The 273,261-nt window shown below is 41.2% G+C and overlaps 1 protein-coding gene and 1 non-coding gene across 5 annotated transcripts; both read right to left on the reverse strand.

Annotated features, from left to right (window-relative positions):
* Positions 1-5,762: 5,762 nt before the first annotated feature.
* Positions 5,763-243,536, reverse strand: BMPER (BMP binding endothelial regulator). 4 transcript variants are annotated; one of them, XM_058296785.2, is made up of 15 exons: positions 243,356-243,536; positions 240,729-240,814; positions 211,858-211,957; positions 183,906-183,988; positions 180,416-180,506; positions 176,484-176,566; positions 111,382-111,481; positions 106,461-106,570; positions 102,888-103,028; positions 100,608-100,712; positions 96,922-96,967; positions 79,830-80,159; positions 73,040-73,376; positions 19,826-19,956; positions 5,763-7,324 (listed from the first exon to the last, which is right to left on the reverse strand). In XM_058296785.2, exons 1-15 carry the CDS (start codon positions 243,399-243,401, stop codon positions 7,143-7,145), a joined length of 1,971 nt encoding a protein of 656 aa, XP_058152768.1. In that variant the 5' UTR covers positions 243,402-243,536; the 3' UTR covers positions 5,763-7,142. The 4 variants fall into 4 exon arrangements, with proteins under 4 accessions (XP_058152768.1, XP_058152767.1, XP_058152769.1 ...); XM_058296784.2 differs by lacking the exon at positions 243,356-243,536 and adding an exon at positions 241,849-242,395; XM_058296786.2 differs by lacking the exon at positions 243,356-243,536 and adding an exon at positions 241,988-242,230.
* On the reverse strand, positions 9,265-9,371 carry LOC111765138 (U6 spliceosomal RNA). The gene has a single exon (XR_002797556.1). It is a non-coding gene; the product is annotated as a U6 spliceosomal RNA (small nuclear RNA).
* Positions 243,537-273,261: the final 29,725 nt, after the last annotated feature.

Here is a 273,261-nt window from a genome sequence, read left to right on the forward strand (position 1 = left end):
AAACCCATTGTGAGTTAACTTTAGCCAAAACCTGCATGCTGCATTTTAATTTTCTTCTGTTCTTGCCCTTCTATTCTAATTTACATTTTCCCCAGTCCTGATTTTTAAATTTATTTATGTATACATAATGTTGTAAACCATCTCAAATCTTTGGTGAAGTGAGACTTGGAATAAATGAATAAGCATTAAATTTTAATTTACATAACAGATTCTTTGTGTACCAAGGAACTGAGCCATATAAGAAAAAGAGCAGAGCCCTAGAGCATCATTGTTGAGGGGAAAGATGGGGATGGGGGGGGGTGGAGGGGGGTGAGACCAACCAAAGAGAGGAACAGGGATTGGATAAGAAGGGAGATGTGGGTCAAGACAAAAGAAAGAAGAAAGTTGGACAATTCTTTCTTCAATGTACAGTTGACATCAGAAACTCTAGACATTCTCTCTATAATTGGGGGCATCAGAAGTTCCACCTGCCCTCTAAATAGTTCTCTTGCAAACCGATACTGCCTAAGATACCCATACTGGAGCTACACATTGATTAAAGATGCTAAATGCCAGAAAACCCTAGAAGAGAAAATGAAAATATGATGCCTAAAATTGAAAATGCATAAAGCTCAGAGCAGCTGAACTATTTGAACAAACTGACTCTTACTGAGTAGGAGCCAGGTGAGCGACATGTTTAAAAAGTGCCGGAAAGGTCTGGACCTTAAGATACTTCCAGGAGGGTAGGCCAGGGAGGATCGGGGAGACATTAGTGAGAAGGAAGGGGCAGCTGCGTTTGGGGGAAGGGGAGAGAAGTAAAAGAAAGGGACAAAGCCAAAAGATGGCGGCAGGGGCACTGAACAGAGGGCAGGCGGCACCACTTAGGAGCTGGCATGACTGTTTGGTTCTTGGTCCTGGTGAAGCACTACAGGAAGCTACACTGTGAGCTGTTTCTCCTAGTGGAGGAAGCTGTTGGCTCTGAGTCCTCTAGTCCAACTGCTGGGATCTGCTGGAATTGCTGGAGGCCATGTGGTCTGTAAGGGAGGCCATTCTCCTCTCTACCAAAGAAGGAGGTTGAGCAGAAGGAGAGAGACCAGTCCAACAGGCCCTCTGAAGAGGCCAGCAGAAACCCCTCCCCGACACACACGCACCTGTGCCCATGGGCTGTGCAACCTCCCTGGGACACCTGCCCCCTGCTCAGGGTCCAGGCACAAGCCAGTCCTGGCCCACACAATCCCCAAACCTCCAGCTAGCCCATGCAGCCAGAAGCCCAGGCCACCTGAAGTTTGCCCCTCACCCCCAACAGGCCAGACATCTGAATGACATGTGACACTTTGACGGAACGCAGTGGCTGTTTTTAGACATGGGGGCCCTGTTGCCATGTGTCATAAAAGGCACTTTCCTGGATCTAAAGTGGGTCAGGCCATGCAGTTCATAGGATGAGAGTACCAGAACTGGATTTGTATTTCCTCAAAGTTGTATGAAGCCGGCATAGAAATAAACCACATCTGCACAACTCTTGTAGGATGCAGCTCCTCTCAGGCTGAGCTGTGAAAAGATACACGTGGTTGTATCTACTGTAGCACTTTGCTCTTTACCTCACAGTCTCTGCCTATCTCCTCCTGGGCATCTTCTTTCATAGCAAAAAGAAATGCCTGCTTGTGCTTGGAGGAGCAGAAACAAATCAAATTGGGTACATAACCAATACGAAGATAATAAATGTTAAGTTGCATGGAAATAAATAATGTGTGTATACATTATTTAGCAAACATTTCCATATACATGCTCTCACAAAACAGATAGCCCAAATCAGCTAGCCATATGAACAATAAATCATGGAACTAATGTCATGGAAAGTAAGTTTCACTTTGGAAAGTATGCATTCAAATCAGAGGCGCTCCAAATCGACTGCATATGAAGAATTTGACATACAGTATGTTGGATTAGGTGGAACCTCAATCCAGTGAAACCTAAAACTCTCAAAATTTGAAAACAACTTTTTTTTTTATTTACCCAACTTTGTTTAAGATAAAGTAAGTAATATATATGTGCCATTTTATTCCTTGGCATTTTTTCCCTAAGTAAAATCAAAAGAAACAGAAGATGACTAAGGAATTCAGAGAGACTTAATACAGTAAAAGCCTTCTTTCCCCTGCTTCCCCCTCCACTCCCAAACAAAAGGGTGAAGCAGGTGGACCTGCGCTCCACTCCGGCCATCTGGGGCAGTCCAGGCATTCCTTCTTGCTTCCCACTGGATGCTTCTCCAGCTGCCATCTTTAACTTCTGTAACCGAAGCAGCCCAACCACCTGCAGTACCCGCCCATGGTAAAGCAAAAACGGGCAAGACGATCATGCCAGGAGTGACTGGTGGTCTCAGCAGAAAAACTAAAACTTGTTGAGGGTCTAAATTCACCTGCCGGGAGCTTTGGGTGGGGTGGCCCAGCATGTTAACGGAACACTGGAAGATTCTCCTAAGGCTCCTCAGAGAATCGTGGAAATGAGATCGTTCGGGCTGAGCTGCTCTGAAAATGAAAACATTCATTCCCCACACATCATCACATAAAACAGAGAATGCCCTTCAGTGTGATCAAGCCCTCTGTTGGGGTTTTGGAGTGCAGGGTGCTGTGGGTAAACCTGTCTTCTAAAGCTCTCTTCCCACGTCGATTTCTTATCACAGCCAGTTAGTTCTGAGAACACGTGATGTGAGCAAGCAAGGTTAGTAAGACAGAGTCCACAGCTCTGTCTGCCTCGAAGAGGGAAATGGGAATTCACACTGAGCAGCAAGGATCTGTTGGCTCTCCTTCACAAAGTACGCCGCCATCAGGCAGGGACACATCACACCACAGGTTTCACGCTCAGCCTAGCCAGCCCTGGGAGGGAAACCAGCCAGCTTCCTGCCTTCCTTCTACTTCCCCTTAATGCCCATTTAATCATCCGAGACAGAAGGAGCTTTTCAGGATCTGATTCTTTAAATTACATGTAGAAACTTTGTGAAAATGACAATGTAACAAATGGTATTTATACTCTCAGAGCCAAAGTGAAACTTTTTCATCACCACAAACATTTCCTAAAGCCCAAAATTTCACTGCGGAAAGAACTCCACAGAGGATTTACTTAGTAAGCCGAGTTCCAGTTGGAGAGAGCAGGGAAGCAGCTTACGTAATTTCTTTTTAAGGCATGAACTGCTTTGTGACACAAGGTGGCTAAAACATGACAAAATTGTTCCATTCGGAACTCTGGGGTGTCCAGGTCTTTTACACAAAGGTGTTACCAGAGCTGGTGACACTAGTAAGTTTAGCTACCTGCCCCTCACCCCCTCCCACCCCTGCCATCAGTTCACAGCCAAGCAAGTCAACAAAAGCTTAAATGGATCTTGGACCAGTTCTAGGACTTTATGAAAGGCGTCCTCCTTGTGACCCAGCATAATTCATTAGAAGCCTCTGCTTTCCCTCTCTAGATTCTCAAAGCCAAGGGAAACAGATCGAGGAAATGGGAACTCACCCTCTTGCAGGGGGTAAGAAAGAACTTCCAAAAACCCCACTTGTGTTTAAGGTAAACACCTAGAAATCCAGGAACAGCCACAAAGCCCTCTCAGGCTACTTGAGTTGCATTATTGCCCTTCAAAAAGGTCTTCTGAATCCCCTCCTGGGGTACACCCCAGGAGTACCCAAAGCCATGCCCATGCTGCCTGCTTGTCTTGTGCCTTAAAAATACCCATACTGCCCCATCCCTGCCCAAGAACACACATGCAGGCACACATAGGCACGTGTGCACACACACACACCTTCACTAGGTCAAGCCTGCCAGGTCTAGTAAAACTGATCTCGGGACTTGCTTTCTCAGGCAAGCCTTTCTTGACACCTGCTCCCCATCCCCCCAAAGGAAAACTGCAAGTCAGTCTTCTTGGACTGTGATACAATTAGGAGAGACTATGTATTTAGCTAATGTTCAGGATGTATGCTGAGTGGAAACTAAGCCTACCTAACAGTAAATCTCTTGACTTAATATAGAAGCTTCTCTAGTTCTGCTCCCTTTGCGCCTGGGCCATGCAACCTGTTTCAAAGTTCTCCATATTTTTCTTCCACCTTCTGGTTTCATGACTCATTATCTCTCCACTGGTCTACCTCAGGGGCCTCCCCCTCTTCCTTTGACTAAAAATCCTACCTTCTCTCCACTGCCAATGATGTCTCTGGGAAAAGTTCTAGTCAAGTCTCTCCCTTGCTTCATGCCCTCCCAAGGCTGGATCCTCAGCCCTAGAGCACAGCTTCCCATCTGGGCGCCACAGCCCATGGGTGGCTGTTTGGGTAATGGGTGAGAGGGACACTGTCTCCTGCCTTATTGCTTTGCTCTCCCTCTACTTGGAGCACCCACCCCACTTTTCTTTGCCAGGCTCACTCTATTTCATCCTTCAAAGCTCATCTCTAAATGCCAACTTCTCATCCTTCTCCCCCCACATTAACCTCCAGCTGGCTTGCTCAAAATTAATGTGATGGAGAACCACAGGGAGCATGGATTTTATATATGTTTTGTCACTCAATTGGCTTAATTAAACCCAGTGTAGCAATATGACTCAAAAGTCAGAAAGGTCCCTCCAAGGAGCGGATGTTTGGGTTTTTAGTTCAGAGTCTGCGTAATCACTGGCATTAGTTTCTTTTCCCCAGGTATTTATTCTGAGCAACTGGAGCTTTCGTTTCTCAGAATTAAAATCCTGGGTTCTAAAAAGGCTTGTACTTCAGGATTCAGACTATTTTTGCTTGCTCCCGAGGGTTAGGTTAGGAGAGAGCTAATTAAAATATTCTTGGTGTCTGTCCCCTAAGGCAGTCTTTCTCTCCCACAGGAGGAGCTTTCCAGCTCACTTCCTTGATATTTGTCAGATCTGGATGAATGTGAGTGACAAAGAGAGGCAAGAGGAGCAGAAAATCAACAAGGAAAAACTCCACATAAAGCTGCTGAAGCCATGAAACTTGGGGTTTATCAAATTTGATTTTACTTTATTTATTTTGGGATCAAAAAAACCTTTTTATTGGGGGCAGATATGGCTCAAGCAGTTGAGAGCCTGCTTCCCACATGGGAAGTCCCAGATTCAGTTCCAGGTGCCTCCTAACAAAACAAAACAAAAACAACAAGCAAACCAAAGAAAAAACCAACTCAGGGGAGCCTGTATTGCTCGGGGGTTGAGTACTGGCTTCCCACGTACGAGGTCCCAGGTTCAGTCCCTGGCTCCATTACCTACTCACACCTGCACACACACCCTTCTTTATTGCCCCAGCCATTGTGGGGTAGCGGGTGAGGTGGGCAGCACAGGGCCCGTTCTGACCTCTTGAAGAAAGGAAGCGCTATGGCCAGGTGGGTGGAAACAGCCTCCCTCCAGTTCACAGATGGCACAGGTTGCTCTGACAGGCTCCCCATCTTCAACCCAAGGAGTGTGACCACCATGACGCCACCCCTGGGAGTAACCCAAGTCTGGCTTACATTGCTCTGGCCTGGCTGGGGGAACCTAGGCCCCAAATTGTAGGGGAACATGGGCCCAAGAGCTGGGAGGCCCTCAGAGAGCAGAAAGAAGGGGCTGCATGGGCTGGAGGATGCCAGGACGTGGGCACACGCTCCCCTAACGAAGCTTTTAGTAAACTCGGTGGTGGGAGGGGCGTGCTCCAGCCTGTCACCAGTACAGTCTACATCTATTCAGTTACTCAAATAACTAGAATGCTTCACTAAGACATTCAAATTAATCTTTTAGTTGTCACGGATATATGTAAAAGGAACACAAATACTTTGGGTGTTAATATTGTCCATTAATAATATTCTTTATAAAAATATTGTAGGGCATATAAATTACACCTAAATAAAACTTAAAAATCACATATTAGTCATCATTTGGCTGAGTTGAACTTGATATAGCTTATTTATAAAGTATATCACAGCACATCTTGAAAAAGAAAATGCATCATTTTAGATCTTAAACCCTTTATTTATTACATTGCAAGACATCTTCTTTTTGGACATCCGTGGGTTTTGATTTTGTTGACATTTTCACTTACCCAAAGAAAAACAAGAGTCAGGAAAATCACAGGATGACTAGTAGTAACCTATCAGTGAGTTATAGCAGATGTGTGGATTATTCTTTGTTTGGACTGGTGGTAAACCAACCATTTGTTAAAGACTTTCTCTCCAATAATTATGTTAGGAGTTACCAAATAGGGCTGAACTTAGAATCTCTAGAAATGGCTACAGGCTTTCATTTTATACATGGGATAGTCACACAGTTGATGTAAGATGGCTTATATCAATGCATCTTAAAATGCTCCAAGATTCTGAGGCGAGATTTCATCATAAGTTGTACAAGAGTTTCTCCAAATATCTGTTCATGTGCAATAAAATTAACATGTCATCCAGATGCCCATTAATCTCGACATGTGACATGTAAGTGACCACATCCATCATACACACATATATAATTAGGAACTCAAGGAACATGTAAAGATGGCAAGAAATTATTTGACTCTTTGGTTATGCCCTAGTGACAAATATATATTTCTTGGCAACTAGCCAATCAGATTTCAAAATAATATTGGCCCATGAGCTTACCCCTCACTTGACATGCACCATTAGGGCCGTCACCAGTCAATAGCCATCTCTCTGAGGCATACATTCCTTTCTTTGAAAATATGAAATGCCCCCCCTGCTCCCCCCCATAAATTCACCCTCCTTCAGAAAAACACATTTCCCACTCAACTGCAAATCCTGACTCAAAGCTAAAATTAATGCAGGCAGGCAATTTAGGGTTCTTAGAAAACTTCCTTAAAAATGACAAATGTATGCAATGTTAAAGCCATCTAAAATGTCTGCATGCTACCTTCTTAAATTAAAAATGCTTGGTTTATTTATACAGTTTATCCAATGGTTTACAGATCAGGATCCTAGAAATAATACATGTCTTATAGCAAAAAATATACATATAATAATCCACCTGTAGTTCATATAAATGATGAAATGCTTTTGTATAGATCTATATATCTATATATATATACACTTTTATACTCTGTGTGTGTGTGTGTGTGTGTGCACTTGGCAGAATTGACACACAAATACTGCAGTCCTTCATTGGCTATTCCACTTCAGTGTCAAGGACACCAGGTGTTAAAGTCTTAAGAACTGGAAGAAGGTCACCGCTGAGGACAAAGGACTGGCTTGATGCACCTTCCCTTGTGAAGGACTAAGTTTGCGGGACAGTGGCAACCTGCAATGCATGGCTTATTGCAGGGACCGATCTCATTCCAGTTGTCACAAGTCTTGATGCATCCTGGGCCACAGGTATCATACACAGCACCGTGCTTACACTGGGTGGCTGAAAAAGAGGAAGATAGGTGAGAAAGGGCCATGTCAATTTACCCTCGCCCCAACACCATTCCTGGGGAATCACCTGCACTATAAACATAGCATTAAAGTCAACCTGCTCAGCCAGGGAACTTCAAAATAAAATAGAATTTCAAAGCATTTTATTCACAGATAAAACAAACTATAAATTAGTACGCCTTCAAGAAAATCTATAGGTTTATTTAGTTATGGAGAATACTATGAAAAATTAACTCCAAATAGTCCTCCAAGGTATTGAGCTGTGATGAATTGGCACATATTGTGCAACCACATCAATATTCAGATTTACAGAATTACACATAGACATACACAAATCCTACCAAGCATATTGGAAATGTGTGACATTTTAATCAAACTGATTGGGTGGTTGGATTAATCAATCTTAGGCAAGTTATGAGAATCATGGGGTAGAGTCAAATAGAGAAAAAATCAGATGTGCAACTGGGAAGAAGCTGGCTGGCTGGGTCAGAGAATATAAAAATGATAAGAAAGCCAAGTCATAATCAATTTCCTAGCTGTGTTAAGTTAGAGCTAAAATGATTTTGACAGTACTCTGAGAGTTCTTGAAAATTCGTGAATAGATTTGTCAGAAAAATAATGCAAACATTCTGGATGTTTTCTGACTCGCAGATTTTTCCATATGAATTATTTCCATTGCTAATCAATGGAGCTATACCTCATTCTCATGAATAGGAATGTGGACACATGTAGAAACTTAGGACAGGGACTCTCCAAGAGTACCAATAACAGTCCAACTTGTATGTGACACAGCTCCAGACAAAAGTAATAGCAATGGAAGAGCATCATAAGCTTAAATGCCTCTAATGTTGTCTATGCAGTTTGCAGAGCAGTATCTGGTAAAGAACAACGCAACTGGAAAACTGAAAAACAGGATCAGTTTTCAGGCAAGTGGGCCTGACCTTGAGTCTTTCAGATAATATATTTAGAGATATTACAGAACATTCCTGTTAGTCTGTATTTAACTAACAAGTTCATAAGAAATGTAAAAGCAAATTTTTTGAAAGTTCTTCAAATATTCATTATACTAGGTAAAAAAAAAAAAAGAGATGCCCTATCCAGAAAGCTCAACTACCTTTCAGGAGCTCTTATGATTAGAAACCTGAACTACATGAAACATAAAATTTTGAGAAACTGATTGGACCAAATTTAAAATACTTGGCTCTACAATTAACATTTTTCACCATGGTTTCTAATTTCTGTCTTAAGAACTGATATAGTTACCTTTATCCCAGCTGTTAACTAAATATATGCTAACCACCTGTGCTGAATGAAGCCACTGTATAAGGTGTTTTGGTGAAGAGACAAAAGTCATGGTCATCTGATATATCAACAGAGGGATGTGTTATTTGGTAGGTAACTACCAATCACTGTATTGAAAACATCAATTATAGCCTTGTTGATTCCTATGCCTAGTTTTCTCTCTCACCTTTGTGAGGTATCTTCTCAAAGGTAACATCCTATCTAAAACAGTACATTCTCTACCTCTTTTCTTTATTTTTCCTTCTTTATTTATATCACTACCTGACATTCTATTAGCTCACTGTCTGTCTTCCCCACTAGAATGTAAACTTCCTGAGTACAGAGTTTTTGTCTGGTCTACTGCTACATCTCCAGGCTTAGGGGTTCCTCTCTTCCTGGGGCTGGCTTCTCTTTCTTCTGTATGCTTACTTCCTGGGGCTCCAGCTTAAGACTTTAGCATCAAACTCCAACATCAAAAACTGCAATATCAAAATCTCCAACTCTGTCCTTTGCCATGTTTTTTCTCTGAGTCTCCACCCACCCTACTGATGTGGCCCAATCAAGGCCCTAATCATAATTTAATCATGCCCAGGTACAGATCAGTTTATAAACATCATCCAATATCCATTTTTGTTGGTTTTTTTTTTTTTTTTAAATATGGAATGCTTCACGAATTTGCGTGTCATCCTTGCGCAGGGGCCATGCTAATCTTCTCTGTATCGTTCCAATTTTAGTATATGTGCTGCCGAAGCGAGCACCCAATATCCATTTTTGGAATTCATAACTATATCAAACTGCTACAACTCGCCAGCCCCAGGTGATTTTAATGTGCAGTCAGGATACAGAACTGGCCCCATAAACTACCCTCACATCTGTGCTCTAGTCACTTTGGAGACTCATCAGATTTTCGCAAATGAGAAGACAGCCAGCAATTCCAAAATGGAAGCAGGTGAACAATGGAAGCTCCTACTGTTTCCCATCATCTTCCACCTCAAACCCCACAGCAGCCCTTCCCTAATCTCAAATATGAGCACCAAGCCTCTTTTGTTGATGGATCAAGACCATCTGCATGAGCATTCTCAACTCACCAGCTCCCTCCCCCCCACTACCCTCTCCTCATTTATTTTCATTTATCCTTGATTGGCTGTTCCTGTTTTCTATCCCATGGCTTCCAAGAACTTGCCCTATTACTCATCCTTCTCACTTGCACATTCAATTTCTCCCCCCTCCATTGACTCCAGCCTCTAAATATTAGAAACATTTTCAATTCAACCCTCGTGTTTAAAATATCCCCTAACCTATTAGGCTTTCTTTCTTTTTCCTTTCATCTCCAAACTTCATAGAAGAGCTGTGTATTCATTTTACCCTATTCAGCAATCAACCAATATTTAACCCTTGACAATCTGTCTTTCCCACCCTCCACTTTACTGAAGCAGCTCTTGCCAAAGTTTTCACTAATGACTATCCACCGACATACTGGCAATCCTCATTCTCTCATGACCTCTCTGCATAATATTTAATAATTTGTCAATTTTTATTTTATTTTCCCAACACTGACCTCTCCTGGTTTTTCTGCTGCTAGAACATCTTTCTCTCTCAGGCTCCTTTTCCTACTACCTGGCACTTAATATTCAAATTTATGCCAAGATTTGTCTCCTGGCAGTCAGTGTCTGTGAGTGCCACTCCCCCATCAGTTACTGAAGTTTTTTTCTATTACTTCCAGTTAGAGAACTCTGAAATCTATTATTATTAGCTCTAGTTTTCTTCTAAATCTAGTCATTTCCCAAGTCAACTCAAATGTCACCTCCTTCCTCTGCAATCCCACTGCACTTTTCACATTATAGTCATTTATTATATTTTAATTCACCATTTACAGTGCAGATATGGATATGTTCATAAGGGTTTCCTGAGGCTATTTTAAAATATATTTTTCTCACCCTATCCCAAAGATATTTTTAAAATTTATTGAAATATATCACTCATATGTAAACATACGTAAACAATAAATGTATAATAGCTGTGAACTTACAAAACAAACATACATAACATCAAACATATATAACATCTAACCCTACCACCAATAACTTGCATTGTTTTTAAACCTTTTTAATTAATGATTAAAGAGTATTGTCAAAATATTACTACTAAACAAAGTATTTTTCTCCTAACCAATCTGATTATTATTATCTTTATATCATTTATATATGAACATACATAGACAATTAAGTGTACAGTAAAAGTTGTAAATTTACAAAACAAACATGCATAACATCATACAGGGGTCCCATACATTAACCCTCCACCAACACCTTGCATTGTCATGAGACGTTTGTTACAAACTGTGAAAGAACACTGTCAAAATCTTACTACTAATCATAGTCCTTGTCTTTCATTTGGTGTGTTTTTCCCCAACTAATCCTATTATTATTCTTTAAATGTATTTTTTTTATGACAGAAGTTGTAAACTTATAAAGCAATCATGCACATGTGTAGAATTCCCAAACACCACTCTTCCATCAACATACCACACTGTGGTGGAACATTTGCTACAGATAAAATAATATAATCTGATTATTGCCATGTCCATAGTATACATTTGGCTCACATTTTCCATACTGTCTCAGTATCAACACAGCACATCTTTCACACAGATGCAAGAATATTAACTAACCACAGTCCATAGGTCACTCCAGCTATATATTTCCCATGCTTCTCCATATTCCCAACACCCTGCAGTAGTGATATACATTTGTTCTAGCTAACAAATGACACTCTTGCATCTGTACCATCAACCACAATTCTCACCCACCTCTTGGTTTACTGTGCTATCCACTTCCTAGATTATTCTCTAGCATTCTGTCAACTGACATTTACATAACTAGACTACCATTTTCAGCCACATCCTCATTTATAAACTAGATAATACTCACTGTGTGTTACCATCCAGTCTACACATTTCCACACTTTTACAGTAAAGCTAATTAAAACTTCTACATACATTAAACATCAGTAGTCCACTCAGTCCTTCTCTTATCTCCTTTAAAAATCCACCACCTACCACCAGGTCTTGAAGATATTTTCCTACAATTTCTTCTAGAAATTTTATGGTTCTTCTTTTATTTTTAGTTTTTTGATCCATTTTGAGTTAGTTTTTGGATAAGGTGTGAGACAGGGGTCCTCTTTCCTTCTTTCAGCTATGGATGTCCAATTCTTTCAGCACCATTTGTTGAATGGATTGTTCTGCCCGAGCTGTGTGAGTTTGACAGGCTAGTCAAAAATCACTTGACCATACCTGTGAGGGTCTGTTTCTGAACCATAAATTTGGTTCCATTGGTCTATTGTGTCTGTCTTTAGGCCAGTACCATGTTGTTTTTACCAATATAGGTAGGTATTATCATTTAAAGCCTGGAAATGAGGGTTCACTTTTCCTTTGTATGATGTTTCTGGCTATTCAGGACTCCTTGCCCTTCCAAATAAATTTAATGATTGTGTTTTCAATTTTTTCTTTAATGCTGGTGGAATTTTTATCAGGATTACATTAAATCTGTATATCAGTTTGCGTAGAATTGACATCTTAATGATATTCTGTTTTCCAATCCATGAGCATGGAATGTTCTTCCAGTTATTTAGGGCTTTTTTTGATTTATTTTAACACTGAGTTGCAGTTTTCTGAATACAAGTGCTTTATATCATTGGTTAAGTTTATTCCTGACTATTTGAGTAAACCTGTCATATTTTATTTTCACCACTCTTTTGACACTTTTGGTTAATTTTATTGATATAATCTCCATTTCCAGACTTTCTTCCAGGCCCCTCTCTTCTGTCTTTTCTTTTTAGGCTCTAGCACACCCTTTACTATTTCCTGAAAATCTGGTCTCTTGCTTAGAAATTCTCTCAGTTTCTGTTTATCTGTGAATATTCTAATTTCGCCCTCATTTTTGAAAGACAGTCTTGCTGGATATAAGATTCTTGGCTGCAAGTTTTTCTCTTGTAGTATCTTAAATATATCAGACCACTGTCTTCTTGCCTCCATGGTTTCTGGTGAGAAATCAGCACTTAATCTTATTGGATATCCCTTATATGTTATGCATTGCTTTTCTCTTGCTGTTCTCAGAATTCTCTCTGTCTTTGGCCTTTGACATTCTGATAAGTACGTGTCTTGGAGTTGGTCTATTTGGATTTTTTTTGATAGGAGTATGTTGTGCTTCTTGGACATGAATATCTATGTCCTTCAAAAGGGTTAGGAAATTTTCTACCATTATTTCTTCAAATATTCCTTCTGCCCCTTTTTCCTTTCTCTTCTCCTTCTGGGACACCCATGACATGTATGTTTGCACATCTTTTGCTGTCATTTAGTCCCTGAGACCTTGTTCAATTTTTCCATTCTTTTCTTCATCTGTTCTTTTGTATGTTCACTTTCAGAGGCCACTTCTTCAAGCTCACCAATCCTTTTTTCTGCCTCCTCAAATCTGCTATTATATGATTCCAATGTTTTTTAAATTTCATTTATTATACCTTTCATTCCCATAAGGTCTGCTATTTTTCTATGGATGCCTTCAAATTCTTCTTTGTGCTCATCCAGTGTCTTCTTAATATCCTTAATCTCTTTAGCTGTCTCATTGAATTTATTAAGGAGATTTGTTTGAACATCTATAATTAGTTGTTTCAACTCCTTTATGTCATCTGGAGGCTTATCATTTCCTTAACTGGGCCATAGCTTCAAGTTTCTTGGTGTGGATTGTAATTTTCTGTTGGTGTCTTTGCATATGGTTTACTAGAGTATTTTTTCTGGGTGCATTTTTTCTCTCTAGTTTAGGGCTTCCTATCATTTCTCCCTTGCTGGTTATGCAGTAGGAGCCAAGCAGGCAGTTGGCGCTGTAAGCTGTGGAGGCTCAAGCTGCCCTCATTGCACCAGGGACCAATGAAGTTTCTTCCAACTTTCTCCTTTACCAGGGGCAGGGACAAAGTCACAGCTATGTGGAATAATCCATGTGCAGGCCTAGACTGTAGTTGCCCAGAGAGACTGATAAAGCTTCACATTCCTTTCTCCCCTACTTGGGGCAGGGATGGACCTGCAGGTGTGGGCAGCAATCTATGCAGAGTGGGTCCTAAGATGACTGCAGTTGCCCTGGTAGCCTTCTGATTTTATGTCTATGCCAGCCAAAGTTCCCTGCAGTTACCTGTATAGGCTGGTGCAGGGCTCCTCAGGCTCCTCCCCACCAGAGATGGGGCTGAAGCCTAGGGGGCTGCAGTTGATCTGCATTAAGAAACTGTCAGCCTGGCTTCCCCTCAGGCTGGGGGCAGAGTTAGAATGGTGGCTACTGGCCTCTTTCTGACTTGGGCTGGTTATTACCCCAGCTGTTCCCAGGGTTATCTCTTAGCCAGCCAAGTCTCCCAAACAGTAGCTGAAATCAGCAGCCAACCATCTCTCCTCCTCCCCTATTTCTGGGAAATGGAGCTTCCAATTCCTGTCACAGAGCAGCTCCTGGGGCAGCTGGTGTTGCCAGAGTAGGACAATCACTGGCCTCTGTGGCTTGGCCAGTAATTTCCTGGAGAGGCTGGCACAGGTCCCCACAGCTTCCTCCCTGCTAGAGGAGGCACTGGGGCCTAGGCTAGACCTGCAATATGATATGGATGGAAAGAAGCCAGTCCCCACCAGCACTGGGATTCTCAGTCCCCCTCACTTCCCTTCGTGACAGGCGTGGAGTTAAGATGGTGGCTCCTGGCCTCTTTCTGACTTGGATAGGCTCAAGCTTTCGCTGTTCTCAGGATTATACTGTAGCACACTGAATTTCCTCATCAATAGCTGAAATTGGTGCCCAACAATCTCTTCCTCTCCTGTTCTGGGGAAGTGGAGCTTTTGATTCCAGCTGCAGAACAGCTCCTGAGATGGCTTGTGCCTCCAGTGGAGGAGGGCATCCATGGCATGGAGCACTCTATTTATGAGTCTTCTCTGCAGATGGGCAGCCTCCTTCTTCCATTCCTTCAAGGATGCTGCAGGGTGCTCTTCTGGTGCCTGGAGCCCCCAAACAGGTGCTTCAGCCAGCTCCAGAGAGCTCTGGGTGTTTGCTAACTGCCCTGTAGCAGGAGCTGACTCTAGGAGCTCCTTACTCTGCCATCATCTTGCTGGTTCTTCCCCCAAAGATTTTTTATCTAAGTCAGCAGTGGAGCCCTGGAAGCTATAGTTTTAAAAAGCTCCCAGGGTCACTCTGACATGCACCCCAATTAAAGAGAGGTGAGCCACTGAGACCTGGACTTCTAAGAGTAGAGTGACCCAAAGTTCTGGTCCAGAGCCATGTATAGAGGAGCAGCTCAATAAATTCCTGTTGGATGATGTATTCCTCTTAGCAACATTTAATCTATTATCCCAATTCCCAATGTGGATTCTATTTGCCAGCCTTGAGCTCATTTTCTACTCTGCTGCTTCCATAATGCCTCTTTCAACTCACTTCACCCTCCAGAAACTTTGCTCCTCTTCAAATCTTGCAGAGGACCCTTCTAGTATGAGAATGATTTTGCAGAATTTCCTCTCCCCACCCAGAGTTCTTTCTTTTCTCTCTCTTATAGACATTGTCTCTCCCATGCTTCTCCTTTTTCTGACCTCACAATTATTTTCTTATTTTGCTGCCATTTGACTTTCTAACATGCTTCTGTGACATCTTACCTTTAGACTACCGAAAAATGATATTTTTCTCACAGCCTAGAGTTAGACGGGAGAATGTAGAAAATGAAGAACTCTGAGAAAAATAATCTTCCTATCTAGTTTTCATCTTATAGACACCATCTTCAGTTCAATTCAAATGAAGTCAGTAAACATCTACTGAGTGTCTGCTATGTGCTGGACATTCTGTTAGGCCTGGGGTTTCAAATGTCAATCAGATATCATCTCTGAAGACCAGCCACAATAGGCTGGACTTATCATGAAATAGGTGAGACTGACATACAAAAAAAATTTCTTAGAAATTGTGAGATATATCATATTAGACCTCGAGAACAAAGTACCGTGGAAGAGTAAAAGAGAGGGGCATCAGCACAATGTTGGTGGGGAGCTGGACATCAAAGAAGACTTCAGAGAACTGATTCCACTTGAGTCTTAAAGGTGAGTAGAAACTTGCCAGTGGCAGAAAGAACTCAGGCAGAGAGGGCAGTGAGTGGAAAGGTAGGGGCATGGGCAACAGCAAGTTATGTGGTTTAATTTGGGAATGACCACCTTTGGTGTTTTGGGGGAGAGCATGGAATTTGAGGAGGGAGAGTGTAAGCAACAAAGCCAGAGAAGTAGGTATAGGCCGGAGTCCACAAAGGACCCTGTAAGTCTTGGTAAAGGGGAGCCTTGGAAGGGTTTCAAGCTGGGGGGTGACCATGGTCAGATCTGCCCCCACTATGATACACCTTTTAAAAGACCCTGGATAGATAACAATGGCTTAGAACCAGCTTTACCCTACTGTGAATTCATTTTTCCCCCCAAACTTATGAAAAGCAAAAGATATTTTTGGAATTTCATTTACAAAAGTACAATTAAAAAGAATAATTTAAAAAACAAACAGGAAACTATCAAAGTGATTAGGGTTTGTGTGTATTTATTCTCAAGGTTGTCTTCAGGCAGCTCTGGTACCAGCAAGTCTGGCTTTATAGATAAATATGGCTCTGTGCCCAAAGGAGTTCAGCTATCTCCATGTCCCCCAAAGGGGTACTAAGGGACAGGAAATGGAGGTGATAGTATCAGACTCCTAAACATTTACAAAAGGCATCCAGTCTGCCAGGGAAAAGTCCAGTGTGTACCATTAGAGTAGAGTTGCTGCAGAAAAGGGGCTAGAATCGCCTGAGGTTTGTGGAGGGGGAGGCTGCCCATATAACCCAGCAAGACCTACTGATGAGCTGCATGAGGACAGGCCTACCCTCCTGGAATATCCCAGCACCATTTTCATTTCCAAAATGCATTACCTGAGCATGCACTGACAATTAGTGTCAGCAATGGGCAAGTGGCAGAAATTCTGCAAGGGATAGCAATGATCCAGGGAAGAAGATTGAAACAAATTTACAGGGTCAGAATATACAAGCAACACCTACCAATGATAAGGAACAAGGAATAAAAATTGAAAAGTCACTGTAGTTAATAAAGATTTTGATACCAAATATTTGGATGAATTAGTTGACATTGTATATAAATAATAGGTGAACATGTAATCATATGTATATTTATATTTTTCTACAATGTTCTTGCTCATCTATGTTCTCATAATGATTAAGAAAGATGGCTAGGATGCAAATTGGCCTGGGTTCGGTTCCCAGCTCCCTTGCTTTCTAAGTCTGACGTTTAGCAAATTACTTAACTATTCTAAGCCTCAGTGTCTTTATTAGTAAAAGATATGAATAAAATATTACCTTATAGATTATTATGGGGATTAAGTAAGATGAAACATAATAAAATGCTAGTGTAGTCCTTGGGGCAAATGATGTGCTTAGAAAATAGTAAGTTTAATATAAATTATTATCATTAAAATTTAAATACCTTCACTCTTGCCCTTAGCTTATTGTAAATAGTGATTCACATGCTAAACTAGAATTCTACTACTTTTTCTTGCCGTTATAGGATATATACTATGCATAGATAGTCATGATGGTTTCCAGGCTAGCCTTTGGAATGTAAGTTGTTCATCTAGATTTGCTTGCCTAGCTGGCTTCTTATTTTTTCACCTTCCAAGCTTTTTACTCTGGGAAATTTCTATTCCCTGTCTTGAGTAGACCCAAGTGTGGCCATGAGTCAAAGTTTCCAGGAGCTAAAAACAAGTAAAGGGTATATATTAATAGTCAATATTCTAGGTGGTTCTGAAATTAATCTACTGAGATGCTGCACATGCCTGAATTTATTTAATGGACTCACCGTCAATCTGTGGAAGTCTAGAATGTGTGTGTGTACAAGGTTCCCCTCCCTCTGACTGTACATTGATGGCTTTGTATTTCACACGGATGGCTCCACTAATTTCAAGTGGTAAATGGAACCTTTCAGGAACCATATTCCTTTTCCATTAGAAAAGCAATTTTAGCTCCAGAGACTTAGTCCCTGAAATTAGAATGCTGGGGTGAGACGGGTAGTCTTCAAATGCAGTATGTGCACTGGCATTGTGCTAAGTACAGCTCTGGGCCATATATTCTGTCTAATACGATCCCAATCACAGTGCTACCACAGCTAATAAGGTTCATACAGTTCCGTGGAGCACTGCATTACACCAGGATGGCAGATGGGGCTTGACTCCATTTACTTTAGTTATTATCTGGTGGATTTCAAGGAAGGAGGACTTAAAATAGAGAAAGAGACCTGAGAGTAGTCAAGAGGCAGCCCCTCCAAAACACCCTGCATATTTCCACCAACCACTGATGCATTAGGTTAGAGATCAGCCATTAAGCTTCATCTTTCAGCAGCCTCAGCCCACCTTAATGCAAAGTATTTTTATCAAATCAATACTCTTCTGAGAATGCAGCATTTATAGAAAGTGAACTCTGGCATAAAGATTGGACTTGGCTTTGCAGAGGGGAGAGCAAATCCCCAAAGGAAGTCAGAGGGAGATAAAAGGATTCAGGTGCTTGTCCAAGGACACAAACTAGTGACTGTGTCAAAGGGAAGCTTAAGGAAACTTTAGCAACCCCAAAACACCCATTATCCTCCCCTCAAAATCACTCAAACAGACAAACTAACTCAGTGGTTTCAATTCTAGAAGCAGGTTAGAATCACCTGGAGAGTTTTTAAAACAAACGTAAGCCAGATTGAAGCAGGAGATCCAAGCATGGGCCCTGGCGCGGGTTTCCTAATTTTTTTAAGATCCTGGAGTGACTCCAATGGTCAGCCAGGCTGGGCTAAGTGAAAACGATGTCCCTAGGCTGTGAACACAGCTTCAAGGCTATTCTTGACCCCTCTTCCAACCAGGCAACCACTCTTATTCTCCCTCTACAGATACAGATACCCTCCTATACAGACATTCTAGAGTAAGCAATGGCATGAACTGCCTTCTTCTCCAATGTCAGAGCTAAGATTTCAGGACTAGAGTAGAAAGCTGCAAACCCTGGTCTCTTCAATTTAGGCAAACTTGGTCCTTCACAGAAAAGGCTTGCCAGCCCTTAAACTAAGTGACCAAATAGGTAGGCACCTGACCTTCACATCTAAATGACAGCCACAGTTACCACTGATTGAGCAATGGTGACTTGGCAACTCTTCTAGATATTTCACACACATTGTAACTAATCTTTATGACTGCATCATAGATATTATAAAATTCCACAAGAGATCTAGAATCTCCCCCCTTCTCTCCATATGCACTGCCACCATCTTATTCCAAGCCACCAGCATATTTTTCACCAGGACTACAATGCTAGCCTCCTGCCTGGTTTCAGTCTGGTGTCAAGACTTTCAGTCTTGTCCCCATTTAGGGCTATTCTCCACATAGTAGCCAGGGTAATCTCTTCAAAGCAGAAAGAGTTTTGCTTAAAACCCATCAGTGGCTTCCCCCTATTTCCATTTGTTTTCTATCCCTTTGTCCCTTCATCACACTCACCATAACTAGCAAGTACTTACGGTACTTTATTTTAATCTGGTTCCCCCACCAGTCTGCCAGCACCTCGATGACAGGGGCCTCATTTCTCTCACTCACCCCCTTTGCTTCACAATGCACAGTACTTGGCCACATCCCAATAAATGTTTGTTGCATGAACAAAGGAATTCATTTTACAAATATCAAATAAGCTAATGAACTTTTCTGAGGCCCAAAGAGAAAATAGCAACTATTATAGATATCTAACTCTCAGGGGGAAAAGAAAATTCTGCTATGATATGTTACCTCTTACCCTTCAAAATGTATCACTTTTATTTTGAAGACCTTAAATGACTGTAATTGTCCTGAATCTCCTTTGCTCCATGCATAACCTAAGCCACAGCTATGGTTGTCCATGTGCTAAGTACAGCCAGCTGGTAGTTTGAGATAGGGAGGATTTTGCAACAGTGGAAATCCTATAATTGTTAAAATGTGCTTCTTACAAAGCATTTCTCTTAAGTACTTTCTACCCTGTCCATTGAGTAGTGTTGTGTAATATCAAGTTGCAATCCACTTGGGTCACTGGTGGATTTTCTCTGTGGCCAAGTGGCTACTCATACCGGCAGGTCTGCACCATTGCCAGGTCCACAAGGAACCTCTGAGAAACGGATCTCCCAGGACCCTCTCACCTGCACAGTTCTGCTGAGGCTCCCAGTGGACTTTGATTCCCTCTCTCTGGCAGGCCCGGGTATATGCCAGGAACGACTCGCAGTAACAGTTTTTATGGACTGGACACTCGCACATATCTGTGACACAGGACCTGTGGGAACCAGTAGAGAGAAATGAACATTTTAAAATGTCAAATCATCAAGCACCCTAAATTTGAGTTGCAGAAGGGGGTGGGTGGGTGGATGGGGAACCCTGATTGGCCATTAGATGTCGCTATTTTAACTGGGGAATTTAAAACGGTACAAAAATTCTGCATGAAAACTAAATATTGGATACCTGTTTTAGTTTGCTAAGCTGCTCAAAGCAGATACCATGAAATACATTGGCTTTAACAGAGGGAATTTATTAGTTTACAAACTTACAGTTTTGAGACTGAGAAAAATGTCCAAACAAGGCACCATCAAGGTGATGCTTTTTTCCTGAAGACTGGCTGCCCAGGATCACAGACTCCTCTGTCACATGACAGGAACCTGGGGGTGTCTGCTGGTTTTTCTCCTTTCTTTTCCAATTCCATTGCTTTCAGCTTCTTGCTTCCATGGCTTTCTCTCTCTTTGTTTGAATTTCATTCTCTTATAAAGGACTTCAGTAAGAGGATAAAGAGCCACCCTGAACCAGGCCTTAACTGAAGTAACTTTATCAAAAGGTCCTACTTTCTCCCCAACCCCTCCCTAACAATTCATTGTGTGGGCTTCTCTCATCTAAAAGGTTGGTGGCTTTTGCTTGGGATCAGTGCTCTTTTTGTTGCTTTGCTGGTCACTGAAAACATTCCTGTTGTGAATAAGACTTGAAAGATTTGTAGATGTGATGTTCAGGCACAGGATGCTAACAGTTATATTACTATTCTTAGTTTGTAAATTGTCCTTGTGATACCATCTTGTTTTCTTTCGTAGGTATAAATAAAAACACTGTTGATGATTAAAAAAAAAAAAAAAAAAGGTCCTTCTTACCATAGGTTTACACCCACAGGAATGGATTAGCTTTTAGAACATGAGTTTCTGGGGTGTGTATAGTTCCAAACCACCACAATAACTCTGAACAATGTGATGTGATGCCCCCTTTCTTCTAGAACAGCACTGTTCAATAGGATTTTCTGCAATGATGGAAATGTTCTATAAACTGTCCAAAACAGTAGCCACTATCCACATCTGGCTATTGAGCACTTGAAATGTGGCTACAGTGGCTGAGGAGCTGAATTTTAAATTTTATTTCATTATAATTAACTTAAATGTAAATAACCACAAGTGGCTAGGGTGTAACTGATGGGAAGAGGTAGCAACCATTTAACATGCTGCCATTTTGTGAACAGTTTAGATATAAGAATAAATGGGATCCACCACAATGTAACAAAATAGTGAGCAACTTGATAAAAACATAAAATCCCACGGCTCTCTTCTCTGAAGACTTACATTTAAGATTAACAATATCTTAGAATCTTAGTCTTTGAGGAACACCAAGCACTCATTCTTTAGGAATGTAGAGTGACAAATTCCAAACAAAGCAAATATTTCAGGCTAGTCATTAGAAGGAGGAGATAGAGAATTGAACCAAGGTCTTTCTGTAGCTTAAGTTTGAAGACAGAAATGATGGGCCAGGACATAAAAAGAACTCTAAGGTGTTTAAACAAAAACTAACATGTTTTCAAGCACATTGCTCTCAGATATAATAATGTCCTTATGTGGTACATGACATTACAGTTTACAGAATTTTGTCACATATTATCAGCTGTTGGAAAGTAAACAGTACATATATAGTCCCTGTTTTATAAATAAAGTCATTTTTACAAAATGAACAGATGATCCAAAGTAACTGGCAAAAGAGGGAAGTCCTAACTCAGAAACTAGCGTTCTTTTTATCATACCATATTACCATCCTCATTATCTTCCAGCAACTTTACTAAACAATTTTCAGTTAACTTTTATGCAAGAGACAACCCAGATTAATAACATTAAACTACCCTTGTTTTCTTCATACCCTATTTGGCAAACACCCTTCCTTACAGAATTTAATTCAAGGCTGAAATAGATTATTTAGAATATTTAGAGAAAACCGCATTCAAAATTACAAATAGTGTAAGTAATCGTGGTAAGTGATCACAACACGGTCATCCAATGTTAATATGTCAACATTTTCTCTTGGTGTGTGATATGAGTGCACACCAATTACACAGGATGGGTAGCTGGCTCTGCATGCTGGCCTGTTGCCTGCTCTGAATAAGAACTAAGCAGCAAAAACCATATTAAAGGATCAATAGACCCACAGCATCCCCGAAATGTTATTAGAGCCCAATACTCAAGAGGACAGGCTTTGGAAAGTATGAACAAACAGGGACAAAAGGAAACAGAACTGAAACCTGAAACCTTCCATTTGTCAAGGGAGAGATTATTTGATGACTGATACTCGAGGCACAATAACCAGGACAGAAAAACCTGCTCTCTCTCCTCTATGTAATAAGCAAGGCTATCGTTCCTAATAATGTCTTCCACTTTCCTTACAGAAATCCTGAGATTTCTAGAAAACTTGTTCAGACGCTAGACACACAGGGCTGTGATTTTACATTGGGGTAGAGCCACTGGACTTCCAAAGAGAAGCCAAATAAAGTGTCACTGAAATGGCCTAGCTCAACAACATTTCCTTTGCTGTTTTCATTTTCATCCCCAACTCATCCTCACACATCACATTCAGGCTCGGATGTCACAAAAACTCCACCGTGCTTTTGCTTCCCCAGTTTCTAACCTCTAATCCCATTCCTACTGCTCCAGTGTTTCTAGTAGACTTTTGGCCCCCAACCTTTTGCCTGGGTGTCCAAGGCCTGGCCCATGGGGTGTGGGTCTCTTATGTCTATAGGTCCCACTGCTATGACATGGCTGGAATAGCAGCTCTCGGGTCTGGAAAATGATGGTATTTCTTACATGGAGAGAAAAGAAAACACTAGTGTCAATATTAGGAAATCCATCTTTCAATCTGAAAGGACATCTAATGTAATTCTATAAAATTATGTAGACAGCAAACAAGCTTAATTTGTAGATTTTTTTCTTTTATTTGATTTATGCTAGTTGCTTATAGAACTATTTATACAATTTAAACTAAATTACGGAGAGAGTTGAGAGAAAATATTTTAAGCACACACTCAATAATCACTGCATCCATAAACTCCACCCTACCATCAGGGCCCTCTGTCCCCACAGACACAATCAGCAGTGTACCTACCCTTTCAGTCTAAGGAAGAGTGGAGTTGCCCATGAGGGGCAACAATGGAGGGAAATGCAGTATTAAAGCCAGCTCTTTTACTTGAAATATTTTACATATTCTTTAAAGGCCTGAAAGATGTGTTTTATCACAGACATTCAAACTGCAAGATGCCTTCTTTTCACTTATCAAGTAGATGATTTTTAGACAAACTAGTGCCAAGGATTTGACAGAGAATGGAGAAATAAATATTCTCATACTCTGCTGGCAGAAGTTTAAAAATAGAAACTAGGCTGACCTTTGTTATGTTGAACATTTTGCTATGTTAATTTTTAAAAATAATTTTACATGGATTATCTCATTTAATCCACAAAGCAATGGGCTATAAGGCAGGTATTATGACTATTCTACTTAACAGATAGAGAAACTGTGGCACAGAGAAGTTAAGTAATTTGTCCCAGGTAACATATCTGGAGACACAAAACTAGGACTACAACTCATATGTTCCGATTTCAAAACCCAGGTTCTTAGCAACCATTTTAGACAATCTTTCCGGAGAGCAATTTGGCAATATTGATAAATAGTCCTGAGAAAGGTACTTATTCTTGCTGGCAAAATTGTACACCTGAGGAAAGAATAATGCATATAGACCAAGACTTCAAATGCAAATGCCCAAAAGAATTGAAAGCAGGCACTGGAATGGATATTTGCACTCCAGTGTTCATAGTAGCATTATTCACAATTGTCAAAAAATGGAAGCAACCAAAGTGTCCCTCAAGAGATGACTGGATAATGTTTCATCATGATGCTATACAAATGCTAAAAGAATGGAAAGAAACCTAAATTGCCCAGAAAATCCTACAAGGACTTTTAGTACAGCCACTGCAATGATGTTTTGGAAATGTGTTTTAAATATGTGGATGTGTTCAAGAGAGATTAAGTGAAAAAAGCAAGTTAACAAAACTTGGTTTCAATATTGTGTGACCAGACAGAGAAAGCAAAACTAAGTGAAAACAGATATGCCCATGTGTCTACAATGGTCTAATCTGGTGGAACCATGGGATTCTTCCTTTTTTTTTTTTTTTGCATATTCTTAATTTCTTCCTATTTGTATTTTCTACAACGAGCACATATCGCTTTCCTTAAAAGATAAATATCGCTGTTATTTTTAAATAACAAAAAGAATAACTTGGAAAATATAAATATTAAAATAAGAATTTCAAAAATATAGTGAGAAAATAAATAATGAAAAATGAGAGAAATGAGTAGGTCTCAGTTATTAAAAATTTCCCAGTTAAAATCTTTCCAATCTGTTTGTTGGAGGCCTCTCGGTGTAGAGTTCGATTCTATTCATTTTATGCTCTCTTCTCACTTCCACTTTATTGGCCCATTGATACTGTGAACTGGACATCCAGGCAGATGGAGTGGATAATGAAATAATTATGCATGTTTCTACTGGTTACAATGGGATTTATTAAGAGAAAAATAAAAGCATCCTTGAATGCATTTCAAATTGAGGGCAAGGGGAAAAGTTATTGTTATTCAAATGTTCAATTCCTGTTTATCACATGTAATAATTCAATATGAGAAAAAACTAAACCCAGTAGTAACTGGGTTTTATGGCTTTGGCATCTCAGGTTTCATGACATTATTCTGTCAGAGTGTTATATTCTGTTTGATGTTGAGTTGTTGGTCAGAAAACACAACCACCCATTGCTCCAAAGGAAAAGCACACATTGTGTAATACAGATCTTTTCCAGGAAATCTCTACAGGTGAAGAGCACCCACCTACCTTTTGGGTTTCCACTTTAATGGAATTAATGAAGCAAGAAATGGATGGAGTCTATGCAATGTCAAAGCCTAGCTTTAACAGCTCTTTGAACTTGCCCTCATAGGAGCTTTTAATTAATGTACCTGGAAATGGTTTTCTGATTTATCTGCCCTGTATCTGGCTTCTTTCCTGGCAGCCAAGAAGGGCAGAGTGGCCTCTTGCTCCATGGGGCTTAACCAGCAGCTCAGTGCTATGCACAGCTATGCCAGGCTCCCCATGAGCTGGTGCCATGCTGGGCAGCACCTTGTTAAACACCAGCTGTCTTGCTTCTCTAATTGTCTTTGTGTATATGTGGTGCTTCAGTAAAGCTCATCGAAGGCATGAGCAGTGTTTTAAGCCTTTTGCTTTTAATACCCAGCACAATACTGATATCAGAATCAATCTGTGGTCCGTTTCCTGCCTGAAATCTAATTTATCACAATGCACCTGCAGGGGAGCCTTCACCATCTTTCTTCCCCTTGAAACCATGGCCATTGCCTCCTGCAAAGCTCAGGAGCCCCTAACCACGTGAGTGTTTTTAAATATAAATAAATTACAGTTAAAATTTTAAATTCAGTTTCCCAGTCAGAAAAGCCACATTTCGAGTGTCCAATAGGCACATGTGGCTAGTGGCGACTATACTGGACAGTGCCAGTATGGAGCATTACCATCGCCACAGAAAGTTCTGCGGAAGCGCTGCCAAGAATGTAGCTCCATCAACACGGAGTAACCATTCCTCCCAGAATTGTAGCTGAGATCAGAATCAAGCTCACTGCTGCTTTCTGACTGGACACCTTCAGAGAAAGAGCAAATGTCTTCACATCAAGTTCAAGGTGCCTAAAAATCCAGACTTCGGCCTACTTTCCCAAGTCCGTCCCCCTTTCTTCTGTGCTCATTCTTACTCAGTCATAGGGAAAGTCTTATCAACCTTCAAACTCTTTTCCTTCTGTCATGCTTTTCCTGCCTTGAATGTCCTTTCTTGTCTTTTCCATTGAAAAATCTGATTTCTATCCTTTAAGACTCAGTTCAGCTTCCTTCCCTGGCTGACCCAAAAGAAGTTAGCCCCCCCACCCCCACCCCCAGCCTTTGGGTTCTGTCCGCTCCACACCTTTGTTACTGCATAGACCCTTTGAATCACAACTGCCTCTTATGCTGTTTGGGTGGCAATGACTGTGTTTTGCTCATGCAGCCTAGAGTACATCCCTTGAACACATTGTTCAGTAAATATTTGGAGAATCAAGGGTGGCTGAAAATGGCCTGATAACCATCCAACACTGGGTTGGACAGTTGGACACTTTGATATCTGCTCCTACTCCTTGGCTATTGCCTAACAGGCCACGGCTACGAGAGTTGCTGACCACAGGAACCTCTGAACTAAACTGCTTCTTCAACAATATTTCTGCTGCTGCATTCACATTGAACTTCACCTTGCACTCCTTTCCCATCAAACAGGATTTTTTTTTTAATTTAATGATTAGTGGAAAAAATGATATGATGAGAGAATTCTGATTTTCAGTAAAGCACATGTTCAATATTGTAAGACCAACCTATAGCCATGATGTTATTAAAAAGGCAAGCTTCCAATACAGCTAAAATCAAAACACCAAACACCTCTATGCTTCCTAGCAACAGCATCTCCAAGTGGTTTTCCCTCTGCTTTCTCTGGCACAAGAGCCATTCCTGCCAGAGAGAGGCAAGAGCTCATCTTTGCATGAGCAGTTCTGAAGTACAGATACCTTAACCATTGGGAACATGTCCACGCTGCTTCTGGGAGAACAGAAGGGAAAGCCAGGGGAGGCAGCAGCCAGCCCCATCTGAAGCCAGATACTCAAGGCTCTGGCTTTCCCCTCTGCCACCAGGAAGGGTCTCTGGCTGGGCTATGTTTTTCCAATCTGAAAAAGAGCTTTCCTGAGAGCAAAGACAGATTTGGGCAGAACTAAGCAGCAAGAGGAAGGCAACTAGAAAACCATTTTGTGATCATATGGCTTCACTTGGTCCGTAGATCTGAGAATTTCACAGAAGTGTGTGAAAGCCTCTTAGGCTGGTTGTTAACTGGGCATCAGTGGGAAGCAGAGAGGAAAGGACTGTAACAGAATCCCTGTTGAGTGGGCAGACATGTAGTTAGCTATGAGAAGACTGCTAAGACTTTAACTTATATATTAAGCCTTGAATTTATACCTTGACCTCCCTAACCTGAGTTGCATAGAAACAACTGGAAGTAGTCGCCTGTTTCCGTTTCCTTCCCGTCCAGTATTGGCAGCCGGCGCTGCCCCTCCTTCTCGCATAGAAACAACTGGAAGTAGTCGCCAAGATAAAAAAGGCATATCTATACCACGTTTTACCTATAGCATGATAAACAGGACCAAAAGAGTGAACTGTGTAAAATGCAAGACTGCTTTTTTGCAAAGTTAATAAAGTTAATAAAGTTAATAAAGCAAGCCTGCTGAGCCAGTCAATGGAGAGTTCCCACAGCTCCCTCCAGATCATTCCTGGTTCAGAGGCAGTTTGGTACCACCTGTGGAGATCGTCCACTTCAGCTTAAACATTGGTGGGAATATTTGGAGTTCTGCATCTGCAGAGGGTTGCCAGGTCAGCACGGCTATTGTGGGCATCTCTGGGTTCGCTTACCTATTATTTCACAAACTTGAACTGGGAGACCGGGACAGGAGAATGCTGAGAACAGGCATCCAGACTGTTCTCTGGTCAGAGATGCTGAAAGTATTCCCTGTCCGTTCTCCCCCCACCCTGACATACACACAGTTTATACCTTGAGCTCACCCCTGAGTGGGAAGAAGGAATTCATTGAGCCCCTGTTTGTTCCAGACTGAAGCAAGGCACAGAGACTGCTGGAGACGGGCCCACCTCCAGCGGGGAGATTGTGCGGATACTGAACATCAACCTCCAACTAACGTACGGGCTTATTATGGGCAGGAACCCAGGGCAGTGGGACTCTGGGGACTAATTCTGTGGGGCTGGGGCAGAGGTGGCCGGAAGGCTTCCCAGGGCAGGAGACATGTGAGCTCGGCCATGAAGCATCCATGGAATTTTGCTTAGTTAGAGAAGAGAAGAAAGGAAATTCCAGACAAAGGGAGGAGTGTGAAGAAAGGCTCAGAGTTTCTAAATAACCGGGTCTTAAATTTACTAGAGTCATGTGGCCCAATCTCCCAAAATTGAAAAAGACAAAAAATTCCCTGACAGAGCCTTGTGCAGCCTCTTCCTGAAGACCTATGAAGAGAGAACAGCCTGGCAGATCTACTAGCTGTGAAATTTATTTCTTCTCGGGACCCAGACCTTCACGCTCTCCCACCGTTACTCTGTTCTCATGTCTGGGGCCACACAGGACCTAGGTGCTCCTCCCACCACAGCTCTTCAATCATGTTCCAGAGCTCCCTGCTCAGCCTCAGGCTGACACCTTCCTGCCTTCCATGTCCTTTCTTCTTATGTAACCCACTCTCTTCCTGGGTAAAAATGAAAATTCATCTATCAGCGAAGAAGAACCTACCAAGCCATTTTGATAATTATTAACAATAAGCCCCTCTTTTGAAGGCCTGCATTTTGTTCCTGTCTTGTTTACGTTGTCTACTTATGTACAGCTGCACTTCAAAACCTGGGGACTCTACATTTCTACCTAAATTAGATTCCCTCCTGATACTGAAGAATATTGCTTTTTGAATCCTCTTAATATTCCCCAGGAGGCAAAAGCCATTGCCTGCATGGAAGCTAGTACGGCTTAAGACTCCATAAATGGTCATTAGCCTCAGACACCCTTCTAAAGCTATAGATTGGTTTTTCAGAATTCTGTGGGCATCGGCGCACAAAAAGCCCCTCTTCGAACAGTAGCAGTGCTTATGAGTTTCCGTGGATGCTAATTGAAAACAAAGTCCCTTCCGCTTGTTTTAAATAGAGCCACACTTTCTAGCTATGACCAAGCCAACTATCACGTGTGTTCTGGAATCTGATCAGACTGTATGAGGAGAATAGGGTCCCTATGCCCATAGCTGTGTTTTCTTGGCCTGTGGGGCAGAGGGAAGGTGTTGCGTCGTTGGGGAATTGTGGGCACCATCTATTTTCCCTGGGTCCAGGAGCTGTGCCTTTAAAGGGTCCAAATGCCTGAGGCCATATAACCAGCAGTCAGGTTAGAAATAACCCTGCTGGGAAGCGTGAGCTATCATTTCTAGAGCATGAAACACCAGTTCCTTGGGGCGAAACGCCGACCGTGATTTGATGACGCAGGTATTTGATGACTTTCTACTCTTCCAAGCGAGGATCCTTATTACCGGAGTTTGGGCTAGACCTGGGCAGAGCCAGGCAGATTGGGTTGAAAGTTGGTCTCGCAGGGGAAGGCTGGGCACTACCGCCCTCTAGTGGCCAAGAGCTAGATCGCCAAAGAACTCCAGCATTCGCTGCTAAATCAGTCCCAGTTTTCCTTTGCTTGTTTCAATTTTTATCTTTGCAACATATGCGACCTAAAATTCAGACTACTCTTCAGGCTTTTTTTAATCAGAGGCCGACTGATGAAAAAAAGACATAAAATGCCTGTTTGGCAGAGAATCAATCATTTTTCTCTCAAACTGGCTTTCAATGCATCAGTGTCCCTTGCACTGTAAAATAATTTTAAGAGCAGTGGATGGGAATTCCTGCCTAATCTTAAAAGCCTAGCCCGGGTTCCTGCCCACAAAGGCAGGAAAGATCACAGGCACCCTCCTGGCAGAGGGCAGAGCCGTGCAGAGTGTCAGGGAAAAGCCTTTGCTTCTTCCATCTTCTCAGAAAAAATCTCATTTTATCTATGTACTACCTCTGGCCCCTCATTCTTTGGTTTTTGAAAAGATCCTCAAAAAAAAAGATTCGCCTAAGCAGGAGAGAGAAACATCCCCTACCTGTGTCCAAGGCAGTGACCGCCAGAGGCGGAGGAGGCAGGGGAATTGCAATATTCCATCACGTTTCCAGGGAAACCTGCTTCCTGATCTGCGGATTGGTGGAGTCCCTTCCAGTGCTAATATCTTTGACCCTAAGTCTAAATATGGACTTGCTCAACTAGCGCGATGGCTAGGTGGTCTTCACACTTGGGAAGAACTTTCAAAAACGAGAGGGTGTCTTTATCCAGAAAGTCTCAGGACCTCTCTGTGGTGAGCTGCTCACCTCATGTTTCCATCACAGTTTAGACAGATGCACACCGGCTTTGAAATTGTTCCATTTGACTCAACAAACACTTATTCAGTGTGTCCTGGCCTGGGTCCTCTGGGAGAGCAGAAAGACAAGAGAGCTTGCCTTAAACCTCCAGGGTCACCAAGCGGCAGGCAACGCAGAGCTGGAATAAGTGAGCACTGAGGTAACGAGGACACGAAATGTAAGGAGGCACGGCCCTCGGGCTCCTCTGAGTGCAAGCTCAGCACTCCAGAGCCGTGTTCCCTTAAATTTTGCTTCCAGGTGCCAGCCTCCCTGGACGCACCCTAGCCCTGGCAAGAGGAAAGCTTGCCTAGGTGTGCTCCCCTAGCTCCAACTGTTAGGGAGTGCAGGACACACCGTGGAAGGTGAGGACCACACTCGGCTGAAACCCAAGCTCTGTGATCTTGGGTAAGTTATCCACCTTCCAAGCCTTTTCTGTCTTTGTGTCACCTCCCTCTCATAGGGTTCTCATGAAAAGTAAATGACAAAACATATGTGAAGCGCCTAATAATGTGCCTGGCACTTGATAGAGGATGGGTCACTGCCCCCCACTCCCACCTCCACCGATTCCTAAAGAGAAGCGGGAAATTAATCCATAAGAAGAAACGAAGGCAAGAGAAGTGAGAAAGGAAGAAGTCGTGGTCTGTCCCCTGGTCCGCGCTCAAGTACAGAGTCAGAACAGGGTACAAAAATGAGACTTCGTTTCCTCTGTGCTATCATTCTAGGTTGGCCCTTCCTGTAGGCCCCATGCCCTCGGACTTCTACCCTAGCAGCGCCTTTGTGAAACCTTGCCATTTGCCGTCCTGCCAGGCCAGGACGGGCCGCCTGGACCGCGGCTGCCTGCAGAGAGGGCAGTAACTGGGCGGGTATAGCCCTAAGTGGCTGTGAAGAAAACCTATGAAAGTGAAGGCATCCAGCATCTGGAGGCCACACCCCAGCCGCACTCAGCACCCACCACCAGCCTGACGGCTTCAAAGGGGCCGATCCTGCCATTGGCCTTTTTTGCATTAGGCAGTGGATGGCTGCCAAGTCCCACAAACAGGCAAAGGCACAAATCCTCCAAGGCAGGCATTCATAAAAGGGCGGCAGTGGCGGCTGCCCTTGGAGGATGTGGTGCGGTGGGGAGCTTTTTCAGATGCTGGGTGCCTTTCATCAAGCATCTGCCGTGCCTCTCGGCTCCACAACAAACCAGCACTCCCATTCACTCACTGCACAAGGAAGCATCTTGTTGTCCTTGATACTCCGAGCAGCCACGGCTTAACGGGGATAACTGGGTCCCCTGGGCCCTAAAGCAGAGGCCCAGTCCTCCTGTCCCATCAACGGGGCACATGGCCCTCTCAAATCACAGAGAAGAGATCAGTGACCAGACGTTCTTAAAACCCAAATCATCAACACCAAAGGCCAACTGCCTCCAGGCCAGCTTCCCTACCCTGCTCTAGAAGGAGAACACCCTGCTCTAAGCCCCTGAGAGAGAGAACGTGAGGTGTGTCCCCTACAGTGCCTGAGGAGAAAATTGCCTTAAAAGCCACAGAACACTCAGTCCAAAGTAAGGCAACATTTATTGAGAAGCTACTATATGCTAGGTACATCCCATCCATTAGCATATATAACCCTGACGGTGACATATGAATTTGCATTTTTAACTCAAGAGAGAAATAAGGCTCCAAGACTGTTTTCAAACCTCTGTCTGTTGGTAAGTGGCAAAGCCAGCGCTTGAAGCTGGGCCTCTGCTCTCTTCCTTACCGCACGTTGCCTTCCACGGAACATGCTGCTCCTTCCACCTGGAACGCTCTTCCACCTGCTTCTCTTGGTTAAAAGCTATTGTCAATATTCTCAGGGACAGTTCGGAGATCCCCAGACTGGACGAGGTGGCTATTACGCATTCTCATGGTATTCTTGTCTGGCCCTTATCACAGCCTGCAACTGTGTGCTTGTGTAACTAAAGACTCTCTCAGTCTACCCTGTGACACACCAGGCAGGTAGGTTTTGCTCACCATTTCCTCCCAGCCCTGGTTCAATGCCTGGCCTAGAGAAGATGCTCAAAACCTATTTATTGAATGGATCATTTACTAATGTTTATATAGTCCAAGAGAAGCTGAAGTGATTACTAAAGTGAAATGAGAATTGGATGGTTGAACTGTCTGGGAGATTTTCAAGGAGATGCAGGCATCCCATGGATTTAACTGCTACCAAAAGATTAAGTGGAATAAGGTCTGAAAACTGGCTTCTGGATCAGACAATGAGCAGGCTGGTGGCCTTGACAGGAATATTTTTAGGGAATGGGGTCAGAAGTTATCCTGAAGTGGGGTCGGAAGTTATCCTGAAGTGTACTGAAGGAGAAAAATATGTATGGCATTGGGCGAAGACTTCTTTCAGAAACGGTGGCAGTACTGTCAAGGGAAGACAGGAGTGGGTGTGTGTACATGTGTCACAGGATCAAGGAGACAGGAGTAGGTTTTGTACCAAAGAAAAATAACTCAAAGAGATATTTAAGCTAAAGAGATGGAGTGCTTAGGAAGCCACTGTAGCTCCGTAGTTGAACGCCAGCCTCCCAGATATGCAGTCCTGGGTTCAATGCCTAACCCTAGCACCTGAAAAAAAAAAAAAAAAAAAAAGAATGCAGGGGATGCTACAGCAACTAAAAGAATCAAATATCTAGGAATAAATTTACCAAGGATATATAAGATTTGTACCTAGAAAACTGCTGAAGGAAATTAAAGCACACCTAAATACAAGGAAGGACACTCTGTGTTCATGGATTGGAAGACTAAATATTGTTAAGATGTCAATTCTACCCAAAATAATATAGAAATTTGACACAATTCCAATCAAACTTCCAAAAGTCTTCTTCACAGAAATAGGATAACCAACCAATAATTCATATGGAAGGGTAAGCAGTACTGAATAGCCAAAACCATCTTGAAAAAGAAAACAAAGTAGAAGGATTCACACTTCTTGATCTTAAAACTTATACTGTAAAGCTACAGTAATCAAAAGAACGTGGTACTGGCACAAAAACAAATGTAGACCAATGGAATAGAATTGAGAATTCAGAAATAAATCCTCACACCTTTGGCCAATTGATCTTTGACAAGGGTACAAGTCCACTGAATGGGAAAAGAGTAGTCTCTTCAGCAACTGGTGCTGAGAGAACTGGGTAGCCCTATGCCTAAGTATGAAGTGTGGACCCCTGCCTCACACAATATACAAAAAAAGAACTCAAGGGAAGCAGATTTGGCTGATAGAGGCATCATCAAGAGGCAGAGAGGGAGGGAAGTGGATTTGACTCAACTGATACAGTGTCCGCCTACCACATGGGAGGTCCAGGGTTCAAACCCAGGGCCTCCTGACCCATGTGGTCAGCTGGTCCACGCACAATGCTGATGCATGCAAGGAGTGCTGTGCCACTCAGGGGTGTCCCCTGCGTAAGGGAACCCCACACACAAGGAGTGTGCCCTGCAAGGCAAGCTGCCCCATGCAAAATAAGTGCAGCCTGCCCAGGAGTGGCGCCGCACACATGGAGAGCTGACGCAGCAAGATGATGCAACAAAAAGAGAAACAGATTCCCAGTACCACTGACAAGAATGCAAGTGGACACAGAACACACAGCGAATGGACACAGAGAACTGACAACGGAGGTGGTAGGGAAAAGGGGAGAGAAATAAAAAAAAAAAAGAACTCAAAACAGATCAAAGACCTAATTATAAGAACTAAACTATAAAACTCTTAGAAAAAAATATAGGGAAAAGTCTTCAGGACCTTGTGTTAGGCAGCGTTTTCTTAGATTTTACACCAAAAGCACAAGCAACAACTACAAAAAATAGATAAATGGGACTTCATCAAAATTAAAAACTTTTGTATGCCAAAGGACATTATCAAGAAACTGAAGAGACTACCTATACCATGGAAGAAAATAACTGCTAACCATATATGTGATGTCTTATATCCAAAATATATTTTTAAAATTCTACAACTCAACAACAAAAGACAAACAACTGAATTATAAAATGGGAAAAAGACTTGAATAGACATGTCTTCAAAGAAGATATACAAATGGCCAATAAGCCCATGAAAAAAATATCCAGTCATTAGCCTTCAGGGAAATGCGAATCAAACCACAATGAGATATCATCTCATATCCCCTACAAAGGATACTATTAGAAACAAAAACAGAAAATAACAAGCATTGGAGAGGGTGAAGAGAAAAAAGAACACTTGTACATTGTTGGTGGGAATGTAAAATGGTTATTCCTCAGAAAGTAAGTACAGAATTACCATATGATCTGGCAACTCCACGTCCAGATATATATCCAAAAGAATTGAAAGCAGGCACTGAAATAGATATTTGCACACCGGTGTTTACAGTGGCATTATTCACAATTGCCAAAAGATGGAAGCAACCAAAGTGCCCATCAGCAGATGACTAGATTTAAAAAATGTAGCATGTACATACAATGGAATATTATTTAGCCATAAAAGGAATGATGTTCTGAGGTGTTTTAACAACATGGATGAACCTTGAAGCCATAAAGTTGAGTGAAATGAGTCAGACACAAAATGACAAACACCGTATGATCACACTGATATGAAATAAGCAGAACATGCAAAATCATAAAGTCCAAAACTAGAATATAGGTTACCAGGGGCTAAGTGGTGGAGGGGAACGGGGAGTTCATATTTAACTGGCACAGAGTTTCTATTTGGATAATGGACAAGTTTTGGCAATGGATGATGGTGATGGAGGCACAACTTTGTGAATGTAATTAACACCACTGAATTTGAAAAGGGATAAAAAGGAAAATTTTAGGGTATACTTAAGGCACAGAACTGTACGACACAAAAAGTGATTGTGTCAATTTTAACAAAAGTACCACACTAATGCAAGATGTTAACAATAGGGAAAAATGAATGTGAGCAGAGGGTATATGGGAACTCTGTACTTTATGCATGATGTCTCTGCAAACCTATAAGTGCTCTAATAAAAAGGAAAAAAGAACGCAAGATTGCCCTTCTTGTCATCTGTAGTTGCTAGTAGTCAAATTCCTAAAAAAGGAAAAAATAAAACTTTAAAAGTCCTTATGCTTATAAAATCACAGTAGGGAAAGGGATAAAAATCATGGCTTCTTTCTAATCACAGCCTCTCTCTAGATCCACAGTTGTGCAAAGGAAGACCATGCTCTCAATGCAAATATTTAGCACAGAAGGGGTAGAAGTGAATGCAGCTTGTGAACGGTGCTTCAGGGTGAGGCAGGGCTCCAGCCATGGGGCAGGTAAAGCCTCAGAGAACCAGAGTGTTGCCCTCCCTCAGTCCTGCTCCTTTGAGAGCCAAATGAACTGAAATAAAACTAAACCAGAGTTTAAATCAGGCAGAAATTGAGTGCTGAAGAAATGTGCCCTTAGTTCCTATGGAGGAAAAGATAATACAGTAGCTCATCCGAACTTTAATTTTATGATCTAAGATTAGTGATGGAATGTTTTTTGCTAAAGAAAAGGATCTGAAAATTAGGAACCAATTTTTTTTTGTGTGTGCCACCTTTCTAGATGCTTTCTTCCTAAATGTTTTAATACTCCCTCTATGTAGTAAAAGTATTAATAGCAGCAATTATGGCATCCCATCTCAGTTCTGGACAGTGAGTGCTCAAAAAACTTGCCAACAGGCTAGATGGCTCAATAATCAGTCACAGAATCATAGAATCGTAGAGTCTTAAAAGACCTTAGGGAACATCTACTCTCCGCAGGAATTCCTTTTATAACACCCTGACAGATGGCCATACATCTGTATCCTGTCTGTGATGTGAGCGCAGTAGCTTTTTAGGAATCTCATTGCTGTGATAGACAATTACGGCTTCTATCACTCAGGAAGTTTTCTTATATATTAAACCAAAATGTGTTCTGTAACTTCCACCCATTTGTTCAGCTTCTGCCTTCTGTTACCTTGTGGAATTATTCTATTCTATTCTAGCTTCCATATGACATCCTTTTCATATAAAATCCATAAAATAAAATGTTCCACTTAGAAGTTAAACTTCTGGGGGACTTTCAGAAATAGTCCTATGACATCAGTTTTTACTTCCAAAGCTTTTATTTCTTTTATACCTAGCAATTAAAGGATGTTCAACCTAAGTATGAAACTTGCTTTTTTATTAACTCCTTCAAAAAATCTTTACTGAGGAGGATCTGCTCCAAGGAAGGAATGAAAATGAGTAAGAAGGGGTTTCTACTAAGAACAATGAAACACATAAAATAAATTGCAATCAAAGGAGAGAAAAATGGTGAATGCTATAAAAATCACTACAGTATTACAAAGGAAGTTCAAGGAGAGAGCATAATTATTCTGGCATGGAGGGTAGGGAGTGAGGAAAATTTAGGGAAAATTTCAAGGAAGAGATATCATTTGAGTTATGTCTTAAAAGAAAGGGTAAGGTTTACCCATGCAAAAAGGAAGTAAGGGCCTTTCAGAAAATGCATTCTTTAGAAATATTTTTGTTTTGAGATGCCATGTCTTCCATTTGTGGATTCATGGGCATCAAGAAAGAGAACAGGCATCTTGGGACATCAACTGGAAAGGTAAGTTGTGCTCATACAATGGGCTGCCACATATTCCAACATGTGAAACATGATTATTATTTGGAAGATCAGAAGAAATCAGTGACAGATTTCAGTAGAAAAGTAATAGATTACAAACCATGCTTCAGGAAGGTGAGCCAATAATACTGTGTTAAATGGACTGAAGAAGGTGGAGATGGGGGATTAGATGAGGGATTAGGCCGTACGGAGAAGATTCAACCAGGGACTTATCTGGAGAGCACCAGTTGAAACTGAGCGAAGAGGAAAAGCACATGAAATAGGAGAAGGCATACTTTATAGAGTTTGTAAACAGGACTGCATGTTGGGGCAAAAGAGAAAAGGAAGGGTCGAAGATGCCTCTGGAGATTTGAGCCTGGGTTTAAAGTCTGTCAATAAATATGAGGAATTAAAGAGGAGGAAGTGATAGTGAAAAGAAGAAGAGGAAAGAGAGAAGAAGAGTTTCTATTTGCACATGCTGAGCCTCTGGTGGAACATCCAGGCAGTGGAGTGGAAGTAAATGTTTGGCAACTAACTTTTGGTGTGGGGAAGGGGTGGGAGTGGAAATGAGCTCAGACTGGTAGTGTATGCTGATTCCTGTGGCTTAAATATTCCCATCAAGGATGGATAACATGACATCACTGATCACTGAACCTGGAGTTGGAAAGAGATGCTAATGATTGGTTCTTGTGAACCAGAGCAAGCCAGTCTAGCGTGCTACTGTACCCAGCCAAAATGGTTCAACAGACATTGGAGAGGGAAGACAGGAGATGAATAAGGAGTTTTCCATATTGTCCAGTAAGCACAGTGTCACTTTTTTGCAACACAAAGTTAACACCTACAGGTAGATTTATGCATCCCGCTGATGTGCTTCCATCTTAAGCCAAAAGCGACAAACAGGTTCCCTCATTCTCTTACCAACGTTCACATAAAAACCATAAAAACAAGTGCTGAGAGCAACCAATAGGTTTATGCTAGTTTTATTTTCCATAATGTCCTAGGAAGATTCTGCCTTTAAGATTTGTTATTGTTTTTCCTACCATGAAATGGTAACTAAGTGTCTTGCTAGATCAATTTAAAGGTTGCTTTGTTTCATTGCCACCTTTGCAAGTACCTCTGGGCTGTCTCCTGTTTTATAATGGCTTGTAATAATGCTTCAGTCAATCATAGGGTGCAATTTGGATTTTTTAAAAAGAAAGTGTAAGCTACACTTATCTCTTTCCAAGTGTATAAAAATCTGGCATCATGACTGGATAATTCAGGAGAAGTTAATGAAGCTATGAGGTTGGTAAGGCATATTATGTGAAAAGAGGGGTTTGAAAGGCAAGAAAAGTGAACAGCCTATATAAGGTCATTGTGAAAGTCTCGCACCGGGGAGGAAAGTGATGGGAAAGAGGAAAAGCTATGGTCAAGAAGGATTTTACTAAGGCTCAGCAGTGAGGCTTTGTAATGTCTTACATGTATTTCTGACTATAGCACAAACAACACCGTGCACCTCTTATGGGACAAAGCAGCCGGTTAAGTATTTTTGCGCAATCACTTCTTATAACAATACTTGGGAGGACATAAATTCTTCGTTCTCCCCATAGCGGCCAAAAGTTCTTTTTAAAGCTCACATAACTCTTCTAATAAAAGTTTCCGAAGACATCTCGCCACATTTAACCACAGTTAATGTTTGTGACCATAGTCCACAAACCCCTGGATAATCTAACCCAGACTGCCCTACAGTTTTATCTCCAATCACCAGTCCCCAGCTCTGTCCAACCTGGTCGACCTTCCTACTTTTCCTTAAAGATACGGCCTCTGCCTGGAACAATCTCTTTTCAACTCTCAGGTCAATGTCATTTTCTCGTGCCATCCTTCCCTGGCCCCAGTATCTAAAGTAACCCCTTACCTTCACCCCTCACTCTCTCTCAAATCACAAATTATTCTATTCAGTTTGTTTTTAGTCTCATTCCCTAATTAGAATGGAGGCTGGGAGAAGGCCGGTCTAATTGCCTGCAGAATCCCCAGCACCTAGCACGGTGACTGGCATACAGAAGGTGCTCAGTAAACTTTGTGGAATGAAGAATGTGTCCTTTTCCTATCTGAGAAAACATTAACTGAGAACATTTTTTATGAAAGAAGAATGACCCCGTCTCCACCACCCTTCCCTCCATTATATCTAAATATAATCCCTGCCCCCCTACAAATGCCACATAATGACATCAAAACAGATGGAGTAACTTAAAGACATGAAGTGGGTCTTTGCACAGGAGCATACCCAGGTCGTTCTAAAGAAAAAGGACTAACAGAGCATGTGCTGATTTATCCCTGACACACTGGGAGCAGTACACAGCACTTCCCAGGAATCCCTGCTATTAGCTAAGGTAAATGTAAGTGTGAAATTTCCTTCAGTCACTCATCCACCCAACTGGCATTTACTAAGCAACTACCACACGGAGGCCTCGGGCTCAACACTGGAGCTATAAAGAAGAGACGTCAAAATCTCCACTTTCAAAGACTTGAAACAGAGAAATTCAGGCATATAAAGTATCTTGATACCATATGCTCAGCGTTATAATAGAGATATTAAAAAGGACAGAGACAACAGAAGAGGAATTGATGAACTGAGTTGGGAGTGTGGGAGCTTATTCAAGAAAACTTCACTGAAGAGGAGACTGCTCAATGACAGCCAATGATTTTAATCTTGCATGAATTTGAAAGGCAAAGAAAAAGAAAGACTAGCATAGAGAACACCGCATATAAATCCATTAAGGTCTAAAATGACACAACCAATGTAAGGAATTACAATTAATTTTGTATGACATGAATGGGTGCATATATGTGGGGAAGGACTGTAGTCTTAATATCAAAATAAAACAAAGACAGAGCACAGAGCACAGGAGAAGTACAGACTCCACTTACAAATATAAAAGCAAAAAAATACTGTTTAAGATATAATTAAACAGAATCCAAGAGCATATTATAAGAACAATTTATCATAAACAAGTAGTGTTTGTTTTAGGAATGGCAAGTTGGTTTGATATAAAGATATTTAATGACATAGTTTTTCACATTAATACGTAAAAGAAAAAGAACTATGTATTCATATTGATAGATGCAATACAATGTATAATAAATTCAGCATTTATTTCTGACTTTAAATTTTTACAAGAGGTGAAACTGAAAGAGAAGAATGCTTCTTTAACATGATGAACGGTATCCATCTCAATTTCAGGAACCAGAATGATGAACTATTAGTGGGATGTCAGCAAATTCAAACCCAAAGGATACCTTCCATAACCACTATTAAGAAAATTACTCTTAAAGCTATATCCTCTAAATTGCACAAGAAAACTAACAGCAGGCCTATATTTTAGAAAAGAAGGGGGCAAATTACACTTACTTGCAAATAATATGATTGTCTATAATTAGGAAACTAAAAAAAAAAAAAGAAAATCAGCTGTATAAACAGTTTTACTAAATGCCAGCAATAACTACTACTTGGAAACTAAACTCTACAAAAAGTGCAATTCACAATACCAACCAGTCAATGGAGCAAAAAATAGACTTAAAAACAGAGGAGAATCTGAATAAATGAAATAGCAAAATTTACTTGTATAAATGGGGAGATGTTTGCCAGGGTAATACAGATTTTATTTTTATCTGCATTATGTAAGTATTAAGAGTGTGATATGAATTCGAAAAATTAATTCAAAGAAAATAAACTTTAAAAGCCACTCTGGTTGGAGAATGGAAGTCAGGGTGTGGGGGCAGGTTAGTGTCCATTATGGGGGAAAAATGCAACTAGGGCAGGAGGGGAGAAACTGGAAGCAAGAGGAGATGAAGGCAAGAACGACTGCCAACACAACCAAGGAAACTGATTTTCTGAGATGTTTAAGAGCTTACATCAACATGATTCAGAAAGTGACTGAATATTTGAGCCTGAGGGTGAAGAGAGAGGGTAGAATGAGTGACTCATTCATTCAACAAATATTTGCTGAGTACTTTCTAGGGCTAGATGAGGCCTTAGCACCAAGGGTAAGTAAATGAGAATATACATTAATTCAGCCTTCTCCTAGGAAGAAGCATGAATTAAAAGATAAAGGTTCGACCAATTAGAAGTCTGCAAGTGTTTCTTAAAGTAGAAACAATAATCCCTTGGACACCCTGACTAGCTGGAAATTATGGAGATATTATGCACTCAAATCAAAGAATAGGTGGGGGGGAATCAAAAAGCACTTAATTAATGTAGAAGACTAACACAGAACACAGGGAAAGGGAGAACAGTCTGTGGATTTGGTTTAGATCGAGTGAAGGCATAGGAGACAGAACCATACTTAAAGATGACAAAAGTGAAACATAGACGTGAAAAAGGGATGCAGGACTTGCAATCACTGACTCTCAAGCCTGGTGGCCTGGCAGAACCTGATCCAGTTGTTTCGGGGAATGGTCCAGGCATCAGAAATCTCCCAAGATCTAGATCTCACCACTAACAGATCTTGGTTCATAGTCCGGATGCTAATAAATAACAAATACAATAAAGCACAGCTAATAAGGCCCTAATCTTAGTGCTCACAGGTTGCACAAGCCTCCTCAATGATGGTCAATAAACTCCCTTTTTTAGAGCAAAGGAGCTAAGATACATCTTTCTATTATCTTCTACAATCTAAATAGCTCTTCTACCCTTAAGGGTGCTGAAAGCCCATTACAGTCTGATAATTTTCTTCCACTCCTGTTGTATAAACAAACTTGTGGGAGTGAATCTAAGCCTGTTCTCCTTAAATATGCATTAAAACTACTTAATTTTATAAATGCCAGTCAATATTGAACTCTTAATAGTTTTATCCTTCTAGCCAATACCATATAAAGAAATAATGTATGATATTTAAAAATGAAATAGAACCAATCTGAAGAGTTTCCATGAACTCTGAGAAGAATTGCCCATTACCCTTTGTACATATAAACTGAGAGAAGAATTAACAGTCTTGGTCATATTAAAAACATTCTGAAATAAAGAACTGTAATCTTCTCTGTCAAAGCCTTTTACTCACAAATGTCCTTCAACTAAAGGTGCCTGCAAAACCAAAATTCTCAAAGGGAGAAAAGAAGGATTTAAGGACAAACGATGGTGCTGTGGAAGACTCTAGTTCGCAATGATTTCTCTCCACTCAGTCTCTGTATCTCATGACTTCCTTCTGCAAAGCTGGTGTCGTGCTCAGACAAATTCACTACGGGGTTGTAGGGTCACCGGTACACTGACCTCTGACCTATGGCTCTTCCACGCAAAACTGCAGTCCTGGCCTCACCTCACCTGGGGTTTGTCAGAAATGCAGAATCTTAGCCTTAACCAAAAACTATTGAATCTCAATCTGTGTCCCCACAAGATCTCAGGAGATTTGCCGGTGTGTTAAAGTTTGAGAACTGCTGGTCTAGAACACTGCTATTCAATGAGTGGTCCGTGGAACAAAAGCCTAGGTTTATCACCTGGGAACTCATGAGAAATTTTGCAAGTTCTTGGGCTGCACTCTGGACCTACTTGATTGGAATTTCTGGGGGTGGGGGCTCCAGGCCCGGGAATCTACATTTTAGGTAATTTTTGTGCACAGTACACTTTGAGAAGTGGTGGTCTAGAAAAGTTTTTTGCCCTGCTCCACCCCTAACTCCACAACACTGATCTTAAAAGAGAAGTATAACACATACCTGTGGCACAAGCAGTAATGAGAAAATCACAGAACTTCTACTTACATGTGCTTTTATCCCATCCTATTTTAATTTATATTTTTGTATATTATAATGTCCATGATGGCTATATATTCAAACACTCTTTAACTTATAGGTTAACCTATTAGGTACTTAAAGAAGTTCAGAGACTGGTTATTGATCCCAGGGACCCACAGTGAAACCCACTGATGTGTTGAAATCAGCTTTGGAAGGTGACAGAAGTAACATGTTTCTGCTAATAGTTAAAACACACACACTCCAAATTTGCTTATACATAAATGACCATAATAATCTGCCTCCAAGGCACATTCACTCTATCATGTTCAGCCATCTACCATTTAGCCATCCATCTGTAATTCCCCAACCATTTGTGTGGCATGCATTAGGCTCTCTATTCCTGGCACTGGTAATAAGACAGTGACCTAGATAGATCCATTCCTGCCTTTGGATGCTACCGACTGCAACAGCGACCAAGCAAATCTTTCCCATGAATGAGAGGAGTGCTGTGATTGGAGAACAGAGGGAGCTGGCACACTAGCAGGAGGAGGCAGCCTGGTCTCCGAGTAGAGGAGGATGCTCTGAGGAATGGGTATTTCAGCTGAGACAGAGGCTGAGAGGCGTCCAATGGAAAAGAGAGCAGTAATGGTAACTTCAGATTTGGGAATGGCACATCCCCCCAGCTCACCTAGGCCTCAGCCCGAAGTTGCCGCTGGAAACTAAGAATGACTCTCAGGTTCTCACTCCCTAAAAATGACAGAGTAAAATGACACAATAAATAAACAATTGACAAAAGTTCTGAATAAAATGTCCAGTGGTCTGAAATCTCAGTCAACTATTTGCAGAGCAGAGTTTCTGCCTTATTCTCATTGACAGTAATTTTTTAAAAAATCTAAACTTTGGGTCCTGGCCTACTTGCCCCACTCCCATCCAACTAACAATGCCTTTCAGAGTCTAAAAATTTTTTTTGCCACAATGATGGAAATCTTCCAATATGTGTATCTCTAAAATGCTCATATCAATGCAGTTGATCAATTTAAAATTTTTCAAAATTTCAAAGTGATTTCATTGTATGAAATTGCAGGTGCATTCCTGAAAGATTTTACAGTGCCATTCCTTCACTGCCTCCCTCTCTCAATGAATATGAATGGAGCAAAACTAGAGGTGAAGGCAGGGAAGAGGACAGTAAGCAAGGCGGGTGGATCCCGGCCCTCAAGCAAATGAGAGATGGGCAGGGAACAGTCAAGTAAACAGGTTCATAGCATGTTAGGGGCTACTGAATGCTGTAAGAATGTTGCAGGCTGAACCCCCTCTGGTTCCCAGTCCTGAGCCAAGGAGCATTTAGAAGGAGGACCAAACTGAGAAGTCAGGGATGGACACTCTGAGGCTGGTAATCAGGGTTTTGTTAGCTCGTTCCAGCTCTGTTACTTCCCGGCTAGGGGAAGGCATTAGGCTTACCATAAATTTCTAGACACAACCAAAACTAGATTGGCATCTTTTTTGAGGTCAGAAAAAGTCCTTGCTCTATATTTCTTTAGTCCTTCGCAATGCTCTATATATGAAGCTCTGCATTGGGCATGTAATAGATGCCCAGTAGATGAATTTGCTAGTTGAATGAAAAGTAGAACGCCACTCTTTCTATGCTGACATCTGGATGACGCTCATCAAGTAGGAATCAGGCTTAACCTCGAGTTGAGGGAGCAATAAGGGTAGCTTTATATTTCATCTTTACACCAAAGTTTCTTCTAATGAAAACTCACTCTATAATTCTTTCTTGTTTAATATTCATGACCAAAACCCTTGGGGGGTCAAGGAGAAAAATGAGTAAGAATGCAAACAAAGGATAAGCTTAAAAAGTAGAAGACTAAAGTCCAGTCATATTTAAGTATAAATAAACTAAGGAAAAATGGAAGGAGTTCAGTTTGAAATTATAAACTTTAAGAACTTTTATACAATAAAAAATAAGGAAACCAAAATATTGAAACTAAAATTCCAAGTACTAGCTGTGTATCTCCGGGCAAGTAACTCAAACTTTTGTTTATAATGAAATCTTTCAAACAGAAGAGAACAGAGAGTAATATAACAAACACCTATATACCCAGCACCCAGAATTAACAAATGTTAACTTTGTGCTATATTTGTTTTAGTTTTTTAAAGGAAAGAAAACATAGAAGTATAATGAAAATCTCCTTTGGCCCCTTCCATCCCTAATTCCCTTTCCTTCCTTCCCAGAGGCAGATTATCCTTCCTTATTAATAAATTTACATATTTATTTTACTACATATAATTGTACCCCTGGTATTCTTTTATGTTTTTAATTTTATTTAAATGATATCACTTTGTATATGTCCTTCTTAAAATTGATCTTTCTATGTAATTATATTTTCAAAATTTATGCATAGTGATACTACTATAAATAGTTCATTCATTTTAACCAATATATAATATTCCCTTTTTAAATCATTTGTTTATTCATGCATAACAGTTGCTTCCAATTTGGGGTTACTACCCAAAATACTACAAATAAATACCCTATCAAATAAATAAACTATCTTTCTGAGAATTTCAAAAATTTTATTATAATCTAGATTATATCAGTCTTTGAAACATGTTGATATTTTCTAAAGTCTAAAAAATGGTCAATTTTTGAAAATGTTTCATATATACATTGATTAATAAGTACTTTCTATTTTTGAATGCAGAATTCTATATATTCTATTAAATCACACTGGCTAATTTTAATTGTTCAAATTTTCTATATTCTTGCCAATTTTCCAGCTTGACTTATCCATTCTGAGAGAGGTATGTTAAAATATTCTCAATGATTGAGTTATTAAATTCCCTTTTAGGCTTGATAATTTTTTATATATATACCTGTTGGCAATGTTATTAGGATGAACATGCATATGACTGTGATATCTTCTTGACATACTGTTTCTATTATTACTTTTCTTAAAATTTTATTTTGACTATTATTGTTGCTATATATAGGCTTTCATTGATTTGTATTTGACAATTTCTATTTTTTCCATTCTTTTATTTCAACCTTTCTGCATCCTTCTGTTTAGGTTTCTTCTTACAAACCACATATAATCACAATCTAAATGGTCAAATTTAATCCATTTATAATTATTTATTAGTGATCTATTGGGATGTTTCTCTTCCATCTTTTTGTGTTTTCTCTTTTTCTACTTTCTGCCTTCTGTTTTCTTTATGGAAACAAAATGTGGCTACCATTAGATCCAGTAATCCTGTACTGGTTATTTACCCATTAGAAACAATTAAGAGATCGAAAAGCACACACACGTCAAGATGATCCACGAAGCATTATTTATAGTGCTGAGCTAGAATGATATGCCCAACAGGAGGAAGTATTTTATAACCACTAAAATTATTTTGAAGACTATGTAGTATTTGAGAAAATGTTTAATGATGTTCTCTTAGGAGGAAGAACAGAATACAAAATTCCACATAGGCCATGATTTCAACTATGTAAAGATATGTTGTTTGATTGAAAGACATTCATCCCAGTAAGGTCCCTTTGGTTCCCACAGTCCTCCTCTGCTATGGGTGCCAGGTGGGTACCCTGGCACATGTGATTTCAATGTTTGACCCAGTCTGTGTGACATTTCTGTCTCTCACTGATTCCCACTCTCAGTCATCCTCGCCAGTGATGTATGTACTTATTCTGAAAAGTCTCCTGAACTCACCTTGTGATTCATTCTGTTCATTCATCCCATCTGTCCAGCCAAATTTCACTGAATAACAAATATATGCCAGGTATCTTTGTCTTCCCACTCACTCAAGATAATGCTTCCCCTCGTGATAATAAATCCCAGATCAACTGGCCACTCTCCCACCCAGAAGGAATCTACTTCTCCCCTTGAAGAAGAATATGCAAATCTGAAAAGCATTGTGCAAAGATAGTGGGGATATTCTTTTAAATTACTCTGTGACCCTAATTAAGATTTTACTTAGTTTAGTTTTTATTATAAAATGGGACAAATGAATTCAATGAAATCTTTGTTAGGAAAATTGAAATTGGAAAATAATAACAAGGAGATATATTCAAAGTAGAAATTTAGTTCTCAGAGATTTTCAGAAGTGTATTCTTAATCTTTAACACAAGGAACAAAAATTCTGGAAACTGCTCTTCCATCCCCTTAGGATGGCCTCTACTTATTACATTAGCAGAGTGTCCTTTTAGCTGGCCTTACAGCAACTTCTCTGATGCCAAATTGGCAGAACCTCTTCTGTCCCAACCTTCTGTTTCTGGGAGAAAAATGATTTTTGAAGCAAGTTTGGCTTAGGCTATGCAAAGACTTTTCTGAGATCCACAGCTTCCAAGGTATTAAGTAACAGCTGACAAAAATGAAAATTTAATATTTTACTAGTAAAATATAATAGTAAACAGGGAAATAATGACAATACTTTAAAATACTTTTCTTCTACTTATCAAAAAGGTTCTGGGGTTAAAAGGATAATTGTTTCATTGTCTCTCTTTGGAGAAACTGAATATAAAGATGAATGTCAAAACATAACGGTTTATTTGCATGCGTCTTATTCATTGCAGCTTCTTGACCTTGAAAGGGTCTGGGACAAGACCTGGCCCCTCGAACTTCTAAGGAGTTGCATTCAGAATTTCTGACTCTTAAGACTTGCTGATGAGAATGTGAGCTTAGTCCTTTTGACTCTGCTGTTCCCATAAAAATTTGTGATGAATAGAAAGAGCACAGCTTTAACTTCAGACATACCTATGTTTCTGAGTTGCCCTCCCATTGGTAAATGAGGCAATCTGATCTATCTCATAACTGGAGTTCTAACATCTTACTGTATCATAAATAATTTCCAAAAAGAAAAAGAGAGAAAGTGACATTCTGCTTGGGAACCTATGGATTTACATGGATTTTAAGAGTCTGAACCCCATCCTGCCTCTAGCATTTCACAAGTGCTACTGTTTGTGTATCAATAATAATACATCTAAGGAAAATCAATGACTTGAGAATCTCAATTTGTTTTTGAAAGTATACTAATGCATGATTGCTAGAACAAGATAGTTTTGTTCTTGTAATTGTTTATTGCTTTTTATTGTTAAGAATTCTAAGAACAGATAAACAGTTCAAAGGAGATGCCAATATTTGTTTGAAGGTAAAAGAGGATAAAGCAATTAATTTAAAGTAAAAAGAAACTTGAAAACTAAAGGATTCAGAAATCCCTCCTAAGTTGTGTAGTTCTATAATTCTGAAAAATGCTTAAGTCACAGAGATAAGAAAATGAGTTGTCCTGACCTCTGGAACACCAAATATTTTAGAGATCTAATACCTGGCACATTTTCTTTCTAAATGTGGGAATGAATCAACAAATTGAATAAAGGCAGGATAAAAGGCAGATGGAAAAATTATTCCATTTTAGGAATCCTTACACTACCTTCACCAAAAAGAAGGAGGCTGTATCCATCTACTCATCCATCCATCCTCCTGTTCTCCCTCCCTCCTTCCCTCCCTCTATCCCTTCCTTCCTTCCACCCTTCCTTCCATCCAATATTTTACTGTATACTACTACTGCTTACTAGTAGGTAATAGGACTATAGCAATGAATAAAATAGGAAGATCCCTACCCTCATAGAGTTTATATTCTAACTCCTTTTTTATCTCATTCTTTCATCAGTGCAAAAAACATCAGTTAATTTTTTAAACATAAGAACCAATGCCATTGCTATTGTCTCAAGATATTAGTCACTTTTATCCTAAAACAATCTTCCTATTCCCAATTATGTGTACTGTTCTTATTTGAGTTTTAATTATTTGTGCATGTGTTTCTTTTCCCCTGCTAGGATGCAAACACTGGAGGACAGGATTTAGAGCTGCTTCATCTTTGTATCCCTTGGAGCACTCTTATAAGGCCATTTATATAGTAGGCATTTAATATACTTTTGAATGATCAGGGCCATACATTTGTTCAAATTTAAGAACTATTTTATTAATTGCTACTGGCTAATTAGATAAACCTTGTAAAATTACATAGTGAATTACGATCTCTTCCATTTTAACACTTCTGTGAATCCCTATTATTGTCTTTAGGATAATAATCTGAATTGTGATTGTAGCCCATGCAAGTGGGTCCTTGCTCATCTCTCTAGCCTCATCTCACCCACCTGTCCCTTATTTTCAACCACACATTGTCTCCTATCATTTCATGAAGAACACTTTGCCCCTTTCACCTCAGGGCCTTTGCACTGACATTCTTCTGTGCTCTCCTCACTCGATTCATGCCCATTCCACTTTAGATGGCAGTTTAACTTTCCCTTCCTCAGGATACTTTCCCTAAACCCCAGGATGACATCAGGCTTACATTATAGCCTCTCACAACTTCTCATTTTTCTTTCAAGGCATTTATCACAATTTACAACAAAAAAATTTCTTGTGTGATTACTTTGAGGCTTTTCTCTCTGCTAAATTGTAAACTCTGTGAGGAAAGAGACCATGCCTCTTTTATTTGCACATGAACCCAGCAGAGTTTGTGGCTAGTAGGTGCTCAGTGAGTACTGTTGAATTAATGAATGAATGAGGTTCATAATGGTCAGTAAAGAAAAACTAAAGAGAGAAGAACCTCAGTATTAATATAAGCATGACTCCACAAATTAGCAACCCATGTGTCAAGTCTCGGTTTAAAGATCATAGGTAAAAGGGGACAATGAGAAGCTGTAATTGGCAACTGAGGGACACAGTTAGGGTCAAAAACAGCCCCTTGGCTGGCTGAATTTGCACCTGCACAGCCTGGGAGTTAAATCCTTGGCACTCTGAGCCCCATGGGGATGGAAGTGAACTCCCAGAGATCCTGGAAAAATACGTGCAGATGTTGCTGCTTGTGGTGGGGATTATAAGGGGAAGAGGATAAAACACATGGCCACATGAAGACAGCTGCCTAAAAACGGAAACCTAGGCTTATTATGCAGGAATCATCTTCCCTAGATTAAAAACAGAAAAGTAATAAAAATGCCAATTGTGTCAATAAATGCTGTCAGTAAGAGAGAAGATGGTGCCAATGCTCATTCACAGCTGCACTTACAAACCGCTAGAAGAAGAATCTAGCATGAAATGAAGAAACGCTTACATTGCCCATTGTAGCAAGCCAAAAGAAGGGAAGGCATGGACAAGAAGGAGGATTCTATAGATGAAACTGGGATTGTGGTTGGACAATTATGCCCCTTACCAACCTGGGACTGAGGCCATTTTGGAAAGATAACCCATCATCATGATGCCATCTTGATTGCTAAGGACACTTCAACCTGAGATATTATTGGAAGCCCATGAAATAATACATGCAAAGCCCTTAGCATACTGCCTGCCATGTGGTAAGAACTTAGTAAATGTTAATTTTTAAAAATTGCTATTATTATTAAACCCAAGGTTTTATATTTCATTATGTGACTTGCACCAAAACCACATGATCGACATTTGCTCCTATGCTCTGAAAGCATTTTAGATAGTTAAAAAAAAAAAAATGCACACTGACCAAAATAAATTCCAGCTGGATTAAAGATTTAAAATAAAATAAATGAAACCATAAAAATACTCAAAGAAAATTTATGTATATTTTTATATAATCTAGGGGCATGTAAAATCCACACAAGCATAAATGCAAAGGGAAAAATCATAAATCTCAAAGAAAAAATAGATATATTTGAGTACCAAAAAAAGTAACACTTGCATATGGCAATAACTACTATAATCAGAGTAACAAAACAAATGACAAAGTTTTGGGGGGAAATTGTAACATATTACAGATGGTTAATATATTTAATACCAAAAGAATTCCCAAAAATCAATAGGAAAAAGATGAATACTATTAAAAATGATAAATCAATTTTTATCTAGTACTTTGGAAGGACACTTCCTATGTATCTAAGGTTTTCAAATATTATTTAAAAAAATATTTCAAATATTATTTGTTTTAATGAAAATACTCTGTATTATCAAGAGTACAGGACAGGAGCCTGCTGGTAAAAATTGATTCAGCCTTTCTAGAGGCATTTAGAAAAATATCTATCAAAAGCCTTAAAAATTTGCCTGTGATTTGACCTAGCAATATGTTTTATGAATATTTATCTCAAGGAATTAACTATTTAGCTGCAAAGTATATGCATTGCAATGATATTTATAATTGTTATAAAAACACTTTAAATGTCCAACACTAGCAGTATGGTAAAATGAACTATGTTACATACATATTCATATTAAATGAGTTAATATTTGTAAAGCAGCTAGAACTTTGGCATATAATAAGCTCTATATTTATTAAGTGAAAAGAGAAATAAAACACTATGCAGGAATTCAAAATAATAGTATAGAAGAATAATAACTGATGCATAAATATATGAATAATACACTGGTGAAAAAACAGGTTGGAACAGTATATACAAAACTATCTGACTATTGTAAAATAAGCGTAGGTTTATATATATAACATGTATAACTCAAAATAATAAAAACCACTTCTCTAAAGGGAATGATTTTGCTTTCTTCATTGTTTCCTAATTTTTCTACAATGTTTATCATATATGTGTAATATATTTTTGAAGGATATTGAGTTGAAGTTTAACTTGCTAGAAGGATGAATTTTATAAATCTTGTAAACTTTCCCAAGAATTTAAATGCAAAATTATTTTTAAACGTTTATATAGAACCACTTTCTGGAAGACGGAGCATTATTGAGATTCAGGACTCACTTCTCCTCCAGAAAAACAGCTAGAGGATAAGCAGACACTGTCGGGAACATCTGTTCTGGAGTTCTAGAAACCAGGGGAGTCCTGGGCGGCGCCCAGAAAAGAGCAGGTCAGAGAGGAGACACTGCCACGAGGAGTTCTGAGTAACTGGGGCGGTGGCTGCCGCTGGCGCCCAGTCCACCGGTCGCTGGCGAGGAACTGCTGACTGAAAGGTCCACAGGGGTCTGCAACCCCAGTAAGGGGAGAGGGAGGGACACAGTCAACTGCTGACCCAGCTTCTGGCCAGCGAATTTAGACAGTTTCCTCCCAACCCGGCCAGGCACAGCCAGCCCACTGTTTACACACCGGAGCCGGCAGAGAAGGAAAGATATTCTGCCTTCTCAGACACCCTTCTTACTCCTGGGACTGGCTGGGGCTCAGGCCGAGGGGAGAGAATTATCTTCTCCTTGGGAAAAGGGAAGGTGTGGCTGAGAGAAGAGTGTGACTTCTTAATCACCAGTGTGAACTGAGAAACTCGGCTCTGAATAGCAGACTCTGAGGAGGAGCTCTCCTCCACACGGAACACACTCCCCCCTCGGGGCTCTAGTGGAAAGGTTTGTCAAAGATCGCCATCTGCTGGCAGAACATGAAAGTACACTTCAGTAAAAGGGAAAAAAAAAGATTTTTGGTGCCTTCACTATGCCCATCCCCCCCTAGGTCCTTGGAAATTGGTCTGCACCCCATTAGTGGGTCCCTGGCTTTTTGATTAAGCAAAGACAACTTTAAAGATATAGAATAAGTTGGTCCAAAGCTTAGAATCAAAGAAGGGCCATGAAACAAAACCACTAGGGAAGAAAGAGAAATTAACCATCAGATGTCTAGACATCAGCAAAAAATTACAAGTCATACTGAAAAACAGGAAGATAAGGTCCAGCCAAAGGAACAAATTAAAACTCTTCATGAGATACATGATTTAAAACAACTAACCAATGACGTACACATGAATCTCCTAAATCGATTCAAGGAGTTGAAATAAAATATGGCTAAAGATATAAAGGATATTAAGAATGCACTGGGTGAACATAAACAAGAATTTGAAACCTTGTAAAGGAACATAAGAGATCTTACGGGAGTGAATAACACAATGGGTGAGATTTAAAATACATTAGAGGAACATAACAGCAGATTTGAAATGGCAAAAGAACAAATAAATGAAATAGAGGACAGAGCATCTGAACTTGAAAAGACAGAAGAACAGACAGAGAAAAGAATGGAAAAAATTAAACAAGGTCTCAGGAAATCAAATGATAGCACACAGTGTACAAACATGCCCATTACGGGTGTCCTGGAAGGAGAAGAAAATGGAAAAGGGGTAAAAAGAATATTTAAGGAAATCATGATGCAAAATTTCCCAACCCTTATGAAAAACGTAAGTATCAACATCTAAGCAGGACAATGCACTCCAAACAGAATAAATCCAAATACACCTACTCCAAGATCCTTACTATTGAGAAGGCCAAATGCCAGATATAGAAAGTTTATATAAATCCTATAAATTAATAGGCAGATTCTTTAGTAACCATTAAGATAATACAAGATTTTTTTTTCTTGTAGGTTCATTTCAGAATTGATAGCAGTTCCCACAGACCATAATTTTTCCTTAAATTCTCTTCAGAGGGCTGAGAAGGATCTTAGCATGTGAGATTCACTTGGATTACTAAGGAATTACTTATCATCTTTCAATGCCAGCGGAGATCCAAACTAAAGTCTTGAATCCAGATTTCCTCCAGCTACTTTTCGCCAGATGAGACTTATTTTCAGCAGACCACCCAACTGCAGCCAAATGACTGTAACATCTAGGCCTCCCAATCAACAAAGTTTTTACAACCCAACTGAATTGACAGCAAAGTCCATCTGATTTTGCAGACAAACCATTCTCATGACAAGGTAACTGGGGACAAATTAAATGTGAACAAAAATGGTCAGTGCAAGCTGTGGATAGGTAACATCTTAGGTACAACCCACCAGGACAAAGATCTCTGCTAATCATCTAGAACTGAAAGAGTAAGCTACTGAGTCCCTGATTTCCCATTTGAAATTCTATGAAACAGCAGGAGATTCCATAAAAGCTTAAGAAAAATAATAAAAAGCTGTCTCTCCTCAATAATTTTTCCAATGAGTTGCTAACAGGACCATGCCACTGAAAACTCATTTACGCATCAATCTTCTTATGGAAATCCCAGCATTTACTCTCCCTTCCTTGCTTTCAAAGCAGGTTCAGCTATTAACCTTACAAGAAAACTACTGAACCATAAGGACTTTTTCCCTTGGAAACACTTTAAGGGCAAAAACAAGCTTTATCTTTCCACAGAGGTTCTTGAGTCTGTGTTAAAGTCTCGCCTATACCTTAACCCAGACGTTAACAATAGTCTCGCCACTTTAAGATTAATAGTAATTGTTCGATGCTTATTTCTTCACACTTGTCTGATATTCAAACTACATGCATTTCTCATCCAGGTGGGAAAAACTAAATTATACATTTTAAAATTAAAACATAAATCTGATCTAGATTGAGAAGGATAATTTTGGGGGTTGAGGCCAGCACCTTGGGCTCCCTGGGGAAACTTCATCCCAGGTGCAGCTCACCCTGACTCTCCGTGGGACACAACTAAACCTTTCCACCCTAAATCTCATTTGCACGGATTCTTCCAAATATCACAGGAACATACTATATAAAGCCTGAAAGTACATACAATAGTGATGAGGAAAGTGACAAACATACTACTTGTGTGATTTCCAGACCAGCAGGCCAGCTGCTGTTCTCATCACTACAGCCTTCCCTGAACCCTCCTGAGGTTTTGCAATCTGGCACTTACTCTCCATGCTGCAGTAATCAAACCAAGCAGGAAACAAATGCTGACCTGTGCATCCACTTTCCATCTCTCCCTGCCACCCCGCCCCCTCACTTCCAACAAATTCAGGCACCAGCTGGGTAGAGGGAAGCAGGGCAGGGAATGAGCAAACTGTAGGGAAGTCATTGGAACTGGCTGGCCTGAGATGGACAATTTGAGGTAATAGCTATTCTTATAAGCACTTGTTAAGCCAGGTGTCCTTTGTCCATGAGAAGACCAAAGATGATAAAAACGCAAGCTACAGAGCAGAGCCAGTGGACCCACAGCCAGCAAAGCCCATTGCACAGGGGAGGGAGTGGGAACCTTGACATACAGTTCAAATTCAGACCGCTGCCTCAAGCTCCCATCAGAAACGTGATTTCGTTTGAAAGGCTTCTGGGACATTTCAGGGATTTTGCTGGATGACATGTTCTCCCTCACTGTAGAGTATCTCTCAGGAAGATTCAACATGACATTAAAAACCAGAAGGATAAAAAGCAGCTCCTTCTCCAGGGGAAAGTTTGCAATGAATGAAAAGAAGCTAATGCAGGTGGAGAAGAATTAACCCAGTCTTCTTAGTTTAACCCGGTGAAGTCAAATTTTCAAAGAAACCTTCTGTGTGATGACATGTACAGGGTGAATTAAATTAAAGCAAATGTATTTCTAAACTTTGTTGGCATCATGCATCTGGTATGGAGAAAGTCTTCATCCTGAGGCTGGAATCATCACTAGTTCATTTTGTACCCTCAGAACCTAACCAGTACCCCCAGGCAGGAGGAGGTGAGTAACTGTTTACTCAGCTGAACTAAGGTTGCTTTACGGTTTATTTATTTATTACAATTTATTAGGCAGGTAAACTAAGAAAGGATGACAAACCAATAGGACCACTGATGGATGACCTGGAGAATTGATCCATTTCAAAATTACACTCCAACCTCTCCCATGACTGCCCACTCTCATGCAAGAAATGTTTAGGCTTGGTTTAAGGCTGGACCCACCGGGTGGTACATATTAGGACAAAAATTCGTAATGTTTAGGAGCATTAAAATATATACCACATTTATATGTTTATATTAAAATATACAACTTAGTGTTTAGGAACACTAAAATCCATGGGGAGGATCACGATCTCATTCTTGTTTCAGCCGCCCAGGCATTTGGCATCCGGTAAAAACAGGCTCTCAGTACACGTGTGCTTCCCACTCCCTAGGAAACCACTCAAGAAAAACACCATAGAAATGATGTGACCAGAGAAGGCCTCTCCTTTTCTCCACTCCCACAAGTGAAATCCCTGGTAAAGGTTACAGAGAAACCCTAAAAGGCAATTTAAGACTACGGAGTATCCACCCTTGGGTAAGGGAGTCAGTAGCAAACATCTCTTCCATATGTCACATAACAGCTCATGATGCTTTTGAGGAACACAGACTAGGAAGAGTGTGGCCAAGAGAATACAGTGAAGGAAAATTAATGTGGAAACTGGGGAACTCTAGTGCGACTCCAGGGGCTGCTCAGAGGCTCCAGGAATAAAGTGACTTCCCATTTAGGAGAACCTTCAGGCCAGTTTACTCCACTGGTTCCACATGCCTCCTGAGCTATACACAGGTGTAAAACAAAGCCACAATACTGGAAAAATCAAGAACATGCACTATATTAGGGATCAGTATACCAAAAAATGAATGGTTTCCATTTACCTTTGTCAGTATCATTATGGATAATTAGACTTATGGAATCAGCACAGGCCTCTCAATGATGTTTGGAGAGCTCACAAAAATCTTACAGATCCAGGATCCTAATTTGGAAAGGTTTTTTTTTGTTTAAAAATTTTTTTTAATTCCCTATTTCTAAAAATGGCAAATGAATTTTTTTTCATTACAAACATTTGTGGAGCATGTATTACCTGACAGACTTTGTGTGAAGTACTTTAAATAGATTATCTCCTATAATCATAACTAAAACCTTGTGAAGTAAATGTTAATATTTACACTTTAGAGATGATGAAATTAAGGCCTAGGGGATGAAAATCTAAGTGATTTCTCTGATGGCACACAGTAGGGGTGGAGACAGGATGTGAACCCAAATGGTTTGACAATGAGGCCCTCCCTCACTTACAGCCATACGCCCAACTTTAAGCACACCAAAGGTGCACCAACCCCCACATGTCACACGGCTCTTCCCCGATGAAAGGCCTGGTATGACATGGGACAAACAGGAGCTCCACTGGAAAAGTAATCCTAAAACACAGAGAACTACCCTAGATTTTTCTTTTTCTTTCTTAAGACCAGAACACAGAAGAGAGGAGAAAAACACCTGGGCCTGAGTTGGTGTCATATTTCTATTTTACTTCCGAAAAAACCCTAAATCTAACTCCAAATTACATAACACTCCAAATGGCTTACTTAGTCAGTTGCCTTTGTTCCAGTTCAGTCACTGGAGACTGTCAGCCAGGGCTATGCTCAGAGGTTTGGCAGAAATTGTGAAGTCTTAGAGAATTATCATTCTAATGTCCAGAGGATACAGTGACAAATTAGTTTGAGAATGCTGCTCAGTGAGGCGATTCAAATTGGCATTTCCCAATAGAGACTAAGTACCCAATGGGCACCAGGGAAGCAAAAGGGCTGCACGTTGAGTTGCCCCACCTACTGCTTATGTATTCTAAGAACAAGGAATTCTATAAAGAAAAGATTTCCTCTAATCACGATTAACGTCTCCTGCATCAAATCAACTACCCATGCAGTAGTCCCTAATGCAAGGAATCACATGATAAGAAATACAGATTATCAATGTCATGTACTTTGCAAGTGTTGATGTGCCCAATGTTGTGGTACTTAGAATCGCTTGGTGAGGAGATGAGAAAGAAGCTGGAGAAAAGACAAATAGCAACAAAGGACTAAATCCTGATGGAAGACCACACCAAGAAGCTAGACAGCGTGGGCAACAGTCAAATCAGTAGTATTCAGAAAAAACAAAACAAAAACAAACAGAGTCATCTTTGGTGAACAGGAGAGACTTCAAAGTCATGAAGTTTGATCTGGAGATGGGAGAATGGGTAGGATTTAGAAATGTGGGACAGAAAATTCTAGGCGAAGGGCCTAAGCAAAGGACCAGAGGAATGGCCTGATCAAAGTTAGTCTAAATGGACCAGAGGCTGTGGGAAATGAAGAGATAGAGATTGGAGTAAACCCTGAATGCCAAGCTAAGGAGTTTGGACTTGTCCTCTAAGCTAGGTTCCATTTAAGGTTTCTGATGAGAGATCCAGAGAACCCAAAGCAGCACCTGAGTATGGTCTAAGGCAGTAGAGCAGGCTGGAAGGGTTGAGGGCCTCAGACAGGAGCTGTGTCAGCAAAGGACAGAAAGAGGGCCGCCCAGCCTGTAAAAACACAGGGTGCTGTATGTGCATAATTTACTTTTGTTGTCTCATCTGGTTCTAACACCTAATCAGGAATAGCACTCCTCCATCCTCTTTTACAGACAGGGGAGGCTCAGAGAGGTTACCCAATCATAAGCTCAGTAAATGGCAAGAAGTGATGTATGCATCATTCTTAGACAGGAAAAAATCAATAGAACCTATAGCTGGTAGAATTGGATGCAGAAGGCAGGAAGGAGTCAATTATGCCTACCAGGTTTCAAGCAGAAAAGGCTAAAGATCTTTTCTAATACAAATATGAACCCAACAAGAGCATGTGGGCAATGTAGGGTCCCTTCTCAAGGTAGCTGTTTGCCCTGTCTGCAGCAGCTCTCCGCAGAGGAGCACATTAAGTTTGCTCCCATCCAGCCCTGCACGAAGCCCTTGCTTCTGCATAAGGATTACACACCAGGGCCTGAAGTCAGGCTGGCATGCATATTATTTGCTAAGAAACAGGAATATTATCCGGAAGACACGCTTTGGAGCTGTGCGCTGAAACCCATGTGTCAAACGGCTTCTCCCAGATGAGGGGTCTGGTATGATATTGAACAAGTAGGAGCTCCACCGGAAAAGCAATCCCAAAACAGAACTGCCCTGTGAAGGCCTGAATATGGATTCAATGTCGATTTAACTCTCTACAACTAGACCACGTGGGGCAGGTGGTTCTGTTGTCTGATGGCTCCATCCACTAATCTATTAAAATTCATTAATGAGAATTGGCTTGATGTTCCTCCAGCTCAGGGGTAATGTTCATTTGCATGGAGTAGTGTTCCCAAGTAACATGAAAAGAGTTAATCTACTCACTTCAAGGAAAAATGGACACTTTGGAAAGCATATGACCACCTGTCTTAACTGGGATTGTGAAGTAAATATCTACTTTGTACATTCAATTGTTTCCTGGTCTATAAGTCAAAAAGGGACTAACTTTCTCACTGAAGACTCCACATATCAAAAGTTCTTTCATCTTTCATTGGAAAAAGTTCACTTGACTCATGACTCAAAGATCAGCCTGTTCTCATCACTGGTGAGTCCAGGTACCCCTGATGGGCCCTCTACGGTGAACTTAGTTTCTAAGCAGAAATATGATTGATTGTGACAGGTCCTCAGATGCTTTTAGTTTTCTTCCAATGTCATCTACAAGGAGGAAGAACAAAACTCAAATTGAACCTGTCTGCTTAGACCTTTCCTAAGGAAGCCTAAATCAGGACAAGAAGGCATAGATTATTCCAGTGGCATGCTTGCAATCTGCTGCCAGCCTCAGCAGACACACAGGCATTTGTTCAGAATTCACACGACATGATCACCCTGACAGCTCCCATCATGCACAACAGGCCTCAAGCTGTACCTCCTCTGTGAGATGAGATTCACAAAGGGCAAGCCGTTAAAAGCAACATGATTCCATCGAGCACACACACACAGAGCCAAGAACACATAAGCACTTTGCATTCTGCATTGCTTACGGTCCTTCTCCAAAGCCTGTGTGTACCCCATACCTCACTTGCAATTCACGTTCTTCGCCAATCATTTCCATACAGGAGCTAACAAAAGTCAATCCAGAGGACAGACTTTTGAGCAAAAGAAAGGAAATAAGGCTCCATGCATACAGGAAGAGGAAACTTCAGGAATCCCACAGTCCTAAAAATGTGCACGTGTCAGCTCTCTCCATTCCATTCTAATCTGAACAAGATTTCTGAATGAGTCCCACTCTGATCTGTCAGGTGGGAAGATCCACAATGATGATATCTCACATTCTTTCTCCTGCGCAGGCAACGGGCTAACACATAGGACAAGCTTAGCATGGGCAGTTGGGGAATTAAGCCGATTCAGTAGGAGAACGGTCCAAGCTTGCTGGCCGGCTTCCCTGAGCAACACTGCACGTTCTTTGAGCAGCACTAGAGGAAGCCTGCTTTTTTGGGTTGAGTCCCATTTCTCTTTCTCAGAGGTGGTTCTAGAAATTCCCCTGAGAAAAAGGTCCTGAGCCTTGGCAAGTTGTAGTCCAGGTATCCCAAAGGAAAGCAGGTATAAAAATGGCAAGACTCTAAAATATAGAAAGGACTTGACAAGTCCCACAATCACTGTCACTCATCAGTGCTGGAACTCAGTTCAGCGCAACGTCCTGGGTCTCTGTTGAACATCCCATCTGATTCCCTCTGGCATGTGATGAGGTGCTGAGAGGGGTAAAGAGCGATAAACAGGAACAGCAAATGGTCTCTTCCCTCAAGAAATGTTAGTTCTTATATCCAAGGCCAAATGGAATTAGTGCAAAGAATAGAATAACCAAAGCATTAGAGAGAAAGAGAAAAGATGAAAAACCACATCAATTTCAACCAGAGAAAAGGCTTCTAGAAAGACATGATCCTTAAATGGGGCTGGACACAGCAAGAAGCAGGGAAGAGCAGTTCCAGAAAATGACAGAAAATGTGAACCGGGGCACATTCTTGGAAAAGCACCACATATTCAGAAGTTGCTAGATTGACTGGAGTACAGTGTAGGTAAAAATGGTCAAACCTCAAAACCTAATTTATAACCAGATGGCATGGGGCATTGGAGGCCATGCTTAGGAGGATGAACTTGACCTACGGCATTGCCAAGAGCTCTGAGCATGGGAATAATGTGTTAGGCTTCACCACTGGCCACCAGCACCACAGCTTCAGGATGAGCTTTGAGCCTCCAGGGTGAACTTGACCTCTGGCGTCGAGTTCTCTACGTTCATATTTATTACTAGAGTCAGCCTCATGATTCATTCTCAAGGGTCCCAGGAAGCCTCTCCTTTCCAGCAGCCCTGTGGACCTGCAAACACATTCTCCTGCTGCCACATCTATATTTTTTAATCTGATTTACTTTTTCATTTTTCTCTTTTCTTTGAAGAGAAGCTATTTTAAAAAGTTAAAGTGTTTCCAAAAGCTTTTCTCAGGCAAAATTCAACAGCAATCCCTATTCCCCTCTGCCTTAAAGAGTAATGGGCAAAATGGCTGAGCTTCAGGTTTATGTGATGGAGGGGATTCACTCAGAGTCTGAATTCAGAGGGAAACGTCTTATATTAAAGTTACCTAGAAAGGAGCTCACACTGGGGATCAAGAGACACTCACCAAAAGACAAAGGGCAACTGTGGGCTGAGTTCTGTCTCCCAAAAAGATGCAGTCCAGTCCTAATCCCTGCACCTGTTAACATGATTTTATTTTGAAATAGGGTCGTTGCAGATATAATCAAGTTAAGGGGAGGTCAGACTGGATTCGGCTGGGCCTTAAATCCGATATGGGGAAATGGACTTTGGCCCAGTGGTTAGGGCGTCCGTCTACCACATGGGAGGCCCGCGGTTCAAGCCCCGGGCCTCCTTGACCCGTGTGGAGCTGGCCCATGCGCAGTGCTGATGGGCGCAAGGAGTGCCATGCCACACAGGGGTGTCCCCCGCGTAGGGGAGTCCCACGCGCAAGGAGTGCACCCATAAGGAGAGCCGCCCAGTGCGAAGGAGGGAGCAGCCTGCCGAGGAATGGCGCCGCCCACACTTCCCGTGCCGCTGACGACAACAGAAGCGGACAAAGAAACAAGACGCAGCAAAAAGACACAGAAAACAGACAACCGGGGGAGGGGAGGGGAATTAAATAAATAAAAATAAATCTTTAAAAAAAAAAAATCCGATATGACTAGTGTCCTTATTAAAAGAGTGAGATCTGAACTTGAGAGAGATGGAGACAAAGAGGGAGAAGATGGCCATGCAAGGATGAAGGTAATGAACAGAGCGATGCTCCCCAAGCCAAAGAACACCGGAGGCCACTAGAAGTTGGAAGAGGCTAGGAAGTTTTCTTCCCCAGAGCATGCGCAGTGAGCCCGGCCCTGCTGACACCTTGACTTCAGATTTCTGGCCTCTAGAACTGTGAGATGACACATTTCTTTTGCTTTAAGCCACCCAGTTTGTGGGGCTGTGTTACAGCAGCCCTGGGAGCCTGACAGATCCTTTCCAGTGCAGGATACAGAGTTTCAAAACATCTGGTTTGGGAATCATTTAGGGTAGGGGGCAAAAATGCCAGACCCATTTAGAGTCCAATATTGGTTTTTCAGTTGTTGGGTATTACCCGAGTACAAGGGCACAGTTCGTTCTTATTCTATCACATTTCAAATCCCTATTCTCAGATGTACTGCTTGTATCTCAGAGAAGTTTCTCCTCTTCCTCAAATGAAGTCCACAGCCTGGAGAGCCCTCACAGGCCCTCACTCTTGCCCTTGCTCCTTCTGCCCCAGTTAAAGTCGTCTTTTATACTTCCTCAAACTTCCAAGTTCTCTGCTCCCTGATTCCTCTACCTGGAGAGCACTGTTCCTAAATTTGAACAGGGCTCATTCCCTCCCTCCCTTCTGGTCTCGGATCAAATGGCACCTTATCCAATAGACCTTCCCTGGCTACAGTGTATAAAACAGCCCCACAGCCCCTACCATCACTTTTCCCCTTCTTTCCCAGCTCTGGGTTCTCTGTAGCACCTAAACCAGCTCACATATTATATATGTATTGGGTTACTATCTGTCATCCTCACCACTCCTCCAGTTTAAGAGAGTGGAAGTTTTGTTTGAATTACAGCTATATCCCATGCACCTAAAAGAGTGGCTGGTACATAGATGTCACTCACTAGAAACTGGTGGCAATTATTAAATAGAAATGTGACAAGGACTCTGGAATAGGGAGAAATGGAAACAGCCTTTCTTTCCTCTTCAGACAAGAGTACCAGGAATTTACCTTTGGGAGAACACCTCTCTCCCACTTCCAGCACACATGGTTGGGGTGGCTGTGATAGGTCTATTCTTGTGGTTCTCTTAGTGTGGCCCTTGGACCAGCAGCATCAGTGTCACCTGGGGACTTGTTAGAAATCCAGCTCCCCAGACCTCACCGCAGACCTACTAAATCAGACACTCTGCATGTGAGGCCCAGTAATCTGTGTTTTAATAAGCCCTCCATCTGATGCCACTGATGTGGGAGAACCACTCATCTAAAGCAGTCAACTCATTTTATTTTCCCAACTATGGTGACAAATTAGACATGAACATGAGACCCAAGCAGAACCAACATCAGCTCATTTAAACCTTGAATCAAGCTACACACCTAATGAATTCTGTTCTGGCTTTTCACTTACATGAGTCAATTTTCACAATTTAAGCATTTCACACTTTAAAATTGCTTGATTTGAATTTAACCCAGGACCTCGTATGTGGAAAGGCAGCACTCAACCATAGAGCCACATCGGCTTCCCTGGGTTGTTTTTTTCATTTGTTCGCTTGTTGTTTGTTTTTTGTTTTTTTCAGAGGCACCAGGACCAAACCTGGGACCTCCCATGTGGGAGGTGGGAGCTTACCTGCTTGAGCCACATCCGCTCCCCATCATCACCATTTTTAATATTGTATTATTAATATCATCATCCTTTGCAGAGTTCCAGCACACAACACATGCTAGCATGATAATCATTACCTCCCATGACCACAGGCAATGGGCTGACTTTAGAAATCCAACCCTCTGTTTTCATTCAACATCTGATTTTTTTTCTCTTGAAGTAAATACTGATCTCAGTGTTCCTGCAGTCCTTATTTGCTATTCAGGTCAATAAATTCTCACAGTGACCATGAAAATACAGGTCCGTTTCTGCTTACTATCTTCCCTTCCTGGCTTTGATCACAAAGACAAAACGAAGACTCCAGTTTCCTGGCTTCCTCTTCATATGGAAAAGCTTTCAGGGGTTCGGAAAGGTCTTCTGGCCCATATTCTTTGAGCAGCTCAGATGCATCCTACCTTAGCGTTCACACATGGGCCATTTGCTTGGACTACGATGAAGAAACCAGCTTGCTCGCACGCGCTTTTTTTTTTAAACTCCAAACGCTAGATATGACCTTAAAGATCATAAAGAACAGCTCTTTCATGTTAAAAGAGTTATTAATTCCAGTATCTTCACCACATTTCCCCATCTCCTTGCAACGCATTTATTCCTCTATTCTCTGTGCCCATGGATCAAGCTCCTTAAAAGCCTGAAACCAGTAAAAGGGAAGCAGATTTTTACAGATGCATCCTGTGGGCCGTTCTGGGCATGTGGGCCTGGCCTCCTGGCTCGGGGCCTCTGCATCCTGAGCATGGGGGAAGAGAACTTTGGGCAGCTCTGCCTCTCTCGGGAACACTGGGCTTGGTTTCTGCACGGCAACAAAGCAGCACTGTATCCAGTGTTTTCTGCTCCCTGGCTTGCAGGGTCCTGGGTAATTCATCTAAACGTCACCAGGGTAGCTCACTGTGCCAGGCTCTCTGTGTCAAGCATCTCAGCCTTGACTCTGGATTCTAATTCTGGCTTCACAAATGGCCCGGCCAGGCCAAGTCCAGCACTTCCACTGGGCCTGACTTTTATGTAAAAGACAAAAGATGAGGACCGTTTCACTTACAGAAACAGATGTATAAAAGGTTTACTTGAAGCCTGTACCTTAAAATCTATATCACTCTCTTGCCCATGCACATATTTTGTGTTCTTCTTGCCCCTAATATTTGGAGGTTGGCTTTTGGGGGACAAAAGAAACCCAAGGCCCATCAGATGAAAAAAAAGTCTTTGAGTGAACAAAGTCTTCAAAGTCTCAGGGAATTGAGTCCTTTGGAGATCTTCAAGAACCCCGGCAGTGGTTCTCCTTTGTAATCCCTTCATCAAGAAGCGGACTTGGCCCAGTGGTTAGGGCGTCTGTCTACCACATGGGAGGTCTACGGTTCAAACCCCGGGCCTCCATGATCCGTGTGCAGCTGGCCCATGCGCAGTGCTGATGCGCCCAAGGAGTGCCCTGCCACGCAGGGGTGTCCCCCGTGTAGGGGAGCCCCACACGCAAGGAGTGCACTCCATAAGGAGAGCTGCCCAGCGCGAAAGAAAGTGCAGCCTGCCCAGGAATGGTGCTGCATACACGGAGAGCTGACACAAGATGACACAACAAAAAGAAACACAGATTGCCATGCCGCTGACAACAACAGAAGCGGACAAAGGAGAAAGACGCAGCAAATAGACACAGAGAACAGACAACTGGGGTGGTGGGGGAGGGGAGAGAAAGAAATAAATCTTTAAAAAAATAAAAATAAAAAGATTTTCTAAAAAAAAAGAACAGTGGTTCTCAACATGTGGTCCTGAATCCCCAGAATCGCATGGAACTTGTTAGAAATGTAAATTCTCAGGCCCATCCCAGACCTAATGGGTCGACTCTCTAGGCAATTCTGATTCATGCGAATGTTTGACCGAAGGCTAAATCCTTTGGGGTAATTCTTATTGGCTTCACTTTCTCCCCTGGCAGCATCCTGTACACCTTCTATCAGAAAACACATCCCTCTGTCTTAGTTCTTTAGAACTGCTGTACCAAAGTGCCCCAAACTGGGTGGCTTAAAGCAACAGAAATTCATCGCTTCACAGTCCGCGAGGCTCGAGGTCTGAAGCAAAGGTGTCAACGCGGCCACGGAAGGCTCTGGAAGAAGCCCCTTCCTCGCCCTGCCCCCAGCTTCTGGGGTTTGCTGGCATCCTTGGTGTTCCTTGCCTTGTGCCTGGACCAATCTGACCTGTCTTCACATGGCCTTCTCCCTGGTGCCAGTCTGTCCCTGTGCCCCAATTTCCCTCTTCTTAAAAGGACGCCAGTCATGTGCGATTTATACCCTTTCCAGAGTCAGGATTTGCTCTAAGCCTTTTTGCCCTCATCTTAACTAAGAACATCTTTCAAGATCCTATTTCTGAAACAGGTCCCATTTATGGTACCAGAGTGAGGTACCATATCTTTTTGGGGGACACAATTCAATCCATGGCATCCCTTTCAACACCCTGTTCGCTTGTCTTCCCCCCACAGCGTCTACCGCAGGCTCGGAGAGCCCTCCCTGGTCTCATAGCTCCAGCACCTTGAGCCGCACTTGGTTTAATTAGCTGATCAGTCAGTCAGCTGCCACTATAAAAGCATCCATTTTTATAGTCAGTAATATATACCTGCTTTGATTTATTATTGGTTGAGTTCATTGACTTCTAGATATGAATCGTTAATTGACCATTAGCCCAGAAAAGAGGTCTGTGAATGCAAGAATGATTCTGCCAGCATTTTATATTTTAACAAAACTGTCCTCCACAGCCTTTAAAAACAGTTTTTCTTTAGATCTTCACACTCCTGCACATCTGACGCCTGGCCGAACCCCTGGCTGCCTGAAAGCCTCCCCTGCAAGCGGCACAGACGGTGCAGCACTCTCCTGCTCCTCTTCCTCGCCAGATTAGAAGAAAACAGTTTGAATATTAGATTTCCACACACACAGGGAACAATGTGGAGGAGTGCTCAGGAATGCCAGCGCCTCCTGTCCCGTTTCATATTTGCATATCCCCCACAGATTCGCATTTCTGCCTGGTGGATTGGGAAATGGTCACTCAACCTGCATGGCTGTGGACCCCACTGCAACGCTGAGCCTCACAGAAGCCGCGAGGCTGCTCCCAGCACAGCGCAGGGACCAGCGAGCCTTCGAGAAGAAGCCCGTGGCGCCGCGGCAACACCAGCCCATTCCACGGGGCGCACTGCCCGCCCCGCCTGTGCTTCCCCGTCACCGAGCTGGATTCGTAACACATCCAAGACCTGAGGAGTGTCAGCAAATCTGCACAGGGCCTGATCTAAATAAACCAGCCCACCCAGGCCGCCTTTGGGGAAAGCCGGCTCCAGAGCCCCATGATGGTGAGGGGTCCTGGTACCACCCGGCTGAGGGTCCTGAAGCCACAGGGCCCAGGTTTGTCCTCCTGAGCCTCCAACACCTTGCTAGTGCTGCGGCCAGTGGAAGCGGGTTCCTCGGGCACATTCCATCTGGGCTTTGCAAGGGAGGCCTCACCCAGCCTCATGAGCAACCTGCTGGATGATATTATCTCTGTGTGGTAATGGAAACAAAGAAGTTCAGAGGTGTTAGATCCCTTGCCTGTTGGACAATAGGCCCTGGCTTGTTCCAGAAAGAATTTGTCAGCTTACAAAACTACATTCAGAATGAAATAAAATGAAACTACAGTGCACAAGAAAAACAGAGAAGCTAAAAATGAAACTGGAATGGGGATTAATTTTTTTTTAAATGCATACCCTGAATTTCTGTATACTTGATAGAAGCGGATCACAATCTTGGCTCTGAGCTGTCTGGTAACCACTAGGAAGAGGGAAAAAGTCCGTATCCTCATAGCAGCGGGGCCAGTCCTCTCACCAACCCCTTTCTCGCGCGGGCGCCCGGGCATCACCAGGTGAATGAAGCTGCCCAACAACACACAACTTATAAAATGGCGGATCTCAGAAATAGCCAAGGCTGTCTGGCTCCAAAGTGTGCTTGACAAGTGAGCCATGACTGTCACTTTCTAAAAGCATCAGTCGTGCCAGCTTCCTCTGTAGTCTTTAAACAGGTTGCACCCTTTCCAGAGCCGGGATTTGCCTGGCCCCCTGCCCGCAACTGGCCCGCAACGGGCCCGCACCAGCTCCTCCCACACAGGCAGGCTCCCCACGCCTCACAAAGGTGCGCTCAGATGAGGTCTCAGGAAGCCTTTTCCTGCCCACCTTCCCAGTCCCACGATCACACCACCCTGTGGATTTCCTCCACAGCTCTCTTTCCGGTTGGGAAGGACCTTGTTTTTTATTTTCGGCCATCTGCCCACCCTTGAATTCGCGTCCTCTGAAGGCGGAGCTTTTATCTCTCTTGTTCAACCCTGAATCCCCACACCTAAACGCTACCTGGCACATTATCTAGCAGGCACTCCGTTGGAGTTTGTAAAACGAAAGAATGGGTTAACTCATTAGTAAAGCCCTCCTGCAAAAGCTCATGGCCAAAGCAGGGTATTTAAAAACCTGAGTAGACAGTGATAGACTCTGAGAGGGCCAGGGTGAGCCTTGCCGAGTTCTATCACAGACTCCAAGACCAAATATTCCCGTCAGGCTTGATCTCTCTGTGCCTTGATCAGTAAAATGAGGACAGCACTACCCATGTCAGCTTTGTGTTCATGAATGGTAAGGGCTTTAGACCCATAAATAATGAAAATATGGTAAAGCTACATTATTCGGCCTCTTGCTTCCTAAAAAGTACTCAAGAAGTCTCCTAAGCAGCCAAGAGATAAGCTACAAAATAATTAGTGTTTTACCTATTAAATTGACTCTCATTCAAATCGGTGTTCAAAAGCCTCTTCCCAAAATGTAGAAACATGGCAGGAATCTAGGGAGTTTATGCTTAAAATAAACTCAAAGTTAAAAATAAAATCAAACTGAAATTGCATTTAACCTTGAGCCAGGAAGGTTAATCTATCTGTTACTACTGGTACAGTTTTCTTTCTTTCATCTTCTTCAAAGGATAGTATTTGTCTCCATTTGATTTGACAAATTCAACATGAGAGGATTTTCGGCTTGGATGAAATGATGTTCCAAGCATCCACATGCCTTTCTTCTTGCTTCAGCCCCAAGAAAACTCAACTAAATAGGAATCACCCTTCTAAGCAGAAATCTAGGCAATTAAAGGCCTTTCTCTTGGGTCAGTTTGTTGAATCCAACAGGGAAACTATTACCTGTGGCTGTGGTGAAGAACAAAGGCAAGGCTGGGGGGGGACCCATTCAGCTTTGGTTCACCCCTGGCTGGATGCTCAGGGCCAATTACAAGGTAGAATGGATGTAACTCCTCACTGAGGAGGCTGAGCGGCCAGGGTGGTGGGCAAGTTGGTCTTGGCAAGATCCCGTATGGAGTCTGCTCTTTGTGCCCCAAGGAGAGGAGGCTAATTTGAGATCACCTGAGAGAGGCCAGGGCAGAAGGTAGCAAGGTCAAATGCTAACTGAGTGACAGAGGAGGACATGGGTATCCAACTGTCCTACGAGTGAGCTGAGCTTGCAGAGGTAGATACCCCAGCTTCAGAGGACTCTGCTTGGCTGCCACTGGCAGTCAGGGAAGAATGAGACTCAGGAGAGGGAAGCGTTGAACGCTCTTAGAGCCCCAAGAAGGACCAGAAGCTCTGCTTGCTCTGACCACTCTGCTCCTGGAAAGGACAGAGATGAGTGTACACACTGCCTCTAAGTGTATGACTGAGCACAGAAAAAAGTTCTAGGTTGGAACTGTAACTAAGGGCAGCAGACGTCATGAATAAATCAGGGAGGCTGAAGATGAAAAATAGCCTAGCAAGAAAGATAATAAATATTTTTTGAGATTAGATCTAACAGGGAAGATGCTGGGTGAACTCGAAAAATACCAAAAAAACCCCACATTCCCCACTCTTCAATGAACCTAAAATCCGAAACTGGAGAGAGGCAATAGCAGTGCAACATTGTATATGTGTTAAATGTTGATAAACACGATCAGCTTAGCTAACGAAATAGATTAAGAGAACATTTACAGAAGCCTGGAATGCAACTGGAGATATGCCTTTAACTTAAATCGATACAGAAAATGTGGTCATCTCAGGAAGGGGAATGAAATGGACAGAAACCCAGAGGTACGGATGTGTATTGTGTATTTAGATACAGTGGAAAGAGTAATCTAGAACTGAATTTTCAAATAAAAATTTTTAAAATGGAGGGAACCAATTAATCGGGAGAAAATTTCGAAATTTTAAGCCCAGGGCTGAAGTTGGATAGAGGGTAACAACTGGGGTGCCTACTGCCACCTGGTGGTAGCATACCTTAATTACAGCTTCAGGATGACTAATCCTAAATGCTGCCAAAAGAAAAATAAAGAGCAAGACCTATAATGTTACACTTTAAAATGAACATCTCATTTGATTTAGAGACCTAATTTTAGTGGCAATTCAAGATAAGTAATAAAAAATGTAAACAAAAATGTTTCAAGCACGTTCATCTATGAAGCAAGGGCAAATTGACTTGATTTTAACTCTGGAATAACTGTCAGTTTTTTATGGCTTTTTTCATACACAAATGCACACAGACATAGTCTGTTCTCCTTGCCTGTATCTTTTCTCTTGCTTTATAATAAATGATTAGTTTCCTTCATAGGAAAGCACAAAGTGGATCATCCACAAAGTCTTGATCTTTTCCTGGAAGGAAGCCACGGGTGGTCCCAGGACTCCAGTATATCCTATACCTTCGTCCTGTCGGGGTTCCAGTGTTCTCCTGTGCTACCTCCCTTCTCCTGTGTCCCAGCACCTCCTCAGGAAAGGAGACATGTGTGAATCTTCTGGCGGTACTTCAATTCCTTACAGCTGTAATAACCACTGCATGGAAAGAAAAGAACATTTCCTAGACTGGGAATCCCCAGACACTTTCCCAGTTCAAACAAGTGAACAGAGTTTTCACTCTGGTGAATTATACCCCATTAAGGAGAGTGGAGGGAAGAAAACAGCCCTGAGATGATTGTGGTCTGTAAATGTCTGGGCTTTATTACAGTTCAAATTCATTTTTCTTGATTTCTCTGAAATGTAGTCCTGCCAGGACTTAAAGTCTTGCTTTGCTGGCGGGATATACTTACTAGCAACTATTTCATCCAAGATGGGTCTGAGAGAGGATAAAAAATCCCACGGATGGTCTTTCCTGGGCACAGAGCACATCAGGTCTTTTCTTTCTCCAGTTTGGTCCAAACTGCCCCTTCCCCTCTCCCCTCCTCTCTCTGTGCCCAGGCAGCCTGAGCTGGGAAGTATGGCCTAAGTCATCCGTGAGGAAATGCACTTGATGGATCTAGAGGGAGCCTTTGGCATGGGAGTCTGCCTATTCGCCTTTGATTCTCAACTGACATCCAACACACCAGTGGAGAATGTGACATGCGGGTAGGGACGGAGATGAAAATAAGAAGAGAGAAAAGAGGAGCAAACATAATTCAATACCTCCCCCCACCCCCAAGGAAGCATACATTTGAATCCACATAGAATTCAAATGATTTGACTTTGATTTCCCACAGTATGCCACCATCCTAGCTACAGGGAATTTCACCATAACATGCCAGTGAAGGATAATGCAAAAAATTATTAGAGGGAATTATCTCACTTAAGGACAAGTTGATTAGCAAAGCTAAGATGTAACATATTATCAGTGAAGCCAGTTAAAACTTTTATATGATTAGTACTTCAATTATTTTGCACCCAACAAATTCAATTAATTAAAGCAAATAAAGGTGACTACAAATATTTTAATCAAATATTACTCTTTTTTTTTTTGCCAGATGAGTCCCTGATGGGTGGAACTGGTTTATGAATAAGAAAATAAGCAGTTTTTTAAGTTTCCCAAAATAAAATAAAAAGTGTTGATTAATATGCAGTCATTCTTTTTGATTCATAAAGTAGTAGTTTTCAAGTTTTTAGACAATGGGCAGTTTACTATTCAAAAATGTTAAACTGTGAATAAGACCAAAATAAAGCCAGAGTTTATAAATCCTCAGTGTCTCAAAAGGAAACTCTAATTCAGAGAAATCAGAATTAATATTTTGGCCTTATAAAAGGAGCTCATATTTATAATATAACTTGCCCTATGTAATTCGTCACTTGATTAAAGAAACCCAGAATAGGTAATATTTCCTCAGAGAAATGCCCTCTCTGCCCTCTCCTTTCTGTGTGTGACAAACAGGGTGGTTCCTGGAAGGCTGCATTTCTATGTTATCCTACTTTGTACTTCTTCCTTAAAGGAAGATACAGATTATTTCCTTGGAGGCTGAGGGGCAAAGTGAAATCAAATTCTAATATAATTTACATACGTAATCTTCCATGATATGAAGGCAATGCTCATTAGCCCAGCAATGCCGCATGTCCCTTTCTCTGAATATCAGCGCACAGAGTCCCCAAGAGTGAGCTCACGAGCCCCCACCTCCAAGCAGCGGCCCCTCACAGATGAGCCAACCTCCATTATGCTGCTGTAGCTGCAACAGCACCTCAAAGTGCGAAGGATTTTAAAAGACTGGCCCCGTGAGGATGACCACGCTCTTAGATCTCGTATGTCAAAGTCGTTTCTCACGACTTCTGCCAAGGTGCTCATCATATTCCTGCCTCTCCTCCAGGGATCATGACACTAAATAAATCACAGAAAGCAAAAGAAATAGAAATTTGAAAATAAATGTCTAATCTCTGCAGGCCTCTCCGATTTTTGTTTTTCAACATATCCCTTTAAAACCAAAGGTGCATGCTGGTGGGACCCTGGGAAAAGCATGCCCTTTCCATCCTTTTTAGGCAGAGAACAGTCCAATCCAAAAGCACAACAGGGATGGAGGACCCTCCAAAAGAGGCCTTACTCTTGTTAATGATTTAAGTAAGAGAAAAATTATAGCAGTCAACTATTATATCAAGCACTTACTATGTTCAGGTTCTATGCTGAGCTTTTACATTTATGCTCATAATCTCACTGAATCCTAATGACAGCTCTTCAAGGTAGGAGCTTTTATTATCCCATTTCACAGATAAGCAAACTGAGGTTTAGAGACCCATGTAATTGTTCAATGTTGCACAGCTGGGCAGGAGCTTCTGCCCTGGGAGATTACAAAACTAACTCTTCATTGCTATGCTCTACTGCTTCCCCTCTGACCTTCAAGTGATGGACCTGAGATTCCAAGCAGAGTCCATTTACTCTGTCCAGCTGTGTAATTCACTCCAAAATCTTTTGATAAGGTCACTCAATTTCAATAGACAAGGAGTGGTGCAGGGAGAAGAAAGAAGTGAAACAGAGAATTCAAATTATAACAGGAAAATGACTTGAAAGAGCAATACGTATGACTCAGAGCCAAATGGTTTGGCAGATGCAGCCATGTTCAGGGATTCGTGATGACAAGGACAGTTTTTTCCCCACCCCACTTTGAGCTGCCTTTATAGAACTTTATCTTTTATGTCCAAGGATCAAATAAAAAAAAAGATCATATTTAATGAGATCTAGGGGAAATAAACTGTTGGCAATTAAAGAGTAAAAATAACCTCTCCGTGGCTTCAGACCACAGGAGTTTTCTAATTTTAAGAGACACAGGCAAATCACTTAACCAAAGCCTTTTGGACTGCGTTGGGCTCATGTTTCCTCCCACATCACGGGGGTTAAAGTTATAGACAGCCATAGCTCTTGAACCCATGGAATCATGCAGTTAAAGAAGTACAACCAGTCCAAACACAACAAGTCACAGATGCAAACTTGCAGCATGGAAGTCAGACCCAGGTCTCCTTTGTAAGCAGCTTCTGTGGTCTGAGAGGGTTAATCAGATTTAGAAAAGGTCCGGGAATTCCTGGTCTCAATGAGTGACCTTCCCTCCTTAGTCTACAAGCCCTGTCTTTACTCTCCTCTGACTTTCCATGTGGAACTCTTGTAGTTGGCCAAGAGCCAAGAAATTCTGATTTCAGTTCCCTATTTTCCAGGTGCAGATGTGGTTTGGACTAGACCATGAGATAAACGAGAATTCTTCTTCAGGCTTAGAAATCCGAGTTCGCTCAAACGCCCTAAGGCAGCCATGCTAATTTGATAAACACTTTTAGGGAATCACCCCTGCCCTTTACACTTTCAGGTTTAAGCAGGAATTTGGGAGACTGTTTCAGAGAGTCAAGCTTCTCTCTGAAAAAATCCTGGGATGTCACCAACTTCCCACTGAACATACAGACACATGCATTCATAAATAGGAGACACCTCTGAAACATTTCCTGGAGTTTCCTAATTTGGGACATAATGTGGGACCCGTTCAAGGTGAGATCTGCTGCTGAACAGAAAGACATGTGGGTGTTTGCACTGTGCTTAGGGGGTTTACACATCAAGAAATTTGATAGATTTTGTTTCAATGTCAAGTCTATTGTTTGTCTGTAACCCAAACTCAGTCCCTGGAACTTACCTGTAGAAAGTGGCATAGTCCACAGTCGAATGGCAGGTCTGAAACTCCCAGGATTTGAGCTTCTGGCATTCTCGATGGGCTCGGAGCTTTACCTTCACTGTCCCTTGACACAGTTCGGGTACTGGTTTTCTCTGAGGTCTGTTACAGAACTCATTGGATTCCACCCTCCATGACTCAGCAAAATCGTGCACATCAAACTTGAAGTTTCCATCTCCACCAATTAAGTCATCACGCTTATGTCCATTGTAGTTGCCACAAAGACCACAGAGTTTGCCCTTGAGATGGGGGGCAGCCATGACTTCTACAAAACTGTCCCCATCCCAGGATATTTCCAAACCTAGAGGAAAAGGATAGGAAAGGGGGATCAGCCACTCCTGAAGCCACCAATAATTCCCAAATGTATACATTCTTATATAATATATATGAACATTTACCAACAAGGAACACTAAGGGTCTAAATTCTTGGTTACCTTTTCATCTAGCCATACTGAATGTTGCATGTAATTACATGAATCATTCAGTTGTTGTGGTTTATAAATTCTAAACTATATAGTTTGGTCCTTTAAGGATGCTGTATGTAGCCTGAGTTGACCTGTTTATTATTACTCTTTGACCATGTTACTCCAGGGCTTATATTTCTGCTTTTTCCTAAAGTAATTGTGTTGATCCAAATCATGTCTTCATTTTTCCAATGACTACCATGATATGGAAATGGAAAGATAGCAAGGATAATAGCTTCCTGATGTGATTTTTCTTAATCCCCCAATTTTCCCGTATAATTTATCAAATGCCTAAGAAAAATTCTATATTATTTGCATTGGTGAGAGTATCATTTGGCTTTTAGATGTATTCTCTTCAAAGACAACACTCATAAAAATGAAAATATTTGCTCCCTCATAATTTTACAGTCATTCCTGAGCCATTAAAGACTGTCTAATTGATGTTTCTCAGGGTTGAACAAATACGGAACCCTTCTAACCTAGACAGCCCTAGACTGAGGACACCATCCTCAGGCTTCTTGTAAGCTCAAATATTTGAGAGGGCATAGGAAATAATCCAGGTGGCATGCCAAAGTTCTTCTTGGGCATTCATCAGCAGGGCAGTGACGCTGTCTTCATTAAATTATCTTCACTCCAGAAGGTGAAGAACATAGACTCCTTTTGGTTTGCTGGACTGGCCAGCTAAAGGGTTGGGAGATTCCACTGAGAACATTTCTCTAGATGTGCTGCCCTAAGGCTTTCAGAGCCATCCTAGCCACTGGCCCGATTGTCTGGTGGACTTTCTAAGTCAAGTGTAAGGCAGCCAGTCACAGCACAGATCAGTCTGACTAGAAGGTCAAGAATTGCTTACAGGGTTGAATGGGACCTCACATATATATTTTTAATGTAATATTATTACAAAGTCAATAAAAAATAAATAAATAACACTATTAGGAGCAAAAAAAAATAAAATAAAATTTGAATAAAGAAATTATTTAAAGGAAAAAAAAATAAAAATAAAAATAAAAAAAAAAAGTGATTGTTTTCCTAAAAAAAAAAAAAAAAAAAAGAATTGCTTACAAAACCTCTCTGGATCTGTATGTGAAGAAACTACCCATGAGAGAAAGGCATGGCTTTATGAAAAGCCATTGAGGTTCAACCCAAAGCAAACAACACACACTGATACTCAGAGTTTCTCTGTTTCAAGTGTGGTTGGAAGTCTTTCTTGCAGTTTTTCTGGTAATACCTTAGCAGTGCTTGAGCCCCAGGGGATGGATGAACTATGTGCCAGTGAATGAAGAGCCCATGGCACAAACACCAAAGGACTACTTACAACTTGTCAGTGAGCATTTCCACCCTGGGACTCCTCCTTATTCACTATTGCTGTTTTCTAAGAGTGGCCACCCACAGATAAGTCTCTTTTTAGCAGAAGGGTCTCTGCTGCAGATGTTGTGTGTTTTTTTATCTCACTCTATGGGGTTCCTGGCAAAAACTAGTCTTGCATTTTGCCCGTCCTGAACCTCTAGAAAGAGCAACATGACCTTCCTTTCAAAAGAATTTGTCTTTGTTCCTGAAAGGTCAAGATCAGGCTGATGAGTAATGTTCAGAAGATGCTCAGAAGTTGGGGCAATGAGGTGATAATGGGAAAGGCAGGGGATGAAGAGAGAAAATATGAGAAGAATGGATGGTCATGTCTGGATAGGAAATTGGCATAAGGCTGAGTGATGTAAGATCTATAAGAAACACCCAGAAGTAAGAGTCTAAAGCCAATTCTCCTGAAGTCTGGACATTGTCCAAAAGGAGAGAAGACTGGCCAAACACCATTCCCTGTGAATGGGCCATATGAATATCACAAGAAAGAATTAGAAATCCTCTTCAGAGAGAGGGAAATTGGTGTAACAAACCAGTGGTCTAAAACTGGATTTCTGGAGAAATAAATGGAAAGATCCGTATGGAAATCACTGTATGGTAAATGAAAGTAATGTAAACATTTTTAGACCAAGGCACATGGTACAGAAAGACTTCTTGGTCGGGAGAAGAAGCTGGGTTCAGAAAAGCAAATAAAGTAGATCTGGATAAAGAAGGAAGAAGACAGGTCATTTTAAAGTCTACCTTAGCAATAGTTTTGTGATGAGACCAGGTGATCCAAGAAAGGGTACACAGCTGGGAATCCCCCTCCCTGAACTGGGCTGGCTTCCTGTGTGGATTTAGTGAGAAGGGGTGTCAACTCTAACAGCCACAACTGTCAGATAAAATGATTTACATTTCTTCACACCCAGCATCTAACAAATTGTCTGGCACAAAGCATGTGCTCAAAAAAATGACTGAATGACTCCTGTAACACTGATATGTCAATTCTATGAAACCAAAGAAATTGTGAATTTCATGATAGTTAAGACACTAAAATAACCAATTTTGAAGAAAAAAAAAAGACATGCAAACTATAAGATGATTTGTAATAAGCTCTCTAAGGTATAGAAGAAACTTGACCTCACAAGCCTGTAGCCAGGCAGCTGCCCAGCAAGAAAAATGATGGAAGAAAATCAATTCCATACAATAAATACTCTAGCTTTTAGAGCATAAGTCTGAAATTTTTCCATGTTGCGAAATTTTCCACACTGCTAGACAGCAGGCAAGTACTATTCTTCAAAGGGCATCAAATATTTGAAAATGTAAACCCAGAGGAGCCCTAACATTATTACAGACAATGATATAATAAATTTGAGACTTTGGACAATGGAGTTATGGGAATTCAACTCATAGTTCTATTCTGTCTTTACTGTGGATAAGTGGTCCCTGCTTGGATAGATGTAAACCCTCTGTTTTAGTAAACTCTAATAAAAATTCTTGACACCTCATTCATAAAAGATGGTCCCCCAAAATAAGAGAATAATTAGTAATTCACTCTCCTTTTTTCCTCTTTCTCTTTGTTATGACTATAGTAAGACAGTTTTCACAAACCAATCCTAGGCTTTACATTGTAGAGACATGACTTATTCTCCTTCAGGTGCCTTTGCCTATTGCTGTATCATTTACATTTGTGCATGTAGAGGGTAAAATCCATGCAGAGTGGTTTATAGTAGTGAGATGCAAAAATAAATAAATAAACTAGTTAGTGCTATTTGAGGGAACTGCTCTTCCAAATGGTATTTTAAATAGGCATCTTTGTGAGATGAAAACATTGCAGAAGTGTTTCAGGGACTGGGAATATTCCTTTCTGCAGCAGGGATGTGTTTCCCAATCCTCTGCATGGAAGACTGGGTAGAAATAACTGGCAGAGTCAGAAGGTTAAAGCGGAAGCATATGTCCCATCTGGAGATGCCAGCAGCAACTACATTCCTTCCACGGTCATGAAGGGCCTTCCAACTTCTCTTGCTCGCCCGTGAATGATTTACCAACTTGTTCTTCACTCTTCCATCATGCGACCCTGCTCCAGACTTGTAGACAGCTGTGATTTTGGGGAGTTGTTGTTCTTGCATTTTGTAACAGTGGTTGTTTGTTTGGCTTTGTTTGGTTTGGTGTGGCTGTTATCATCACGATAGCAGGGGACAGAAGGTGCAGAAATTTGTAGCTGTACCATGGTGATATTTTAAATTAATGGATTTTCTGTTTGGATTTTTCACCAGTAAAGCAGGATATATTCCCTACCAGAAATAAAATACAAAACCCTGTTCGCAGGCGTTAATGCTTTTAGATGGACCTGATGTAACTCTTTCAGGTAGCTGATGAAAAGAACAGATGGCAGAGAGGAAATCTTTTTAAGTTATTTGCTTAGTGCTGAGAGTTGGGGCAGGGATGGACAGTGCTTTCCCAAGCTACTAAGCCTGGCTCTGCCCTGCTGTACCACCCCAGGTCTTACTGGTAAGCAGCTACAGCTTAATTCCACCCAAGCTGCACGGCCACCTGTCCTCCCTCATGAAGTGCTGAGTCCATAAACCACAGGGCGGAAGAGTCGTTCCTTCTGGTTTCCCATCCTTCAGCTGCAGGCTTGATTTTACCCGCTATTCTGAAGAAACTACCCTTTGATCTTGTGAGCTTATAAAATGAAAAAACTATGGAAGAAGACAACTCAAAGGAAATACGATGATATTTTCAATAGACAATCAATGGGTGATAAAAAGAAAATAACCCTAAGGGGTAATACAAACAGATTGTTAGACTAGGGTGGAAAAAACGGTCTTGTCTGGACATGGAATTGTTTCATTCAAGGTATAATCACAAAGCAAGTGACTGCCCAGAGGAATGCATTTTTCCCCTGGAAAGCAGAAAGTGTGTGGGATTTGCGTGCTACAGGAAATTGTTCAGCTGTGTGTTGAGAGAGCCACATAAGCTACTCGCATCATGGTAAGAGAGATGGAAACTTATCTCAGTTGTAAAACTGAGTTCAAGGCCTAAAACAGTTAAACTTACTCATCTAATTAGGGTATTATCATTTTCTTAGCAGCCTTGTCCTTTCGCTCATTTTTATAACGTAGAATCCTTACAAAAAGTACACTTATTTCACAAGGTTTTGCCAGCTGTGAGGGGAAGAGCATCGAGCCTCTTAGGCTGTCAACAATTTTTGAGTACCCAGGATTCCTCTGAGAATTGGGCTGTGGTAGACCAATCATTTCCATATCAGTAGATGCCATTATGTTCAGCTGGCTTGCACAGAGATAGGCAAGGGGCTTCTAATTAGCATATTTCACAGGGAGCCACAAACTGTTTCCTCCTTTAAAGGAATGAGCTGAGGCTGGCATTTGCAGAGTTCTGTATCATTGGGATACAAGAACAGGTGTCTGAATTTTCTGAGCAGGACTAATCCTTCTAAAGTTGAAGGCATACAGCTCTTCACATCTGCACCTTAAAGATGAAGCATGGGAATCTCACCCTTTATAAAATGCCCCAGTGCATTAATACTTAGTGTCTCACTGAAACTGTGTTATACTCTAACTAAAAGCTCTCCAGGCTTCTCCTTTGCTCCTTATGTTTAGTTACAATGGCCAGTGATAGGCTCAAATCAATTTATCAAAATACAGTTTGGCTTGAGTTGAAACAGTTCCTATGAGTCCGAAGGTGCAGTATAAAATAGGCTGCTGACCCTCTCATTTCTCTAAGTGTCCCCAAAAGTGCCTACTCTACAAAATATGTCCCTTTTGAGTCCATATAACTTAAAGAAACTGGAACTCAAGCCATAAAATTCTCCCCAATGCAAAAAGCATGCGAAACATCAATATTCTCTAAGCATTATGCTTAAAGAAATAGCATATGCCAGGAAACCATGCAGCTCAATACCTGATTGACAAACAATATATATTAACCAAAGGCAACATGAGAGAAACCATACATGATATAACAAAATGGGTAAATGAACTGAATTCACCGGCAGCTGATAGCTGAAGAATTGAGTTTTGCTCCTAAATGCCTCTCCTAGGTATCACCTCACAGAAAGGGAGATTTGAGCTTCAGAGAACTACTAAGAGGCACGGGTCTGTTCACGGGGTGGAAGCACAGAGTCCAGTGGGCCTTGGGCAACAAGGAGTGCTGAGAAAGGGCCTCAGCAGCCCCAGCTCTAGGTGCCCCTAGGCCCAGCCGAGGGAAGCTACTTCAGTGCGAGGAGGCTGTGTCTTCTGGCAGAAGCCAGCAGACCCTGCCACAGACACAGTGAACTGTGAAAAGGACTGCCGATGGCACATGGTCTCCAGCATCTGTGCGTCCCCATCCCATATGCACAGGACAATCAAGGGGGACAGGGCTACCCCTGGGGCATACCAGGAGTCTCCAAGAGCAAGCCTTTCTGCTGTGGATGTTTTGTTTCTTTTGAACATCACTAATAATAAGCTGTTTACTTTCGAGGATATGTCCCTCTCTTTGGACAGATGCTAATGAGGAAATATTCTTTCTCGCAGATGTGAAACTGCACATTACTGACTGTGAACTGTGGGTCATACACTGACAATTCCAAGCTGGACCTTAGTGGCCTAAAATAGCAACAGAACATGAGAGAGAGGTTATTTGGAGAGTATGACTGCTATTTTTAAAAGCAGGATGGAAAGGCACTGGATGTCTACAGATTGCAAGAGTGGAGTGGCCGGTGTCCAATTGCAAAGCTCTACATTGTGCAGATTTCTCCAGTTATTTGTGGCATCTTTGGGATCTCCCTTTCCCTCACCAGCAGGGATGAGGCAATGCCTGCAGTTGGAACACTTCTCTGCTCCAGCGTTTTCCAACACGGAGGAAGAGGAGCCACACCTCCGGGGGCTTCTAACCAAGAGGCGGAGGGGAAGCGCCAGAGGGAGGCCACGGGAGGCCGGCACTTCTGGAAGCCCCACCTGCTTTGGTGGTCACTTTCAAGAGGTAGCCATCCAGGTCGATCTGAAAGTGCGGCGCCTGGCAGGGGAGCGCGATGCGTGAGCCGTTCCACCGCACCGTCAGGTGCTGCTGGAGGCTCACGGTGCTCTTCCCCATCACCAGGTCCACCGACTTGGTCCAGGAGAAGGAGCGCGTCCTGCGGGCATCGTTCTTCACCAGGACCTGAAAGGGCGAGGCAGGGGAGGAGCAGTCTTTTGTCAAAACGTACTGACACGTCCCCTGAAAGTTAAATGTCCGTCCGTCAAAAGTGTTGTAGTGGGGATCTCCGAATACCGTGCAAACGCCAGGCTCTGCGGGTGAGTGAGAGACAAAAGCAGGGTCATAAACCAAGCGAAGGACTCAAAGAGAAATCAGGGGTCCCTGTCACACACGGAAGGGCCCTCAGCAGAGATGCACTAAGGGAAATCAATTAAAGAACAGAAGTTTGGTTGTTCTAAAGTTTGTGCCAAACCTCATACTACATATAATGCTTCTGGTGCTTTTACATTTAGTTACTTATAACACTTCTGAATTTTGAAAGCATCTCTACTTTGTAACCTGGAGATGCTTCTGTAGTCTTCATGCAAGGGATGAAGAAATTGAACTAGGATAATTTTATAAACAGAACTGACCTAACTTCATTATCCATATAAGCAAGAATATAAAAATAAAAAGCAACAATATAAACGGTAATACACCAAACCTTGAACATTTTCATGTAACTGAAAAATTTACAAGCAGATGGCCTTCTAAATGTTACTCATTCCGTTTTTAGTTTTAAGGTTTTAAAGAAAGCTATTATCATTATGAACACTGATATATTTACTAAAGACAAATAAATAGAATCACCAAACATATAAGTGTTTAATGCCATCAAGAGTCAAATAACTGATCAATTAATATTGACAGATAGTCTCTATGTGTTTTCTAGAAATACAAGGTTTTCTCTGTTTTGATCTGTATACCCAAATCGAAAGTTGGATGAAAATAAATTGGAAAACCCACTGCTTGGTAAATGTAAGAATTTCCAGTTAACTTACGACTTCGAAATACCATTAATTTAAATGCTTATGAAACCCAGGTACAGTTTTATGTACTGGAGCATTTCAAAGATTTTTTTTATAGAAAAGTAACTACTGCTTCTTTTTTAAAACATAGACTGACATTGATTTATTTTCCATGTAGATTATACTTTATCTGTTTTCAAGGAGATATGAAACAACCAGGAAATGAGGAAATCATTTCAAGATATTAGCCCAAATGGTGAAGGAACTGTAATAAAAAGAGTAATTTCCAGTCAACACCAGAACAGGTCAAGAATATGAGAATATTTTATTAAGTAATTGCTCTGAACATCTAAGGGAAAGATTAAGAGTCAAGACAGAGGAAGGATGTGTCAGCTGATGTGATAGGACCAATGGGACCCAAGGCAAACATTTGCTTTTAATATCTAAAGTGTTTGGAGAGCAATGTTGCTTCACATTCTGGTATACTTTGTCACTTCATATGTCAATTTCATGTGACTCCATACAAATAATATGTATTTAGAAGGTGATAAATTAATGACTTGTTCTAAAATTACTTTTCTTTGTCAATATGTGGTAGATAAATGAAAAAGGAAAGGGATAGCTTTCTGTATGTAGGTTAGTTTCCATCAACAAACACAAATGCATGTGTCTATGTATGTATGTGTGTGTGTGTATATACATGCATGTGTGTATACATAGTGTCCTGGGGAGATGTGGATGGAAGAAGAGTGTGAGAAGATGAGCTTTGGAAGGCCAGTAACAATACTGGAATCCATCCTCCATTTCTGTTCCTTTCCTGTACTTTCCTTGGTTGTTTACACCTTGTGTCCCAAATCTTACCTAGTTTTTTGCTGCCCCACTTCCTGATCCTATATCCCCCAACCTCCCAAATAGTGCTCCCATTCCCATGACCACCCCTTAGGGCATTTTCCAACCTTTCTCCATGTCATCACTTTCTAAATTATCCTCTCACACCTTTGCCTCCCATCCTGATGGAATCTCTCACTGGCATGGAAATCCTGCTTTTTGGTTGACAGGGAACAGGGCAGTTCTTTCAGACACCCCAAGTAGCATCAGCAGAATCATAGTTCAGAGGTAATTTTACCACATGCCACGAAAGGACTAAATTTTAGCCTGTCTACCAGATGCCCCAAATTAAAGAGAAGGGCTTTCGGGGTTCTTAAATCCACCTGCCCATCATGAAAACTCAGGACCAACCACAGTGCTTGGGCTTTCGAGTTTGTAACGGGCGGGCTTCAGCAGCGGAGGCTAAGGCATTCCCCAAGCAGCGACCTCAGACTCCTGAGGAAACGTCCTGTCTGCTCTAAGCAGACACAGGGAAAACTCCCACCTCCTCTGCCCAGAGGCAGCGCTGGCCACTCTTTCCCTGCACCAGGGACAACCCACAGTTTCTCCTAATGTTCTGACAACCATTTGCCTCAAAATGTCTCGTTAATAAAGGCATTAACAGCTCACAGTTACTGAGAATTCACTGCATGCCCTAGCAATGCTCTACATGCCTAATGCTCGTGGATACCTCATAGGAAAATGGATATTTAGGTTGTTTTCTAACATTAAACAAGCAACTAAGGACTTTATAGTAAATCTATAAAAATGAACTATTATTTAGTCATTCAAAAAAGTTAATAAAAACTTTAATGACTGAGGAAACGCTTATGACAGTGAAAAACAGGAAGCAATATTTTATGTTCAGGATAACCTTAACTATAATAAAATAAACACATATGCACATACACACGCACACCAAAATTGTAAACAGTGATCATTCCTTGGTGGTGAAACTATGAGTGATGTTTTTTTCTTCTTAATGCTTTTTGAGTTTTTATTGTTTTTTGTTTGCTTACATTTTTAAGAGGCAAAAATGTGAATACTTGTAAAACTTATTATGTAACAAAGCAAGTCCTCAAAGAAGCAACAGAGAATATCCTCCCTATGGTTACCCAGGGGAAGACTGAGCTTGCTCATAGCTGAACGGAAAGCAGCAAGGGGCGTCCAGAGAGACACTGGGCAAAGGAAATCACTGTGCAGAAAGATATTTTTCACGAGGCCATCACTTTTGGGAGGGAGGGGATTGGAGATCAGGGTGATTTTTCTGTGTGACAGCAGTATAGATGAAGCCAACAAAATTTCAAGACTGGAAAGATGCCTGAGAATTATGGGCTGCATTGAGGGACAGTTGTATCACAAGCTGAAATAATTTGGAAGCCTTGGCTCTTTTTCCTGGCACCTCAATTTCTATGCCAGAGACCCAATAGTGAGGGACACGTGCACTGGAAAGGACTGAAAGTGAGTGCCTCGGAGTTACAAAAATCTGCCTTGCCAAAGAAGAAAAAGGCTAGAGGAACACTGAAGGGACAAAAAGGAACATTACATCCTCATGTTTTTGTTTTCTTTCCTAGTCAGTCAGTGAAATCAACTGCCATTCAAGAGGTCCAGATGTCCAGTCATCCTTTTCTGGATTGCTCCAAGTGAGAAAACACCAAATAAATTGATCGTTTCCAAATCAAAATTATTTGAATATGTATAAATCAGAAGATGGAGGGAAAAAATGCCAGTTTACCAGTGGTGGTACATTTTGGGGGCAGTCTTTTAAACGAAAAACTCATTTTTGTTTAGGTTTGTTTTAAATCTATGTATGTATAAAAATGTATAGGCAAAGGAAAAAATATTGCAACTGCATAAATGCAAATGTTAAGAATGTATTATTTTTCTTTTAGGTAATGGAATTATGTGTTAAGCTTATTTCCCTCCTTTTTGCTAATGTGTGTTTACATCATTGTTTCATTGTTTACAATGACTAAGTATGCTTTCAGAACGAGAATATTTGCTTCAAAAATTAATAATTCTGAGGGAAGCGGCTGTGGCTCAATCGAATGGACTCCCGTCTACCATATGGGAGGCCCTGGGTTCACGTCCCAGGGCCTCCTTGTGAAGGCAAAGCTGGCCTGCCCCCGTGGAGAGCTGACAGCCCATGCCCACTGAGAACTGGCACAGCAAGATGACACAACAAAGGGAAACAGGCAACACAGAAAGACGCACAGCGAATGGACACATAGAGCAGATAGCAAGCAAGCCGTGGGGGGTTGGATTAAATAAATAAAAAATAAAAATCTTTTTTAAAAAATTAATAATACTGAATTAAAACATCATTTTGATGTTGTATATTTTAATAAGATTGCTTAGAAAAATAAAAGAGCCGGGCTAACCTCCTCAAACACAGTTCCACTGCTTTTCTCTTAACCTCACCAGGTACTTCTGCCATGGGTATATCTATGGTAATGAAATACCTTACTTCTGAGAGCAGGTACTATTCTCAATTCAACCACCAAAGAAAATTAAGGGAAAAGCATACATTCCATGATATAAGGAAGAAAATAAGAGAAGCTGAGTGGATTCTAACCCACCGCCCTCCAACAATATCACTTTGAAATCACGGAAAACAGCTTTCATCCTGTCATTTACTCCTATAAGGAGAGACTGTCTCTCCAACTAATCACACCACAACACCAAATGGCTCAGTACATTTCATGAGCAGTGTCCTAACCACAAGGAAGCTTATCAAATGGAAAACAAGGTTTTGCTCACTTTTCAGCACAAATCGCAGAGAAGCTGGCCCTGTGGGGCTCTGGAGTCATTGCGCTGTGCAGTGGTTCCTGGGAACCTCTACTGAGAAGGGTTTCGATGATTTCAAGTTTGAATCAAGAATCAGGAAAAGGCTGGGATTAGAAACCATCCCTTTATGCATTTTTTCCTAGGTTCCTCTTAAATAGGGATGGAAGCCTCTAGTATAAAAGGGCTGAGCTGTGACCCAGCAGGAACTGAATTTCTCAGACTCCGAGGCTGTGGTCTGCCCAGAGGGTTCACCATCAGCTGTTGTCCACATGGGACCAGAGGACCAAGACATACCCCAGCTGGTGGCACCTGGATTCCTATAACATTTTACATACTTTGCTTCTTAATTAAGAACTTAGTCTAACTCTTCTGTGTGTGTGTAAGGGTATGTGGAAGTGAGTGGGTCTCTCTCCAACACAAATACTTACAAATCAATATATGAAGAACTGATTTTTAAAAAAAAAAAAACAAATAGGTATACCATTAAGATGATAAATTTATTTTCACGTTTCCCATTACCCCATATATTCACCAACTTTAAACATAAGAGTAAGCAAAGGAAGTGGTCCCTAATTTCAAAGTCCAGATCTAATCTGAAATAAATCTAGGCCCCAAAGCCAGGGATGACCTCTCAGGGCCTCTCCAATTTAGCTTCTCTACCTCTTGCTTCTGCCCCTCTGTGACCTGGGTCTGCCCAGCATTTCACAGTTCATGGTTAGTCGTGATCCTCTGGATCCCAGCTCAAATGCCAACTCCCCCACACCAGCTCCCCTGATGCCTCACTCCACATGTTTTCTCATTCCTCTAAATTCCAAAAAACCAAACAAACAAAAACACCAAAAACTGACCACTTGGCTCAGATTTTTGGGACAGTCTTCATTTCAAAAACTCTATACTATAGTTACACTATTTATTTCAGGGATTTTATTTTAGTAATGGCAAAAGTATCATTACTAAATCAATGACACACTATGCTCTATAAACTTACTACCTAAGTTTATACCTATAACGAATCAACTCTTACAGTAGGCTATCAACTCCTTATATATAATTTTTGTGTTATTATTTATGCCTATTATTTGTGTTAATATTTCTTAGTGCCAAGCACACTGCCTTGTCCATAAGGGAACCTAGGTAACTGTACCTTTAATAACTAGATTCGTCTTTACATTGCTAATTGAGGTGCCTGGTATACAACATAGCAGTTATTAATAAATATTTGTTGAATTAATTAATGAAAGAATATATTCTGGTGGGAAAAATAAGCTCCCCACTCAGATCTTACAAAAATTAGGTAAGTGTGATGATTGGCACACGGCAAGTCATCAATGGAATTTTGCTTAATGGACTAATTGATTTTCTCTGAATAAAGGGATTATTAAGAAAAAATTCTGAAAAGCCAGGAGTAGCATGAGGAAATTATGCGTGGTGCCAAGAGAGCTACCTGAGAAGTTATTTTCCATGAACTAGGATTCTTGCTTTGGCAGCATTTTCCTTCCCCTCTCTGGAAGTCTGATTTCTTCATCCGAATAAAGACAAGCTACTCCATGGAATAGTATTGCCAGAATCAGGACAAGATTCTGGAACAAACAGTTCTAATTCTCAATATGACTAAGTGGGAGCAGCAGAATAATAGTCCCCCAAGATGCCCACATCCTAATCCCCAGAAACTGTGACTATGTCACCTTTCATGGCAAAGAGAATTCAGATTGCAGATGGAACTTAGATGGGCAATAAACTGATCTCGAAATTGGAAAATTATCCTGGATTATTCCAGGTGGGTATGATATAACCACAAGGGCCCTTATAAAGTAAGAGGAAGGCAGGAAGGTATCACCATGATACAGTGTAAGACAGACTCAACCTGCCATTGCTGGCTTTGAAGATAGGGGAATGGGGCCAGAAAGAATGTGGGTGGCCTCTAGAAGCTGGAAAAGATGAGGCAATGACTTCTCCAGAGCCTCCAGGAAGGATGCAGCCTGGCTGTTTCCAAATTTTAGCCCACTGAGACCCATTTCAGATTTCTGACCTCTAGAGCAGTAAGATGAAAATAGGCATTGTCTTAAGTCACTGTTGGTGGTAATCTGTTACAGCAGCAATAGGGAAATGTGATAGTTAAGTTCATGCAGCAACTTAGCCAGGTTATGGTTTCCAGTTGTTTGGTCAAGCAAACACTGGCCTGATTGTTACTGTGAGGACATTTTGAGGATTTAAATTATCAGTAAGTTTACTGGATCTATGGCTGATAACATCAACGATCAACTAAGCAGACTGCCTTCAACAAGGAAAGAAGTCTTATCCAAACAGTTGAAGGCCTTAAAGGGAGAACTGACAATTTCAGCAGTCAGAAGGAAGAATTTCTAACTCTACTTCAGCCAGCCAGCAGCTTCTCCTGGAGAATTCTTAAAAAACCTTCATCGGAGTTCCTGGCTTGGGCCCTGTTCTACAGAATTTGGACTTGACCATCCACACAATCATGTGAGGCAATTCCTACAATAAATCTCATTATATTTATATATATATATATATATAAATACTGATTCTGTTTACCTGTCTGATACAGGAACTAATATACTTAGAAACAGCCAAGTTGAGCCAATCAGAAAAAAAACGAATGATGTAGATGTCACTAATGTAAATAATAGTGACCATGTATAAAGTGACTAGTTTATGCCAGAAACCATGCCAGATGCTTTAAGTATTTTCAATATTTCCGTCAATACTCACTTCTTCTCCGTGCATAGCATATTATTGCCCCAGCTTCATAGCAATGAGCTTTGAGAGGCTGCCATGTTGCCATGGTCATTCAGCCAGCAGCAGAAAAGGCAGAACCCAATCCAGTCCCTGTGGCTCCAGGGCCAGTGCCTTCCTCACTGTGACTTGATGCTCCTCCCACTTATGATCTATTTCACAGCACCCAGTGAAACACAGTTGCTAATGTTAAATCATTGGAAGCTCTTTGAGAATATGAAGAAATCTGTATGTATTCTTTGCCACAAATGAGTGTGCCCACTCAAATTTAGAGGTTCACAGATACCGTGCCCCAAGATTGATCAATGACTCAGGAATTCATAACCTCAGATGAAGAACACCTTATCTAAAAGTATTCTAGAGCCATAGTTCTCTTATTGACTGTGTTTATATTTCATCTCCCCAACTAGATGACAAGTTGCTGAGTGCAGTCTGTATCAGCTTTTTATCCACATCCCCTAGAGCACCTTTCACAATGCTGAACACTCACTACGTATTTTTAAAAAACAACTTGTTTTTGAAGATGCATCATTGCAATCCAAGTTCTGACTTTAAAATGTCTCCTCTTTTTAAACCAAAAGTTGCTATTTACCAGTTAAGAGAACTGTGTGTGGAGATGAAGAGATGGGATTTCACATCTTCAAGTTTACCTAGCTTCCAACTAAAAATCTACCTTTCAGCTTTGCAAACATTGAACATGTTACTTTGAAGAGCATCCTGGATTTGAATCCCAGTACTTCCACAAATGCTCATATAAAATCATGCACGTATGACCTCAGTTTGTTCACATGTAACGTGGGTCTAAGAACAGCTACCATGCAGGGTGGTCATAAAAATACAGATAGCACTGTCAGGATGCCAAGAACATGATAGATGCTCAGAGATTAGTCATTTTAGTTTTATTATTATAAATGCTTCAAGAATCTAGCAAACATATCTACTGCTGGCTAAAATAGTGTTGAATACAACTATAACAGACCTACAAACTGAAGAACTGGGCCTAGAATGGAGGAAGCCTTTTAGGGCAAAAGAACAATGTTCCTGAAGTCATAGGCATAGAAAATAAGGCAGCATGTGCAAGAAGAGCAGGAGACTGATCTGGCCAGAGAAGAGAGTTGCTTTGTAGATGTGAGACACCCAAGTTGTATAAATAAACTGGCCTGATATTTATTGCCAGCCTGAGAAGTTTAAATGTATTCCAAAGAACCAACATTTCTTAACATGTTTCCTATGAAACATCAATCCTGCCTGCTGCTCTGCCAAAATAAGTAGAAATAAAACAGCTCTGCAGTTCAAATTAGTTTAGGAGGTTCTCTCGACTACATCACCCTCTTGAAAGTTTACCATGCACATTGACACATAAAGGACTTTGAGAATCCTGCATTAAGGAAACATATGTAAATTTGTTTGACCCAGTATTTCCCTAATGTTTTTAATCATAGATCCTGGTATTGAAAATACTACTTATTTCTATCCCTCAGCACTAGTGTTCTATAAAAACAAATTTTGGCAATCCAGTGAAGGAAGCTGGTGTAGGTCCTCACAGAAGCCAAGTTTGGGTTTTGACAGTGGCAGACAGAAAAGGCTGAAGGAGAAAATACAGAGGTTAGCTACAGGCGAGAGAATGAGGGTCTGGCTGCCACGGGAATGGAAAGGAAATCATTAGAAAAACAACACGAAGAGACAACCAACCAGACTTGATGACTGATTAGCAACATGGGAGAGAAATGCCGAAAGTATAAGGAATAGCAGTAAGACTTAAAACCTGTACAGGTGGGAGAAAGGGGATGCCAGAATTCAGTCAACAAAGAGGGGTTACAAAGAGTCATTAACCCTTCCATCCAACTCCCAACTCAGATATTAGGGGGGGGGCGGGGGGGGAGGCAGGGGTCAAAGGCAGCAACTGTTAGCAAAATTCAAATGTAGTAGTCAGAAAGAAGGTGGTCTCCAGAAAGATCAGAAGTTGAGATCTAGCCAATCAGCATCTTGCCAAAAAGTGATGTGTTCAGGTCCTTGAAGACTGGACGAATCTGAGGCGAGAATGAAGGGCAACTACAGAGGGGCCTCGCGGAGGAAAGCTGTGAGCTTACAGGATGAAAAGGCCCAATAAAAGTATAGATATATGTGCTAGAGAGGGAGGAAAGTGCCCAGAAGAGTAGAGGCAAAACAGAAGGAAATGGAGATGTGAAGAAAGAATAATAGCACATTCATACATGAGAATTTCACTTAAAAACATGTAGTCCAACTAATGAGTCATTTCGCCATATTAGCAATAAAGGTTAGAACCTCAAGAGACTGAAGACATTCAAGTGACCTCATTGATGCAGATAAGTTTTTAAAAGATGAGCAGGACAAGTACTTTCAAACAGAAGCCCCAAGTCATGTATAAAAGAAAGGAATTGGCAAACGTCACATATGTCCTCTAAAATCAATAAAAATGTAATCACTAGAGAACACAGAATAGTGCTGAAATGTTTGGGCTCTAAAGCATCTTGGACCAGGGGAAGGATCCTAGCTTTATCACATATTTGCTGACCTCACATTATTTAATTTCTCTGACCTGCAGTGTCTTCATTTGTACAATGGGGATAACACTAGCTTCAACTTCATGGAGCCACTGTGAGAATTAAATGGCAGGATACATGGAGAACATTTATCAGGATGCCTGATGCACAGCTTTGTTCCATAAATCACCACTAGTAATAGGAACAATTGCAGCGGCAGCAGCAGTGGCAATTTTTATTGTTCTTATTTTGCTCATAGGGAATATGATTTCCAGAGAGGAATAAATCTGCCTCCACTTTGTATACAGCAATGTGTAATTTATTATACAGTATTTTCCACACAGTGTATTTTACAGTGTCAGACTTTGGGCTCTGTAGTCTATTGTTTGCTTTATCACTTCATTGCATTTACGTTGTACTACCATTAAGGGGTTTTGGTCACAATATGCTTAGTCAAAACTGGGTACTTGTACCTTTCTCAAGATTCAAAGATGGCAGCCTTGGCTAAAATGTACCTGATGTCTAACAATGAATTTAAATACCTCTTCCTGTACAAAATATATTCTTTCTCAGAAAATGACTTTTAATTGAACAATTTAATAATGGTGCCTCTCTATTAAAAACAACTTTCTCAAATAAAGGTCATATAGTATAACAGAACAGGGGATCAAGAAATGCAGGTTCTTATCTCAGCTTTGCCAGTTAGCAACCCTGATGATTATTTTAAGAAAGATGGAGTACCCTAGGACTGGACTGGTTAAGAGGTACAGGAAAAAGCTCTACATGAGCAATACAGTTATTACCCTATTTCTGAAATTGGTACAGAAAGGACAGAAGTTCAGTACTGTTCTTTTTCAAGCCATAACTCGGAGGACAGGAGTCCAAGTAGTTTCCTATGTTTACACACCTGAGAAGTGGGAGGGATGACCCCACAATTCAGGTACATTCACTTATAAAATTCCGTTATTCTAAAATGGTGATAAGCTTGAGCAGCAGAGAAACTGTTCCTTCATACTCTTGGTGTAAATTACATAGAGAGTTATTTGAAGTTTAAAATAATATATTTTTTAATACTATAACTTAAAAAACTGGGATCTTCATTTGCATCTGGGGATACCTCAATTACCAGTTTACCAGGGACTGGAAAATAACTGGAAAAATAAGTGGACATGGAAAACCAAGCCAGTCTCATTTTGTTGTTGTTGCTGAGCTCAGAGCACACCAACCACCACTGTTCCATTCCTAAGCAGAAAGTTCTTGTTCCCTTGTAGAAGAAAGGCTGGACCCTTGAGTTTCCAATTCTCCCACGGTATGGTAGGGGGGACACTCTGATGAATAGGAAACTCCTCATAACTGCCTTCTCCAGTCTTCAACTTCTAAGAGTAGTAAAGGCTCCAGACCTCTCTTCCCCTTCCTAAATGCAATTGATTATCAAATGGGACCCAGTCCTTGTAGAAATTCAATCTCCACCACTTGCCTTGAGCATCTTTCCTAACAATTAAGCCTCCGTTCCCTCAGCTATAAAATGGAGCCAATAATATTACTGGAGCCCTAAGATTGCCATGAGCATCAAATGAGGTCAAATGAGATAACTCACGACTGTGTTTAAGCACATAGTAGACACTAAATAAATGTTAACTGCTGCTGCTATTGCTGTTGCTACTATGCCATTACAGTTATCTTACAAAGGATGGGGACTATGATGATGGCTAACTAAACAGTCAGAGTCTATCAAGCACTAACTTCCTGTAGGGACTGACAGAATTTAATGGCCGAAAGATAGACCCTGATAATTTTAGTCTCCTCCTTCAACTCTGCACCAATGTACAGCAAGGAAATTTAAAATAACAGCATCCCTCAGAGCAGAAGAGCAAATAAAGCAAAACAAACTCATTTCCTTATACTCCATCCAATGCCGCTCCTGCCCCTGTGGGATTTCCTAGGCATTCCCCTGTGGTACCGCTGGTTTTTATTTGCCACCCTTGTCTGTCAATTGGGGTCTCGGGAACTGTGACACACCCAACTCCAAATGCTCAAGCAAAGAAACTCCAGTGGCCACTAACTTAACACCCCTGGGCAGGGCTAAAGTCAACAGCAAAAATTCTTATTCTACATGCATCTCCAGCTCCAGTATCAAATTTCCTTGCTTTCTTGAGTTAAGGACAGATTCTTGGTCTTAAGGGACCTGGACTTGCTTACAGTCTTGGAGGCCAAAAGACTTGCTCAAACATAGAATTACTAATTTACCAAACCTCTGACAGTGGAGATTGCTCAGAAAATGGGCCTCAAGGTCAGTCACTGTTTTATGATTTTTTTTCCCCCAGGAGAATAAATGAAATTGTTACTGACTCCTCCTCTTACAGCTACTCTGTTTAACTGGCAATACCTGCAGGGGGCTTCCATAAGATGTGCCAAACCAGTCAGGGCAGCACGGCATGGTGGGTGCACACAGAGGGCAGGATCTGAGAACAGCAATGTGCTGGGTTTGCAGCTGGAAACTAACCCTCTGAGGAGTTTAAATAGTCACCTGGCATCCGTGAACCTCCTTGCACCCTGAGTTGCTGAAATTCAATACTTCCTGTTATTTGCATGACGTGTAGTTGGGGTTATTTCAATTAAATGCACATCTGTGCTCATTATAGCCTACAGCCTTGGTGTTATATAATCATGAACTTTCAGTTTGGGTTGGGATTCTGATGAGGAGGTGTGACGTTACTATGGTACAGCTTAATGAATGTATGGGACCAGGACTGAGCACCCACAAAGCTGCCATTTATTGGCACTGGTGGTGTAGATGGTTAAGAGATTAGATTCTCTCACATGCTCAATCTTTCAATTTCTCTCCTCTTTCTTTCCTCTCTCTCTGTCTCTCTCTCTCTCTCACGCACACACACACACACATGCACACACACTCACACCTCATCAGTGAGAACCTCAACACTAAGTATTATTTTCATGGGCCCTGAGAACAGACATTCTGCAAAGAAAGACTTTTGTCTGATTCAGGTCTCTGTTGGGTGGTGAAATCAAGATTGCACCTACTATTCTCCAATACACAGTGAAATAACATTTCACATAAACCAACAGACAAGTAGCATTCTTGGCACCAAACTCCAGGTCACATGACACTCAGCCCAGGCAAAGCTAGACTTGCTTTAGGCTATAGCCTCATATTTTGGCAAGAAATAGCACTTGCATGAAAGTTTTATAAAGTTTGTTTAGTTCACTTCAAATATTTTATTTTAAATAAATCACCCAAACCAAATTTAATTCTTTTCAGTGGGAGAGGTGGAAAAAGAGAAAATGCCCCATGCTATTAAAAGACAGAAATGTTCCTCATGTTTCCTTCAGGTCTGATTTAAGGGAATTTCTTTTCATTGGGATAGAATCACCCCTACCATTTCACACCAACCCTGCAAATACTACACACATACACAATACACACACACTCAATTGCTAATGTTTAGACTGCCTTACTACGGGGGTATGCCTATTTTATTCTTCAATTATTGCTTCTTACCTACTTAGTAAGTAATTTAGAATTCTAAGTTACCATTATCACTGACTATTCCAGAGTGAGGGCTATGAAAATGTTCTACACATATATTCCAAGTTTCTTCTTTGTTGCTACTTTTAGGGGTCTGAGAGAGCCCCCAAACAATACCAATATAGTCTGTTAGACAAAGACTATTACAGTCAAGAAAGCAGGAATTCTGTGGGATTTTAGAAAGAGCAATGCGATTTTGCCACTGAAGAAAATAATGTCATGCTCATTTAACTAGTACAGGTAATCCAAATAAGTTTTGGAGTATCTGAAGCTATAAGCAACCCATTTCATTATGTCTGTTTACATGTACGTATGTATGTATGTACGTATATATTCTTGCCTCTTTCTCAGAAGGACAGGAAGCAGCTTACAGAGGTGCAAACAAAAGGATTCAAAACACGTAAGAATAAACATATACGATGAAGTCAAATGTAAGCTTATTACTCAGAAATTATTACTGAAGAGAGAAGCAGGATGCACCTTTATTTCTGGCTTCCTAGCAACTAAAGTAAAGATGCTGACTTTTAATCAATCAAGCTATGTTGATGATTATGCCTGTATAACTGCAGGGGGTAGGATTAGGAGGAGGAAAGTACAGAAACATAGTCAATTGAATCCAGAGGCTTCTGGTCTGCCATTTGTACCACGAGCAGCAGGGTCACCTCACTTTACCCTCCCACCTCATCTAATCACCAGCATTGAGAATAAGCTATTGTTATAAGGACTGCAGGCACTTATTTCTGCATTCATCCAAGCTGTTACCTCTGTTTGAAGCTTGCAGTACTAACGCTTCTCCCAGGGGTGATTTCACCTCCTAGGAGGACATTTGGCAATGTTGTCATAAATGGGGGGGGAAAGGAGGATGGGATGCTATTGGAATCTAGTAGTAGTGGCCAGAGATGCTGGTAAACATCCTACAATGCATAGGACAGCTTCCAAAACAAGGACTTATCTGGCTAAGATGACAGTAAGGCTAAGGTGGAGAGCCCTATAATAGCTAAATGTGTGGCTTGGTATAGCCATTTTTCTGGTTTTGGAAAACACCGGCCTTAGTCTTTGCTTTCAGCCTTGTTTTCTCTGATCTAGAAATCCATCTATCAGTAGAGCTTTCCTAACTGACAGATAAGGAGAAGATGAACCCAAAGGTTTGTTCTGGACCCTGAATATAATGAAAAAAGAATTTCAAAGTAAGAGTTCTTTTTTATTTAATGCTGTTATGAGCATATGTGTAAAAATATCTGTTTGAGTCCCTGCTTTCAATTATCTTGGTATATACCTACAAGTGGGATTGCCAGAGCATCTGGTCAGTCTGTGTTTAACTTTTTAAGGAATCTCCCAACTGTTAGTTGGAGGCCTTTAGGCCATAGCTAAAGGACAAGAGAAAATGTCTACCTGGATGCGGTATGAAAATCTGAGCACTGCTTAAAAAACTGGAAGCCATTCCAGCTCTTAACTCAATCTGAACAAATAAACCTCACAGATAGAATGTGTTTTATAGCATTGATAGAAGATGTGATGGAGAGCAAAAGAGAGTACACCAATGTAAAGGACACCGAAGAAGTTGAGAAGTAGCCATGTGAGGACACAATTTAGAATTGGACAGAGATTGCATGCTTTGAGCAGTGACCTGCTAGATGCAGAAGCAGGGAGAAATGGCCTGCCAGGTGCCTCCAGCTGGGTGGTTTTCTCCCTTGCCAGGTTTCTAGTGATAGAAGTCATAGGATGAATTGAATGTTTAACACAATAAACAGCATTTCATATGACTGGTTAGAAACTCAACTCGTTTGTTATTACCAATCTATTCTTTTTTCCCCTTTCTTTCTGATAAGCAACCAGTCTTCTAGATACCAAAATGCAAGCCCCTAAGAGGTAAAATAATAATGTAGCTTTTTTCCTCAACTAGCTCAAGAATCAACGACTTAAATATTGTAACCTAAAGTCAAATGATTCAAGATTTAGGCTGCTTCTGCACAAGGCTGGCCATTGGGTGGCATTAGGCTGGTAAGCAGCAGTCCCACCTCATGGCAATGTAGTGGGCAGATGTACCATGTCTGTGCTCATGCAGACTGGAAAGGTTTAAGGAGAAAATATTAGGAGTCCCTTAGAGGTCTGTCTCAGCTTCAATTAGGAGATACTTTATAGGGAGATGTGAGCATCTTCATTAACATGGACAGAGGGAAACCTTATCCAATTAGATTCTCCCTTGATCATCCAGAAAAGAATTAAGCTGAAGTCAATCTTGAACCATCGGTGAACAAGGTGACCTCAGAGGCTTTCTGGGAGGATAATTAAATTAGTAGTTTATATGTATGTTTTGAAATCAACTGGCATGTTAAACATCACTAAATCTTCTTCCTGAATTAATTCCTGGCTGTTACTAAGTCATACTTCTTTAGCCTGCTTTGAGTTATTGTATATACTTCATTATCTCTAGGGAAAAACACTCTTATTAAATCTATAATTTAGTTTTCATTAATTCAATCAACACTTTCTTCCAGTGTAAGTGTAATCTTTCATAACTCTCTGTCTCTCAAAACAGTGACATATATATATGACCTGCTAATGGAAATTGACCTTGCATATCCATAGTTCAAAAGAACTAATCAATTAGAAAAAGTAACAAGGCCAGGATAACTCTTAGTAATACAAATTCTGATTTTAGACAAGTGTGATAAACAAACCTTTCCTAGGTGAAAGCTGCCTTTCAACTGTCATCATAGCCCACTACCCTAAGCGACTGGCTGGTAAAATACATTCTAATAGATTCCATGGCTTTGTTAATCCTGTTCATAATATATCAGAGCTAATTTGACAGTGACACTACTAATACTCCTCTTCCAACGAAACACTTCAGAAAGCTAACTCAAAACCATATGAATTTGAAGGGGTCTAGAATGGCAATTTGTTAATTGATCAAGGCATATGTCTGGACACAGGGATGATATTAAACCTGTCACTATACTCTGTGTCTGTGCTGATCAGCAGTGCAGTTTCAGACAGCCTTCAGAATAGGTCATGTTTAGAGAGAAACTTTAAGAACTCAGTTGAAAATATCAGGAAGACAAAATAATTGCTCAGCCCGAAGATCTCTTGTTTTATCTTTGCCAAAAGCAATATTGGATGTGCCCAGATGAAATGGTGAAGAGGTGAGATTGGAGGAGCGGGGGAAGAGGAACCACAGCTATGTGGTTTTATAATGAGAGAAGGAAAATCCTGCCTAGATTATAGATAATGTTTGATTTTACTGGAGGTCATTATTTTGACCTCTATGACTATGTCTGCTATTAGCAGTCAAAATGCACATTAAGTTGTCTGGTCCCTTTTTAAATTCCATCAGATAGTGGACATTAAGTTATCTGGTCCTTTTTAAAATGCCATCAGACCATTTATCTTCTTAACTTCTCATAGAACAAATTAGAAGGAAACATCTACATTTATCTCCATTGTGCCTCTGTGAGAGAATTACAATTGACTTAGGAAGGTGGCATGATCCCATGCTATGCCTACAGAAATAAAATGTACATAAAACTGGCACCGACTTTTTTTCTGTTGCACCGCACATTGCACAACAAATAATAGTAATACCATGTTTTCAAAGAAATAAACTTACTTTCAGTGCAAATAGGACAGCATCCTTTTCTGTTGAGAATTTTACCCTAATAAGGAGAAAAACAAATAACAGATTAGTGTTAAGAAACAGGGTCTGCCAAAGACAAGCCTCTTTTTTAAAATCTAATACCAGATAAACCAATGAAATCAGTTCAAGCTGTATTTGAACTCAATACCCAGATGGAGATGATGATGGTGAAAATGAAGTTTCAAGTATCATGTTCTAAGGCCAGGCAAAGAATTCAGAAAGCTTTCCTGTTTTTTTCCTCCAAGAAATCTAATACCTAAAGAACTCGTTGGTGTGATTTTGCTCACATGAGGAAAGATAGAGACAGTTCAGACTCAGCCTTTTCACTGATATCCAAATCCAGCCCTCTAGAGACCAAGCACACACTCACATAAAAACGGCAATTGTCTGTCAACTATCAATCCATGCAAGGACTTTCCTCTGTATTTGCTTTACCAAAACAGTAAACTGTAACCCAAGCTTGGGACTCATCTGGTCTGAGAGATATGGGCAATATCCATGCTACAGATCAAATTCAGTGAGATTTCTTCTTTTAGAAAGTAGTATGTTATCCATTTGAAGTTATTTTTCTCTAGTCCAAAGCCAATGAAGCTTTGAAATGCTGCGTAATTTTCCATTGCCTTTCTGGAAATACAGTGTTATCTTCTACTTTGTGCTTTTTTAAATGTTTGCTGCATGACATTGAAAGGAAGAAGCATATTCTCATGATCCATATCAGAGAATTACATAGTCTTATCTCTGATTAAAGGGTTACTCACAAAGGAAAAAACATGCAGAAAAAGTTAACATTTTGTGAGTACTTGCCGTGTAACAAACATCCTACTAGATATTTTATTTATGTTAGCTAACATACAGTTAGCTGTAAGGATTAAATGAGTTAATACTTAGAACACAGTTGGGTTTAATGAATACTAGACAGTACTGTAATCTTTGTTATTAAAATAAATACACAATAACCTTATGAGCAGAATATTTCCCTTTTTTTAGATGAAGAAATTACCTCCTGTAACATAATGGTGGTAGAACTCAAAATCATGCTTAAATTTGTGTGATCCTAAAGGCCATGTCTTTCCATTCTAGATTTTTATCATCTTTAGCCATCTAACTTTAAGAGAATTTAACACTTGAGTACCCGCTATACACCTGACAGAGTGCTGTGCATTCCACAGTTATCTCATTTAAACTTCACAACAAACCTCTTTACCCCCTGTTCATAGGAAACAGGAAGCAGAGGCATCAGAGAGGTTGCCCAGAGCCTTTCTCCAGGCCATGCAGCTAATATACTACTCATTCATAACTTATCAGTTGCATCAAGATTAGAGGTAGGTATTCAAAAAAGCCACATCTGATTCATTTTTGTATCTGCTAGGCTTTCAATGGACCATTAAAGGCTATGATGACTTTGAATGAGACTTAAAACTCAGCCCCATCCAGCTGCCCTATGGTTTGGGGCATAATGACATACTCTCATTGCCTGTGGTCTATTCATCTATTTTTAGGTAGCGTGGCACAGAGGTGTCTTCAGGCTTCTCATGATTGAAAGCAGTTAGGACAAAGCCATGTGAGGTCAGCTCCGGCCCAAGGCATGTTGGGCCAGGGCAAGGACTAAGGTGTTCTATCCAAAGGGAGCCCAGCTGTTTAAAGCCAAGGCCACAGCAAAATGCAACAAGATGTCTTCCTTCAGCTGCACCCCAGCAGTATTTGTCATCTCCCTTTTTCAGGAAAATGAGCCTGGAGCTGGTAATATTGCCGAATTCGGTGGACTATAAATCAAATACATGCCATGAAGTCTGGCCACCTGGGTTACACTTAATTAGTTGTGAGAGTCTGGCACGTTGAAACCCCCTCTGCCAAATGGGTCTCTAGTAATAGCACCTGCCTTAGATGAAGGGTCTAAGCTTTCAATGAGGTTTGCCCTGTCTATAGAGAAAGTCTCAGTAAATGTTAGCAGTGACAAGATGATGGTGTCATGATGGCTCCGGTCCCCACTGGAACCCTCAAGTTTTCTCACAAATTGAACTCCCTTGGCTCTGGGGGATTCGGTGGGTGGAGGGCGGATGGGAATTTCAACAAGACACACACACTTCCAGAAAAAAAGAGATGTGTAGTAGCTAGAAAAGATAGAGCACACTTTATTCTTCTTTTTTTTTTTAATTTCCTCAGGCAAGGCAGGGAGAGGAGTCAGTTTTTTAAGAGGATTTCCATGGTAGAGGCAGCTTGTCTTCCAAAGACCTTGTGCTGGCCCCAGAGAAGGGAAAGTGTGAACCGGAGGAATGGTTGGATAGGTGCCTAGAAACAGCAAGATGGCCCCTGAGGCAGAAGCTGGGCACGGACAAACTTTGACAAGATGTGGAGGGGGCGGGGTGGAGGAGAGGCCTTCGACTGGAGGGCTGGGTGCTCCTGGCCCTACTGTGGGCCACGAAGAAGAAACGCTAGCAAGAAGCTGGTGACATGAAGCATCGGCCTCCCCACAGCAAGGAGACAATGAACACTGTCAACCCCGCTACAAGTGGCAGGATTCAAGTGAAGCTCAAAACTCCACACAGCCTGCTGGGGCTAGTTGCTTGAGCCACCAAGTTGGCACAGCATCCTGTTTTTGTCTTGTAGAATAAGGAAGCCCATTATTGCTAACATGTGCTGCAAGAGTTCATTAGTACTGAGGGTTCCCCGAGGACTGGCATAAATGATGTGATCCCATTTTTCCCAATGAATATTTATAAGCAAACCATGGTCAAGTCTACTTATTGTATTTCCTTTTTTTTTCTTCCCCCTTTTATGTGAGGTTTTTAGTTTTATGTCTGGGGTTCTTTAAAGCAAGACTAATTAGAGGGTTTTTTTCTCTTTTTTTTTTCTTCCCATTTATTCAGTTGTGCAATAGCAACAGCTGTTGTTTTTTTGTGCCTCATTTGGCACTCAAGTAAAAACAGCAACTTTTTGTTTATAATAATACCAGATGTGAATAAAATTCAAAGCTTTCTATAACAGAGAAGGGAGGACATGTCCTGAATATATGGATATATTTTTTAATTCACTGGAAGGTACTGAATAGGTTTGCCATTTTCCCCAAATGCACAAGACCTTGAACGGTTTCAAGTTGCTGAAGTGAATTCAGTGAAGCTCATGCTTTAAAATCTAATGGTTCATGCACTGGAGCTATTGGTTTCTGAAAAGGGATATTTCCATAAGGACACTATTTCCATTTGGGGCTATATTTTAGGCCAGGGTTAGAGAAGGAAAACTGATAAAAGGGCTGGGGCTTGCTGCTAGGCAGGAGAAAACTCTGAGGGAATTTTAAGAACAACCACATATGACAATGAATGGCTATTAGATGAAAGCACTGATCTGAGAAGAGAGAGAAAAGGGTGGTTCTGATGTCAACCAGAAAGCCAGCAAAGGCAAATAAGGAGCAGATCTAAGGAGATGGAGAAGTTAAAACAAAAAATTAGTAGACTTCAACAAGGCACAGGAGAACTGGGACCAAAACGAGGTGAGTCCTGCCAAAAAGAAGGAGCTGAGCTTTGCAGGGGGCATTTGGCCATTTAGGGACTTGAAAACTTTGGGAGATCCGGATTCTGAAAATGGTCTATGATCATGCCACACATAGGACCTTTCCCAAGACAGTAAGATAAAGAGATCATCAGCCTGCATTCGAGGTGTACCTGAGGGCAGCTGCTGATGGGCACGCACTGCTTCTTGCGACACTCTGTCTTGCCTTTCACACAAGCACAGATGGTGCAGTTAACGGAGGACCACATCTCGCCATCCTGCAGGAGGGAGCACAGGGTGCCGCTATCAGATGGAGGCATGTCCAACTATCTGTCCTTTCTTTGCTGAGGAAAGTAGCTCTTGCCCTGATTGCATTACACCACTTCTAGACCAAATCACTCTGAGGTGTTTAACTACAACCACTCAGAGTTTAAATGAAAAGCAGTAGTGATCTGGGGATGTGCATGTGAGTGTGAGGGTGTGCGTTTTCTCCATCCAGGATATAGAAAGAAGCCTGTGTCTAACCAAGTCATATTTGCATCTTGCTCCTCATGCATTATTTCCTTAGTTCCAACCTGGGTGACAAAGATAAATTTTCATATATGATGCAATGACAAATATCTCATTTCCCCTGTTTGACAGGACTGAAATGTTTAAGCTGCCCCAGGCACCAGCAGTTAATTGAGATGTCTGGAGGTGGTTAGTTTATTTCCAGATGTGATATCATTCTGGACCACACAAGACATGAACATATTGAACATACAAAATACAGAGTCTAATTTGAATGATGCCTCATATCCAGACAGACACCTGATGTGCAAGTCATCTGAGAATGGTACATATTCTGCATGCCCTACATCCCCTTCTTCCCAGGATGGTAAACTCCTCCCAAAAAAGCAGGGTGCTGCTTTGGGACACATTTCTTAGACTAGACACTTGCTTAGACAGAAAGGGTTGAGGAATTCCTTGGGCTCATTGAATTGGTAATCTTCACTTGACAAATGCCCAGGCACAGAAAGACCTGTACCTCATGAGGACAGGCAGGGATATGTATCATTGCTTGTGGGAGGAGAGATTACAGGCAATGGAGCTGAGCCACAAAATAAAACACATTCCTTCCTGTGCTTTCAGATCCAAGAAGCAGATTTTGTTAAAAACAGAAATAGGCTCAGATCTTCAATTCCTCCTCTTCCTCATTTTTTGAAAACATCTTAAGGGCTACCTACTCTCTTGTGCCTTTTATTTCTCAGGAGAGAAAGAGCTAACTGAAGCCGTCTCAAAGGGCACGACTCTTGCAAGCTGTCTGGGCACTAGGTGGATTCTGGCACTCGGTGATTCAAGCACGCCTCCGTAACTTATTTAAGACCCCATGGGCCAACGAGGCCATCATGAGCATGAGTCTATCTCATCTGGGTGTTTTGGAGCATCCAATGGTCATGTAATAAGGACAAGTGCCTCTGAAAGCCTGCTGTGAACACGGCACACAAGCAGCTCTGTCCCCTGGGTACACGTCACATCTTCTTACTGTTTCCCTACTAACCAAAAACCCTTCCCCCATTTGTGGATAACAACAGTGTCATAGGAAGTCTGGATAAGTGCACTTTGCCCGAGGAGCTTCCACATCTGTGTGAACCCTGAGGGGTCTCAAGTCACATGGGTACCAGGAGAGGCACCTTGGGGCACAGGTAGATGGGGAAAACCTAGATGGGAGGCACATCGGACAAAGGCAAGAAACTGCATCCTGATGTTTAAATGGCCACTGCACAGTTCCCATTGGGCTGTCAGAAAATCATGGCAAACACACCTGGAATAGGTATCAGATGGTGAACAGACAACCCTTTTGGTGGAGCTGGGACAGGCTCTCTCACCTTTGCTCAGCTGCTATGCTGGCCACTGACACCCGGACAACCCCACATGAACATTTTCCAAATGAGAAAACCCATTCTCTGAAACTGGAGCTTTTGGAAAAGCTTCTAAAAGTATCTAGCTAGGGATTGTGGGGGTCTTGACAAAGGGTCATCGTCCTGACACAGGTCACAAAACAGCTCCCACTGGACAAGAGGCTCTCAGGAATTCAGCACCCACAGCCACAGCACCCCAAGGGGCATCTCCTTTAGCTCAACCCCAATCTTTGGTCAACCACATTTGGAAAAGGCAATGACTTTTTACAGGTTTATGATATTTCATTAAACAAATATAAAGCCAAGGAAAAACATTTTTCAGACACTTGCTTATCTGCCCCTATCTGCATTTGACTCTAAATATATATGTATTAAGTGTGTGCACATGTGTGTATATATGTATTTATATATCTAAACCTTCATGTATGTATACACAAAACACACACACACACATATATACATGTATGTATAAAAGATGGGGAAAAAATCCAATCTGCATTTTATTTGGAACTTTTTAAAAGTAGTTCCCATGAACCTGGTTTGTGACATTACCTGGAAAATCTTATTGCCAAACTTGCACACTCTGATGTCTTCTGGGGGCACTTGTAGGAGGCACTCCTCACAGCAGGCCTCCTGGCCTCCGTCACAGCCACCAGGTTGGGAGCACTTCCTCTTGCATACCACGGTAGAGTCCTGGGGGCCAGAGGCAAACTAGAAATGTAAAATGACTTCCACCCCAAGCACTCAACCTGTCCTTCCTTGAACAACCTACAACTGAATGATTTCTTTAAGACATAGTCTGTAGGTACCGTATTTTAATTTATTGCAACAGATCTTTCACTCATTTCAAAATGGTATGTGTTGTCCAAAGATCTGGACTAGAATTTGAGGGGGCTATGAAGAATATGACAAGCACTCCCTACCTTTCAAGAGGCTGTAATTTAGTGCTCAAGAGACTGATGATTCCACTCTAGCCAGCGTGTGGCGAGACGGTCCAGCTAACTGTAGGCCAAACTGTCTGCTTCCCCTTGTCCTTCCCCTTTTTTGTGCATTCACAGTGCTCTCTGGGGTCTCCTCTATGGCTTTATGACCTTTGCGGAGTTTGGCATGAAGGCAGAACATAGTTGATGAAAAATTAAAAATTCAGAACTCATACTCCATCTCAAAATGAAATTCTTTAAGTGTGTTCTCTGTTAGAACAGTACAGAACGAACAATTCCAAAGCTGGACCTGGACTCTAGGCTTTGCTGTACATAGCGTGACCCTAAGCAGGCCGCTTCACCTCTCAGGGTGACAAGTTTATATGTGTAACTTAAAGGAGTATGGCTTGGTTTCTAAAATGTGGCCTGATTCATTTAACAACACATTCAAGAAAGGTTCGGAGCAGCTTCAGGAAAGTAAACTTCCCTAGTCCCCCAGTCAACAAGATTCAATTTCACCTGGAGTAGGCCATCAGCTGGAATGACTGTAAGAGTAAAACATTTATGATACTGAGTGGAAGACAGGGACAGAGGAAAGAAATGTCTCAGGATAGATCAGGGATCCCATCAAACTGTCATCGCTGTAAGCCCAATGACAGAGAAATGAGAGCAAGCCACCATCAAGGCACAGACTCGATGAAAAAGCTTTGAGAAAGGGTTCATTTCTGAGCATATTGTATGAAACAGCCTGTGTGAATTAACCTAGCAATTTCTATAGCCTCTGTTAATTCTATGACTTCAAGAAGCACTTTTAGTTTGATCTAAAGCTTCTTTAAAAATGAAAAAAATTTTTCAAAAAGAAGTCTTTTCAGTACCAGTTACTGTATTCCAATTGACTTGTCCATCTAAGATTAATATGACCATGAGCCACATCTCAAAAAAAAAAGTATTTTCATCCTTTTTTCCTTTATTTTTAAGATTCAAACAATATGATACAGTGGACAGAGAAAAGGCTTTAGAATTGAATAGAACCAAGTTAGATTTCCAATTCATTTATTAACCATGTTATCTTGAGCAAATTCATCTCCCTGTACTTTATATTCTTCATCTTCAAAATGGAGATGATAATATTTATTTCTCAGGTTTTCTGCATATGAGATTTAAATGAAATATGTAAAGCAGCTGGCATGTTGCTGGCACATAGAAATTATTATAAATCAATTCACAAGTAGAAAAGATAAATAAATGATTTGTCAAACAGCATGTCCTGATTTCTAGTTCGAAAGACTAGAGTGCATGCTCATTCTCAGATAATGCATATTTCACTGTAGATCTCCCTGTTTTTATTAAATATATATATACATTTACTTATATATACAGTTATTTATATATATTATATATATACACACACACATTACACACATTAGACCATGTGCCTAGTATTGGGTTAAGCAATGAAAACGTGGAGATGGATGAGCTTCTGTATTCAAGGGACTCACAGTGTAAGAGAGGAGGCAATGATATAAACAAATAAATTACAACATAATATGATAAATAAAACTAGTAAAGTAGAGAGGATGCAGAAGAGAGGGATTAGTTATCTCTCTCGGTGGGTTGGGCAAGCCTCTCTGGAGGAGGAAATGTATGAGAAAGGCTGTTGTGGATGATGAGGAGCTTTGATAATCAAATTTAAAGGAGGCAAGTACCATGCAGGTAGAGAACCAAAAGTGTGAAAGTACAGAGATATCAAACAGTTCCTTTCACCTATACTATGAATTATTTACAGCATTGAATGGTGATGCTAGAGAGGAGCTGTCTAAGCAGATAGAAAATAATTCTGATGCCACCAAATGAATGACTACCACCTAATCTTTCTAGCATCTTTTTCCTAATTATGATTGTGAATTCATACTTTGATAAAACAACCTCTTGAAAGAAAAGATTTAATTATACTTCTTGTTAAGCCATAGGATACATGACCTAAGCATCTCTCTAAGAATCCATGAAATCCAAAGCCCTGCAAACATAACTAATTCCTACTCATGGTGGGTCTGGCTTTCCCACAATAGAAGGAATTGGGAATGTGATGTGTTTCATCAAAGACTCAATATCCCCATCTAGAAGCTGTAACCTGTGAAATTCCTAGAGAAGAGAGACCCTGAGGCTAGATGGCATGGCAAAGAAAAGGAGTTGCTAGATGTTTAGTATAGGATAACACAAACCACAGAATGGAGGAAGGAGCCTCAGTAAGTATTCCTGGGCCTAAGAATTACTCAGTGTTCAATGCCAGGGAACAGATAGTTCAGCTCTTACCCAGCCGCCCCCTGGAAGAAGAGCATGCTACTTAACAAAGCATGCCTGAAGTAATCAGGAACTTCTGAACTCTAATCCCAGCTACTGACTCATAACTGACATTGAGCACAGTTCCTCTCTTTCCTTCTCCAGACCTTTTTTTAATTAAAAAGAAAACAACAATCATCACCACCAAAAGGAATTATTCTGAACTCATGCTACATAGATATTTGGGTTAACTCACTAATAGATGATCCTAAAGTCCTCCGTGTTAAATGCTTATCTTCCATATTCCAAAAAATGATCACTGCACAAGTACAGATTATAAATGTGTGATAGGTGTCCACTAAAACTCTAGAGCTGTGGAATTGTTTCTTTATATGCAATTAGACTACTAGGTGCCTTTTTAGCAAAGTAAGCAGGGTCCCAAGCAAGGAATGGCACAATAGGTAACACATAAATATTCTCTTCCCAAACTTCTAGGTTTATCTTTTTGGTGAACTGTAAAGCAATGCTTGTATTTTCTCTTAAATGTGATTAAAGCCACATTCATTGCCAGGTATGTCACAGAATTCAACTCGGACAATTCAAGCCTGAGAACACTGCCCATGTGTTTGTCTCACTGGACAAAGTTCCTCAGGATAGCCCCTCAGAGTCTGGTTCTCAGCACCAGAAGATAACTTGCTGGTCTGAAGAAGATGACAACAGTGAGTTATAATTTGGTTTCTGTATTTGGACTTCCTGTGACCTTGATTTCACTCATAATATGGTATCATTGCCTCATTAATTTCTCTCATAAAATGGTGTTGATAATGCCTCCTTCCAATAACACGTCATCACCACTGGTTGTAATGCTAACACTGAAACTAAAAACCCCATCATTGTTAGGTCACAGCCCCGCAGAATGACTTACTTTGCAGTTGCATGCCGTGCAGTTATCATAGAGAAACGAGGATCCATTGTCATAAACGTCACTGCGAAACAGGCAGCTTCCAAAAGGGAGGTCAAACACTTTCCGCTGACCTAGAGGGAAACAACAGCACAGCATCAGCAAGACAGGAGCCAGGGATACCCGATGTTGTTATCAGCAATTATGTCACAACACTGTTCCACATTTTCATAAGACCAGGTAAATCAATGCAGATGCTTCCAAGGAATCCCCAGGAACCATTCATTTGAAGTCTTTGTTAAAAACGTTTCATCTTCGCTCTGAAACTTGTAAGTTCAACAAATACTTATCACATGTCCATCCCAGTGAGTCAAAATGAGCAAGACACAGGCCACTGGGAGACAAGCCCACAAAAGGATCATTACAATATAGCAATATGTGAGGGGTTTAGTAAGTGGGAACATCTGGGGACTGTAAGGATGAGGAGGTCAGAGAAGACTGTAGATCAGGTAACGTCTGCGTTGTATCCTAAAGAACACATAAATTTGTCCAGAAAGTGGGCACTGGCAGGGCTAAGGGGCAGGAGGGGTCAAGACAAACCAAGAAGGGCTAGAATAAGTAAAAAGAGGAACTAATGAAATAGCATCTCAATGAAGGAAGCTTCAAGTCATCTGGCATAAAGGGAGAGACTAATTCAAATTGCACATAGAAGTAGAGTCCAACTCTTCATGCCAAGAGGCAAACCATTCACAGGCATTGCATCTCTGTGGAATTAGCTTGGTTTTCTCTGATGTGAGATTGGAATGGCAACAAAAGGGTCAGAAGAAGCAACCCCCAAAAAGGAGTACAATCCAATTTCTTCCTCTTTTTAATATTTAAAAGTTTCTCCTACTTGGAACACATCGAAACATCTCTGAAATATTACCCTAATTACGGACTAATGTAAGAAGCTAAGGATTCAAATCCTCAGATTTATATCCAGAACATTCTTCCGTCTTGTAAAAATAGTAATGGCCATCTCTATTTATCAGTAGGCACAATGTAATGCTGAAAATACCTATAAACATGTACTAAATGCTGTTCCTAGAATTAGAGTTATTACAATTACTGTTAGCAAGAGTCAAGAAAAATGATATCTTCCTATCAGAATCACCTCCAGGTCAGGATATAGTATAGACTCAGATCTAAATCATTAGCTTCGTTCTCACCACCAGGAGCTAACATGCTCATCCTCAAAAGACAACAGCGACTTATATTTTGTGTGATCCACATATGGATTTCCTTGTGACCTTGAGTACAATTTCTTGAGGTCTTACTGACTTTGCTTGTAAAATGGACTCAGTAATGTCTCCTCCCAAAAACACACCACCACCTCTGGCTACAAAGTTTATATTAAAATTTACAACCAAAAACTCCTTCATGGTTGGACAACAGTTAGCATAATGATTGTACTTGCACCCAACAACTATTCATGTCCCTACTGAGGCAAATATTCTCATGTGCACACCCAGGTCCTGAGTCTCTTGAACTTTCAGAAAACAGGCTAAATAAGAGAACTGTCTTAGTTTGCCAAAGGCTGCCAAAACAAAGTATTGAAAACATGTTGGTTTTTATAATGGGAATTTTATTAGGGGAATACCTTACAGTTCCAAGGCCATGAAATGTCCAAATCAAAACACCATCAGAGATGCTTTCTCAGCAAAGTCAGCTACTGGTGAATCTGGTGTCCTGCCACATGGTGCAGATGGCGGTCGATCTCTGCCAAGGTCCCTGCCTTCCCCTCCAGAATCTACTGTATCCTGGAGCTCAGCTGCAGGCAACCAGGCATAGGGCTTGTCTCTTTTGGGGCCTCTTTTCCCATTCTCACTGCTCTGCTTTCTTCCCAAGTACACCTGTGGGCAATCAGGCATGTGGTTCATCTCTTCAGCCTTCAGCTGCTCCGTGGGCCCAGACTCTTGGGGACTTTGGGCTTAAGCACTGACTGCTGGCGATCCTCAAGTCCTCTCTCACACGGCAGGATAAAAAAATGTCAACTTCCTTTCTGTGTGTGTCTCTCTCTCTGTCTCTGCTGATATAAAGCTCCAATAATAGGGTGACAATCTGAGTCATGCCTCACTGATGTAGTCCAGTCAAAAGGCTACACACCCACAGGAATGGATTAGTTCAAGAACATAACCTTTTTCTTCCTGGGATTCATAAAATAACTTCAAACTGTCACAAGAATTATCTGTAAAATTTTAAAAACCATCCAGTCCCTAAATTTTTCTCTTGGATTACGCGGAAGCATCAGAAAGTTGTGTATAGCCCAAATCATCTTTTATTGTGCTAACCTGGTAAACCATCTTCCTATCTTCTATTTACAAATGTTGAATGTATTTTGTAAGTGGCCTTAAATCCTTTTAGGCAAAAGGCAGGATATGAATAAGGATATGAATAAGTATAGAGACACAGTGAATTTTCCTTCTCCATCCTGAAGCTGAGAGCTTCTTCACAGCCGAGAGCCATGTGACCTACCTGCACCTCCTAGAATGAATGGCCCTTGCTGTGTGCCTATAGCCTGCTTCATGTGGTGCAATTATAGTACTAAATATGGTTACATGCATGCAGGAAAGAAGAAATGAGTGAATGAACAGACTCTTAACAAATTTATTCCCCTGAACAAATGTGACCAATGGCTTAAATCATCCCTCAAGAAAATGTAAATTGTTACTAAAAAATGGTGTAACGCTCTTACCACAGTACCTGGCTCTCAGTAAACGCCCTGGATAAAAGGCAAATGAGAAGTATCATCATTCAAGAGAGCGGTTCAGAGACTCCATGTACAGCCTGATTTAAGCCATTTCCACATCCTTCTGCTGGGGTTTAGCCCAACCAAAACAGTCTCATTCGGGAGAATCATGATTTTCAAGTTTACAAAGGCTCAGAGTTCCTTCTGTAGTCTGTTTTATGACCACAAGTGACCAGAAAAACCTGCATTCAATACAACAGCCATTGCTCATGTGGGAAACCTCTGAGCAGATTCAGCATGTCCAAGCTTCCAGCCTCAAAGCAGCCATCAAGCTTACTTATCTTTGAGGCCAGGCCCAAAAGCCACCTCCTCTGACACGACTGTCCTCCCTGGGTGGAACGCTGCTTTCACCATGATCCACAGATTGATGATTTCTACCACAGTGAACTTGCCAATTTTATTCCAGGGCACAAACCCACATTGGCAACCCAAGGAGCACACATTTAAGTGGAAATGTCTTCAATGAGTCATGTCCAAACAATTCTCCTTTGTTCTTATGTTTATTTCCTCTTTACTTAAAATGCGTGTGTGTGTGTGTATGTAATCATACATGTATACTGTGTGTCAGGAAGGCAAACATCATGAGATGAAGTGTTAGCCACAGAACCCCTCAAAGGGAAGAAAACTACCTTAATTTCACAAAATACCTTTATTTGCCCATTTGATTGTAGAAAGACAAATTTTAGGCCATGGCTGTGATGAGTGGGGAGTGAGAAAAATAAATGAGCCAGAGATTTTTTTGAGTTGGGGATAACAAATTATGAGAGAAAGGAGAGAGGACTCTGAGAAGGGGTGGGGCAGTAACATAGAGGAAGCGGGAACCAAAAGAGCAGAGACAGTCAGCGAATGCTTTTCCAGGGGCAAAATGGCTAAGACTTTTGAAAACAGGGAAATTAATATTCCATTTTATGTTATTATACCAAACTTCTCTGTAATCAACCCCACCAGCTACAAACCTAGAAAATCTGCTACACAAGCCGTGATTCAGTAGCACCACAGAAAGTGAAAAGCCTTGGGAAGCAAGATGCCCCTCTACACACACATACAAAATATTTTTTTAAAAAAAATTAGAGAATGAGAATGCAAAACACACACACACACAGGGAGAGAAGGAGGGGGAGTGAGCAAGGGAGCAAGTCAGCAAGAGCAGAAACAGCAAGCCAGAGGCGGCTAGGGAAATATTAGTCCCCTCCAGGCCCTCTGGAGACTCTAGGTGTTTGCTAGATTTTCTACTGTATATGGAGGGTGGGTCAAGCTACTTTTATTTGAATCTTAAATAATATGATCTCATGCAGCTCAGGGGCCTAGAGATCATTAAGGAGCTGATGTTCTAGCTCATGTTCTAGACACTCCCCATAATGGATTTTCTCCTTTCACTTGGCAGCTTGCAGGCTGCCCTCCAAGGAAGAGGAGCTGCAGCAGGCGAGACCACGGGTTTTGGTCTTGTGCAGACTTTTGTTCAGATAGCAACTCTGTAACATACTAGCTGGGCAAAATTTTAGGAATCAATTTCCTTCTCAGTAGAATAAAACTAACAGCACTATATTACATATAGGAATTAAATAGTATGTTTAGTACATTTATTTCACAGCTTCTTAAGAAGATTAAATGAGAAAAAGCATAGAAAGTGCTTTACCTAGTGCCTGGTACATAGTAAATGCTCAGTAAGAAATAGCAAGGGTTCTTTCCGTTGGCTATTATCCTCTCCCAGACCTCTCATTTTCTGGCAGGATATTCTCCCACATGGTCTGGTGTCTGAATGACGGTGAGTTCATACCGGTATATCAGTCCATGCATTAATCGGTCCTGCAAATGCCTTGAAAACGCTTTCCAGGTAATAGCTGCATACCCAATTAAAGATCATTTATTTGATTTTGTTCTTGCCAACAAGGAATATCGTTTTCCCAGGTTGTCTGATGTACCAGGTTTACAGATACAAGAGAAAATACCAGAGAAGAATCTATAGAGGCCACACAAACAAACAAAAAACAGTCAAGCCCTGTACATATCTTAGTCCATGTACTTAGCGAGACAGTTGTTTCCAACAAGCTGTGGACTAGGACAACTGGAGAACCCCAAGATAGCGTTCATGGACACTTTCAGTGGAATTTCTGAAAATAGATTACATTGTTCATTGACCGCAAATCAGTCACTCACCCAAACATCTGGGGCAGCACTGTCCTGGGGGAATGTGACTAAGGTGCTGAGGACAGGAGAGAATGGGACAGACTTCTCTCACGCACTGTGTTCTGCCTCCCTGAAGAAAAGAGAGAAAAAAGCACATTTAGAGAAGTTCATCACATCTACATTGCAAAACTAAGATATCTGGAACAAACCTAAGGCCCTTGTGTAGTATTTAGGCCCTGGGGTGAGCCCTGAGTTCCATATAATTTCTCCTAAGCATCCTTTTATCTTCCCTATAGACCCTACAAATTGTAGCTGAAAAAACAAAACAGAACAAAATTGTCCCTAAAGAGATGATTACGACACTACCACTGTCTTTTTTTATCTTTCTCCCTCTCAAGCCTCGCTTTGGCCAAGGTCTAGGGTGACAACCATCTTAGTTTGCCTAAGACTTCAGAGGTTTCCAGCATGTGGTACTTTCAGTGCTAAAACCAGGGAGGTCCCAGAAGAACCATAGGAGCTGGCCTCCAGCGTGGGTTTGCTTCCTCCCTTTTCACCTCCCAAACAAGCCAAGGAATCCTTTGGGTTTTAATGAGGCTTTTCTTCCTCTTTCAGACCCCCATCCTTCTTTAGGTCCTAGGTATTCTTCCAGGAAGACTTCACTTCCTGCCACAGCTGGAAGGTGCTGTTAAGGTGGTTTAAGGGATCTCATGCTGGAGGAAGCAACCAATCTTCTGAAATCTATACATGGAAAACCGATTTTCAGAAGAACCATTTCACTGAATTTGTCAGGCTAACAACATCTGTTTCCATTAACCAAGTACAAAATTTTTGTTGATTGATATTGGAAGAAGTGGCAGAACCTCAGATGCCTATGGGAGAAGTTCTGGGACCCTCAGATATTTTCCCTGTCCCTCCTTCTCAAACCTGTCTGTCTTCTAGAACCCTGACCTCTGACACCCAGACCTCCCCTTGGTCCATGAGCATCCCCCCTTTCTCCTCCCTTCAGTATCTCTCCTCTCTCAGGAATGCAAAGATGTTGTATGCCAATACCCTGTCATCTTTCCCTCCCCAAAAGAGCCTGCTTTTCCAGCCTCAGCAACATGTAACTGCATATTCAGAAAGCAGGGGCGAGGGAAAATGTACTTTCCAGTCAATTTATACCTAACAACTTTGCAAGAAGCGCATGAAAAGCATTTCATGCAATATGAATTGCTATGACTTTTATGAATAATTTTGTTTTTTAAATTGAAAATCAGTAAATTCAGTACGGAGTTCACTAGGCTAAAGGAATTTCAGCGAATTTACTTTTCTGGGATTTGAGCTAGAAACCATACTAGTAGAAACATCAAATAGTCTTGTCTCAAGTATGTAATTTTTGCCTTGAGAAGTCTCTGGAAATGAGTAAGCCCCACCTCGAAGAGCCCTGGGCTCCATACAGGAAAGATTCTCTTAAGGCAGGGGAATCTTTACCAGGGGTCCAAAGGGGGCCCATGGAAAGATTTCAGGGGATCCGTGAGCTTGAATTGAAGAAAATCAACTTATTATCTTTATTTTCTCTGACTTCTAACTGAAATCTAGCATTTCCTTTACTTATGAATGTATGCAATAAATAAATTACAGTAGTATTCATTTCACCTGACTGGCAAGGGGGTCTGTGGAACAAAAAAGGTGACGAACCCCTGCCTTAAGGTATTTCCTCCTACCTTCTGCATCAGCACCAGACATTAGTTGTCTGTGTCCTATTCATTCCCATCCAAGCCTTGCTTCTCCTTTTCCTTGTCTGTTCTTGCAATTTTTATCATTTTAGTTTAATGTTGGTGGGGAAGGATAAAAAGGGGAGGTCAGGCTATATGCCTCTCTGATATTTGCTATTTTGAAGCCTCTTTCATATTAACTTCTTCCCCAAGCCGATAAAGACCATGCTAAAATGCCACAAAAGCTCTTCTGTTGTTTGTGCATTATTTCCAGATGAGCAATAATCACTAAAAATCTCTTAAGAATCCTGCCTATGGTGAGATTCCTCACTCAACCCTGCATAACCTAAAATTAAGGGTCTTTTACCAGACATTAGAGGGAGGTAACCTGAGTCCAGGTCAGACTCTGAGGTTTGCCACAGCTTAGACATAAAACTCCAAAGTCAAACCTAACAGGAGGACAGGACACTGCCCTTAGCTTTTAATTTCAAAGAAATTCAGCTTCAAGAAACTTCTTAAAATCTTGAAGTCACACGAGGTTGCCTGCGAGTTGGCTTCTCTTAGGTGTACAGAGAACACATTCTTTTCATTGATATTCTTTCTGTGTTCTTGTTGGATCAGCATCTATTTTTCAAAGATATTTTAAAATTAAAATTAAAAAAACATTGCACAGTCTCAAAGTCCAACATTCTGGAAAGCTTGGCAAAAGATTATGTGCACTCCAGTAATTTTCCTTACAGTAAGGTCAAAGAGCGAATATTGCATACATAATACAACTGCAGTTTGTGTTTCCCAAGAGTCAGTTAAAGTAACTTGAACTCCAATCTGGGTTTGCTGGTTTAGTCAAGTTTTATTTTGTTTGGGTTGTAGTATTGTGGCATAGCCCAAATCCTGAGGCTGGATTCTAATTAATGCCTCCAAAAAGTCCCAGGCCCTTCTTAGGAACAGAGTTGCAGCTCACAACCTGCTTGTACAATTTCAACTCAACAGGGATCTCTGGTTAAACTATAAGTTGTGGCTGTGTCACAAACTAAGAAAAGTAAAATACCGTAAGTAAATATCTGTTTCTAAAAATGTACTAATTTCCTGCTACCAATCTAATCCAGCTCTATCAGATGACCACAATAGCTTTCCAATGGGCTTCCCTGACTCAACTCTCTTTTGCTAATGCATCCTGTATGGTTCCAGATGTCTTGGATTCCTTTCCAGTATCCATCCAACATTTCATTATTTTATCAAATATTTGTTGAAGACATACCCCCATACACTGGAAATACAGTGACTATAACATGCAAAAACTCCTTCCTATATGGAGCCTACATTCCCAATGAGCCTGGCCCTACCCTTGCTAAGGATGAGGATGATTTATCACTGTGATCAGGATAAAGTTCGAACTACTCACAATGAAAGTCAAGGTTGAAGTGGTAAAGAAACTATGTGTTCACCAAATCCATTTGTTTTATCTTCTAGACACAGATTTAGACTACATTTCCCAGTCTCTCTTGTAGTTAGTTGTGGTCATATGACTGAATTCTGATCAATGGGAGGTAGTTGGAAATAGTATAACACATTTCTAGGCCCAGGCCATAAACTTCTCCCACGTACAATCTTCCATGTTCTCACTTTCTCCCTCTACTGGATGGATAGCTAGTTGACTGGAAAGGATGTCAAAACTCTTGCAAAAAATGAAAGGAACCTGGATTCCTGAGTCACCACATGGAAGTCTACTGACAATACCTGCAAAGAACTGTTAAATGAGTGAGAGACTGTATTGTGTTAAAACACTGCAATGGTTGTCAATGAATAACAAATGAATGAATAAAAAATGTGAAATACATAAACAATAGAATACTATTTAGCTGTGTAAAAGAATGCTGATACATACATGTTACAGCATGCGTGGACCTTGAAGACATCATATTGAGTGAAATAGACCAGACACAAAATAACTATATTGTATAAAGCCACTTTTATGAAATAACTAGAACATGCAAATTCATAGAGTCAGAAAATAGATGGCAGGTTACCAAGCACAATGGGGAGTGGGAAGTTAATGCTTAATGGGTACAGAGATTCTGTTTGGGGTGATGGAAAAGTATATTAGAAATAGATGGTGGTGATGGTAGTATAATACAACGTTGTAAATGTAACCAATACCACTGAATTTGTTGGCTTGCAAGTGTTTAAAATGGGAAATCTGATGTGGTATATATGTTACCACAATTCAAATAACACACACTGAGATATATTATTTCTTTAGTATGTCTACTTCGTCAAGATACTTCTTCATCTATCAATCTTCTTTTCCTCACTCTAAAATAAAGATAGGGTTCTAGTGTACCTTATTTCTTTATTGGCCCTAAACATACCTTATGCCTTCCATTTTCTTCATACATACCTCTTTCCTTCTCTCACCCATCATTGATCTCCATCTAAATCCTGCATTGGGCAATGTCTATCTCAAGCTCCTTCTCATCTATGCATCTATGATGCCTTCATAATCCATTCATTTCCCATTGGGCTCTTCCCATATCTCATCTTTTCTCATCTATAATTGTGGTCCATAATCAAACATACTTAAAAGTTGTCTTGCAAGGCAACATTCATTTTGCCTCTGAGTTCAACTGTTTTGGAGAACAGGGACCAGGTCTTATGTGCCTGGTACCCTGCAGGAGACAGGTATGTCAAGGAAGCTGTCAATAAAACTGTTTTGAATGAAAGGAAGAACTGCCACACATGATGAGCTCTAGAATCTGAATGAATTTATTCAGGCCACTTTAACTACAATATGTTGAGGAGATGACATAGTTCCAGATTGTCTGCATCTGCTCATCTTTGTATTTCCTTGAGTTTTGTACATTTTAGGTGCTAACTAAATGTTTGTTGTTGCTATACTTCAAAAAGCAACACTCAACTTCAACATGTAAAGCTGGTGGGATTCTCAGGATACTGTGTATTTTTTCAATGATTGAAAATTTCAAAATGGCTAAAATACATAGGAACTAACAATTATATTTTCATCTAGTGTACAAAGAAAAGAACACTAGGAACTTCTATTGTTCTTGGGAGTTATGATTCTTGCCATTTCCTTCTCTTTGCAAAGGCAAGCTTATTCTTCAGAGGCAGTCATTTGTTCCAGTTGCATATCCAAGTGCTTCTTTGAAATTTGCTATTTTTCAAAGACCTGAAACCTGCCACAGGTTTATTTCCTGCCACCTTATTTTTGTTTTAGATGATTCAGTCAAAAACATAATTGCTTTGTGTGAAAGTTTAACCTTGGAGCAGCAAATTTTGCATAAAAAATTCTATCTTCCTGGATGTAGTAATGAGTGCAAGATGATAAAACCACAGCCACATGCACGCAGGATGCTTCTTCAACCCCTGAGGACCCACTGAGAACTGGTGACTGGAAACCTTCCTGTAGCATGTGACGTGACCCTCAGCCCTTAACAAGGATGCAGAGCATGGCTCCCTAACAGGAAGCTGGGAGCAGAACAGCACATTGCAGTCACAGTGAATTGGCTACACTCTACCACTTTCAGAGCGAATTTTCTAATGCTCAATTCTTTGAAAAGAAGAGGGTACTCCATCGATTCTGAGATGGAGGTGGGAAGAAGGGGAAGAGAAATTAGAGGGGTTAGAGTAGGGCAAATATGTCTTACACAAGAAGGGTTTATGAACAGCCCATAATTCTCTCATTACAACAGCCCGTGTGCGAAGCAGAGCACCCACTCTGAATTACAAATTGAGTCAAAAGAGCTTCAAAAAAGAAAGGAATGTCCTTAGCAATGTCTCTCTCTTTGGCCTGGAACTTTAGTGTGACTAGTTTCAGAGAATGACAGTCATTTCCAGGGTTAAAGGTCTTGATACTTGTCTTTCCCTATTCTTGACCAGGGTAAGAACAGAAAGAAAAAAACTACAGAGCAGAGGAGGGGCAATGGGTGAGCTGTTAGGCTGAGGGAGCCAAAGGGAGAGTGGACAAGGGGAGAAAGGACAACCCAATATATAGTGGTGACTGGCACTGTACTTAGGTACTTCATATTGTTTTAATAAACCTTCTCAATGACCCTATAGGAAAGATGTCATCATTCCAAGTGTACAGATTGAGGAAAATTGCTCAAAAAATCCACCAACCATCAAGTAAGCATCAGAAATGAAAGGTGAACTCAATTCGAACATCTAAGCCCAGCGATTTCCATGTAAGATGGCCTTCCAAAGGCTGCGGTACAATTCACAGTTGGCACAGGAAGCATAATCCACTTGAGGGTCAGAACTTCCTCTCCTTTGCAATTTCTTAAATCATATCTGGTAGATTTTGACTGCCACTGCATTTCAGCTTCTTTGATTAAAATGGCTTAGATAAAAACTATATTACCTACATTCTTTATTTATTTGGATAAAATCCAAATCTTGCACCCGCCTTATTCATCACAAATATTTTTTCCTGTTATGCTCTCTTCTCTTTTCTTTCCCTTCTTGCCTTTTCTTCCCTCTTTTACATCTCAAACTAGACAAGCCTAACAGGGAAGTCTGAACATCTGGGAACTCTTCTTTCAATAAAAGCATAAGGTGTTCACCATCCCAACATCTAATTTATAACCCACCAACCCAGGTCCTTTACCTGCCCCTTAGTTGAAAAGCTTTCTAACCCTCAAATAACAGTATGCCATTTTCCTGCTTAAAACCTGTAAAGACTCTTCATGGTTACTCAAGATTCTTAATGTAGGTTGCAGATCAGATTCACCCATGGAATGCTTGAAAGATGTACATTGAAGGATTTACCTCCAAGATATTCTGATGCAGTACATTGGGGGTAGGACCCAGACATCTGAATTTTACCAAAGCTACAAATATGTCCCAGTTATTAAGTTGTCTCTCAACTCCAATCTTACCCTTCTACAAATACACCCAAGTTCTTAAGCTATTGACCCCCAAATCCAAACCCACCCATCTATACTCAGCTTTCTGGTGCTGGAATTGGGACTCGGCAAAGCACTTTTCTGCTTTGCCGGCAGGATCCAGGTCAGGCTCTGCTCATAGGAAGCACTCGAGGGAGAAGGGGCTCTCTCCTTCCTGTTTGCTTCCTGAGGCCTCCTGTTCCTGAGTGTCACCCAGCAATGCTTCTTCATTCTGGCAGCAGCAGTTCCATCCCACATCAGGAGCTGAGCTCAGGTTGCAATTTTTCCAACACATCATCCAGTAAAACCCGCTTCATCTCACCACCCCACCCTAGCCAGCTGGCATTCCCTCTCAGTGACCTGAATTTCAGCCCCACAGGGTCCTCCTAAATCATAATAATTCCAATCTCTTCCCATGGTTCCCTACTCCTGAAGGAGCATGGGGGGTGGGATGTTTTCTTCCTAGAGATGTTACCTCCATGATACATTGGAGTTCTCTTTTTAGGCCCTTTCAGTGACATAATTAACAACTTTTTACCTAGTTAATAATTCTTTATATTAAACTCTGTCTGTTCAGTTTAGTAGTATGGTTTATGGCTCCTGACAGGATCCTGGCATGTGACCTTGAACTCAGCTTTCAGCCTACCTTGGCTTCCTCCACTCTGCTCAGTATTTTTCTTTCTATCTCTCTCTCTCTCTCTTTCTACCTATCTATGTATCTATCTCTTTCTATCTATCTGAATATGTATGTTTTATATATGTACATTATATATGTGTGTGTATATGTATATTATTTGTGTGTGTGTGTTTTTGTGTGTCAGACTTACCCACTAGATCAGAGTTTTTCAGCCTTGCCACAGTTGACATTTTGGGTTAGATAATTCTTTACTGTGGAGAGCTGGTCTATACATTGTAAGATGTTTTGCAGCATCTCTGGCCTCTACCCACTAGATGCCAGTAGCATCCCTCCTCTCCTGGTTGTAACAATTGAAAATGTCTCCAGATGTTGTCAAAAGTCCCCTGGGGGACAAAATCACCACCCCCAGGTGAGAACCACTGCATGAATGCAATGTTTTATTCTCAAACCAAAATTCATAACCTGCATTTGTAATAACTTGCCCAGATGCATTTGATGCTATCACCCTAGATACTAGACACTGCATTTTGCAAAATGTCTTACTAACATGAGCTTCCAGTAAGCAAAGATTATGGTTTATTTATTTTATTAGTTACCCCAGAAGCTAGCACATATCACAGCATATAACATGTGCTCAAGAAACGTGTTTTGAATGATGGAACACAATTTTTGGTGGAAGAGTTCTCGCAGAGAGAAGAACTGGCACTATTTTACTTCTCTGATGGCTAAAGGCCACTTTTATTCAGGCCTATGGAGGAAGGGGTCAAGGAGAAGCTGGATGGCCTTGAAATTGTGACTGAGATTGACGACTCACTCAACAAGCGAATAGGTTATATGGAGACCAATGCGGGCTTTATTACCACAATCTCCCCAGGACCCTGGAAGCTTCCTGCCATATAAAGCTAAAAACTGTAGCTACACTGGAGTTTGGTTTCTGAGTGAGAAAATTAAAAATTAACTTTGATTCTACACACAAATATATAAGTGCCAATTGGCAAAGCTCTACCAAGGAAACTATTTTGTCCCATAAAAATTCTGAACAAACCTCTGAACCCTGAGAAGGACCCAGTTGGATGATCAAAACAAAAACCCCTGTGTACTTCACTACCTAGTTGGAGAACCGTGAACTGATGTAGTATTCTGAGAATCATGCCTGAAACAATTCTCTTTTACTTTTCCCATCAATGAATGAATGGGTAGAACAGGGTATATCTGGGGTAGTAAGATTTTTCTGTATAATACCGCAATGACAGATGCATGACATTATGCATTTGTTAAGGCCTATAGAACTGTAAAGCACAAAGTGTAAACTGTAATGTAAACTATAGACTTTGGGTAGTAACAATGTTTCAATATTGCATCATCAACTCTAACAAATGTACCACACTAATGTATGATGCCAGTAATAGGGGTAACTACATGAGTGTGGGTGCAAGGGGAAGGGTTATATGGAAATTTCCTAAACTATTGGTGTAATTTTTCTGTAAACATAAATCTGATAGTTCTCTAAAAATAGTGTTTAAAAAAGACAATATGCTGAGATAAAAATGTAAATGGGCAATATAAGAATCTCAGTGAAAGGAAAACTGCAATAGCAGATTAATCCCTATCAGAGGTAGTTAAGAATAAAATTGACATCATAGAAAACTTGAGTGATATGGAAAACCTTTCTCAAAATACAGGAAGTGTGAAAAAAAACAAAAATTATTTGTGAGAATCTGATAATCACTTAAGGTAGAGAATGGCAAGTCAAGCAATTTTAAGGAGTTTCTGAGGGGGGAAAGAGAAAAGTTATAATAGAATTAATAATAAAAATAAAATTTAATAAAACTGATAAAAACTTCTTAAAAACTCTAATTCTAATAGTAATTTTGTTTATATTATTGTATTAGTTTCCTTTCATTGCTATAACAAATTACCACAAACTTAGTGGCTCAAAACAAGACAAATTTATCATTTATAGTTCTGGAGGTTAGAAATTTGAAGTCAAGTTTTGAAAGAGCTGGCTCCTTTTGGAGGTGGTAGAGGAGAATATGGTTCCTTGCCTTGCCTTATTCAGTTTCTAGAGGCCACCTGCCTTCCTTGGTTGGTGGCCCCTTCCTCCATCTTGAAAACCGGCAGTGTATTATCTTCAAATCTCTCTCTCTCTAACTCCAATCCTCTGCTTCCATTGTCACATCTCCCTGACTCTGATACTCTTGCCCCTCTTTTAAGGACATGTGTGATTATACTGGGCCCACCCAGGCGAATTAGGATAATCTTTCCATCTCAAGATCCTTAACTTAATCACTTCTGTAAAGTCTCTTTGACCATGTAAGGAAACATAATCACACATTTCAGGGATCAGGACATAGGCACTTTGGCATTTGTGTCATTCCGCCTACTGCGGTTATTATTAGAGAAATAATACATAATATCTCTTTGCGGACCCAGATGTAATATTTTAGGTCTAATGTCACCTTAGTGGAACAAACCACCTGTTTGATCAGCTTCTCCTCCCTGAAAGAGCTAGTGTTCCATGTTTTTCAGAAAGGAAAAGAGAGCCAACCATCTCAATGTAAACCCAGGTCATATGGGTTGGTGAACTGGACAAGTTCACTTCTACTTTTTATTTGTTCTCCTTCCTACCTAGTTATTTTATTAGCCCCTTTAGATGGTGAGACTCAAACCATTATCATTAAATTACTATTCTTGTGATTATTAAAATTATTTGCTCTCAGCTTATTGTCAAAGGCAAATCAATAAGTGTTGATGGACACGTTCAGGAGCAACTTTTTGGGTATTAATCAACTAGGAAACATGTCTTGTTTGCTCAGGCCTTCTCAGGGGCCTTGGGCCAGGCCTGCTGGCCAGCACTAGTCTCCTAAGGTGAAGTTCCTATTAAACTGTATGACTTGGCCAGTCACCTTCTGCTTTGCGCCAGTGAAGCCCTGTGAGACCTCTTGTGGTCAGGCAGATGACATCCAAAGAGACTGACAGTGTTTACCTTATTCCCAGATTTTTGCAGAAAGTTGTAGAAAGAAGCCTGCACTGGTCACAGCAGGGGGTTTGCATGGCACGGTGCTGGGAAGCCTTAGCCTATCAGTAGTACCTGCTAGATGCCGTCTTTCAACAGCCACGTAAGTGAGCAGAGAAGGCCTGGCTGTGGAGAGACAGCGGGAGACTTCAAGCCCTCTCAGGGGCAGAGCCAATGATCGTCATTTTGTGAAGTAAATATCAGATGAATAAATAAACTGCCTGTGGAATTGCCTTTCCTATTCCTCCACTAATCCCATTTTAAAAGGGGATTTCAGGATTGTGTTTGCAAAGGCCTCATATTTAAAGGTAAAATTCCCCTTGTCCTCTTTGAACTATTGATCTAACTCATCCTGGTCACTTACCCGAATGGCAATTTTTACACTCGATATCTAATTTTTGCTTGGGAAAAGATTTAAAAATTCTTCTCTTCCCCCAAACCCAGCTTTCTAGCCACACAGGCGAGCACAAAAATCATTGGTTAAGCCTGGGATACCATTTGAGGCAAATTCCGGTTTGCTCTGGATTTCTACAAATATTTTATTCCTCTCTTTTCTATTTTAGAAGCAAGAACATAAGACCACTCCTATAGAATCCAACTCAGATGAGATCTCTGAACAACTGCCCTGGGAAAAGAGGAGTGAGGCCAAGGCCCGGGAATTGTCATACATTTGCCAGCCCCGGTCTGTTGAGTGTGTGAGAGCAAGTGCTGAGGGATGGCTGAGACCTAGAGATCTGCCCTGAGGAACGTAATACCCCTTCCAGGGCTCACTGCGCCCAGAGGCAGTGATTACTGATAATGGGCCGCGAGAGTCTGGTCCTGCTGTGTGGGCAAGCATGATGGTTTCCTCTCGGAAACAATCGACTAAAAAAAAGTAAGCCTGCAATAGAATGCCCTCCCAGGGACCCGGCAGACCTCCCTGGTAGGGTGTTTCTCAACTGCCATCTGAATAAAAAAGAGCAACAGAAAGTAACGAGCCCTTTTCTTTTTCTTGCCATTTTTTGTCAAAGTTAAACCTTTCATCGTCTTGTGAATAATCAAGATTCTAACAAGCCTACTGTTGACACGTCAAACACTTTATCTACAGTCAGGCCCACTTCCAGGGAGATGAACAGAACAATCATCCAGAACTCATGCCTCCTATGAGCTATGAGCCATTCCTGAGAAGGAAATAGCACCATTGTGCAGGAAAAAGGGCATGTCTCCGGTTCCCCAGGCTTGTCTACACAGCAGCAGAGCTGGTAAGCACCCAGGAGGAAGCCTGTTGACAAGGAAAGGCATCTCTGGAAATATTGAACTACAGAAACAGAAACCATTGATGAGAACTTTCTCTAAAACTTTTTGGTTAAACTTTGTTTTGGCTACCTGAAATAGCTAGTTTTCTATATATCATGTGATTTATATATTGTTTTCTTTTGTTCCGTAGTGTTTTACATGGATTTATCATTTGCCCTTAACTAGACTGAATGTTCACTGAGGGCAGACGCCATCTTAGTGTATCGTCTGTCTTTCACAGCACCTGACTCTATATCATGAACAAGGGAACATCAGAGGTGTTCGGTTTTCAGTTAAAAACCTATTTGTTGGGTTATCGGTTAAAGCTGAAAATAACTCAAAAATGTTTGTGTTCAAGGGAGGTTTCCTGATGTAAAAAAAATAATCTATTGTCTTGAAATGGATTTCTCTTAATTAATTAAGATTTATCTGAACCTCCTCACCTGAGGAACATAATAGCCCTCTCTAGTGCCCACTGAGTGGAGAGATATTTCCTAAATATAGTATGCCTGAGAGCACTATTGAAAAATAAGATGGCACTTAAACTTCATTTTAATTTCTTAACACCATTTGACTAGTCACAGAATCTTGGCTTTCATTCACCCATTCAACAAACACTTCAGTTTTTATATGTCAGACGCTGCGGTCTTTAAATGAAAACTTTCAAAATCTCCATTTGGTAAACATTACGTGCAGTTCTCTCTTTAACATGAGGTGATGAGCTTTCTAATAAAATCTAAAAAGTGGTAAGTACAATGTGATGGAGTCCTATAAACATTTTGGACCCCAACAAGGGACACTGTCCAGGGAGACTAGAGGTTTCTGGCACTATTCAGTCAAACTAATGACCTCCTGGGTATTGGCCATGTCAACCAATTCTGAGTATGTGTTTTGAGGCAATCAAGCTGCAACCCAATCTTGACAAGCTCTCAGGATGATCCTAACTAGGCCAAATAGGATAGAAAGAAGAGTGCAGTCTATTGGACCCCTGTGGTGGGAGGGTCCATGCTTGACCCATTCGAGTCCAGTGAAGGGGAGCGGTTCTCCCTTCCATTCCATTCTAAGGGAGGAAGAAATGAAATACAGCAGAATCAACTTAGTTAAAGAGACTAGTTACAGAAGGAAGGTATTACCATGAATATAACTTGGCATCCCACATCCAGCCCCATAGATGCATATATTGGGCATATGGAGAAAGAATACTGAAAGTAAAACCTAAAATAACTATGACTTAAACCTCTGTGAGATAATGGAGCACAGGCCCCCAAATCTTTGGGGCTTCTATAATTGAGTAAAAAACACAAAAAGGAAAGCAGTATTGATATTTCCCACTTCACCGGGGACCTACCTCCACACTGCATTGTCATCTGAGACCTCCAGGATATTAGTAGCACTGCACAAAGATGGCGGAAGTAGTCGCCATGTCAGGCTGAGAACTAAAGTGGCTGGGAAATGTGGCTGAGCCAAACAGGAAAAAAAATGGCAGAGAGACATGGAACAAAATAAAATCGTGTCCTATCCTAGGAAAGTATTTCTTCTGCCAGAAACTCTGGCTTTCTGAGAAGTCTAATCATCTGTCTATATAAAGATGATCAGTGTCATTAATGCCTAGACTTTAGGGGATATGTGAAAGCACCTAAAGGCAAGGCATAGATATATTAGCTATATTCTCTGACAAATAGGCTCATGATTTGTCTGGGCAGAAATAAGAACTGTTTACCCTCTTATAGAAACAATGAATTATAAAACTGAGCTTCTCCTAGAATAATATTAGACCAGGTTCAGAGGTATTGTCTTGTAACCTTGGCCAGAAACATGCTGCTGAGGGAGCAGGTACCTCAGTGAAATGATCATGACTGAGATCTGAGTTGACAATAGCTCCATAGTTGTGACAACATGCTTAACAACCCTGATGATTATTTTAAGGAGAATGGAGAACCATAGGAGTGGACTGGTTAAGAAGTACAGAAAAAGTTCTACATGGGCAATACAATTAGTACCCTATTTCAGAAATTGGATCAGAAAGGACAGCAGTTTGGAATCTTCTCTTTTAGGCCATAACTAGAAGGACAGAGGTGCAAGTATGTGCTAAGACTATCCTAAATGCTACAGCAAAAACAAAGGACATCTCCACAGTTCCCATGAAGCAAATATAAGAAGAGTGGAAAGCCACTTTTGATTAGACATCAGAGGAAGCCCAAACCAATAAAAAGAGCTGTCAGGATTTTAGTGGTCATTGGGTCGGAGAGACAAGTCATTCAGATCATGCCAAAGGACACTGTTTAGAGGGGTATCCACCAAGTGTTGAAGGAGAGTATTCTTGTGCTAAATTCCCAGGACTCAGGGAGGTAGCAGTTCAGAAATATCCAACATTTTATTATACCAGGCTGACTTGACAATGACAGTAATATCTTGAAATTGGGCATATTAAGTGAAAGTTACATACTGAGGTTTATGCTTTACATAATGAAGGCTGAACACGAGACCTTCTGACCAAGAAATCTGGAAAATTACTTTTGAAATTAATCTATGCCACTTATAAAGGGCTTCATCAACTTGGACTGCAGTTAAGTTGCCAGTTTCAGAAAACTAATATAAACAAGTAATTCAAAGTATATGACCAGCTGGTGATCAGAACATTGCTAATTCTGACATTGTGATTGGCTGAATTTATGGTGACCTGAAGAATGTCTTGCATATTCACAAATGTGTAGATTACAGAAATTGCCCCAGCAGTAAAGTAGTTCTCTTAATTTTTAGATTGTATATAAAATCTTTGTTTGTTATAAGTAGGTATCTATCTGATACTATCCATTCATGGACTCTGTGGATGAAATTATAAAGCAAAATGTGTCCATCCACCCCACCCAAAAAAAGTTTTAAGATGGAAAATACATTCACATTTATGTTATATACTTTACCTAAAATGCATTGTGTGAACATTCATGTGCAATGATTATTTAGTGTTTTGGTTTTTTTGTTTTATGAAGGTGTTTCTGGTAGTATAGGTCAAGGGCGATAAGCTACTGAGCCAATTAACTGCTTGGGCCTGAGGTTGGCTATGATCTCAACTCTTGCTCCTCTTTCCCAAATCCTCTCAGGCAGATTCTGACTTTGAAATCACAAGTGGGCCCAAAAAATGTCTGCAATAGTAATGAATAGTAATGTCTGCCACAGTAGGCAAACTTGAGCAAACACAAGAAGGGTTCAAAATCAACTGTTCTCAGAGGGTCTAATGGGTTTTACTTTAAAAAGTAGAGTTCTTAAAATGAAAGGAGGAGCATTTGAACGACAATTGTTTATAGAAAACTTTAAAAGGATTCTTTTCCTAAACATTTGCAACTCCACATGGCACACAAGCACGAAGGAGCGGAGAACCGGTGACAAATATATCACTTGTCCTAATGTTATGGGTCAAAAGCTACAAGTCTTTATAGAGACCACTTCTTCTATCAAATACTTTTTACATGTGAGGTGTTTGCATACTTTCGAGAATTTCAAATCTGCTCTATTCTTAGTGTTGTAGAAATAACAACATTCATGAATATGGATATTATACAAAACTCCAGATAATAGGTGATGAACCAAACACTTGAGGGAAAATAATGACTTTAGAATGTTTGTTCATTTCATGAATGCTCATGAAATCCTAGTTCCGGAAGAAATAAGCATATCTGTGTCTTAAGTGCAGTACAAAGCAGTAAAACGTTCCAGATTCTCAATCAAGAGGAAACCTAGAAACCCATATAGGTTCAAAGGAATAAACTTCAGGGTTAAGAGCTCCTGGACTTGGATGCCTGTCCTACCCTCCTAGTATTTTCCACCGAAGTTGTTTACCTTCCCTAAGCCTCAGTTTCTTCCTCTGTATTTTGGGGGAAACAATGGTACCTCGTCTCACAGATTTCATGCAAAGAATAAGATGATGTAGGTAAAGCCCTTAGACCAGGGCCTTGCACATAGTTCATGCTCATTAAATGCTAACTATTTCAATTATTTATTGTCATATTAATTTGAGTTGGACCTTCAACCAGCTACATAAAATAAACAAATTGAGTGATTGTGGGCAATTTATTTAATCTCTTAGTCTCAGTTACTTTATCTGTAAGCAATGCCACTTTTCTCCTAAAGCTGTTGTGAAAATTATATGCATTAATGTGCTTTAAGAGCCCAACACAGTGCTTGCCCAATAATAGTTATCAATAAAAAGGAAACTTTGGCACCCTCACCCCACCGCCCTCTCTTTAGTATTAGCCCGTGAAAGTATGTTCAACTTGCCAAGAGAACAAGGCTGTGGAAGGTACAGCCCTATGGTGACTATTCCTCAGAATTAGTTGGAGAACGTTTGTGTTTTCCTTGGCACTAAGAACACATGGAGTAGTCTTTGGGGTGTACAGTAGTGTATGCATCGCCCATGTATTTGCATAAAGTTTCAAAGCACTTTCTTGATATATGCAGCACGGCAGCCGCTGTCACAATATATTTATGTAAGTTCTACACCGATTTTATAAAATAAACTTGCAAATGTTTGTTTTCCTAAGGAGGGGTTTGTTTGGGGCTTCGTTGGGGTAATCACTTCATCTCACTATAGAAAGTAGCACATTCTGACACGTTCCCTTTACCAATGCCAAAAATAGGCCAGCATTCTCTGTTAATACATGAGACAGCCCCACAGATACAGAAGGTCACTATACTACCAGTTTCTGTAAAAAAGTAAAAATACCGGAATCAGTGGGCACAGTAAACATGGTCCATCTGAGGTCTAAATGAACAAATGAAATACATGGCTGTGAAGTCTCAGCACACAGAATTATTTGGGCTAAATTTATATCCTCATCTTTTTATATTTGCCAGACATGCTAGACAATGACAATCCCACACCTCAATCTTCTTCCAGAAGCACTAAAAACTTAAGACTCTCCAATGCTTTCCATCAAAAAATGTCAAGGTAATTTACACTCCGTTATCTCCAATAGCATCTTTTGAACTAGTACTTTGTAGAACACTGTTGCATCAGAACTTCATAAGGGTTCCATGACACAAGACTTCTACAAAGAAATGAGTAAGTTTAAATAAAGTTAAACACATTTCTTCATTGAAGGACTTTCGTATTCTTTAATGTATATGGATAAACAATTGGTGGGATAATAGGATATGGTGTTTCTCAAACCTATTTGACCATGGAACCCTTTTATCATAGCACATGAACATATCCTGCTACAAAACAATGAGGAAAACAGTTTGGAAAATGCTGTCAAATTTGACTTTACCATGGTAGGTGTGTCCTAAGGATCTGCAGTGATAATGTCTTCACTCAATAGCACAAATTTCTTGGTTAAACAAGTGCTTGAAACTGAGTTTCCTAGTTTTGCCTGAGCTGCTATGACAAATAGCATACAACGGGTTGCCTTAAACAACAGGAATTTATCGACTCATGGTTTAAAGGCCAAAAGTAGCTCAAAATCAAGGTATCAGCAAGCAATGCTTTCTCCACAAAGACTGTGGCATTCTGATGCAGGCTTGTCAGTAATCCTTGGGGTTGCTTGACTTGAGTGTCTGCTTCTCATCACACAGCCATGTCCTTCCGAGCTCCTTTGACTTCTGGCTTTCACATTCTCCCCATGGCTTTCTCTATGTCTGTTTAAAAAGTACTCCAGAAATTTCAATTAAGACCCAACCTCAGACAGTCCTTTAGTGAAGGCCACACCTTCACTAAAATCACACCTTTCAGAGATCCACTTTACAATGGGTTCGCACCAGCAGAGATGCAGATTAAGACTAAGAATGTGGGTATATAATGCAATCTCCCATATTGCACAGCCAACAGATTGGCTCCTCTAGTTCCCAAAGCCTTTTCCCCCTCTATAAATATGGTAATAAATAATATACTTCTCAAATTCAATTTAAGATTATATCTTTGTAGATTCCAAGCTCATTCTGACACTTTTTTTTTTTTTAAGGCTGCTGCCAATACAAGCCGTCTCAGGATTCCCATTTATGTTGTTTTGTTTTCAGAATTATCTTGATTTTCAGAACTTTTACACATTTTACTATGGAAAAATAAAGGAATTCTAGGCTTCATAAATCCATTTTCCAGTTCAATAAACTTGGTCACCCTACCAATGCCGGGTATTTCTGGAATATTTTTAATACCATAGTACGAAAACTCTACCTCCCACAGCCTCTGAAAACATAACTATCTACAAATTCCCCAAGCAGACTCTGTGGGATATGTGGTTTCCATGTCTTTAAAAGGGATATTTGTAGGATAAGCTGAGGAATATTTCAGCCATGTCTTTCTCCTGCCTGTTAGTCAAACAAACTCTCCCCTCAATGCTGCCTCTAAGAGGCCTTTAAAAAATGACACATTGTAAAAGAATAGCTCCCTTGTAGAATCCTTAGTAGGTAGTAATGGCAAAAACAAAAATCCAAGGAAAAGACTTATTTAAAACATGTTTATACATTTGGGTGAGATATCACAGGGCCAAAAGCCACTGGGACCAGGGACGATAAAAGGCTAAGTGAGGTCAAGGAGCTGCCTTAAATAGAATGAAATAAGGCAGAGGAGGTGGGGGTCAGGCAACCAGGAAACTGGGATGGGAGCAGCAAGAAGGATGGGCACCCTTCTCAGAGCCCTTCCTCTCCTCTATGCATGATGCTTTGAAGAGGTAGGGACCTAAATAGTATGAATTTCATGCCCACCTCTAGCTCCTCATACCCCTGATGCTGAAATTAAAATAATAATCTCAATAAAACAATATTATTTTTTCAAGTGTTAGAGATCAGAACCAGCTTCCCCATTAGCCTGTTTTCATTTTTGCTTATGATCTAATTTGGCTCAATATGTGTTAATAATTTCATATTTACAAACAAGATCTGTGTTGACTGTTCGCCACTGTATCCCCAGGGTGTAGTGACTGGTGTCTTTTTCTAATAAATAATCGCAAGATTTTGTTAATGGATTGCAAGACCACTGGGTCATTTGTTTTGCTGACTTGAAATCCTATCATGCAGTTTCCATGATTTTTCCAAAATTAAAAGTTTATTATTTATTTGTTCCATTATGTTGATGTTACTCGATGATAAACTCATAAACACTCTTCTAAATTCGAATTCTGTCTTGCTAAGAAAGGACTCATGGCACTATTGTTACACCAGGGCTCCTCTATTCCACTTAAAAGTGGGTGGCACCTTTAAGTGTCTCCTCTTAGGTGGTCAATCTGGGAGCCCCCAATTGGGAGCCACAAAGATTTTATGGGCATGTCTGGACAGATACCCAGGAACCAAATGGCAAAGGCAGAGTGAAGAAAGAAAAAAAAAAAAAAAGGAAAATCGTTTGCTTTATATTGAAGTTAGATATGGATTCCTAATCTGTCCACTGTATATGGAAACATAGCTTAAACCAGTGGTTTTTGATCTCAGGGCTCCTTTACACGCTTGACAATTATCCAATCTCCCAAAGAGTTTTGGCCTATCTAGCATACATTGATTAATATTTTCTGTATTAGAAATTAAAACTGAGAAACTGAAAAAATTTATTAAAAATAAAACTGTTAATATAGGCAAAACATTTTTATGAAAAATAACTATCTTTTCCAAAAGAAAAAACATTAGTAATCAGAGTGGCACTGTTTTACATTTTTTTGGAAATCTCTTTAATGTCTGGTTTAATAGAAGATATTGAGTTCTCCTATCTACTTCTGCTTTCAATCGGTTGCAATATGTTGTTATGGGGACAGAATATGAAAATCTGGTCTTACATATGTAGTTGGAAAATGAAGGACAATTTTAATAGTCATTTCATATAATTTGGTATATTCTTTTTGATACTGCATCAAAATTCAGCAAGTGGCAATATCTTAAAAGTAGGTTGTAATGTAGTATCTGATATCATATCAATGAACATTTTTCTGTTACATTAAAATGTATAGGTCTACCTTGCACTTTGAGTGGATATTTTGCATATGCATAATTTTTGTAACACCAGGCTTTGGTCATTTGGAAAGTACTGGTTTATGCAGATCTTCCAGCTATTGGCACAGTCCACTACAAAAAAATGTAATCATATATTTTAATATCACCTCTGATCTCTTTAGAGAAGTCTTTAATATTGGGAACTGTCAAAATCACAGTGGCAGATTAAAGTTTTCCAAAATTCTAATTTTCACTCAAAAGCTCAAATTTTATCATTGGCAACAGATACTACCACACTTGTTCTCCTTAAAGTAACATGCTCACATTTTTTTTTTTTTACTTCAAATAAAATAGCTGTCTTAGTTTCCTAGGGCTGTTATAACAAATATCACACAGAGGCTGGCTTAAACAACAGGAATTTATTTTCTTACAGTTTTGGAAGCTAGAAGTCCAAAATCAAGGTCTTGACAGGCTATGATTTCTCCTGGAGTCTATAGGATTCTCACGGTATCTTGCTGGCAGTCCTTGGGGTTCTCTGGCTTGCGGAGGCATCCCTGCCTCCATCACATTGCACTCCGCCTCGTTCTCTGGCTTCTTCTTGTTCCTGGTTTCTCCTTCAACGGTCAGTCTCCCTTGCTTGTAAGAACTTGAGCCATATTGGATTAAGGACTGCCCTCATTTGGTTTGGCCAAACCTAAACTAATAATAATATTTTCAAAGGTCCTATTTACAAATGGGTTTGCACCCACAGGAACACAGATAAATATATGAACATGTCCTCTGTGGGGAACAAAATTCATTCTTCAGCAATAACCAAATACCCATGTCTGAATGGCCATAGTTTGTCTGCCAGTCATTCTTTCATGTAAAAAAAAAAAGTATTCCATGAAAAATGTGGCTGGTACAGCTCACACTCAAACAAGCTCCTAAGTGTTTCCTGTCTGAATATCCACTGAATTTCAATATGCAGCACATGTTTTTATTCTTTTTGGGTGTGTGTGTGTGTGTGATTCCCATATAAAAATTCTGTGTATTCAAGGGTAAGATTTGATAAAAATTAATAATTTTAGTTCCATCAAGGGCATTAAGTGAAAATGGCATTATTCTTTTTTTAAGTTGAGTACTACAATGACTACTGTATACTGGTGCCATTGCCGTCATCTGTGCTGAGACACCAGCGCTTTTACTCACCATTATTTTTGCACCATCATTGCAAATATGATCGTGACAACAAAGGCAAATAATGTCTTAATGTTATAATAAAAATAGTTTTAGGCTCACAATCCCCCTGAAAAAATCTTGGGGACTCTCAGGGATCCACAGACCCCACTTTGACCATGCTGACTTAAACATTTTGCTTTTACATTCTTGAAATCTACCTCTATGGAATAATTTCTATAACCATGGTAAACAAGCCAAAATATAGCAGTACATTTGGGTCACAGAAAATGAACTCTATGGCCCCAGGGAAACACTATACATCATCACTTAAATCGCCAAGTTCACTTAACAGACTGTTAGGCAGTGTGGCTACGGGGTGAAAAGTGGGTAATCAGCAGCCACCCACAGAGCCAGACAGATACAGGCAATCAAAGCCTGGAAACACCAGTCCGATTTCAATAAAACTGTCAAGAATTGATATTAGTCATTTACACCCATATTTTCAGGTGTTCAGTGGAAAAAAGAAAGCCCTTTGTATGGGAAAAAATGAAGTATAAACCTAGAAGGCAAGATGGAGAAAGAGCAGATGCCGAATGTCTCTAGAGTTTGTACTTTTTCCCTAAAAACACATCTGTCATCAACTTCAACTGAGAAGACCAACAAAGTCCTTTTATAAATAAACACAGTGACCATTTCCATTTTAGTGAATTTGAATTCTTGGTAATCAATCTGATGGCCCCCAAAACCCAGCTAATCCTTCTCCAATATGCTTTAGGCAGAGTGTCCTGACAAACAGCCATTGTCTTCAGTAAACCAGAACCTAAAAGAATTGGATCCTGTATGAATAAGTAAAAAAACATGGCAATTTTAGCCACTTGCTTGAAATTTTTATTGAAAGAGAGCTGAATGAGAAGTCTCCTGATTCCAAATCTAAGAAATCCTTGTTTTAAAGATGACTCAAAAAGAAGAAAATAATTCGAGAGAACCTGTGATTCATGACAATGATGAGAGATGAACATCTGTCATGCAGTAAGGCCATCCCTCTGCCTCATTTCCTTGTCTCTACTTGTTCATGTCCCCTACTCTTCAGTACTGGTCCAAATCTATCTACCTACAGCTTCAGCCCCCTTCCATTTCCCAAACCAGATCACCTAGTCTTGTCGCCCATCTCCCCTCAACCTTCCCAACTCTCCAGTAAAAATTGACAGTGCATCAGCTTTCTTATTAGGCTGGCCCATGTGGTAATGTTCTAATGCTGAACCCAAAGTAGGAGATCCTGAAACCCAGAGTGCTGGATGTGATGGCTGGGGGAAGAAAGAAAGGGAAGGCTCTAGAGGTCAAGGTCTAACAGGCAGAGGGGCAGGCATCAGAGGAATGAGACCTCCACTGCACAACATCAGCAGGTGGTTGGTGCGAGCAGCCCAAGATGAGGTGGAGGGATCCCAGGAGGCAGAGCCTACTAATGGAATCAGGAGAACACTGCTCTTGCCCACCCAGTGAGGCAGGCAGCAGGTCTTCTTTAGGAAATTCTACCCACAAGAAGGAAGGAGGATTTTACCCCTAGCCTGGGGCTCAGGGCAGAGAGACAAGTGGTTCTCAGTCTCAGGTGCTAAAGCAGATTAAATGTACAATGGAGGAGCCACTGCAGAAGCCTGAAAGCATGAGCCAGTTTGGGTGAGAGCACATAGGGAGCCACAACTCATTTCTGGGCCCAGTCATGCTTGACCATGAAGAAGATCTGGAGAATACTAGGGGGCCCAGAGAGTGCTCCTATGCTGCTATTGCCTAAAAAGAAAAGTGCTGGATGTAGAGCTGCCAGGATGTTTCTAAACTACCTACTAGACTTTTACATGTGTCTGGAAACTGGAGCAGGGCTTTTCAGTTAGTCTGTCCAGCTCTAGGGAGTTTGGGAGGGTTGGGGAAGGGGTAATGAATAGGTCTCAAAGGTGATGCCCATGAAGAGGAAGTGTCAGGATAAAGGCTCAAGAACTCTGTTGGAGTTTCAGGAATGATTCAGATCTCCTACTTTGGGTTCAGCTGAGGAAGTCAGGTTTCCGAAGATAGGTGGTGAGTAGTCACACTACTACAGTAGGAGGCAAACTGTTACAGCTGTGGGTACTGGTATCAAGAGAGCAAACAGTTCATCTATCATTATGCCATTATTTCTTCTTTATCACTTGGGGAAATCTAAAGGCCTACAGCTCAAAGGGGATTAACTTGGATATCTCCAAAGTAAAGCCATTTTCCTGAGAAGAACTTTCTGTTATAAAGTACAAGTTACTTCAAGTTATACCTTTCCTCTGTGGTTCCCCCAAACAGTCTTAATTTTTTTTTTTTTTTTTTTTTTTTTACTGCTAGTGTCAAAAACCATGCCAAATTGGCTCAAAAACTCTTGGATCACATAATCAGCATCTGTAACAAGAGCGATATTACTCTTCACTTTTGACTTCCAAGGGGAAGCCCTGAAGCGTGATCAGCAACGTTATCAGCACAGAGAGCATGAGGCAACTACTGTATCTGAGACAAATTCTGGGCAGATGCAGAGAAAAGGCAGGGAGAGGGTTATTTGAGCATTTTGCCAATGTGATGGATCCTTTTCTGCCTCTTCTCTTGCCTCAAAAAAAAATTTTTTTTTGGCAAACCTTAAAGGGACTGGTCCACCCAGTCGCAATCTTGTTAAGTAAAGCCAGATCTAAATTACTCGTTCAAGCTATTTCTTCTTCTAGGCTGAAGAGTCGAACTCAGAAAGTTGGCTAAAACAAGGGTTCATTATATGTTTTCTAGAGTCTTCAAAAGAGTTGAAGTAAAATTCTGATATTAGTTTCCTGATTGAGAAAACTTTGATGACGGGTTCCAATTCTTGCCCATACATTTTTAAGTCTCAGAGAAATAACAACCTGAGATCATCTCCCCAAAAGAGGCCGAGGAAATAGGAAGAGAGGTTTCCTGAGCAGCTCTCCTCATTATGAATCACCACAGGACACAGGAAGACAAAGCACGGGAAAGGACTCACATCCCTGGGTGCGGGCCTTCGCAATGCATTTCCAGCAAAATGAGACAAGTCTAGTAAAGCCTACTGAATAGCATTTTTTTTCCCACTTGTACATAATCTAGTATTTGCAAAATTAAAGCAGCTTCCAGAGTCCTGTAGTTCAGAAAGAATCTCTAAAAGGTCCTCCATTTGATGGCAGTGCTCTGGGAGTTTTAATACAAATTGGATGCCTTTCATTAATGCCAAGATGAGTCTAGAAGCCATAATAGATAAACATGGAGTAGAACAATCATTTAGGTTCTTTGACATAGGCTTTTATCACGAATTAATTTTACTACCTGTTGATACCTAGCGTCCTATGATTGTCATCATGCTTCAGGGATATTCCACAAGAAAGTAAGCTCTATGATGGCAGGAGCGCATTGTTCTGTTCACATTTACATGTCAAATTTGCATAGCATCTGACACTCAACAAATAGTCATTGAAGGAATGAAGGAATGCCCCAACTGCAAAATGAAGAATATAATTTGATTTTCTCCTTGGATAATCATGTCAGTAGAACGGCATATTAACAAGGGACTTGATAAACATCTTTTCCTTTTCTACTGCCTTAACACAAGCCAGTGGGAAAAGAATGCTGCATATGCCTTCACCAAAACATGAGCAAACACAAGAGTCACAATTATCCAATAAATTCGTTGAAGATTTTCTTTGGTGCCAGACTTTGGTTCCAGTCCTAGTTTGGTTATTGAATTGTTGTGTGAGTATAATTGCCTCATCTGAAAGTGGTATCTATCGCCAATGGTTATTGTGGAAACTAAGGAAAATATCCCACATAAACCATTATACACTGTCCCTAGCATACACAGACCTGATAAATATTAGCTTCTTCTCTGGACTATAACTGTATTAAAATATTTATTTTGATTAGATTTTAATTCATTAATTCAGATTAAAATCTTTTAACCAAGGGAATATATGGGATAAAAAAAAAAACCATGCTATTACCAAGTTGCAAAGCCAATTAATCTTACTTAATTGGGTGAAATAAACTTTCATTATAATTGATCATTCAGTGTGACTAAAGAATTCAAAGATAATAAATGTCAGCAGTTGGAACTCATATTAAAGAGCTAGCAATCCTAATATATTTTTCCAGGAGTTTCTATTTTTTTAAAAAATCCTCTCCCCACATTTCTGTTGGCATTGTTCAGATTTCTTCCACAAGTCTGTGATTCTACTGCATCAGAGTTTGTGAAGCATCTCCCGTATATCAAACATGATTATTTAAGAAGTTGGGATGGAAAAGGTACACAAGCTAAACCATTATTAATCTTAAGTCCCTGTCTTTACATGCACACATATAGCACACGCATTTAAATGCATATAAGCATATACTCATCATTAAATAAATGTATTCTTCAGAGAGGAACGATTTGACTCCACTGTCTTGGAAAATGCACCTATAAAAGGTAAAAATCCCATTAAATAATCCATGCCACCTATAAAGCACACAGAATTGCTTTCTCTGCCTTCGTTTTGTCCATTTTTTATGCAGACTTGAGCAGCAGTCACTCTCCTAAAGGATTAATCCTGCATAATTCAGTGCAGTTATCCTGCCTCTCAGTTTTCCCCCAGGACTTCTCATTCTGTCCCCATGTTTTATCTTCTCCAAGCACGGTTCACAGACCACAAGCATCAGAATCACAAGGGGCGTTTGCTTAAAATGCAGATTCCTAAGGAGTGCCTACAACTTTAGAATCAAAAGCTGGGACAAGGCCTGGGGAGCTGAATTTTGACAAGCACCCCCTGTGATTCTAAGACACACTAAAATTTGAGCATTGCTGATCAGCACATGCTTCCAAAGGTGACTGTCATCTAGTCCCATGATTTCAACCATGGGATAGTGTGGTGATCTACCCAGTCCCAAAAATCTGTTTAACTCCTCCTGCCCCCTAAAGTTAGCTGGTGACTGACTTCTGTCCACTCCATTAGACAAGAGAAACTGAACATGCTTGCCATCATTCCACCTCAAAACCACTGTTGACACCACAGGGGGAAAGCTGATCAAGTTTTTTCAGTGCTAAAGTCATTCAGTGGCTCCTCTCTGTCTTCAAAATAAAATCAAAGACAATAAGAAAATCTACTTCTCCACTGCTCAGTCCAGTCATACTAAACCATTTCCAGGATATTTCATGTTTTCCGTGGTCCCTGGGCCTTTGCATATGTTGTTTCTCTGTTTCCATTCCAAATTATTCTTCTCCTGGCACATCCACTCATTTTCCAGATTTCAGCTTAACTCTTACTTCTTGGAAGACCTTTTAGAACAGCCGGCCTCCCAACCCACTGAGGTGAGTAGAACCCTCACAGGGGTCTCACTGGCACTTTCTACCTGTCTCTAGAGCACCAAGTACTCATGTGTAGGATTTCTTTTATCTAGGTGAAGTGCTTCATACTGTTTTATGGCACTTTTTATATTATTCTATAATTGCTAGTTCATTTACTTTCATTATTCACTACAGCTTTATGCAGCAGGGACCACATCTGTCCCACATATCATGGTACCTTAAGCACATGGCCTAACATGCAGCTCCCTGCTCCATAAGTATTTGTGGAAAGAATAAATGAACAAATGAAAAGTCCTTGCTGCCTAAACTCCCTCAAATAGGAGAAAGATGTTTTTATACCTGCAACATGACTCCAAGGAGAAAGCTCAGCAAGAAGGCAGCTTTCCACAAAGGCTGTGTGAGCTCATTCTCCAAGGGCTTTACTGAGCTTGAGAGTACAAAAGATGCAGATCAGAGGGGCAAATGTTTTTTATTGTTTTTAATTGTGCCTTGGCTCCCAGGCTATGGGTAAATTCTGAGTGGGGAAAGCTGAGATAAGGCTCAACTTTGGATCATTGAGCCCTCAATCTTGCTCCTGATCCATTAACATGTGTAATTTCCTCCTAATCCCGGCTGTCCTTACCATGTGATTTATGAAGGAATAAAAATCCATGTCTCCACTGCAGGCGAGTTGTTTGGACTTTAAAGGGGATAGCAATGTTCTTTTTCAGTTTCTCCAAAGCTACATTCTAGATACAATGATGCAATAGTGCAGGCTTTCCAAACACCACACACATTCCTTGAAGATCAACATCTTTCCCGCAGTAATTAAATAAGTTGTCAAGCAGATCCTCCATCTGTGGGGTATTGTTCATCAGTGCTCTGGAAACCTGTGGTTTTCTTTTCCCATCTGAAGCACCGATGAGGATTGCACAAGGAGCTTGGGCACTGGGTTTTTCCTGTTACATCTGTGCTGCAGAACACTCATGCTTTCACACCCGAAGACCCTACTCTGAATCAAGGCAGGCAGCACATTTCAATTCCAAGGTGAGGCAAGGAATGGGAGGCATAAAACAGCAGTTTTTCTTTTCCCAGTTTTGTTTTGTGATTTCACCTCCAGGGAATTTGTCTTTCATCTTCCAGATTTACTGGGGAAAAGTGGAACACCTTCCAAGGAAAAACAACCCTCCAGCATGCTTTCTCGTCATCATTAAACATCCCAGGAAGTATTTCTGATAAAGTCGAGGTAGCTGCATAAAAAGGATCAGAAACTTGTAGCATTAGACAAATGTGAGCCACATTTAGGACTGGAAATGAAATATGTAATTCAAGCAGTCCTGTCTTGGTGTCCAGTTTCACTTCTAAACTTTTGTGAGGTGTGCAGAATTTTGCCAGTGCCTTTCCAAGGTGACATTAAGATTCATACACAATTTTCCTAAACAAAGATCTGAAGGTTGTTGAAGTGAATCCACCTTCGATACTTGATCACTGGGACTTTAAAAGCCTAGAACTATATAAAACTTCTAAATATGTGCTGAAGGTGAGATTTCTCTTTATATTTCAGGACAGTGGGGGTGGGGGCAGCAGAGGGAATAGATTTGCATTGGGTTGCTAAGAGAGGAAGTGTTCGCTTATATTCCCAGACCTCTTCTTTGAAGTCAACCTATTTTTCTACAGCCCATAATTAAAGCCTGCAAACCAAAATGTTCTGTTTTCTCCTAGGAAGGAAGGCTGAATGGCCAACTGGATGTGGTTGCTGGTGACTTCCAACTTGGTAAACACAGCTCAGGGCTCAGATTTTGAATATCAGCAGTGACAGGAGTGAATTTTGAGTCAAACTGAAGTAAATGTCCCCTTGCCCAATGTTCATTCATAAAACTCAACTACTGTCTTTTGTTGACAAGTTTATGTCTCCTTGGTGAAGGCACTCAATAGGAGAGTCTGGTTTTCATAAGGGAGAGCAGCACATGTAGTGGTGGGGGTATAATAATAAATAAATGGATTAGATACATGGGCTTTTATGCCAATCTACGGTTGACTAATCCTTTAGATGAGTGGGTCTCAAAGAGTGGTCCCTGGCTCAGCAATCTCAGCATCACTTGAGAACGTGCTGAAATGCAAATTCTCAGGCCCTCTCCAGACCTAGGGAATCAAACACAGGGGTAGGGGGTAGGGGGTAGCATTCTGTATTGAACAAGCACTTCACATGATTAAAGTTTAAGAATCACAAGCTAATCATTACAATGGCTCCCAAACCATTAATATCATGAGACACTATTTTAAAACTTCCTGATTCTAAGTGCCACCCCATATCAACTCAGTTAGAGTTTCTGCAAGTTCAGATGATCACCTGACTAACTCACATTACTCATTAAGCACAGTAAACTGAAAATCTCTGTGGAGTTACTAGTCCTCCAAGTGGGTGATGACAAATTTTCCAGTTTCTGGTTCTAGTTTCTAAAGAGCCCATGCATCACTCCATCTCAGTAAGGTACTCCAGTCCAGCCAAGGCATTCCCTTCTGTGTTTAAAATAGCTCAAGTTGATTTCTGTAGCTTTAATTTTAAAAATTGACTAACAGTGATTTTACAATAAATATATATGAAATGATAAACTGCCCCTGTGCTCCCGTGCTCAAAAAAAAAGGGAAAAAGGGGCGTTTCCTAAAAGAATTAGCATAATGCATTTAGCAGGAAGGTTACAACATGAATAAAAGAGTTTTGTATGTGGGAAAGTTACTCAGATAAAAATTAAAATTGAACACTACATTATGAAGAATTTAAAAGTCCATATAGGTGAAACCAATACTTAAAATAAGTTCAAGTCTCAGTTCAAGTGTAAATTAATTCCATCCCAGAAACCAAAAGAAAGTACAGATATAGTCAGTAATCTGAGAAATCATGGAAAGTTGAAAAAGTGCCAGAGATGAGACAAAGGCAAATACCATCCTAATTTTGAAAAAGAAAAGTTTCATTTTGGAAATTTCAGACCAGTGAATTTAATAATTTCCTTTAGAAATATTTTAGGCATTGCATTAAACAGGTAGGTATAAATATTCAGGAGAAAAAGCAAAGAGATCAAGAACAAATCATTGCCCCAAACCCCTCATATCTGTTTTATATAGTTACTGGGGGATGAAAGGTTCTTTGAACCATCCTGTCTCTTTATTTCAATAAGGCCATTGAAAAAACACCTGCTTATATTTCAGGGGAGATGATAAAACCATGTGGGATGAATGAAAAATGCCACTCAAAACCGAAGTTTTCATCAGTACAATAAATGTGATTACGGTCCTGACTAATTTTCTTTTAAAACCTTAAAACTTTACAGAATTTTTTTTTTTTTTTGGCTTGCTTTCTAATGTCACATCTGGGTGAAATGCCAGAGACATTATTCCAAAAATGCTACTAGATGCTTATAAAAACATGTGTCACTTTCCTGGAGCACTGTGCCCCACCGAGGTAGGGGTACACCCCCAGCTCTCTCTGTTTGAATCCGTCCCATCCATTGCTCTGAGCAGAGTCTGGGGCTCTAAGTTCAGAATAGGTGCCCCATTGTTCAGACCACAGTTAGAGTGGAGGACTCCACCTTCATCAGATGCTCTTTCCGACCAGCATTGGCAAATAGAGAAAAACTGCTCTTACTCCTATTTTTTTTTTATATTTATTTACTTATTTCTCTCTCTTTCGCCCCCTCCCCTTGTTATCTGCTTTCTGTGTTCATTCGCTGTGTATTCTTCTGTGTCCACTTGTATTCTCTTCAGGCAGCACTGGGGATCTGTGTCTCTTTTTGTTGCATCATCTTCCTGCGCTGGCTCTCTGTGTGTGCAATGCCACTCCTGGGCAGGCTGCGGTTTCATGCAGGGTGGCTCTCCTTTGTGCGGGGGCCACTCCTTGCGCGGGGAACACCCTTATGCAGGGACCAGCACTCCTTGCGTGCTCCTGTGTGGGCCAGCACTCCTTGCGCACAGCAGCACTGCACGTGGGCCAGCTTACCACACAAACCTGGAGGCCCTGGGCGTCGAATCCCTTGGACCTCCTATATGGTAGGCGGATGCTCTATCTGTTGAGCCACATCCACTTCCCTGCTCTTACTCTTAGCAGTCATGTGCTCAACCTTTTCAGTGTAAAGGGAATGTGCATTTCCCCTTTTATGATTAATCAAACTTATTTGGTTTTCTTCCATTTGCATTTTGCTAATAGAAAGTTGTAATCTCTATCATAGGCTGCAACTGTGGAATGTCATCTGTTGAGCTGCTTGTATCCATGAACACATACAAGCTATTAGGTACTGGAATCACTCCCCCCGACCTCAAATTCCCCTTAGATGAAATTCTTAAGGTCACTGATTTATTTCATTAATGACATCACCCTTAACAGCTACCACTTTCATAATTCTTACCATGTATTAGGCACTTTTCTAATCACTTGTAACAAGTCATTTAATTCCTCACCAAACACTGTGAGATATTACTACTGTCACTCTTTTACAGATGCGGAAGCTGAGGCACAGAACAGTTAAGTTTCTTGCCCAAGGTCACGCAGGTAAGTGGTGGAATTCTAATTCAAACTCAGATAGTCCAGCTTAAGTCCAGTTGTCTTAACCTCTACATTATATTTAACTAATGTTTGCTTCACTACATTTGTCCCTTAATCAAGGAGACTGAAACTCTATGTTTTGATGAATTTTTCAGAATATACCCAGTCATGGCATGGGTAGTGTGAAATGAGAGACTCTTTAGAGTGAAATCACAAGGGCGTTCAACATTCAGACTCCCCCAGTGGGGAGGGGGCAAATAAGGGATAGAACAATACTTCCTAGCAGACCTACTAATTGCAAGAAAGCAAAACAAATTTGTAAGCATCCTTTAAAATCGCAAAGGAGGGAAATACTGAAAATGTTCCTTTAAGCTAAAATTCATGATGAATGGAATTAAATTCTTGTTAATATAAGGTGTGTAAAATATCCAGGTAGTCTCTCTATTGTGATAACATGACTGTTTTACTTAGTGAATGTATAAAATCTTTATAAAGACTTTTGAAAGTTTATTTACAACCTTAGTTGCCCAGTGTCATTTTCCTTTAATACCTTAAGCTATCCTGCCGAGAATACCTGGTTCTTAGACTCTCAGTGATTTCAGGGCCTGAGTCTCTCCATATTGGAAGGAAATTCCATGCTCTCTGGTACTGGCCTGGCATGGTACCATACAGGAAATTGAGTAGACTGGATAGACTGGCAGAAGGCTGAATGGGCTGCTTTGGCTAGCCCGAGTTCATCCTATCGCAAAGATGGAGATGGGGCACAAGTAACTAGCTGCCTTACACACATTTACCAAGATTAGAAAGTCTTATGTGTTCAAGGACATCACCCCCCCCCCTTTGGTTGCCCCCAGACATGAATGCCATCCTAGGCTCCCAAGGAAGTTTCCCACTTGCTGCCTCTTCTCAGGCCCTGAAATCACTGAGAGGCTAAGAACCAGGTATTCTCAGCCGGACAACTTAAGGTCTTAAAGGAAAATGACATTGGGCAACTAAGGTTGTTAAGTAAACTTTCAAAAGCACACCATCATCAAGGCCAGAAGAACCAAAAATATTCTAAACCCATCTCCTCTTAACTTTGTTCTTCTCTTGTTCCTTCAATTTCTACTTTTCTCATATTTCTCCACATTGAAGTAAAACAACAAGAGTGGCTTTTTATATGCTGTAATCCTCCTTTGCATTCAGTCATTAGTAATTTATTTATTTCATCTATTCAATTTCTATTAAATGAGCCCTAATAAGCCTTCAATGATCAGTGGTAACACACACCTTCTAACCTTCACACAGCTTGAGATACCATCAAAGAAAGAGACGGTACAATAATCCCAGGAGACTATAATTAGAGTCAGTGATAAGAGCAAAGAGGAAAAGGAGAGGGAGCTACTAGAAGCCTTTAAGAGGTTCAAGAAAAAGAAAGACGTGATCATATTTTCACTTTTAAAAATTCATTATGTCTGCATTTTGGATCAAGGCAATGATCATCAATGGCTGCTAAATCTCTTAGGTGGAAAGCTGACGGGAAACTTTAACACAGATGGATTTGCTGACAGTACTTGACAGATCAATCTTAACCTCACAAAAAGAGGCACAAACAGACATCAGGTGCCAACCTCTGGATGTTCATGCTAACTATGATGTAATCTTCCTAGAAAATCAAATCTATGTCTGATTAAGCCTCTAGATCTAACTACAAGTTTACAAGGGACACAGAAATGTGTTAAATGATACTGTGGGGATATCATTAGACAACTTAGTACTTGGTAAATTCTAATAAGCAAACCATCTGATTTCTTCCACAAATAAATGATAAGGTAGAAAAAAATCGAGGGAGGAGGGAACTCTAAATTAAGAGAAACTTAAGAGACACATAAACCAATTGCAGTGTAAGGATCTTGTTTGACTCCAAACCGAGCAATACATGAAAAAAAAAAAGTGAGAGAGAAAATTAAATGTTGACTAAATATTTAGTAACATTAAGGAATTGCTGGTGGTTTTTTAAAAATGTGATAAAAGATTTGTGGTTATGTTTTCCAAGAGTCCTTAGCTTTTAAAAATTGGTACTGAAACATTTACAGATGAAATGATATAATGCTAGGATTTTCTTCAAAATAATCCAGTTAGATGAGGAAAGTAGGTGGAGGACAGATAAAATAAGATGGGTGGGGGAGCAGATGTGGCTGAGTGGTTGAGCACTGGCTTCCCACATACGAGGTCCCGGGTTCAATCCCCCGGTACCTAAAAAAAGAAAGAAAAAAAATAGATGGGTGGGTGGTACTGAATTGATGATGACTATTGATGGTGCATTATACCATTTTGTCTACTTTTGTATATTGTGAACAATTGTCCATAATAAGAGTTTAGAAAAAACAACACAGGATTTGGCACTGGTTACATAATTCTAAATTTATTAATAATCATTGAATTGTACACAAAGTGAATTTGTGATATGCAAATTACATCTCAATAAGCTGTTAAAATGCAAAATAAGACATCTGCCTGTTAAAACTTAAAATACATATAATAAAATAATAACAGTAAAGATAAGGAGATCAATAAGGAAGACTTCATAGTAGATCAGCTGAGGAGAGAAAACAGTTTGAACTAGGGTAGAAGCAATAAAGGAGAAAAATAGTTCTATTTGAGAAATAGGTATGCTATAAACTCTAGAGGACTTGTTGAACGAGGGGAAGAAGGAGTAGGAGGTGCCGAGGATAATTACTTGGTGTTTGGCTTTAGAGTGTCATCGTGCCACTCGCTCGGATATGGAACTCCAGAACAGTGGGTCTAGTGGAGGATGACCAAGAGTTCTTATGATATCTGAGGAATGTCAAATGGAGATGTTGCTGGGGGTAGCTGGAGCCCAGGAGAGAGGGTTCAGTGCAGTGTTCCATATGGAATTTTTAGGTCATTATCTCTTTTCAGTATTGTCTGCCTGTTGGTGAGCCAGGGCCTTAAGGCAGAGATATCTGAGGATTCCAGAAGTCTGAGAGGTGAAAGATGGCCCCAAAAGCTGTTGCCCTATCAAAAAGTTTGAGCTAGTAATTGTTTTTAAAGTATAGTTTGGAAACGATATGCCATTAGATGTTTCCTACTGAGTCCTCTTGAAAGATTAGCCCAATTAGACTTAGTGTTATGATTGATATCTTTGATTTTTCCTTCTGTCAGCCTTTGCTATGCTTGTCATTCATACTTCCTTCATCATTTTATTTTGTTGTGACTCCTGCTATATGAGTTGTTTATTGGTATAACTTGGTACTGGCATGTTTTGTTTATTGGCCTATCATCATATTTTCTTGGCTTTTATTCAGCATCTTAAGGAATGGGTTGCCTGTATGTCTGTGTATCTGATAGTAGGATGGGATGGGGAATTACAGAGCATCTTCTGCTCTTTTTCTGGGCAGGCTGTTTAAACAAAGGAAGATTAAATAGGTAGTAAACTTAAGGTCAAGTCACTTTTTCTTAATTAAGACCTTGTGCCTTCTGATTAAAGCCAGTTCCTCTGGATACCAGCATTAGGCTTCTGAATATCTGAATTCTCAGGGTCCAGGAGAGTATATTCTCCTGTGGGTATTGTGGGTATTGTGAGAAGCTGTATGCAGGTGCACCAAGGACTACCATTTAAATAAGATTTTGAACGTAAAATCCCTCATAGGAAATTAAACTCAAATGAAAGACATCTAGTCTCTGCTGAACTTTTAGCTTTATGTCATCTCCTTTGCATACAGAAGTTTCTTATTCCCAGTCCTCCTTTGTACACCATCTCAGTATAGAGTTTGTATTGGAAAACTGATTTCTCTAATTTACCTCTTATTAAATTTCTGTGTCCCTTACCAATTTCATCCTAATAATTTGCAGATTTCATTTGGCTTCATTTATTCTCATTGTTGCTATTTTGAGGCCTTACCAATTGCTGCATGACATTCAACTCTGGATGCATTCTTGGGGTTTTTCCTTTCAATTAAATGCTTCCAGAAACAAAGTTTCTGAAAATGGGTTCACCCTAGCTGACTCAGATCTGAAAGCCTTTCCAAATATATTTTACAGGGAAAATATTACTGTCTTAAAGGTACCAGCCCTGAGTACTGGGCTGCAAGCTGAATTTGACTTTCAAGTTTTTTCTTATCTCCAGCAATGTAAAAATCCTGCAAAGTATTAAGCTTTTCCAAGAAGGACCTGGATCTCTGGAATGTGCTGCTTCTCCTTAACCAGAAGAATTTCAAGAAACAGTGTAAACTTTCTTTTTTTTTTTTCTTCACCCTGACCAACTAAAAGCAGCAAAACCCTTATTTATATTCTGGTTTAAAAGGTTTTCCTTTAATGGAAATTTTTACTCATCTTCCATACAGAGTTGGTATGTGGATGAGTGAGCCCAGTCAAGTATTGTGAAACTTTGCATATGCAAAGTGTGCTTTTATTTCCTTCCAATGATACCTTCAAAAGCAGCCAAACAAGTTGCTAATAAATTCTTAAAGGTACAGCATCCATTCCCTGACCTTGCTGCTCAGAGTGTGGTTCCTGGAACCAACACTATGGGCATCACTGGGAACGTGTGAGAAATGCAGACTCTCCTCCCAGACCAAGTACGTCAGCATCTGCATTTTAATAAGGACCCCAGATGATTCATATGCACATTAAAGTCAGGGAAACGCTGCAAAAAGGTTCCAGGTGTTGCTGAAGCTGCTGGTACCTGGTATACACACTAGAGATCAAAAGTACAGTGGTGTTATAGAAGGGGGCTGGCCAAAGTGGGTCTCCAAGGCAGGATGAATTCCAGGCAATTTTGCACCCCACTGAGAAGAGGATTTGGGCAACAATATTTAGGTCAACAGAAAAGAGAAAGAGCTATTTTTTTTTCCTGGAAAGAGAAAGTTTTAATAATGAGTGCCTTTCATACATACACATACACACAAACATTTATCTACATGTATTTGTGTATATTAATAATTTATAAATTTTATAATAATCCTACAAGATATGTTTTATTTTTATAGAAGAGAAAACTAAGGTATATTGAGTTTAAGTAGCTTACCCCAAAACCACAAAAGTTAGCACTGTGCTTGAATTCACAGATCTAGCCACCTCCAAAGCAATTGTCAGAAAAAAACCCGCAAAATTTCTCTCATTTTAACCTCTTCTGTTATGTTACATCAAACACCATCATGCTAAAGATGGTTATCTCAATACTTCCATTTTCTAACAGGTAACATAACTAGAATCAGTACCTTGATAAAAAGAAGGATGACAAAATCCTGTTCTCAAAGAGATACCATATATGCCCAGCATAAGTTGAGGGATTTTTTTAAACCAAAAACTAAACTTCAGGAAAAGTTCCTTCTTAAATTCAAGTACTTATAAAATTTTCATATTAAGAAGGCATTTTCTAAATTATTTTATTCTGCATGGCAAATTACTGTTCAAGTTAGGTCCATTAGCTTGAATGTGTGCCAATCAATATGACCTGAGACCTCACCTGCTGGCACCGGGAAGAAAGAAAAGTTTAACAAGGATATAGTAGTTACTCCTTAAGAATATTTAACATTTGTAAGTACAGACTATCACCCTAAACAAACCTCTTAAAGATCACGTTAAAAAGTAGTACAAGTGAAGCAGCCGTGGCTCAATTGATTGGGCTCCCGTCTACCATCCCTGGGTTCGTGTCCAGGGCCTCCTTGTGAAGGCAAGCTGGCCCATGCCTGTGGAGAGCTGACGGCCCATGCCCACAGAAAGTTGGCACAGCAAGATGACGGAACAAAGGGAGACAAGCAGACACAAAAGAACGGGCAGTGAACGGAAACAGAGAGCAGACAGCAAGCAAGCCCCAAGGGCGGGGGGGTGGGGATAATTAAATAAAATTAGAACAAGTTGGGTGGGGAGCAGGTATGGCTCAAGTTGTTGAGTGCCTGCTTCCCACACGGAAGGTCTCAGGTTCAGTTCCTGGTGCAAATGAACAAAAAATCAATTCAGGGGAGCCAATGTGGCTCAGTGGTTGAGTGCCGACTTCCTACATATGAGGTCCTAGAGTCAATCTCTGGCCCCCGTACCAAAAAAAAAGTACAGTATGTGGTTACATTGTGAAACTCATGAATATAACCTTAGAGATAAATGAAAAACAGCTAAGAGCCCTACTCAATCAGTGGTTACTTGTGACAACATCATACATGGGTTTAAAAAGTATTGAATCTCAAACAACTAAAATAGAAATGAAGATGGTTTATCCTGGAAAAACATGTTCAATGACTCAAACAGTAGCCCTAGTGATGTCCAAAACTGGTAAAGATACATGGAAAGAGTTTGAATAAAATTATTTTATAAAATGTGAGAATGGAAAACAACTAATATTCCTTAGTAATGTTTCCTATAACAACTGATTTAAATATGTGCATATAAATAAAACAATAAATTAAAAGTAGACTACCATTCCATCTATACTCCTAAAGATATATTTATTCAAGCTGGCCCCCAATTTTTTTGTGGAAATTCCTCATTGAAAAAACAGAGTGTAGCTTTCTTAATGCTCCAGGCATATAATTGTTTGAGAAACAGAGAAAGAGATTTACATAACAATGTGATAGATGATAATAGGGAAACATGTACAAAGAATATAAAGACGAAGGAACAAGTAATTGGGTAGATCAGGCAAGACTTTGTAGGAGATAATATCTGGGCTAAATGTGAACAATAAATAAGAAAGCAATAGTAGGAAAACAACTGCAAGTGTAAAAGATACTATGTTCTGAGTCATGAAGGTGAGAGAACACAGCATGCCTGAAGAAGCACACAGTTTGTAAGATTTGTGGAGGATGCATAAAAGTATTTGGAACTGGACATATTCCTTTAATCAGCTAATTCTGGCATGAAGAAGGTGGCATCAGAATTACCTAGAAGGTCATCTTCCTTCTAAGATTGCCTTATGTCAGCAAGACACCTGAACAGCCATTTTCCTGCTTCTGTGAACAGTCAGTCAACATAGAATCACAGTACAACCCTAGAGAAACAAACAAAGCGATGCTCTTGAAGAAAAATGTTTTTAGAATGTTCTAATTTTCTGGAAACGCAATCTGACATTGAGCTGACCAGGTCAAAAGAGAAGTTGAAACTTCAGGCTTAGTTCAGTATAGCTTTTTCTGCCATGTATCTCTCCTCAGTACCAGGAGACTTTCCCCTAAAAAGGCACCAAAGTCAACTACCTATCCCCCACATTTATAAACTTTGTGAAGAATGCCCCTACTCCAGTCATGGAACACTTTTTTTACATGATTACATGTATTTTATATTCCATTATATTAAACATTAATTTTATTATATGAATATTAATGACATTATGGATATTGATTAATAATGGTAAACCCAACACTTAACCCTGTCTGCTATTCTCATTTGGAAGTAGGCAGTAAGGTAAATACACTTGACTTTCATGCAAATGTCCAAGAGGGTACATCAAGATGGCCCTTACTAGAACAAAGGTAGAATTTTTCCCAAAAGCAAACTCCCCCTTACAATAATACAGCATTCTTGTGAACCATATTTGGGGCAGTTTTAGAAGAGCTGGCATTCACAAAGAATGAGGTCTAATCTCAAAACACTGTAATATGCGATTGAGAAAAAACAACATCACCAAAATCATATTCAAGAATTCTATTTTAAAATTTTAATTTTACTCTTAACAAAATAAGGATGCACAGATACTTGCTTAAATGATGCTTTATATCAACCCAAAAGCCAGTCCCATGGATAACAGAGAAACACTGGGACATCTCCATTCATCAGGAACAAGCAAAGACATCCACAATCATCAATACTATTCCAGGTGATAGGCAGAAATTGTATAAAAGAAGAATTAAGACATATACAAATGTTTCAGAGAATGTAAAAACTATTATTACTGTCAGATATGTCAGTCGATATAATACAAGTAAAACCCCAATAAACACATTAACTGGATGTTATTTAGAATTATATAGGCTGTTTTAAAATTTAAACAACCATAAGAAATTTCTCAAAAATTATAAAAGACAAGTAACACATTATTAAAATAAAGTCATACAAATAAGAAAGCGGCAAAAATATTTTTGTAATCTCAGAGTGGGAAAGGCCTTCCTAATAATGACACAAAATCCAGCTTATATCAAAGAAAAGGTAGATAAATTTAACCATTCTGAAATAAATAATTCTTCATGAAGAAAAACTAAAGAATCAACAATGACAAATTGGGAAATGCAACACCTTTCACAAAGGGCCAGTTTAATTAATAAAGGCCCCTACAAATCAACACAAAAAGACAAACAACCCAATAGATAAATAGACAAGACTCTTTCAAAAATGAACATACACCTGACTCAAATGTCATAGTTGATCCATTCTATGTTCATTTGTTTGGTTAATAAATGCTAACATCTCTGAAATCCTGATGAGTCTTACAGTCAATGACTTCTTAATTTGATGAATTGCTATAGAATAAGAAAAGATGTTAAACTGGACTCAAAAGAAGATAAAAGCCAATTTAAACTACATTTAAATAATTATTTTCACCAATCATATTGGCAAAATATAACAACAAAAACACTATTGACAGGTTGAACCAGCAGGCATGCTTCACAGTTTAGTGGAGGTAAAAATCACTGCAACCTTCATAGAGAGCATTTTGGCAATATCTAAAGCCAATTTGAATACATATACTTAAGTTCTAGAAATTTATCCTAAAGAAATATTTTCAAATGTGTAAAATTAAACAGATGTGAATATATATTAATTACATCATTGTTTATAATAGTAAAAAATTGGAAAAATATATAATTACATCCATAGCAAATTACCCTATACTTATGAGTTAATTACCCTATATCATAAGTGGAATATCACAAAGCCATTTAAAATAATGAGGCAGCTCCTAAATATATTGATTAGAACAATACCCAAGATATATAATTAGGTGGGGAAAAAAACATAGAAAAGCATAGAAAAAGGGGTAGAGAATACTATTATTCATATGGACAAAATGTTTATGGAAATGGAAATGAATATGTATATGGCTGTAAATGTGTAAATTATCCATGGAAGAAACACAAAAACCTGGAAACTGTGCTTATCTCCAACAAGAACTAAGAGACTAGTGGACAGGTTGGGTGGGAGACATCCTTTTCACCATTTACCATTTTCTACTGTCCAAATGTATAGGTACATGTGAAACCTATTTAAAAGAAATAAAATTGAAATTTTACTTTTAATACAAGATACCAAAAGATTGTAATCCCCTTAAGAGCAGAGCATAGAAAATGTTGATTATCACTGACTAACACAATTCATGGGTGAGAAATCTCATCTATAGATTAAGCCATTCACCCAGGAACACTAGATAATCGCAATATCATTCTCAATGCTAAGGTTCTATGATTTTATCCTATTTTATGTTAAGCATGAAGTGAATTAAATATAGGAGAGTTAAATTTAAATGTACTCACTGAATCCTAACCTAAGCCAGGAAAGGCTTCTCAGAAAAGTGTATTAGGAAGGTGCCTTGGCAGAACAAGGCTGGTCCACTCTGAAATAGGTGGATAAGGGATTGTGTTTGGCATGACAAGCTCCTCAAATCCCCTCATTCTGGCCTGTTCTCCATTTCCAGCACACAAGACCAATCACATCAAATGTAGATTGTTTGCTTTGTTATTTGTGCCAATTTGCACCAGAGGTCAAGCTATGGTCACCAAATTCATGAACTTCTAATTGCATCCCAAAGGGGATGAGAGAAATTACAATGATCAGGATGTGCAAGAACTGAAATATCACTGTATGCAAGAAATACACCAACATTATCTGCACTCTCTGTATATCACCATTGGGCTCCTAGTGACGAAGTGATGCCTGTCTGTCAAATCACTGTCCTATTGCTGGTTCAGCATGACATGCCAGTGATCTTTCCTAAAAAGTGCCTCCTGCTCCCACCAACAGTAGCTTCACCCAAGAGATAATATCACAGATTAGTGATTTTGACTTCTGGAGAACTCATCAAATTTAGCTCTGGCTATTTACATACACTCTGCTTTCTGGCTTTTTCATTACTCTTTCTCTTTTCCTTGGCAAATGATTGAGTGTCGTTAGGTATCTCCTTTCCACAGAAACCTAGTCATATATACATGATGATTTTAAGGATTCATCACACACTGTAAAAGCTAACTTAATTAAGAAGACAGAAACCAAACTTTCTCTCAGAATTCAAAAACTAGTTATATTTTACTGTATTTTCCTATTTTAAAGCAAAAATTAGTATTATGTATATATTTTTAAATAGAGATTACTTTTTAAAAAACAATATTTTTATTTAGATAGTATCTTTGGCCACCATTCTAGTAGTTACAATAGGTTATTTAAGAAAAAATAGGAGATGGAATTAGAACTGTGTAGTTTCTAACTTCAGAATTGAAAAAATATACATAATTTATAACACCCAGAGTTGCTAAGTATGCAGTAAAACACACCTTTGTAAATACTGATGGCTAAAGTGTGACATGGGAGAGTAATATTGGAAGGTCGATTGGCAAAACATAACAAAAAAAATTAAGAATAGTAATATTTCTTGACCTGGCAAAGTTCTTTATACATTATTGAAATTAAGTTGGTATTAATCAAACTAGATTGTTTTAAATTAAGATACTAACTATAATCTCCAGGGCAACCACTAAAAAAATCACTTAAAAATGCAACAAATAAAACAAAGAGAGAATTAAATGGTACACTAGAAAATATCTAATAAAAATGTAGGCCAGAAACAGAGGAAGTAAAGAACAAAACAAGCACAAAACACCCAGAAGATAAATAGCAAATGGCAGACATAAATTGTATCTTATCAAAAATTTTATGAAATATAAATGGACTAAACATTCCAATCAAAAGGCAGACACTGGCAGAGTGGATTTTAAAAGTACGATCCAACTATATGCAGCCTACAAGAGACAGAATTTAGATTCAAAGGCACAATTTGGTTGAAACTTAAGGGACAGAAAAAGATATACCATGCCAATAGTAATCAAAAGAGAGCAAGAATGGCTATAATAATATCAGATAAAAAATATTTCAGACAAAAAACATTACTTGAGACAAACAAGAACATTTTACATTGTTAAAAGGTCACTTACTAGGAAGACATAAAAATTGCAAATATAGATGCACCTAACAACAGAGGCCTAAAATGCATAAAGCAAAAACTGAGAGAATTAAAGGGAAAAACAGACATTTCAACAAGAATAGTGGGAGTCTTCAATGCCCCTCACTTTTGATAATGAGTAGAACAACTAGTCAGAAGATCAACAAGGAAATATATGCTTCACTTTTAAATTCAACTAAATATTTACATAAGAATTAACATAAATCCTTCATAATTCTTCTAAAAACATAAAAGATGGAGGAACACTTCCCAACTCATTCTATGAGGTTAATATATCCCTGGCACAAACACCTGACAAAGTCACCACAAGAAAACTACAGACTAATATCCCTATGAATAAAAATGCAAAAATCTTCAATATAACACTAGTAAATTGAGTCTAGCAACATGGAAAAAAGACTTTTTTCTAAACATGACCAAGTGAGATTTATTCTAGAAATGCAAGATTGCCTTAACATATGAAAATCAACCAGTATAACACACCATGTTAATATAATAAAGGACAAAAAACATACGATCATCTCAATAGATGCAAAAAAGCATTTGATACAACCCAACATCCTTTCATGTTAGAGACATGAAATAGAAGGGAATTTCCTCTCAAAATAGATGCTCTGATAAAGAGCATTTATCAAAATTCCACAGCTAGCATTCCACTTAATAGTGAATGACTGAAAACCTTCCACTGAAGAGAAGGAACAAAACAAGAATGTCTGCTCTTGCCACTTCTATTCAACATTCTACTGGAAGTCCTGGCTAGGGCAGTTAAGGAAATCCCAATCAAAAAATGGGCAAACAATTTGAACAGACATTTCTCCAAAGAACATATACAAATGTTATGTATATGTCTCCAGTAAGTACATAAGAAAAATACTCAAATCATTGATCATTAAGGAAATGCTAATCAAAACCACAGTAAGATACCACTTCACACCCACTTGGACGGCTATAATAAAAAAAAGACAGACAATAAGGAATGATAGCAAGGAGGTAGATACATTGGAGCCCTCAAACATTGCTGGTAGAGATGTAAATCAGTGCAGTACTGGAAAACAGTTTGGCAATTCCTTAAAAGTTAAGCATAGAATTACCATTTGACCCAGCAACTCCATTCTTAGCACATATCCAAGAGAACTGCTAAGCCATGCATGCTAAGGCTTGTAGTGGTCTTAGCAGCATTATTCATAATACCAAAAAGAAGATGGAAACAATGCAAATGTTCATCAACTTATGGATAAATTAAACATGGTATATCTATAAATGGAATATTATTTAGCCATAAAAAGGAATGAAATATGGATACTACAATGGGGATGAACCTTAAAACATTATCCTAAGAGAATGATGATAGATACCACAATCCACATATTGTATGATTCCATTTATATGAACTGTTTATACAGGCAATTCCATAGACATCAAAAGTAGATTATGATTGCCAGGGGAGTGGGGGTGTGGAAATGTACCTGACTGCTTATGGAAATGGGGTTTCTTTTTGGATGGGATGAAAATGTTCTGGGTAATGCTGATGATTGCACAATTTTGTGAGCATACAAAAGACTAAATTTTACCCTCCAAAAGGTAAATTTTTGTAGTGCTTCAATTGTATCTCAATAAAGCTGTAACAGAAAATTTTAAACAGGGGAAAAAATGATTCAGAAGAAGAACACTTAGTCACACAGAAAATTAATCATATTATGTTTTAAAGTAAATTGCAGAGTATTACAAAACTCTGTGTATAATGTGATTCCATTGAATATACTATTTTGCACATGAATTGCAAAGGGGACTTGAATAATAAATGAAAAGTTCTCAAAGATATTCCATGACTAGAATATCTCATGGTGGGGCTGAGATAAAATTTTTTGTTTTCTTTTTAATTTCTGTATTTTCTGTAATGAATGTGCATAACTTAAAAAAAAAATTCCCATTTAATAGTCATGTTTAGAACTTTATGCCCTTAGAGATGACTCCCAGCTCTTTGGATCAATGTTCCCAATTCTATTGTTTGAGGTGTTAATGGTAAGTAACAGGTTTAAAAGAGAACTTCTGTAGGAAGTCTGCATTCTGGGAAAGAATTACTCTAATCCTAAAATCTCAGCCTATCTAAACAGAGAAGGCAGGAGGTTGGTAGAGATAGCTCCTTTGCTTTTCCTGAAACTGTACCCCTTATTCTGTCTCTACAAAACCCATCCCATCTTTAGGTGACTGAATATCCTCATACCTACTCCACAACACAGCAAATATACAAATGAGAGCATATTCAGAAGCTTTAAATTTCAAATTTACTACCATAAGAAAAAGTAATACTATTATGTCCAAGAGAAAATCAGGTACTGAATCGTCAGGTTTTTAAGTCACACCTAGTGGACAATCACTGAACAGCTGTATTACATAGGTTGTAACCCATGACTAATAAGATGATAAGAAATACCTTTGCAACCACTTCCTTTTCTTTCCCCAATATTTAATTTAGAAAATTTTCAAATCTTCATAAAAATTGCAAGAATAGTGTACATGAACACAGGCTCAACCCTTCACCTAGAATCACAATTTTTAATATTTTATGCTTTCTTCTCTATATAGACAAACTTTTTTCCTGAACTATCTGAGACTCACATCTTAGTAATCATGTACCTCCTAGAGACAAGGGCATTTTCATTTTTTCTTTATAACCACAATGTAATAATCACACCAGGAAATTTAATATTAATGCAGTACTGTTATCTAATATAGAGCTACATTCAAATTTCCCCAATTGCTCCGATAATATCTTTTACAGTTGTTTTTTCAACCCAAGATCCAGTTACAGATCATGCACTGCATTTAGCTGTCACATTTCTCCTTCATCAACTTTAATCTAGAACAATTGCCTAAATTTCTTTTTTTTTTAAATAACATTGACAGTTTTGAAGAATTCTGGCCAGAATTGACTTTGGATTTGTCTCTTTCCTCGTGATTAGATTCAGGTTAAACATTTTCACAGGTGATGTTTCAACCATTCCTTAAGATAGAAAGTCTGTATCTTTAGAACAGTGATAGTATGTTTCTCTATTTTATTTTTTTTATTTTTTATTTTTTATTTATTTTCTCTATTTTCTAGGTTTTTTTGGGGGGGTGGGGGAGGTGGGGAGGGTGGCAGAAGTCAAGAAGGTATTCAACAAAAACTCACCCTTAAAAAAAGGGTGGTAGTAACTTCTCGCAAAAATCACGAAATATACCAAGTCTTAAAATGGCCAGACCTCAACCTGTCAGTCCTCCATTTCTGAAATGGATAATTAGCATAAAGGCTATAACGTAATATGCACTCAAATTTATTATTTGGGCTAGAAAAATCTCTGCGGTTTTCTCAACTCCCCATCCCTCTTTTTATTTAACAGATACGGGAGTGCCCAAAATGTATTATGAGGCAATGGCAACGGTGAAGCCTTCCCTGTCCCCTATCTAATTACCCACCCCATCCCAACATTCTCTTCTCCTTCTCTGCTTTGTTCTTCTCTTTAGTGTATTTCACGCTCTGACACACACATGTCATTTGTTTTCCTGATTATTACCTACCTTCCATTACTAGAATATAAGCTTGATAAGGGTGAGCATTTTTATCTTTCTAGTTCACTTCTGTTCCCCAGCACTTAGAACATAGACAGGCCCTCAGTTCTAGTGGTCCCTCGGTAAAAATATGTTAATACCTTGAATGAATGAATGAATGAATGAATGAATGAATGAATGAATGAATGAATGAGTGAGTGATTTCATCTCCTGCCAAAAGCTTGCCAGAGTCGCAAAGGTATTAGGGACTTGGAAAATTTGAGCCTCACAGCTCCTCCTCTAATTTTATTTACTACAATTGTACCTAAACCTCCTTTTAACCTTCTCTTTTCTCACCTGAGCTCTCAACATGTGGTTATTATGGGATTCTTGGTTTGTTACAGGAAAGATTTACAAAGAGGCAAATTAGAAGATTAAAAAAATAAATGCAGTTATTAAACGCTTTGTGAAAGAGAAAAACAGAAAAACAAACTCTTGCAGATCTTGCCCATTAAGCTCTGGGTATGAGACTCTTCTCTATGGGGTTCGAGATCTCCAAATTACTTCCAACTCTGGCTATGTCTTTGCAAGTTCTGAGGAGTGGGAGAAATCAAAGAGGTATTTAGAAGAAGGAAATGGAGGGAAAGTAAAAAGAAAAGATGGGAGGATACAATGGGCTATGGTTCTTGCCCATCCCCTATCATGTCTTCTCATCACTCCCAACTCCCAGGTTTAGGCACAGTTCAACATCAGCCTTTGGTGTCATTCAATTAGGATTGTGGGAAGGTCAAAGAGAGGGTTAAGTTAATGGGTTATCTTGGTTAAGGAATAGTGTCCAGTTGTTCAATCAAGCACGCACTGGTCTGGTTATTGCTGTAAGGGTATTTTGTAGATGGTTTTGCATCTATAATCAGTTCATTTAATCTACAATCAACAAAGGACATTGCCCTCAGCAATATGAGGGGTCTCCTCATCCAATCGGTCTTAAAAGCTGGAAGTAAGGATTTCAAAAGTTAAAACAAAGAATTTCTTCCTCTTCTTGACCCAACCAGCTTCTCCTGGGGAATGCAAGTTCACTTCCACTGGGGTTTCCAGCTTGTGCCCTGCCCTAGGGAATTCAGACTCACCAATCCCTACAGTGGCATGAGCCAATTCCTATAACACATTTCTTAAAAATAATTATTATTACCATTATTATCATTATATCCTATCAGTTCTGTTTCTCTGGAGATCCCAGACTAATTCAGTCAGAAATTGAGCAGCCAACAGATTGGATTTCCTGGTCTCATCTAAATTATATGGCCTGAACTTAGGGTCCAGGAAGGAAAAGTCTTAAGAGAAGGGGAAACTGATTTCAAGGCAATCTATCCTTTCTTTGAATGAATTCAAAAGTTCTTTTCAAACGACATCTTTGATAATGCTAAAACAGCATAAAACAGTAAGAATAGAAAGGCCTTTTTCACATTAACTAAAATTTGAATTTATAAAAGTTAATACATAATAAAAATAAGGTTCAAGAACAAATCCTCCCATATGATCCTTTTTTATGGGAGAAGACATATCTTTTTAAATATTTTACATTTAATCTAAAGCTACTGTATCAAATTTTAATTTAACCACAATATCTTCTTTGACTTAAAATTCTACGTATTCATTCATCAAGTTGAATGTTCTCTCTGGGAACACGTAAGAAAGTGGTAAGAGGCTGCTCCACTGCTAGAAAGAATGACTTAGTGTGAAATATATTTACAGTCATTGCCAATTTTATGTTCAGGGACTGGGAGTAGGCAAGGAGGGAGGAAAGAGATGCAGAGAGCTCCTTGTTAACCTCCATCCTGCAAGCCCCAATGAACTGGGAGAGCTGCTCTCATGGGGAGACGTCCCTCCTGCAGAGGCCTTCAAAACTTCACCTTCTTGGATGAAAAACAAGTAAGACAAAGAAAGTTGTTTGGCTCCAAAATTAGACTGACCTTTCTTCTGAAGAGCCGGTCAGCCCTGCGCCAGACTGCACCGTCTGCCAGGCCTTCGGCAGCGGGGGGATCACATCGCACTGTTTGGCTGCACAAATGCATGGTTAGCGCTGCTTCCCGCACACATGCAGCCAACAACAATAACCTCCCTTACCACTCAGCCTTGACCCTGTGTGCACGTTCACAACGTTCTCAAGGACTCCATTAAAACTGAACGGAAAAGGACTGTTTGAAGGGTTTGTGGCTTTGTAAAGATAGAGATGGTAATCCAACCTGCCCCTCATTAAACATTCAAGTTGAAAGTTCCTAAGTTTCAGTGGTCCTACATATCTACTTCCAAAGAAGGAAAAGCATTCAAGAACTCACTGAAAGAATAAGTATTTGAATCTACTCTGGCATTCCAGCAAGTCTCCATTTAAAAGTCAGCAGCAGTGCTTGTTTTGTGTTTGAGCGCACTGACCAGAATCCCACTGGGATCTCACTGACCTGGACAACAAAATAAGTGTCCATTGTTGGGCCTTCTAAACCAGAACAGAACTAATGCATAGACAGCTTGATTGTGTTTTCCAAACTAAGCCAGGCAACTCCATTTATCTTGAGTGGAGTGGAGTGAATACATGGTTGGAATGCTGAATCCTTAAAAATATCAAATGAATGGTTTTGACCATTCATTAGTTCATTCACTCAACCATTCAGCAAATAAGTGTTGATTTCCTAATACACGCTGGGCTCTGGCTTGGGTCATGGAGATAGCAAAGAATAAAACAATGTCTATGCTATACTGGAGCATATATTCTACCATGGGCAGGGGGGAAGGGAAGTTAAAACAAATGGATCATATGGTAATTAAAAAGCTATGGGGAAAAATAAACAAGGTAGGTTTGGTAAGACATACAGGTGGTAGAGGGATTGACAGCAACGTAGAGTTAGCCTTTTAGATTGTATTGGGCAGGAAAGGCTTCGCTAAGGAAGTAATATTCCAGCAAAGCCTTTAAGGAGATGAGGGAGCCAGACTTGTGGACATCTGGGCAAAGAGTGTTCTAGGCAGAGGGTTCAATAAATGCAAAAGACCTGATCTGAAAACATGCCTGGCATGCTTCAGGGAATAGCAAGGAGCCGGTGTGTCCGGAAAGTGGTGCATGAGTGGGAGGTCTTAGAAGTAAAGGCCAGGGACAGGGGAGCAAGACTTTGTAGGTTCCTGGAGGCACTGTAAGGCCTTCGGCTTCATCTCTGAAGAAGAGATACCATTGGAAGATTCAGAGTGGTAGGGCACATGAGCCTTCAAAAGGATCACTCTGGCTCGTGATTATCTTTCTCTGATTTCTCAGCACAGTGTCAACCAGGCAGACCACAAATAAAATATCAGCCTGGCATGTGATGTTATTAGGCAAGGGAAATGATCTGCTAAGTATTAATACAGGACCTGCTCCATCATGCTTCAGCATTGCTTAGACCTGTGCTGTTCAGTTTGGTAGTCACTAGCCATTGTGCTATTGAGCACTTGAAATTTGGCTGATCTGAAATATGGAGTTCTTTAAGTGTGAAATATATATACACTAAGATTTGAAGACAGTATTTTTAAAAAAAAAAATAATGTGGTAGCTTGTGGGAAACCAACGCATGTTGTTTCCATAATAGCAAGTTACTTCCTTGACCACTGGGTCATGCTGTCTCTAGAGGTATACGTGCAGGTCACAAATCTCTCAGGGAGATGTAACATTCCGGCGGAACCAGATACAACATTCTGGCGGAACCAGGACTTGATTGAACGGAACAACCTGGGCAACAAGATTTATGAGTATATTTGTTTCAATAACATAATAGAACATTGTGAGCTTTGGTTTCTATCTAATTCACTCTGTTATTAAGAATGAGATAATGATAATAGTTATCTAGAATAGTTCCTGCTTCTCACGATCAGTTGGGGTATATAAGGAAGCCCCTGAGACAAATAAATTCATCTGATGAGCTTGAGGCTTCAATGCTCTCAGATCCCCTGATCCCATTCTCTCTTTGTCTTTCATTCCAGATACCGATACTCTTCGGGTCCTTGACTCCGACAATAGCTCCTTAGGAGAAGTAAAAGAATGCCTCAGATTGCAAAATAAAACCTCCCTACGAGCAAAAGAAAAGCACTGGAATTTGAAGGCAAAGAGGCAGTTCTTCATTCAGCCTTCTGTGTGAAGGACCATAATCATAGCAAAAACCCATCGAGTAGGTCCCTCAGAAAACCAAACCAAGATCTCTGGTTTGAACTATTTATATTTGACATTTGAATGAATGTCCTAAAAGAGTATGTATAAGCAGATAATCAGTGAATGCACTAGACTAAAAATTATTCAGTCACTTAGGAAAGGGAAGGCAATAGTCAGAAAGCACCTACTATGCTATTTCAATAGGGTCAAATCCCAGGTGGAATATATGGAATTCATGAGTTGGCCACTGATTATTACCACTCTAGGTATGGCTAGCCTAACCCATGGAAAAGCCAGGCCTCTTTGAAGAGAGAAATAAAAGAGGTTTCTGTGTCAACATTTGGACAACATTTGCAATGGGGAAGCAGTAAGGGTTAACAAGGAGAATGAAGCTGCACCTTAACATATGCACAGGCCACGTGGAGCAATCACTGCTGAAAAGGCCAGGGGACTCTCTCTCCTTACAGAACCTCAAAATGCTTCCAGAAATCCATCAGCCTAACACTGCCTGGTTTTATTCTAATGTGGAGGACGTCAAGCTACTGGAATGCCTTTTCATCTCCAAGCTATGAATCTAGGATTGTATAATACACACAGAAACACCGGTCTCTACCCATTTGGCAGCAGATAGGATAGAACTCTGCAACTGTGCTTCACTTCTAGGTTCTCATTACTATTTTTTTATTTTACCCTTTACACAGGGAGAAAAATAAAAGCCAAGAACCTTATATTTTCTTCCTCCACCTCTAATCATTGAGCTACACATAGAAACCCAGAATGCATTTCATGAGTGAGGAACTCCATGCAATCCAAAATGGATGACAGCTTCTCGCTCTCCATTCTAGGCATATTGGAGGTACCAGGTATGTCTTAATATTTCACAGAAATTTTACATTTTGAGAGTCAAAATAGCTCCTCTTTTTTGTTTGTTAATACAGTAAGTAGTAGCTTCTTCACAATATTAAGTGAGAACGTTTTGCAAGTTTGAATATAATTTATAATAAAATTAACAATTTCAAAATGAAGTGCACATGATTCTATCCATTGGTCAACACTCATAGACATGTATCAAAAAGAGCAAATTTTGCCATATAAATTTTACTGTATAAATTTTAAAAAGTAAATTTAAAAAAGATAAGTTGTCCTGAGTAATGCTGCAGGGACAGTTACCAGACATTGTATGTGCTCCCATGGCCCACTGGGTGGAATGTGGGAGAGTATGGGCTATGATGTGGACCACTGACCATGAGGTGCAGCGGTGCTCAGAGATGTATTCACCAAATGCAATAAATGTCCCAGGATGATGGAGGAGATTGTTGCTACGGGGGGAGGAGTGGGATGAGGGGGGTGGGGGGTATATGGGGACCTCGTATTTTTTTAATGTAATATTAAAAAAATAAATAAAGACAAAAAAAAAAAGATAAATTTGTTCTATTAATATATTAGAAAACATGACTTATACTTGTCAAAGATTTTGCATCCTAGGAAAAGAAATTTCCAAATTTTCGGTATTACAGAATTGTAGAACTGGAAGAGTTCTCACAAGCAATCTGACACAGTGTCCTCATTTTACTCATAAGGAGACTGAATCACAGAGAGGTTAATGGGAAGGTCACAGGTCTCATACTGAGACAGTGGCAGAGGCAGGCACTCCCAGGCCAGAGACCTTCTCCTACCACAAGCCCTGCTAAGGGATAGAGAATGCTTCTGGCACATTCTAAAATGGCTCAGAAATATATAGTAGCAAAGGCAAAACTTTAAAAACTACCAAAAATGTATTGCACTTTTCCTGGTTCATAGTCAAATGATTTTACTTAATGGTAGAATTTGGGGTAAACATTCAGTTTTGTTATAAAAGAAACCGTGCTTCAATATATGACCACTTCTGTGTTGGAAAAAATCCTCTTCAGCCTGATGTTTTTCTGGCGTGTGCTCTGTTCTTTTAGTTAGTGGGCTTAGTTATTAAAGACAGCTGTGTCCCTTGTTTATGAATATTATGGATGCTGAAAACCTAATAACAAAACCAAAAATTCTCAAGAGTCCCCTCCCTCTCCTTTTCTTGAACTTGAAACTGAAAAGAAACACATTTCCCACCAATGTCAGAACTGTCACTCCTGTCATCTACCAATCACATTCAAAAACTCAGACCAGCGAAGGAAAGGAACCCTAAAGTCAACAAAGTCCTACAACGAAACAATCAAAAGTATATTAAAAACTTATTTTGTCAATTTAAAGCATGAAAAACTGTAAGATATGTATCGGCGTGAATGACATGGTGAGAGTTTTTCATATTCCTTCTGAAATTAAAAAGTAACTTTTCAAGTATTGAGCTTTAGTTCTGCCAATATGACCAAAGGATATTCCTTCATAATGAGTAACTGCTTTTATTGATGTTTAAATTTATTGAAAATTTATATTTAATTTGACGCAAAATGAATCAGGTATATTTTTTCTCCCCACTAAAGAGAATGTCAGGGTCAAACTACGGCCATTTAGTTTTTCATTATTAATGTCAGGGTTTTTTGGGTTTTTTTCCTTTTGTTTAACCTCAATAATATTCAGAGGTTTAAAAAGTCCTCACACAGCTTAATAATTTAGCATCTGGACAAAATATCATTAATCATGATCACATTGTCTGATTCTATCATGTGTATCATAATAGATCAGAAGAGAGGCACTAAAGTGAAAAAAGTAGTATGTAGAATTATGTAACAGATGTGCTTGACACTGGATATAACTTGTGGCCATTTATTCATTCATGGTACTTCTTACATGGAAGGTTCACCCAGATTCTGGAAGCCTGTCCCATGTTCAAATAGCAAGGTCTGCTCAACATTTCAAGCTGGTTCTTCTAAACCACAGCAAGAGAATTTAGGTGGCATTAGAAGGGATGATTCATTGCACATAACTAAATGTATTCTCAGAGAAGAGCTTCAGAAGAGATTATTAGATGGTGCAGGAGAAACATGCTTTGCTTTCTGTGTTTGTGGTTCTTGTATCTCCTGATCTTTGGAGAGGACATGGCTCCCTGTGAACCAAACACATTGCTTCTTATATACCCTAAAAGTGGTAGCACTTAAAATTCCACTCAAAGGGAATGGAGGTAATTGAAGCCATTCAAAGGACCACAAAAGCACTGCCACCCTCCAAACTAAACATTTGAGTGACATTTAAAAGGTGCCAAAATGTGTTATCAATTCATTCAAAAAAATAGCCCCTGAATATCCAGTATGTTCAAAACTCAGGAATGGTTATGTGAGCATAGAAAAAGATAGCAAGGAAAATTAATCTATTGTTTTACTATTACCATTCTATCATGCAGAACTACCAAGGAGAATGGAGGAGGGGCAGTCAAAGAGGGCTGGAAAGGAGAGTAAAAACGCAAGCAAGTGGGAACTGAGAATGCATGGAAGAGCAAAAGACGGGGAGAGATCCATGAAGCAGGAACCAAAAAAGGAAGAGAGAGTAGCAGACCAATAAGAACTAATTTTTAAAAAATTAATTTCTCAGAATAATAATGACAAAAAGACTCCAAAAAATATTAGAAAATGTTCTCAAATATTACAATGCTAATAATGTATTCTATTGTGGCTGACAAAGTAGGATATTTTACTTTCATTACCAAACATTTCCTCTCTCTTCCTTCCACCCTATGGAAAGGTATGTGCTCTCACTTGGCATCCCATGAGGTTGTGGGAGAAGGCATCATTGATGGAGACTGAGCTCAAGGCTCCGTCATCTTCACACATCTACTGTAAGGCGTCCTCACCATTTAAAACAATGCTTTAGTTTGGATTTTCCTCCACTACAGATTTATCATGAATCCTTCATGCCACCATGCTTATAAGAGAAAAAAAGTGAATTAATATTGTTTATCAACTTCAAAGATTGAAACCAAGACCCAGGTGGGAAGGTAGAAAGTTCTAGATCACATAATTCATTTTCAAGGACCTGGATACTCCAATAAAAAAAAAAAGTGTTAAATTAGCCATTTAATTAAATATTTATTGTTTTCTGTAAGACACTGTGGTTACAGGTGTGAGGCCCTTTATACTTGCCCACAAGAAAGTTAATACGTAAAACACAGATAATGAGGTCCTACGTGAGGTAGGAAGGGATGGAAGCAAGAGTAGAAATGGGAGAACAGACTTGGAAAGTGGGAGGGACACCTCCCAGTCTGCACCTGGAGAGAAAAAGAGAAAGCTGATAGAAGAGAGAGAAAGGTAGGAAACTGCAGAGTCACATGAAGGGGAGAAGCATTGTAGAAACTCAAGGGAATGACTTCCTTTTAGAGCAGTAAGGGAGTTTTTTACCTCAAAATGAAGGAGCTAGAGAAGGAAAGGAGTCGAAATCAAGAAACATCTTGGACAAATTAAATTTGGGAGCTGACAATATTGACTCGCTTTTCTTTTGGTTGATATATTTGGATCAAGATTTGAGGAGAAAAGATTGGAAGAAGGCACAGGAGATTTCAGCAAACTCTTCCATTATCCACTATGCAATACACACACTAAGGTCAAGCTGCACACAAAGGCATTTTTCCAGTGTTTTTAAAAACACACCTTAACACAGTTAACAGAGTATTAATATCCTTCATGAATACAGAACCTTCAGTAAAACTTTACCCACCCAGTGGAAACATGAAAGAAAAAAAATGCACCAACAGACTCTCACAGAAGAAACACAAATGGCTAATAAGCATATGAAAAATGTTCCATTTAAGAAGTCAAATAAATGCCAATGAAAACAAGATTCCCAAATGGGAAAATAGTTTTAATTATACCAAATGTGAAGCAGGAAGCTTCACAACTATGTACTGCTGATGACAGGATGTCAAAACTTACATGAGATATTTTAGCAACACATAAACACACCTTAAAATGTATTATCCCTGATCCACCAATTATACATCCATGAATTTAACCTATGGAAATAATTAGCCTAGGAAAAAATTAATTTTCAAAGATGTTCATCACCTTATTTATGACAGTGAAAAACTTAAACAGAACTAATGCTAAAAACCAAAAATGATTAAATAAATTAGGGTAAATGATGGAATACTATGTAGCCATTAAAATTATGTTTCAAAGACTCTTGAGTGATGCAGGAATACATTCACAATACAATGGTAAATGAAAATAATTAGAACACAAAACTGCATACCCAATGTGATCCTATCTAGTTACATAACGATGCACAGATATGCATAAAAACAGATTGGAAGGAAATGTTATCAAACTACATGAAGTGATTATCACTGAGTTGTAGAGTAATTTCTATTTTCATAAATCTTGGGGGTTTGGGTAATTATGATATAATACTTCATATATGGCATACAAAAATGTTGCAGGATGGTTTGACATGGGGCTTATTTTTAAGAAACGTCACCAATTTGATAGAGTGTAATTACCTGAAAAGAAAGAATGATGTATTAATACTATCCAGTTTTGAGAGCCCAATGCATAATATAATGTCTAACATTTAGAAGACTCTGAATAATTGATATATTGTTAAATGTCTGGCTGGCTGTAGAGATGAGTGATGGGCAGAAAGATGGAAAGGGAAATGGTTAGATAGTGGAAAAATTCTTCAGAGTTCAGTAAAATCTGTATCTTTCCTGGGATTTTAGGAGATAAAAGGGGCTCATCAAAAACAGACAAAAGAGAATAAAAGGAAAAGACTAAATGAAATGGTCTTTGCAAGAATACAATGATAAGTGATTTAATCAACTGAACCAACTTTTCTACAAATTCTGATTACCTATTTCAAATATCACTCAATTTCTAAATGCATCTCCTTAGAGAGAGAGGAGAATAACACTGCTCAAAAGAAATTGCACCAGTGGCCACCAGACGTTCTGAGAGGAGGGAGAGGGAAGAATAGGTGTAACATGGGGCATTTTTTGGACATTGGAATTGCCCTGCATGACATTGCAATGATGGATACAGGCCATTTACATTTTGGCATAGCCTACAAAATTGTGCAGGGCAAAGTATAAGTTATAATGTAAATGACAGACCACGGTTAGAAGCAATGCTTCAATATGTGTTCATCAATTGTAACAAATATATCACACTAATGAAGGATGTTGTTAATGTGGGAAAATTTGTGGGAGGGGGAGGGGGAAAGCATATGGGAATCCCTATATTTTTGATGTAACATTTATGTAATCTAAAGCTTCATTAAAAATAAAAAAAATATTTTTTAAAAAAGCAATTGCACAATTTCTCTTTCTTTCATTCTACCTAGAGGATGAACTTCGATTTACAGAACCACAGAAACTAGTGTTTAGGTGAACCCAACCCTCTGTAAAATCTCCAAAGAGGACTCTCCAGTATTGATGCTTAAACACTCAGTAACTACCACAAGGGTTTGATGGGCCCAAACACATAAACATTTATTTCTATCCATCTTTGGAAGCAAAAGCAATAACTTGGCTCTGTCCCAGCAAGTATCACCTTTTCTTTATGTATTCCGAATTTCTTGGTGAGGAGATGCACTGCAGCTCAGAGTATCTCCATTCTCCAACTGATGAGAGAGTATCAGATACATGTTCTTCATCCATTCTGGCATCAAGGGGACATATACTTAGGCTGAATGCCCAAGGCTGAAATCTGGTATGAGTTTAAACTTGCTTAGACTTGTGTGAGCATCAGAGAGAGGAAGTGCAGCTTGCCTTTTCATTGCGTTAATATCTCTTGCACCAGATTGTGGGTTCTTTTTAGATGCTTGCATTACCGTATCTCTCTCAAAATGCCTGGTTGCTCTTTATTCCAAAGATTTGCATGGCGTTTCCCAAATTCATAGCTAATATCCCAATCAAAGGTAATACCTTCAAATTACATTGGTTGGTGAGGGGGGAGGGTAGATATGGATAGACATTACATGTGGCTTTATAATTAGGCAGTTCAGGGTTTCAATTGTTATTAGTTGTCTGTCCTTAGGCAAATTACTGTACTTCTTGGAATCTCCAGCTCTTTGTCAAAAAATGGGGCTGAAGCATCCTATGTTGCAGGATAATTTTGAAAATTAGCATGAAAGTACTACATGTACCTGGCACAGGGTATACTTTCAATAATAGTGACTCTGATTGTTAATGCCTTTTTAAATAAATTGCTTGCTGATTTCTTTTCAAATTGTGTTTTCATATAAATGCTCAAATGCCATACAGGAAATTTCATTTCCAACCATTTTTCCATTTGGACTCCTTATAAAAGCGGGGGTTCCCTGTGTAGAAAAATATCTTTTCAGGACACTTCAGCTATAAATTAAAAACACACACATAAGACACTGATGGCACGTGGGATTAAAATACAGGATTTGTACATAGGGGCAATAGCGAGATAGGATTTAAAATGTAGAACAGTAATTCCCAACCTTTTTAACATCAAAAAAATTACAGCCCCTGTTGGTTTCAAGAACTTGCTGAAAGTACTCAACTGGTAACCACAGGTAACTCTACTAGGCTCATGAACCCTTTAAAACATGCCTCGAATCCCTATTTTACTGTTTCTACCAATTCTAAACTGTTGTATCATGAAACACATTGAAAGACCCACCATAAACCAAACCACCCCTAAACCTCAGAAACATCCCACCTTTGCCCTCTTTCTTCTAAGACACTTTTTGGTTCTGTCAAGGTAATTGTCTCCCTTACCATGGCAAGCAATAAACTCAGCTATGCTTTATACACAGGTCACTGGGAAATATTTTCAAGAAGCCAAAATTCAACGGTACTATAAGAATAGTTAACTGCACATTTATGGATTCAGCCAAAAGGGAATGTCCCAACAAGCCTTAGTTGACAGGGAAACTGCAGCCACTTAGGTTCATTCTAACATAAAACACCAAGATTCAGGTCTGCATGGAGCACCATCCAAACAAAGCAACATCCATTTCTCTCAGCCAGTTGGAGGCCCCTCCTGAGTTGCCAAGTGCCAACCAACCCTCAAAGAGAGACTTTCTTGGGAAGCGGATGCGGCTCAAGTGGTAAGGCCTCCGACTACCATATGGGAAGACCTGGGTTCAATCCCAGGGTCCTCCTGGTGAAAAAGAAGAAGAGACGGAGTGCCCACATGGTGAACTAGTGCCGATGGAGTGAACCAAGTGTCCACACAGTGAGCCGAGTGCTCATGTGGGTGCCCACGTGGCGAGCCGAGTGCCCACGTGAGTGCCTGTGCAGTGAGCCAATGCCCATGTGGTGAGCTGAGTGCCTGAGTGAGTGCCCACATGGTAAGCCAGTGCCCACATGGCGAGTTGAGTGCCTGTGCAGCAAGCCGAGTGACCACAGAGTGAGCCAGTGTCTGTGCAAGTGAGTCATGCAGCAACAACACAACAAAAGAAAGATTAAGGGGAGAGTGAAGGTGAAGTGCAGCAGAGACCAGGAACTAAAGTGGCACAATTGACAGGGAACCTCTCTCCACATCCAAGGTCCCCAGGATCAAATCCCAGTGAATCCTAGAGGAGAAAAACAAGAAGAGAAGACAAAAAGAGAAATAGGCACAGAAGATCACACAGCAAATGGACAGAGACAGCAAAAAAAACAGCAGGGTAGGGAGGCAGAGGGGAAGAAAAAAAAAGAGAGACTTTCTTGTCAAGTGACTTTAAAACCAAGACCTGTTTGTCACTCAAGTAATGGTACATCCACAGTGCAAAACGGAACACTGCAGTAATTATAACAATAGTTCAGATTTTTCTGAAAACTACTCTGAGGGTTTTTGGCTTACACCACTCAGATAAACTGCCCACACTGATCTAATTCACTCGATAATTGCTCAATTCTCCAATTTATTGCTCAGATGGAGCCAAATTTCTCCCCATGGACAGAGAAGCTATAATGACAGCCCATGACTAAAATGTGCCAAATTGCACGGATTACCACAAATAAGGCAGAGGCCATGAGAAAGGGGTCAGGCACTGAGGGTCCCAAATACCCACGTCAAAGGAGAAATGGTGCAGCTGGGAATATGTAACTTGGACTGACGTAGCATTATGTGGCCACAGAAGTGATGAGGCATTCCTCTGCTTCCCATTACAGCGGGGGTTCTTAACCTTCGCTAGTCAGGTGAAAACCACAGACCCCTTATTAAGTCCACACTATATTGTGTATTATTTAATAAATACATCACACCCGCACCAACACGTCCCCGCAAAAATAATGTGTTTTTGGATTTTCAGTTCAAGCTCACAGACCCCCTGAAATCTGGTTAAGAACTCCTGGCTAAGAACCCGTGCATTACAAGGAAGTGCAATCTGAAAAGGGAAACACGAGAACAGAGAGAGAGCGGACCTGTCTCCCCCATATTTTAGGGCAAGGTCAACTCTGAGGCCAGAGGATTATGCTTTGCTTTAAAAGCTCTGCCACAGCCAGTGGCTCTGAGCCTGCAAAGCACTTCCGCTGCCTCATCTTCCTGCTACCCTGAGTTGTGAGAATCTTTGAGGCTCAGAGAAACACTTTTCAAACAAGACATCCCCAGGGAACTCATACGCATTCCTTATAAAGCAATTTATAATAAGTGCTACAGCAGCTGAGCATAAATCCATCCTCCTTTCTGAGTTCATCCACTGTGACGTGCCTCTCTCAATTCCCTGCTGAACTGGCAAAGCCTAAATGTACTGGGCGGAGGGTGGGGGAAGGAGGCAGGAGAGGGGAGAAAGAGGCAGTGGGGAAAGAAAGAAAGCTAAAAGTCCGTATTCATCTGTTCACGAATTCAGCAATCATCACTCTGACTCTCCATTATGTGCCAGGCAATGAAGATACAAAATCGCCACGGTTCTTATCCTGATGGAATTAATAAAATAAATATAAGCAAAAACATCTAATTGCAAAACCTTATACATTTTTGGAAGGTAAAATATGGGGTGCTGTAAAAGGGTTTGACAACAGGGCCTGAGCTGGCCTTGGGAGACAGGGCAAGCTTCCCTAAAGAAGCAATGTTTGGACTGGAAAGTGTAGGGGAGAGTGTAAACTACGATGTAAATCATTATCCATGTGGTAGCAGTGCTCCAAAATGTATTGACCAAATGCAATGAATGTCCCATAATAATGAAAGACGTTGTTGATGTGGGAGGAGTGGGGTGAGGGGGTGGGAGGTATATGGGGACCTCTTATATTTTTTGAATGTAACATTTACAAAAAAATAAAAAGAGAAAAATAAAATAAAATAAAATTGCAAATGTTAATAGGTTAAAAAAAAAAAAAAAAAGAAGGTATGGGGGCAAAGAAAGGAAAGAAAACAGAAAAAACAGCCTAGGTACAGGCCATGAGATATTAGACTCATGCTTCGCAATCTTTATTTGGCAAATGAATCCCCTAAGGATCTTTCATGCCAAAGCTTCCAATTCAGTAGGTCAGGGGCAGGCGGGGGGATTCTGCATTTCTAATAGGCAGCCAGATCAGGCCAATGCTGCTCATCCAGAGACTGCGTGTTCAGTACAGAGGATGGAGAGATCTGCCAGAGACCGAGTGGCCCAAGCAGAGGGAACAAGGGAGAGGGGCAGCCGAGGAGGGGAAAGAGGGTGGCAGGAGCTGAATCGCACCAGGCTGTCATCCTACAGAACTCGCTCGAGGAGGAAGGGGAAGCTTTGGAGCTCTCCATTTTCTTTGTTCTCTCCAAATAATCTTCCCAGGAGTTTCATTTTCCACGGGAGACAGCAATTTGCAGTATCTATAGTGTAAGTGAGAGCAAAGGTGTTTATGGACTTCAGGGCTTCTAAAAGCCAGTCACGCCCAGCTCCTTCATCACAGGCAGCCCATTAACAGCCCATGTTTATTGGTAAAAACTCTCTGAACTTAATGCGTCTTTGTCAGCAAATGTAATTGATCTTGGCCAGTTAATTTGGCTGGTTGTACAGACTGCGGACTTGCTGCTCTTTTAAGAGTATCCTACAACCCCGTGGGCTAACTCCCTTCAGTAAGCGATTTCCAAGAATGCTGAGTCCATAGGGTTCTTAAAATAGTTGGGTTAAAAAAGAACGGCTAGCATCTCTCACTGGCACCTTGGTCTAAGCAGTACAGCCCTGGAGATGTAGGGTCTTACAAAAATGGCTGTGCCAACTGCCACCATCCTGTCCCTGGAAAATATGACTGAACAAAGACAGAGAACTGTTTGCTGTTCAGCAAATGCAAGCTTAAACCAAAGGGAAGCAAATGTGTGCTTTATCCAACGCTCGGTATTTATAAACCATTCTTTCCTTCAGTCTTTCCATTCTAAAGTGAATTAAGGATTTCTTCACGCTGAGTACATCCCATAAAGAACGCATTCTCATATGACTCAAACAGCTATACGAAACAGCTAGAGCTAAACTTGAATTCTCATTCCACTGATTAGTGTCAGAACTCTGGAAAAGTAATTCTCTGGGCACTCTTATTTATATAATGGGTAAATGGGGAGGATAGAGTTTAACAAGTGATAGTAAAGCACCGCATTTTATAAATGAGTCATGATGATAGTCACACCTAAAGATGTTAGACACTCTACTTCTGGAATGGGTAAGACCGAGAGCTTGTGAAATCTTCTCCTGATATTTTCAAAGGTTAGCATGTTCTCAGCTGTCTGGAATGCCATGTATATTGTCCCAACTAAAACCAAGGAGATAAATCATATGTAAGGCATTCGGTTCATTATCTAAGGAATCCATCTCAATAAGGTTCAGTGTCTTTCTGGTGATCTGTCTCTCTGTCACCACATCACAAATACATGGGGAGACAGATCATCACAGATTTGGGCTTAAAAATACATGTGGCATATACAACCTGCACTTGAGAGTGGGAGACTCCTTACAGAACTTGCTTTACCTCAGAGGCAGTTAGCATACACTATGGAAGCTTCACACACGCACAACTCCACAAGGGGTGCTCCGAGGCAAACAGGAACCTAATGGCAATGGGATATCTGACAATCGTTCATCTTTCAAGCAAGAAGGGACTGGCTAGCATGAAGAGTAGCACTGTCACAGTTTGGGAGAGAAGACATTATTTGAGTGTACTAATTCAAAAAATAGCAACATGAAAAGATAAGAAGGCTAATATTACTGAGCATCTATTATGCTAAGCCCAGGATAGATGACTACAGAGATAAACATAGAAAATTGTTTGCTACTCAGGCAAGTAATAAAAACTCAAGCTTAAGCCAAAGGGAAGCAAATGTGTGCTTTAGCCACAAAGACATGTTCCTTCCCTACAGAATATGCAATCCAAACAGAAAACAGGAAAATAAACTGATAACCATAATACACCACGGCAAGTGTGTATGTGTGTGTCTGTGTCTGTGTCTGTGTATGAGTGTGTGAGGGAAGGAGAGAGGAAGGAGGGCAGGAGAAATAGCAAGTGAGAACCAGAGTAAACAGCTGCTTCTGCCAGGGGGATAGGGTCTGGGAGTTGCAGAGATTTTGAAAGGCAGAGAGTTTATCAGGGGAACCAGAAGAAAAATATTCCAGACAGGGACAGCAGCTTGAGCAAAGGATAAAGGACAGGAGGCATAAGAGAGTTTGATGGGCTTGAAGAAAAGCAAGTGGTCCAATGTTCCAAAGGTGTGTGCAAGTATGTATATATGTAGTATATATGTACCTGGTTATACACCCACACAAACGCATCCATAATCAGACTTGGATATATAAATGTAGATAAATGTGTGTGCAAATATCTACATAAGTACACGTATACTGCTGCCAACACGGTTGGCCCTCCCTGGGCTCACACTTACCACTTGAATGTTCACAGCCAGACTTCCAAGTGGCAGCACCTGTAATTCTCCCTCTTGCTGCGAGAAGCCACCCACCTGAGTGGCAAACTGGGAATGCTGCAGAATTACTACCCCGGGGAGCAGCTCTCACCCATGACTGACAGGCACCAATGTATAAATATCTAGTCTCTCTCACCCCTCGGGTAGGAAAGTTCTGAGGCATGAATTTCACACTGGCTTCCAGAGTTTTCCCAGCAGGATTAAGTGCTAGTCACCCAAGATGGTAGCTAGCTTGATAACATACCCTGGATTGGCTACCCCACTTTCCTCATCTAAACTCAACCCTCCTCTACCAGAGTCTCCTTTGTCAACCACAAAAACTACTTACACTCAAATAATCATCTCAGGTCTGTTTTATGGTAAATCCAAACTTACATATGGACATGTGTATTTTTTATGTCTATACAGACTTATGCATACACAGTTGTATATTTATACATATAAATGTGTATGGCTATAAATACTCAGAGATAAAGATAGATATGCATAGAAATATATATACACATAAATACTACATACATGCTCAAACCGTATATGCATAAACATGTTCATATCTCTGTATGTAGTATTATTGTCTTTTTACCAAAACACAAGCAGGTTATTATACACCATTCTCTATTTTTTCCAGGAGAACTTAAGATTCCAGATGTCCCTCCTTGAACCCACCCTAGCAGAACATTTGGCCTCAGGTGGATCCTTCTTTAGTTTTGCCTTCTCATTCAGCAAAATGGCATTTCACACCTCCACATGCCTTCAGTACCAAAGTTTACAGACTGGCAAATCTTGTGTGCAGAGGTAATGGGGCCATGCCTTACATTAGGAATTCTGCGTTCTGAGTCAAGCATATCCACAGTTATCCTTCTCAAGATAGGGCCACTGGCTGTCCAGACATTACTCTTTGTTTAACATATTGCATCAAAAGGTAGAAGACGAAAGAAAATTAAGAACCAGATCCTTTTAATAAACTACAAAAAGGAAAGCTTACACTTCAAGTTTTTATACTCACATCGAAGGAAAAAATGGTTATTATAACCTTCCCCCATACCCAAGCCCACACACAAATGTCCTGGCCCCAAGCAAGACCTCTATCCTCTCTGTGATTTCTTGTTTTAGTCTAAAGACTAACAGCAGGAGCATAATCGAAGCCATTACTTGCCCTTCAAGTGAGGAGGGTGGCAACATGAAGAAATGAAAAGAATAGACGATTAGGAATACAGGAATTTTTGAGAGCACTTACTAAACAGGAAAGCTTCAATAGGTAACATTCTTGGGTTCTTATTTCTTCAGCCAAAAGTCAAGGTAGGATTTCCAGGGGCCTGGACTTGGTTCTCGGGTGGTTGGTTCAGCATGCATTGTGTTTGAAATACATGAAATCTAATTGCCTTGAGTGCATGGGAGTTTGGAACCCTTGTATATATAATTTCTAAACTCATTTCCAGTTCCAGCACTGGATAATTTTATATGATCATCATTGATAAGACTGCAAAAACTTACTTCTACTTGTTGTCTTTTAAGGAAGTGCAATGTCTGACTTTGGCATAGTTTTATTGTAAAGTCAATTCCTTCAGATGCAGATTTGGAACTTCCTATTGAAATATGCCTTGTTTATTTTCAACTGACTCCCCAAAATTAGATCAATTTAAAAAATCAGAAAGCTTTACAAATAACAATATGGAAGAAATAAAATTTGGAAAATGGGCAGCATTTAATGGCAGATTGTTTGCATAAAGCATAAAAAGTAAAAACATAAAGCTATTTAATCATAATTAACAAGAGAGGAAAAACATAGAAGTTGAGGATGCTCATGTTCATTTCATCAGTAAATTATTTTTGTGTTCTAAAATATTTTATTTATGTATTAAATAAGTTTTATACATATACATGCATATATGTATTTATATATATACACACTCATCTTCTTCCTTTCTTCTTCCCTCCCTCCTTCCTTCCCTTCCTTTCTTACATAAACCATCTCTTTTGGTCATGTTTACCTTAACCTGGGCTCTTTCTAGGTTGTATGTGTTGTAGGAAAGGGGGGAGTATTAAAAAAGACAAGTAGAGAAATGACAAACGCTATGATTTATGATAATCCACATATGATTCTGGTTTGGTGTAGTTCCCCATGTATTTTTTTAATATTCTGAGATGCATACAGAGTCACAAGTGATTTGGAAAATGTATGTTCTTTATTACAGAAGATTAAAGGCTTAAAAATATATGGCTGTTCTAACTCCCTACTGTAAATCAGTCAAACAGCTGGTTAAGCCTAGAGTTCCCATCACTACCATGGCCACCACCACCACCAAAGATTTTACTCCAAATTTTAAATATAGCAATGAGAAAGAGCCCTCTGAAAATATAATATACACCAAGTCCCTTCTTTTCATTCCTAAGCACTCTGAGGCTATCTTTAGTACCTGGATGCAGGATCAGCGAAGCAAACCTGCGCCTTTGTCACTCCACACAGTTCAGCCCCTCAGATTAGTGGTGATTTCTTCCTGTCCATTCCCCCAACCAAACAAGACCAACCCTCAGATTCTCTCACCTCACAGAATACCCTGAGGCAAGCTGTGTTTACTCCCATCTGCTTCCCATTTTATGGCACTAAAAAATCGACAGCTGCAAGAAGCTCCTCTGCCCCAAGGTACAGAGAACTCTTGGTCTTCTCCAAGGAGGCAGAGAAGAGGAAAATCGGTTTCTCCCTATTGCTCTTGAAAGCAGTGGTTCTCAAAGATTTGGACCCCAGGAGACACACGGCAGTGTCTGGAGACATTTTTTGTTTGTTACTACTGGGGGGAGGGGCGTCTAATGACTCCAGTGCAACCACTGGAATCTAGTGGGTAGAGCCCGGGGATACTCCTGCACAGCCTACAAAGCACAGGACAGCCCTCACAACCAAGAATTGCCCAGCCCAGAATGTCAACTGGGCCGATGTTGAGAAACCCCGCTCTAGAGTGACAAGCTTGTCTCTTGGTGCCATGTCAAGAGAGAGAGGAGGGAGAGGCTGTACGGGCAGGGCTGCTCTTGTTGAGTTCCAGCAGCAGCTAACCCAGAAGGAGCACTCCGGTGACATCCACGGAGGTACTTACGATACATGAGCACTTGATACATTTGTTTCCTTCTGGCTGAAATTCCTCCCCTTCTCGGTACTGCACACCCTCAAACATACAGCCTGGGAAGCAAAGAAGAGTTTAGAATTAGGGCAGCACCTTCATTCAGATTTACACAATCCTTCTATCCACTGCTCACCACGCCCACCCCTACCTACCAGCTTGTCCTCTTTTAACCAATGGACGAGAATGCTTCATGGGGAAAAAACAGGATGCCAAAGAATGAGATGGGCCAGGAAACCCCAAAGATGCTAAAAAAGGAAGGAGATGGCAGAATTGGGGTCAACCCAAGGGCAAGTAGTGCACTCTGTGAGCCACACAGGGACTCTTAAGAGCCAATCGTGAGCCTCCCGACCACAGCGCAGAGAGCCAAAGCCCAGAAGGACCAGAAGGGCCGACACGAGACTAAGTCAGAGAAAGGAGCATTACACTAAAAAGTAAGCGGCAGTAGGAATTGCCACTTTTTAAGCATCCAGGTGCTGCCCATCCTCTACCAGGCACTCTATACCCCTGATCCCACTCTGTCTTCACAGTGATCCAACAAAGTGGGGATTCTTATCACTGTTTTCAGAGATGAAGAAAAAGTGGTTCAGAGAGATGAAGTAATTCACCCAAGCTGGGATGTGGCAGGGGTGGGACTGAAGCTCAGTTCTTATCCACCTGCAGCACGAAGAGGCCAGGAACTGAGGCAAGAAGGGCAGATGCAGGGCAGGAAGTCCCACCTGGTTTTCAGTACCCCTCTGTATGCTATCAGAGAGGCTTTGTCCCCCACCAACCTGACTAATAATAGGACCCAAAGCCCAGAAGTTTCTCCTATTCAGAAGGATGTCTCGGGACAATGCCAGATTCTTAAGAAATCTCACAAATGACCTGAAGCATAGGTTGGCCAATGACCCCGTATCATGCAGGACAAGTGAGGACTGTCAGTTAATGGCAAATACACTTTCCTCAGGACCATCCTCACAAGACCCTTTGTTAGGACAGCTGAGGTCACTTTCCACATAGTAAACAATGCCAGAAGCAGCAGTATCAGTGAGCAAAATCCAAACAAAGGCTCTAGTGAGTGACTGGTTCACACCCCTTAGAGTAAGTGTTCAAGGCTGGCCATCTGAAGTCATTACCAGATCTACCAAACTCTTAGAGCAGCTGCTTCCTGGCCAGGGGAACGAGCATTAAGCCACCTGGATCCAGCCACAGGACCAGTTCATTTTAAAGCTAAAGACAGAGCCCTTTGTTCAACTGAAGGAACATGAAGAGACATGCCATGCCATAGAGTCTAAAGGTACACAGAGAAGTGAAACTGTGGTTTAAAAGTGGCAAATGCCCAGTCATCGCTCTTCAAAGGTCACTCCCCCAAAAAAGTGTCGTGAATTCTTTCATATAGTACACCACGGATTCCTTCATACAGATTACCAGGCAGATTAAACATTACCAATCTACATTTGGCACCTTAAATAGAAAAACTTAAATGAAAATCCTGCACAAACTGTCCTATCACAACCCACCATCCCTGAGCAAAGAGCCAGATGAAAAGAAAGGGGCAGACAATGAAGAATGTCCTGAAATCTGTTACAGGAAGAAACTGACCACAGACTGTGCGTGTTTGTCATTATGTGGAATGCCATTCCGTGATCAATGACAGATGCCAGTCCTTCTGAATTACCAAGGAGAACACCCCAAGGCTCCCCAGGACTGTCTCCATGTAGACTTGGCTGAGGCCTCCCCCGCTAGACAAAGGAAATGTCTTCTGAATGTGACTCATGCTCAATCCTTTGATTTGCCTCACAAAGGTTGAACTTTGGAGTCAAGAAGGGGGAGCAGAGTGGATTCCTGAGCCCAGCACTGAGGGCTCAGAGGCTGCCCAAGTGTGAGGAGCAAGTGTGTGATAGTGGCATGCTGATTTGTAAAGAAAGTGGGTCTCCCAGGGCACCCAAGTGTAGAAAGTATCACGGTGGGCATGTTAGGAGGAGGCAGATGAAGTCATGTAGTATGGTGGCAAGGGTCAGCTTTGTCCTTCAGTGCTGATGGACCTAGGCAGTTGCTGAATCTCGCTGGGCCTTACGTCGTCCTGTGTGAACTGTGGACGATCCCTAGCCCATCACAGTACTTCAAACAGACAACAGAGCACAGCAATACGTGCAGTCACGGAGCTCAATCCCTCTCCTTCCTGGGACCTCAACGACAACCACAACAGAGAGAAAGAAGCTCACATATGACAACTTCAGCTGCTGAAATAAATTCATTCTGTTTGCTTCACTCAAACGTCGACTAAAACTATGGCCATCTCCTAAGTGAGGAGTGTTATATGTACTCAGAGGTGTGCTGAGCTTCAGTGGATCCTTTTCCTTCTTGTTGTTCCTTTTGGATCCTGTGGTAGTGAGTGGGGTGGCTCTGAGTTAGTTCCGTATCAATGAAACAATGGCCTACCCATCGTGATCGAATTCCTATTTAAGAGATACTAGAGTTTTTATATCTATACAGTGCATAAAATTTGCACCTTGAGCCCTCTGAAGTTTGGCTGCACATAGGAATTACAGAGTTCCACCCTCAGAGCCTGTGACTTCATTGGTTTGGGCATCAACATTTGTTTTTTCAAGTTTCCCAGGTAATTCTAATGTACAGCCAAGCTAACTCCTGATCTAACTCAATAAAGTTCTTTTAGGCATGTAAGGGTATGGTTGTGTGATGCAAACCATTCAGTGGAAAAGACACACACACACACATTTGGTGGAGGAAAAAAATAGCCAAGCAAACTCTGTTCTACAGATAAAGATACTTGGATTATTAGAAGAATCATTTTTAGTTTCAACCAGTTTTTGTCTTCACGTAAGCTCATACAATAGTACACGCTTCACAGAAATGCCAGTGGGAAAAAGAAGTTTGGCTGTATGAAGACTGCCTAGGAACCTAACGAAGAGTAGAAGTAATTGAGAATCACTGTCCTCATTGGCACTCACGGACGAAAAAAGCCTGGCGTGGAAAAAGGGACTCTTGTCCACCGTACATCCCAGAACATATGAAGGGAGAGGCAGGTCCCAGAGAACAGAGCAGGAGCTCCTCTTTGCAGACAGCCCACCTCCACCCCTTAGCCATTTCACAGGAAGGCTCTCACAACGGAAGGCCCTTTGGGAATTAATCTCAAAAGCAAAAAGGAGAATTGTTAGGATCATCACCAGTGAGAAAAAGCACTGAGTAAAACTCAAATCGCAGAACATCTGTCTGTGACTGCAGGTCAGTGGCTTAAGGGATCAGAAAGAATCTCTCACCTTAAAATCCCTAAGCTTGGACCTTAGGGCAAGAAAAGATGCAGGAGGTCTTTGTACTCCTGTTCAGAAAACTAAGAGGAAACTCTCCAGCCACTGAAGGGACAGATTCCTTTGCTGTCAGCTAGGCAGCAGGGCCCTCTGTAAGAGGCGGGGTGTCCAACTCGTTGCCCCACACCAAAAACCGAGACCAGCGAAACTCTAAGCTAACTTCACTGAGAGATGCAGCTCTCCATTTTCAGAAAGCATCTGGTCACCTCATCATCGAGTTAAGCTCTGGCCAAGGTATTGCAATATGAAGCAGTAAAAAGACATTTCTGGAAGCAAGGCAAAGCCACAATCTTTCCTTCCAAAATAAGCGTTACCTGTGGCCCTGTGGAGTGGAAAGCAGGCCTCTTGAGCCTGGAGATTCGACATGCCAAGACCTACAGCATATTGCCTTCACCCTGGGCACAGCCAGGAGGCCAACAGGACATTTCTAGGCAAAAGAGTTTTCGCTCCAAACTTATCAGGGACACAGATGTAAAGGGAGGAAAATTCCAGTGAGGAGGAGAGAACTCATGCATTTCTGAGAGAACTCGGAAAGACTTCAACCGTATTGCCTGGTGCCACAGAGCCTTCTATGCTTTGCCTTCCCAAGAATGTTACCTGGACATGTGGGGCAGCAAGTTCCCAGATTCTTGGAAGGGTCTTTACAATGAACAACACATCGCACCTCAGACTCTGTGATGACGCCTTCCTGAAAAATAGAACACCCCAGCAGGGTCAGCCCCACATGCTTGCTGAAGGAGTTATTCAGAAGAAGAGTCCTAATATAAACAGTGAAGAGGGCAAGAGAGGTGGGGGGCACAGCCGGAGACACAGGGCACAAATGAGGCAAGATCTGCCCCACTCACCCTGAGTAATGCTTTAGAGGCCAGGCTGCAAATCCCATTAGCTTCTGGTCTTTTTCCTGTGCTTGCTCTTTCTCTTGGGTCCTAATTTCTTTCTTTCAAATCTGGTTATTCATCCACAATTTGTTTAAGTTTTCAATGCTTACTGTATTTCCTATAACTATTGTTATATTTCAAGCCATTAATGAGGGGACAAGGCATAATACCACAGACTGGCATCTGAGACTCAGGTCCTCGCCACCTTTTGAGCATTAAAATAGCCCAGCTCTGCAGACCTGGCTGTTACATGCCATCTTATTTGGTGCCCGGCACACAGCAGTGCCTGAGTTGAACTGGGTCTCAGTACCCTCAACCATCAGAGGACAAGATCAAGCTAGATTATTTTCAATTTGTATTACCTATGTCAAAATAGAGACTTTAGGTCTTAATCCTGAAATCAAATGAGTCATCTGCAAACTGAATTTAGGATTTTAATGTCATTTTAATTTAATGTCAGTGAACACATTTTCAAAAAATTAATTTTCATAGTTTTCTCCATATTCTGTACTCATTTTCTGAATGGATTTGTGCTTTTGTTTGATGTTTGTTTGTTTAATTTTGTTTGGAGGGGAGGGAGAGCAGAGGCTGAAAAAATATAACATATAACTTGGCAATGAGATGATTTTCTTCGATGTGTCTGCCACCCCACCTTCTCCATCCAACAACGTGAGTTATATCATAAATGTCTTCATATTAGTCTCATCCAAGGCTTACACTGTCAAGGGAATTTGTTGCGGTTTATATCACATTTAGGAGAGAAAAAACAACTTTCAAGACACTGGCAATATACATCAAAAAAGGATCGATGCTTTAGTTCTATAACTGAAGCAAAGCAAAAACAATTTGCCCAAGATCAATTTTCCTTTAGTCTTTGTGATCTAGACTGAGGATTCAGGTTTATTCTCTGTGTGAATTTCCTGTCTGTGACCTTCAGATTTTCCTCTGCCAGGAAGAAATTTAAAGCAGGAAAATAAAGGTAAGTTTTTCACCCTTCTGGGAAAGGCATCGGAGCTCCCTTGGTAATGGTTGTAAGATACATTAGAATTCAACTCAAATGGAGAAAGATCAGATCATTAGACAAGCTGTTCTTTATCTGGCACTCCGTCATATCTAGGATACAGGCACTCCACCAGAAGTGATTGTGATGACCGTCTTGTCCGTTGCTGACAGTTAACCTGTGAAACAGTACCATTCCCATTTTACAGATGATGAAAGTGAGGGCAGGGGTTTAAGTAACAAGTGAGCAGCAGAGCCCATTTTTACCTACTGCACCACACTGACTCCTCTGATTGGATGCCCTGAGAAGAGCTTGGAGAGAAGCTGCAATTGTGTCCTTGTGCAGAAGAACTTCTTACATGACAACCTCCTTGACAGCCACCAGCAAATGGTCATTTCCTGTACCCTGCCGTGAGGTCTCTATCCCTTAAGGGGGAAGACAGTGGGCAGTAATGGGAAGGTGCCAGCTGAGCAGAGGAGCAGTTTTTGTAACTACCTTAACAGAGATTTGTTTCCATGGTTATTGAATGAAATTATATTTTTAGACTAGCCAGGAGGGTTTCAGTAAAGTGGTTGGGCAAAGAAGGGGACAAAAAAAGGACAAAGTTTGTCTTTGGTAGGCAGCATCCCCTTTCTGCATGCCAGTCTGCAGTTCAGCAAGTCCTGACTCCCAGGACTGCTGACTGTTAGATCTCTTCAGATAATAATTCGATATTCCTACACCATTCTCTGCCACGGGGCTATTGACCAAAGATGACAGGCAAATAGGAGTTTCAGTGAAAACAACAGATAATGTGTTATTCAGTCAACACAATATTCTCTCCCAGATGGTAGTTTCCCTTTAATTTAACAAAGTCTTCATCCACAGGCAGCAAAAGTCACTCCCAGTCCATCAACTTGACAATCGTCAAGATCCCTGACTAATGTATAAAATCTGTTATACTAGACTCCAAAAAGCATGCAGTCATCTGGTTTAAAAGATATTGTACTTGTGCCTTTCAGAGTACAACTACTCTGAAAGTTTAATGGCCAAGAAACAGGTTGGGGTGGGGGCGAAGCAAATGTTGGAGTAAGCATGGCTTTTGGTATTATTAAACGAATGACTCTTGTCTCTTTGTTCCATGAGGCTGATTGAGTCTACAGCCCCTGAATAAAAATTCAACAAATATTTACTGATTCAATGAATATGCCTATTCTATCTATTGCTTATTTCAAATATAGCTTAGAATTACTACATAAATAGGCTGGATACTTACCTGTATAAATAATTCCAGGTCTTAGGCACATCATGCCAGCTGTGGGCATATAATAAAAATACAACTACATAAAATTTAAATTTCAAAAAACCAAACGTCATTTTGCCTTAGAAATGATCCGAGCAAAATATCCATTACTTTCCTAACCTTTCAATCTTCTTTAAATGCTAAAGCATGTCCTCGGACAGTTAAATGTGACTGGGCGTAAATTGATTTAACAGCGTCTTCTCTACAGAGAAGAATTTTTAAAATTATATTAAAGATGGAGAACCTTTTTAAAAAAACACAGCCTTTCTATGGAGGTAAGAAAAGGTGTTCTAAAACTTAGCTTCTTCATTTCCCCTTTGGTTTATCTAGCATTGTCCAGGACCTGTAGCGATTAGCGGCCGTGTAGAATTTTGCTCTTTGCAGAGCTCAGCACCGTCAGTCACAAGGAACTCCCCGGGTGCTGAATTGGTGGTTCTTATATTTGTCAGGTTGAAAGCATTGGAGCTATAGTATACTAATTGCTTAGATTTAATACAGTTTACAGATTGGCTCTAGCTCAAAGTGTTTCTAAATCAAAGAAGGAACACAAATATCCTCTGACAATACCTCTTTTCTGCTAACAGGAATTTGTGTTTTGCTCAAAGTTGACTTCACAGGAAGACATGAATTTTCCCCCAAGGACATATGCTTCTAACCAGAGTTTTTCCAGGCACAGTTTAACAATAGTGAACGATTCTGCTGTGTGTTGCTGGAATCTATCTATCCTGTACCTGTCCCCAGTGGTGAACGGTGCAATAAATACACACAAGGACACATTGTTGTTTTGTTGTTTTGTGTTCAAATTCCATTTTTGTTTTGCCTTTTTTTTTTTTTTTTTTTTGGTTTCGTTTGATGTTGCCTGAAGGAAGGTGCTGAGGAAGCCTCTGTGGATTCCTTTTTATTGGAGATAAAATCTTTGGAATTTACCTGGCACTGGCGCAGAACACAGGGCTCAGTAGGGCTCTGCCATTTGAAGGAGCTGTTATAGGTATTTCCTTCATAGCTGCAACCTAGGAAAGAAACACAGAAGCAGGAAGAAGAGTAAATAATGAATGTGGGTTTCCTTTATCTTTGAAGAAAGAGAAAGGATATCTTCTAAGTCTGGACTGGTAATCACTATTCTGTTCCTTGGCTATTTTTCCCAAAGCACAGCTAGGCCTTCTAAGTATCCACTTGACATTCACTTATACTAATTCTTTGGCGATCTTTGACAAGAATATTAACCTTACAGACTACATTTTCAGATGGAAAACCATAAATTGGTGTATTCTCTTGGCCAAAATGCATAACCTTATGCCTTTATTTATACATGGTGAATTATGAGAAGTACCAGCGCTAGAAATGCCACCATGAGAGGGGGTCTTCCATGAGACCAAATGAACTCAAAATTGCTGAATGTCAAGAGGGAGGTTTACAACATGGTAGAAAGTAAAAGCAGAAAATTAAAAGACAAATCTAAGACTTTTGACAAGTTACTGTCTTCACCAGATAAAATCTCCCAAGACTTGCCTCCCAGCTGTAAGAGCTATGATTTCTTAAATTACTTTTATTTTATCTTTGGTATTAAATTTGATCAAGCAAATATAAAACTACCAATATATTGGTTATCATATGCTAATTCATTGACAAAAACAGAAGCCAAAGGTCAGAGATCCTCAAAACAAGGGAACAAGCAGATTAGTTTAAGTCACTATAGAAAGAATCAAAGAAATAATGGTGCATAGATCATAACCAAGTTCGGTTTGTACAAATAACTCCCATCACATTGTGGGTTTCACCATCCGGGAAGATCCTCCTAGATATGCTTCTACTCACTGCACATTCAGTCTTTCGGAGCCCATCAGATAAAGGCATTTACCAGTAACTTTCTGGATTTTTAGCCCAAAGAGTATAGAAGCAAGAACACGCACATGTGATAATGCAGAAATAGAATGGGCTGGCTCTCTATACTGACAGTTGACGTCTGGCAAGTCGATCAACCACAATGCAATCAGTTTTTCTTGTCCAAGATACAGAGAGGAGACTTGACCTCCCTGCCTGAATTCTTGGAGATACTATTTTACTGTAGTAAAAACCCCTTTAATACATACAAGCTGAATATTGGAAGACATAGAAAAATTTCAATCAATGTTTTCATGAACTTGGAACCATGATCTGAATTCCCAGAGAATTATGAATGATTGAAAAGAGCTCAGTGATACTCTTCTCTCTAGTGCCTACAAATCAAATTACTAAAATACACAGATAATTGGAAACATACTAGGGAAATGCTTTCACTATATATATTTTAATTTCCTTTGCATGAAGTGTTACAGAGATAAAATGTTCAACCACAGGAACCCCTAGACCACTACAAATACTTACGCCAAACCAAGAATGAATATAGTACATTTTCAACAATGAAAACCAATATAAAACACTTTGGGCTAGCATAAATCTTACCGAACAAATGCACTTACAAGAGAAGTGTCGTGTGCATGTCTGATCCACTAACACAGACTCACTTGGATAATAAATAACTTGTTCCGAGAGATGGAGGCGGGAATTCAGAGAACCAAATCCAATTCATGCTAAGTGCAAGTAAATATGAAATGCCTGCCAAGTCTGCCAGTGGAGTTTTCAAGTATGTTCTATATTTTCATCATCTGGATTTAAAAATTGAAAGAAAGCGTGATTTGGGGCTGCTAATAGGGCAGGCAAAGATTCTGCCTCTTTTACCTTGGAAGAAGTGTCCTACAAAACCCAAATAAGCCCGGGCAAATTGCAGGCCAAGACGTTGTTCCTAAGCAATGCCAGGTCATATGCAAAGAGGTCCCAGGAGTAGGAAAGGGCTCTCTGGATTATTCCCTTCTAAATGGGATAAAAAGGTATTAGAAAAAGGAGTCCACAGAGCAGCAAGCCCAATAAAGTTTCCTGCTTCAAATAATTGACAGTTGAAAGGCTGGCTGTTCCCCATACTTTAACATGTAAAGAAACATTGGGCAATAATACTGGGAAGCCAGACTAAGGACCAATGGTGAAGTGTTTCATTGCTTAACGATCTTTGTTTCTATGTCAGTCTACCACACTTGAATCCACATAACAGGTCTTCTCAAACGTTTGTTGCCATTGAATGACATCGTTGACTCTAAAACATCTAGGATAATCTCTTTAGCAAATGTAACCCATATCTTTCCCTTCTTCACCTCCCAGTGCCGTTGTTATCAGCTAGTTAGTTACAGGTTTCAGTACACCAAGCAGCATAGTGAATGTCATATGTAAGGAATTCTTGGGGATGAATTTCATAAGTAAGGGAATTCTTGGGGATGAGACTATTTTTACTGCCCTTTGGGTTCATGTTCTAAGACAAACATGTTATCTTGATAGATAATACTAACAAGAGTTATGTGAAGACTTAGATATACACACAATTAAAGAGACCTTCTTATTTACTCCAGAAATAACTGACCTCTTATTTTCTGTAAGGCAAATTTCTCTATAACAAATTATATTTGCTGCCAATTTCATGCTGCTATAGGGAAGAAAGGCGATATCTTTCCTCTCTTAATTTAAACCTCAGACGCAATATCTCTTATTGCTAGGGTGGAAAGAGGCAGAGAAAAATTTCCATCATACACTAAAGTAGTGCTTATCAAACTATCCATAGTGAAAAACCAGTTTGTTTAGTTTTTGTTTCTCCAACCCAGTAGAAAATATAATAAAACATAATAAAAAAGAACTACTAGAAAATTTGAAAAGTCTAAGACCTACAAAATATAAGACCAAGTTTTTATTATTAAATGTAATCAAAAGAATTACTCTGTCAAATGATAATAAGTGTTTCTCATTGTTTACTCTCAGTTTCTGAACTTATCTCATTGTGGACCAGCATCACAGCCCATTGACCGCCAGAGTAGCACTGCACTGGGAGTATGCTGTTGGAGAGCGGGAGACAAGCCCAGAAGACAATAAAAGTATTTCTATCTTGGACATTTAGAACTAGAAGCAAATTAACTGAGAACATAATTAATTTCTTTCATGGCACAGATGAGAAAGTTCATGCAGAAAGGCTAAGGTCGCTTGCTCAAAGTTGGAATATTTAGGTGTGAAATCAAAAGTAGAACCCAGGTCTTACATAAAATCCACATTTTCATACCCAGGTCTAAACTTGTAGAATTCTTTGGACATTTTCTAATCAACGTAATACCCTTTGCATCAGGGAGTTAACTGGCCCAAGAGAAAAAGTCAACACTGTCCTTAGAAAATTCAATGACATCAGACCCAGTCACTAAATGCAAGAGTAAATGAATAGGGGAGGTAGAAACTGGCTATAAGAATATCGCAACCAGTGAAGTAGCTTTTCCTCTTTATTTAAATATTTTAAAATAAGTGCTCGACAAGCGAATTTAGAGGCATTCATTAGTTTTCCTCTGGTGATAAAAAAACTTTTGAGATTACACAAATTCCAATAAAACCATCAATACTGCAGGAGGAAGTGTCCTTTTCTGATAAATTCACTACAATATATTTAAACCAGTGGGTGTTTACTGTGGGCAATTTTGTCCTTTCCCCACCCAGAGGGCTTCTTGGCAATAGCAAGACACAGTTTTGGTCTTCATCATGGGGGGGGAGGATGGGGGTGCTGTGCCATCCAGCGAGTAGAGGCCAAGGGCGCTGCCAAACGCCCTGTAATGAATGCACAGCAAGGAATTATCCAGCTCGCTTGGGAATTATCCAGCTCGCTTGGGAATTATCCAGCTCGCTTGGGAATTATCCAGCTCGCTTGTTCCAAGGTTGAGAAACCCTGATTGAAAATATCACACAAAAGCTCTAAATCATTCTTCACACGGCAAAACCAAATGAGCCTAAAACTAGCACACTTTCCTTTTGTGTGTATTTTAGCTTTTCATGTTAATTATTTTCAGAGCGGGGAAGAACTCCAGCATATTTTTTACATATTCTTGCAGAGAATCTTGGCCTACTCAACTAGTCAGCTGAGAAAGTGTGTGCCGCTGGAGACAGGAAGAAGACAAATAAATTGAATCCATGGTTAAGCAATAAAACTCATTTTTCCTATTAGTTGTGACCTTTTTCAGCAGCCACTTTATCCCAAGGGGGAGGGAATACCACACATTTTCATCCTTCTGCTGTTAAAATAGCTGTTAAAAATCATTAGGACAATAAAAAACAGTGTTGGTCTTCTGGCAGGTATTGGTTCCGCCTAGTTTCACCCTTCCAGGCTCAATCCTCTTGCTTTTCATGTTAAAACTGGCCTAAGAGCAAAGAAGCCCATTTTCCCATTACCACTTAAAACTCCTGGAACCCACGGCCCTTATGACGTACTCTCCATCCACCTTTCCGGACCTTTCCCTTCCTTCCTGAGGTAATCTCTGAACACAGAGACCTTGCATGGTTTTTTTTTCTTTTTCCTTTCTTCCCCTCTCCTTCCCCCTCCCCACCCTGCAGTTTTTGTTGTCTGTGTCCATTCGCCGTGTGATCTTCTGTGCCTATTTCTCTATTTCTCTTTTTGTCTTCTCTTCTCATCTTTCTCTTCTAGGATTCACTGGGATTCGATCCTGGGGACCTCTGATGTGGAGAGAGGTTCCCTGTCAATGGTGCCACCTCAGTTCCTGGTCTCTGCTGTGCTTCACCCTGACTCTCCCCTTGGTCTCTCTTTTGTTGTGTCATCATCTTGCTGCGTGACTCACTTGCACGGGCACTTGGCTTGTGCAGGCACTCGGCTCACCGTGCAGGCACTGGCTCACCACGGGGACACTCAGCTCGCCACACGGACACTGGGCTTGCACATGGGCACTCAGCTCACCATGTGGGAACTCACCTGGGCACTCGGCTCACCACATGGGCACTCAGCTGCCCATGTGGACACCCACAGCTTGCCGCACAGGCACTTGGCTCACCATGTGGGTATGGGCTCCACCTCCACCTCTCACTGAAGCCTCACTCTCTGAGGTTGCAGCTGCTTTCTAAGTGTCCAGTCCATGGGACCCTCAGTCTTTATCCTATAGTACCTCTTGGTGACATTTCCCAGTGTTGACCATGCTTTCCCTCTTAAGCCCCTTCTCAAGCTTTTGAGATGCTCTCGTCCAGTTAGCTTTCCACCCCTCTTCTTCACCACTACCTCAGCTAAGCCACTGGTTATTTTTTTTACCTGTCCTGTTGCAATAGCCTCTCTAATTTGTTCTAGTTGTGTTTGGACCTTTTTCAAGAACTCTCCTGCACAGCCACCAATGTATGCTTTTTTAAAATCCAGTCTTATCATGTCATTTGCACACTTGAACTCTGTCAATGACCCATGGATCTCAACCTGGCTAAATTATAGACCAGTACCTATCCCCAGCCCTTCTTCTCCAATACAATAGGATGAGAATTTCAGGAAGTAGGAAATGGAAGAGGAATCGAATGTGTAGCTAGAAGTGAAAAACACCGTTTTACTCTAAAATTCAAAACTACTTAGCATATACAGTCCCAAGGCCTGCCTCGGCACAACTTCTCCTATCTTCCTTTCTGCTGCTCCAAAATCCTCCCACTTTCTAAGTTTCAGACATGCTGTACTTAGAATTTCCCAAAAAATGGCCAGAATATCGAATCCTGTGATTTTTTCACATGCTGGTATCCTTCTTGAAAAGAGCCAGGTATCATCCATTCCCTCTGTAATGCCCCCTATCAGCCACCCAGACTGCTCTTCCTTGTCTGGCTAACTTCTCCTTCAAGACTCAGCTCAAGGTCAAAGCCTTCCTTGAGACATGCCCCCACTAGGATGCACTCCTGAGCTCTCTCTCCATGCACACTTGTATGTGCTTGGAGAATAATTCCATGCATTCTTTCAAGTGAATTCCCAGGTACCTTACAGTCTTTTGTATGTATCAGGTACTTAAATGTTTAATTCCACTGCTAATAAACAGTAAACACCAACCTACAGCTATTCCCTACAAACCACAGAAGAACACAGAAAGGTTGGCATTCACTGGTCCTCCTATCTTCTCCTGGGCACATGGGCCATTTAAGGCACTATTCCACCTATAGCTAAGCTTTCTTGGCCAATTCAGAGGTTAAATTCTGCCTCTTTCTAATGCTTCCACTCTCAGCCCTCATGAAAAAGACAGGCTAGAGATGAAAACAATGAAGGCTCTGGGCCACTACCAAACCTTAGAAATAAGAACTTCATCAGGACTTTCTCAGTCCTTTCTTCCCACGCTGTGTAAGCTTTAACTTAAGATAATTTTCAATAGGGTGCCTTTTCTTTCTAAAATCCATTTTGGGTTCCCCAAGCTACTGATTTATTGTCTTTTTAGGGGTTGGGGGTAAGCATGCAAACTAAGCCATACTTACATAAATTAAACCAAGCTTGGGGACTCTGAAGTCAGTTCATACCACATGGTACAGGGGAGCAGAGCAGATAGATCTGCCACTCTTTCCTGCAGCCAGGCCACCTGATAGGACGCCACCATGTCCCAGACTTGGTCAATAAGCTCCAAATTACCCCAGCCCAACACAACTTTCTTAATGAACTGCTTTTTGGACCTGCTATTCAGAAACATATGGAAGTATAATCAAAAGGTATAAACATAAAATCTGACTAGCCATTCTAGGACTTAAATTGTGTCCTTAGGAGTTCATTTAAAACAGACTTTTATTACTTTTCAAGACCCCAACTACCATGAATCCTGCAGGCAATTTTGCTTATTTTTGGCTAATGGGAATTTTATAGCCAAACCATTTCCTCAATCCCAAGAAAAGGAATCAGAGCCATGAACTGAGGACTTAAACAGTGGCATGAGTCCCATCTCCACAAGGTTCTTTTTCATAGCTTTTTGTTTGATTTTCCAATTAAGAATTAAATACATGATTGAAATTAAGGTGCCAACAATAGAAAAAGAAATGGTAGAAAACTATTTTTCTTCCTTTTTGATAACTTTATGACTAAAATCCCAAAAGTGGAAATATCAGACTAGTCCAGGGAATCACTTGCAAATTCAACTCATTTCACCGGTACAACACAAAACTTCCGTATGAGTTGCTTGGATTTCTAATTTGTATGTTTACTGTTTGCTATAAAGTGATGAAATTGTGGCTTATGCAACTAGGCTCATAACTTCATAGCATTACAATACGAACAATATCTGACATTGATATTAAGATAATAAAACAGATTCCACAAGCCACAATTGATAAATTAAGTTTCTATTCATTAAAATATGCCTTCAAACTTTTAATATAATTAGTATAATAAAGGAAATTATTGTAAGGGGGAAAATGCTAGCAACATTTTCACATGAGCCACACCACTCATCATTCCTGCGTTGGATCTGTTCTTACTATGAACACTTCTAAAAATGGGCATGTTTTTTCTGTAGCATTCTACCCTCAACATCCCACCATCAAACAGGCAGCACCCATTCAAATGGCAAAGGAGAAAAAACCAAGTTGAGCTCTTATGGTGCAAAAATGAAGAAAGAAAGCATAGTGTTGCAACAGGAAAGACTATCCCATGAAGTCATAAAACTGATTTTCTTATGTGGATGCAAAAACGCATCAACATCTATTTCCAAAGATGAGCTCCAAAAATATTTTGAGAAATATAATATAATGCTGATATCAGCATTACTTTTAATCCTCTCTCTGCTTTCCCTTTCTTCTGCTGGAGGATTAGTCAGATAATATTTCTCAAAATATACGGACTTTGGCCCAGTGGTTAGGGCGTCCGTCTACCACATGGGAGGTCCGCGGTTCAAACCCCGGGCCTCCTTGACCCGTGTGGAACTGGCCATGTGCAGTGCTGATGCACGCAAGGAGTGCCGTGCCACGCAAGGGTGTCCCCCGCGTGGGGGAGCCCCACGCGCAAGGAGTGCGCCCGTGAGGAAAGCCGCCCAGCGTGAAAAGAAAGAGCAGCCTGCCCAGGAATGGCGCCGCCCACACTTCCCGTGCCACTGACGACAACAGAAGCGGACAAAGAAACAAGACGCAGCAAATAGACACCAAGAACAGACAACTGGGGGAGGGGGGAAATGAAATAAAATAAATAAATCTTAAAAAAAAAAAAAAAAGTAATGCTGATATCATTATTATAGGTAGGGCATAGTGCTAGGAGTTTTCACATGTTTAATTTTATTCTCATAAAAAGCACTAGAAGACAGTATTATCCCAATTTACTACAGATAAGGAAGCCAAGGTTCAGAACAACTAAATTTTGTTTTTAACTTACAAGGCTATACAGCTACTCTTTTTGTCTTACTCCAAAACCCTTGTTGCATTCCAGGCACAAAGAAGGAGCACAGACAGTGGTAAGTTAATGGTAAAATTCACATCTTTCACGAAGATGCCATGCTGCCTTGCAACAATACTTTTAAATAGTTGATAAAGGGACAAAAATCAGGATCCAGTGATGACAAAAGGCCAGGTAAAATGCAGGCTTTATGGCTGAACGGTAAGATCAGATTTTATGGATTTATGTTCGAATTCTACAATAAATTCCTCTGCATTTAGCCACCGGTCATGCTAAGCTTTAGGCTACCTGACATTATAAAGCAACAAATAATGAGGGATCAAAGGATCAAATTCAATCAGCTAAGGTTTGATTTATATATTTTTCAAATAGCAATGTGTTGTACAGTTCAGGGTGCAAGGTGGCAGAATAAGAAAATAAAATTTATCTGAAGAAGATAGCAAAACAACAAACAATTTCATAGAATAAATTATAAGGGGACTTATAAAGGTGGATGTTTCTCAAAATATAATGCGTAAAACCTTTAATTTCCCCAAAGTAATTTCAAAGACATCACTGAAAATATTTCCAACAATAAAAGGCAAGCATAAAAAAGAAATGAGTTATATAAACACATATATTAAATACTATTTGTGTGATTAATGTATTGCTCAACATGTTTTTTACACTTTGGGAAGCATTATATTACAAAGATATAAATTTTATGGTTGATTAAATAGGGCATTTAGGTCTCATTGCCAAAAAATTGTCAAAAATATTCCACCATTATCCTCTTTTAAAAAAGTTTTAGGGCAGCGGACTTGGCCCAGTGGTTAAGGCGTCAGTCTACCACATGGGAGGTCCACGGTTCAAACCCCAGGCCCCCTTGACCCGTTTGGAGCCGGCCCATGCGCAGTGCTGATGCGCACAGGGAGTGCCGTGCCACGCTGGGGTGTCCCTCACGCACAAGGAGTGCACCCCGTAAGGAGAGCCGCCCAGTGCAACAGAAAGGCAGCCTGCCCAGGAATGGTGCTGCACACACGGAGAGCTGACACAACAAGATGATGCAACAAAAAGAAACACATATTCCCGTGCCGCTGACAACAACAGAAGCGGACAAAAAAGACACAGCGGATAGACACAGAGAACAGTCAACCGGGGTGGGGGTGGGGGGAAGGGGAGAGAAATAAATAAATAAATCTTTAAAAAAATTTTTTTTTAGGGTCAGGGGAAGTTGCAAAAAAATTTACATGGAGGTCCCACATTCCCTTCACCCAGAGGCCCCCAGTGTTAACATCTTGCATAACTGGGACAACATCAAAACCAGAAAATAGACCTTGGTACAATCCACAGAGCTTATTCAGATTTCACCAGTTTTACGTGCACTCGTGTGTGTGTGTGCGCGTGCTTCTATGTAATTTTATCACATGTATAGATTTGTGTAACCAACACCACAGTAAACAAGCAGAACTGTGTCATCACCATGAAGTTCCTTCCTAGCCAAACTCAACACCCCGTTTTAGTTTGCCAGAAGCTGCCTATGCAAAAATACCAGAAATATTTTGGTTGGCTTTTATAAAGAGGATTTATTTGGGGTAAAAGTCTGTGAAAATGTCCAAGTCAAGGCATCATCAGAGATGCTTTATCACCAAAGGACAGCTGCTAGCAGATCCTGGAGTCCTGCCATGTGGTGAGGCAAAATAGCAGGTCTATCTGTCTCTCTCTCCTTTCTCCTGGAGCACATCTATGGGTGATCAGGAATCTCTTCCTTGTCTTTGGATCCTTGAGCTTCTCAGGGCTTCTCTTTTTGCAGCTGTAGGCAAACTTGAGTCCTCTCTCTCACATGACTGGGTCAAAATAGCAGAGCTCCATTTTCTGTGTCTCTTCCCTTTCTTTCTGGTGTTTTCAGTTTATGTAAGACCCAATCTAGGTCACGCCTCACTGACATAGTCCAATGAAAAGCCCTAAAGTTATTTAATCAAGGGATCTAATCAAAGTTCCCTTAAATGAATTTAATGCATTCAAAGAGTCTCACACCCACAGGAATGGATTAGTTCAAACACATAGTTTTTTTCTGGGATTCACAAAAGAACTTCAAACTGTCACACTTCTCTTCTAGGCTTTGTTCCTAATCCATGGCAGTCACTAACCTGCTATCCAACTCTATAATTTTATTAGTTCAAGAATGTCATGTACTAGAAAGAGACCTTGAATAAAAAAGTCAACTCAGACCAGCAGAATACCTCAGCCTACATGTTGGATCAAGTGTTAAAAACTGCTTTTTGACCTTGAATAAAAGGGGGAAATGGCAAATACAAATCAGTTTACATAGCTAAGAGTCTTCCAAAAAGAGTCTGGAGGTCATCAGAGGGGTCATGGTTATGCATACCTCAGCAGGACCCCAGAGAGAGCCAAAGTAGATACAACCCTAGGTGGTGGTTCTTCTGCAGGCTATGGAGATCCACAGGGTATATGGTCATGGCAGATGAATTTGTAATTCTGTGCCATGTCAGAGGGCCCTGTTTTGGAATTTGTGCTCCTGAGTGTGATGGAGCTGGACTCAGATGTGACCTTTCTGCACATGCCTCTTCTGTCACTTTTACTGAACCTGTGGTTGGGGCTAGGGATGGTGCATTCTCAGGTGACTTGAATCTCTGGACTGGCCATGTGCCAGCTGGGCCCTGAGCCTCAGCAGAGTTGCAACTCCTACTCTCTGGTTTGTTGGATTTACCCAGGTCAGCTAACAGGGAGGTGAAGATGGTCAATTACCACACCAGGGAATCAAGAGTGCCTACAACTGCAAGCAGAGGAATTGCATTCATCATCCATGTAGAATCTAAGCCCCTTCTCAATATAGAGGTGGAGTGGACAACATCATCCCATGGTCCACAAAATGGAGGAATAGAATATGGATTAGAGTGGACTTACTGATATTCTACTATAAAACTATTATGACTAGTAATGAAAGAAATTGTAGCATTGAGGTGGAGAAAGTGGCCACGGTAGTTGCTGAGGGCAGGGAGAAGGAAAAAGAGATGTGACATGGCAGCATTTTTGGGACTTTGAGTTGTCCTTAGTGATATTGTAGGGTCAGATGCTGGACTTTGTATATCCTGCCATAACCCACTGAATGTACTGGGGGAGAGTGTGAACTACAGGGTAAACTATTATCCATGTGGTGCAGCAGTGCTCCAAAATGTGTTCACCAAGTGCAATGAGTGTGCCACAACGATGAGGGAGGTTGTTGGTGTGGGAGGAGTGGGGTAGGGTGGTGGGGGGTATACGGGAACCTCATGTTGTTTAATATAACTTTTTTTTTTTTATGTATATATATTCCAAAAAAATACAATTTACAAAAAAGATGGGGTGGGGCATGGGAGTGGGTTATATGGGAACCTCTTAGTTTTTTATGTTTTTTAATATGACGTTCTTTGTGATCTATTAACTTTAATAGAAAAAGTGCAAAAAGAAAAAGAATGTTATATAAAAGGAATCATACAGTAAGTATGTAGTCTTTTAAGAACAGCTTTTTCCTGCAGTGTAATTCTTTTGAGATACACCCAAATTGTTGCATTACCAATAGCTCGTTCATTTTTATTGCTGAGTAGAATTCCATAGTTTAGCTGTACCATATTTTGTTTAACCATTCACCCACTGAAGGACATCTGGGTTGTTCCCAGTTTTTGCCTATTAAGAATAAAGCTTCTATGAGTATTTGTGCTCAGGATTTTGTGAAAACACAGGTTTTCATTTTTCTGGGATAAATGGTCCAAGAATGAGATTATTGTGTCAGACAATTAGTATACAAACATATGGTTTCATGAAAATTTGCCAAACTGATTTCCAGAACAACTGAACCAATTGACATTTTCACCAGTAAAGTACAAAAGATTTTCCAAATTCTGAGCAGCATTGGTGTTACCACTCAATTTTTTAAAAACTATTCTGATAGGTTAATAGTCACATTTCATTATGGTTCTGATCTGCACTTCCCTAATGGCTAATGACGTCAAACATCTTTCCATACATTTATTTGCCATCTGTATATGCTCTTTAGTTAGATGTCTCTTCACATCTTTTGCCAATTTTCTAATTGTATCATTTAGTTTTATAGATTTTTTTTAAACTGTTGAGTGTTGAGAGATCTTTATGTATTCTAGAAACTAACTCTCTGTCAGATATGTAGTTTGCAAATATTTTCTTCTAGTCTTTAGTTGTTTTTTTTTTAATTCACTTGACAGGGTCTTTCATGAAGCAAAAGGTTTTTTATTTGGATGAAGTCCAGTTTATCAATTTTTCCTTCTTATGGACCGTGCTTTTGGTGTCATGTCTAAGAACTCTTCTCCAAACCCAAGGATTTTCTCCTACACATTTTTTCAACATGTTTTATAACTTTACATTTTGCATTTAAGTCCATAATCTAGTTTGAGTTAATTTATGTGTGTGGTATGAAGTTTAGGACAGTTTGTTTTGTTTTGTTTTTGCCTATGGATGTCCAATCGCTCCTGCACCATTGGTGAAAAGACTATCCTTCCTCCATTGAATTACTTTGGCACCTTTGTCAAAAACCAGTTGGCATATTTGTGTGGGTCTATTTCTAGGTTCTCTATTCCATTTCATTGGTCTATGTGTCTCTACCTTTGCCAATACCATACAGTCTTGATTACTGTTGCTATATAATAAGTATCGAAATTGGGTTGATTGATTCCTCTCACTTATTCTGTTTTTTTTTTATTGCTTTAACCATTCTAGGTCCTTTGCCTTTCCACACAAATTCTAGAATAAGCTAGTCAATGTCCACAAAACACCCTTGGAGTATTTTGCCACATCATTTTAAAAATTGTTGTGATGGGAAAAATCAGGCCCAAAAGTCACATCATCCAGAAGCTTCTCCCACTGTGGGGATAAAGCCTGCCTATATTTACAGAGTACACTTTGAGGAAGTGTTCACCAAAGAAGAGTCCAAAAATTAAGGACTTTCCCAGAGGACCTATGAAAATGCAGGTTCCTGGAGCCCCCTTTTTCCTCTTACCTGCCACCTCTTCCACCAGGTTCCTTTCTGGGAAGTTTGAACTAGGACCCCCCTTGCTGGGGGTGATTTGATAGCTATGTGGCCGGCAGAAGGGATTAAACAGCCCACCATATTTGCACAGCTCTCTGGGATGCTGTGTGCTTCATCCTCAGATCTTAAGCCATGGAATCAGTGTGGAGGACAAGGGGGAGGGTTGTTACAATTGAAACATGGGTGGGTACGGGCATTAAAAAGGAAAAAAATTCTCCCAGTCTAAAAACAGAATAAAATTGAAAAAAGACCCTAACTTGTGGTCAGGAGAGTAGCTACTGACCCATGTGATCGCACCTGGAAAGGAATGAGGAGAAATCACCCACCGACAGGTAAGATCCTCCCCATCTAACATAGAGTTGAAGGAGAGGTGCTGACCCAGAGCACTGCACTGTGAATCTCCTACACTTCCTCGATGTGAGAGGAACCATGAATTTCTGGATTTTAGCCTATTGATGAAGACTTATACTTTTTTTAACTGTATTCCTTTTGTTACCGATATTTGTTAAAAAGAAGAAAAATATCAAAAACTAAGCAAATAGTCAGTCATGTATTAGGAAATGTTTAGCAACCAGCTCTCTGAGGGGAAAAAGCTCTGATCTGTCATGTTTTCTAGTTTCTGAGGTGTAAGTACTTCTACCATAGTTCATTTCAAGCTACCAACATGACACCATTGAACATGGACTATAATAAATGGAATTAATTATTTTAACATTAAAGGCTGTTGAGTCTGTGAAATATTTTCATTTCCTAATAGATTATGAATATTTGTTAAGAATTTAATGTGTTTTATTGGCATCAGGGACAATTTGGTTTATTCCATAGATCTAGACAAAGAGCTTAAGAATACCAACAGTCATCCCTTTTCATCTGTGACTCTGTATCTGGCCCTCCATTTTAATCTGTGTCCCCAGGGATATGAAGCCATTGTAAATCAGACATTTTGAAGATGTAAATTTTTACTTGAGCCATTCAGGCAAACTGAATCAAATTAAGTCTTAATTCAGATTACTGGAGACCTTAGAAGTCAAAGTCAGAGAGGCGATAAAGGAGAGAATATCGTCATGTGATAGGAGATAGAGACAGAAGCCAAGGAACCCCAAGGATTGCCATCATTCAGCACATCAGAATGCCACAGGTTTTTAAGAGAAAGCAAGCCTGGCTGATAGCTTGATTTTGGACTTCTAGCTCGAAGACCATAAGCCAACAAATTCCTGCTATTTAGCCAAAATAGTTTATGGTATTTGCGATAGCAGCTCAAGCAAACTAAGACACCTGGTATACACAAACTCATGATTTGTGAAGAACACTTGCTCCAGTGGTGCTAAGCCTACTGAACATCAGAAACACCTACCAAGCTCTTTAAGAACACAGAAAGAAGCCTGGGCCCCACTTGTGGGAGGGGATGATTCTCCAGATCTGCTGATGGTCTCAGGCAACTGAGTTTTTACCAGGCAGCCCAGGCAAGCCTGAGCAGTCAGTTTCAGGGCCCACTAATTTAGTCCAGTCACTGCTTTTTTCTCATTACAGCAGTTGTAGGTTTACAGAAAAATACAGAGTTCCCACATACCCACCTCTCATGTGCAGTTTTCCCTACTATTAACATTTTACTTTAGTGTGTTATCTTTGTTACAATTGATATAGCAATGTTATTCTAATTATACTATTAATTATAGCCCATAGTCTACTTTAGGGTTCATGCTTTGCACTGTGCAGTTCTATCATTTGTTTGTTTTTTCCCCACTGGTAACTTATACACAACCTAAAATTTCCCATTTTATCCACTTTCAATACAAATTCAGTCCTGTTATTTACATTCACAAAGTTGTACCTCCCTCAAAATCATCCATTGCCAAAAGTTTTCCATCACCCCAAACAGAAACTGCATACCAGTTAAGCATTAACTCTCCATTCCCCATCTCCACCCAGCCCCTCTGGTAACGTGCATTCTAGTTTCTGACTTTTTGAATTTGTGTATTCTGTTTATATCATGTAAATGTGATTATTTAACTCAGAATGATGTCTACAAGTTTCATTCCTATTGTTACATACATCAGAACCTCATTCCTTGTATGGGTGAAAAATATTCCACTGTATGGATATACCACATTCAGTTTATTCAGTCATCTGTTGATTGGCATCTGGGTTGCTTCCACCCCAACTCCTGCATTCCTAGAAGAGGAAACCAAGGCCTAGAAAGAAGTGACTTGGCTAAAATCAAATAACTAGAAGTGGCAGATGTAGGAATTGAATCCACATCTTCTGATTACAGGTCCAGTTCCTTTTTTACATCTCTTAAAAAGGCTGAGGGTGTTTAGAGCTCCTCTAAAATCTGCAGCTTCAAGGCAGAGAAGCTCTCTTCTGAAAATATTACCCTGGCCTTGCATTCTATGCTTCAGTGTGGCATGGCCCCTAGAGGTCTGAACATGTTACCATCATTTCTGCATTCACAGCTCCATCACGGCAGCCATGTCACAGGTCCCAGCACCCAAAATGCCAGAAATTCAAGCTCCCTTTTTAAATTTGATCCCTCAGTCTGCCCCCAGGTTCAGTTCAGTGAGTGCCCAGAAATTCTAGGGCAGTTAGAGCACTGCCTCATAAGTTAAACATCAGCTGGTAGAATGCCCAAGCATGTCTGCAGATAAGCATCTTGCATCCTTTAACCACCAAGCTACTGGAATCATAGTTAGCTGGCTCTGCATAAATAAACTCAAGTATTGAGAGAAGGAGGCGCTCAGGTTCATGGGAATAATAACGTAGTTTGTTCACCTTTGTTTTATCATATCATACCCATGAAATAAACATTAACCTCTCTAACAAATTCCTAAGGCAAGTATACATTAGCTATCAAGAAGTGGTTCTTCTCGAAAGTGGAATCTAGAACATTTGATCTTTATATATATATATATACCAAATTCTTAAGAGACTCAAGAGCATATCTTCTGATCAAAGATCAAAAGACTGCTTATGATTTCAGCAGGAAGATTAATTTTAAAATGCTGAATAGATGCATTACACCTACATACATACTTTCAATTTTAGTGTTGCCAAAGCTAAGCAGCAAATAAAAGAGACTCTAGACAGATGCTAGAGGCTTCTGCATCATATAATTTCCTTCCTGTAGTTTCTGATGATGCACTGAAATTTCCCACCTGGAATGTCTAGCTTTACTTTTCTCAATTTGATAGCCTCCACGAAACAATGTCATTAGACGCCTCAGAGGAGATACAGATGTTTGATTCTCAGATATTTTGAGATGGTAAGCACCATTGCAATTTCATTCCTATAGTGAAACATAAGACAGAGCAGGGGAGACACCTTAAGCTGCTGAGAGGTTTACTCTCCATAGTGGGCAAGTTATAAACAGTCACAAAAGAGTTTGAGGAGCAGCTGCAGGAAACTCAAAGCCAAATTAGAGGTGCATTTTTTATGATGCCACGAAAGCAGAAAATCCTCTCAAAATTATAGCAACTAGGAAACCTAAAGTCAGAACTGTATAATATTGTTCGGTAACTTTGCATAATATAATGAAAGAACTAGTGAAAATTACATTTATGTTATCACTAAGTCTATTAGTACAGAAATATACTATGGAGCCACCTTCATGTGAAAATATTTTTATGCTGTGGTGGTTTTAAGAATTAAAAAAAAAAAACTCCATGGAAGTTGATGAAGAAACAATAAAATACCAAGAGCCTGGGACTGGCTGATAGAGATTCGCTCATTTTTCATTCCTATCTATCCATTCTTATTCTCTCATGTTCACTCTCACTCACTTTTTTAAAACCCTGTACAATTCCCAAAAGGACCTAGGATGTTGTAAGATGTATTTGGCTCAATAGTAAGATAATAGTTGGCAGAATTAGATGCATACTGAATAAAGAAGAATGAAATTTGGTCCAAATTTTCCTCTCCCTTACTCCTTTTTTTTTCAAACATATATTCAGGAGACAAGCACTATATGACAGGCATTCTGGTCAGGGCTGAGAATGCTATTGTCCCTGCCCTCACAGAACTTCCAGTTTAGTGAGAGGTGGAGGAAAATCAAATGCTAGACTACGATTTTGGCCAGGGTTGAGAAGAAGAGAGACTCAAATCTGTGACAAGAGGTGTGAAGGTCAGGCAGCACTGCCTGAAGTAAGAGCTGAAGAAAGGGAAGGTGTTAACTAGATGATACATGTGGGAAGGGAGTCCAGGCAGACAGAACCCATGGCAGGAAGCCAGCACAGAACACTGGGAGAAACAAAAGAAAGTCCCCTAATAGATAAGTGGGATCACAGAACAAGAAGAGGCGAGAGGGGAAGGGGGGCAGATCTTGCCAGGCTTGGTGGCCACGTAACTGGAGAAGGAAGGGAAAGGCTGAGAGAGAGGATTTGCTAGCACTTATCGTGCAGTGGTCTGTAAGACCCCTTCTGGCTCTGAGCACGATTCTCAATAGATGATGCTTCTGGATCCCATGAGTCTCACGGCTGTTCTGGGTGTGGCTGGCAGATTTCTAAAATGCTCCCAAGATTTCCATCCCCTGGGTACAAGCCCTGTGGAATCACTCCCTGCTCTTGAGCATGGATAAGACCTGTGAATGTGGTGGGCTGTCACTTCTGTACTTAGGTTCAGTTAGATAGCAAAGACAATGAGATTTTGCATATGTAATTAAGGTCCCTAATCAATTTGATTTTGAGTTAATAAAAGTGGAGATTATCCTGGGTGGGCCTGACCTAAAGGGCGAGCCTTTGAAAAGAGGGTCTGCAGTTCAGAGAGACTGCTCTCAAGCTGGCTCTGAAGCAGCAGGATGTTCTGCAGTTGTAAGGAACTGAATTCTGCCAACAACCACGTGAACTTTGAAGAGGACCTTGGCCCTCAGATGAAACCCCAGCCCTGGCTGCTACCTTGACTGCAGCCTTGTGAGCCCTCAGCAGACAACCCAGCCAAGCTGTGCCCAGACTCCCAACGCAGGGAAACTGTGCGATAACAAATGGGTATTGTTGTAATAAGCTAAGTTGGTGATAGCTTGTTATGCAGCAATGGGCAACAAATACCCACTGTGCCTCCCCAGCTGAAGGAAGCTCTGCTAGGGTGGATGCTGCTGGAGAGGACAACTGTTCTCTGATGTAGCTGCCAGGCCCATCCCTAACACTGGACAACAAGGAGACCAGACTCACAGCTCTCCTCCATCATGACAAAAAACATCTTCAAATTTGCCTACTTTGGAAAAGCCAGAACAGATGCACCAGAAGTCCAGGGCAGGCCTCGGAAACTTAATCTTCTAACTTAAAGGCAACCACAAACTCCCCACTTAAACTGCCTTTCAAATTGTACAAAATCTAAAAGAAACAAAGCCCCTGAGAAAAATGGGGTGGGACAAATTTGAAAAGGAAAATTGATCTCTGTTTTAAGTTTCCTTACTGGTTTTAAAAACAAAAATAGATTTTTGTAAAGGATGATTTTCATGTTAACAAGGTCCTTTTAAACAGAGTCATTTTTATTTAAATGCCAAAAAAGCCTGGTTTATATTACGGAAAACCAATCCATGAAGTATAATGTTTTATGCGGCTTTTTTTTTTTCAGTTAGAGAAAAGGAGGGGGTAAAGAAAACGCTTTAGTTTTATTTTTGTTTTTCTTGTTTTCAAAAATATATTAACATTCTCACTCTATAATTTCTGGGGCTAGGTGGATAAAATTAGTTATACTGCATAAGTTAAAAGCTATATACAGGCATTCTATAATCTAACAACTGTCATCAAGAAACACATCAGAAGTTCTCTTAAGCTCAAAATCACAGTAAAAATAGCAGCTGCATTGGAATTGACTAGCTCAACAGTGGGCATGTCTTTTAAAGCAGTGCAATTTTCCAATATGTTTTAAACGATAGGTTAGAATTTCAGCATTAAAACAATTAATGTAAACCTAGTGGAGGTCCTATTTGGTTGAAAACACAAATACACACATGCATGCACACACACATGCTCACACGTGCACACATGTTCACACATGCACACAGTCACACACAAGCACTCATTTGCACAAACACATACTTTATGCATAGACAGTCATATCCAAGAATCTGGTTGTCTTCAGGGAAGGGCACAGGGTGGCTGGGGTCAAGAGTGGAAGGAAACCTTACTTTCACTATAGATGCCTTATATATTTTTAATTTGTGTGAATGCATTATCTATTAAAAATATTTCATGAAATCAGAGAGGAAAGCTCATCTAAATTGTCTCACAGGTTCACAGTTACAGAATAAAAAGCTGTAGCTCCTGAAGAAGGGAAAAAATTAAGGTTCCCCCAAAAATGCCAATTAGTGGTGAAAAAACACCACATTCTGTGCTATATGTTCTTTCAAGCACCTCCACATAGTTCCTCTGCCCACAATAGTCCTTTAAAATTGTGGTACACCAAGGCTATATAAAAGTCCATGGAGGGGTGTAGCTCAGTGGTTTGAGTGCCTGCTTCTCACGTACAAGGTCCTGGGTTCATTCCCCAGTACCTCCTTAAAAAAAATTCCTTGGAGGAAGAAGGGCTGCAGTGAGGTGAAGAAGGGCTGCAGTGAGGTGAAGAGCTGCTCTGAAGATGTCACGGACTTGTCCCACTCCTTCATCCTCGGGCCTCTCCTGGGCTCCCCACTCTCAGTCTTATCTTACAGGCGGAACAGGGAATTGGAGCTGCATCAGAGTCTGAGCCTCCCTCAACCTCTCAGGAATTGTGAGATCTTAAACAAAAAAGTCACTTAATCTCTCTAAGCATCCATTTCCCCTTCCGTTAAGTCAGAACAATAATAAACACCATCTCATGGCTTAATAAAAGAATAATCTATGAAAATCTGAGAGTTGGGGTCTGTTTTTTTCTTTCCAAAGTATGCTCTAAAACTCATTCACACTATTGTACAAATAACTGATAATGCATTAAGTTAAAGGCAGAGCACTGGTTAGGTGGGAAGCCAAATCAGGCACAAGCTGCGCCCAGGTTAAGCACATATAATAGCTACAAAAGACCTTGGTTATGTTGTCCAAAAGAAAGGAAAATGGAGGTTGCAGAGAGAATTGCTCTTTTGTTTGAGCAACAGACCGTGCGTGGTTATGGTTGCCAAAAGAAGTTTGGTTAAAAGCACACAATCAGCCTGGCACGTGACTAAGTCAGACTTTCCATCTTAAAAAGTTTAAACAATAGGACGATTTACTCTGTCAACACAGACGCCTGATTATTTTCAAATAAGAAATTGTTTTAAAAGTGTGTATTTCTATATATGGTAACTGGCTGCGTCTCTCGAAAGCAGCCCCACGGCCCCACAGCACTGTTCTGAAAGGCACAGTTATCAACCAAGGCATCCTCAAAGCAGCATAAGAAAAGGTCCCTTATTCATGACCTTGCACTTCATGAAAGGCAACCTGTAATGCAGAGAGCTCACTATATTACCATTATTCATAGTCCACTTCTGCTTTGGTCAGGAACTGGTATGTATAAATGAGCCCGATCCCCTTAAAATGCCTTATGCATGTTTTGCTTTCTAATTCCTATTTATCAGAGCCTAGGATGTTGGCCTGATTTTGGAAATCAGTGCGCCAATATTTATATTTTGCCTTTTTCCTTTCCTTTTATGAGACATCATGGAACATTTTCAAAATCAATGTAGAAGTTAAAACTATGAAAAATGTATCCCACAGGATCCAACTCCTAGGAAAACAAGACAAAGCACACAGAAATCAAAGAGGAGACTGTGGAAAATAAACCTCACTTAACAAATGAATGCCTACTTTCTTGTATTTTTCATCTAAGTATTGCAGACAATTAATATTTCATGCTCTATATGATGAAAGAGGATGAAATTTGACCTATAACTGTTTGAAACGCACCTTATTCATTTATGGTCCACTAATAACAAACATATATTCAGATAACAAATACATTATTGTTCATGAAAGAACCCCAAATTAAAGGGTGAGTCTCAGTCCAAGTAAATACAGAAGAGCTGCCAAAACTGTCTGCTTAACTCCCTATGATCTCATTTGTTTTCATCAAACAGTATTGATTTTTTTTGAAAAATTAGATCCTTTATCCAGACATTAGACTATTTGGATAAACATTTATAACCATTATTAGCATAAAAATAATCTCAAAATACACTGAATACTAGCTTGAGATTAATTAATCATAAATGATGGTTACATAGTTTTCAGTTTTAAAGACTATTCTGTCTTAATAAAAGTTACGAGCCACTTGATAAGCAGTGCCATATCATAAATGCCTGGCACAGAGCTCAGTAAATACTTGTTGACTGAATGTATGAATGAATGAATGAGTGAATGGAAAATATGAGCAGATGCATGGATATAAACACACATAACCTTTCTAAGGATTCTCCTGGAAATACAAGTTATCACATTTCTGTCCTCAAGGAGATCTATTTACCACTTCCTCTTCAATATTAAAATGCATTTTAGAGGAAAATAAGTAGAAGTCATGGTAGGATTCTGTTATGGTTTTTTTCTGAGCCCTCTACCCTCTGCCAGAGAAACAAAACCAAAAACTCATTCTAGTCTCTGATTCAATAGGTGTGGAGTAAAGCCAGGAATGTGCATTTTAACAAGTTCCATCGGAGACTTTAAGCAGCAGGCAAAGTCTAAGAACAATTCCATGCCACATGTGCACCACGACCTCCATCGGAAGCCATCCCATCTTTGGATGTGGTTAACTCCTACTATTTCATCACAGTTAATCACCTCCTCACAGCCCACTGGCTGCCCTCCTTTCCTTTCCCTCTGCACTCTAGCAAGCTTTCCTTAGAGAACATCCCCACTGGATGGTACTGCTCTGTGTGCCCCAAGTGAGCAAGCACATCGAGGAATGGATACTCTCTGGGTGATCTTTGGGTCACTAACACCTTGGCAAATGAATGACTTCACTCCAGATGTCCTCATATATCAAACGAGACAGGACTAAACGATGAGCATAAAATAATGAACCCAATATCCAGCTTGGAAAAAGACAAGCACCTTTAGTACTTCCATGAAGTAATAGAGGGGGATAAAGGTCCTAGAATCAACCAGTTGATTCACACCTTACACCCCAGGGCACTTCAACAATACCAAAAGGACAGGCAGATGCCCATGGCTTTCTGAGGGTCAGCGATTCCAGCGATACAAGCAGGTCCCACTTTTCATCACTCTGGAAGGCAGTCAACTTTGGGATTATGCTTTCCTATAGGAACAATGTCATCTTTGAGGGGTTATATTCCTGACCAGTGACCTATCACCGAGCAAAAAATGGTTATGGCCAACAATGTCTCAAAAAGACCAAGAAGCATAAATAAAAACTTCAGTAATTATTTGAAGGAAAAAAAGTGAGGCCCCAAATAGTTTCAAATAAACTATGCACACCAATTGCAGAAGAGGTCCAAAAATACTACAATAGATAGAGAATAAAATATAAACATAAGCATAGAATAATATGGGGAATTTTTAATGGCCCAAATCTCTTGAGACTCTCCAAGGAAGAATGAGCTGATAATATGCCTTCTTCTCTTCATTTGCTTTCCTTGTACTGGAAGCGTAAATATATATTTCAGCACTCCTTCAAATGCTTCAAAGGCAGATTGTTTTAATGACAAAAGCAATAATCATGGTTCCTCTTCCACTGAAAAATCATTCTTAGAAGAAGCAAGTAAAATATTTCCCCCTTTCTTCATATAGCCTATATTCTAAATGTAGTTGATACTATAGCTGCTTTTCCTCAGTATCAGAGCAAATTTAGAGAAAACTGTATCATTCAGATCTTAACTTGGTTGACAATTGTCAGCACCTTCTATATAGCTCCTTGGCAAACATCAACGCAATTGATGGTCCTCAGGTAGACTCCTTAAAAAGAGCCTTATATTATTTCGTGCTGAACCACAAGCATGGGGAGAAAAATACCCTTTTAATCCAGGAAAAACAAAACAGGAAAGAACAGGGTAGAAGTGCAAATGTGGGGGGCCATCTAAAATATGGGAATAAGCTGTATGGACCATGGCACGTTTTTAAGGCAAAGGCAGCCAAAATGTCAAGATTGTGTGATACGTAAACACTCCCTCCTCAAATCCACCATCACTTAGGTTAGGGAGAAAGGGTTTAAAAACACTTAAGGAAAGAGAAAAGGAGAAAGCCTTGCCTTTCTGGAGACCACTTGGCAGTGTCCATGACCATTTAAAATGTGCAACCTCTCCCCACAGCACTTGGATTAGCTGGTTCCCTACAGCATAGCAAGACAGAAAATCTAAACACCTAGTAATAAGGAGATGTTAAATAAATTGCTATATGTCCAGGCAATGGAATCTTTTCAACAGTTACAAAGCATGAAATAACATGGGAAGATTCCTAAGACATATTATTGTTGAGATATTTTTGAAAGGTAAATTATGAAAGAATATATATTGTAGGATTCCATGCATGTAAAAATAAAACCACACATGCAACACTACATATTTTATGTTAACATATATATATGTAATGAATTGTAAATCTCTGGGAAAGATGAAACAAATTGATAACAGTTTGTGTGGGTTCAAAGGGACATTTTTTCTTTACTGTTGAAACTTTCTAGCCTGATAATGTATGAATATATGAATACCTAACTAAAATTAAAATTACTTAAGCATAATTATGCTAAGGAAAGAAGGGAGGGAGGGAGAGAGAGAAGTCAGAGGAAAAAAAGAAAAGAAAGCCCCAACAAATGATGCAAGGCAGTTATCAGTCAGTTTTTGGGGGGGGTCGAGCCCCCTCCCCCAGTTGAATAACTGGGAAGGACTTTTGCTAAGCATTCACCAGCACTTTCACATTGGAGTTATGTTTTTTTGGTCATTATCTGTGGTTTTATTTCCTACAGCATCTTCTTCATATATTATAGAAACTTTCCAAAATATGAAGAGAGCAAAAAGGATCAGAGAAAAACCACGGGCTCCCACCTACAAATGACAAAAAAATTTCTCACTCCCATAATATGCTGACCAGGATAGACACTGATCAACAGCCTCTAAAAGAGATGATTCCTATTTCTTCATCAAGAAGCTGACCCTCTCCCTGCCTTTCCTTTCTTTACCTGGTAGCAGTGGTTCTCAAGCCTCAGTCTGCACAACAATCCCAGGGGACCTTTGAAAGTACAGAGACAGGGATTCAGGCTGGGAGCTGCTGAACAGCAGGCTGCAGGCCTAATGGCAGGACCTTCTAGGTCTGCCCCCATCTCTGCCACTTACTAGCTCTGTGACCTTAAGCAAATTCCTCAACCTCTCTGTGCCACTGTTTCTTCATCTGTAAAGTAAGGCTATGATAATATCTCCTTCCTTGAGTTATTGTGAGGATTCAGTGCCAGACTCTGAATAAGCACTATTTGTACTAGCTACTGCTTTTGTGATGAAGAAGATGACAATCTTGGTTGCTGTTATTACTGAGCAATGCCCAGAAATCTGTATTTTAACAGGTGCTTCTGTGGTGTAATCTATGACAGTTTGAGAAATGCTGCTGATATTCATGATTCCCTCTGGTACAAGGAAAGATGGAACTTACGGAGAACCAAAAGAAACCAGGAGGCTCTCGCTACTGCTTCATCTATCAGCTATACTGGATTTCAGCTTCTCCTATGCTGGCTAATAGCAGAAAGGACAGTTGTTCTTCCAGAAGCGTTGGCTCAGATGGGAAGCCTGACTGAGCCACACCTGCCAGCCATCCCCCCAAGCTAGGGACACCCTGCGCAGGGCTCTACCAGAGCCCTAACCACTTTGTCGCTTCCCCTGTCTACTGAATAGCTTGGAAAATGGTTTAAGGCTCTTTAACAGCACTCACATTCAAGTCAGTAGAGCCACCAGTGTGGTCCTGGATGCCACCAGAAAACAATGCTTGCTTAAAATCCACTGAGAGGAAGACACATCCAGTAAAGGGAAGCTGAGAGCAAGTAATTCCAACCGTTTAAATCATGACCCCTTTGCTCTCACATCCCCAGTACCCTGGGATGAATATGGCTTTCAAAATTCAGGAGAATCAGTCCTGAGCGCTCCAGTTACCAGGTGTTAATTGATCCCCAAAACAAGACATGCCATTCTTTTGCTAAGAAAAATTCATTGCGCCTTGTTCCGTAATCTGATAAAAACCTTTGACCCTGAGATAATCCTGCCTGGACATCATTCTGTTCTAAAATAAAGCATCATTAGCATCCTGTGTGTGAATCCAGTTCCTTACTGAATCACTCTTATTGAGGGAGAAAAGTGAAAAATCCCAGGTTTGGTGTGTGGGAACGCTGGTTGGAGGAGAATGTATCAGAAACACAGCTGCTGCTGTTGCCTCAGAATCTCTGCTATGATTCAATGATCTGTGGTAGGTCCCCCAGGCCCAGCTGTGGGGCAAAGGACACACATGAGTTAAGGAGTGGTTCACCCAGGTCTCTGGGCTACACTAAGATCTAGATCCAGTTCATGCCCCTCCTGATGCTAACCCTGCAGGCATTATTCCTTCATTGCACAATGCTCTTTGGTTTCAGCTTCCAGTATTTATCCTCACCCAATGCTAAAACCCAGGGTACAACCTAAATGCTCCAAAATGGAGAGAAGACCAAAGGGATGTTTGTACATTCCCACAACAGAATCTTATGTACCCATTAAGAATGATATTTCCAAACAAGCTGAGAAGATGCTATGTCCAAATGTCAAGTGGAAAAGAGCATAAACACTACAATATGAGTAGTAAGAAATCAATTAGGTAAACACTTTTACATGGGGAACTAGACCAAATATTAACAATCATTGCTTCTGAGTCGTGGGATGATAAGTAATTTGTTCTCTGCATTTCCACAACTTCAGCTATGTTTCAAAGCTGCTTCTACAAGCAGATATTACTATTGTAACAGAGAAACATAAATAAATCAAAATACTGGTAGTCTCCAGTGCCTGAGAACAAATACAACTGTGTCCCTGAAAACCCAGGGAGATCAGCACTAGATTATGAGGTAGAAAGAGAGAAAATAAGGAGTGCCTCTTTAACAGCCACCCCAGACACCCCTGAAAAGTCCATCTGTTCAGGAGTTGCTCTCATGAAGGTCCACCTCAGGGCAGGCTGGGGTCCTTGATCTCCCTCACTATCAGAAAGAGAACACGGGGTGCTGAGCTCGCTGCTCTATTCTTGAGTCCAGTCTAATATGAAAGAGTTTATCTTCTTAGGCCTAAAAAGAATGCTCAGGAAATGTGTTTATCTTGGATGTCTCTTTCCCTTGCATGATGAGGATAATTGGAGGAAAGGATGATGATAAAGGACAAAACAGCAGGACAGATTTGTCCAGGTTAAATGTAACACCATGTAGGAGATCAGAGAGGGACATAATATAACAGGGAAAGGTTACACTTTACAGCAGCAGGAAGTCCCCTTCTGTTAATCTACTGACAGTGGGGAAATAAACCGAAAGCTGTGGGCATGTGTCCTTCACTCATTCTGCTTCCAACCTATATTATCCAAGGGACTGCTCCCTGGGAAGGAAGACTTGCTAATCAGAGAAAGATGATGATGATAAATGAGTGATGTGAAAACTAAAGAATGACATAGAGGAGGTTCTTTAAGGCGAAACAACAGTAACTTTGACTGACATTGGCCCAGGAAAAGTGTTCATAATTGTAATGACTTGATCTCACCATTCACTTGGAGAATTTCCAATAAATTATTATTTCTGACCTTGCATTAGTAGTTCTCAGAAGTCATATTGGTAAAACAGCTGACTCCCAACTCTGAAGGAAAGAGCTGGGAAGTAAATGGTTGATCCAGAAGATTCTGCAAAATATCACTCCAGCCCATTGTGTCCCTGGTCTGAGATTTCAGAACGTATGCTTCTACAGCCAAGGTCTTTACATATTTAAAGAGTGCCAATCATACTTATATTCTTCCAGAGAAACGTCTACATGCCAGGAGCTGTGTACAGAACTCAGAGTGTTTCTTCACATTTAATTCACTCCAACACAATTATTATCCTTATTTTACAGGCGAGGGAACTGGGATGGAGAGAGGTTCCGTTTCCACCTGCTCGGGTGGTGATGCCTGTTTCTGGCCTGGCAGTGGGACTCCCAGAGCCTACACCTGGAACCACTGTGCTCGCACTGCTTTCCACGGGCTCCCACTGTTTGAGGTCCAAGTGCTACCTAGCTCCTGCCTCAGGGATCTGACCATCTACTTAACACGAAGGAGACAAATAAATAAATAAATAAATCTTTAAAAAAAAACTTAATAGGGACCAAAATGATAAAATACAGACTTAAAGACTCCTCTGACAGAGGGGAGGTGGAGCCTGGAAAAGTGAGTGTTGAACGTCCTTGACAAAATATGTTTGTGTGTGTGTGCAAATGTGCACAGGCATCGCGCTGAAATCTTCTCGATGACATTTTAACAACTTGCCTGAGAAAATAAACCAAATATGCAGATGCTTCCCATACTTTCAGCCTTCCACTAGGACCGTCTCCTCATAACCATCCCCCCACACACATATGCACCAGCGTCCCTCCCAGCACCCCTTGGCACCCCAGCCAAGAGCTGCGCGAAGAGAACGGTGAGAGAAGGGGGAAAAAAATGCATGAAGCAACAGCCAAAAGAGAAAGCGGCCAAGTCGTAAATCACCTTTGCACCGCTCGCAACAGGCCCCTCTCTGCTTGACGGCCAGGGCACAGTCTCGTGACAGCACTGGGCACTTCTCTCTCTTGCAGGTCACTTCCTTGTTCTAGGCCAAAAGAGACAAGAGACATTTGAAATGCATTGCAACTGAATTCCCAGACGCCCAACCCAAGGCCGAGGTTTCCCTGGCTTCCCTCTTCCTCGCTTGCCTTCCTCTTGGCAAGAAAGCTCTATGATAGCAAATAGGATTTTGCTCTCCCTGAAACAGAAACATCCATCCGGAACCCAGGACTTTTTTTTGCAGGCAAGGGATGCTGAAAGGCCCCTTCTTTAAAAGCCAGCTTAACCTAGATAACCCAATGCTGAGGGGACGCTTTCTCTCGCTCTGTTCTAAGGTTTCCTTTCAGTACACACTATAGAAATGATAATATTTGTGCAAATCATATTTCTGCCCATTGGGCTACCTGGGCCAGGACTGCATCGTGAGAACAAAAATATTTGCACACGGCCATCCAGCAATCCTTAATAGGAGAGTGCATTAAAATGCAGCAATCTAAAGTTCCAACTCAAATAATGACAAAGTTGAGTATTGAATCGGCTCAGTAAGAGAAAAAATAATATTCCACATGCCAAGCAGAGACACAGTCGTCAGTGTTTCATAGCGGTGGGACAGCTGCGTTATATTAGCACTTATGCTAATGAAAGCGTGGTGAGCATTTGCATCTTTAGTTTTATCCTGAACAGTTAGCTGTTAAAATGTCTTAGAGAAGATTCAAACATGGTGTATATGACTGTTTGGATACAGATTGTATGCACATGAACCAGAAAAATATGTCCTCAAGCTTCAACAAGATTTGAGCTTTAACAAGTGCTGGGAGCTGTGGCTTTCATTCTCATTTCATGAGATAAGCATTTTCATTATCCGGTTTTATAAACAGAAAAGTGCTGCTCAGAGAAGGTAGATGACTTTTGGGAGATGACACAGCTTCACAGCACACCCACAGCCTACCAGGGATTAGGGCTGGTACTACCACCTTCACCAACTGATGTGGGTCCAGGGCAGGGAGGAGGGTCTGGCCAGCTCTGGTCACTTTGCCATGAACCTACTAATGCCCCTGCTGGAATGTGTATAGGAGAAATCCCAACTCAGCCTTGACAATGACCTTGGGGAGATTCACAAGGATGCCCAAGGCACCTCCAGGTCACAAACCTAAGGCAGGTCTCACCATTTCTGCTCCAGATTCAAGGACGGGGGTGTGTGTGCGCGTGCTGGGAGCCCAGCTGTGGGTCCAAGCCAAGCCATACACCCAACTCCAGCCCCAAAGCAGTTTCAAGAAAAAACACACCACCTTCTGTGCTGCCCTCAAATTCCCTGGGAGTTCCAGGGCCCTCCAGGACGCTGCCACGGTCTAATTCTAAAATGAATCCAGATTGCCATGCCCGCTTCCAAAGGATTAGAACCGCCGAGAATCTCAGACACCACCTCGTCCAACTGCCAGGCATGGCAACGCTGGGGGGTTACATGAGGCCTGCAGAGTCCTGCGCCGGACCCAGGCTGCCTTGCTTTCCCCACAGCTCGATTTCTATGGCTTCACTTCCCCAAGAGACTTGCTAGTTCACTGACCTACCACCTCTTTCAAAGGCTTTGCAAGGCCAACTCCAGCTTGGGAATAATGAACCTGCCATGGCCAGCACTGCCCAAACTTCTCCACTGACAACACACAGAGAAAAGGGTGATCTGCAATCTGTGAAAGGAATCCAGAGTGAATGCAGGAAATGGACTGATGGAAGAAGCCATCCCAGGAGCTGCCCAGCCAAGCCGAGAGCTAGGGCATCCGTCCTCCACTCCCACAGGACTGTTGCTGTTTTGTTATCATTGTACCATTGGGCGGGGGGGGCGGCGTGGATGACCTGAGTAATCCAGTCCCACTTTTCTTTGCCTTTTTGGTGTCCACTATGAGGTAAGCACTCTGCCCTCACGGGACTAACCTCTTTTAGCCCTTAAAATCCCTTGAGACGGTGGTTCTCCCTCTTAGTTGCAAATCAGAGCCCCCTGTGAAGTTCTTAACAGAAACCGATGCTGCTCTGCCACCCCCTGAAGCTCTGTCTGGTTAGTAAGGCAGGGACCAGGCCTGGGCACATTTTAAGCTCCCCAGATAATTCCAACGTGCAGCTAGGGTCTGCTGTACGGGAAGTATCCTTGTCCCCAGTGAGGCTGGGACCAGCTACAGAGCTTATCCACAGTCTCTGGGTAACCAGCAGGCCTAGAATCTGACCCCAGGTATTTTGGCTCCAAGCTCTCCAAAGCTCCTTCCCTCACCTTCTCTTCTTTATAACCGTGAAGGCTAACTATACGCCATGGCCCTGAGATGAATTTTCATGCTTATCTTAGATTATCAATATACTACACAGTCTTCGGTCACCTAATACCTTAGTACATAATCACAGTTCAAATCAAAGAGATTTATTTTTGAAAATTAACTACCTCTACCAAAGCAATCAAGCAAGAATATCCAAAAGGTAGGCCTGCTGCTTAGCACTATTAAAAGGGGCTTCACTTTGCAAGGACTATCTCCTGCAAGCCATATTTTGATACCCACTTCCCCTACCCCAGGACATCTGGGAAGTGAATTCAGAAAGTGGGGTTTCTGTTACCTCAACTTAACGTTGTATTCATCAAATCTGACCATGGCCTTCGAAAGGGCCATTTCCCAGGTGCCACTCACCTCTTAACCAAAGAACTCACAGCCACCGGGAGTTCACAGCTCTGCGCGTAATCCGAGTGGGTATAAGTCACAGTTTGGGGTCTCATAAATATGAAGTTCTCTTAAATGCAGGAACTCTTCGCTAAATTAGAAATATGGGAGCTGGTCAAAATCCATAACAGGATCCCGAGATCCATAATAAATAGCTTGTAATTACAGTCCAACACAAAAGTTATTCCGACCAGATGGTTTGTGGATTCACATCTGGAATTTTTTTATACACTCACACACAGAGAGGAACAAACTTAAACCTTAGCTGTAGGTTTAGTGGGTTATTCCTCCTTCTGATTACACTTTGAGTTTTCTTATATTCTACCAAGGGTCACATCGGTGCAGAACTGTCACATCTGATCATTTCACTGTTGTCCGCTTGGCATAGATAGGGGGTACATGCTTGGAGTCCCAGACCCTCAAGGAAAGAAATAGAAACTACAGAGAATAGCTGGTGAGAGGCTGATTCTTCCACCTCCTTAATTGAGTCCAGCAGGGACATAATAAATTCCAACACAGGTTAATTGAGACTTTGTTTTCCCTGATTTTGCCACGAGACAGAAAATACTCTCTCCTGGAGCCAGTAGCCCTGGTGAGGAGTGAGTGGCACACATAAAGCCTGGCCTGCTGGAGCACTCCCCTCCGCCAGCTGACAACAGGCCCCTTCAGACGCCACCAGCAGCCAGTGTCATCTGCTGTGACTCAAGGTCGCAGCTCGTTGGATTCATTGTTCACTCAAAAATTGTGTTCTGAAACTGGCTCACACTTACTAAATGCTTCCTATGTACCAGGTTCCCTCTGGTCTAAGAAATTTATATACGATTATCTCACAAAAATATAATTCCGCACCACCCCCATTTTACAGATGAGGAACCAATGTTAAGAAACTTGCTCAGGGTCACACAAGGGGCAGGTGTGGTCTGATTCCAAAGCCACCACGCATTTAAATGCTGCCCTTCACTACTTCCCAGGAATGCAAGATACAGATAAGAACAAAGCAACGTCTCTGTCCCTAGACCCCAGGGGAGACTGGTGTTTTGGGCAGCTCCAGGCATCTAAAATGTGCCCTTTAACAAGAGCAGAGTAACTCCAAGTGAGCGGCCTGTCAAACAGTTCTGCTAGCCAGGGAAGCTGTCTCAATTTGGGTATCAGAAGGGATCTGTGTGTATCAATCTTATGAAAGCCAGATCCACATCCTCAAGCAGATTTTCCTCCCAAGAGTCTACCTTGGGTTTCCATCTCCCCACTACTAAGTGGGCGGAAAATGCATTGGAGGAAAATTAAAGAACCCTCAAAAGAATCAACATCCTAGCCAGTGAATAAGGGTGATGAACCTCATTGCATCTTTCATTCTCAGTGATTTACCTGTTGCCAAAGGGGTCAATCTGCATGGTTGCCTCCCTTCCAAAGGGAAAACAACCGATTCCCCAATATCCACCAACTATCTCGGAACCCAACACACGGCCTCTACAGGCACGTTCAATGAAGTGCCAATATGCAAAAATAAAAGGGAGGGGCATAGGGAATAAAAAAGAAAAAAATTTACATGGCTGGCAACAAAGCTGTATAAAGATGCCAGCCAAACCACAGCTCCAGCCACAGCCAAGTTCAAACAGGATTCCCTGCAGCCAGCTTGTTGTGTCTGAGTCTTGCCACTAGATGGCGGCACAGAGTTCTCTGGTCTTAGGACTTAACGCCAGCTAAGCGTGGATAGACGTGACCTCTTGCTGGTGGGGGAAGGGCAGAAAGATACCGAGAGGATAGCAAATCACCGTTATGAAATTTTCCTGTTTTCTTTCCTCAACTATATAAAAAAAAATGTTTTTGAGAAGGCCTTGTTCTATTTCAAGCCAATATCTTGTGAAGATATTTTTTCAAAGCTTCTTCCATGACCAATCCTATTATTGAATATGGAAAGTATTACCTGACCTTTCATTTATATTAAAAAATAATCATAAAATAAAAGTCTGGAGAGAAAAACACAGCAGCTAATATGATGAAGGTGGTTAGGGAGAAATGTCATCTGGCAGACATTGTATTTTTAGACTACAAAACAGCATCACAAATCTCTTGAGATAAGACTGGAAACTAAAATATCTGGTCCGCTGTCTGCTGATCCCTCCATTTGAGTAGCCATATTAGGAAGGTGGCAGTCCACATGGGTCTCTTCTCCTAGATGAGGCCATTGTTTTCCTTCAATCCCTATCTTTTATGAAAGCAAAGTCTGCCTTGAAGGCAAACAGCTGTCATTTGGGTGAACTAGCAAATTCAAAGTGCCAGATCCCTTTTCAGAAAATTAAAAAGCCTATGAAGGTGTAATATTTTTCTGCCCACATGAACAACATTCCAGATGTCAATGATGCAGACGGACTAGGTAGTATCATCAAAGAGGATGAAAGGCAGAGGTGGAGCGCTTTCTAAATTAGAAACCATCTACCACCTCGCCTCCTAAACGCATGCACACCACCACCCAGCCACCTCATCATGGTGGTCTCATCTGGGGAGCAGACTCGTAGATTTTGCTGCCTTCAAGAATTCTCCAGCAAAATGCAAATTTCCATGGGGGTAGACCCACATAAATTCCCATTGAGCGGTCCCCCTTCATTATCAGCTACAGTCCAGGAAAGGATGCCCAGCACGGCAAACTTAAATAACAATCAGGAGTGGAGGCTCTAGGGCAGCAAAACCAAAGACTTAATATATGTGTCATTACATTTAAGGCTGTGGTTACAAGAAAGAAACCACCCACACAAGGTTCCTATTCTCCAGAAACGTGCAATCTATTGGGGAAAACACGACACCCGACACTAGCAAATCCCACAAATGCTGCAGTGTACCTTAGAGCACCAGGTGAAAAGTACAGAAGAGAATTTCACCTTGACTCAAAAGCCATCAAAGTTAGTGAGCTCCAATGAGATTTTCACCCTTAGCCAAATTCCTATTGCTAGAAACTTATTTGAATTGCACACACACATAGTACTTCATATGGAGAGTGTCAAAATTGCTCACAGAGGAGTTTGTTTTTAGGAATACGGATGTCCTGTTTCCAGTTTCCTAAAGTTCTAGTTCCTAGAAAAAGGCGGAACAAGGGAAGAGGATGCAACATCAGTGCGTGTGTTCTCACTGGAATTTCTATAGTCTCCCCTGGGATGAAGTCAAGAGGTCAACTTTTCCTTGAAGTACCCCACTGAAACCCAATTCCAGCCCCACGAGAGCCAAAGGGAATTTTATTGGTACTTTGGAACACGGGTCACAATTTCTCATTGGCAGTAATATACAACTTCTCATAAACAGGAGAGTAATACTTCATGTTTACATAGCACTTTTCTTCGAAAGAGCTCTGCAGACATTATTTCATTAATCCTCGCAGGTTTTTTAAGCTTTGCAGTCAGAGGAAGGGAGCACAATGAAGTTATGCGTCTCAGGTCCCTCGAAGTACGACCTAGGAGTGAATTTGGGAACAGAATCTGGTTCCCAGGCCTGGATTAAGGGGCCAGCCAGGAAGGTTAGTTGCTGAGGCACAGCATTAAAATTTATAGGTGTATCATATTAGAATTAGGTTAGCTCCTACATGACTATTGGGATTTTAGGAATAGTGGTATGAAGCTGAGCTAGTCTGGGAATTTTTCGGAAAGACAGGCCACCTGGGTCGAACCAAAGAGACCTCCTGCCGTGGTGCCTGCCATTATAAGTTAACCCGCGAAAGGTGCCATAGAGGGTTGCACTGGGACTTCAGCAAACAGACCTGACTTGGAGATGTTAAGGTTCTATAATGCAGAGACGCAGAAGAAAGCTGAAGAAAAAGGTGTGTTGATGGCATCCAAAGACCTAAAGGAGGGCAGTTTCATTTCTTCTTGGGGGTTCTGATCATTGGGAATATAAAATAAAATTATTCCCTCTCTGGAACCTCCAAACAGGGGAAATCCTTTGCAAGCAAGGGTAAGTGTGCAGGGAAGGAACAAGGCAAGCTTGTACTTGCTCCAGCCTGTCTCCTTTGGACAAAAGCTGTTCTTAGTCTCCTAGAAAATAATCATGGGGGAAACTGAGATGGCTCAGTGGTTGCCAATGGCAGTATTAAATTTGATTGATGATTTATTATTTTAATTATGCTTTTACTTGCTTGTTCTCTGTTACTGATAATACAATTGAATTCCCCATAACTCTTGTACAAAGAGAGCCAGCAGGAAAAATAAAATAAAATAAAATAAAAGGCAAGCTCGGTTCACCACAGAGCCTGAGTACACAAGCAAGAGGCTGGGGGCCTCATCTCTCAGCTAACAGGACTTGAAAAAAACGGGGAGAGAAGAAACTTCACAAACGTTTCTAAGGTAAGGAAAGTGAGGGTACAAGGGAAAGTGATCCAAATTCCCCCGTGAGAGAAATGGCTACTCAAGACCTCCTCTCTTCCTGAATTCAGAGAGTTCAGCACAAGAAGGAGATATGTATGAGGTGCCTCCAGGTTTTAAGCACTTTTGGGTCTTTCCCTATCCCCATCCCCCACACCGCAGCCTTCGCAAATCCTTTCCCTAGCCAAGGCCACAAACGGCTGATTCAACTCTAGCCAAACCATGAAGTGGCACAGTTTCCCGGGCAGGTTGCTGAACTATTAAGAATACCTGCCCCTGACATTTGTAGAAAATCGATGTGTCAGACTTGGTGGCCACTTTCTGTGTATTACACACCCGGAACATTGCAGTAGGCCTGACTCACCCCCATTTATAGGTAAGACAAGCGGCACCTAGAGGCTCCATGGCTTGCCCAGGTTCACACAGCTGGCCTGGACAGAGATTCCAACCCAGAGGTCTTAGATGTCAAAGCCTGCGACTTAACCTCTGTTCTCCACAGCGAGGTGGTGGCTCCCTCGGCCATCTCGTGCCTGCAGCTAAGGATTTAGATGTTTGCCTTTGTGAAGCACTTCCGACTTTCGTGCCCCTACGAGAGGTATGTTTCCTTTGGAACACACGAGTGAAAATAGTCCCTTTTCAGAAAGGCAGATGCAGCCTCTGGCTTAAAGACTCCAAGCAAGTCTCAGTCTCTGAGTACCCAGGCATTTTTAAGACCAACAGAACCTGCCCCCAAACCCTCGACGTCCTCCGTTTCTTCCCTGACTGCAGCAGCGCTGGGCTCCCTCCCTGGGCGCTCGCAGCCTCGCGCCATCATTTTGGAGACAACGTTAAAAACGTCTCGCGAGAACGTCACGCCCTTCCTTGCGCGGCTTCTGGGACTGTTATTCTTTTTCTCTCCTCTAGGCTCCGTGAGCATTTACCCCAGAGGCCTGGACCTTGGCAAACGCGGCCTCCTCCGGCCCAGCTAACGCTGCAAACTCTGAACAAAGCTGCCCTTGAAGTCCGACCATTTACAAGACTTTATGAAGCCCACTGGGGCCCCCCGATTATTTTGCAACAAGTCATATCCCATGAAGAAAGTCACTTCTCTGCAACACAAAACAGAGGGAGATTAAAGAAAGAGGCTGGGGGGGTGGAGAAAAGAAGTAAGACCCCCTGCTGTTCTGTCTGGCCAGAATCGTGTCTTTTAGTACCCATATCCTCTACAAAGACGATGTTCTGATAATATATTGCCCTAATACATCACAAAATGACAGTATTCTCCTGATGCTGTACCTTGAAAATATGACACGTGCCAGCAGAACCAACGGGGGATTAATAAGGAGGCCCTTTTTATATTTAAGTTACCAAACACTTCAATTTTTCTTTAATGGGCTTTAGTTTGTTAGAAGGATTGTTCGGGGTCCTATTCTGTTTAAGGGTTTAGGTCTGGCTTTTTTTTTTTTTTTTGGCCGTTACAAGGAACTCTCAGAACAAAGAAACACAAGCCATTAGAACGTCCCGGCTGCTCAAGTACAGCTCTGATTTAAAACAGGGCAGTGTCAAACAGCTCCTCATTCTGTTTAATCATATGTTGAAAGAGAACCGAAACATTAGAGATGGCAGAACACAAAAGAAATAACCACCAAATAAAAATAGTAGCCCAAAGAAAGTAGCACTGCCTGTTTTTTATTATACTTGTACATGGTATGAGCACAGGGTCTACTGGCAAGACACGTTAATGTCACTGATAGTGGACTGAATGTGACCCAGCTGGAGACTTAAAGCGGCTCGCCCTGTCACAGATGCAGCTTTGCCACCATCCTTGGGTGCCCAGAAGCAGGCTGGAGAACCCGAAGAGGGACCATGTGCCCCTCTAAGAGAGGACGGGAGTCAGGTGTGTGAACAGAGAGCAATAAATGTTGGCCTCTGTCCCTCTCTTGTGTTGACCACATTCTAATCCTGCCCTCCTCTCATTCTCAACGAGAAAATGGGCTCAAACACCTGGGATGGGGTCGGTGTTCCAGAGAAAACCTGTACAACAGTCCCAGCCTGGGAAAAAGGTATGAAATAATCAGAGTGGAGGGAGAGGAGAACCCTGCAACGTAACATGGCGGCACGGGTGTGGGTCCAGCTGCCTCTCCCAACACTTTGGTTATTTTATACTGCCAGGCACCTTCAGCACGTGGCGAATGATGATTCAGCTTCTTCCCCTGACCAAAAAGAAACACATAAATAGGGGTGTGGGGGGCAGCGATGAAATTCCATGTATAATTTTATGCCTCTCTGGTGAGTTCTTTCAAACTAACAGAAAGACAATGGGCCATGTTCTGAGGTTCCAACTCCAAATACCAGCAGGACTTGAGACTCAAGGGCACTGGCCAGACTGTCCAGTCTCTGGTGGGCAGTGCAGAGTCTCCTGACCAGATGAGGAGGGGCCTTGGAGGGGGTGAGGGGTAAAGATGCAGGCATTTTTTAAAATTAAATAAAATTAGAGTGTAACTTCCATAAGAAAGCTTACAACATGATGTTAAAGAAGGATACCTGGAGATATTATTTTGACCTAAACCCTGACCCACCACAAAATAAGCCAGGCTTGCCCACCATAAAAAGAAGCTGAGAACTTCACGGACGCTTTTAATTACACACAGAAATGGGTCTCTGCCAGAGAAAAGCAAATACATCCAAAACATAGAAACTGAATGTCTTGGATCCCATCCGTGTCCTGCCTTGAGCCACCAGTGGTGGCCAAACCCCTTCTTCCCGTGGTCCGCCTCCAGGCCTGCTGTACTCGTTGACAGCGCATGCCCCTTCCGTGGATTTGCACCCACAGTCACCTCACCAGGTCTTCAAAAGCCCCTCATTCCTGCAGATCAACAACAAGCCACTGAGCAGATGAAACAGAGTTTTTCATGGGTTGCCTCATGGCAGCCCCGTGCACCAAAATACCTGATCTTGACAAGTAAATGGAGCTGACATCACAGGGAATAGGCAGGGCGGGGGAGCTGCTCACAGCCCATCTGTCATTTTGACAAAGTAACTTTCTGGTCACCAGTGAGACCCTTTTAAAGACATCTGCACAGTTGACCCTGACCGCCAGCAATCACAGAGCCTTTCAAAGGCGCCCTTGGGATGGGAGGCCTCACTGACTTTAGAACTGGTTCCTGCCATCCTGCCTCCAGATAACAGGATGGCGTGATGTATCAGGTGCTGGAAAAATCTCTGTTCCTGAGCTGTACCCACAGTGGTGCCAACTGCAGAGGGTGTCCAGGTAACCTGAGTCATGCCAGGTAGGAGACAGGCAGGAGACCTCTGGCTGGGCTGGAAAGTCACACTAAGCTGCAAAAGGCAGCCTCAGAGAGTGTCCCCCATGGGAAGGCAATTCTGTCGGCTAGGGTTGGTCTGACTTAAGTCACGGGGCCCTTAACAGCATGTTCTCTTCACTTTCCCAAGGGCCACTTGCAGATGCCAGAAATAACTGGAGAAGACACAGATTTCTTTCATAGGTTTAGAATGTAATTTTAATCTACTCGTTTCCATTTTCAAACTCACTAAACCATCAGCAAATTGCAATTATGCATATAATCTACCTCTGAGATTAAGGTGCTAAGAAGAAAGGAAAGTGGCTGGTTAGCCATAAAACAGGAACATAAACCTGTTGCTGGAGTCCCCCATTTAAATTAAAAAAAGAAAAGATCAACCGTGATGATGACCCTTAGTAATTAGCTTAAAAAGGGTTAACCATAAAACAAGCTCTCAGAAGCTTTAAAATCTAAAACACAGCAAAAGTGGCAACAGAAAACTAATAGCCTCTAGAAAATGGCATATTTTGGCTATTAACTTTGATATTTCTGCAGGTTAAAAACCTCTCCCTGCCAAATTCAGATCCTTCTGACTAAAAATTCATGAATGTGTTAAATAAATAGCTTTGAGCCCCTGCTCTGAGTGAGGCACCATGCCAGGTCTTGCTAGAAACAGCACATATGAGTCAGGTCCATCTTCTGCCCTTGAAAAGCTTACAGTCCAAGAGGGAGGGGCCAGAGCAGGAAGACCATGAAAGCACCACGAAAGCACCCGGAAGGAACTCTTTCCGGGTTCAGACAAGGGAGAGGTCTAGTTCAACCAATTCTACTGCCACAAACTCCCTGAGATCATTCAAATCACCTGCATTCTTTAGACACCATGTGGGCCACTCGATAAGCCTAAACATTTTGTTACACAGCTACCTCACTGAGACAGAATTTGACCTGTGTATTTCAGCACCTTGGGATTTGTTAACCCACAAAAGGAATCTCCTTCGATGATGACATTCCAATGTGTCCCAACGTGGGTGCAGCAACATCACACAGCACGTGAGCAGCAGGATAGTTTGTTTTACCTATATCATTGGAAACCAGGGGATATTTAACCTAATTTGCTAGTCATTTGTCCATAATATAAATAAAGTCTAAACTGCCAACACACTGGTCTTTAATTTACATTCCATAACCAATTATTATCATTTTAATAATATGAGATGTTGGAGAACACTGGCATTTCATCACTAAAGGAATTTCCTTTGGAGCACAAATATCTATTTTTAAAAATTATTTTCTATAGGAAATAATTTACTTTATGATGATTATTGCTTGTTGTACACATTGTTATGATTCTATCATTTTTCACTGAGGACAACTTTTCCTCTCTCAATGTATTTATATAATTGTCCCACCACCCAATATGATATGCAAACTACAAACAGGGCAAGACATCACTATAGAAAAGTACAGTTCACAGTAGACAGGGAAGTTCATAATTTGTATTTGGGGAGCAGAGATCGTTAAACATTTAAATTATTGAATCAAAAGATGAAACACCAACTGCATGTACACACGCTCCAAGAAATACATGCTGGATGGGCCCAGCAGTGTCCCAGGTACTGAAGGCACAAAACATACGAGAGCCCCTGTCTTCCTAGAGCTGACATTCTCGGAGAGAAGACATTCAGGAATCAAAGACATGGGTGATTTAATGGGCACTAATGAGGGCCAGGGAGAAAATGAAGCAGGACCAGGCAACAGAATGACAAGGGATGGGGTACGGTAGCATTAGGGATCTTGGTCAGAATAAGGCCCTCGAATGAGACCTGAGTGACTATGTAAATATATTGGGTCAGTGTGTTCTAGGTACAGAAAAGAGCAAAGACGAAAGCGCTTGTCAAGAGGGTGTTTGGTATCCTGCAGGGGTACCAAGGGGCCAGGGATGTGATGGGTGCAGAGTGAGAAGGGAGGATGCACTGGGAGATGACGCCAGAGATGTCGTGGGGAGCCAGACCACGCACGACCATGTAGACACAGTTACACTTCAAACTTCATTCTCAAAGAGACAAGAGGCCCACAGAAGGTTTTGCGCAAATCAGAAAACAATTTAGTGCATATTTTAATTGGTTACTTTCATTGGTAAATGGAAGTTTGAAGGCAAAAGAGATGAGGGAAACAGAAATTATCAGATATATTCTCAAGGTTTTACTGTCAAGATCTGCCAATGAATGGAACATGGGATGTGGGAGAAAGAGAAATCAAAGATCCCACAGTCAATGGCCTGAAAAAAATGGAGGAACACAGTTGACAGTGGATGGAGAGGACTAGGTTTGGGGGAGGGTGGAAAGCAAGATCTTTTTAATTTTGAGATGCCTATTCCACATCCATGTGGAGAGGCTGAGTAGGCATTTAGATATATGCATCTGGACTTAAAGGCTGAAGGGTCTGGAGATATAAAATTCAGGAAGTGTCACATACAGATGGTGTTAAAGCCATGGCTCTGTGTAAAATCACCTAGGGAATGACTATAGATGATAAAAAGGTCTTGACTGAATCCTGGGGCCTTCTAATATTCAAAGTTTGAGAAGATAAGGAAGAGCCAACAAAAAAAGTTCTAAGAAAAGTAGTCACATGAATGATTCTTTTAAATCCACCATGCAAATACTGAGAGAGCTATGTGAGTATAAACCCTTAGATGCATGCACACATGGGCACAATTGTTGATGATCACTTGCTGAGATTATTACATAAACTCAGTGGCCACCAGAGGTCACCTTCTCTCAGCACCTTCCCCATCATTCATCTGGAGACCAGATAACCCAGGAGGAGACTGCAGCTGCCTACTATTTGAGGCTCCCAAGAGATGCTGTCTTGGCCAGCACTGGTCACTTCTTACCTCTGGTGCTAATAACCACTGTGGCTGCCAAACCTCATCTCCCAGGGGCTGGATTTAAGTTTAGGAAAATTAAGTTTAGGAATTGAAGCACTGAGAAAGCCAGAGCAAAGTTCTAGGACCAATGGCCCCAACCAAGAAAGCTCAGATCCACCAGGGACTGGTGACCAAAGGCAAGATGGAAGTCAGAGATGGGTGTGAAAGTGAGAGAACATTCAACTCTTTGGAGTAACAGAAAGAAATGGAAGGGGAAACCCTCAGTTTAAGTTTATTCTCTTGGTTATACGAAGTCCTGAAGCCAAAAACCTGGGTTGACCAGAAACAGACCCAGCCTGCTTTGAATTTCTGGTCCTCACAAGTGTGGCTCAAAGCTAGGGTCATGCTTATCTACAGCAGAGTAACTAGGACCCAAGGGTCTAAGGAGGAAGCCTGCACTCTCAAGCATACATTGGCCAAGAAGCAGAGAAGCCAATTATCCCACAACTGATGGGAGGCTCACTATGGAAGTGAGAGGCAGAGAGCCCAGCAGAGGGACTGAAGCTAAAGATGTGTGGCAACTTTTCATATTTCCTCCCCCTGTGTTTGAAGACTGTGAAAGGTTCCCCTGGGCATTCTGATGATCAGGCTAAATTATATCCGCATGGCATCATTAGGTGAAAAATATTTACTAAACCCCAACCTGGGCGCTTGAACCCTGCTTGGAGCCAGCCCTTTAGCTCTTCCCAATCATCCTTTTCTTGACTTTTCATCATTATCACAAGCAAGTCTCCTTGGGCTTCTACTAGATCTTCCACTGCTTGCCTAAGTCAGAGAGCTCTGAGCTGGACACAGTATCATGACAACAACCTGGTCGCATGGTGTGTGTGTGTGTGTGTGTGTGTGAGAGAGGAACAATACCCATTTAACTTGCAGTGGCACACTGCGGTCTCAGGCTAAAACCAAGAATTAAAAACTGAGACTGAGCAAACAAGACACCAAAGATGAGGAGTAGTGACATCATGGAAATTCTAGGCTAATAACAGAGAAAGAAAATAACATGGTAAAAATAATAAAGATGGCAAAGATAAAGGTGAAATCCTGGAACAATGAAACACCAGGCTCATTTAAAATGTAAAAAAAAAAAGTATTCTCATTAAAAGCATGAGAAACTCTAGCAGCGTGACCAGAAGTACGTGAAGGCAACGTGAATGAGAACTGGTCAGCTTGACTCTGAAACTCTCTCTGAGCAGGGAAAGGAAGGTGTGGGCAGAAAAGAACTAAAATTTCCCAGAATGCTCCTGTTTGTGGACAAGAATGGCACCTGCTGGAATAGGTTGCCGGCTGGAGCAAATGGCTCCTTGTAGAGGTTCTGGGACTGGATGGGGTTCGTGGGCTCTCTGATTCCCACTTCACCTTGCCCTCAACTCTTCATTCCTTCCCCGGCTTCCTCCAGATGTTGCTGGCTCCCCAGCAAGTCCGTCATAAAACCTAGGCTATTTTGTCAAATTGCTACATCAAGTTGGCTCATGCTGAAGAGGCAACAAACACACGTCACATCAGCTTCATCCTGCAGCTGCTGCCCATCACAGAGAGACCACAGGAAACAAAGTGTATCCCTGTGGGAATTCATCCCATGAAAAAGCTGGCAGCCACCCAGAGGGTCAGCCTTTTCCACCCAAAGGCGCCAGTTAGGGCTCTACCTGACCAAAACCCCAAGGAAGAACTGCCAAAAACATATCCGCAGGGAAGGTATTTCCAGGGTCTTTCCCACTCACCACCTTGTGGTGCTTTCTCAGCCCTTGTGGTCAGGAAGAATTCTCTGAAAGATATCTCAGTGGCGACTCCCAGGATGGGACAGGATTCCGGGACCTGAAATTGAGGCCTAATACTTTCCCTCATCTGCAGTGTGGTTTTCACCTGGCCACTTTACTTTTCTGGGCCTTAATTTTCTCAACTGTAAAATGGGTTTCACAGGGTAGCGTTGAGGAAAATGAAGTGCAGACTGACCCCAGAATGCAGAGTTTATTTGTAAAATATTTCTTGAGGCTTAGAAATTTGCAAGGCACTGCTCTAGATGGTTTGAGTGATAGAAATAAGCGTTATCCCTGCCCTGAAGAAGATGCAAGTCCAATGGAGGAGAAAAGTGTATAAATAATTCATTAAAATCCAAGGGAGGCAAGAGGAAGTGTTGTAATAAACGTAACCAACATAAAGCTTTCAAAAAACAAGTAATTAATTCCCACTGGGTGACTAGGAGAGGCTTGAAACTGAACATGGCATGAAGAAAAAAGTAGTACTTCAATAAAGATGGTCAATGTGCAAGGCAATTGCTCGAAAGCCCCAAAGAAACAATGTAATTTAAATGAGTTGACCTATTATAAAATTTGGTTCCAAGAGCAGAATTTCAGCTGTACCCAACCACTACTTAGCGTGATGTTTCACCAAGGAATTATTTATAGTCATATATTTATATAGCCTTCCCTTTTCCATTAAACTTCCGTTGGAAAGAGTTTTTTGAGTTTGGTGTGGTTTGTTTTTGTTTTTGATTTTTCAAAAACTGGCCCCTGAATAAAAAGCCCTGGAAGAACTGAATAAAAATGAAGATTCTCTGGTCTGTCTCTGACCTACCTAATCAGAATCTCTGGAATCAGCCCTGAGGAATCTGCATTTTAAGCAAGCTCTCTGATGATCTTTATGCATATTAAAATCTGAGAACCACCACTTCTGAAGCCCTGCAGAGAGAACAGAGAAAACTGGAGGCAAAATTCTTTCTTTCCGCTGACGTGTTAAGGAATACAACTGTGAGAGAGAAGACAGCACTTCAGGTCAAATAGGCACTGGAAGTAGTCAAAATTGAAGTGTGTGGAGGAGGAGGGAAGAGGAGAAGCTGCAGGTGATGAGAACACAATTGTCTGTCCTTTGTCACCTATGCTCAAAACTCTACACACCTCCCCTGCCACAACTGTGGTTCATCACACATTCACACTATTATTTTATACTATGTTATGATAGAAGGTAGTGTGCAAACTAAAACCATTATGCAAATATTATGTTAATATATGCCTATATATGTATTTAACATATAGTAATACATACATAAATATATAATACATATAATAATATATGTAATCTAGCACAATAAAAGAATAATAGTTTGTTCTGATTAATCAAATATTCCAGCCAAGTATTAATAGCTATAGCTTGCTTAAGGTATAAATTTTCAAAGAACTCAAAAGCAGTAAAAGGTATCTAACTTCAGAACTATCAGGGACATAATTTAATCTCCCTTTTTCATGTAAAGACAGTTTTTCCAATCTTGCAGTGCCTCGGGTCATTATTAACATAAATGCTCAATAAATATGTGCCGAGTTTAATGACCATCAATCATTTCCCCATTTCAATCCCGCAATTCAGTTCCCACATTTCCTGCGTACCTACCATATGCTCCCAGCTCTAAGCTGAGCGCTGACCCCTCTTCCAGAGGGGTCTTGTGGGTGAACAGAAGAGCCCATTAATTCAGAGGTGGGGATTGACAGATGGAGAAGTGTTAGCATTTTACTATATCACCATATTTTATTTTTATTTTATGAAGCCAGTGTGAATTTACCGTCAACTTAAAGGCCCCTGTCTGTCAGGTACATTGCAATAACATGTCAGGATAAAAACCTCCATTGCAAATGTCTAAAGGTGCTCAAAGTACAGATTAGGTTGGACTATATGAAACTGCTAAAGGTCCAAAACAGTCAGATATCTAAAATTCCTTATTGTTCTACCTACCACCCAAATCTGGCAGTTCTACATTTCTGTAGCATAGTCAACTAGGCTATAAAGTATTTTAAATGACTTTCTCTTTACCCTTGCCCAGTGTATGGTTCACATGAGGCAGTCTTCTGTATTCACATTTTAAAATAAATCCCAACCATTCCCAACATGCACACGCACCCACGGTGGAAAAGGAAGCCCCCACCATCTGGTACATGCATTTCCAGCCCAGCCCAGCAGGAAGACAGGAGGGCTCGTTCCTCCGGCAGAGGCCACCGCTGGACTAATGAGATTCACAAAAAGCCTCCTGCATCCTCCTCTTCTGAGCAGCCCTTCCCCGAATTCTGAGTTGAGTTACCCTCTTAGGGTCAATGAGCTCAGGCCGGGGGCTCACCCACACAGCGACGGGGCTCAGAGCACCAGAACTGTTGTTATACACATGCTGCTAAAAACAAACAAACAACAACAACAAACAACACTGGGAATGGTTCCATTCCACTAAACTCCATTCCCCACAAGTATAAACGCAGGCACACGGAGGGACCCTAGCTCTTTTGGCAAAATAGCTCTCAAGTAGAGGAATGCCTGATGACTCCTTCCCGTCCTCATTCAGGAAAAGAGTGTCCCTCAGAGACCAAGAAACACGGCTAGGGGAAGGTCTTGATGCTACTGTTTTGTGCCATAAATCCACAAAGCAAGACAGGCTGTGAGAGCCTCTAGAATTCATGAATTTCTGAAAGGTAAAAGCAGAAAGAGACGGTCAGATGGGGCCCAGGAAAGCTCAGCGGAAGGCAGAAGCCACCGCCGGTGCGCTGCCTGCACCACACAGCCCCAGGCCCTCGGGCCAGGAAGGAGCAACTTTGCTATCTTGGCTCCAACAGTCTATCCGATTAGAAAATAAACTAGAGAATAAATTACACAGTATGTTTTAATAAGAAGGTCTAAGAATAAATATGGGGAAGGATGAAAATGTCATAGAAAGCAGTGAGAGGGTTAAAGAATTCCCAGCATCGTCCGCAGCGATCCTTCGACTTGCCTAGAAGAGGAACCTAGACAGATAAAGGTTTTTAAAAAGAAAATGTTCAAGGAGAAAGAGAAAAGACAAAATGTGTGATGAAGATAGTAGTAGTGCCTGGCACAGAGGCCCAGAGAAATGTCGGAGCCCTCGGGGCCTTCTGGTTTTCCTGCCCTTCCCTGGGCCAGGCCCGTCTCTCCTGGGAACAGGCTTTCTGAGGTCACCCGCAGCCGAAAAGGCCAGCACACCGGGAGAGGCCACCACACGGGAGCTAAAAATAAGATGTCAGCCTACGCCTACCGCATGAGCAGCCACGAAAAACCATCTAGCCCAAATCTATTTATTTAACCAGAAATACGAGAGTTATTTGGGAAATATGTGCTTTTATAAATAAGTGAAAAAAGGTTGGTGATTGCTATCGCCATTATTTTTCTCATCACTGTCATTCTCTTTGAAGTGTCTCTGGGATACCCGTCGTTCACTTTGCAGATCCTCTCCGAGAGTCATTTTATGGTGATTCCATCAAGGAGGGCATTTTGGGGACACACGAAAGACAGTGACGACACTCACGGCCCCACCCTCTTATTTTTTCTCATTGAGCTGCCTGCCCGAAACCTGATAATTGCCATTCAGAATACAGACCTTTGAACCCTCCATTTGGCAGATCTGGGTTAGTATCACCCATTACCTAACATTAAAAAAAAAAAAACAACCTACTTATACTACAAGTGCATACAATAAGGCCTTTGTCCTTAAAAGAAAAAACATAATTTTCAACAGAGTCAGCTCCCAGAAGCCAAGGGAACATCCAAAACCTAATATAAACATGAAGGCTTGTGTGGAGATTTCAGAGTTAGCCGCTGGGGGGAGGGAGGGGGGCGGGGGGAATGGCTGGAATGCCAGCTCCAGGGATGGGGAGGCATTTTCATTACGGCTTTTGAAAGGGGAAGAGAAATAATCCCGCAGACTGGCCCCTGCTTCGCACCTCCTGCATTGTCACCTTCTGCTTTTGACAGTGGGACTTTTCTATAAGGAAATGTTCCCTTTATCGCAAATAAAGGCAAATCTTAAGGTCCATACGAAGTTATATTTTCAAAAGTGATTACATTCCTTTCCAAGGAAAAAAATAAGTGTTTGGGTAACGATTATTGAGGATGTCTTTCTTTTATAGAGGAGGTTGACCTCCTGTGACAAATGCTCTGGGAGAATTGTGTTTTGAAACTTGGAGTTCCATTCTGGGGGGAGCTATCCCAAGTGTTCACAACCCAAACTATAAACAGGAAACTCCAGCCTAACTCCCACTCAAGTCCCAAGGTTGTGGACCTTTCCCTGAAGCCATGGAGCTGACAGAGATGGCCATGACAAGGTTCTTACACTTTAGGTCTGCATCTCTCATGACATGAATTCACGCACCGACTACACAGCAAGGCAGAACACGCTACCCAAGAGAGAAAGAGGCAGTCTCAGAGCAGTTGACAGGACAGCTGGTCACAAACCATCAAAGCTGGGTGTGGGCACCCCTGGGTCTACACCCGGTCACACCAGTTGGAATGGGCTGACAGTTTGGAGGACAGGGCCCTACACCGCAGGTCTGTACGGGTGTCCACAGCCGGTGGCAAAGCAAGACTCTGTACCACACCACAGGAATCCACTTTACTTTTCAGCCTCCCACCTTCCTGATTCAGTGGCAGGTGCCACAGGACAACTGGGTCTCACTGTGAAAGCAACACTGTGATACGTTTGTCCATAGACGGATGCAGATCAAGCAGATGCACTGCTGAAGATGAAAAATAGAGGAGCAAACCAGTTGCCAAGCCCCAAAGGCTACCAGGGTTTTCCATCTTTTAACACAAAGAGCAACAGTCACCTCTAATAAAGTTCCATTGTCTAGCCTGAGAAATTCAGAGGAAACACATTGCACAGCAGTTGACAATAAATTGTAATAAAAGAAGACGTTTTAATCACTTCTTGGAAATACCACATAGGCAGTAACTGCACAGCATTTAGAGAGTGGCAGTACCTATCATTTCTGCAGCACTTACCATGTTCCAGATCCTGTCTTAAGAATTTAGCAAGTTTAAAGTCACAGTTCTGGGAAACGGACTTTGGCCCAGTGGTTAGGGCGTCGGTCTACCACATGGGAGGTCCGCGGCAAGCCCCGGGCCTCCTTGACCCGTGTGGAGCTGGCCCGTGCGCAGTGCTGATGCGCGCAAGGAGTGCAGTGCTACACAGGGGTGTCCCCGCGTAGGGGAGCCCCACGCGCAAGGAGTGCACCCATAAGGAGAGCCGCCCAGCGCGAAGGAGGGAGCAGCCTGCCGAGGAATGGCGCCGCCCACACTTCCCGTGCCGCTGAGGACAATGGAAGCGGACAAAGAAACAAGACTCAGCAAAGAGACACAGAAAACAGACAACCGGGGGAGGGGAGGGGAATTAAATAAATAAAAATAAATCTTTAAAAAAAATAAAGTCACAGTTCTGAGAAGAGAGCTGAAGTGAAGATGAAGATATTGAGATGCAGAAATCTTAGCCAACTCACTCCAAGCCAGACAACTATGAAGGGGCAGAGACTGGAACCACTACACTGTCATGCCTAAGGAAATTACTCATTACGTTATTACTGTTAAAAACTGGCTTATGACATTTCCTTTCCTTTCTTCTTGAATAACAATTCTATTTACACTCCTTAGAAAGTGCTTTCACAGTATTATCTCATTTAACCACATTTAAAGTCTACAGCCAACAATGGAGGTATGCACTATTATCTGTCTTTATGGATGAAGGTGAAAGGTGTATACAGCATTGTGACTTGCCCAGTATGCACAATGAAGGTTCAGAGACAACAAGGTGTCTGCTCAATGTTGCACAGCCACCAAGAGACCCAGGGGAGACTCAAACCCACAGCTTCAGAGTCCAAAGCTGCCACCCTACAGCTGCACTTCACTGACAAAATGGATATTAACATTTAATGAGAAAATATTTTACCTGAAGACCTCGATTTTAAGGCATTAAATTATATCATAATATTTTAAAAGTGCCAGTAACAGTTTAATAGAGCAAACTTGAAAGTTTATAATAGTACATTTTTATATTGGTCAGGCTCTTTTATATTGTTGGTCTTATTCATCATTTTAAAAATGCCCTCAGTGTGGCCTGGTCCATTTTGTGCTTACTATGGAAACATTCTAAAGATGTTTGCAAAAGTATATTACATTTTAGCCATGAAATTAGTTTTGTTCTGGCACCTTTTAAAATTCCATATGGTATTCATTCACTTTTGCTAAGATCTTTTAAAATCAAAGTTTGGAAAATTTGTGATTTTTTAACTGAATTTTCAAAATCCTTATAGCAGTCTTAGTTTTAGTTTCTTGACAAATTGGGTCAATTCAATTCAATTCCATGATCAATTCAATTCAATGCTGTGTACAAACAAACAGCTGAATCAGTATGAGGGAGATGGGTATCATTTCTTGTTAAACCAAATGTGGAACAAGAAGATGAACAAGCTCCTTCTTTGATACTCTCCTAGGATCTTCAGTCTAACCACCTGCAATATTTAATACCACTGGACTTTCATTTCAAACATCTTCTGCCTTGGACTGCACAACTTTTCTCCTTTGATGGTTAATCAACCCACAACTCATCAAGCCCAGACTCATAATTACCCCCCACACACACACATCCCTGATCATTTCTCTACTTACATTATCTCTAACATTGGCTAGAACTCTCCACTATGTTCTCTCACTTCTGCCATCCTTTTATCACCAGGTCTTATCAACTTGGACTCCAAACACCTCTGCACATCTACTGGTTCTCAGTGTCATGGCAGTGTGGTGGCTCCATTAAGGTGAAAGACCCAGTTTTGATGAGGTTATGAAATTTGTGCTACACCTGAACAAACGTACCATCACGGTAACATATATCAGACTGCCCAAATGGTCAGGCAAGAGTATACGGTAACAAATTGCTTACTGTGAGTAAGATGAAAGAGCTGGCACCCAAAAGGAAATCTTGAGACTGAGCTCTGGGAAGTAAACCATTCTATTCAAGCAGCAGCACCCTGCTGTAAAGATGCCAAGTGATTTTCAAAATGACTGAGGTACAGAGACATCATTCCAGTGTAATGACTACTGCATTTTAATCACTGTCTCTTGCTGGGTGTGGTTTGGAGTAATTTAATCCAAATATTCTAGAACTGGAAGAAGGTTAAAGAAATTCAAAGAATGAGTGACAATGGCCTAGCCCAAAGCTTTCTCTATTCTTGCCCATCCCTGTTTCAGGCCCCATTTGCTCTCACCTGATCACACAACATCCCTGCAGTCTTGTCCAAACTCCAGTGTCTCCACACTTTAAACATCCCCCATAAAAGCCCCTAAAGGCATTTATATAAAATGCATCTTATATTGTTGGGTGCTACAGGAAAACATTAAATGGCTCCCCCATGACTTTTGAATGAACCTGATCTCCTGATTACTGCGATCAAGGGGGAGCCCCATGCTGGTTCGCACCAAGTTTTCTAACTCTCACTCCCTTCAACACATTGGTCTCACTGGACTTTGCCATTCCCACAAGTAGCCGGTGCACAAGCTTCCGTGCCTTTCCTCAACCGATGCCTTGCTTGAAGTAGCTTTCTCTCCTGTCGAGATCCCAGCCACCAGTCAGAATTCACCTACACTTAGTATTTGGGTTCCAGTCTATTATAGCGCTTCTCTCTCTCTCCTATAGAACTTAACTCTCCATGTGTCTGTCTCCCAGCAAGACTCAAACTATTGGTCTTGGTCTCTGCAAAGACGCCCAACCAGCATAAGGATTCAAACACAGAAAAGGCTAAAAATAATAAAATAAAATGGAAGTGAGGGATGAGGTGTGGAGAGAAGGAAGAAAGAATAATATTATTGAATTTATGGCTGCTATCCCTTGTACCTTGAGTGGTGTTTTATAGAATTAGACCTGGGAATCAAGAGATCCTAAAACACATACCCAGCTTATTTGCTGATCTTAACTAAGTTCAGGAAGCATACTTGACCTCCCGGTGCCATGAAAGGCGGTGCTATTTGTGTTCTTTTGTAGCACAAAATTTTCAATATACCTTTCATCACTTAGAAGGAAGCACCACAGCAGAGGGTGCAAACACGAATTTGTGTTCATTGGCTGTCGTTTCCAACATTTCGCCTTGCCTGACTTTTCCCATCATCTCCCAGTTTCCTGCCCTCGTCATATTTGTATTCCAGTCTAGTGAAGGGCTCTCTAGCCTCAGTATTATCTCCTACGTGTAAAACACAATCTCTGCCAATGTGCTCGCTAAAGATCGGTGCCATGAAACAAAATGAATGTTCAGGTATAATGGGATGGGGATGGGGAAGGGAAGTGCATGAGTAAGTCGGCAGCAAAAGCACACTCAGGTCTGGAAAGGGGTCTAGACACTTCCACAAGGTGGGCCAGGAAAATCTCTGTGATGCCAGACCACTAGGCAGTTTTTTCCAGAATTACTACACTCCCAGTCCCAACCTTTTCCCTCTGCCAGTAAAAGTACACGTGAAGGTGACCCCACAGGCATAGAGATGTAAGTGTCTTGCAAAAAGGAGGTCCCTCTTCCATGGAAAGTTTTTTTAATGTTTAATGGAGAGCAGGGGAAAACTTACACCAGGGCCCACAGATTCCAATACCAATCAGGAAGGAGCCGAGATTGGTCCAGTCCAAGTCTGGAGGGACAGAGAAACTCACAAAATGTGATTGACTCAACCCTGTTCATTCATAAAGATGAGCAGGTTTAGCATCATTAGTCCTGTCTCTTCTCTATCAGCTACCACATTTTTCTTTCCTGATAAACCTTTGCATCCTGTTCCACGGGAAGAAATAAGAATAAACAAGCAATATCATCATCAACATAACAGTAAACCTCCTAGGAAGCTCACTATATGCCAGGCCCTAAGCGAGCATCTTACACGTTGCCTCGCACTTCATTCTCCCGGCCGCCCTATCAGCTAGGTATTTCTAACTATCGCCACTCTCCAGGTGAAGAAACTGAGGCTTAGAAGAGTTAGGTAACTTGTCCAAGTTCACCACCAGTAAGGAACAGAGTCAGTTTGAACCCCGATGCCAGACCCAAAGCTCTTTGCCAAAAAAGATAGGATGCCGGCCAAAAAGCAGTCTGAACTATTTCTTCCTTTGAAAGGGCTCTCCAAATTCCAGGCTTGGTTTGTGCTACAAGATCAAAACCATTCTAACTGCTCCCAAAGAGAGCCTGTTTTCACTTTGTGGAGGTGGAAACTCCCCTCTGAAGCACTTGTAGGTATTTGTAGATGTTTTTAAGGAGTTAAATGACCAGGAGAAGCAAATGAGTTTAGTGGAACAAAACACTGGCTTCACATCCCAGTTCTGTGTCTAAGTGACTGTGTGGCCTCAGGAGATTTGCTTCGCCTCTCTGAGCCTCAATAAAGCATGGGTAAGACTCGTTACCTCAGATGGTATTAAACAAGTTTGTGAATTCACCCAGCCCAACCCCTGACATGCAGTGCGCTTGTGTAAATCAGTTCCCTTCCCCCCCAAAAAGCCTGTTCTCTTGAAAAGCAATTGTTCACATCAGTGTCTAAACAAAGAAAAAAAAAGAATCTTCATCAATTCCTTAGTAGGTGTCCAAACTCTAGAAATAATAGGAAATAATTTTGCAAAAACGATGACAGTATATGTATTTGTGCATATACTAAGTTCAATATCTCTCTGAACACATCCACACTACTTAACACCTCCTCCCTCCCGCTTTGGCTCTCTCACACTCTCTCTCTTCCACACACACACTCAGACACACACACACTCACAAATCGAATCCTGATGCCAAGCGTCCATCTCCCTTGTCTTCAAACATGTGCCTAACACTCAGATAACAGGTATCTATTATCTTGCCAGATAATCTGAACAATGAAAACCATGGGGATTTTGTAGAGATAAGGCACCCGAGAGAATCTAAGATGTTGGTAGCAAATTGCTTAGCGATAGAGGATTTTTGTGATTAAAAAAGCAGAAGACAGCAGACAAGGTTGCCTCTGTTTTCACCATTTGGTTGGCTCTGAGGTAGGCAGAGCTACGCTTCTTGTAACACCAATTTCACGTTGCTTTTTATGAGCATAGGGTCCATTTCTACGTTGCACCTCTGGATTTAAAAGAGGAAATTTAAACCTCAGAATAATGTTTTTTGCTGAGCAAAATGTATGCCAAACTAAGCTCTGACTTCTGGTTTTCTGAGTCCCAGCCTCCAAAGTTTTCTCAGGTTTCCAGCACGGGGCGCGTACACTGGCTTCCGCCATTTCCGTCTGTTCTCCAATTAGATGGAAAAGGGGTGGGAAGTAGGAGTGCCACTTCTCAGGTACACTTGGTGGATTTGGGGATGCCCTAAAAATCCAAAGAATTAGATTAATTTATCTGGGTGCTGCTGGTGGCTGCCACCAGTTGTGCTTTAGGGAAGCCCCAAAATATTTTCCTGGGTACGATGGGAAAAATAATTCTAGCAAGAAAAAAAAAAAAACCAATCACACAAAGCTGCAATAAGCCTGGGCCTCCCTTCCTCAGCCCCATAAAAGGCCGTTTTGCAAGGCAGGGGAAAAGCCATGATTTGCTTTCTAACTAAACAATAAAGTCCTTGCTTCTTTAACTTAAGCTGCCCACCAGTTAGTGCTCTAGATTCCACGACAACAGGCCAATTTCTCATCTTCTCGAACGGACCAGCTGAAGGTCTTTGGCCCATATGCTTTAAAATGATATCCATCACCAGCTAACCAACAGGTTATTCTTGGACCACTACTGGCTTTGGCAAGATACTCGCATCTACACAGACGATGATAAACGAGAATAACATTATTCGGCTCTGCTGACTGTGGCCACTGTACCTGCTGTCATCCTCAAAATCCCCACAGAAATGAGCTCATTCCACCTTTGAAACATTTCAGAGCTTAAAAGTTTAAATCAGGCTGAGTTGATTTTGTGAGGTTTTTCAAGCTTTTACACTGTAATTATATACAGGACTTTATGCCACCTATTTCCTCCCAACTGTAACATTTTACGTCTTTTTTAAGCGTATGTTGAGGTTAGCTTTTTTTTAGTACATGTTATGAAACAAGATATGAGCTTAGGCTCAGCCTTAGGTAACTTTCTGCCAAAAGGCTGGACCAACACAAACTAAATATGACTATTTTCTTTATCCAAAGTACAGTTTAGACTATTACATACCCTCCTAATGTACATACATAAAACTAGCTCACAACTGAAGCTCCCTGCGTGTCAACTGAACTCATAATGAGATTTTCCTTCCATATAACGTGATTAACAAATGTCAACTAACCGGACTCCTAAACGGTGCAAAGAAAAAGAAAATAACTCGAGAGATGCCTAAAGGTTAAATAACGCAGTGACCTTTCTATTTTCCCTAGCTTTTTTTCTTTTTTTTTTTACGTCTTTAACTGGACAAATAACCTACTTCTCATGATTTTAGGCTTGTACGTTAGAGTCAGACAAAACCCAGAGTGAGTTTCAGCCCTGCCGTTTACCAGAATGTGACCTTCACAAGCTACTTAGCCTCTCTAAGCCTCAGTTTCCTTTTTTGTAAAATAGGAATAATAATCCTCAAAGGAATTACATGAGGATTCAGTGAAATCATGCAGGCTAGATAAGTGTCTGGTGAGTATAAAGTGTTTCATAAATCCCAGTTGCTATTGCTAATGCTATCAATCTGCTAAGTATATATCCACCTTCCAGGCTATGTATAAAAATGGCAAGCACCCTGGTGGCAGTCCAGCGTGCTTTGGAATCCATGGGCTGTAGCGGGTCCTCCAGAAACTTACAGAAGTATATGCATAGAGAAATGGTCAGCCATCTAGACTTACTCGATTCTACCAAATCATTACAAATGTTACAAATGAAGCAATAATGACTGTGACAACTCGGAATCCATAATTCTAAGTCCCTACAAAGGTTACAATAATACATTATGGAGCTTTTCAGCTAGTAAAAGAGCTCTCAGGCATCTTCCAAATAATGAGGGAATCCCATTGCCAAATTCTGGACATTACCTGTTTAGAAAGAATTTCTGACAACTCTCACCCAAGGCAAAGCCCTCCAAATGTTATAACGTTATGTAAAGACATAAATGAACCTACCTGCCTTCTGAACCTCTTCTCTTTAGAGTCATTCTTTTACCTTCAAAACGACAGGACTATAACATCTATACTCTTATCAGTTAAGTGTCCTCTTTGAGAGAAAGGCACTCTACTGGACCCAGGAAAGAGTGCTGGAAGGGAGGTGCCATGTGCAGAATTTTTTATAATGTGATTTGACCATGGTTTGCAAAACCCAAACTGTATAACTGAGCTTTATAAGTAGTAATATTACTGGAGAGAAAAACAATATTTTCACACGTGGAGCTCCAAGCATATTTAAATATTACTTAGGGTAATTTCCTCTGAAATCTTAAGAGATTAAGATAAAATAATTCACTTTCTTACATGAGAGATATGAGAGAAATGAAAAAGAAAATGAGAAAAAAATAGATTATCCACCTCCACCTACCCCTGCATTTGTAAATCTAAAACCGAGTCAAAATTTAAACACAAAGCTTCTTTCCAACAGGTCCCTGGTGAAAGATCAGTAATTAACATGGCAACACAGAAACACAATGTCTAAAGAGCCCCTCTCTCTTAGGTCCTTTTTATTAGGGAGGATTATTTATGGTCGCCAGCAAAAGTAATGCACGTTCTATAGTTTCTGTTGATTTCCTTGGTCCTCAGAACCTGAAAATCATTTCATACAGGCATTCACCTTAACCCAATTATCACTTCTCAACATTGACTTCATCTCTTGTCAAGAAAAAGTTTGGGTAGTTTGGACTCAGATGGCTTAGCTTTTGCCTAAACAGAGAAGGATCCCTTCTCCAGTTCCATACTGAATGCCGATCTGGCAAGGAGTAGTCATCTATCACTTTTGGGCTTAGCGTTTGACGTCCTTAATGCATTTCCATCAGGGTTTTGTGGTGTGGTAGTTTTTAATCAAGGTTTGCCAAAAGTGAGTGGCATGTAAAACACTTTTAAGCCAAAATGCTGCTCTTTGTGGGTCTCTATTTCATCTCAGAAATTCTTATTCATATAAATTTTAATATCCCCCATATGGTTACTTATTAGACTTATCATTGACTATTAAGCTGAAATAAATGGAAACAAATTATTTTTTAAAAATCTACTAACAGCTGCGGTGTCAACTAAGCAGCTGATAGCCAAGTGTCATTCTCTATTAAGGAAAGAATTTTCCTTTCTGACTCACCCTTTCCCATCAGAAATAAAGACTGTGTTTGACAGTTTAAGGTATAAAAGGTAAAGAAATCCAAGATTACATTTTTTTTTGCCCTTTATGACTGTCACCTCGCCTTCCCCTTGTCACATACCATATCCCTGACCTTTATACCTAAATATTATCTTATCATTTTCCTGCTGAACTCAGAGCATAGACCCAAGGCAGAAATTCTGGTGATACCCCTGATTGGTAGCAATAGCTATTATCAAGAAGAGGCATAGCAGACTGTAATTATCACTGAAACAATGTCATATATCGTCCATCTTTAGTTTACTTCTGTGACCATGATGTCAAAGATAAGAATTCTCTTCATGCTGAAATGGAAACTGCCCAAGGCCATAAAACTCACATATTCAACTAAATTCGTTTCACAAGCTACTGCTGAGTACCTACTATGTGCAGCTTTGTAAGGACTAAAGACAATTTTTAAGGTCTGATTATATTACTACATTTAATGGATTCACCTTGTCAGAGGGAGCAGTTGAGTGCATATTACCTGATCTCCACACTTACCAAGCAGACACACATTATACAAGGGTTGTCGGTAATGAATGGGATCTGGAGGACTTCGCCTTCATTTTCACATTTTGCAACAGAACCTAAAGAGTAGGGGAAAAAATTAATTTAAACTTAGTGGCATTATCACAAATTTTACAATTTAACATAAATCGCTTTTGAAACCACTACTCTGAATTCATAAAACCTTAATGAGTTTTAAATTATCAAACTCACCGATGACAAATTCCCGCACACACACTAACACACAAATCCATTTAAAGTAGTTTCATTTGCACAGATTAAAAAAGAAAAAGCTGTGACATATATATAGATTTTCTGTTCTCAGTCGATTTCAGCACAATTCTAAATATTTCACTCAATCTATTAATAACAGGCTTTTATGAAGGCATTTCAACTAAACATACCCCACTCCTATAAAAATGAAAATTAAATTTGCCATTAAGGTAGATATTCAATTTGAACAAAATTCAGGATTGTGTCGATGAACAGGCCTTTATATGGATCTGCCTAATATTGTCTTGAGCTGAAACCACTTTTTGAAACACAATCCTCTTTTCTCTTCCCTTAGAAATTGACTCAATATTTTCTTTTCTGCACCAGGTGTCAGTAAAGCATGTCCTTCAGAAAAGCAGCTGAGGTCTTCACCTGCCTGAAAACATATAATTAGTATATCCCGAGATTATTACCCTTTTTAAATATGATAGTTTCTTTAAATTCAAGGTCTGGCGAATGGTTGCTTTATAAAGGACCAATAGCACAGAAGGCATACTGGAACCTCACAGAGGAGAAAAGAGGATGTTGGTAAAACGGTGCATTTTTTTCTGCCTTAATTGTATAGGATGAGAAGTGATTAAAATAAGGGTTGAGGAAAACATTAAAAATAAATAATGGGAATTCCCAAATGTAATATGGAAGAATGTCTGTTATCACTCCATTGAAATCAACCGCCTTCTCACCCCTTTACTCCCCGGACTTCTCTTCCCCAGCAAGCCTGCGAAGGGAAGGCATCCAGGTACGCGCTCCTCGCCCTCCCATCCCCGGGGCATGCCAGCGCCTCCTCTCAGGTACCAAGCCAGCGTCCAGGAGGGCCGGTCCCTCCCGTCCCCTCCCCTACCTGTCAAGAAGGAGGAAGCCAGAGACATGGGGACCCCCGAGCAATTGAGCAGCAGCAAGACGCAGCAGGTAATCCCGGGCGAGCGCCGGCAGGGACGCTCAGCCAGAGCCCTGACGCCGGAGAACCAGAGCATCGTCACCTGGAGGGAATCCTGGGCGACTGCAGGTCCCGCGCCGCCGCCTCGACTCCGCTGCGGCCGCTCGCAGTCAAAAAGGGCTCTCAGCCGGCGTGTCGGGAGACAGTCCGCAAAGCAGGGAGGCGGGCGCCCGGGAGTCGGAGGGGGGGGCGGAGGGGGAGGAGGGGGAGGAGGGGGGAGGGGGAGGGGGCGCCCAGGGAGGAGGGGTCCTGCGGTCAGGCTCCTCCAATGCGGCTTCTTTTTTTTTTTTTTTTTTTGAGTCGTTTCAATCAGCCCCTCCGGGCTAGAGAACCCGCCCGGAGGAGGGGTGTCGGAGCTGCGGGAGATGACCCAGAGGAGCCGCGGCGCTGCGGACCGCGGGCCGCCGGGCTGCAGCTACCGCCCCGGGTGCAGCCGCGGCGTCCTGCACTCGCGCGCTCCGCACCCCCTGCGGGCCCCGCCGGCTCGCAGCCCCGCGGGCGCTCATGCCGGCCTCGGCGCCCGAGACTAGGGCGCACCGGGCCCCTCCCTGAACCCTCTGGGGGCGCCGCGCCGCAGAAGGGACTGAGCAGTCTCGGCCAGGTTTCCAGGCGGGCCCTCAGCCCCTCGCCGGCCCGGGACGCGGAGAGGAGCCGAGAAGGCGCGTCTCCACCACCCCGCGCGCGGCGCCTCCGCCCTTTCCCCGGGGAGCTCCCCCACCCCGGGGGGAGGGGCGCGCACCACCCCAGCTCACGCCCGGGGGCCCCAACCCTGTGAGGGAACCGAAAATGGGGCGCAGGGGCGCCTCGCCACCCCTGCTAGCTCCTGGGTGCCCTAGCTTGGGGAAGGAGCGACAGATGGACGCGGGAAGAGCCCCGCAACTTTTCCTGTCCAGTTTTGGTTCCCGTTGGCAGGGGCGCGGACCGAGGGGCGAGTGGCCTTCGAGATGAATGCTCTGTGCTTCTGTGCCTGCGCGACCTGATACTAGGGAGGACAGAAGTTGAAACGACACGCGAGGTCTGTGGATACTTGCACAGGGGCGAACGCTTTTCGCCCTGAAACAGGAACGGTCGCCCCAAGACTCCTCCCTGCAGCCGCGGGCGAGCAGAGGCTGGGAGGTGCTGCTGGACTCCCTCACTCTCCCGCGCCCGTGCGGGGGCTGATCTCCGGGTGCGGCCGCGTGGGCGGCCGCCCGGGCAGCTGCTTGTCCTGTCGCCGCTGCTGCCCGGGCTGCGCCCTTTTCACCTCTGCAGCCCTGGGTGTCTGGGAATCCGACCCGGGGGACGTCCCGGCCTCCAGCCCAAGCCATTGCATCTTCTCCTCAAAAGCGGTTTCAAAGGAGGCGAGAATTTTTGTAGCCAAATTATAAAGAAGCGGATTAGGGGTGAAGGGTCGCTCAACAAGTGTTGTTACCTGAGGACCAGTTGACCTCGGGGCAGCGGGCCTCCGCTGTGGCCATCGGGTTTCCTCTTCCCAAGAGTGGAAACGGGGTCCCCGCACGCCCGTCTTCCCAGCCGCAGGTCTGCCTGGGTCGATCCAAACGCCTGATCGTTGACGAGCTAAGCACTTCTTGCCCCCACCCCCGCCAGCGGAACGGACCTCACGGTCCAACGGCAAAATGACTGTCGTCGCAGAAATGATATCTTTGAAAATAGATTACTCTGATTGTTGACACATTTAGTCTAGCCCCATCTTGCCCCCCTCCCCGCCCTCTTTTTTTTTTTTTTTTTTGGCTTTTTATTTTTTTATTTTTTCCAGCGGTTTGGAAGCTTCTTAATTAGTGCAGCATCGCCAAATCCCAGCACACCTAGCTGATAGGAGAGCACTGCCCAGACATGGGAAAAGGAAGAAAGGAAAAAGCTGTCGTTAGGTTAGCATGTTCCATTTTCCTCTCAAATTTTTTGTTTAAAACTTTAATTAAAAGAAAAGAAAAATGATGTGTTCTCACTTTGTTTCCCCCAAAGTCATGGCCAGGAAGCTTCTTGAAAACCAGAGTGTGCTTAATATATTTAGCATTAAGAAAGAGAACTTGTAAAAAAAAAAAATTTTAACTCTGCCTTACCTCCAAACCAATGACTGATTAAAAGAGAAAAACGTTTTTTATTGCCGCAGGTAAGTAAAATCAGTAGAAAGCGCCGTCTTCTTTCTATAAAAAGATTCTTCTTGGATGGCGTATTAGATAAAGATGCTAATCATGACTTAAAGACAATAGAATAATGGGGAAGCTAAGAGATGTTTTATTGCCTTAGACTTTGACAGCAAATTTGGATGAACACATTATGGGAATTCTGGGCATTTGAAGAGTATGAATTCCTCTGTAATGTATGAATTACTCTGATGTGTCTACCCTGGCACCAGTCATATATCCCTGTGGGACTGCATGATATATTTCTTTATAACACTATGCGTGTGTGTGGCATTTCTATAGTAAATGTCATGGTGCTGCTTTGCGTCTCACTCTCCCTGAAGGTGCAAATCTAAAAGCCACCATTTTCATTACCTTGGCAGTTTGCACATGGGAAAGATGTACAGAAGCCATTGGCAAACCTGTCTCTTCTTCCCGTTTGTTATCATTAGCTGCCACAAGTGATATCCATTCCGGCTTTTGCAGCAAATGAACCCTCCTTCTAAAAGTGCAGCCTTTACCCCAAAGGGCTTATCAGAACAGTTCCAAGTGCACCTACATTCCTTGCCACTATCCCTTTAAGTGGCAGTCTACAGCCACCAATTGGTCTCTGTCTATAGGAAACTGAGATACTCTGGGTAAAAAAAAAAAAAAAAAAAAGATGGAGAAAGAGCAAAAGAGAAAGAGAGAAAGGAAGAGGGAAGGAAGAAAGGAAGGAAGGAAAGGAAGGAGGGAGGAAGGAAAAGACTGCATTGAAAGGGGCATAGATCCTCTTTCAAATTTAAAATTAATGGTGGTGTCATCCAAATCCCAAAGACAACCTTGGCTGAAAATAAAGGGAGAAAAATGTGTGCTTGGCTCTGTTTATGACACCTTTCAAGGGGAAGAAGGTAAAGGGACTCAAAGAGCAATAGTTAACTCATGGCCTGTCTCAGGCTCAGTTAGACATAAGGCTGTCTCATCTCTTACTCTTTAAAATAAAATATGTAACCTAATGAGATTCAAAGGGAGCCAAGACTGGGTCAGAGAAATTTTCTTTATTTCCTCTTGAAACTGAGATGCTACATTCTCACTGAAAAAAAAAAAAAAAAAATGGATTCAATTTCCAAAGTTACTTCAAGAGAAATTATATAACCCATCTCCCTAAAAATAAAAACAAAAAGGCCCCAGAGAAAAGGAATTATGATGCCAACCATTGGCGGAGGGTTGAAGTTATCCCATAAATTTTTGAGTGTTTTGCTTTATAAAAGGCACCGGGCTCCACATTTTACACTTGATAAAGATAAGGAATTCTACTACCAAGGAGCTTACAGTCTGGCAAGCGAGATAAAGCCTGTTTATAAATGACGGCAGTGCAAGGTGGGAAGCGAACTAAGAGGAAGTGATAAACTGGCATGGAAGTTTAAAGGAAAGAGAGATTAAGCTTCATGGAGGAGGTGGCCCGAGAACGGAGCCCTAAAGACTGGGAGGCTTTCGTGGGGGAAAGGCAATCTGGGACAGCAGGGAGTGACAGCAGGGAGACAGGGGGCTTGTAAAGAGAATGGGGAGCAGTCATTCAACCGGTTCTCACTGTAGGCTAAGCAGGAGCTGTTCTGAAGGCTTGGCGATAATGGGGATGGAAGGATTCACCCCGGAATAGCAACAGGAAGTTTGCCATGGAGTAAGGTCCTAATTTTCCTTTGAAACAACCAGACCTCATTTCTTTAGAATGAAAATCATTTCTGCAGGTCTGTTCAGTATTAACTCTGACACTTGAGGAGTACACCATCTCCACCCTCATCTCCTTGACTGGGCTGCAGGTGATACAGTAGATAATACACACATGAATCATTGTTTCTCAACCTCTTTAGCAATGGTTACGTGATTCTTCTTGGGATGCTATTTTTAACTATTTTTAAAAGCTCTGGAGATGTCAGAGATCATATAAACCAAATCCCAGTGCTTTCCGTTTAAAAAAGAAATCTGAAGGCTAAGCGGTAAATGACTTGCCCAGGGTCACGCCGCTAGTTAATGGCATAAACTATTTAAACAGAATTCCTCTGGCTCCCTGAACAGCATGCTTTCCATTACAAATGTGTTGCCTTCTTGCCTTATGAGTCATATGAATTACAGGAAAGGACCACTGGATGTTTCAGATATGATGCAAATTAACGTTACAGAGTTAGCGCAATAGGAACTCAAATATTTATTGAACTGAACTGGCACCAATAATGCAAGTTGTAATGCCATAAAAAGCAAACAGCAACTTAGCTCACCAGTTGAACAGTGTATTTATTCTTAGGTCATTGGGATAAAATGTTGAAGAACTGCATTCTCTTCTGAGCTTTCCAACTGGTTTGCTTAGTTTCTCCATCTTTCTGAGAGGAATAGCCACCTCTATGTTCTGCTAGTCAGCTCTAAAGTGATTCCGGATAGTCAGAGGCTTTGAAATTATTTTTTCAGTGAGGTAAGGAGGTTTAGGGAGGACAATGACAAAAGCCTCATTTTAATGATATCAGTCCAATTTATTTAAAAGATCACTGTTAAAACGGAATTAAATCATTAACCTGATCTTTTCTCCATTGTTTGTAACTATGTGTTTCTTTTCAAATGTCTGTACCCATTACAGAGTGGGTCCAGTTCTAAAAGAGGGCAATTTGATGAGGATGATAGGGCCAAGTCATTTTAAACACAGATGCATCAAAATGGGTCTCTCAAATGGCAAAAATGATTTTTTTAAGGTATGAGCGAATATTATAATAAAGCACCCTTCATACCTTCCCTGACTCTGACTCATCCCTGATCCCACCCCAACTTCAAGGTTGAAGTACAACATGAATAATGGGGTAAGGATTGCCTTTTTCACATAGTCCTTGTTCATTTAAATGCCCATGGGCCAAAACAGTGATGTTGGAGTGCCACTTATTCTCCAGTTCTACAATTAAAACAAAAGCACCCATTTTTTCAACTTAAAATACAAATTTCCACCAAAACATATAAAATATTTCCAGGTACTAATTCATTGTCAGAGCATCACCAAATTAATAAGTCATTTTGGAAGTAATAAAAGCCAGATACAAGTTTGACTCTATTGCTAGGTAGGCACCAATGGTGCTCTTTTATAGAAAATTACTTTTGAGAAAGGCCCTCTTCTCTACATGCCAGTCCCTCTCCCACCTAAATCTGCCTAGTAGCCAGTTTCACTGGCACCAAATCTTCAACCTTATCTGACTATCCGTAGAATAAGGCAATAGAGAGACTCTCAGGACCAACCCAGGGCACCAAAATACTAAGCAAAACCTTGTTCCTATTGTTTTAGGTTTTACCAGCTTTCTGACAAAACTTTAAATCAGTCTTATTGGGGGTAAGCATCAACAGAGCGTAGAAAATCACCATTTCTTCAGAACTCATATTCAAGATTATCTATAGGCTCAGAGAGAGACAGTTCAACATACCTACTGTCAAAGTCTCCCAGCTGCTGAAACCACACAATGGGGTGGCATAACCATAGGAATTTATTGGCTCAGGTTTTTAGCAGCTAGAAGGCTTGCTCTCACCCCATATCTCTTGGCTAGTCAGTAATCATTGGGGTTCCTTGGCTTTGCCCTCTCCTTTCACTTGTGGGTTCTGCTACTTCTGGGTTCCAGCTCCTCCCATGGTGTTTTCACTTTATTATTGAATTTCTTCTGCTTATAAAGTTTCCAGTAATCCTGATTAAGACCCAACCTCCTTAAATTGGGCCACACTTTAACTGAAAATGACATCTGCATGAAATCCTATTTACAATGGGTTCACACCCACAAAAATGCGGATTAAGACCAAGAATGTATCTAAACTTGGGATACATAACTGAAGCTACCACACTTACTAAGAACATATACTATGACGATACTATTAATATTTAACCTCCTCTGGCAAAAACCCCAGGTTATTCTCCCAGATCAGTTCTTCCTGTCTTCCTCAAAATAGAACCCCTAACTGGTGCTTGTACATACGGCTTATCAGCAACCAAGACGGCTCCTCTCAGGCTTTCTTCCATATGGAGTGATCTCACAACTAAATCCAGCCAATGGGCTAAAAATGCTCTGTATCTTTACAGGAGGGCCCGGCTCTTCCTCCCTGCCTCCCTTTTGATGGTTGGAATACAAGCATGATGATGTGACTAGAGTTCCAGCAACCACCAGAGGTGACCTTGGCAAGAAAGCTGAGGGGACCTGGCAGAGCAAGAAGAGAGACAACTAGACTCTGACACCAAGAAGTGCACTATGAGCCCAGCATCGAAGGCCTCCCGCTTTCCTACCTGAGGGGAAAAGTAGTGCCTATCTCCTTTGAACCCATTGTTTGTGTGTGTGTGTGTGTTTGCTTTTTCCTGTTATTTGCAGCTAAACTTAAAAAACTTCTGAAATATTTAGAACATTCTGTAGACAAGGGAAAAGTGCTCCATAAATAGCTAAATAAGTGAGTGATGAGTGAATGAATGAATGAATGAAGCACTGGCAGGCCAAGGAGCAGATCTAGGATCTCAATTTACCTGTAATCCCTGTTGATACATGTATCATATGAGTTTTAGGAAATTTAGAAGAGCTTACAATATTCTTTTTTTTTTAAATAAATTTATATTTTCTTCTTCATTATCATTCATGTATGATCCTTGGTGCAAAAGTAGGATATGCAAATTCTTGAAGAAAGAAAAGATTATGCTGTTTTATAACCTTACTATAGAGCCTGGCTTTGTGCTAAACAATTTACCTTCAATTCTCTGAACAAGTTTATGAGATAGGCACTATTAACCCCATTTTACATCTGAGTAAACTTAGAACAAAAGGGTAAATAAATTGTTCAAATCATGCAGCAAGGAATTAGGTAAGCTAGAATCAGAGTCCAGCTAGGCTGTCTCCAGACTCCAGAACTCGTGTTCTATTGATTAGGCTCTTGTGAATGCTTTTGTCCATAATTTTTCTTTGACGGCATCATTTTTAATAATTTTATAAGAGTCCCTTGTATGAAGGTAGTGTAATTTTCTTAAATATCTCCCAACTAAGTTGTTTCCAGTTGTCTTTTCACTGCTATAAAGGATAAATTCCTAAGAATTTTAATTGGCAATCCAAAGGCCTGTACATTAAGGCTTTTGAGTCATATGGCCATATATATTAGTATGCATTCTTTTTTTCCCCCTGCAGTAGGCAAGGGAGTTAAGAGTTTATTGAGAAGTGAGAGAAAAAAGTACACACCCCAGACACAGATACAGATATATTACAGGGTGAGATGTGCCAGTGCATTTTTTTCTTTTTAAGGAGGAACTGGGAATTGAACCTGGGATCTCGTACATGGGAAGCAGGTGCTCAACCACAGAACTGTACCAGTTTTCCAAGTATGCATTCTCTCTCTTTTTTTTTTTTAACTTTATTCAGCATTCTCCATGGTCAACAAGGACAATTCCAGGTCATTCTTTTTTTAAATTTATTTCCCCCATACCCTACCCCCCGCCCTACCCCTTGCGCTCATTGTCTGCTCTCTGTGTCCATTCGCTGTACATTCTTCTGTGTCTGCTTGTCTTCTCTTCTCATCTTCTCTTTAGGAGGCATTAGGAACCTATCCTGGGACTTCCAATGTGAGAGAGAGGAACTCAATCGCTTGAGCCACCTCAGCTCCCTGGTTTGTTGTGTCTCTTACTGTCTCTCCTCTGTCTCTTTTGCTGTTGTTGTTGTGTCATCTTGTTGCACCAGCTCTCCATGTGGGGCAGCTCTCCCTGTGACCCAGGTTGCTTTCACCAGGAGACCCTGGGAACTCAACCTGGGCTGCTCCATAAGTAGACGGGAGCCCAATCATGTGAGCCACATCTGCTTCCCCAAGTATGCATTCTTAATCAGTGTTTGTTTCCAAGTTGGTCTTAAAAATTTTGCACGCTATCCTGATGCACTTACTCAAAAAGAGAGCAAGTCGTTAGAATCTCCGAACTATTTCTCAGAGTTCTCTTAATAGATGTTTTATATGGTGAGGTTATATAATTAAAATGAGACTTCTTAAAAATAAAATACATCCCATTGACTTTCTAGACTTCATTGATTGTGAGGTATAAATATTTATTTAGGGAAATCTTAAAACAATGGTGACTTATTTGACCACTATCAGCTTCCTGACATAATAACAAATGTCTGTAATCTGGAAGGTAACCAGTTCCTCCCAGGTTTTATCTCAATCTCTTCCTAAAAGCAGCCTCTTTCAACTTGAATTCTGAGTGGTTTTTCTTTCTCCAAGCCATACTTTCCAGTATCTCTCATCAAAAAAGACAGTAATCACACTAATGAACAATCCTAAACTTCCTCAGAAGGCAGCAAAATAATCAATTCAAATGCCCAAGATTTATTTCATCAAAAATATCCATCAACCCTAGCTTAATTTATAGTAGTTTACTACCAATTGGATTAGTTACTGGTCACTATGGAATGAATAAAAGTAATTTCATTAATGTGGGAAGCATTCAAAAGGAATTCTTTAAACTAATCCAATGACTTAATATTTAGTCCTAATACTGCCACTTACCATTCTAATGATTTGAGACCGATTAATTTCCTCATCTATACAAGAGAGTCAGGTCAGACTGCTTGGCCAGGTTGGATGTGAAATCATTTTTTAAAGTGCTACACAAACAAAAGGCGACTATAAAGATCAGAGAGTTTTAGATATGAAAGAGTCCTCAGAAAGCATCTAATTCAACTCTTTCATTATGCAAAATAATCCAACGAGGTTCAAATAAACTAACTTGCCCAGAGCTATGGTGGACACAAATTTTATCCAGAACAGCAAGCACAGTTTTTTGGAAATATTCCTCAAAAATCATTATACTCCCCACATTGGTCCCACATACATATGGAACAACCAGGCAGATCATGTGACCCTATGATTAAACCAGTCTTAATCTTTCATCCCTCTGGCCACATTCACTGGTCCAAAGTTAGAAGTATAGCCCTAGTCTGACCCCAGTCTTTCTGTGGATTTTTCAAACATGAACTGAAGGGAAGTGTCTTTTCCTCTCTGATTGAAGTAAAGTTGTGAGGAGTGAGCAGGGCACTTCCAAATGCCATGCCCTGTACTCTGAAGAAACTTATCTGTGGATGAATGGAATAAATGTCCCAAGAAGAGTGAACTGAAAAAGTCATGACAAATCCTAAGTTCGGCATAAGACTCTCCTACTCCCACTCCAATGCATTCCCTGCTCTAAAAATTATAGAAACTATTGTGAAACACACATTTGGTTTTCCCAGTTTCCTCTGAAAAGGTAATATTGATTTACTATGAAGTACCTACTATTTTGACAAGCTTATACAAGTTACTGGAACTAGCTCTGAGCCTTCATTTCTTCCTCTGTAAAATGGAAATTCCAGTGCCACAGTCCTCATAGAACTGGTGAGGAGTGAGGAGCTAATGCATAGGAAGTACTTAGCCCTGGCCTGTCACGTGGTTGGCCCTCAGTAAATGTTGGCCAGCATAGTTATTTTATTGATATTAATAATTCTATGAAATTAATCAAGCGAACTTTTAAAAGTAGAAAATTTTGGGCAATAGAGTAGGAACAGACCGCAATGGAGGAAAGAGAGACTTTCTCAGTGGCTCAGGTCAGAGGGGATGGATATCAGCACACTGGAGCCTACCCTTATCTTTTTTTTTTTTTTTTTTTTTTTTTTTTTTTTAATTTTTTTATTTTTTATTGACTTTGTAATAATATTACATTAAAAATATATATGTGAGGTCCCATTCAACCCCACCCCCCCACCCCCCCCTCTCCCCCCCCCCCAACAACACTCGTTCCCATCATCATGACACATCCATTGGATTTGGTAAGTACATCTTTGGGCACCTCTGCACCTCATATACATTGGTTCACATCATGTCCCATACTCTCCTCTATTCCATCATGTAGGCCCTGTGAGGATTTACAATGTCCGGTGATTACCTCTGAAGCACCATCCAGGGCAGCTCCATGTCCTGAAGATGCCTCCACCTCTCATCTCTTCCTGCCTTTCCCCATACCCTTTGTCCATTATGTCCACTTTTCCCAATCCAATGCCACCTCTTCTATGTGGACACTGGATTGGTTGTGTCCATTGCACCTTTATGTCAAGAGGAGGCTCAGATTCCACCTGGATGCTGGATGCAATCCTCCCATTTTCAGTTGTAATCACTCTAGGCTCCATGGTGTGGTGGTTGTCCTTCTTCACCTCCATCTTAGCTGAGTGTGGTAAGTCCAATAAATCAGATTGTAGGTGCTGGAGTCTGTTGAGGCTCAGGATCTGGCTATCACATTGTCAGTCCAGAGATTCAAATCCCCTAAATATATCTTAAACCCCAACATTAACTGCACCTCCAGCACATTAGCATGAAAGTCTTATGAAGGGAGATCCCATCTGAGTCCAGATTCATCACACATAAACACCATTTCCAAAGAGGGGCCATCTGCCCTGGTAGTTAACCCCATCAGCCATGACCATAACTCCCATGGGTCTCTTTAGCCCTCAAAGGAACCAATATCTGGGGGTTGTATCTGCTTTATCTGTCTCTCTGACTCTGCTCAGTTGTGCATGAGGGCAAACCTTCTGCCAGCCTCCAGACTCTTTTTTAGAAACTCGTAGCCATATAAACTCATTTCTCCTTTCCATTTCCCCCTTACTTTAGGTCAAACAGCATTTTAAAGTCATGGTATTTTATGTAGACATGGATATTCTGCTGATCCGCATTGAACCTTCCGTATAAGGTCATTTTCCAGTTGCATCATCAGTTGCCTACCCTTATCTTCACAGTCCCTGTCAGCCTTTGCTATGCAAAACCAGCCATCCATCTGAAAGCCAACCAAGCCTGAAAATCCACATTTATTGAAAAACTACTGTGTGTTTAATAGGCACTTTATTCCCATTGATGATGCCATAATTTCTTTCTTTTCATTCTCATTGAAGCTGTCATAATGTCCACTATTCTATTTTGAGACATATTTTCTAAGACACAAAGGCCGTAATTTATATTAAGCCATTTAAAGGTATATATTTTATTTATGTAAACAGGAAGGAGTGGGGAGAAGCCAACACCTTTACTGGATATGTTAACTGATGTGGGGGAAAAAAATCAATTCCAAATGGAGGACCTGGCTCCATTGCATTTCTCATCCCCAGTGAGGTTTTTGATGGAAATAATGGCTGGGCATTAGCTATTGTAGCACGGACAGATGCTGCTAAATGGACTCCAGACAAAACAAGCAGGTGAAAGGCAGTCTATTTATGGGTCACTTTTTCTTTGCTGCTATAAATAGCTTGTCCTTTGGGCATCATAATAGGTATTTGCTCTGTATTACATGCGAATGTGCTACTTTTTGCCCTTCAACATCTGGAGATGCTGTTCAGTATAAGCATTAATTTACCCCCAGATCTGCTCAAGATGAGAAGGTGCTTCTTGGTTCTGAAGTGGACCACTGGGTTTACTGCTCTATTCTTCCAAGTAGTCAATTCCCTAGAGGGCAAAAGAGTGGGCTTGAAAAACTTAGAAAAGTGGAAAGTTGAATTTTCAACAACTTTTTCTTAAGTTAGTGCAGTCATTACTTCCCCTTAGGGTTTGGAAAATAATTCTTTTGGTGTCTAAGTCACCTTTGAAAGCAAAATTCTTTCAGGTCACAGAGTTTCTAAAGATAAATACTTTATCATACAACCTAGTAAAATAATAGAATATTTCAATAAATTCAGTTGTTCTAATTGATAAAGTATTTTAGATGGACTATATAGCTTACCAATTCTTGCGGCACCAGGAAACAATAAAACAATGAATATGCAAAAAATTAAAATTTTATGTTGATGAGTCAAAGGAACTTCAAGATCTTCTAGTTTCTGGAAACTCAAAGTATAAGTCCTGGACTAGCAGCATCTGCATCACCTGGGAGACTTGTTAGAAATGCAGAATCTCATGTCCTACCCCAGACCCAAAGAATCAGAATCTGCATTTTAACAAGGTCCCTGGGTTAAAATGCACTGTAACTGAGAAGCACTGCAGTACCACAGGATGGACAATCTAAACATCATCACTGTAGTGTGAATGCAGCACAAATGTGCCGAAATGAAGAGTTTGAGTTAGAGAAACACCAGACAAAGCACGCTTTTTTGTATTTTACTCCACAACACTCATTCATTCAGGTTAGCCTGAATGAACAGAAACAATTTAAAAATGAAAGGTTTAGGCCCTGTCAGTAGAAGAACCTGACTTGTTTATGTAAGTAAAAATTTCCGCCATAACATTTTTTTAAGGTGTCCCGATTTTCAAACCAGTAGCTCAAGATAAGCAGCGTTTGTGGAGGGCAAAGGGAAGCTCTCTGTGATCATGTAGCCTGTTTGGCCAACTCAATTGTGTGTATTTTTATACTTGGGAAAGAAGTAGAGATAGCTTAAATCAGGTACTGTGCTGTATTATGAGCTTTGGAATTTGAATGGCCTAGGTTCTAAACAGTTGTGCATTGGATCCCTTAATCTACTGTGCAGAGAGGACAATAATATTGATGATCTCTTAATTTGGGGCAGAAAGACACAATAACATGCGTCACAGCATTAACCCAGCGCCTGGCACAGGGTGCTAAGTCACCTGACCTTTTTCCTTTCCTGTGTGCAGAGCTTTGTCTTAACTTTTCACTCCCCACCACTTCGAATGTTTACAGATGTGTTCCAGAACTGTTGTGTCAAAGGGCAGAAGCGTTCAAAACCTCAGAGAGAAAGGAGCTAATTGCTGGTGAGAAGAGGATGGAGCCTCCGCAAGTGCCGCGGAGCAGAGAAGAGGATGGCGCGCTGTGCCTCGCAGGCCCTGTGGGTGGCAGCACTGGGACCGCTGCAGCCACGGGAGAGGCGTCCTCTGCGACCCGGGCCGCGGGGAACCTCTGCCGGATCGTGCGAAGCGTGCGCTCCCACGCGTATAAAACTGCTCTTTCCAGTACTGTCAAGATTTCCTTTTCCCTTTCCTCCAAGTCTAATCTCTCTGCTTTCACATTTTATGGCTTCTCTTCCACAGTTAGTCCTAACGTAGATCTGAAAACTGAACTGAGCTCTGAAAAACTGACCGGTTACTTTTGATTCACACCTAAATATTGTAGAAGGGTCTTTTCAGAGTTGCTTCTTTCTCCTCCTGAACTTCCTGGGGCGCTGCGGCCCCCAACCCCATCCCGGACTGGTAGGACAAGGTACCGTGAACAAAAAAAAAAAAAAAAAAAGTCTTCTCAAATAATAATCCTTGTAAATTCTTTATATAATACATGCCATGCACAACTCTACACAGTTTAGGTACTTTAATGCATTAAGCCCTTAAAATTAGGCTATGGGAGAGGGACTGTTATCAGCTTCTTGCTGGAAAGGCCAGCAGTCTGGTTCTGGAGTTGATGCTTTTAATACCACCTTGGCCTGTCTCTTAAAGGAATATTGTAAAAGAAAAAAGAAAAGCCATCAGGTTATTGCCTGCAAAATGAGGCGCTCGCAGACAGGAACTAAGTCTCTGCCCTTCTAGAGAGTTCTTTAAAGGCAAACAATAACTTTTGTGGCTCACACATAATCCAGCTCATGACTCAGATCATGGCATAATTTGGTTCTTTTACCAAAGAAGAGGAAGGTGGGAGAGGAAAAGGGTTGGTCCTGTCTGCCAACAAAATAGGGGGTCTCATCCAGAAATGCACATGGAAAAGACAGAAGTTTTATACGGTCCAGAAAAAAAGCCACATGCAGTCAGAGTCATGTGAGGTGTCTATCTCATTGCACCACCAGTGGAGACAGATTTTCCTTTCCTCCTCCTAGAAGATCCTAAGTGCTTTTTTTCATTGACTTTGGAATACAACAGATCTGGGTTCAAATATTTATCCCCCCTCTTACGTGAGCACACACATCTTAACCTATGGAAGCTCCAGTTTCCTTGGCTGTAAAACAGATTTCTGGATAGTGCTTCCCTCAGAATGACATGAGATAATCCAGGGAGAGTTCTTAGCAAACAGTGGAAGCTTCACCTGGATTTTTGCAGTAACCCTTCTAAGTGCTCTCATTTCCAGTTTCTTATCAGGTCTGCTCAGAGAGCCTTCACAGCTCTACCCCCTGCTAAAGCTATCAGTTGCCCGGAAGCAGAGTTCTGTTGCTGTCATCTGTTGCCCACAAACCTTCATGTGCTCCCATGGTTCGGAAAAGGATGTTTAAACTCTTTAAACTGACAGTGAGCATTGGCCACAACGTGCAGTTGCATTCGCTCCCGGCATCCTTCGCACAGCCTGTGCCTCAGCCAGCCTGAAGCCCATGCGGCCGCCCTGGGCCTGCTCGCGGTTTTCTGTGTCTGCTTCACTTTTACTGTTTGCTCTGCCTAGACCTGCCCATTCCAAGACGGTAGCCACTAGCCAAATGTGGCTCTTTAAATTAATTAAAATTATATTTGAAGTTCTTTCCTCAGTCACACTGGCCACATTTCAAATGCTCAGTAGCCACATGTTTTGGACAGCACTGTGTGTGCACTGTTCCATCAAAGTGGAAAGTGTGACTAGCCAGCGCTGGCCTAGAGAATATGCCTAAATCCTAACCATCCTTAGGGACCAGCCCAAATGTCACTAACACCGCAAAGCTACTTCGGTGCCTCCCCAGCTGCAAGTTATCTTTCCCCAAGTGGCAGAAATCCTCTAGGCATGACTCATTACCTAACTGGTCACCACTGAGATACCCAGTATCCCAGGCCACATGTCACTTTAGGGAAAGCTGCTTTTGGGTTTCTGGGCCATGTGTGGTGGATGGATATATAGGGTGGCTGGGAACTCCACGGGGTCAGAGAAGTTAATCTTCTTGGTCTTAAATGTTTGGAGCATCTAACAGTTTTAGACATTGTACCTACATTATCTTATTTGGCCTCCACAATGCTGTACAGTAGATCCTATTATCCCCATCTTAAAGATGAGAAAACTGATGTATGCTATGGTAAAGTAACTTGCTCAAAGATCACATGGCAAGAAATGATCACAACCCAGATCTTAGTGACTCAGAGTTGGGGTGTGTTCCATACATATGCAGCCTTCCCCAAACCTGCTCCTTGATGTCGTTGTCATTGCTTTCGAGCTAATAAGATGATGTCAAGCAGAGCTGGGGACGTGGGGGTCATATCCCGGAACAAAGGACAAAAGTATTGAGAGCAGAACTGCCCAAGCCTTCCAAACAAGTAAATTTGTTACTTTGTTGTCATCTGGTTTTCTCAACTTGATAAGGTCCGGGAAAAGGAAGAGTAAGTCATAATTTGGGAACACATGAACACATTTGTGTTTTTAAGACAGGGGGGCAGGGTGCAGAAAAAGAAATTAGGGGACTCAAAACATACAGTAGAAAACAAAAACAAAAACAATTCAATATCCCTTCAAAGACGTCTGAAAACATTTTGCAGTGTTAGTTTGAACCATAGGAAATTGCCATTTTTCCAAGTAAGATTGTTGGGACATCGGCTGTTTTCTGTTTCAACCTAATGATATCATTCAGGCTAGGGTTTCTAGCCCTGAACTGAGCACGGTCCAAGTATGAATCCTTTAAAACTCCTTTTAGACTTTTGGGGCGTAAATGTGGTAGCCTCTGCCTGTGATGGCAAGAATTTGGAAACAGGGAGACCAGGCAACCCTCTAAGCATTCCACTCTCAAGGGAGCCACAAAACACCTGAGCAGAGATTTTAAGCCTTGTCCAGGAACCTGAGAAGCTGCCCAAGTAAACTACCTGGAAAGGAAATTAACATATCTAAGGAAAGAATGTGTGGATCAGAGCGGAGGAAGGGTCTGGCTAGACCCCGGAGCCAGAAAAAAGAAGAATCTTGGCCTGGGGCTGTGAGGTTAGTAGGTGACCCAGGCCCTGTGAGTTGAGGGATATCTCTCTTGTTGGAGATGAACCAGGCTCACCTCCATTAAGATAACCCAAATCCCCCTGCCTACTCTGATTTCCTTGGTCACAAATAACTCGACTTCTCTCATGGTCTTTCCTGTAGGGAAAGGAATGCCTTGTGCTCTGCTAGCTACGCCTAGAAGTACAGCAGTTTTATTCCTGTTCCAGAAACAAGGCGATTCCAGCCTCATCTCCCATCTCTGCACCAGGCTGTTTCCCTCCCTCGTCAAGGACCGAATCAGAATGGTCAAAATGAAAGTCGGTCTTACTTTTGTGAGAACCAGAGAGAAAGTCAACTTCCCAGGATATTTATGGAAAGGGAAAGAAACAATAGCCTCTGATTCAAATTTGTTTGCCTGAGTAGGGATTTCGTGTGACCTTTCACTTCCTGTTAAACTGCCTACAGTTTAATAGACACATTTAAAGAATCGCTGCTCGCCAAGCTACCTTGCAGTGTTAAACAGCCCCTATCAAAGACAAAAATGGAAGCGAAGAAAAGTTTACCTTGTAAATCTGAATGGTCACGTATCCTCCTGTACAAATGAATTACTTCTGACCCACAGAAAACGATTCACTTTAAGATTTAAGTGTACACAGAATTTTAAAAAATAATTGTATGATATTTATTTTAGCTATCTTTTATGTAAAGACTTTGAAGTCTTGTAGGCAAGATCTCTATAGATTCAAATGAGTTTGTTTAGTGATAAATTGCCCTTGAAATGTTGAACTAATGTTTCTGTTCATTTTGTTTAATACTTTCAAAAAGCTTAGTGGAGCTTTCCAAAATCTAGAGAGAACTTGAGGGTTTAAATAATGCAGTCTGACTATGTAGTTCTTGCACTCAAATGTGATTTTTGTAATTAGGTTTTTTAAAAACTATCTGGAGAGGAGCGTGGAAGCAGCCTCCATCAGCCAGCCTGTACACACAGCCCAAGGACAGGTCATTTTTATCTAGAATGCTGAGATTGGCCTGTTGCGAAACTACTCAAAAGGCTTCTCTTTTTCAGGAAAATAGGAATCCAAGGGGCCAGTCACTTGTGTTTTTTATAACACCCTATTTCAAAAAAACCTCAAAATGTAACAAAATGTTTAAAACTATCCTCTGAACAGTGTGGTCTCTCTTTGAAAGGTAGAGAAAATAAATCCCAAAGAAGAAAGTTGACTTGCAGAGCATCTCTTTGGTGGATGCAGCCACATGGCAACTATCACTAGTTAAAGTTCTTTGATGGCATCTGGAGTTTTAGGCCCTGCTTCCATCTTTTTTTAATATTTTTTTATTTTTTATTTCTCTCCCCTTCCCTGCCCAACCAACCACCCCCCCGCCAGTTGTCTGCTCTCTGTGTCCATTCGCTCTGTGTTCTTCTGTGTCCGCTTGTATTCTTGTCAGCAGCCCCGGAAATCTGTGTCTCTTTTTGTTGTGTCATCTTGCTGTGTCAGCTCTCCGTGTGTGTAGCGCCACTCCTGGGCAGGCTGCAGTTTTTTCATATGGGGCAGCTCTCCTTACGAGATGCACTCCTTGCGCGTGGGGCTCCCCTACGTGGAGGACACCCCTGTGTGGCATGGCACTCCTTGTGCGCATCAGGACTGCGCATAGGCCAGCTCCACACGGGTCAAGGAGGCCCGGGGTTTGAACCCTGGGCCTCCCATGTGGTAGGCGGACGCCCTATCCGTTGAGCCAAATCCGCTTCCCCCTTCTTCCATTTTGAGCCTTGTCTCAGTCCCTTGCTTGTTCTCTCTTCAGTCTGGTGCATATTTGCAAAAAATGGAGTCAGAGATTGCTGCTTAAGGTCAGACCACAGAGAGGAGAAAAGTGAAATGGTCCAGAAATTATCCGATCTCATTCAAAGACAGCAATCTGCGCTAACCTCACCCCTTCTCCCTGGACACTGCCAGTCTCAGCACTTAGTGCTGCCTTCAGAATTAGACTATGACTTCTTCAGGAGGGGAGGGACAATAATCTAGGTATCTTTTATTTCCCTGATCAAAAACCAAGGTTGTCAAATGTCTGGTTACAAAACAAAAATGCAGCACTTGAAGCCCCCTTTTATCAGTGGACCTTAGAAGGAATGGATACCCTTGACTTTTCTAGCCTCAGGGCAATTTAAAGAGATAGTAGTGTGGGTAAAGTTCACTAAGTAAACAAGACTCTTACTGTTTGTTTTCTTTGGACACAAAAGCCTATATCCTTCTAGAAAATGAATAGGGCCAGAGTCACGGGCAGGCGATCTGTGCAGTCACTAAGGACCCTAAGCTCAGATTGGCCCCACATTAGGTCTGATGCTCTGCCATTGTGGTCTTGAAAATCTTAATCATTTTGTAGAAGGGACTTACATTTCGATTTGCACTTGTGCCTGCAGATCCTATGACCTGTCCTGAAAATAACAGCCCACACTTGGTTCTTGGAGCCCTTTTGGACCAGCAACTGGAAGACCCAAACCCTAATTCTAACTAAAGAAATAATGAACCCTGTACTCATGGAGCTTATATTCTAGTGCGGAGAAATAGACAACAAGCTAATTACATGTGAGAAGGTGAAAAATGTAGAAAAAGCAAACAGGGAAGAGGAAGCTGGGGTGATTGTAAAGAGAATGTTCTGGTGGAGGGAATGGCAAGTGTGCAGGCTCCCAGGCAAGGGTGCACTGTTGAGAAATAGCAAGAAAGAAGATAGTGGAGGAAATGATGGTTGGGGTGGTAATAGGAAGATCTTGCACAGTCTTGTAGGCCACGGCGAAAACTTTCCTCTGAGTGAGAAGGGGACCGATTGAAGGGTTTGGGACCCGGGGCTGACATGACAAGGTTTAACATGACCGTTCTCCCTGCTGTGTGTAGAGGCAAAGACACCTCCTAGGATGAACTCAAGTGACTAGTTAGGAGAGGACTGCAGTCATGCAAATAGAGATGACAATAGCTCAGACCAAGCCGGGTTGATGGTGAAGGTGCTGTGATGTGGCTGGATTTTGGATTTCTTTGGAAAGGAGAGCCAATAGGACTTGCTGGAGGATAACCACAAACATCACTACCACCACAAAAATAATAACAAGATCTTAGACCATGCCTTTCACGTAGCCTAGCTTCTGGCTGACTCAGCTACAAATTTTATCTCAGTCCACCCTCATGGGTAACCCTGGGTAGGAATTATTATCTCCATTTTGCAGCTGAGGTAACTAGGGCTCAGAGATTTATGTACCTTGCTCAGGTCACCTAACAATAAGCAGAGGAGGTGGTGACCTACCGGGATCCAAAACCTTCCCAGCACTCAGTGCTGGCTGGATGCTCAATTTCAGATGCAGTTCAGAAAAAAGTAAAAGAGAGCAAGAAAAGCCTTGTTGGGAATAGAGAATTTTATTCTCTAATTAGTGGCTGAAAGACTGAAAGGGATGCTAAGAGTGAGTTAGCATTGGGGTACCATAATTAACTTTGTCCTGGGAAAATGAAAAATCTCCTGCCAGGCACTCATTTAGGAAAAAAAAGAGCTCACCTAACCCTTTGGAGAATTCTTAACAACCGGGGAATTACACCAGTGGGATAGAACCTGAGCCAGATAGATAGGGGCTAAGGCTGTTTCGTAGCAGCCACTTTCACAAAAGAACAGACTGCAGGAGCCCACAGCGGCTCCCAGGGGTGATGGTGAATGGAGGCTTGAACTGTGGTGACTGGCTCCCGCGTTGACAGGAAGCTTTTGCCCGGGGCCAGAATGGACTGAAGGGTATCTGTTACCCAAACGTGAAAGGCAGGGGAGGAGGTGAGGAGCTGTCAGCTAGAAATGAGAATGGAGAGGGGCCTGGGAGCAGGAGCCTGGAGCCTCTTAGGAGAGGTTGCTTATAAAGTAGCTGGCTCATCTTTGTCTGGCCCAAAGTGCCCTCATGAAAGAATGCCACTGAGGTCAACAGTGGACTGCTGCCACTTATGACCACCAGTTTACTGAAAGCTAAGAACTCGGCAGTGGGGGACAAAGAAAAGGGATTGGACTGTGTTTTAGTTTCCTAGGCTGCTCAAGCAAATACTCATGAAACGGGTGAGCTTAAACAATGGGTATTTATTAGCTAACAGTTTTGAGGCCAGGAAAATGACCAAATCAAGGCATCACCAAGGCAATGCTTTCTTCCTGAAGACCAGCTGCTGGCGATCATTGGCTCCTCTGCCACATGGCAAGGCACACAGTGGCAACTGCTGATCTCTCCCTTCTCTTCCAGGTTTTGTTGATTTCAGCTTCCTGCTTCCATGGTTTTCTCTGTCCTTGTCTGAATTTCATTATATTATAAAGGACTCCAGTAATAATAGGATTAAGACCATCCTGATTGGTGGTGGGCCATACCTTTACTGAAATAGCCTCATCAAAAGGTCCTACTTAAAACGGATTCATACTCACAAAAACAGATTCAATTTAAGAACATGTTTTTCTGGGGTACATACAGCTTCAAACCACCACAGACTGTTTCTATTAATAAAATGAAAGTGAGATGATGTTCTGGTTACTCTCACTATGCAACTAACCATCCCAACACTCAGTGGTGTAAAACAACCAATTTATTGTGTGTACAGATTCCAGGTGTTGGGAATTGAGACAGAGCACAATGGTGTGGGCTTGTGTCTGGGATCTCAAATGGGAAGATTTAAAGAGATCCCAGACACAAGAGGGGCTGCAGTCTGGACTCACTCATAGAGCAGATGGTTGATGACAGCTGTTGGCTGGGACCTTGTTTGGGTCTGTGGGCCCAGCACCTACACATGACCTTTCCATGTGACCTGTGCTTCCTCAAAACGTGGCAGTCCCATGGTGGTCAGATTTCATACATGGAAACTCAGGACTCTGAAGATAAAGGTCCCAACAAGCAAGGTGGAAGCTGCATCACCATTTCTGACCCAGCCTCATAAATCTTACAGCATCCCTTTTGATGCATTTTATTGGTTACAAGCAGGACACAAGCTCACCCAGACTCATGGGGAGAGGACACAAAAACCACCTCTCAAGAGCAGGATCGAAGAATTTGTGCCCATGTTTTAAAACCACCACAGAGTAGCTTAAAATATTCTGGCATTTGAGGAGCCTGCACTTATCCTAAGGCCATTGAGAGTAGGTGATTTTTCTAACCTGGGAGGGGTGACACCTGTCCAACAGGTAATAATTTCATCTGTCCCTCTGCTCCTTTGCTTCTTGTCATCTCTTTCTCCTTACATATTGTCTGAAACCCTGTGGATTCCACCCTACCTAACTTGGGATGTTTTCTGAATGGTTCATCAGTGACTACAATTTCATTTTTATTTTCTCTAGCTTCTCTGCAGAAGTGTATTCCTCCCTGCCTTACCAGAATGGAAAGCATTCTAACAGACATAGGTTTGAGTACTGACTCCAGGAATTCTTAGCCATTTGACCTTGAACAAATGACATGAACTCTCTGAGTCTCCATTTCCTCAAAGACAAAATGAAACGACAAAAAAGACTAGAAGGGATGATCTCCGGCAGAGAAAGGTTTCTGAGAAAATGTAAGTGGACCTTATTTTAAACTGTCCTAGCACAGTTCTATTTTATTTTCGTAACTAGCTTCTTGCTCCTTACACTTCCTTCCTGGTCTGGACCTAAGCAGACCATAATCACACCTTAGTCCCCATACCTACCAGCTGGGTGGCTTTGGCAGGTCTCAGTTTTGTCTCATGTGTATAGTGGAGAATAACACAGTTCGCAGGCAATGTTTGGGTAGATTAAGCGAGATTACACATATAGAGCAGGACCACCAGACCAAGCATGTAACAGGCGCTCATGAAAGTTTCCTTCCCTTAATTCCCTTCCCCATCCCAATTCACCCCCCACCCTGCCCCCATCTCTCTTCTCCAGTACAGCATCTCACTGAAATAAGCAATGTTCAGTCTACTGAAGAGTCAGAAATTTCTCCCCAACCCCATCTCATAAACCTCTCCCATCAATAACCATTCCCGATTTCCCAGTTTCCTACCATGAAAATGCAAATACCTAAACTTTCTTGGAGAGGGGAGGTTGCTTAGAGATAGCATGATCTCCAGGATCGGTGAGACAGAAGTCAGCGGGTGAGGCCGGGGGCAGCCCCGTATCACAGCTGGCAGCCTTGCCTGGAGGCCTGGGTAAATATGTTAACCTCAGCCTGGCTCCAACCCCCTGGTGGGGAGGCTGACACCCGCGTGCTGGAGGGAAAATCCCTCCCATGGTCTTACTCTTACTCTGTTTCCAGCCTTTGTATTGAAGGAGCAGGAAGGACAAGATTGCCAAAGCTCCGAGTTTTCTCATTCAGAACTAAACTGGGCATAGCGTGACAGCAGCTGCTGGGGTGTGAGGCTTCCTCCCAAGGAAAGAAAAGCCTTAAAAATGCTCTCCCCAAATGGGGTAGGACTTAAGTGATCCCAGCCCTCAGCCCTCAGAGAAATGTCTTTGCCTAAATACCCATGGCAGCCACAAACATATTCTCTGGCAGCCCTGAACAAATCACACGCACCCCGCCCTCGCCAAAGTGTCTGTCAGTTTTCCTTCCTTTTTTCTTTTCTTTTAATGAAGGGAAAGTTATTTATCAGTGAACGGAATCTGAACTATAGCTCCAGTGTTTACATTCCTTAGAGCTAGAGCGGAGATGCATCTCCTAGGAAAAGACTGGCCAGAAAATTAAATGGGCTTCCTCCTTCCTGCTTCTTACGCTAACGTCTCTTAGGGAGCTTAATGGGGTTGGCGGTGTCATCTTCTTTTCTCACTTTACCCCATGCCTGCCTCTGTTTATCCACTCAACCTTTCCACGAGCAAGTAATGGGCATTTATTCTGTCCCTGGCCATATGACCCACCCTGGGGGCATAAAGGAAAATGTAAGAAGGTCCAGCCTTCAAGATGCTGCATGTGTGTTTGGGTGGGAGATGGTGGGATGGCCAGATCAATGCAAGACAACGTGTAAACGTCACTAGGTATTAAAGTGCAACTGTAGGGCCAGACGGCCCAAGACCAACTGCTTCTGGTGAGCCATGGAGGAATGGATGTTTCCCAATAGAGCGGAAGTAATTTCACAAAGAAGGGGCAGCATGAGCAACGGAGGAAGCAGTGTGACCCTCCAAAGAACCCTAAGTCTTTGGGCGCAAGAAGAGCTCCACCAGAAATGTAGCTGGACCTGCCGGCCAGGCCTGAGCACACCGAGCTACAAAATCTGGACTTTTCTCCAGCCCTCGAGAGAACTGCTCTTCCAAATTAGAACAGCTGCCAGGCAACTCTCCTACTGCCACACCTGGGGAGGTGGGCCTGATGATTTCTCAGTTTCCCCTATCTGCAAAACATAAAGAGATGTGTTCTCCAAGGCCCTGTGGGGCCTGGATGAACTACACAGAAAACATTATGTTGCTCCCAGTTTTCATCTTTTTTATTGGTTCAAGAGTGAAAATGTTCATTCATTTTTATGGAACACATGGGTTTGGTAGTTGTTGTTGTTGTTGTTGTTGTTGTTTAACAAAGAAATGCTTGAGAAAAACTCAAAACTTTGGTTTTATAGCCTCCAACAGTATTGTTTAGATTCTGTGTCTATCCAACAAAGCCAGGGAATGATTAGTTCTGAATGAGAGTGAGCCACTTACTTGGGTTTCCTTGGAAATAAAAATGAATGTGCGCACTTATTTACCACCCCCTGCACAAGGTTACCCTTGTTCTGAGCTTCCTGGTTGGGGCTCATTAGAATGAAAGATCCAGGGCCTTACTCCATCCTGCCTCCACTGAGGGGAGGACTGGGAGTCAGGGAGGGAAGTAGGAGGAGGTCAAGGTAATGCGTCTAGCGGCTGTACCACAGAAGGAACTGTGGGCAACTCTCTTGGGGAGCCTCAAGCTTGGCCCTATAAGATCATCAGTCTAGACCATCTTCCAGTGGCTGAGGGACAAACCCCATCCAGTTCAGCCCAACAAAATAGCCCACCCGGCAGCCGTGGCGTCCCAGCTGCTGTCACCATAGAGTTGTCAGGAAATTTGTGATAATTCTTTTTATTGATCTTCTCCATTGATTTTGTCTATGGTGAAATATACTGCAGACACATTAAATAGCTATTATAGGCAAATTGCCTTTTAATGAATTGTACCAACAGACAGGATTTTACATTTAACCCTAAATGGGACTTGGGATTCTTCTCAGCCACTGCATGGTCTTAGGTGCTAGGATAAAAGCCAGATTGACTTTGGCCTCAGAAATTTTCTTGGTTACTACCAGGAAGGGCCAGGCACCTGCCCCACAGGAAATGTGGAAACAGGGTGAGTTCCCAGGTCTCACTAAGAGTTAAAACAGATCATCATAATGTCACACAAGGATCCGTTCTCTAAGTCCATTTTGAAAGCATTCACACTTAGCCATTTTTCCAAGCTTTAAATATCTGCTGTTTAGTCTCTGTATTTTAAAACTCTAGCAACAACGGGCATCAGTTTGATTGAACTCCCTGTCTCAGCTCACATCTTAAAACCAGGATGGTGCTTTTAACAGGCTAGAAGAAAGCAAGACTTCAGCGCCTTGTCAGAGTGTGCTTCTTTCTCTTTCCTCTGTTATGTGTTTTTTGTGTGTGAGCCTACATCTTGGCAAAACTGTACTCAGAAGAATGCTTGGAAGCTTAAATCTAATATGCTAACTTTTACCAGGAGCAAAACTTTCCAATTCCATTATCACATCCCCAAAAGAGGGCTTGAATTGGAAGCGTATCTTTGTGGTGGTGCTACTAGAGACTTTCAGCACACTATTATCAGAAGCAAGGCTTTGGCCATTATTATTATTATTTTTATTTAATGGGGGAAAATCACAACAGACATGCTATCTCTCATGGGAAAATGCTCCTTTGCCAGACTTTTGAAAAGTGTAATTTCAATAGTTTGGCAGGAAAAAAACGGTATTTTTGACAGAAATGAATTATGCCTACAGGCAATGAATACAGAGGCCAAAGTCCCAATTGTACTTGAGTTTTGCTTCTTAAGGGAGCAACCCTTTAGGACTGGTCACGTGATAGGACTGCACTTTCCTTACACAATATACGGGAAATAGAATAGCTCTTCCAAGACTCACTGGCCAACAACACTCTGGAGTCCTTTTTTTTTTTTTTCTTTTTTCTTTTCTTGATTTATTTATTTGTAATGTTACATTAAAAAAATATGAGGTCCCACATACCCCCACCCCCCTCACCCCACTCCTCCCATAACAACAGCCTCCTCCATCATCATAGGACATTTCTTTGCACTTGGTGAATACATCTCTGAGTACTGCTGTACCACATGGTCAATGGTCCACATTATAGTTTACACTCTCCCCCAGTCCACCCAGTGGGCCATGGGAGGACATACAACGTCCAGTAACTGTCCCTGCAGCACCACCCAGGCCAACTCCAAGTCCTGAAAACGCCCCCACATCACATCTCTTCTTCCCACTGGAGTCCTTTGAGTGCAGATTCAAATGAGGGATCCTCTCCAACTCTGCAGAACCCAGACTGTTGGTTCGATTACATTTCCTGGACACCACCAAGAGGCCAGGCTCTGTGCTCACAGCCTCGGTCCTTTGGCTCCCTGTCTCCCAGCAGAGGTTCCCTCTCAAGGCTGTTTCCTGGCATGATTACAAGATGGCTGCCTGCAGCAGTCAGCCTCCATGGGCCGTGTGGTTCACACCCAACAAGAAGAGGAAAATAAGGAACACTATGCTCCTCCCCAAGCATGGGATGCAACTTGTTCCTGTTCTCAGGATGAGCCATCACAGGTGCCAGGGGAGTGCCATGGTTTGCTCAGTTTACAGGGCTCACGACACTTCTCTGGAGGTGGAGGTGAGACAGGCTTCTGGACCAGAAGGAAGGAAGTAGATGTGGGTGGGCAATCGAAGGCATCTGCTAAATTATCTTATTTAACGCTTCTTATAATCCTATGTAGGAATCATGATTTTTGCATTCATAAGGAAATTGATGCTCAGAGATATTAACAAAACTTGCCTAGATTTACACAGCTGGTACATGACAGAGTTTGGGTTTGAACCTAAGCTTTTAAAATGGGGAAAGCCCATGCCTGCAACTTCATCATGCTACTGCTTTCCTGTAGCCAGAGTATCACAGCACTGTACTTCCAGTATTTTCCTTTATAAATACTTATCATCTATGCCATAAAGAAATGGCATTTTTACAGTAAACAGTGCCTCAAACAGCAGGGCTCCTGAAGGCTTTAGAGACATCTAGACACTATAGGCAGGGCAGGCAGCCTCAGGAATTTGGCACCCTGTCAGGGGGCCTTATTTTGGAATTTATGCTCCCCAGTGTAACAGTTAGACTCATTTATAGTTTCCCTACACATGGCTCTTCTGCCCCTTTTATTTGAACCTATAATTAGCACTACACTTGTTAAAATATATGTCCCATAGACTTAAATCTTTGGTCTGTTCATGTGCCGGTTGAGCCCTGAATCTCAGCAGAGTTGCAGCACCTACTCTCCAGTTCACTGGACTCACCAGGACAAGTAACAAGGAGATGATGTTGGACAACACCCATCCCAAAGAACAGAGAGTGTCTGCAACTGCAAGCAATATAGTTCCATCCATCTGCCCCATGGAATCTAAGCCCCCTCTCAATTAGAGGCAGAGTGGGCATCACCATCCCAGAATCCTCACGATTGGGGAATAAACTATAGACTAAAGTACACTTATTATTATTCTATTATAGACATTTTAGCACTTGAAGGACTTTTATATTGAAGAACTTTATATCATTGATATAAAGATTGTCGCCACCAGAGGTTCTGAGGGGAAGGAGAGAGAAGAATAGGTGTAACATGGGGCATTTTGGGGACATTCGAGTTGTCCTGCATGACTTTGCAGTGAGGGATACAGGCCATCATACATTTTGTCATAATCTATAAAACTGTGCGGGGCAGAGTGTAAACTATAGTCCATAGTAGCAGTGCTTTAATAAGTGTTCATCAATTATAACAAATGTACCACACTAATGAAAGATGTTGTTAATGTGGGAAGATATGAGAGGGGGAGGGGTGGGGCATATGGGAATCACCTGTATTTTTTATGTAATATTTATGTAATCTAAAGCTTCTTCAAAAATAAAAATTTTAAAAATTTAAAAAAGGAAATGGCATTTTCTATTAGTAATATGGATACTGAAGAAATACAAATAAGGGGGATATTGGCAGCCAATTCAGTAATCTATTACTATATTCACTTCTTATTGCTGCAACTTAAAACCTAGGGGTTTAAGGAAACTGTTAAGGGATAATTTTCAAAATAAGGTAAATTCATGACTGTCATACAGCCATAAAATGAGCATGTGTTAAAGATTTCATTTAAGTCATGAATTATACAAAGGAAGCAGGAAGATGTTAAAACTAATTCAAAGAAGTCAAAGAAGTATAAATTTAGCCTGAGTAAAGGAATGGTGAAACAAAGGTGCAAATGGAGACAAAACTGCCTTTTTTTTTTTTTAAGAAGGGAAAGGAGAGATGCCCAGCCACTGGACTCAATTCATTTGCATGTCTACAAACAAGAATTACTGTGGATTGGGATCAATTATCTATACCTAACAGAGGTGTAAAAGGGCTCCCATAGAATCAGAACCTGATAACCCAGAAGGGTGTGCCATACACAGTGCACAGTTTTCTCTGTACCATAAACAGATATTTTCTTATGAGTCTCCCATTTGGCCTGGGCATGGCTGAGCAGCGTGACTGGTTGTGCTGAGATCATTCCTGCTGCTCCATCATCTGAAGGCTTGCCTGAGGCTGGAGAGTCCGGCCAGTTGGTGCTGTCAGTGGAGGTGCCTCAGTTCTCTTCCACAAAGCAGCCCATTCTCCAGTAGGCTAGACTGAGCTTCTTTACATGGCAGCTGGGGTCCAAGGGGGAGCACAGAAGCTTGCAAAGTCTCTCAAGGCCAAGGATTAGAAATGACACGAGTCCCTTCCACCACATTTTGCTTATCAAAGAAGACACAAAGATGGCCCAAGTTCAAGGGGGTGGGGAAAGAATTGGCAGCCAAATTTAATCTATCCACAGAAACCTGTCGTGTCACACACCAGACTATATTGAAATTGTTGATAAAGTTGACTCACACATTAAACAATAAGCTTCTTAAGGGAGAAGGCCATGCCTTATTTATCCTTGTATCGAAGGGCCTGTGATATAATAAGTACTCTTTGTCTAAAATTAATGGTTGGGAAGATCATTCCAGATGGATGAAATTAAATGACCAAACACACAGAAGCAAGAAAGTACAAGAACTGTCTGGGTTGTTGTTGTCTTTTTTCATAAATTGTCCAATTTGGTGTATTTAGGAGGTAAAATGAAAAGTTGTAAGAGCCTTGCATTCAAGACAAAGGGTTTGGACTTAGTTCTAGGGAAACAGTACGCCATGGAAGGTTTTGAATGAGAGAATGACTGGTACTACTGTTTCCCTAAGTCTGCTGAGTCAACTGATGGTTGGGGATCATTCAAGTTTAATCAATTATTTTCCATAACAAAGGCAAATGCCAGGGTACATAGAGGTGCCTCTTTAGCTTGCAAGGAGTATATTCAGACATCTGATGCATTAACCTCCTTGCACCTCAACACTGTTGTAGAATGGCCAGAGTTGAATTGGTCATTCACAAGATCAGGTTCTTTTCAATTGATTTCTTTAGATTCTGCTAGATAGGTGAGGGCTACAGGTTTCTCATACCCTCAGTAGCAGATAATGTGTTACAATGAAAGCAAATATCTATTCTGCTCATAAACCAGCAATTATTAATTTGCAAGCACAAAGTTATTGTAGACTCTGCTCCTGGAAGCTCAGAAGGTTTAGGCCCTGTCCTCTGACAACCTTAGCAAGTAACTTGCTAGAAAGTTTTACTTGTGGTAAAGGCCTCAATGTTCTAGAAGTGGATCTTCGCTAACTGAGGTCAAGCTACATAATCCCTCAGTGACATGGACCAGTTTAGGACCGAATGAGAGTCCAAAGCCTTGGGCTCCATTTAGAAGAGTCCTGGGCTCTGGGCATATCATATTCCTATGCATCCTCCATGCAAAGGCAGAGGCACCCTAGTGTAGATTATTTATAGCCAATTCATATATTCTGAACACCACTCCTTTCATAGATATATATACATATATATATGTGTGTGTATATGTGTTTCTAATGGTCTCACTTTGCCAAAGGGCTGCCTATACTAAGTAGCAGAAATGGGGTTGGCTTTTATGAAGGGAATTTTATTTAGGGCAAAAGCTTACAGTTCCAAGGCCATGAAATGTCCAAACCGAGGCACCGTCAGAGATGCTTTCTCAGCAATGTCAGCTACTGGTGATCATGGCGTCCTGCCACATGGCAGTCAGGATCGGTTCTCCTCAGCCTTGAGCAGCCCCTTGGGCCCAGCCCCTGAGGGACGTCTTTCCAGGCCTGTGGGGTCTGCTGATTCCAGATTCTGGGGCCTCTCTCAGCCTCTTGGGGCTTCTCTGCTTTTCTGCAGCTCTAGGCGAACCTGGAGTCCTCTCTTTCCCTCCCCTTTCTCCTCTCTCTCACACAGCAGGATCAAAATGGCAGCTTCCTTTTTCTGTGCGTCTCTTCCTCTGTGTCTCCATCTATATAAGAGAAGGCCTTGCAAGAGGGCAGAAGCACAATCTGGGTCACACCTCACTGACCTAGTCCAATCAAAAGGGCCCCACACCCACAGGAGTGGATTAGTTCAAAAAAATAATCTTTTTGGGACTCATAAAAGAACTTCAAACTGTCACACTGAAGTTATTTTTGCTATTTAACAAACACTCTAGTATAGATTTCTTCACAGCTTTACTGAGGTGTAATTCACATACCTTCTAATTTACACATTATAATGTAATTTGATGAACTAGTATAGATTAAAACACCATCCCCGTCGCCTTCATGTATTGTCATCTATTGCTGAATAGCAAATGACCCAAAGCCTAATGTCTTAAACATTATTTACTACCTCACAGTTTCTGTAGATCTTGAATCCAGGCACTGCCTAACTGGGTTTTCTGCTTTAAAGTCTCTCACAGTTGCAACTAAGGTAAAGTCTGTTGTCATTTGAAAGCTCACACTTGTGGTTGTCGGTAGTATTTTGTTCTTCATGGGTTGTTGGACTGAAGGCCTCAGGTTCTCACTGGCTGTTGACTGGAGGCCGCTACATGGATCCCTCTACCATGGCGTTTGCCTCATCAAAACCACCAAGCCCAGAGGGCGAGGGAGAGAGTATGCCAGCCAGCCATCACAGTCCTTCCCAACCTAACCTTGGAAGCGACATCCGATCATTTCTGCTATATTTTATTTGTTGAAAGCAAGTCACTAGGTCCAGCTCACATTGGGGAAGGGATTACACCAGAGTGGGAATAGTGGTGCAATTGGGGGCCATTTTAGGAGGCTGCCTGCCACACCTTACAATAACTTCCTTGGTCCCTTTATTAGACTCTTTCGAATGTTAAGCAACCACCACCACCACCACCACCACTACCACCACTCCTCCCTTATGTGGCTTCAATTAGCCCACTTGAGAGTGTGGAAGAAAATTAACACAAATATCTGTCACCTGGAAGTCTATTTTGGAGTATTTTAATAATTTTTTTAGGAGGTACCGGGGATCAACCTCATACATGGAAAGCAGGCACTCAAACCACGGAGCTGCACCCGCTCCCCAGTGTTTTGGAGTATTTTAAAATCAGTTATAGACAGTGTAGCCAGTTCTGCCACACTTTGCCCAGGACACCAAACCATATATAAAAAGGTTTTGTGAAGATACTTTTATTTCTCAGTAGAAGTTTCCTGTGGTTACTGACATTTTTGTTTAGCTTATCAGAATTTAAGGCTTGGATGGGACTTGTTTCCACACATATCTGGTGGGAAGGCAAGAAAAGTTAAGATGAAGGAATAAATAGGCCCCAAATTTGGAAAGTTGGGATCTCCTTGAGTTACAGAAAGGGCTTAAATCAACAAGAAGGTGCAGCACAAAGTCACCACATAAATACAGAAGTTGATGGGAAGTAGATGTGGCTCAAGCGAGTGGGCTCCCATCTACCATATGGGAAGTCCAGGGTTCGATTCCCAGGGCCTCCTGGTGAAGGCAAGCTGGCCGGTGCAGAGAGCTGGCCCACATGGGTTGCTGGTCTGCGCATGAGTGCTGGCCCACACAGGGGTGCTGGTTCGCGCGGCAACTTGGCCTGAGCAGACAGCTGGCACAGCAAGATGACACAACAGAGACACAGAGGAAAGACAGTAAGAGACACAACAGACCAGGGAGCTGAGGTGGCACAAAAGATTGAGCACCTCTCTCCCATTCCAGAAGGTCCCAGGATCGATTCCCAGTGCAGCCTAAAGAGAAGTCAAGCA

This window comes from Dasypus novemcinctus, chromosome 5, assembly GCF_030445035.2.
Source record: "Dasypus novemcinctus isolate mDasNov1 chromosome 5, mDasNov1.1.hap2, whole genome shotgun sequence".
Lineage (NCBI taxonomy): Eukaryota > Metazoa > Chordata > Mammalia > Cingulata > Dasypodidae > Dasypus > Dasypus novemcinctus.

Coding starts and splice junctions, on each gene's coding strand:
- BMPER (XM_058296784.2), bottom strand. CDS start 241,981: ATGCTCTGGTTCTCCGGCGTCAGGGCTCTGGCTGAGCGTCCCTGCCGG. Junction 240,815..241,848: donor GGCTTCCTCCTTCTTGACAG/GTAGGGGAGGGG, acceptor CCTACTCTTTAG/GTTCTGTTGCAAAATGTGAA. Junction 80,160..96,921: donor CTGTCCTATTTGCACTGAAA/GTAAGTTTATTT, acceptor ACTCACCCGCAG/AGCCTGGCGTTTGCACGGTA.